The 288,358-nt window shown below is 40.8% G+C and overlaps 3 protein-coding genes across 9 annotated transcripts; 2 read left to right on the forward strand and 1 right to left on the reverse strand.

The window, feature by feature from the left end:
* The first annotated feature begins 53,150 nt into the window (after positions 1 to 53,150).
* On the forward strand, positions 53,151 to 115,222 carry KIF2A (kinesin family member 2A). Of its 5 annotated transcripts, none has more exons than XM_044446004.1 (21): positions 53,151 to 53,398; positions 71,429 to 71,523; positions 74,881 to 74,997; positions 76,864 to 76,918; positions 83,997 to 84,119; positions 85,640 to 85,740; positions 88,426 to 88,521; positions 89,606 to 89,660; positions 95,481 to 95,643; positions 97,568 to 97,658; positions 98,080 to 98,143; positions 99,287 to 99,378; positions 99,896 to 100,038; positions 101,114 to 101,318; positions 105,954 to 106,064; positions 107,625 to 107,692; positions 109,090 to 109,203; positions 109,763 to 109,913; positions 111,509 to 111,610; positions 112,162 to 112,297; positions 113,482 to 115,222. In XM_044446004.1, exons 1-21 carry the CDS (start codon positions 53,335 to 53,337, stop codon positions 113,565 to 113,567), a joined length of 2,232 nt encoding a protein of 743 aa, XP_044301939.1. In that variant the 5' UTR covers positions 53,151 to 53,334; the 3' UTR covers positions 113,568 to 115,222. The 5 variants fall into 5 exon arrangements, with proteins under 5 accessions (XP_044301939.1, XP_044301936.1, XP_044301937.1 ...); XM_044446002.1 differs by lacking the exon at positions 109,090 to 109,203 and adding an exon at positions 67,027 to 67,134 and having other exon boundaries at positions 53,154 to 53,398; XM_044446001.1 differs by lacking the exon at positions 109,090 to 109,203 and having other exon boundaries at positions 53,152 to 53,398; positions 83,997 to 84,062.
* A 5,017-nt stretch (positions 115,223 to 120,239) lies between these two features.
* DIMT1 (DIM1 rRNA methyltransferase and ribosome maturation factor) lies at positions 120,240 to 128,476 on the reverse strand. 2 transcript variants are annotated; one of them, XM_044446724.1, is made up of 13 exons: positions 128,338 to 128,446; positions 127,303 to 127,424; positions 126,491 to 126,564; positions 125,859 to 125,945; positions 125,433 to 125,494; positions 125,247 to 125,340; positions 125,105 to 125,154; positions 123,970 to 124,093; positions 123,753 to 123,845; positions 123,277 to 123,341; positions 121,770 to 121,833; positions 121,520 to 121,626; positions 120,240 to 120,365 (listed from the first exon to the last, which is right to left on the reverse strand). In XM_044446724.1, exons 4-13 carry the CDS (start codon positions 125,889 to 125,891, stop codon positions 120,323 to 120,325), a joined length of 735 nt encoding a protein of 244 aa, XP_044302659.1. In that variant the 5' UTR covers positions 125,892 to 125,945; positions 126,491 to 126,564; positions 127,303 to 127,424; positions 128,338 to 128,446; the 3' UTR covers positions 120,240 to 120,322. The 2 variants fall into 2 exon arrangements, with proteins under 2 accessions (XP_044302659.1, XP_044302658.1); XM_044446723.1 differs by lacking the exon at positions 127,303 to 127,424 and having other exon boundaries at positions 128,338 to 128,476.
* Positions 128,477 to 129,128: 652 nt separating this feature from the next.
* Positions 129,129 to 223,967, forward strand: IPO11 (importin 11). 2 transcript variants are annotated; one of them, XM_044446222.1, is made up of 31 exons: positions 129,129 to 129,214; positions 130,588 to 130,682; positions 138,755 to 138,898; positions 143,103 to 143,203; positions 146,827 to 146,899; positions 148,755 to 148,958; positions 151,439 to 151,571; positions 152,372 to 152,430; positions 153,566 to 153,614; positions 154,974 to 155,044; positions 155,559 to 155,751; positions 155,830 to 155,997; positions 156,248 to 156,291; positions 157,668 to 157,758; positions 159,368 to 159,415; positions 160,907 to 161,012; positions 161,994 to 162,120; positions 166,239 to 166,272; positions 166,400 to 166,440; positions 167,915 to 168,031; positions 169,922 to 170,035; positions 174,158 to 174,273; positions 176,625 to 176,701; positions 183,924 to 184,003; positions 187,367 to 187,447; positions 189,182 to 189,277; positions 196,281 to 196,394; positions 198,252 to 198,373; positions 206,748 to 206,843; positions 209,631 to 209,715; positions 222,542 to 223,967. In XM_044446222.1, exons 3-31 carry the CDS (start codon positions 138,761 to 138,763, stop codon positions 222,704 to 222,706), a joined length of 2,943 nt encoding a protein of 980 aa, XP_044302157.1. In that variant the 5' UTR covers positions 129,129 to 129,214; positions 130,588 to 130,682; positions 138,755 to 138,760; the 3' UTR covers positions 222,707 to 223,967. The 2 variants fall into 2 exon arrangements, with proteins under 2 accessions (XP_044302157.1, XP_044302158.1); XM_044446223.1 differs by having other exon boundaries at positions 155,845 to 155,997.
* The last annotated feature ends 64,391 nt before the right edge of the window (positions 223,968 to 288,358 follow it).

Here is a 288,358-nt window from a genome sequence, read left to right on the forward strand (position 1 = left end):
TAACTAAATATATCAATTTACTGTATGGAAATGTGATTCCTTGTGTGGACCCTGGCTCTGTGTCGAGGGCCTCATGGGGCTCTTGAGGTATGAAAAGTTGTGCCGCTCTGGCCTAGGGGCTCCCTGGCTACCCACCTGCAGGGCGAGCAGGTGCCAGCTGTGGTGAGAAGGCGGGTGGGAAGCAGGGGCAGCTGGCGGCGGCTGCATGGAGAAGGCCGGCTTGCTGCAGCAGGGGCCACGGAGAGCGCCTTGCTGAAGGGCCCCGAAAGCCTGGAGTTAGTGCTGCATATACTTGTCATGTCCACACAGCACAGTTTAGGTATAGAGACAAGAATAGCACAAACTATGTTGTATGAATCGGTCCTGGCTGGTTGCTGACCTAGAAACTCGGAAGAAAGTAGACTTCTTCAGGCAGCTTGGGTGTTGTTCACTCTGTCTCCATTGTACCACTTCTCAAAACCAAATGATTCTTTTCCCCAAGGATCTCAGTAAGAGGCCTATTATGAATGCTAAATTCATATATATATATATATATATATATATATATATATATATATGAATTCATACACACACACACACACACACACACACTTAAGAAAAAAAAGAAATTATACTTTCTAAACTCATTTCCCTGCTATGGATGAAACCATTTTTCTTAATATAGCTAGCAATTAAAAAGCTTTGTATAGCACCAAAGTAAATGCACTTTACACAGAGAGAAAGCAAATGCTTCAAGTTGCAGTATTTTTTTTCTTTGCCAGCTCTCAGCAAGTGGCCATTTAGCTTTAATTGTTCCTAACAGTGTAGGCCAATTGAGAAGGACACCAGCAGAGCAAGGATTATTTCTTAATTTGTAAAAGGTATAGCAGACACTTCTTTTGCCTATATGCTTGTTTTGGTGTTGGTTTAATTTTAGGGATTTTTTTTTTTTTTTAGCCACATGGAAGATGATGGGTGAAGGGTTTAACCAGCTGGAGTTCTCCAAAAATCCATGAATATGAGCAAGCTATTAATGACAAGCAAGATAAATGGACATGGGTAATAAAACAAAGCCATAATGACAAATGGTATATTCATTTCAGGAAAGACACAGCTAATGCTGTAACACGATCAGGAGAGCAGAGGCTCTCTAGCCCAGGGCCCAGCATGCATCTGGCTGCGCTGCATCCCACGCTGGTTCCAGACTTGTGAGGCTCTTGGGCAAGGCACTCCTGATGGCCCCCCTCGCTCAGTGAGTCTCCCTGCTCACTGCCTTCTCACGGGTGTTCCTTCTCCTCATCCTCTTCCTCATCATTGCCACCACCTGTTTGCTCGACAAGCCAAGGGCCAATGAGCAAGTGGGCAGTGGCACCTGCCACTCCTCCGCACCTCTGCCATGATCGGGGTACCACACAAGGCACACGAACAAGCAGGCTGCAATGGAGAAGAGGAGCTGCGAGCCCAGGAGCTCTTGCAAGTGGCCGTTGCTCTGGGGGGTGCTCAGGTGGATGCCCCCCAGGCCTCGGCTTCCTGCTGGCCCTGGTTGCATCAGGAGCGGGAGGCGGGAGGCCTTCCAGATGTTGCTGGACTGCACTCCCACCAGTCCTGGCCATCCTACCCAGCAGTGAGGAATGACGGGAGTCCAGCAGTATCCGAAAGGCCACACGGTCCCCACCCTTGATCTATTCAGAGGGACCTTTACGAGAAAGAAGCTGCCTTGTGCTAGGCATCGATCCAAAATGATTCTCAAGGGTGCCGGCAGATGTTTCTCCGCATCAACTCTACCTGACCTAAGAAACAAAAAGCAACATTGGAGATGCTAGAGATTAAATGTGGAGTCTTCTGCATGCAATGCATGTGCTTGGCCACTGAGCGATGATCCCTCCATGAAAGCTGCCCCATTTAAGAACTGGGCTAGGATTCCCAGAAGGCTCTTCACCGCAGCAGGAATGCTATCCTTTTTGGTATCCCTTTCAAAGAGGACTCCTTCGGCATCCGGTTTTCTTTTGTCTGTTGCTTTTCCATGTCGATACAAAGAGTGATGTTTCTGCTGGTGGTGATGAAAAACTACATTGTGAGCTGGCTTCCCTGAAGTGGAAGCCTGCCAGAGCCGATCATTGTTACAGAGACTAACTCATCTCAGCTGTCCATGAAATCTGAAATCTTCCTTGGGGTTTTATGCTGTGCTACAGACAATCAATCCAAAGATGTTGAGCTCTAGAAGTTTAATGCAGCCCCAGCGCCCATTCTTGACCCAGCAAATGGCACTGGGACTTAACCGGAGACTTCAGCATCTGAGTGTGGAGAAGGCAAGCCCAGCTGTGAGAATCACAGTGCCAGTAATAATAGATCACATGGCTTCTGTGAGGAACAAATTAAGGTTAGGCTATGACCAAAGGATGGGAAGCAACATCTCAAAAGCCTTTGAGAGACATTATGCCAGAACGAGTGAAAATCATTGCAGTGCTGAAATCCTATCATTGACATGAGCTTTATTTATTTTTCTCCATACATCTGATGGCCGCGCTCTTGGTGCATGTTTCTGAAAGCAGGGGCATAGTCCGCATCCCAGTATTCTTAGCTCAAATATTTAAAGAAAGTGCAGGGAATGCCTTAAAAATGCCATTCCTGGATTTTCCATGACAAGGATCTTGCAGACCTTGTGGATTGCTCATCACATGGTGTCTTGGTATATACATGGACAGTCACTTATGCATCATCAAAGAAGAAGAACTGTAATGCCGAAAATGGGGATGAAAGAAGCCAGAGGCCTGCTTCTTCCAATTTCTGTGTTGGCACTGTTCTGGCAGCACAAGGGAATCACTGACATAATTGGTTTCCCCTCTTCCCACACACCTCTTCAAATCTGTTCCAGGGAATTGGGAGTCTGTCTGGAGCAACCTTGGGAGGAAAGGATGGAAAAGTCTTACTGCATGGACAGACTTCTGCTTATGTGATTTATAGGGGTTGGTCCCACTCCTCCCATATGCAGCCTTCAAAGGCTGTTGACTCAAAATCTGATACAGAAGTAAAGAGATAGGGCTGGAATTCACAGCTGAGATGCCAAGGCTGTTGGGCCTAGAGATAAGCCATGCAGTCAGTGAGAACCAGGCAGTTTAAAGTTTGGGGGCTGGGGGGATTCTGGGGAGCAAACTGAGATGGATGGGAATGCAGTGAGCATCATTAGTCCAATTATACAGTGTCAGGTTAAGAAGGCAGACCAACTGAGAAATGTCGGGTGCTTCATGTGATTGGCCCATAAGCCCATGATCCACCTTGAAGGCAGAGTCTGCTCTTTGTGGCTTGGAAGGGCGGAAAGGCATTAAGCTGAATTTCCCTAATGGGCAGTATTCCAACTTTGCTTGTGTCTTTTGTTATTGACTTCTGCAATACTCTGCAAAAATGTATGTGCAGAGCCAGCCTAGCTGGCCACTCAACACAACAAAGAGTTCAGCTGGAAAGAGATTTGTCCCAATCTACTTGGAAAGAGGAAGAGTAGACCAGCTCCCAAATGTACATTTGGAAATACTCGAGGTCTCTGCTGCTCTCCCTTGTTATGGTTTGTGCTCTTTAAACTGGATGTGGCCTGGAGAGCCCTTCAGACGCAGGGCAGACTGTCACCCGTAAAGCCAGACATGTGGCAGCCCTACTCTGCACTTTGGGTCACGTGAGCAGAGCGGGAGCCATTGACGAATGAGCACTTTGGAACAGGTGTTCCTCCAGGCCTGCAGCAATGTAATGGCGAAAAAGCACCTGATGCAGCGATATTCAAGTGAGAGCCTGGCCCACAGTAGCATGGGCAGCTTACAGAAACATAACCGGCCAAGGCCGAGAGTAATTTATCCAAGTCTCCCTTGCTTTCCACTGCTCTGCAGACGCTGGAACTATTGTCAGTTGCATGCATTGCAGTTCAGTCAACAGTGAAATTACTTCCTGTTAGGAAGACGGCTATTTTTGTTTGTATTTGTCAGAGCTGAGCTAGCTGATTTCTGTGATGGAGTGATGAAGAAACTGGTTTCTCCCACCTGGAATATGTGTGTATACTAAACAGAGATTAGAATTTCTACAGTTGGTCAAATGCAAAAGGATATATCCAGTGGTCACGGGTCTAGTGTTCCCCTGCTACCAGCAGTGTTAGCTTATTCTTCATCCAGAGCTGCAAAAATCAGGAAAATGATGGGAATATTTATACATCCTAGTTTGTACTGTATTATTTCTTTTCACTGAAATCCTTTAGCCCTAGATGTGTTTCCTTGCCAATGTACACTGAAGGAAGTTGACAGGAACTTACTGGATAGGGATCTATAAGCAATGGATGCTACACATCTAGTTTCATCCAGCCCATGGGTTTGGTCCATGACCCCTGAGGCTGGACTAGGACGCGCAAGTACACGTGTGCTTTTTATGGTTGGAGTCGTCAATTCTGATCACTTGTTTGGGGCAGGGGGACCAAATCTTGCCCCAGTGCAAAGGAGAATATCAGCACTGGACCTGCTGAAAGTAGCAACCAACTTGATCTGTACACAGGTAGTGCAGTGCTAAGTGAGCTAAGACAGGCCTGTGCTTAACTGGACCCTGGGATGGAAGGTGCACAAGTCTTCAGTAACAAGAAGAACCAGCTGCTAATTTATTCAGCTGCAAGGCTAATCCCCATGCCGTCTCTGAGGAACCTGGAAGGTTCATTAGGACTAAAAGTAATTTAGTCTAGTTTTAACAAAAAAGTGTTTTATCATATGGGCAAAATATCTGGTAATCTTATATGCCAGTTAGCTCCTGCAGGTAGAGTGCAGAATCCACTGGCGCTGGCATGGCTGGGGCAATATGGGCCATGCATGTCTTTTCTCAAGGAGGTTCAGGGAAGAGAGAGAATCTCACCTCCAACCTAAGACTCACTAGCTGTGGGAGGAAATAGGCGTGGCTAGTCAACTGCCTGGAGAGCTTCAGTTAGGAATGAATGAATGAATCAATGCAATGCAAACAGGCCAGTGCCTAGTGTCCATTAATCCTTTCCTCTGCTACTGACTCCACACATGCAATATTACTCAAGTATCTAATGCTTGAGACCAAGCTTAGCCACAGTGCTTAGCTCAGTCTGTTGGGGGAAGGGGGAATGAATACACAGTGCAGGAGAGGAATAGTTTTTATCAGGAGCAGTATGCACAGGACAAGTTTCTCCCCACTTCCCCCACTGTAGCCCCAATGAAAATCTCTGCACACACTTCGAGATCGGCAGCAGAGGTTCTCCTCCGGGAGCCTTCCATGAGAGATATCAGGAAGCAAAGCACCCGGAGGAGGGCTTTCTCTGCGGTGGCACCCCATCTGTGGAATGCACTCCCCAGAGAGGTCCACCTGGCGCTGTCGTTATTTGTTTTTCGGCGCCAGGCCAAGACCTTTGTATTCAAACAGTATTTAAATAATGTTTAATATTTTTATATTTTAATTGTGCAGCCAGTGTTTCCAGGTTTTAATTGTAATTGTAATTGTTTTGTTTGTTTTTGTGAGCCATCCCGAGGCTATGTAGCAAGGGGGTGGCATATAAAAACTTTAAATAAATAAATATTAGTCCAAGAAGGGTAGTTCCTGTTGGCACCAATGGAGGTTCTCCTCCCAGGACTACTAGCAGGCATGTGGACAAACTGCATCGGGACTGTGACAAGTGAGGGCATGGTCTGTGCAATCTCACAATGTGCCACTGTCCTGCTGAGACGCAACCTGCACCCACCCCGTGAATGGATGGATGGATGGATGGATGGAGGGATGAATCGATGCAGTTAGCATCATGTCTAATTCGACCTTCAGACCTTGTGACACCTTTAAACTGGTAGAGTTACAGTTTGAATTATTATTATTGGTACTACTATGACTATATTAAATTTATAGTCTATGAAGGACTATATTACACCCCTTTTCCTCTTGCAAAAACCTCAAGGTGGCTTACATAGTTCTCCCCATTTTATCCTGTGAAGTAGGTTGGCCTGAGAGTGAGGAAGTGCTCCGGAGCCACTCCGAGAGCTTGTTTGTCAAACAGGGACTAGTACCTCTTCCCCTGGTCCCCAGCCCAACCATCTAACCACCTGCCACACTGGCTTTCAATAATCTTTGCACATTTGCTGCACATTTGCTCTGCTTCCAGAAAAAAAGGGAGAATCATAATTGGTGTATTTTGATGAACTACTGGATGCTTTCCCCCAAGCTAATTAGCTTTACCATCAAACCATACAACCTTACTGGGCATCTAGATGTTTCATATCAAGTCCAAAGAATTCAAATTTGGAAGTTAGTATGGGAACCCTTCAGGGACTGCAGGTGGCGCAGTGGTTTAAACCACTGTGCTGCTGGGCTGGTTGATTGAAAGGTTGTTGGTTCAAATCTGCACAATGGGGTGAGTTCCCGTTGCTCCGTCCCAGCTCCTGCCAACCTTGTAGTTTGAAAGCATGCAAATGGAAGTAGATAAAAAGGTACCACTTCGGTGGGCAGGTAACAGCGTTCCATGCACTTCAGTGTCTAGTCATGCCGGCCACATGACCACGGAGACTGTCTGTGGAGAAATGCTGGCTCCCTCGGCTAGGAAACGGAGATGAGCACCGCCCCCTAGAGTCAGGCATGACTGGACTTAATGTCAAGGGGAAACCTTTACCTTTATCTTCTATGGGAATCTTCCCTACAAAAATAGTCACATCTCATTGCACTACTGAGTACTCTGGGGGTGAATTGTCACATGCACAATGAATATTGTATACCCAAAGAGAAATATGCTATATCTAGTCTCGTTGATTGAACATGTTCACGAAGTTGGCAGTTCCTAGTTAGCTTGCTAGGGCAAGGGTGGGCAGAAAATAGATCTCTAGATATTTGTAACTTCAGCTTCCAGAAGTCCCTGGAGATTTGCCTTCCTTATTTATATATAACACTCCACCTCTATGCAGATCCCAGAGCAGTGAACAGTACAAAGTTAAAACAAGCAAAAGAATAAAACAGTGCATTGAAAACATTAAAAACCACCACTAAGACATGCAGTAATTTCCAGCACCATTTGTTGTGAGCTTCCCCTCACTCCATGGGACCAGAACTTGCCCTCCTCCTCTGTAGCCCAGTATGAATTCCCCAGAACTGCTCTGAAGGGTACGCCAATGCCTGGAAGCAGATCTGGGACCGTTCAAGTGGCTATTGGGAACATGCAGGGGGGTAGGGGGTGGAAAAATCTTTACTGTCAGCTGATCTTGTGCACTGGTGGGTGGCCAGGACTGGATACAAGCTGCTGATTTCTGTGGCTGTGTGTACATGTACACATGCCATGTGTTTGAGTTCACAGTTAAAGCAGAAGAGGGGGCTCGCTACCTCTGCAAGCCAAAGAACCCTCCTGGCTTTGATACGGTGCCCATATCCCATAAAAGGCTGGGGATTGTATTTTGCATGTAGTGAAAATGCAGAGTGTTATCTTCTGAAGGAGAATCTTTATATTGTTGTGCTTTGATTGTTGTGAGAATATCCCTGACAAAAGATCTGTTGCACATAGGCATGCGTGCACCCACAAATAAGCATTGTGTTGTTATGATACATGCATTTGGAAGCAATTTTTGTGAGTTATGTTTAGAGACTACTGCATTATGCTTCTTTGCCATATTTTCCTCCCTACAAGGATTAGTTTTAAAAGCCATAGCATAACTACTCAAAAAAGCCAGCCCTGCACCAGCATATCTCCTAACCTTTGAAGAGATCAGCGTGACCTTAAAGGATGGAAATTACCTCTGACTGCCATTAAACAGACTTCCATAAAAGGCTTGTTTGATAAGGGCAAGCTTCAAGGAAATGTTTGATTCCATAAGTACAAAAGCAACATAAAACATGAAAGGAAATGTTAAAAAGTCAAATAATTGAATACCATAATACTGTCAGAAGGCAAGGAGAGAAACAGTATCAACTTAGCAATGCATAAGTAATCAATATTTGTTTAGGAGAATGTGGGTGGCAGGGACAAGATTATACGGATTAAAGTTTAGTCAGCACTCTGCTGAATTTTATTGTAAAGACTTGTAAAATGTGAGTATTTTTTTCTGCTAGAATCCAACTGAGGCAGGGGGTGGGGAGTACATATTTTGAAATATTTGCCAAATATATTCCAGTGATAGTTGGACTCAAAACTGAACTACTTATTTATCAAAAGAATTGCGCAAGGGATTATGGGGGAATAATTCCTGAGGGAGCTTGGAGAAGGCCTGTTTTGATGATACTTGATGCCACATATCTAAGCAGAATGTGTGCAGGGGAAAGTAATCCTTGATGAAGATGCAGAAACTTTTGAGCAGGTATTTCCTGTAGGGGGGTGGAAATACTCCAACATCACATACATTTGGAGATTAATATTGGAATGCACCTCAAAGAAATAATAAGGTATGTGATTGTATAAGATCCACTGATATTTGTTTTAATTATTTAATACTCATGGTTTCATCTGATAGCTTCCCCTTTGGAAACACCAGGAAGAATAGTAAAAAGGTAAAGGTAAAGGTTTCCACTTGACGTGAAGTCCAGTCATGCCTGACTCCTGGGGGCGGTGCTCATCTCCTTTTCCTGGTCGAGGGAGCCAGCGCTTGTCCACAGACAGTCTCCGTGGCCATATGGCCAGCATGACTAAACACCGAGGTGCTCAGAATGCTGTTACCTGCCCACCAAAGTGGTACCTTTTCATCTACTTGCATTTGCATGCTTTCGAACTGCAAGGTTGGCAGGAGCTGGGACAGAGCAACGGGAACTCACCCCATTGTGCAGATTCGAACCGGCGACCTTTGGATCAACCAGCCCAGCAGCACAGCAGTTTAAACCACTGCACCACCTGCATCCCTTCGAAGAATAGTAATAAAGTATAAATGGAGGAGTGACTGGGAAATCACACCTGTGGGGAATGGTTGGGTACTAAGGGGCACACGAGACACAAAACCATGTGCACAATTATATAAATAGTTGGTTAAACGTACACACTGCAGGCATGTCTGAATCTGAACAGTACTGGGGCCCAGGTGTGGGTGAGGATGGCATTATTAACCCTTTGTCCCCTGTAATCCAAATCAGGAGCCCCCACACCTATTATCTATATTGTGGAGAAGGAAGCTCCCATTCACTTCAGTATGAATTCTTCCATGTCAGGAAAATAGAAGGAATTACTTCCACACACGTCTGGCTTAGGATAGCAGCAAGGGATGGTAAAGAATTAAAACGTGTCTCACCTTTTCAGGGTCCCCTCTGGATCACAGCCCACCTGCCTTCAATTTACTCTTTAAAGGCCTTTTATTGGATAGCTGATTGTATGAATAGCTTTTTGTCTACTTTGGCCCTAAAGATCTACAGAATCATGTATATGCTCAAATTAGTCACAATTTAGAGTCAGAAAAGTCAAACAGGTGGGTAAACCTTTTATTGAAAAATGAAACATCCTAATCATGTACCAGAATGACAAGGTCCATGTTACCATACATTCTCACACATTATATGACTGTTATATAAGCTACCACTTATAAGTGGATGATTAGTTTTACACTAGCTATATTCTTTCTTCTGTTCTGTTGTGATGTGTTGAGGCAGTGACAATTTGCAATTTCTTTTCTTGCCGGAAGAGAATAGTCTATTTTGATTGTAACATTTGGACTCACACTTTCCCCAAAGACTTCACAGGAGCCCTGTGGGGTAGGTTAGGCTGAGTCATGTGACTTGCCCCAAAACTTCTTAAATAGGCAGAGACTTGCCCCTGCGCTTGCCACATGGAAATCAGAGATTTAAGCCCAAGCAATTATGGAAAAAGTGTTTGGAAGTTCTTCATTCAGTTAGTACTTCATTCCTAGGCCAAATTGGCTCCGTTGTAGCACGTTACAGCTGTGGGTTGTGAAATAAATGGCAAGTAGCCATGCTAAAAATTCAGTACGCTCCCTGAGCAACAAAGGGACACAAGACAAATGTTACGGTATTACTGACAACACCAGTAATGCCTGTGTAAGCATTTGCTTCAATAAAATAGAAAATGTAACATTAAAACGAAGTTTATTTAAAAGAAGAAGAAGAAAAAGAAGAAAAATATCCAAAGTAGGTTTCCTTATTCTTTGAACTGCTATTTTCACTCTGGTTTTTTCCAGCTGTATTTAAATACATACACTCACATATTTTGTAGCTTTCTCTCTGTGATCTTTAATACCATTTTCCTTTGAAGTTTCTTTTCAGTGATGTGCTTCTTTCTTTTCTTGCTCTTATTCCCTCTGAAAGCAAATTCTGCATTCACAGGATGACCAGACGGGAGCCAAAAGTGGCCCACTAAGAAAGCACTGCAAGCTCAGCTGAATCTCACAGTAGGCAGAAGAACCAAACCCTTTAAAAATGACAATAATAACATTACACTACAGACGTAACTCTGCAAAAAATTTAAACATTATCAGTCTGATGTGGACTTTAGACATGTGAACATTCTGAGTGGTCTCCTAGTGCCATGAGCTGTTGAGTATTGGATGGAAAAGAAGACTGAAGGAGGGAAAAAGCAGAATCATGCGGTTGAGACCTGAGCAATTTATAGTATCCTGGAGGAAAGTATAGTTGGCTGTCTGTATCCCTAAACAGAGACACTCCAGTTAAAGGTGATATTCTGCAACATGGTGTTGCAGTTCCTACTGGTTGCATCAACTCAGCCCTGTTATACATGGTGTGCTTGTCATGGGTGATGCTTCCTCCAAAAGAGTTCATATCCATAAGTTCAGATCAGTTCAGCTTCATTTTTTATAATCTTATATCAACACAATGGAAACAAGAAAAACAGCCAATAGAAGTTACATAAAATAGAAGGTAAACAAAATGAAATATAAACCAGTAAGAAAGCAATACTCTGTCACAAGATCTTTAAAAAATGAAACCACACGCAAACACAAAATGCAAATAACAAATACAAATACAAAATAGCCTGGCAAACTGACCAGTTATTTCGATTTTTGAGCATGTTAACAAAGGATTTTAGTTTGCATCCAATAAATTTGCGATTAAGAAACATTATTCTGCCACCAGATTATGTGTGTCACGGCCTGAATGTTACTGCAAGCCAGTAGCCTACTGTTACTGGGATGGAAAAAAAGGGCTGAATTGTTGTTGCTAAATTGTTGCCTAGCCTTCCTTTCTGAGAGCTGTGTACATGGTTCACTCAGTTATCAATTATGTAATAAATATACATACCACCTTTCAGTATAAAATATTTCAAGACACCTTTGTTCTCGGCTCTCCAACATGGTGCACAAACACCTCATTGAGAAGCAACCAATGGCAAGAAGTAACTAATGACCTCAGTTAAACCAGGGCTGTCAAACATGACACCCAAGAACTCATTGGTCCCTTTTAGGAGGGAAATCCAAAGTGGTCCAGTGAGTACTAACCCTCTTGACCATTCCTTGTTGCCACTGAAAGCTGGGATAAAGGGCATGCAAACAAATAAAGGTTCCACAGCAGCGTGGAAAGATAATCTCCTGAGCCATGCTGGCTGGGAAAGATGGAAATTATACAGTGTAACTTGTCTGAAGGGCACTGGTTTGGGGATGGTGTGCTAAAGGCAGCTGCAGACTTATTCCACTAATCCAGATAAAGAGGTTACTATCATCTGCTCAAAGGAAATACCTCCTATTTTTAGGGTATTGTGTTTCCATGAAACTTACCGGATGTGTGTCCCTGATCCCAGAGCCTGTACCTCTGAAATAGGTTTTATTTGGGTAAGTTTTTGATTCTTTCTGCAGGATTTCCTGTACAATCTGGCGATTCTAAAAAAAACCCTGACATGTTTCATCCCCACTCTAAGAGAGAGAGCTCTGTGAGTGCATGTTTCTGACTTTATTGTTAGAAAGATAAAGGATTATGAATGGCTTTGTGTTCAGGAAGCAAAGATACATCTTGCATAACTAGGTTGCCCTTGCCTGAGACGTCTAGTCGTTCTTTTATTCACATGCCACCTGGTATCACAAACACACTTGTTCCTGGAATTGGTGTGAAACTGCCACTCTTGTTTAGCACATTGGATTTCAAACCCAGAACTCAAGTCTTATTATATCAAAAGGCATAGAGCAAAGCTGTAGAATACTTACATTCTTAGGAGATAATTGAGTAACCCAAGACAAAGCAAGTAAATTTAAAAAAAAAGTTTCTTCTGTTTATTGTAGAATAAACACAAAGGAAAACAAACAAAAAACAGCATACCAATTACATTGTCCCAATCCAATGTAGGTCTGCTCAGAAGTAAGTGACAGGACTTACTCCTGTCTCAGATAAGTCTGTATGGGGACTGTGGCCTCGGGTATCATCTATGTTGCACTGGGCCTGTGGCAGTAAAGCCTTTGCCACCGATGACACAGGCAGATGTGATGGACCAGAACGTTCTGCACATTCCACCTGCTCAGGAGACACGCGTGTCTCAGTCTGCATCACAGATTCCATAAGGAAAAGAAAATGATCCCAGAGGGGATTAGCAAAGTTCTGTGGGCCAGCAGAGCAGGAAGAGGAGGAGGAGGAGGAGGAGGAGGAGGAGGAGGAGGAGGAGTTGTTGTTGTTAAGTGGTGATGTGGTGGGGAAAAGAGTGCCAAGTAAGCAAATGATCAAGAAAAGGACACCTGAGGGAAAGATAAGTGAATGAAAAGATGCATTGAGAAGAGCAGTTGAGTAGATAAGCAACTAGTAAGAAGGGGCAAATAACAGGAAGATCTCTTATCAGCAGAGGTTGTCCTCTCTCTCTCTCTCTCTCTCTCTCTCTCTCTCTCTCTCTCTCTGTGTGTGTGTGTGTGTGTGTGTGTGTGTGTGTGTGTGTGTGTGCGTGCAGCTAGGACAGCTGATTTAAGACAAAGTAGACAGTGACCTAAAAGGAGGGATGTGAGAAAACAAAGAACTCTGATGACAGGGTGCTGAATAAAGAAAGCTGAAAATGCAGTTGGACTGGGACTATTGGCAGTAAAGCCATGGGAAGTCAATGGTGCTTCAGAGGACTACTTCAGAGTAGACCCTGAGCAGGGAAGCAATCCTGCCATAGGGCACAAGCATGAGTCCTATCTCTTAACAATGGTGATAGTTTGCTCAGCAGGTGTGATAAAGATTCCTAGTGATGAAATGTTTTCACCTGATAAAGTCTCAGGCATTAATGTGAGGAGAATATGCACTACCCATGAATGAATGAATGAATGAATGAATTAAATGCATTCAAGTCAACATGACTCAAGAGTGGACAACTTCAGGTGATCCAGGAGTCAGTTGCAAGCCCCCAGATTCTCTGGGACATGTACTGCTGGCATTGCCACTTTGTCAGATTTTGCAACAGCAAAAATATTGCCAGTTTACCTCTGAAATTTGGCAGTGGATTGCTAAAGAGACTAAAAATGCTATTTTTAGTTTGAAAAGAGGCTATATTCAGCACTTTTAAATTTTTGTAGCCATGTGTTGAATGTTGGTTGCAAACCACTGGTTGGTTGGTTGGTTTTTGGAGTTGTAATGCAGTGACAGGGCAAAGGAGGCTGCTCTTGAGGCCATGTGGGAGCTGTGTTGTCCACTCCAGTTTAAACTCATTAATCATTAGCATGAGACAATTCAAGAGTACAGCAAAGAGAACTGAACTGCACATTGGGAAACATAAATTTCAGGGGGTTATTTCAGGAAGTAAAGCAATCCTTTAGAAACTTACAGTCAGGCGCTAAATCCCAGAAAGAAAGTCCTTTCAAAATTTAACATCAGGAACTAAAACTCAGGGCCCCTGCTGTTTCCACCCTTCTTTGAGAGGTCTGACTGATCTTACTCTCTCCTTTTTGTTCATTATTCAGTCACTGTTCCTTAAGAGGCTCTCTGATCTTATTCCCCATTTGCTAAGGTTGCTCAGAAGTCTTTGGTGAGGAGCTTTGAAAAACCAAGTAAACATTGCCTGCCAGTTCATCCCTGTCCAGATATTTATTGAAGCACCTAAAGAACTCTAAAGGATTAATGAGACAGGACATGAGAGAATACACTTTTATTTTGGGAAAACAAACCGGAATGTCTCAAGTGAACTTAAAGAGGCTTAGTGGATCAGACCAAAGGTCCATCTACTCTAGCATTTGGTTAGCCAGCCAGATGCCTTTACAAAGATTATAAGCATTATTTGGCAGTTGCGGTTCTCACCTTCTTATTTTTTTTGCTCTCCCTAGCTGAGAAGAAACAAGTAGTGGATTCAAACAAGTTTAGATTTCTATGAATCTGACCTCTGGCTTCCACAGCAGACCAACGTTTTTGGAGACATGCAGACCTGTGGATTAGTTTTTCACTTTCAGGGGAGACTTGAACTAATCCACACGAGCACTAATGTGACTTAGAGCAAGTAGAATGAAATTCTAGTTCTACTCCAGTGAGCAGATGACAGAAGAAAATATACCTGATAATCAGTGAAACACAGAATGGATTTAACAAAACTTCTGCATCCCTATTATAACACCTGCATCTAATATTTAGTGGTTTTCTTCCTTGCAGGTATCAGAAGTAAGCAAGGTTGGACATTTGCCAAGGCTCCAAGACCAGGAAGTGGCTTACCTCTGCAGCCGTGCTACCATGTACACTTTGCTATAAGTAGCCAAAAAGATCACTGGATCCCCATCTTGGTTGCTCTGTACAAAGTAGGCACAGTAGCCACAGATAAGCAGACTTGGAGCAGGGCAACTGAGGCTTCCATGCCCAAGGGCCTGCTGCCATCTCTGAAAATAGATTCCTCTTCACTGTTATGTCTGTTCCTATTCAAGAAAGTCAACTATTCCACAACACATTTACAAACATGTACAGACTGGCTTTTAAAAACATAGTCAAAGGTAATTCTATACTAACCTCAAGTCTGGGTGATCACTCATGCAAAATATACGTATATATTTTTAAATCAGTTGCAACAATCTCTAAGATGAGGTGGGATAGAAGGAAACTCCAACTTGAAATCTCACATCCGGAAAAGGAAAAAAAAAGCCTTGCTTGCTACTGGAGGTCTCTGGTGAGGCAGCTGATTAGCCTTTCTCCCTCTGAGCTTCTTCCAGGAGGCTGTGAGTGAAAGTCAGTTCCCTTTTTTCCTGGCAGTATAAGCCACTTAAAGCCAGTGAATTTACCCAAAGGTAAGTCAAGAGCAGCACTGTGAACTATTTGAAATGACAACTGAAAGAATTGGTAGTTACAAAGTAGTGATGGTGCTAATCCCCAAACTGTCAACACTTTTTATTTTTAAAAAGCAAGACTAATTTTTTCCCATGTGAGCCATTAAATTTCATAATCAAGAGAAAGCTGTGGTGGCAGCGAGACGTCCATCGTTGGTGACTGAGTACCTGCCTCCTTCCACCACTGGGAATAATTAGAGTGAAATGAAACTGCAAACATCAATAGCAAAGAGGGGAGGGGGAAATGTGAAGGATCCCAGCTAGAAATCCTGAGATTTGTTCTTGCTTGTTACTGTGAAATATAGATTCTAATGCCCTAAAGACTTTAAAATCACAATGCCCATTCAAAATACAAAAGAACAAAAGCTTAGCTTTTCAGACAAGAAAATGAGATGAAGGCAGTGTGTGTATAAAAATATTTTCTTTAGAATAAGCAGTTGCATTAATGAGTCTGTTTGTGTATTGCCAGGTTTATGGGCAGAAAGGGCAACCCCAGAGGATGGCAGAGCCTGGATCCTTTATCTTTTTTCTTTTTCTCAACTGCTGTGCAAACAGCTGCACAATGTGAGCTTATGACCACAAGACCATGAGATGGAGCGCGCGCACACACACACACACACACACCCACACCCACACGCACGAGAAACTGTATCCTGGTCTTCCCAGAAAACAAAGTGGAAAGTGATGGAAACTTATTGAAAGGCCAAGAAGAACTGGAAAAGATGCTCATGTGGGCAGAGAGTGGAGGAAAGAAAACCTTCATGATCCAGAAGATGATTCTTGTGCCTCTTCATTACTGATGATAGAAGCACTATTTCAGTGGAATGCTTTTTAAAGGAAGAACCAAAGGGGGAGAAAAGTCCCTCAGGCCAATTCACTGCACTAAACAGTTCAGAAATGTAGATTTCCTTCTTTAGGGGCCAATAATCACCTGGTTTTTGTGCTTATCAGCCTGTGAAGAAGGAACTCTAAATCTCCAAAATACATAGGACAATTTGGTTTTGCACTGGGGCTTGGGAAATTTCTCATATTTTACACCCTATTGCTTTCTCTTGTACATGTATATCTTCCCCTCATGTTTGATTAACTAATTTTTAAGGGAATGCTAAGTGGGTGATCTGCTTGGACTTGACTGAAGATCTTTGCTTTATTCAAAATGAATGCAATGAAGAAATGAGTACAGACAAATCTCAACAGAAAGCCCTGGGAACATCCAGAACATAATCAGAAATTTGATCAAAAGGAGTTTTCGAAGCACAAGGTTAGATCAGCAAAGAGCTGTATGAGCTCTTAACAGTGAGTTAAGCTAATGAGGGATTTTGAATGACTCGGGTTAAATCCTAAGCACAATTTCTAGGAAGCAAACAAAATAAGACACCATAGGACTTCTATGTGTACATGCATTGGATTGCCCTATAAGCTCCATTGAGTTCAAGGGGAGTTATTACTTGTAAGACTGCTTGAGTTTTACTATATCCAAATAAGTCTGCATGCTGATTTTATGGTCATGTGATTATTACTTCTACCTGAATAAGTACAAGCAATTTTGATACTCCGCTGCAAAAACTGCAGACATGAGGGTGTGAAAATTGCCAGTTTCTGTTCAGGGTGAGCAACCTATTTGCTATTCATATGTTACAGGACGGAGCTGAAGGAAGGGGCAGTCTTCATTCAATATTCCTCATGCGAACCATCTCTTTCCTACCTTTCCAAGAATATCTGGGGAAAGGGAGGTAAAGGGTGAAGGCACCTCTAGCTTATATTCAAGCCGCACACTTGCCATTTAGGCGACAGACCCTTTTTGTCCTACGTTAGCACTCCAGTCAACATCTGCACGTTCAGTCCCGCTGTTTTTCTGTTCCATCACGCTTCCTCCTAGTAAAGGTGATGTCATCAGGTAGCCGATCAGGACCCCGAGGGTGTGGAGTGGGCTTCCGCGGGAAGAGGTTGAAGCCCCATTGGCTAGCATGTTCAAGGGTAGGCTGGACAAGAACCTGGTGGGCGTGGCATGAGCGGAGTTGGCTGGAGCCGGGGGTCAGACTAGATGGCCCGGGAGACCCCTTCTGACTCGCTCTGTCTGAATGTTTCTATGAATGCCAGCATCACTGAAAGCAAATAAAGCTAATTTGGGCCCTGCTTATTCAAGGAATAGTTATTCCATGTTGCCTTTACTCCGAATTAGCTTGTTAGTCCTTGTGATGTTGGCACACAAGCTGCTGCATCTGACTGCGTATGGGAAAGTGTCACTGTTACTAGGAGAAAGCATAAAGCGAACTGTCAGTAGCAATGTCTGTTATATCTGTGTTTGCTGCACATACTGAAAATTCTTGAGATCAAGGATAGGTTTGCTTGTTTTTGTTTTTTGTTTTTGCCCCCCCCAGAGAGTTGAAGGTGGTTTGAAGTAGGAATCACTAAGCATAATGTGAACATTCATCCTATTTTTGCTGCTGATGAATAGCTTTTTCGGGTCTTGTACTGCAAAACAAAGGGCAACAGCGCGACATAGGAAATGTATTTGTCTGCCCTTGGAAGTGAATGTTCTTCCAAACTACTTGCAACTCCTCTAAAAACTATTGATCTCCAGCCTAACTAACACATTCAAAACTCCCTATTATGCATTTCAACATACTTTACCCACCTTAAGTCTAGCCAGGCATTCCCTTCAACCTAATTTCTGGGTCTTTAGTGTAAAGGCCTCTGTCTTGGTTTTGTTTGTTCGGGGGTGTGGGGTTAGCAGTAAAATCACCTATGAAGATATTCAGTCCACAGTAACGGAGTGATTCTGAGTACATTTCTTTTGATAATACTGGGATATCTGACTTCCAAGAGCGTAAAAGATGCCTCATTCAGCCCAAAGTAGCAGCTCACAGAGATCTGAATCCAGTTCTGGCAATGCCAGGGGATCCACTGTAACTGAGTAATGTACAAGGAAGTCTGTGGCACAGAGCTCTCAGGACTAAGGGAAGAAATGACGCACAAGGGCTGGACTAAGAGAGTGAAGACAATGATTTCAAATGGTAGGACTGTAAAGAAAAAAGCACACATTTATCCTGGAACCCACCTCGTCGGCTTGGCAGGGGGCTGCTTCAGCCAAAATCCTCAGAACCACATTGTGCTTTGCACTGGACCTCAGGTGGCATCTCACCTCGTTCTGCAAGGCGGCCACTCTGCCCCCACACTCCCTCTGTTTCTGTGCATCTCCCTGTGTGTGCCTGTCTTGGAAATCTCTTCGGCCTCAGAAATATTTTCATGGGGCAAGATTCTAGGGAACAGAAGCTTTACAGCACAGGATCAATATGTTTCCCTGCTTAATGGCTTTGCCACTCACAAAGGATGCTAGTTAATGGACAGTCAAGGTCAGGTAGGACTACAGTTGCAACTACCTGCAGGGATGGCGGCTGAGTGGTCCAGCTAGGAGACGGGAGCTGCCAGGAGAGAAAAAAATGGGGGCACTTTGAAGGCAGCCATCAGAAGAGAAATAACATGATTGATTGATTGATTGGCTGATTTACAGATTTTTAGAACCAGATGGCAGGTAGCACTTTGGGGAGGGGCTGCAAAGGATTCTATTGTGTAAGAAGAACAAATGCTGCTTTAAAGACCCTTGCTTTTGCTCAGTTTCTAATTTACTTTCAACCTTAAATTTGCATTATCCTATTTCCACATCAGTCTGCAAATTTTTGAAAAAGTCCACAGGAACATCTGTATACATTTTTGGTGGATTTCTCCCAGTACAGATTTTTCTTATATACTTGTTTTCTTAATACAAGCATTTCTGTGTACACTTTTTCTTTGTTCACATTTTTGCAAGTAACATCCCCTAATTTAATGCATTTCTTTACATCTAACACACATTTTTGCCATATTTTCCCCCAATAGATATATTTCTGTATGCTTTTTTAAATTTAAGAACTGTACTGCAACATTCAGAAAAATTGAAATATAACTGAATTTCAGTTTGTGCATTGGTGCTGGAAGTGCAAATTAACTAAGTTCACGTTAAAATACAAACTGAACAAATTTCTCCCACCTCCCTGGTATTGCCTGCCTAGGTGTCTACATACTCCCTCCTGCTCAATGCATAAAAAAGGTAAAGGTAAAGGGGCTGGTTGATCGAAGGGTCGCTGGTTCGAATCTGCACAATGGGGTGAGTTCCCATTGCTCCGTCCCAGCTTCTGCCAACCTTGCTCAATGCATATATATGTACAAATAAAGACAATAAAAATGGAAGTTCCTAAAACTCTCCTCTACCCAGGAAACCAATCCAGTGCAGTCGCAGGAAAGTAGGGTGTACAGAATCATATTATTCAGTTCTGGGTAAGCCAAGAGTAACTTGCTGGTTTCAGAGTCACAGTAAGCAGTCATATTCTTAGATGGACTATTCTTTTTAATACTCATACTGCCTGAAGTACCATATTTCTAGTTAATTATAAAAATAGTAAAACTGCTATTTCTGGCAACATTTTTTAAGGAATTGAGGTGGGGACAGAATCCCAATGGCAATTGCTGTGACATTATTTTTCTTAATAAACTAAACCAACATCAAATGAAATGGTCTTCATTTAACTAGATCATTATTTACTGTTAAGCCCATTCATTTATGCTAATGATTGGAAACCTACTGGGACTTGTCCATTTATGCATTTTCTAAAATCAGCAATAGGCAGATACGCAATAAGAAATGAGCAAAGACCCTTACAGAGGAACTGCGGCACACGTGTACATGTGCCCACATACACTGGTTCTTGCTAAAGCGGGGCAAACAATCCATGGCCCTCTGCAGCCCCCACAGCCCTTCTGCCACTGCTGCCCTGCCAAAATTTGTGCTGGCCAGGCAATAAAACGTTAACAAAAATAGACAGCAAGCCACTATAGAACATGAGAATGGGAAGGTCTGGCATCTTGTCATGCTAAGTGCATTTGTCCCAGTGTGTGGTAGCAAGCTGGTAATTTTTACCAGCAGCAGATGCATGACCTGTGGGGATGGGGGTGGTCTGTGGGGCAAAAATGGCACCTGGACCTCTGGAAGTTGCCCACCTCTGCTCTAAGGGCTAAGGATGTTACCAGAAGTTACATTGGTCTATGATCCACCTCATCTTGGAATCAATGCAAATCTGTACACACTGACTCCAGAGTAAGCCCTGTTGACCTCGGAGGGGTTCATTCCTAAGTAAATATGCATAGCTTCGCACTATTAGAGTAAGTATCCGTGGTGGTTTGGCTTGGCTTCTGGCAACAAGATTTTTTTTTTTGGTTTTTTGAAGTACAGTGTCCTCATGTTTTTCTTTGGGCAACACTTCTATTCTGGGGGCATTTGGTATCTTCCAAGAATACAAAGACTCTGATGGGAATGGATATAGATCCGCTAGGGACTGCAGCAAGGAAGATCTGTGGACTACAGACCCCTTCATAAGGGACATGGTTATCCTTCACATAAGCACAGAGTCAAAAAATGTAAGGAGTGGGGTACAAGGGCACAGAACATTTCTGCACACAGTTCAGATACATACAAGATAAGCACAGTGACAATTTGTGTTGGCAGTAATTCACGATATCAGAAGTGTGCCTAGGAAAAGCATGGGCAGCTGGATGGGTCCATTGCAATGGGGAGGAGGATCCAACTCAGCTGGTGGGGGCAGCAGCATCATGGTTCAATCAGGGCCAGTGGGCAGGCCGTACTTCAGCTGTGACCCGCATTTGAGCACCAGAACCTCTGGCCCCTTCTTGATTCTTGTGCCATTGCTGCCTTTCCATGCCTCTATCCCTCCAGAAGGGCCAGCGAACAATGGAGGCAGGCAGAAAGAATATCATTCCCCTTTTTCTTTGAGCAGCAGTAAGGATTGTGCCCTCTGGCACAATGTATAAGAACTATGTTCTTGTTTGTAAGTGCAAACTTCTGCAATATTGCATTTCTGCTAATGTGCATCAGCAAAAGCAGACACTTATGAAAATACCCATGAGTGCAAATCCACCCCATTTTTTAAAATAACAGTCTACAAGTCTGTGGAACTTGGAAAAAGCCAGTCAGTTCTGGAATCTGCCAGTTGGCTTCACAGAAATCCAAACTTATTTGACCCCATTGCAAATTTCTCCAACATCTCTGCCAGCAACTGTACAGCTTGCTCATTGTTTTGTGACTCCTGGCGCAAGGAAGTACTATCTTGCTAGCTTTGCTCTGTGCTTTCAAAGTGCCACAAGACTCTGTTGTTGTTTGCTGTGACTAAGTAACAGGCCTGCCCTTCTGGAATTTTGTCCGTTCTCTTGTGCCTGCTGTGCAGCTTGTGACCGCAGAAGCGCCATGGCCCCCCGTTGACTATTCCACATGATGTACTTAGCAATGAGCACTTTGAAGGCAGGCACGTACAGCCAGTCTCCATTTCAGCCTTCCCCAAGCTGTTGCCTGCCAGATATGATGGACTACATCTCCCAGCATTCCTAGCCAACATGGCCATTGGAAGTTGAGGTCAAACTCAGATGGAGGGCCACACTCTGAGGAAGGTTTCTGTACTTACTGAGAAATGTGCTTTGAATGACAGAACACAGAAACATGTGTTTCTGGGCATGATGCGCAGAACTCTCTAGATACTCAACCCTATCACTGGACACTTCATGGTAGGCAGGATGTTCTTCTGTGGTTATGAACTATTGCACACAGGACTTACAAAGATGAACCTAGTTTGCTCTCCTGGTCTGAGCTGCAGATCTGTTGGGTCTGGAGGAGGGCAGAACCCTCAGGGAGGCAGAGTCTCAAGAAAAGAGCTGTGTCTGTTATTTTCCTTCATTCTTGCATTTATATTCTACTTTTCCTCCAAGAAGCATTTAGCAGCATACACTGGATCTTTCCTCTACTCCCCTTTTTATCCTCTCAACAATCCTATGAGGTAAGTTATGCTATGGGGTCAGATATAAACTGGATATACACCTTCATAACAAAAATCGTACTAGCCAGAGTTTGCCTGGCTGAGGGCAACTTGAACCGCCACAGCCTAACCCTAACCCAGGAATGGGGGAAGACATAGTGCTGCATCTGTTGCTGAAGTGCAGCTCCTATCATCCACCACCACTGACTCTGCTTGCCAGGGCCGAGGGGAGTTGCTGTGTACCAGAGAGGGGAGCGCACATGTTCCGTGCACCTCCTCCAGGCACCAAACCACACAGTGATCAGACCACATGCTCACCTCTCTGCCTTTAATCCTGCGAGGGAGGGCATGTCTTACTCTGGTGCCGATGCTTCTCTGCCTTGCCCTGTACTGGGTCAGCCCATGTGCCCATCAGGCTATTATCGCTAACTCAGACTAGCAGCATCTCTGAGTCTGAACTGGAAGACGTTCATGCCCCTACAAGTCAGAGCCTTTAGACATGAACGGTAAAGGATTGAACCTGGGAATGGATTAACCAAAATGCTCCCTGTACTGCTAAACTATGACCCAGCTCCAGCTGCACTGAGTATTTCAGATGTGACTCACACATCTATTTGCTGCACTTTACATTTTTAGATGCATGCCTTTTGTAGATGTATCTGAAAACATGGGCAAAGAAGGTTTCAGTCATCTACATGCAGTTGCCCTAAAAGCAAATTTATCATGAGCTACTAAAAATGCTCCCCATTCAGAAGGACTTGAAGCAGAAGTTGCCAACACCTGGGTCATTCTCTTTTCCTTCATTCATGTGCCCACACTCCCTCCAGCATCCCTCCTTCTACTACTAAACTCAGATGGACCATGCCAACAGCTTTGCAGACAAAAGGTAAGAGAGAGGCACCTCTGTGCTTGTGTACACAGGCACATTGGAAACTCCCATGTACAAAGTCAGACTGTTGCTCCTTCTAGCCTGGTACTGTAGAAAATGACTAGCCCAGACATGCCAGGGTTTCAGGCAGGCGTCTTTCCTAGTGTATGGAATGGGCTTCCATGGAATTGAACCTGAGGCCTTCTGCATGTAAGACGGCTGCTCTGCCACTGAGCTATGACCCTTCCCTTAAAGGGTTGCAGCAGTATTAACAAAAGACACAAGCCTATTTCCTCCAAGGCAGATACCCACAAGCCTCTGAACTTGTAGACTTATGAATATCCAGTGTAAGGTGTGAGGTGTGGTGGCAGCAATCCGTGCTTTGCACCTTGCATTTTATCTAGATGGCTTCTAGTCTAGATTTACTAGCAGGGAGTGGGAGGGAAGGCAATGCCAACTGGAATTAGTAAGACTGCACATCTCCAGCCTCCTCCTTAACCAGACCCTTGCCATGTCCCTTGCCTCTCACTTGTGACATGGGGGGAAGGCACCCAGAGCAGCTTTTTCAAGCTGGCTGAGAGAGTGTGGGATGGACTGGGGCTCTAAAGAATCCTATGTTCCCCCAGATAGTGCGGGGAGGCCATAGGATTGTAGCTTTAATAACTCTGGGAGAGCTCCCACTGATACATATGCAGAACCTCCACTCACCCAGTGAAATGGACTCCTTCCATGGGGAAGGAGGGGAAGGATCCTGGAACACTTGCAGGAAGTGAGGAGGACAGTCAGCCAAACCATCTAGCGTAACCCAAGCTGCCTTTAGATCTCTGCATGCAAATTGCAATGTCAGCTCCAGGCTAGATGTGCAGGGATGGAGGGAGGAAGAGGCAGTAGGAGGGATGGTGTAAAGGGAAAGGTGAGCATGATATTAGGCAGAGACCACTGGGGACAGGTCTGTGCAGCTCGCCCAATCAAACTGGAAAAAAATGGACAAATAAATTGGCCTTTTATTTTTCATGAAATGATCTCTGGAAATGTTGCATTGCATTAAGCAGTAGGATACCTTTCAATAACATAATCTTGTTCATACACATAATTAAAACTAAGATGCAAAGTTAACACCTTCTTTCTACAGAGACATTCATGAAAATATCAAGAATTTGCTCCTGAATGAACCAGACTCCATCCCAAAGTACAAACAGCTACATTATCCAGAGTCCTTGTAAGAAATAATGCTTTGCCTATGTTTTTGTCACTTGCTTTTCTAATTGAGCAAACAGCGCACAAAATTGTAGCATATAATATAAAAAATTTCAGTCCATAGAAGGGCCTAGTATTATGAAAACAGCTTGAGGTGGTAAGCAGCATTGCAGATAAGAACTATATGTCCTCTTCTTTTCCTAACGATTCCTTTTTAGTGCTAAGCTAAACCTTTAAATATTTACATATTGATAGCCAAAAATGAAATCCACAAAAACGTTTTGTTTCCCAGGCTGGTTTTCCTGCAAAGTGAAGGATCACAGTGCCACCATCTGGACAGATGGGAAACTAAATTAGCCAATTTACTTCTGGTTTTGCAAAACATACATTTTCTTTGATTCTGAGAACATATTTGGTGAAAAGGTGTCAGAATTGTAAATACCTCCAGATAATTAATAGGAGAGTGAAAGGGGGCACTTAGGTAGGACAGATGTGCAGATTTCAACTTTGCACATTAAAAAAGGACAAAATGAAGGAATTGAATACATCTGACCTGTAATGTTCTACCTCAGAGAGGATGGCCTTCTATTCGAAGGGCTGTCCAGTGCAAATCCAGTTTAAAGATAAAGAACCAAACACAGGAAAAGAAAGGGGATGTATGTCCACTCTTTTTTGGGGGGAGGGGAGGTGCATAAGCCCCCCACCCCATGTACAACCTTTTGAACACAGAGCTTCCATCAGCTACACTTGGCCAATTGAGGCGAAGCCAGGTACAAATGGAAAGGCAAATGCAGTCAAGGGATAAAGCATCTTCCTTCCTGCAACAAGAAAAGGAGAGGCCTGTGCCCCCTTTGCTTTGAGGAACTGCTGTTAGCTCCTCCGGGGGGGGGGGGTGCTTGCTTGGAGAGGTTGCAGCAGCGACTGCAGCAATGATGGGTGGGGTATCGGAGGGTAAGGGCAAGGAGAAGGATCATGGCCGAGAGAGCAGCTTATAACTGAAATATCTGAACTAGCCCAAGCTTATTATTTAAAAGGGAGAATTCAGCACATGCTTAACTCCCACTGAGGTCCGTGTGACTTGAAAGGGCTTTGGCTGGGTTGTGGCCTTATTTTGTATTTGAAGTAAATACAAAGAAAATACAGAGAATCTGCAGGCTGACTTTGCATACCGGAGGTCCCAAGCACTAACAATGACCTGCTGAGAATGAGCTGGGAAAGAATCCTTCTTAAAATCTTGGAAAGCTCCTAGCTGTCAGTATTTTATTTATTTATTTGAGTATTTGATATGTTGCGGGTCTCTGGACAGCTTACAAGTCAAAATCCAATAAATACATATATACCCAAATAATACAAAATAATCCATGACTGATTACAGTATAGACTGTATTGGTCTAGAGAAACGAATGGTCTATAAGGCAGCTACCTTTGTTCCTAGTAAATGCTATTAGATTCAGCAGGGCTGAGTAATCATGCACAGAATGGCTATTCAATTCAAATATTCATTCATTTGCTAGCAAAGACTATTTGCACTGGTGTTGGCCTGATAGCATATCACTGCTGGGTAACATTATGCACTTCAGTTCAAACAAGCAGGACTCTCCTATCCAACACCCAAGCCCCTCAAGATCACTCAGGTCATTCAAGAACCACAGATACAGACCATTTTCACTCTGGTGGGATACAGAGAAACAGTGTGCTACCTAGCAACCAACCTTGGCATAGTATGAAGCAGCAGCCTCTTTCCAAAAGAGAGCGAAGGGTATATATGTACAGTGGTTCCTTGGCTCACAAATGCCTCAGTTCATGACCAAATCGGGTTGTGAACAAAAATTTCATAAATTTGACTCAGGTCGCGAACTCCTCATTGGGTGGCAACTGCAATTATGGCTGTCTGCCCCCACCCCCCGAGTGTGGAGATGGGCATGATCATGCTGGGGGTGGGGGGGAGATGGCCGAGATCGCACCCGTCTTTCCTGCAGGAGCGCAACCACAATCTCGGCCATCTCCCCTCACAGCACAATCGCGCCCGTCTCCCCCGCATTGTGCCCACAGTCATGCCATCTCTCCCCGCCCGCCCCCCCCCCGTGCACTGGGGTGACGGGGGCATGCGGGGGGGGGGGGGCGCAATCAGGGTTGTGGTGTGGGGGGGGGGGGGGGAGAGATGGCCACGCTCATGCTTGGGGTGGGAGGGGGAGATGTCCGTGATCTTTGATGTTCTTTGTCACTTTGCTTCACATTTTTCTGATTTAAAAAAAAAAAAGTTACAGAGCAGGTTAACCTTATTTACATTAAACCTTATGGGGAAATTTAACTTGGCTCACGACCAATTTGGGTCACGACCAGAGTCCCGGAACAGATTAAGTTCGTGAGCCAAGGTACCACTGTAGTTGGCAGAAAGGGGGTCCCTGTGGCTAAATACATTTAAGCTTCTACCATGTACACCAAGCATCCACTTCAGCCATGGGTACTTCCAGAGAGGGGAATCCTCTCTCGCTCAGCACAGGCTACTCAGAGATTCATCTGATTCTGAGGCGGCGGCAGAGGAGCAAAGGGCGAGACCTGTGTTGTCCACTGAAGTTTCTCAGGCAGAGCATCAGAATCTGCCTGCTTTGAAAAGGGAAGGAGGTTTTCAGGGTGGGACGGGGAGCAATTGCATCAAGAGCTCCTTGACTCAGTCGGTCCACGGTGGGAGAGACGAGCTGCCCTAGTGCAAGGGCTCTGGCATTCCCACTATCTAATTCTCAAACAGCATGAGCCACCCTGAGGGTGGAGTCACACACTTCACTGAAAGGGTGGTACAGAGAGGTCTGGCTTCAGCTCTTTACATGGGCATTTCTCCCTCAACTTTAGTAGAAGGCTATTTAGAATTAATATGGTTCTGCGACCAGTTAAGTTTCAATTAAAGTATTGCACTTCCTTTTGAGTTTGTTAAACAAAAGGAAAAGAGGGAAGGAACCAGCTACAAATTCTTCCAATTCATTCTTCCTTGAGAGATCAGACCCGGGCACATGGCAGCAGAACAAGCAGTAACCACTGACAATTCCAATCTAGCCTAATGTGCTATTATTTACTCCAGCAAGTGTACCTCCAGTCACCAATTCCAGTGGGACCGGTGAGTGAGTGTACACCCACTGAGCGTAGGGATCTGGCCTGGCATATGCAGAATTCGAAAGCATCCAACTAGAGGAAGCTGTTACAATTACTCACTGAATGAACGCCAAGGCACAGCTGTTGTCTGTTGCAGGTGCTTCTACCCATGATACCTATACTGTCCCTCAGTTTCTTCACAAGTAGCCAGTCATCCGGCTGTCCAGAGGCAAGGATGACATTCCTCATTCTGTGCTGTAATGGAGCCACAAGTGAGACATGCTGCAGCCCTAGCAGCCAGTGGAAAGCCATCTGTTCTTCTGTAGGGTTGATATCATTCCCTCCTGAGACTCCCATGCCTTCCAAACACACGAAACAGAGGAAAATATGGCAGATGCGAATAAGCTGTGCATGGATATGCAATGCCCAGATGCTCCTGTTGCTCAATTTACCCTGCACTTTTCAAAATCATGGGGCCTCTAAGAACATTTCTGTATCATGTTAAAACCCACTCTGCTACTGATCCATTCATTTTCTCCATTCATTTATTCAATTTATCAGACATATTATGCAAAAAAGGGGAAAAGACTCAAGGAATCTTTCAGCAAGAATTAAAACCATACAAATATATTTTTTAAAAAATTACTAAAACATTACCTGAGTTCATCACTGGGTCTACATCTTGACCTAGTCAAGCTCCTTAAGAGCATTAGCAAGAGATGGTGGAAGCACCCAGCAGCGCAGTGGCTTCCTGATTCCCTGAGTCACCACAGGTGTAATCATGTCCCAAGGAGCCACAGGACTAATTGGATGCAGAACTATCAGACGCTGGCAAGCAATCAAATGGACATGAGGCAGGGATGACAGGAAGAGAATGCATGGGGCGGGGCAAAGTGAAAGACAGCCTGAAGCCTGCAACTACCGCAGTGAAGACATTAATCCATATCCTGCTGCAGGAGTGCAGCAGCTCAGGTCCAGGGATCAAATCTGGCCCTCCAAGGTTTCTCCAGATGGCCACTACCCTTTCCTCTGAACCCACCCCTTCCCCCTAACCACTCATCTTGTGTTTTCTAGGCTTGTTTGGATTTTTCCTCATTCTTTCCTAAGGTTTAGTCACTACAGTAAGAGCTTTAAACTAAAATGCATTGGTATTTTGGCCCCACCTACTGCAGGAATGAGGTTCTAAGAGCTTCATTAAAATAGAACTGGGGCCTTGGAGTGAAAGAGGTTCTACATCCCTGTGCTGCTGGATTGCACAAACACTGGCTATCATATCGTTCTCTCTGGTGTGCATGGTTTTTTCCCAGGGTGAAAAGTGGGAACTGCGGACATGGGGATTATTCTCCTTAAAATGATGAAAGGTAGGCAGGTCACTGTCTTGTTCATGGGCTTTTAAAAATAGATGGACACCACACAGTTGTAGTAAACAAAATTTCACCTCCCCTTCTACATTCCAGAAAAATCTGCTGCTGCTAATGTCTTCTATTCAGTTGTTATATGCACAGAATGGGGTGAGAAAGAAAAGATGACAACCCTAATAGATACATGCAAACCTCTCTTCATTTATTCCTTTTAATAAAAGTCACAAAATAAACAGGATAAACATTTTTCAAGGGATGTAACTTTCTTTGCGTCATTGCTCTTTCACTGATCTTTTCACACACTTTGAATAAGCTTGCACTGTATCAAATGGACAAATTGAAATGAATAGCAGTAATTGAATAAGCTATTTGCTTTTCCAAGAAAGTGGCATTGTAGTGTTTAAATCAGCAACTCTGTTATTGGATAACACCATCACTTATAAACACCTTTTTTTAGATCAAGTTGAAAAGCTGCTTGAAGTTGACCTGCATATGTTTTCAGTTAAAAGGCCTTTGCTGCTTTCACTATGGTGTATTTTAAGGTGATTGTACAGGAGCTTCAGCTGACATGTAGATAAAGAAAACTCTTCAGAAACACATTACTTCTCTCTTTAACCTAAAATCTGATCAGAATGGTTAGATAAACCCTAACACAATTTATTCCAGAGTACTGGAGTCTTTCATGCAATTACAGTACTGATACAACTTTCTACCTAGCCCATTAATTATAACTGTAATTACTTAATACAATTTCCAAGGCACCATTTGTCAGTACAGAATGCTATGATAACATGTTTGAGAGATGGGTAAATTGATCCCTTCTGAACCCATCATCTACTTGCTAAATTACAAATCTAATGTTACCAACTCAGATTAGACTTCTGTTATTATGAGATTCTGTAATACCTGAATTTCTCCACCAAAATACATCTTGGGAATAGAATATGTGTAAGTAAAAGTAGACTTAGAGCTACACATAAGACAATTGCCCTTCCTAGCTATGTGTAACACCATTCATTCTAGTGATTTATGATCAGAAGTTAAATGGGCAAAATAAACATGGCTTTTCAGCAAGGGGCTGAACGTACCATCTTTCTATTATAGTTCTCATTGCAATCAAGCACCCAATTAAAAAATACTAAAAGAGAAAAGAAGAATCACAAATAACAAAGTAAAAAGGAAGCATTAACCAAGGATGGATCTAAATACATATGGCTATTCTTTAAAGTTAGCAAGTTACAAAGATTAAATCCAAATTTTTAAAATGAGTAACTAAAGGGTTAAAGTAAAATCTTTCTGCATACACAGGCATTGCAAATAAGAGTTTTTCAAACGTCCTCTGGAAGCCTAGGTGATACAGCAACTGTCAGAATCCAGGACATAAGCAGCTAGGTATCAGGTCAGGGCAGCAGGACTGAGACAACCAGTACAATATACAGGCCCATTCCAAACCATAGTCAGGCAGTCCAGAGATCAAGGAGGGTAACAAAAGTGCAAGGTAGGCCAATCTGAATAGAGCAGAGCAGTCAATGCCAGTCAGGAGTCAAAAGCCAGAGAGACAAGCTGAGGAGCAGCGGATACCTGGAACCGGAGTGGAAGCTGGAGCAGGTGAAGCCAGGCATGATTCAAAGGCAGAGGCAAGAGCAAGGCAACAGGCAGAGTCTCCAGATGACACAGAGCACTCCAGCAACATCAAGACCCTTTAATGCTGAGGCCACATCTGAAGGGAAGATCCGGTTCTTATATAGCCCTTTCCTCAGGGCTCCCTGGTGGTGCTTGGAATATTTCAGGTGGCTGCGATTGACTGTGGACCCGGTGCTGCAACCACCGGGGCTGCTATTCTGGTTTCAGGCCAGAAGAGGGAGCCCTGGTGCTGCCTCAGAACCTCACAGCAAGCATGCTTTGAGGATGCAAACTGATGGTGGCAGAATTTGGCTTCTTGATCATGCATACTGTGCCTATGTAGAAAATATTAACTATCACATAACCTCAGTTTGAATTATACAATCATAAAAATATTAAAATTGCATTTAATATGAATATATAACCATATTTAAAATACAGTGAAATGACTTCTTATACATTCAAGAATTAAAAAATGTATTTTGTATTCAGTTTGTAAACCAAGTGACTTCAACTTTTGCTGGCAATACTACTAAGCTTCAGTTGTTCGCTGAAAATTTGACAAATTTTATATGCCACTGTGCTCTGAACAGATCTAAATGAAAGATTGCATGCGCCATTTTCTATTGATGGAAAGCAAAATTGAAGCATTTGATTTATTAAATATTTCAGTGATACATGGAATCAATCATGATAGATACCTAGTGTTTTGTACAGTATGTTTTTCATATTGTTTGATATTATCTACCTTTACCTGGTTTATGTCCAGCTAATATGTCATCCACTAAGGATTTTTCAAAGAGACTGATAGAATCAGCTTGTGGAAAAATGTCTTCAAACTCTGCACTATATACTCCAGGTTTGCTCAGAGGCCTTGAGAGTGCAAAATGGAGGTTCTGCAGAGTACTGTGTAGTGAGCTGATGGTTGGAGAATTCCCACCATCTCAAATACCACTTGTTCACCCATCCCTAGGCTGGGCCAAAACCACGATTTACAAAGCAAGTTTGTGCAGATAGCAATCACAATCATAATGTTGGAGGAGTGGGAGAAGGCACTATGGAGTGAGGGGAGAACCTGTTCTCTTCATACCATTTTCCTTTGATGAAAACCCAAAGCTGCTATTTGCTTTGTTAATTAAGAAAGAAACGTTATCTTGGGCTCAGGTTGCTGCAGGCAAACATACAGCTTGCTGAACATCTTCCATGAGCCATGAAAAAAAAAACTTCCCAATATTTAAATGGCAGGCAAAAGGAGATGCTCCTCTTTATTTTGTCCCATTCCCCCCTCCTCGCCCACACACACATCTATGGAATATTTCATATTTGATGGATTTCAACAATTTTTGTAATAAAGAGTAAATTGCTAAAGGCTCGATCCAAATGGGCATACTGGGAGTTGTAGGAGGTTTTTCCTGTCTCAACATGTACAGGATTGCACTTTAAGTCTATTTAAAGAGAAGCGTGCCTGCCACCATTACACTGAGAGAAATTGAACAAATTGAAGGTTTTTCAAAAGGAAAATGAATCCAGCACATTGTGAGAAGTGAAATGGGAATGTCTGTGAAAACAGCTGCAGCTGCTGAGCTGGTTACTATATATGCAAAATAATTAGCAAAAAGCACAGTTTTTGAAAGTATCTCTTTCTGAATAACTATGCTACCCACTCAGTAGTTTGATGGGCATGTTGTCAAACTACATAGAAGAGTAATTTGTTCCAAGGTGGCAATTCCGATATGTTTCTCGTATTTCTTTACCACCCAATAGCTGAAGTTCTCTGGGTGGTGTACAACAGTTGATAAAATACAGTAAAATACCATATAAAATATTAATGACAGTGAAAACTAATAATAAAATTTCACTGAAAGATTAAAACAGATTTTTCACAACTTAAGCCTAAGACAAATACGTATTGCTAGGCCTGCTAAAAGCAACTGACAATACTCACAGCCCCAAACGTGCTATTTGGAACTGGCAAATGTCTCGGTAACAAGGGCCGGCTCAACCTGGTGCTGAAAAGTTAGTGAAGTTGGCACTAGCTGAACCTTGGTGGAGACACTGTTCCATAATTTGGGGGCTGCCACAGGGAAGATCTCCGTGTTGTTGTCAACCAAGCTTCCTTTAGAGGTGGCATTTGGAGGAAGGCCTCAGATGTTGAGCGCAGCTGCCTGGGTTGTTTACAGTTCTAAGAGGTATTTTTTCCCTTCATGCTTAGACCTGGCTAAAATATGACGCAGGGTGTGCAAAACAATAGCAATATTCATTGGTCTGCACGGGGTTCCATGCATTAAGCATCTTGTTTAAGCTGGGTTGTGATCATACATCCCTGCATAGCGCATGAGCCTCAGTGCCAAATTAGATACAATGTTATGTGCATTAAATCATCCAATCAGGCAGTTGGAAGGAGCCTAGCAGGTCATTGGGTCCAACTGCCTGCTGAGTGCAGGATTCAGGTTACCCATCCAGATTTCAACCAGGCCCAGCCCTGCTTAGCTTCCAAGATTAGGCAGGATCAGGCACTTCAGGCTACATGGAAGCTTAAATCATTTAATGTACACTTTTTGAAAAAGATATGTAAAGCGGTTGTCAGAGGCATTGCAGGGGTAGCTGTGGTACTGCTGGTGAAGAAAGCTTCATCTAGGCTCAGATTGTGCGGTCCACAAACGTTCCAGCTTTAAGTGGTGGCTTGCACACGTGAAGCACATGTCTTTTGCACTTGTTTAAAAGCAGACACAAACTTTATCGACAACAACAACAAACAACCACAGTATCTTTATCTGAACTGCATTAGCTACTAGGCTATTGCACAAGAAATATTTTCAGTGAGGTGTCAGGTGAGGGAAATAAACAGTCATTAGTGTGTGGGTGGGAAGCAGAACAGAGATCAGAGAAGAAAGGCACAATGAAGAACTGAGATAATCAATACTGCCATCTAGTGCCAAAATTGTCATTGCTTATAATAAATAAAATAAATCTAGTATTGAAGTTTGTCCTTTGCAATAATATCCAACTTTTCTGCATCTGTAAATTCACACACACACAATTTGGTTAGATTTCTTAACATTTTTAGAACCGTTTTCTTAATGCTTTATTTGTCCGCAACATTTTTATGTTACTCTTCAGTCAATGTTATCTCAGAGCAGTTTACAAGCATGAATAACCTGGTGCCCCCTGCCAGCAAGCAAATAAATGCTGATCCCCTGCATGGCCTGCCACATTTTCTGGAAGCATCAGGCAATAGCCCTCTGTGGAGAAAGCTTATCTATGTGAGGTAAAAGTTGTGTTCATGTGTTATATTTTGGGACAGGGAGTGATGTATGAGGAACTATAAGAAAGGAAAAACAGTGGTTTTTTTACTGGGGCTAAGCCAGAGAAATGAAACAAGATTTTAATATTAGGCCAGCAATGGCCATTTTGTTGCTTATAGTTAACAAGAAGGTGGCCATATTAGGTGGAATTCCTTGGGTTTTTTATACAAGAGTGTAGAATCAAGATGTGGAATCAAGAATTTTTTTATACAAGAGTGTAGAATCAAGATGTGGTTAGATATGCTTGGTCAGCTGATTCACCTTCTGCTCAAATGTATGACTGGCTCATCATTAGAGCCCCCCCCCCCAAATGTCTCCCCCCCAAATGAGCAGACTAGCTGGACCATCCTACCCAGAGGGTAGAAAAGGGGAGGTTCAACAAGGCCAGAGTGGGTGAGCTGGCACTGTGGAGCCAGTCCACCAGCTGGAAGCAGGAGCAATTAAGAATTGAAGGAAGACTGAAGAATAACCCTGAGGCTGTCCCTTGAAGCAAGAGCTAGAAGAAGCCTGGGAGAAAGGAAAGGCAGACTCCTGGGACAGCATTCAGAAAGGCCCTGAAGCCAAGACTGGAGGCCTCTTCCAACTTCCAACTGCATTCTTCCTCTGAAAGATGCCTGCAAGAGAGGCTTGGCTGGTGGCAACGAGGAGGAGAGCCTTCTTCGTGATAGACACCACTGTATGGAATTGTGTCCCCACCAAGGCCCACCTGGCACCAATTTTACTATCTATTTGGTGCCAGGTTAAGATTGTCCTCCTTTCTGAGACGTCTACCCAAATCCAAACTGTACATGGGAGGCAGGGGTTATCATCAGTTGTCTGTAGCAGCCGTAGTAGCCTATGCTTGTTTTAAATGTTTAAGCATTCAGAAATCTGGTTTTTAATTTTTAGTGTAATGTTATGATTTTTCCTGTTGTTTATATTTTATATGGTATTTGTGGTATTTTATTATCTGCCAAGGCAGCTTCAGCTATTGTGTGGCATAAGCATGAAATAAATGAAATAGCCTTTCTGCATGAGGTATTTGTGGTGCGATAGTGATGAAGTATTTGTGGTGCAATTGTGATTCCTCCCTCACGGTAGCTGGTGGGTGTTTCACCAAATGCCATTATCCTTCAGCACCTCTCCTGTGGTTTGCAACCAATGTGGCATCATTTTATTTTGAGGTAGGAAGCTGTGGTACTTTGGGGAAATAGTGGGATGAAAAAAATGTGTATTTATACAATTCTACTTTACCACAGTGCCACCTAGTGGGTATGTAATGGAACAGAGAAAGGCAGAGAAAGAAACCACTGGAAAAAGATGCATAGAGGAAAGAATCTTAATACCACAAAAGAATGCAGAAACAGAAGCCCAATTTTTTTTAAAAAACCAACTTTATCATATAATAACAAGTAATCATTTTAAATTTCAGTAATCTTATTCTGATTTAGTTCTATATCCCAAATATTATGCCTGAATCCTCTTTGCAAATATATAGCATTAAGTTCTCAGATCACTAAAATTTCTCATATAATTAGAAGAGTCAGAAAGATGTGGCATATAATGTCACATCAGTGATAATTTAATCAGTTTTCTCATGCCAAACTGACTCTATGAGGACACCCAGGTTTAAAAACTGGTAAAACAATGTTCATGAGATAGACTGAGATAGATAAATTGATTTTTATCTTGGATAAATTAGTGTGTGCTGAAAAGAAATTTCTGTCCTTTTTGCCTTTGTATTAAATATGATTTGTCTGCTGCAGCTGAATGACAATATTGGCAACAGCAAGACTTGTTAGAATCTAGATTTGGTCCTGCTTCTTTTATTGCTATTGGAAATACTTATTAAATTGATTGGCTATATCAGCCCAGAGTTCAGATTCATAACTATTTCTTATTGGTGAATACATATGATACATGGGATGTAGGAAAAGAATAGGAAATTCAATTACTTAATCAAAGGATTGTTGTTTTCACATGTATGCCAGAAGTGCCAATGCATCTTAGGTTATGTCTTACTAGGCAAAACCCTTTTTGGTATATTTACTGGATGCCATAAGGCCTTTTAAATACGGGTTTGTCTAAGCTGGCTAATTGCTAGAGAGGTAAGATTGTTAATGTTTCACTTACTAAAATTGGGAATGTCCATTAACTGTCTGTTTTTGAAAGGAGATAATAAAACAGATAAAATTGTATTTGTCATGAGCTAGGCATCCCCTCCCAAGCAAGACAGTCTCTCCAGCACTTCTTGTAAGCGTCTTTATTCTACATAGAAGACTCTAAGCCTTCCCAAGCCTCTGAGCATACACAAGAGATGTTGACCCCTCTCTGCCCCCCTTTACCCAAAGCTTTTCTTATGACCACTTTGGGGCCTGTCTCTGGAAGGAGGGGCACTGTGGAAACAGGTGTGCCTGCGTTCTGCACTCTGAGCCCCTAAATGGCCAGCCTGCAGCTGTGTCAGTGGGCCTTCAGATCTACATCTTCAGGAGGTGGGGGTTTTCCATCCAAGAGACCCCCCCATTTCCAAGTCTCCTCCCTCCCATCCTTCTTTTGCTTCATTCCCACAGGCAGGAGGGAGACTGGGCCCTATGGGTGTCCTTGAGCTACTTTCATCCAGAGCAGGCTTGGACTGGTACTGCGAGACTGAGGGCAGCTGCAGGCCCATCTGTCACAATAACTCTGTTATCAGAGTTTGAGTTCTGAGCCCCATCTGGGTCAACCAACTCCACATCATCCTCAGAGTCTGAGCTAACAGTCCCACCAAACAGGCCGCTTCTTGTGCGCGCCTGGCAATCTTGTCAGAGCATGCGCACACAACAGTATTGGAATGCTATTTTAAATTATTCACTGGCTGCTTGGAAGTTAATGTGAGGTTAACATAAATGGATTTTCTGCACACTTCTGGATGCTAAAAACTGATACTGAAAGGTTAAGCCCACACATGACACAATGGATTGAGGAACTAACATTGCTTCCAATATCTGAACAGGTGATGTTTAGACACTACCGGTCAATGGAAATATATGGATATTTGATCTGACTTTCTTGAAGCTTTTACCTGTTTTTATTGATAGCTGTATTTTCATAAGCACACAAATACACATAGATACACATTTCATACACATCTATTGCAAGTATTTTAGGCATATTTAGGTAAGAGTAAGAAGATGGTATTTTTATTTTTTTCCCTTCTATTTATGGTTGTATTTAGTTGAAATTCATAATAGAAATTAAAAGAAAACTTGGGCCTGGAAGAATAGCTTGAAAGGTATCTCCTTGTAAATGCCAAATTGACACTGACATGCAAAAAACCTTGCTGCGTATCATTAGAGTCTAATTAGTGACACTGGGTTCGGCCTAGGATTTTAGAGGGAATTTCTAAAACATGGCTAAACTATGAACATGAAGCACCTATAAAATGAAAAGATCATAATTCTCAAAGATCACAGAAGACAGGGCAATAAACAGTGGAACGCTTCTGACATAGCCGGAATAATTAAGAAGAGTCCGGGGGTTCTGTATACTTTTTGTTGTTATGTGCCACCGAATCATCTCCGACTCATGGAGATCCAGTGAATGAGTGCCATCCAGAATGGCCTGTTTTTCATAGCCCTGCTCAGCTCTTGTAAACTCAGGGTTGTGGCTTCCTTAATGGAACTGATCCCTCTCATAGTCGGTCTTCTCCTTCTACAGCCTTCAATTCTCCCAAGCATTATTGATGTGTCTAAAGTGCAACAGTTTCGGTTCATCATTTTTGCTTCCAGGGAAAGTTCTGACAGGACTTGATCAGGGTCCCACATAAAGCCCTCCTCCAGCACCATGTTTTGAATGTATCAAATATCTTCACAGTCCAGCTTTCCCACATACTGATAACAATCAGGAATAAGACAGCATGGCCTTTGTCTTCTGTGAAACACCCTTACACTTGTTTATCTTTTCTAGTTCCTTCATCACTGCTCCTCCAAGCCACAGTCTTCTTCCAATTTCTTGTTTACAGTCTTCCTTTGAAATTGATGATTGAGCCATGGTATGCAATATATTTCACAATGTCAATTTCTTTATTTTTGACAGTCAAGTTGTGTGATTCTTCTGCAGTTATGATTTCATTTCTTAATATTCAGCTTCAGTCTTACTTTTGCATCATCTTCTTTCACTTTCATCAGGAGTCATTTCAATTTATTATTGCTTTCTGCCAGAAATATGGTACCATCTGCATATCTTAAATTATTGATGTATCTTCCCCCAATTTTCATCCCTTCCTCTGATCGCAATCCAGCTTTCATTATGGTACGTTCTGTGTGCAGACAGAAAAGATATGGAGATAAATTACATACTTGTTTAACTCTTTTACCTATGGGAAACCATTCTGTGTCTCCATATTCTGTTCCAACCGTAGCTTCCTGTCCATGATACAGGATATACATCAAGACAAGTAGTAACCCACACCCATTTTTTTCAGCATCATCCATAGCTTCTCATGACCCACACAGTGAAAGACTTTGCTGTAGTCTATAAAGCATAGATTGATCTTCTGAAATTCTTTGGTGCACTCCAGTAGCCCAATTGTAATACAATTTTCAGTGTCCCTTCCTTTGCAGAATCCAGCAGAATCTGGAAACTGATCTAAATGAATGCAGATCATCTCTTCCCTGTGCTAAGCAACCTTCAACAAAGTCAAAAACTTGCATGTGTTTATAAATTTGCTGTTTGTTAGATTCTCTGTACTCCCCAGTGTCTCCATTACCTGGTGTGATTCTCAGCTGCTTCTCACTGCTGAATGTTCCTGCTTCCCAAAGGTTAAGCTGCTGAAGAGTTGCTGAGGGATTATAGTTGTAGTACACTGGCTTAGGGCCATCAGACTTTTCACTGCCTATGGGCAGCTCTTCAAGCTAATATTAGAAATTGTTTCTGTCTAACAACAATAGGTTGCATTTGATACCCAATTAGTTTGCTTAATAATATTGCAAAAAGACACACAACCCAATCTTGTTAAAACGTGAAAGCCAGAGGCCAAGCCATAAGGAAATTCTGGAACAAAGGTATGAACAATGAAAGTTCAAACAGGAGGTCTTAAAAAGCATCAGAATTCCTGCTCCTTTTTTCTAAAAAATACTTTTGTTACAGTGCTAGATTTTGAATGACATAAGCTCTATTCAGGCATTCCAATCTCCACCCAATTAGAACATGAGGGAGAATGGGGACTAATGCACTGACTTCACCTCCATCCTGATGTTGACTCTGATGGTTCTAAAGACAGTAGAGTGGAGCTAGTGTGCTAACCACATGGGGGAATTAGAACCCACAGTAGGAGTACTTCCTTTGGCCTGAAATTTAATAATGTGAAGAAGCATTGGTAGCATAAATAGGTGCTTTCCTATTGGGATAATTTTAATTGCTAGAAGCTAGGTTTTTATAATTCTTTGCACAATTTAACTTTGCTCTTTTGCTGTTTTATGAGTGCTTTCACATAATCACGTCACTGTAAATTGTCCTTTAATAATTAAGGGTGCAATCCTATGCATATTTAGGCAGGAAAGAAAAATCCTATAGCTCAACATTCCCAGGTAAATTGCCTGGGGAGTGCTGGAATTGTAGACCTTGTTTGGTCTAAATGTGCATAGAATTGTACCTTATTGCTTTAGTATACTGTTGTTAGTTGTCTTGAGCTGGTTGCATAAAGGCAGTGTATACATATTTAAATGAAACAAATAATCACACTCTGTTCTTCATTTCAGTGGAATCTGGTTCCTGTTTGCCCAAACAATTCATGAACTGTAACACTTCACTGGTCCAAAACAGCAACCAAGGCAAGATGCTTTATATCCAAAGTCAGACACATTATTTTGGCACAGAAGACAGAAATTCCTGTAAGTACTTCTCCCCAGCCTTGTCAGTAAATAATAATAATAAATTACATAAACATTTGTTTGTGTTTCCTGCTATCTAAAGTCTCACCCTATTTAATGTTAGGTCTGGCCCTGCAGAGGAGCTGGGAAGGGGTGTGGTAAGCGTGTACATACCTGAAAACACCCTCTCCTAAAAAAAATAAATAAATACCCAAACAATTTTAAGCATATAAGAAATGGTATGGTGACTAAAGCTTTGCACTACAACTGGGAAAACCCAGGTTCAATTCCCCACTCGGTCATGAAGGTTACAAGGTCACCCTGGCTCCATCACAACCTTTTAACATAGCTGACCTCACAGGCTCTTGCAAGGATAAAATGGAAGGAAGGGACCATGTACAAAACCTTGAGCTCCTTGGAGGAAAGGCAGGATATCAATGAGATTAATAAGCATAATTATTTCTAATATGTCAGAATTTATTTGTAATATCTCATGCAATATCTTAAGTGCCTTAATTTGCTAAATTTGACAATATGATCAGATGTCCATTAGAATGGGCCTTACTTAGAAATAAACCCTTTTTATTTAAATTCTATCTTTCTGCTAAAATAAGGCACTGAAGACCTGGCTTGGGACTGTAGCTCTGAAAAGTGGTGATGGTAGTGGGATAATTGGTCTAGCTTTACTTTATATTTCCCACTCATACCCTGAGAAACATAACAGCCAACTTCTGAATCTCCCATCACCTACTATATGAGAAGATGGCTTGGGCTGAAAAGGTCCTCCCTCCTTTTATTTTACTGACAGCAAGACTCCATGCCTGGTTCTTCCTTTCCTGACATTAAAGCACTGGGTTCTCTGTATTTCCCCCATTTCATACTGTTCTTGAAAAGGAGAAACATGGACAGTGAGGTAGAATGCATAAAGTTAAACATCTTTGTCCAGTGCTGATACAAAGTGTTATTATTAAATAAACCATAAGACAGAAATGGGCAGGTGGCCCTCAATTTCACCCCTGTATATGTACACACACATGAAGTGAAATTTATTTATTTATTTCATTTTTATACTGCCCAATAGCTGAGCCTTCAGTGAGATAGAGGAGGTGGGAGGGCCCCACCTCTGGAGCACAGCTGCTGCCTCTCCAGCTGGGCCAGGTGGCCACTAGTTTAGAAACAAGATAAGTTGAACCTTTGCTGTGCTCAATGGTGTTACACAGTAGTCTGCTGCATAAATGTGATGGCAAACTTGCATTTTTCTCTCTCTTTAAAAAACATTTTAGGGTACACTGTGAACTGCAGCCCATGGGAGGAGGGGTAGAAATGCCCCCACTCCTCCTGCAGTTGTTGCTATTCGCTAAGTTGTGTCCGACCCATCGTGTCCCCATGGACAACATTCCTCCAGGCCTTCCTGTCCTCCACCATCCCCCAGAGTCCATTGAAGCTCACGCCGACTGCTTCAGTGACTCCATCCAGCCAACTCATTCTCTGCCACCCCCTTCTTCTTTTGCCCTCAATTGTTCCCAGCATTAGGCTCTTCTCCAGGGAGTCCTTCCTTCTCATTAGGTGGCCTTCGTATTTGAGTTTCATCTTCAGTATCTGGTCTTCTAAAGAGCAGTCAGGGTTGATCACTTCTAAGACTGACTGGTTTGATCTCCTTGCAATCCAAGGGACTCGCAAGTCTTCTCCAGCACAATTCAAAGGCCTCAATTCTTCGGCTTTTGGCGCTCAGCCTTCCTTATGGTCCAGCCTTCACAGCCTTACATTGCAACCTCCTGCAGTACCCTACTTCTTTCCTAAGGAGAAATTGTGAGGCTGCCGCCACTCATTTCTGCTGCATAAAGCAACATCAGTGTCCAATGCTACCAATCAAGCCTGCTCTGGCAAAATTTTAACCAAGGCTTTAGACATCCAATTTAATTGAGACTGATACAAAACTCTTGCCCTATAAAGGCTTTGTAATTGACCAAAAGAGCCCTTAAAATATAACTCTGTCCTCTTTATTTTGCAAAGGCTTCAGCAATATTATTGCCTTTAAATATGCTCTTCCTCAAAAGTTATTTTATTTATGTCCTTAGGCAAACCTATTTGGAGCAGATAAACTTACCTTATTCAAAAATCACATCCACCTCCTTAACACTTCTTGTTCTTTTCCTATTAATAGCTCAATGGCAGCTACACAATAGAATTGGCACATGTGAAGTGCTTAAACCATTGGAATTTTAGGATACATTGTAGAAATTAAATCACACTCTTGAAGCATGAATTTGAGTATCTTTATTTGTTTAAAAAAAAAAAAAAAACCTAAGGAAGCTGATTTGACTTTTTAAAGTGTGGTGTTTCTTCTTAAATAGAAAGGAAGAGGACTATGAGAGCTGCCTTGCAAAAGGAAAAAGGCAGGATAAAAATGTTATAATCCATGATAATAAATGTTTATAATGGGGTAGATATTATCTGGAACACTAATAGCGATTTTATTTTAAATAGTAGAAATACCAACTTAGTGCCCCTGCACCTGTGTCTCTAACAGCCATTGGATCTGCAGCATTTGAAGGAACTAATGCTTATATCCATATTACTACAAGCTTCATAGAGCTAAAGCTACTGTCAGTCCCAAGAGTAGACCAGAATATTTCTGTGGTTAGCTGACAATTATACCTACTATTCCTCCCTTTTTATATTTGACCCTTGTACTAAAAAATTCTAGAATGGGATTATCTCTTTAAAATATATGCATAACTACTTTGATAAAAGAGCATTTGTTTTTGAGTAGTTATTCTACCCCCAGATTTCCTCATAATGAACAGGCCAAACAACATTTCAAGGAAAAGAAAATGTAGCAACCTAAATATTTTTCATACTAGTATTGGAGGTCTGTCTCTCAAAATACTAAAAAATAAATGAGCTTTATTTCAACAAAAATAGATTCCTGGAATAAAACAAGCTTATTGAGCTGTATACTGAAGAGTTGCCATCTGTCTAATCATCAGCTATGATCTTGCTTTGCTCTAAACACATCAAAGCAGCCTTTTGTGGCTGGTTTTACAAATGAGTGTCAGAATCCAGGTTCTTATTCTATTCTATAAAAGTGCTTCTGATTGCAAAACTGATAAGAAAAGCCCTGAATTATTTGTTGGTATGATGAACATTAGTTACAATAAGGCCAATAGCTCCTGTCCAGATCGTATTCGTAGCCTTCATTATTCTTTGCAAGAGAAATTTCCTCTGGAAAAGCAGTAACAGCTTGAAAGGGTATAATGCCACACTTCAAAGATTTAAGAGCATTAAGCTTCATGCCATCAGTGTCCATCCTAATTAGCTTTTTAATTAAGGAGGAGCTAGATTCTTGACCACCTTTGCTCTATTAATAGTCTTATCAATACCACACTGCAGAAACTTTCCTCAAATACAGCATTGTAATTCCTCTAAATCTAGTTTTGCACCACTGCAATATAAAATAGGATATTTTCAACATTTCCTTCTGTGTATATTTAATGGAACAATTTCCAGTTCAGGAGTTGTTCCCTCTCTTTTTTACTGGCCCAGTTCTGTTTTAACAGTAGAGTGACATATAAAAGTGTAGCAAGTTAAGCTTTCCCTATTGCTTACTTTTATTCTAGAAAAGGCTTCTATATGGCAGAATGCTGTTAAAGAGACAGTGGCACTTCTAATAAGAGAAAAGCTACAAGTTTATCACACCTGTAATATTATCCTTATCCTGAGCTGTGTATGGACTATGACTGTCAGATTATAACCACACACAGAGACAGACAGACAGGGGCGGGGGTACTGGTATGCTGAGGTAAATGCTTCCCTATTGATCACTGCCTAGCATGCTGGTAGTATTTTTCACCAAATTATTCCTCTCTCTGTATTAAACCAAACTTTGTAATTTCTTGGTGGCATTGCTTTACTTTCTAAAATGGCTGAAGTTACAAGAAGTTGTCAGTGTAGGTGGATATTCATGTATCAGAATGATATAAATCAAAGGTGGGCAACTTATGGCGCTCCAGATGTTTTGGCCTATAACTCCATTCATCCTTAGCCAGAACAGCCAATAGTGAGGGAATCATAAGCCAACAAGTCCGGAGTGCCATAGGTTATCCACCCTTGATATAAAGTTAACAAAAAAGACTATGTAGCAGATAGATTTTACAAAAGGAGTTATGGCACGGATTTTATAACATAATACTTAAAGAATGCTGTCAAGTTAACAAAGAATTCAACATACTGTACTAATTTTGACTATTTCATGTATTATCTCAATGCTGTGCTTTGTGCTGAAATTACATTTCAAAAATGTGAAATCATTCTCACTGTTTGTGGTGTTCAGGCATTATCACCAATGCCTATGTAGCTAAAATACAAGAGGGACCAATCTATAGGCAGAACCCTAAGAGCTGTAGAATTTGTTGTTGCAGTTGGGGTGTGCCAAGTCATCCCTGACTCCTAGCAATCCTGTGAATGAACACCATCCAAAATGTCCTGTTCTTAACAGCCCTGCTCAGCTCTTGTAAACACAAGGCTGCAGCTTCCTTTATCAAATCAGTCCCTCCCATGGCTGCTCTTCCTCTTCTGCTGCTGCTTTTAACTTTCCCTTCCACTGTTTTCTCCAGTGAGTCTTGCCTTCTCACGATATGCCTGAAGTGCCACAACCTTAGTCAGCCTCAACCTGACAAGTTTCAGATAAATAGGTAAAGAGATATTTGTACAAAAAGTAACCTTTACACTTTTAAGGGCATTCCGAAAAGGAAAGAGTCATCTGTGTTTCTTTTGGGCCTTTCTTCTGAAAACAACAGACAGCTTGGTCAGAGCCCTAAGTAACAAAACAGCAACACCTTAAAAGCATAGGTGAACCAGTTTAAGTGTGGGGGGAGTACTTAAAATTTGAGGGGGACAATTTGCTTTCCCTTCCCTCCTCTCATGTTATTTGAAGAAATTTGTATGAAAATGACACATACCATACAGATGTCTCAAGGAGTGAATTTTGCAACATTTGAAAAGGACAGGGGCAGAGGCTAGAGAGTTACAATGTCTGAAATCCAGTTTAAGACTTATTCCATAATGAAGCCTGGTAACATGGGAAGAATATCCATTTTATTGGCCCATCCTAGCCCTCTCTTAAAGCAGGGTGATTTGACCACCTTTGTTAAAAGATACTCCATGGTTAGAAGGTGGATCTGTTCGTCATTTAAACCCAGTCCCTCCAACTTTCAACAACATTTTGACAAAAGCAAAAGTTGCTGTTTTTAGATTTGTACTACCCCTCCAAACACAAATTGGGAACAAAGCTTCATTCAAGTTCAGCTTTGATCACTTTGGAGCAATGTCTGCTTTGCTTCAGGTAGCACCGGAAATAGCCCAAAGGGCTCAATTCAGCCAAATACAACACTCCTATGTACTTTTTACATTAGAAACTTGTGCCCCTTAGGATAAGCAGTAGTGGGCTATAGAGAGCATTAGTATGGCTAAAGCAGTTTCTCATGAATATTATATCATTTGAGATAACAACAGTGTTTGCATTTCACTTGTTCTGTAATACAGATTTTCTCTACATGGTAAAAATAACTTTATCCTGATTTTTTTAGTATTTTTCCTGCACTCTTATTTGACTAGTCCCAAGAAATTTTTTCTGTAAATATTTAAGCACACAGATGAATTTGATTTTAAAAAAAGCAAAAAGGAAGTTCAAACTGGCTGTCAGACATCTAGGAAGGCTAGAGATAATCTACAGTACAGGAATGTTGAAAACAGACTTTCTTTTTCTAGGCAGTGATTTTTTTTTTTTCAGCATGTCCCACCTGCAAGTAATCACTGCTTAATGTTTTACACATTTACAGTACTTGGTATTAAAATCTAATTTTAATTGAAGCTATAATCCTATACCTACTTAACTGGTACACCTAAGTTCAATGGGACTTACACTTGAATACACAAATATAGGATTACATTTTAAGAGACTGGAAAACATTGCTAGCTTCATTTGTTCAACGGTTCTCACCGCTATTTGCTGTCATAACTTTACACTAGCAGGGAGATGGGCATAAAATCCTGGTGGAGGTTAAGATCCCACTAAACTGGCCACTCCTTGCATCCTTTGGTCAGAAATACAATTATATAGCAGTTATTCGTTTTAGTTATCAAGACATAATTTCAGGATAGGATATGACATCAAGTCAATGTATTTATTTTAATAAAGGTTACATTTTTCCTTCTACAGCTTGAAAGTAGGCCCCATGCCATTTTCTGAGTTAACCAAACCTTTTTGAGGTTCCATTAAGGAAGATGGCAAAGAAGAAATGTATTTGTTTCTTTGAAGCAGTAACTGAGACAATCATTTATGTACCATTAGGAAAAGTCTTGGGACCAAATGGGCCTTTTCCAACCTTCTAAAAAGACAGTAAATTTGAACTATGCCTTCTAGTGAATGTTTTCAGTCATGCAAGAGTAAAAGCCACTTAAGAGAGGGATTTATAAGACAACCAGTGCAATTCTATAATATGCCTACTCTGATGTTAGTTCCACCATCTTCAGTGAGGCTTTCTTCTAGTATGCTGATGTACATTAATAGTTTACATTTTAATTGTTTCAAGCATCACTTATTGTAGCTATAACAAAGTAAATATATTGCTATATAGTCTTTTACTAAATAGGGATTTCCCCTTGTATCTGGCATGAAGATACAGTTTACTTCAATTAATTTTCAATTGTAAACAAAGATTTATATGAAAGCAATACAACATTCACCACATCAAAGAGATGTTCTCATGTGAATCCTCCCGTATAAGAGTTCTCTGCAATGTGCAAAACACTCATAGAAAGAAGGGAATTGTGGAAGACAACCGTGGACTACCATTCTGGAAGTCCTACGTAGGCTGACTGTTGCAGCCTTGCAACAAACCACTGCTAACTTTAAAAGAGATGGCTTTTTGTAGGAACAAGCAGGTCCTTACAGCTTGTTCACATACTTGTCTTGGCTGTGGCTCTATTGCACTGGGTTGGTCACAATGGTGCTTCCGATGAAGTAGACTCTAATCTATGGAAACTTACAACATAATAAATGTAAGACAGTAAGGTTCCACAAGGCTGTTTTTTTTCTTCACAACTTCTAGTTCTCTGTTCAAATATTGGAACAATTAGAAGAGATATGAACAGACATTATCTTATCTGTGATGGTTAGTTCTGGGATGTAAGAGGAGGACATACCTAGAGACTGGAACACCAAGGCCTGAGATAACAGAGGTGAGGTGAGAACTAGTCCTCCACAGACAAGGGTCAGAAGGCACAGGAGGTACAACAAAGCTAGGGATCAGAAAAGAGACAGTAGTGGGCAAAAATCAAACACAGGTGAGGATACTACAGGACCACAGCCAGAAGTGGAGTCAAAAACAAAAGACAAACATAGGCAAAGACCATTGCAGAACTAGAGACAGCCATGGATCAGAAGTACGAAGCAACCACCACAAAGACTCATGTTGTTATAGCAAGGGTGAATAGGAAGGAGAAGCCTTTTATAGAGCATTCTATGATTCCCAGCTGGCCTGTGTGTGAGTGTCCTGACAATAATCCTGCAAATACTCATATGTAAGGTGCAAACCCTACAAACAGTCATGGTATATTAGGCTGCCTTGTCTATCAGAACATCTGGGGAAGCTGTAGTGCTTCACAAGCCAAGCAGATCTTGACAATCATTTGGAGTACTTGCTGTATAATTCATTGCATAGCCTTGGTTCAACCTGTGGAATTGCACCCAAGATATGACTATATCTTCTCATGAACAATTTATAAGATCAACAGGGATGTGCCTTCAGATGGAAAGGGCATGCAAATATCTTAGACAAATGATGCCTTAAGTCATATGGCTGCAGAATACTCTGTGCATTTTGCTAGAAATGCAAATACATGCCATGGATAAAGATGCTGCTTCAGTTGTAACTATATTAGAGACCAAAGATATATATAACTTACAGTCTTTAAAAGATGGTGCTTATATTACAGTTCCATAAAAATGTGCAATTCAAATACTGTTTTTTTAAAAATCAATTTCTTCAGCTCTAAGCATGCTTGTAGGATTGATGGTGGTTATTTATTTATTATTTATTTAGAAAATTTGTAGGCTGTCATCACAGTCGTCTCTGGACGGCTTAACATCTCTGGTTATTCTGGAAAGATAAGAGATCAGTGCTATGGCAAATAAAGGAAAAGTCATAACTAGATACTTAGGCCAAAATTCTTTGTTTACAGAACTATAGGAAATGGAATACTATGGCATGAGTCTTTTTGAAGTATTTTTCTCCTACACAAGGAAGCAAATTTTTATTTCAGAACTACAATAATAAATATTTAAAGCCACACATCTCTGCAGAGGTAGCAGTTCTTGTATTTGCATTACTTTGTGGCCTTGTTTCCTAGTGCTATTATTCATGAAGTGTTAGACTCAGCTAGGGGTGGCTTTAAAAAGGCACAGCATAAGGTGAAAGAGATACTTGAGAGCAGCTTGGTGAGGTGGGAGGGGATTGCAAGGGAGCTCAGCTGCTACTGCTACTTCAGTGAAGTCACAATACCAGGGAAACAAATTGTCCATTTTTAGCTGACAACTAGGATATTCAACTGTCAGGAAATCAAGTTTTTTCTATTATTTGTCACTTTTCAAATGCATGTTTATATTGAATGTGTGTTAGTTTTTTAGTTACCGCACACAATAACAACAGAGTCTGGAATGGAATTGATAGTTATTAAATTCAGGGTATGCTCCTATAATTGTTTAGTGCAAGAATGTCCACTATGTGATGATTTTGCCATTCCCATGTGAACAAGCACATTCCCTTACTACACGCACCCTTACTATTAGTCTGGTCTGAAAAAATTATGAGGGGGGGGGAGGCTGCTGCATATGCCCTGTAACAATATTTTGGTCAGTTAGCATAAACTGCTTTTTAACGAGGCTAAATTGTTCAGGTAGCAACGGACACTGATACAACCTGTTACTTTTATTCAAGTGATTGTATTACAGTTGCTGAAAAGAAAAAGTTTAAGGTTAGAACAGGTTAGCTTTGTGTATGTGAAGAAAGAGATTAATAATATGGCGGATCCTTGACTCCAAGGAGAAAAAATAGGTAGACAAATATGCAACTTGGCAAAATAGCCCATGCTTTAGTCCAGCTAACATTAGTTATGTGTGAACAAAAAACATCTACATTAAAATATTGTAGATACTGCCAATATCCTAATGACTTTCTAAGTGGGAAAAAAATCAAGTGCTCTATGCCTCTCAGTTGAAGTACAGTAAGGCAGGTGTAGACAGTTTTATTAGACTGTCTCTGTTTTTTACTAGATCCTTGTGTTCTAACATGTAAAGGCAAAGGTTTGCATAAATGAATGTTGTGAGCCGCCCCGAGGCTTTGTTGCGATGGGGGCGGCATAGAAATGTGTTAAATAAATAAATAAATTGGGGAATCTTTTCAGCTAGAGGACTGAACTCCAAACTGGAAAAGGTATACTTAGATCAACTGCAGGGTTAAAAGGACTGTAGGCCCTAATCTCAGGGGCACAGGAGGCACTATTCTCAACTTTCAATAATAAAAAAGGACAAGTCCCTTGTAAATCTGAGATATCAGATAAAACCTTCAGGCAAATTCCAATCATTTGTGAAAAATTATCTAGCTTCCACCCTTCAGTCTGTGTAGTCAATGAAGAAATTTGCAGCTATGATCAACATTTGGCTATATAAATAAGTATTGAGTAAGAACTTGTCCGTGGAATGAACTTATTGGTTAATTTTGAACCTGTCCCCCAAGACACTATCCTGTTTTGGTCTACCCTCCTACAATATTACCAGCTATAGGAAACAAAGGGGAGATTCCAAATTTTACCATATCTGTGATTGGGCAGGAGCATATATAGCACAAAACAATGAGTCGAAGGAATTACAAGAGTTCATGTTCCATGATTGAATATGAGTTACATTAGCACAGCAAAGTAGTCCATGATTGTTATACCCATCTTGTGTGGTGGAAGAATAATGCATGTAATCACTGTTGTATAGAGCAGAATTGTTATCTATTCTGCTAGTGTGTTGGATTTGTCTTTTTTTTTTTTAAGGGGGAAATCGATCATTCAGGGTATATGTCTGTGTGTAAGGATTTAATGAAAAGGATACTTCACTAAATTCATTCAGCATTAAATTTCCTTCTGACCTCACGGTTTATAACCTGCCCTCCGCCTCATAAATGCAGTATGTACACCTGAAAATCCCCATAATACTCTATGCATCTGAAGTGAGCTACAGTCCAGTAAAGCTTGACTGTCTTTAAGGTAGTACAAAACTCTGTTAATTCTCTTTGAATTAATATTCATGCAAAAGATGCAAGCACATGTGTGAGGCATATAAGGAGAGTGAGCATGTTTCAAATCTTGAATGCTTAATAGGAGTTATAAGATTTGGCAGCAGTCTTCAGGTTCCCTCCCCAGGATCTCTGTAAGATACATTTCCAAGTGGGGTACTAATGCATATGCATTTAAGTATGTACATACAGTAATACAATGCATAGGTGGCCATTTTACATGCTAGGGAAGAGATGTACTGTAAGACATTAATGTTTTTCTAGAACAATTTACTTCTTTATTCTATTTATGCTTTGCCCTTTCTCCAGAAATTAAAGATTCTTATTTTTACCCTCACAACAATTCTGTTAAGCAGGATAGACTGAGTAGGGACCAGCCTAGATCATCCAGTGAGAAATGGATCGTATGTGAAAGTCTTGCTCTGGCAGCAAAATGCTCTGGGTCAGCCCTGCACACGTGTCCTGTTTGGTTGCTGTGCCTGAATGAGTCAGTTCATGTCACTTTCTTCAGTGTTTGCATGTGTGTGAGAGACAACACACTTCAATGTGTCTTCTATGCCTTCATGCTAGAAAGGGGGAATGGAGGCTGCACTTCTGTGCTTGCATTTGTTTTCTGCCATGCGAGAGACACCAGCTTTTTGCTTCCAAAAAACAGAGATGATTTCCAATAAAATATGTAATGAAAAAGATGTCTACTTTTTTTTTGCACATTGATTGTGTGTATATATGCTTGCATGTTACATTTGAGTTCAGTACTGGGAACAGAGTAGGGGACTCAATAGAGACAGCTAGCCCTAAGGGCCCATCACAACCTTGATCAGGACTTGGGGAACAGTCTTGGGGGCTATATTCCACCCATCAACTCAAATGTGAGCATCACCTATGTTAAACCTTAGAAGCAAGCAGTATAATAGTTCAACATGTTTATTCAGAAGCAAGCAGGGCTGAAACCCTCAGCAGCACTTTGAAATAGTAACTGAAAACTCTGCAGACCTTCTTAGAAGCAAGCTTGAACTGTATGTCTAATTACAAACAGGGAAAGATTGCTTGATAAAGAACCTTGGGCGACCCCACTGTTTACCTCTGTTCATGGTGACAACTGACAAACATCTCTCTCTCTCTCTCTCTCTCTTTAAAATAGCTGATTTGGATTGTGTTGCAGAAATCCTTTTTCCTAACATAGATCCCTGTACAGGAAAATATGCAGGTACCTTTAGTTTAAGTCAAGAAACTTGCATAGGAGGCAGGATCAAGCCCCTACCCCATTGCTGCAATCTTGATTCCTCCCTCTCAAGTTCCTTTTATGAAAATACATGCCAGGAGACTTAACCCTAAGAGAGCAGTGAGACTCTTAAGAATTCCTTGAATTCTGCCCCTCTACTCCATCCCTACTCAACTGACAGGATGCTGTATTAATACAAGGTGTTGTTTTGACAGAATAGTTACCTTTCAAATAGTCAATTAAATGTGGCAGAACAGTATTTTTAGGCTGCCACACTAACTGCTGCATCATAGGGCTTACTCACACCAGGCCTGACCTATCAACTTTTTCAATTCTCTCTGCAGAGTAGTTCCTTTTTGAGATTTTTTTGGAGCTCAATTTAAGGGCTACATTTACTCATCCACAGCCCCTCTTCTCCAATTCTTCACTAGCAGTTTGATTGTCCTTATTCTTGGAACTCCCAGATGAGAAGTAAAAAGCAGAAAAAGCAGATGAAAGAGAGGACAATCACTGATTAGGTGAAATGTGTTTATTGCCCTTGTCAGCAACTAGTTTTGAGAAAAGAGAGAGGTTGATGCCATTCTATTATTTTGTGAGCACCATTAAACAGGTCTAATTTGGTATAGGGAATGTCACTTTGAACCATGCTGCACAGACAGGAAATAATGAAGGTAAACAAAATGGATCACATTCAAGATCTAGCTGGGATTAGTTACCTTTTAACTAGGACATCACAGAAGCAGGGCAAATAAACATGAAAATATCCAATGGATTCACCTTGTGCTTTCAATGAGCACTTATGAATAAAAGGAATTCCAGGCCATATTAGTTATCAATGATTGATTCAAACCATAGTTATTATAAAGCATCCTTATATGAGATATATGATTTAGGATTTAGGGTGCTGTTCTGTGTTATTTAGAGACCACTTGACTAGGATTTTAAAATTAGTAGTCTATTTAAGGCAGTTTCCCCAACTGGAGTACCTCCTGACATTTTGAATTTCAGTTCCCATTAATCAGCATGTCCAGGAGTCCAGAACTTTTGGAGGCTGCAATCAAAATGCAAATAATGAATGTGCAGTTTCCAACTAAGGCCAGAGTTGACTTGGGTCAAACACCTTCCAGTATAATGTACTTCAGAGCTTGCTATGAAGATAAAAGAGGTGACTACTATGAACTTTATGCCAAAAGTGTTATGGGTATTTTAAATAAATAATAAGTAGCCACAGCTTTACAATACCTGCATCTAAGAGGAAGGGTTAACAATAATATCAGTTGAGGAGTAACCTAGCCACGTTAGCTACTATTAAGAGAACTGATGCAATAAAGCAGACAGAAAGCTGATGCTAATGTTCCCAGTTCTGTCATTGATCCACCCACGTGCCTTAACTGCCTTCTCTGTGAAATGGAAATATATTAATGTAACCTATTTTCTATTGAGATAGAAAAGATTATCAAGTATAAGAATGTTTTACACAGTACTAAGGTCAAGATCATCCAAACTATTGTATTCCCAATCACAGTGTGTGGATGGGAGTGAAAGCTGGACAGCAAAGAAATATGATAGGAAGAAAATTCATGTATATGAAACATTCAGTTTTGTGAACACCCTTGAACAAACAAGTGGATCCTAGGTCGAAGCAAGCCAGAGCTTTCCCTAGAATCAAAAATGACCAAACTGAGGCAGCCATACTTCCAACACATCATGAGAAGGGATGACTCGCTGGAGAAGACAATCCTCTAAAGGAAAGTCAAAGGCAGAAGACGAAAGGAAGGACCAAATGTGAGATCGAGTCAATCCACAAAGGAAGCCGTAGCCTCGAACTTGGAAGAGCTGAATGGAGCTGTCATGGACAGGGCATGGGGGGGGGCGGCTTTCATTCACAGGGTCGCCATAAGTCGGAGGCGACCTGACGGCACATTAACAACCACCACGTATCTCCCGGCCTCTCGGGAAGGCCGTGGCCGACGGCCACCGATGCGTGTGTATTACAATGCAGTGCTCATTACCTTGAGCATGCAGCTTGCGCGGAAAGAAGGAAGTGCCTGGCCCAGCGCCGAAAGGCTCCGGCGGAGCTGGCAGGGAAGCGTTAACTGACGGACGCCGCCGCCCGCCGCGCCCCCCCAGCAGCTGAGGCGCAAAGGAGCGAACCCCGCCCGCGGGTACGAGGAGGAGGCGGCGGCGGCGCCTCACGCCAAACTCCGGAGACACGCCGCCTGCTCCTGCGGCCGCTCCTGCTGCTCCTCCTCCCACCGCTTCAGCCGGTCCTGCCGTGACGCCTCCATTGTGTGCGCAGCCGCAGCGGCTCCCGGCGACTGTTGTATCCGGCCGGCGCCTTTTTCTCTCCTCCTCCCTTTCCCCTCCCCCTTTTCCCGTAGAAACTGCCGTTGCCGCCGCCGCGCTCAAGCTTCGCCCCCCCCATTCCCTCTCCTTCAGCCGGCTGCGCCCCGATCAGAGTCTCTTCTTCTCTCTTTCTCCCCTCCCCCTCCCCCTCTATGACGCGATGGCAACGGCCAACTTCGGCAAGATCCAGATAGGGATCTATGTGGAGATCAAGCGCAGCGATGGTGAGCCCGAGGAGGGAGCAGAAAGAGAAGGGGAGGGATGGAGAGATGGCTGGCTGCTGGCTGGCTGGGAAGGGCTGTGGGATGGCGGGATCGCAGGAGCTTCATCTTCCTCCTCCTGCTCACAGGGCGGGGAGGAGCCGCGCTGCCGGGGCCCATTGTGCACGCGGGGCCCGCGGAGGATCCAAGTGGGGCGGGCGGGGGGCGGAAGCGTCGGAGGGGGCCTGTGGCGTCGGCCGCTGTCGTTAAGGAGCTTTTTGTGTCGCCTCCTGTGGTGGTGCTTGGAGATAGGGAGGGAGGGAATGGGGCGGTGAGGGACACGGAGAGGCAGACATGCACCGTCGCCGCTGGAGACGGGCAGGGTGGGAGGTTGCTGCAGTGTTGTGGGGAAGGGAGGGCGAGGAGGAAGAAGGAGGAATGAAGGGGGTGTGCGTGTGTGCGCACCAGGGATCGGTGGGGTGGGGAAGGCATAGGGCGTCGTGGTTGGGAAGCGGTGGGCTGCCACCAGGATGGAGGGAGTGACGGGAAGGGCGTGACCCTCGGGCTTAGAAGGCCGGAGTGGGGGGGTCTTGGGGGTTGATGGATTCGTGTGTACGTTTCTGTGTCGGTGTGTTGTGCGACAGGAGTAGTATGGGTGGGGGTGCGGGACGGGTTAGTTTCGTGTGGGAGAGAGGTTCATAAGTTAGGGCAAGGGATTGGGAGGGTGAGGTGACAGAGCTCTTTAATATGTGAGGCGAAAGAAGGGTGAATGGACGTGTTCTGGTGTACAAGGGAGAGTGGTTGGCTCGATTTTTTATGAAAGGACAAGGAGAATAGGCTTTTCTTCCTGCTCTTCCCTCAACAAATGCGCGAAGGAAACCTGTCGAGTGTTCCCTTTACAACATGTTCTCTGAAATCCAAATGGGTATCAGATTAATTTACAATAAAGGGCTAAATGCAGTATCACCAAGTAAGCTTTAGTTCTTCCTCTTCCCAGTTATCCAACAAAATCTTGTCATGGCATGTCAAACTAATAGATTCCCCCGTAACACCCGGATGTTTGTGTTGCTTCTCCCCCCCCCCCCACAAACCCTTTATTCCAGCAAGGAATGGAGTTCCTCTGTTGATTCAGTATTTCCCATTTTTGTCCTGTGTTTCCTGGCAGCAGCATGTGTGGTGCTTCCTATAGATGCAGATGAAGTGGTAGGCGTGTACAGCCTTGGATCAATTACCCTTGGATAGTATGAATGCACTGTATTGGATGTTGCAAGTGGAGTGAAGCAAAAGGCCCATCTCTGTTGCTGGGTAATAAGGGAGGGAGGGTGGAAGGTGTAATCTGCTATTTGTAGCTGGCTTTGGTGATAGTGAGGTGAGCTTTGGATTCTCTCTGGAAGGACATCCATCCAGCAGTGCTGAATTTTTTGTGAAATGCAGGCATATATCAGATATTAAAGGATTTAATGGAGGAAGGAGCACATAATATTGTTAATTGCATTTCGCTTTTTGGTTCTTGTAAATTACACTTTAAGGACTTTGCTTTATATTGTAGCATTAGAGCTGCAAGTATATGTAGCGTAATGAAACTGTTAGAGAGCGGGTAGCCTCAGTGGCCAGTTTTGTAGTTCAGCAGAAGTAAAAATTGAGGCTCTTGTTGTCCAAAAGGCCTTTGTTGCCACATAGGATAGAAGTGGAATAATAAGACAGGCAGGGAAATTGAGTATTCTAACTGAGTAGAAATTGTTTCTGCTTTGGAACTGTTTGCTTTCTGTTCTTCTGAATCCCTTCTCTAGTGGGGGAGGAAGGAGAGGCTTTGAAAATGAATTTCCTGCTTGGAGAGGGGCTTTTTGCTTCTTCTAATTAGTTAAAGGTCTAGATTTTAAGATAATGTAAATTGATAAGCTTTACAAAATCTATTATCTAACTATACTGTATCATGGGGGACACTTGTTCTTAGTAACTTGCTGCATCACCAACTCCTTTGAAATATTCTGTTTTGAAAGGAGATTGACAGGATGGTTGCCACTGGAAATAAAAAAAAGTCTAAAACCTGGTTTGGTTCACAGAAATAATTAAATGGTTCTTTAGATTGTGGCCAAAGTTAGATTCTTTCCCCCTCCCATCCAAATAATAAAATTCTATCCCATTCTTAACCCATGATAGATATCAATATATTTATAATCCCAAGGGTGTAATATTTTTGCTAGATAAAAGCAGTATAGCGATACTGCTTTTGTGAATACAGGGATCTGCATAAACATTTTTATTCTTCCACTAAATGCTTAGTATTTTTAATAGCATTTTTCTGACTGAGATTTAAAATTGCTGTAATCACTAGCCAGGGTTGCATGTAACAACAACCCAGAATATGGGTTGAGTACAGTTGACATTGAAACATGCATTGTCATTACATACAAACCCTGCACTTTGGGTTAACTTTGTTAACCACAAACAATCCAGGAAGAGAACTCACGGTTTATTGCTAGATTGTGAATTTTGGCTTGTTCATAATTAGTAACTCTCAAATAAACCATAAGGAAGGATTCACACAGAATGACAAACTGCAATTCAGTGCCAACTCATATTCAGCCCAGACTTACGTGCATTCTTTCTCTCTCTCTTATCTAATGTATCCTGGCCGAATGATTTACTGTGGGTTGACATAGTTGTCAGTGGACTTAATATAAAGTTGAACTTCTGTGATATAGGAGAGTTGGTTAGCTTAACTTTTAGTGAGGACATTATAGATGCTGTGTCTTGCATCTTTTAGAACTGTGACTTGCAACTTTTCAGTCATTTGACATTTTATTACATTTATGTGTAATACATCTAAAGAGTAGTAGAGTGTATGTTTTTAAAAAATCTACAGCTTTGTTACAACATCCCAAAAAATACAGTATATAACATATTTTAAAATAAACAGCTTCTAGTAATACAGAATGTATAGGGTAGAGGCATTGTGGAAATTGACTACTTAAGAAAATTAAAGAATTGAACTCTGTGTTATGTAGTTCAGGAATTCAAATTGCCAGTCATTTTTTCATGGGGTGGGTAGCAGGTGTCATTCTCTCAGCATGTGTATGCCACCAAATGAGTATATCGTATAACAAGTAAACACGGTACTCACTTGCTGCACTCTTCAGTGTCTGGCCTTAAAACATAAAGAAGGTTCAGGTCAAAATATGTATTACATGTAGATATGCTTATTATTATCTGGTAGCTCCTTTTCAGCAGGAAAAGCCACTTCCAGAAGTGTGCTTGAGATAATGGGAGAGGCCTGCAATGCTTTGATTCAGATTGCCCCACAAATGGTTTTCTACATTTCTCTAGGTTACTACATGCATATTTGTTCACATTTGTAATTCAGAAATAAGTAATTTGGAATGGTTTGGAGAATTGTTATGGAGAACTAATGGGCAAGGAAAGTGTTAAGCTTTCATTATCTCTTCCCCCCTCCCACTCCTGCTTTTTCAATTCTGATAGCAATCTGGAAGTAGTTTTCCTTTTCAAAATGTGGTCACTGAAATATGGCACACATCTGTGTGCAGTGCCTAGGTGCTCTGAAAGATGGACTGTGTCATGAACATAAATTACATAGTGATTGTTTTCTGTATTTTTCCACCTCCTGGTTTGGAATTTCTTCCACCTCTCAGTGAGCATTTCAAGTCTCGTTTCATACCTGGGTATGTAAGCATTGTAGACAGTGATTTGGCTCAGTTGGATTGCCAAGTTGGCAACCCAACTTCCTTTTAAGCATCTGAAAATATCAAGTGGGTTCACCCCATCTTTGAGTCCAAACTGAAAAATCAATGATAAGGCTAGACCTGAAGTAAGCTGCTTAAGTAAGAACATAGATTGTACTCAAACAAGTAACTTAAGAACTGATGGAAAACACTTGCTCAGTTATGAATTGAGCATGAAGTCACTGTTCATCAGTATCTATTGAGAAGGGAGGCCCTGCCATGGGTAAACCTTGCAGTGTTCTGTTCACTTTTAAAACATGTCTTATTGGAGTATCTGTGATTCTTTAGTATGTGGCAGGCCTTTTTGCATATCCAGTTGGCTTCAACTCTGAGTGAAAGTACTGATCTGCAGGCTTTACTTTGCTTCTTGGACTCGGTTGGGCAGTTGTCATCTTTTGAAGATTTTGGATTATTGAGAATAAATCACTTGTATTTCCAGCAGAGACTGATTGGTGACACAACATAACCTACCTGTCGCTGTATAAACTTCAGTATATTTACCTGTCACCTCTTGGTAAGCTTATCTCAGCCCTCCAGAGTTATAGGAACTGTTGGTGTTTCATGTGTATCACATTATTACTTTCTATTGCTGTGTACTTCCAGGTAGCTAAGTGAAATGAGAAAAAGCTCCAGCATTTATGTACCAGGGGTGCATTTCTAAGCAATCAAAATGTGATATGTTCACATACTTATTTATTATTTGGAAGAATCTTATTTTGTAGCTTAGTCCACTAATTAGGAAGACATTCCAAAAAAAACAAAAAAAAAACAAACAAACATGTGTAGTAACTTTTGTGTATGTTCATCATATCAATGCACATGGACTTGGATTTCCAAGCAATGGAATAGCCCATAATTTGATACAGCAAAACCTTCAGGAAAACCTATGCGGCTGTCAGAGTTAGATGAATTGTGCTACCATGTCTGAATGAAATCACACACTCCTAGGCATGGTCCCTGCCATAGTGCATCCCATAGCTTCCCAAGGGAAGGGTCTTCCCCACAGCAGGAAGAACATATGATTCTGTTCCTTGACCTTTCTTTCTTGGCTATAGACTTCAGTATCTGCAAAACTATGGGAAGGTTAGGGAAGTTGCTGCTGAGAGACTGTCACTGATGCTGCAGGCTTCAAACATGTAGGCATCAAAATGGCAATCAATGATATGTTTTAAAAAATCAAATGACCTTAAAGCATCTCCCACCTACCATTCTCTTAGTAAGCATGGGGTCTAGATTTGATGCTATTCTCCTTTATTCTTATGTAGATAATACATATACACCTTCTGGGTAATGAGAGTGGCAGTTTCAGGCACTGGGCAATACCTTGAGATATGCCTTTTCCCCTTATGTTTATTGAGAGTTTGAAAACATTTAAATTTGAAACATAGTTATGTTAAAGCGTTAGAACAAGTTTGCTGCTAGTATTTGACTAAAAATAATCATTTATGACTAATTTTTTCTCTGGAGTGGTACATACTACATTATGGCTTCAATTTGTATGTGAACTACCTGAAGGTAAGAGCATCACATGGTTGCCGGTGTGATGCTGCAGTCTCTGCACTTCACTACTTTCACCTACAGTTTCTATGTACAGAAACCCCATCAATGCATGGATGTCTGAAAATTCACATTAGGTTTGTACATAACCCTGTGTGTGGTATGCAACTTTCTCTAATATATATATTTTTCTAAATAATTTTGACCTGAGATATGAATTACAAATTTCAAACAAGTCTGAAGGATAACAGTATAGTCTTCAAAGCTTCAGTTACATGGTGTTGCTTAAAAATCAGAATCAAATGAAAATTGCCCCACTCTCTAATAGATAGAAATTTGTTTAAATTAAGTGTTGTAATTGGTACTTGTAAGCAAAGCCTGTTTTGTTGGTTGAATTTATATCCTCTTATTTCCAATGCTTCTTTGATTACTTATTTTTATTACATTTTAAAATATTCCAGTTAGTTAAAATTGTTTGAACTGCCTTGATAGTGTTTTCGAGAGAAAATGCAACATAACTGTCAATAAAATATGGTGAAGATGCTTTTTAAAACAGTCACTGATTGTTGTCCTATATGTACTTCTATGGGAATAAATCTTACTGAATTCTGTAGGGCTTATTTCTGGTTGGGGCATGCTGGAAGTTATAGGCCTTTTTTCTGTAGTGTGGGTTTAAATGTCATATTCAAACAAATTCCAAGCTTTATTTTAGAATTATTGTTCTTGGAATACTCAAACATATTTTAAAGCATAGCAACTCCATAGTGTACATTTTCTTTATATTAGTTAGATGTAATACAACAGCCTTATTATGCATGTTTACTTAGAGATGAGTCTCATTGAGTTCAGTGGATCTTAATTCCTCTAGTAGGTGTGCTTAGGATTGCCTCCAAATGGGAAAAAATGAAGGTGCTGAAAACTGTTAGTAAATGACTTAAGGCCTAGTCACTTTAAAAAAAAGTTAATTACAAGTTTGAGTTTTAGATTTGCCTAACTTTCTTTTTTGTTGCCCAATTGTGTGTGTCATGTTACTAAACATTTTTCTCAATGCATTTCTGAAAGTAGGAAACTTTCTGTGGAATAATTAGAAGAATATTTCCCACCCAACTCACTGGAGGAAGGCTTACCAATAGCCTGTGCCAAGTTGAGGGGCCATTGCTCAGTGATTTTGCATGTAGAATGTCTGAAGTACATTACTGATAATCATCTGATAGGTGGACTTCTAATAGTGGGACTCACAAAAAACCTTGTCTGTTACTCTGGAAAGATAGTGCTAGTCAGTGGCTGTTCCTCAGTCATAGAAAACCATGGTTTAGTGTGATGTGAATGAGCAGGAAAAAGCTTCAGAGAGTTTTGGACTTTCATGCTCCCCATTCTCTCTACTCCTACTGTTCGTTTAAGAGGAATTGTTAGGAAGCTTCTGTTCCCTCTTTCATTTAATCACCATTTGTTGTGTCATTCTGACTGGAATTCTGAGTAACATTCATTATGGTTATAGCTTCCTAAATTGCAGTATGCAATTAGCTTGTTTGATACTAGACATAGTTAATGTCAGCCACAGTTTGTTGCTGCAGCAAATATGACAAACTGTGGTTAGCTAAGAGAAAAACTTCTGAACTACTCCCAGCCATGCAGAAGCAAGGAGCACTCAGGCTTGAAGCTCAGCTTGTTCCTTCTTGTATATGTTAGAGTATCCCATGGTTTAGCATGGCATACAAATGCAGCCAGGGTAGGCAATATTGAGTTAGAATGACTAGAGCCTGACCTGGTTAGTATAAAGCAGTTTTACACATTCATGTAATGCGTAAATGTTGCCTACATGCAACTAGATGAATCAATAAGTATGTAGTTATTTAAAAATAGCCACTAGCCTTTAAAGTCTGAAGGCTGGTTGCCAAGCTGTTTTTGTTTCCCTTCCTGCAAAGGAGAAGGGTAAAATCCTGTACCCTGCTTTCAGGATACAAATTTGTGTTGAAGAAAGCTGTATCCAGGAAGGTGTGTCTTCCTAATAATTATTAATATTAGTTGAAACAAGTTTGGAACCGTACTGTTTATTAGATATTTTCTTTGGAGATAGATCAGTTTTCTATCTTGAAGGGTAATGCCTACCAGCAGTGTTTCTAACACAGCCAAGTGTAGAGTATCATTAGTTCCGTACTGGCTATTCTAAGAGTAAGTGTGATAGAGAAGGTGGAAGGAAAAGGATTGTGATAGAAGACCAGCTAAGAAGAATATAAGAGTATTGCTGGGACAGACCAAGGATCTAATCCAGCATTCTGTTCATACAGTGCCAAAGCAGCTGCCCTTAGCATATGGCCTTAGGAAACCCACAAGCAAGGTATGAGTACAACAACACCTTGCTGCCCAGGTTTCCCAGCAACTGGGCTATAGGGATATACTGGAAGTATCATAGAGTCATTCTTGATAGGCTCCTCCATTGATTTGCTCAATCTCCTTTTAAAGCTGCCTATCACTACATCTTGTAGAAGTGAATCCCATAATTTAACTATGCAGTGTGTGAACAACTACTTCCTTGTATCTGTCCTGAAATCTGTCCAATCAGCTTTGTGGGATGACCCTAATTTCTAGTTTTATGAGAGGAGAAAGATATCTCCCTTTCCACTTTTTCCACCCTATGGGTGATTTTGTACGACTTTCTTATGGATCTTCTTTTTTGCTTTTTTGTAAGCTAAGCAACCTTAACCTTTCCTCATAGGGAAAATAGCTCCAGCCTTTTTATCATTTTAGTTGCACGTTTCCCAAATCAACAACCCTTTCTTTATGTGACCAGAACAGTATACAATATTCTAAGGCAAATATGATATAGTTTCTTTTCCTAATTTTGTCCAATATAGAATTTGCCTTTTGCACGGCTGTCACACTCTGGGTTTGCATTTTCATCAAGATGCCCATCACAATGCTAAGATCTCTCCATTAGTCACCATTAGCTTAGATCCCATCAGTGCATATGTAAAGTTTTGATTTTCTGTATCATTCTACATCTGTTACTGCACTGAACCACCTCTGTCTTTTTGATGTCCATTATCCCAGTTTGGAGAGATTGGTTTGGAGCTGCTTGTAATCCTTGTTTGTTTTAACTATCCTGAATAATTTGGTGTTGTTAATAAACTTGGCCATTTTACTGCTGATTCCTAATACCAGATCATTTATGAATAATTTGAAAAGCATCACTCCCAGTATAGTCACTGGTGGGACCTACACTTTACATCCCTCCATTGGAAGACTTTACCATTTATATGTACTCTTATGCTTTCTGTTGTTTAACTGGTTACTGATCCATAAGAGGACTTCCCATTTTATTCCATGAGTGCTAAAGTTGCTCTGGAATCTTTGGTGTGGACTTTGTCCAGAGCCTTTTGGAAGTGCAGCTGTACAATATTTACTGGCTCACCCCATCCACATGTTTATTGAAACTTCAAAGAGCTCTAAAAGGTTAATGGAATAAGACTTGGTTTTTCCATGTAAATGCTTATTTATCCAAAGTGCATGTTAAACTAATGAGCATGTAATTTTGTAGATCCCCTCTTGAACCTTTTTTCAAAAATTGCCATTACATTGACTGTTCTCAAGTCCTCTAATACATGGACTGATCTATACGATGATCAGGCATTTCAGATTTGCATTCTTTAAGAACTCTATGATGGATAGAATCTGAAATTGGGAGATTTAATAACTCTAAATTTGCCAGTAAGTTGAGAAGTTCATCTTTTATAGCACTATTTACCTCAGTCACTCAGACTTCCTTCCTGAAAGCAAGAGTTCAAGCACAGGCATCTGTCCTATATTTCTGCAGTAAGACAAAAGAATTCATATAGTTTTCCCACAGTCTCCTTATCCTTCTTTAGTACATCTTTAATTCCAGTGTTGTCAAATGGTCCAACTGCATTCCTAGCTAGTATCCTGCTTCTGAGATATTAAAAAATAGTGACCCTGATATTAGTGAGATGTTCCCAAAACTGCTGTTTTACATCTCTTCTTGTCTGCTTACATCTCCTTTGTGAAAGTTCATGCTCCCTTTGGTTTTCCTCATTTGAGCAAGACTTCTATTTTCTGAAGGAAACCTTTCCTCTAATAGCTTGTTGTAAACCATCCTGGTATGGTATTGAATTTTTTTTAAATAAATAAATAGCTTCCTTGACCTTGCTTGTTAAACATGGTGTTGACTTAGACTTGGTATCTAGTCATTGTGGGGGTAATTGAATACTTACATTTTTTACAACTCCGCCTTGTTTGGAGGTCTCCCTGATTTCATTTTCTATATTTAGACAACCCTGAGCATTTTGTTTTGATAGCATATGCTTATGACTAAATCAGTTTTGGAGCCTAGTATTGTCAGCACAACCATTCTGTTGAGGTATCTGCACATTTTAGATTATTAAGATGGCTGGACTCTATGCCTTCCTTGACATACAGGGCAACACCTTCTCCAGTATGCCTTTCCCTGGCCTTCCTGTATAGTTTACCTCCAGGGATGACAGTATCTAGTTTGTGCTTTCCTTATCACCAGGGTTCCCTATTGCCCACTAGATCAAAGCTCTCCTTTAAAACTAGGCTCTCTTACTTTCCCATTTTAGCTTGGAATCATCTAGGATTTTTCATGGAATATTCTCTGGTGTATGAATAGCAGGACAAGTGATCAACCTCAGAATCCTTATCTGTAGCAAACAGCCTTTTGTTACTGTGTATTTGTGGGCATAGAGAATTTTCTGGTGGCAGAGTATTGAAAGGACTAGATTACCATACAGATATATAATTAAACAATGTGTTAGATCGAAGTGCTGATAATTAGCAGTACGTATATTATGGCCTAAGCTTGAAATTAGTTTTTATTTCATGTCCATGTTATCTGATTCATACAATATGTAATCTTACAAAGTAAACAAGGGCAGACTTTGTGGTTATAATAAATAGTCAAGATAATATGTATAGCTAGAGGTGGAGAGCAAAAGTGTAGGATGTGGCAAATTTGGGCTGAGTCTTAATTAGGTTAGATGGAGACATTTTGTAAACGTTTACCTTCTCTTTTGATGATCTTCCAGAGGTGATCTTTTTGGAGAACTTTTAATACATGATGCTGTTGAAGCAAGGCATGTCTTGTTGAAACCTTCAGGTATCATGTGCCATGGCACTGCTACAGAAGCAATATGTGTAGGTTGATGACTGCAGCTTTTGTGTCCTTCTATTTTTCAGAAATTATCCTCACTGTAAACTAGCTTTTTCACCTCTGGTGATGTTATGTAACCAAATCTGATTAGCTGCAATTCATCACTGTTAGTACGAAGAAGTGTTCATTTTGAAGAAAAAATAATGCTAGGCTTGCAAACATTAATAAAAAGCACAAAAACAAAAAGAAAGAGCAAGCAAGCTGGTGAGGGGGTGGGGCAGTGTCTTTTGGAAAATGCTTTGAGTCATTCTCAATATTACTTTTTTATGTTGAAAGTGTTAATGGGAACATTAAGCTCAGTGCTATTGCAAATGCTGGAAGCTTAAAGCTTGTCAATAGAAAGAATGGAAAGAACTGTTCACAAGATGTCAGAAGAATAACAAGGTGTGCAGGTATGAAATTGTAGGAAGGAAGAATTGAGCAAATTGTTGGAAAACAATCCGTGGATAAAACCATTTGAGTGCATGAAAGCAATCATTTGAAACCTCATTACTGGAATACAGGTAAAAATGGACTTGCTAAATATTCAGGATTCTCAGGTCTTTTGGAATATAGTAGAGGATTAAGGTTAGGGTAGCAACTCTACCTTTAACAGTATATCTCATACAAAGTTCTGTGATATTGTTTGTGTGTAGGTAATTATTTATTCCCCTGTGTAACTTTGGTGAAAAGCAAGGACATCATTCTCAATCAGAACCAATTTGAAATCTGCATTTTTATTTCCTTTGGGTTGTCAGACCTTATTACATAAAATAAACAAGATACCGTATTTTTTCACTCTATAAGACGCACTTTTCCCCCCCTCAAATGTAAGGGGAAATGCCTGTGCATCTTACAGAGCGAATGTGTGTGTGCCCGACGCCCGGGATGCTGCTGGCCTGCCTGCACCACATGGCACCACCTGGCCGGCACGCGCTCAGTGTGCACTGCTCCGTCCCCCCTCCGGTGCAGGTGAGAGCTCTGCCACTCAGGGGGAGCAGTGCGGAGGAGGAGGAGCTGTGGGCTTTAACTTGCTGGCCGCATGGAGAGATGGACTGCTCACCCCCACCACCCGGGAAGACCTGCCGCGGAGGAGGAGGAGCTGCGGGCTTTAACCCGCTGGCCGCACGGAGAGACGGACTGCTCACCCCCACCGCCCGGGAAGACCTGCTGCTGCCACGCCGCCCAGGAGACCACCGCCGGCACGCTGCCGGCCGAGCTGCACCACGTGGCACCACCTGGCCGGCACGCACTCAGCAGCTCAGGGGGAGCGGTGCGGAGGAGGAGGAGCTGCGGGCTTTAACCCGTCTGCCACACGGAGAGACGGACTGCTCACCCCCACCACTCGGGAAGACCTGCCGTGGAGGAGGAGGAGCCGCAGGCTTTAACCCGCCGGCATGGACTGCTCACCCCCACTGCCCGGGAAGACCTGCCGTCGCCGCTGTGCCGCCCGGAAGACCACCGCCAGCATGCTGCTGGCCTGGCTGCACCACACTTGGCCGGCATGCACTCGGCGCGCCCTGCTCCACCCCCCTCCTCCGGCGCAGGTGAGAGCTGTTAATCACAGGTCGGTGTGTGTTTTCAAATGGCAACCCGTCTTTTAATGAAGCCCATGGGGAAGTGATGGGGAATGTGCCTGTGATTATCAGGAAGCTTTCCATGGATCCCTCTTCTAAAATCTAGGTGCATCTTATGGTCAGGTGCGTCTTATAGAGCAAAAAATATGGTAAGCTGTGCTGGATCAGATTGAATATCCAACTGGTTCAGTTTCCTTTTTCCCCTGTATGCAACCAGTTGCATTTAAGGAACTCTGGATAGCATGCATACATTCTTTTCTCACTCTATAATCTTGTGAGGCAAGTTTGATTGAGCAATAACAGCTGGCTTTTGAAGACTCAGTGGGGATTTATACCCAAGTATCTTTCTTGGCATCTTCTTCATTCAGTAGTATTTATCACTAGTAAGGTGGGGATGATGACTTTTTTCAAGCATTGTCTTGTTAATTGTAGTAGTAGTATTGTATTTGGAGAGTTCTTTTTGCTATTGCTTATGATATAGTTTATTTAATTTATAATACTTGCATCCATTTCTGCTTCTTTTCGAGGAACTCAAAGCAGTTTACATATCCTTCTCAATTTTATCCTCACAACAATCATATAAGGTACATTAGGTTGAGAGTCAGTGACTGGCCCAAAGTAACACAGTGGGCTTTGTGGTTGATTAAGATCTGGATCTCCCAGTTCCTGGTTTAATACTCTAACCACTGTGCTACATTGGTTCCAGTTGGTTTGGAGCCTTAGACATCAGTAACATCAATTGAATAAACTTACTTTTGTATCTGCATCTAAGTTCAGTACATGTTAAAACTAGTACAAGTAACAGATAGTTGAGCAGTGCTAATGGCCCAGTAAATGGGAACAATTGAAGGCAAAAAGAGAAGGGAACAGCAGAAATTGAGCTGGTTGGATGGGGTCACTGGGGTGGGTGTGGGGCTGAGTAGACTCTGGGGGATGGTGGAGTTCAGGAGAACCTGGAGGAATGTTGTCCATGGGGTTGCAGAGTTGAACACAACTTCGTGACTAAAGAACAAACAATGTTCCAATAAAGAGTGGCCTTTGTAGCAGGCTTAGTAGCCAATTTTTATATAGAGTGTTGGGCAGGGGGAATGTTTTCCTTTAAATTATTCTTTGCCTATTGGTGGCTTTTGCCTTTTGATGGATATTTTATTGAACTGTCAATGGAAGTTGACAGGAGTGAGAGGTTTGCCCTCCTGGATTGCTCAAGGGGTCCTGAATAGTCAGATTGGAGGATTTAAGGTTTGGCTCCTCAGTTTGAAGGAAGTAATCTGTTGGTGTTACTATGTGTCTTAACTCCCATCTACTGTTAAAGTTGCAGTTGGTAGGAAGTAAGAGAGCTTGCATCATAGGGTAGTCTGGGATGCAGTTCCAGGCATAAAGGGAAACTAAGAAAAATGAGACTCAAATATGAGCAGTCCTGCTAGGTATTTATTTTTTAACTGTTCTAGTGTAATAGTGTTTAAAATCTTGTGCTTTATGTTTTAATGCCAGAAGCTGCCACTTTTGAATGAATTTCCAAATGAATAAAGAATCATTGTTTTAAATACTGTCACATTAGTAAGAGTGGATTAATTCTTCTGAAGAATTCGTGAGAGACATTTTTATCTATTACACCAAGTAGATTCATCATTCCTCAAATTACTTGTATTTAAAATATTGTTTATTTAATTACAGTCATCCAAGCATATAGTCCAAAGTAGCTGGCATCATTCACCTGGTCTCTGGAAAGTCTCTGGAATTTGAAGTTTATACATTTGCAATTGAATCTCATTTATATGCTTGGTAAGGTTGTGTGACTCTATCTCCCTTCTGATTGAGGAAAAAGCATAATGAAATATATTTTGTAAAGCTTGCGTTATAAAAATGTCAAAACGTATTTTGGGGCAGCATCCAGTATTGCCACATGCCACTGCTAGCAGAAAAGGAAGCTAGCATAGCTCATCCTATACCAAATGCTAAACAAACCAAATCACTTGTTTCTGGAATGGGACAGTCAGCATAGCTCCCTGCTGCAAACTTCACTGATCTGCCTCGTTCTGGAAATAAGTGTTTCAGTTCTTTTGTGGTTCCTTCAGGAACTGCTAGCTACCAGTTGTTTAAGTTTTGGCTTCTGCTAGGATAAGAGTTGCATTGCCCCAGGAAAAACCAGAGCAACACATTTGAATATATGTTGCTTGTTTAGTTTTTCCTCTAATTACCTTGAGGGCAGAACAACAAATATTTTGGAGCCTGGTTGTGGTTTTTACCACAAGAGGAAATTTTTTGAAATGTTTTGATTCCTCTGGGGAATGTGTATCACCATCTATGCCCTACAGGCTCATGGGTAAGACTTACAGTATGCACCTAGAGCATGATTAAAACTATAATTCTGTTATACTTCTTTAGTCATGAAGCGTGCTTAGCTAGAATAATAGCCCAGTTTTACTTTGATTTTACTACCCTAATTTGTCTGTTCTTCCATTCCATTTTCTTATCCAGATACAGTTCCCATAGAATCCCAAAACTATATCTAAAGATATATTGAATTCAAAGAGCAGTGTTGGTATTGGGAAGGGTGGGGGGATTGCCATATATGTATGTATGTATGGCATTTTCTCTGAATTTCTTTAACCTGTTCACATGCTAAGGTCACTTTTTAAGACTGCCCCCTCTCCAAACTGTGTAAATGTGTTCAGCATGCATATGCTTGTTTGGATCATGCCTCTCTTCACCTCTCCTCCCCAAGATATCAGGAGCAAAAGCTGGTATTCTTTTGGATCCAGTTACAGTGGGCTTTGAAATATATTTTTAACCCTTGGATCCAGGTAGGAAAAGACATCATTATGGCTAAAGTGCTAGGGGACTGATTGATTTTTTTAAAGATAAGACTCTACCATGGCAGAAATAGTATTTAATAGAAGATTGTCAGTTTTGAGTCTGAAAGCATTTACCTTATAACTTCCTTGACACTTGCTTTTTGTTGTACTCTCCAGAGCCTTTTAAAAATAGGTCACTATCTGGGAAGGGCTACCTCCCACTGTTTCAGTGTGGTATGCTAAATTCTGTAATTGTATTATTGGCAGGAGATAACTTTGTATCCATTAGATTCCATCTGAGAAGTTGAAGTAGCTGCATTAATTAGTTTCACATTGAAGCAGAGGAGCACAAGCTGCATTAAAACTCACTTTGTTCACATTTTCACCCAAGTAGAGATTGTTGACTGAGGTAGAGCAAAGCAGAGAAAGGAACTGAAACAGACAAGGAAAGTGATTGCTGGCCTCATCAGTTCTTTTATAACTCATGATTTATAAATCCCCTCAAGTGTGGGGAAACACCCAGGAGAAGAGGGAACTGTTTACATTGCAAATAGGAGTTTAATACTTGCTTGCCTGGTTTGGGTATTGACTTAATCTATTAAAAAGGTTGGGTATTATCAGCCAGTACCTGAAAGAAGAAAATGAGCTATTATTAATACTATTTTTGTAATTAAACTACCAGAAGTATTATTAGTAATTCTGTAATAGCCATTGTTCACAGCATCTTCTTTTAGTTGGAGTAGATCCCTCAAAAAGGAGAAACACTGAGCAAACTATTAACCAAATTCCACATAACTGGGCAAAATAATTGCTTTATATCCATGTTCATTTGGTGCACCGTGCTAAAAAGCACTGCAAATGATAAAGACATCCAATAACTAAATTGTATTTATTGATTAAAAGGTAAAGGTAAAGCTTTCCCCTTGACATTAAGTCCAGTCATGCCTGACTCTAGGGGGCGGTGCTCATCTCCGTTTCCTAGCCAAGGGAGCCAGTGTTTGTCTGCAGACAGTCTCCGTGGTCATGTGGCCAGCATGGCTAAACACCAAAGTGCACGGAACGGAACACTGTTACCTGCTCACTGAAGTGGTACCTTTTTATCTACTTGCATTTGCATGCTTTCAAACTGCAAGGTTGGCAGGAGCTGGGACGGAGCAATGGGAACTCACCCTGTTGTGCATATTCAAACCGGCAACCTTTCGATCAACCAGCCCAGCAGCACAGCAGGTTAAGCCACTGCGCCACCTGCAGTCCCTCATTTATTGATTAGATGTTCAGAATTCATTTATATATCCTACAGGGTAAGAAGATTTTTCCCCTTTTAAAAACTTTTAGTCATTGATCTCTCTCAGTTTCTTCCCATCAACTCTTTCTCCCACACCTCTTTCATACTTATAATATTGAACCCTAGCCAAGAGTCATGATGTACTTGAATAGGTCAGCAAATAGCACCTGTCTCATTTCCAGTGGCAAGTAGGCACTGCCTTAAAAGAAGCAGGCAAGGAAGCTTTAAAAAATGGGAAATAGTTGTCATCCCACTCCTACCACTCTTTTACCTTATCGATATTACACCACAAATGATTAGCATAGGTGTGTGAAGGATGTGGCTTATAAATTCCATGGCCTGGGTTGTAAGGGTGCTGTTTTTGACTATAATCCAAAGGGAAGATTGTGGGAGGGCAAGAATACTGTGTGCTTAGAGTTTTTTTTTTTAAGTTCCAGAGCTTCAAGTCAAGCTGCTTTTCAAATTAAATAGTGGCACATCTCATCAGCTCTGGGAATTGCAGTTGTGAGCTGTTCTGGAAGAAAAAAAATAAACCAAAATCTTTATTTGGTAGTACGTTTTATTAGACCAGCTCAGATCACCAAATAGCATGCAAGCTTTTGAGATCTTCAGAGCATTTCCTCAGGCTAGGTTGTGAATAAAGCTAAAGGTAGAGGCTGGGGGCAAGCAAAAAGTGACTGATGTTAGAGTTGGGATCTGCATTTAGCCATAGTCTTACAATGGAATGTGGGAGAAGGTTGCAGACACTCAGATTAGGGTCTGTTGGTGATGTGGCAGTTTCAGATTGCACCTGTGACTTGTGGGATGAAGAAAAAATGGCTGGTTATCTAGTTCTTAAAAATATAAAATCCAGGTGTTTCTTGCAAATTGTGTCCATCCTTAACTGGAAAAAATCATGATTCTTGCAAGGAAGAAAACATCTGCTGATCATTTTAGACCATTTAGATCAATGATTCTCAAAGTGGGTGATACGCCTCCCTCAGGGCAGTGGCAGGATCCAGGAGAGTGGTGATGGGTTGTTTTAAACTTGTAGTAGAGCAAAGAGCTAATACAAAGAAAGAGGCATGGGGGTCCTAGAGTTGTCACCCAAGAGGAGAGGGGTTGGCACCTCAAAAGTGTTTGGGCACCACTGTTTTAGATGTTTGGGGGTCTTGCAATTGACTCTGAATTGTTTGCATAGAGTTGCCCATCACATTGGCATCACTATGGAAACGCATTGATTCCAAGTCTCAGCTTGTATGTAAGAGTGTTTTCAGTTTTCCTGTGTTATCTGACATTCCACAGTCGATAGCATCATTCTTCCTACACTTGGAAGACAAATGGTGATAGTGGTGGGGTATTTTGAGTCCTGTCAAAAAGATTGTTGGTCAGGCTTCAGATTTATATATACTTACTTGAGAGAGTATATATCTCACTAAAACAGTGTGATCTGCTTTTAGACATTCATAGGGCTGTGCTGTCTGTGGTTTGGGAATGATAGTATTTGTGACACATTTTTGATTGTTTTTATGAAACTTGCATTGTACCTGTGGATGAAATAATGGAATTACCATAAAGCAGTTTCAGGAGAATCTTACAACTTGTTGAAGGAATGCTTATGTCAGTTGCCTTAGAACTGCGGAGTGTAGAGACACACATTCTATCTTTATGGGATCAAGGGTCATTGGAAAGTTGCACTCTCTGCCTTTCAAGAAGTACATCATGGCAAAATGTTGACCATTCTGGCCCCATCTATGGATTAAAGAAGGATCAGCTACAAAGGGCTTGCTCTCTCCTGTCCCTGACAATAGCAATGGTCAGCTTCACTTTCTATTGCTCAGGGATCAGAAAGGCAAGAGACATGTTCAGTCCCCATCCATTTGCCATGGGATGGAGGGCTGCCACATTGCAGGTGTGTGTGTGGAGGGGGGTGGGGAGAGAGAAGTTTGTGTGCTGTTAAAATCTCTTGTAAGTCTCCTTGACTATAATTTGATCATAAATAATGCTTCACTTTCAGGCCGAATACATGAAGCTATGGTAACATCTCTAAATGAAGATAATGAAAGTGTTACTGTTGAATGGATTGAAAATGGTGATACGAAAGGAAAAGAGGTATAACTTTATTATTTTAGCTATCTAAAATATGTGCTTAAATATTTCATACTATATATTCTAATAGACAACTTGCTTGATATTTTAATATTTTTATTTTGTATTTAATGGTTTTATGTTATTGGGCTGTCAGACAAAAGTAATAAACAGAGCATTGTCCAGTTGATTATGATCCCAGCATACCTCTATGATACCTCTTTGAGGAAAGAAATCTCAAATACTCATTTCATCTATAGAGATTGTTCTGTGTGTATACTTCTTATCTCTTCATGTCCCACCCTATTAGAATCACAAACCTGCTTTAGGGAAATGCCATAGCACCACGTCATGGAAATGTCACAGATTATGGGATGCATTAATAGAAGTATCCATATGTCATATGTGATTTGGTTTTATTCTTGTATGATATGTTATTACTGTCTATTGTTGTTGTAGATTGATGTTGTGCTCTGATGAAGGTAACTGCCTTGTGATATATTGTATGTATATTATTTTTAGATTGTTTAAATTGTTCACCATTCTAAAGCTGTTGCTGATCAAACAATCTCAAAAACTTTAAACAAACAACTACTTCCAAATCATGAGAAGTAATAATTCCTCTTTACTCTTCACTAGTCAGACCTCATCTAGAATATTGTGCCCAGTTCTGGGCACCAGGATTTAAGAAAGATGCAGAACAATTAGAAAGAGTCTAGAGGAGGGCAACAAAAATGATTCAAGGTTTGGAAGCATTGTCCTGTGAGGAGAGACTAAGAGAACTGGGTGTGTTCAGCCTTGAGAAGGAAAGACTGAGGGGAGCCATGATATCACTCTACAAGTACGTGGAAGGCTGACACAAAGAGGAAGATCAAGATCTTGCTGATGCCAGAGTGTAGGACACGGAATAATAACTCAAGTTGCGACAACCCAGATTCAGACTAGATAATCAGGAAAAGTTTCCTACTGTCAGAGCAATTCGACAGTGGAACTAGTTACCTAGAAAAGTCATGGGTTTTCCCACACTAGAAAAGAAACTGGACAGCCATCTGAGTGAGCTTGTGTAAATTGGTGGCCTTCTTGGCCACTTGGCCACTTCCAACTCTACTATTCTATGATTACTAGATAGAAATTAAATAACATGGAATACCTGTATCAACTCAAAATTCTAATCACTGTTTTAGGTTGGAAGTCATGTTGGGGGAAAAATTCAGTGTTAAACATTAAAATTAACACAGAATAATCAAATGCAAAACTTAACAAAATTTTGAGGAAACCTGATTCAATGTATCCATCCCCACCACAGATACCTCTAGAGAACTTCCATTATTCCTAATGGGTATCCATATCATTTGTTTGAACCTCCCATAATTCATATACAACTTAGGAAGCAACTTTGTAACAGCTGTGTGGGATCAGACCAAAGGTCTTTGTAAGTAGTCTAACATTCTGTTCTGATGCCAGATGCCTAATGTTGCTTGTCTGCACACACACCGCTCAGCCTTCAATAAAACACTGAGACATGTAAGATTTTCCTACGCATCTGCTTTCATCAGCTTATAATGATACATACAAATTAATTTACTGCCAAGCTATCAGTGACATAAACCCCTCCATAGATAAAAAAATAAAGAACCAAGGTTCAATGTAAAATAATGTTTTAAATTGAGAAACATTGCAACTGCAAAGTACATACACTTTTAAGTCCATTAAGGCAAGCTCCAGCTGCCTTTGAAACAGAAACGGGGGAAATGTAAAAATGCAACACCAACGCCTTTGAAGGCAAAATGCCTCCCCCACCCCACACACGCCTCGTACTCTGCGCCTTGAATGAGTCTACACATTCTTCCCGCCTATGGCTAGTGAGTCAGTTACAAGGGAGCCAGTAGGGCTGCATTGCCATGCACTCTTATTTTGGAGGAACACTCATGGAATTCAGTGAGATTTATTACTGAGTAAAATATATGTAAACTTGTACTGTGATAGGGTTTCAAGGCAAGGGGAGTGGGAGTTGGGAAGGTACTTATCTAGGGTCTTTCATACTACAGTTTGGACATGAAGGAGTTGGGAAACGGTTGTGGTGACTCCTGGGTAGTGAGAGAGGAGACACACAAACACATACACATCACTGCATATTGCAGTGGCTTTCTCTCAGGAGCCGCAGAGGTGATAGCAGAGGAGCCAGCTAAGTAACTGGCCTGTGGGTCCATGCAGTGCAGGAGGCTGCTGTTAAAAGAAAGAGGCTGCCAGCAAAGGACTAGCAGTATCAGTGTTGCTAAGCTCTGCAACCAGCAATGTTTCAAGCACTGTGGGTATTGGACAGAAAGGTGCTCCAGATTGATCAAGGAGAAAGAGCACCACACTTGGAGGCTGCAAACCTCAGCAATTATAGGCGGCCTATAAATATATGTAAATAAATAGAAATATGTAAATAAACTGCTTATGTCTGATGAGTCTTGCAGTGAAGGGCATAAGTCTAAATGATAAAGTTCTTGTTCTGTTCAGCTGTGCTTTCAATGTTTTTTTTAGCAACCCAAGGAAAAACAAATTAAAATGTGATAATCAGAGGACGAGACAAGAGGAATCTTGATATGTAGCCCTGACCCATGCTTGCTTGGGAAACTTGTTTCTTGACATGTCTGAACTTAAGTTTTATGTTGGGAATAGGCCTTTCTGGAACATGAATTAATAGGGGCTATTTAGTTCTAGAGATAATAGTAGGACTGTCTGGTGTCATTCTGTTAGAGCTGTTAAAATGGTATGTTTACTGAAATACACAGGAGCACATTGTAAGTAACTTTAGGAAATTCTTTGAGGTAGTGGATTGGCCCTTGGGGGAAAGTAACTGAGATGAGATCAGGGTTTTTCCAGAAAAGAAGTCTTTGATTAAGAAAGTAAAACAAAAGGCAATTTGTGGGTCAGCTGTTAAAAGCTGTTCTTCAGTAGACAAAGGGTTAGAGAGGAAATGAGAAGTGACATTGTCACAAGCCAAACAGAGGGTACTGGGTGATATGTTGGTGTTTAATGTGAAGTTAGAGGTTTAAAGAGGTGGAAGTTGGAAAGTTGGCAAAACAGAAATGGCTAGGGAGAAATATTAGGGTTAAGTTCCCAGACCAGGGTTGGGACACTTCATTTCCCAATTCAATAGAGGGTGGAAATGTAAATACATTTTGCCATAACTTGTTAGATATTGCCAGTTGAATCTTTTCAGGCACACTTAAGACTTTTAAGTGTGAGTGATAATGTAAAGGTAATATGAGGACCCAAAATTGATGTGGACTAGTGCTGTCTAGCAAAAAAAACCATGTATACTCATTTGTTTAAAATACAAATACAGTATTTACTTGTTTACCATGAACAACCTATTCTTCTTGTGTGTAGATTGACTTGGAGAGTATATTTTCACTTAACCCAGACCTTGCTCCAGAAGATGATGATCCCAGCCCAGAGACCCCACCACCTCCAACACCTTCTGCTAAAGTAAACAAAATTGTGAAGGTTGGTGATACATAATGCAATGCCATTTGGTTGAAGTTACCATCATTCAATTTGCCAATTGGTATGTGATCGTCTTTATTTTAGAATTCTAGGTTTAGCAGTTTTCTGATTTTTTTTAGAATTATAATTATTGTAGTCAGTGCACAGAGGGCAAGTTCTTTATTGGCTGTTACTATTATCAATATATTTGAAATTGTTGGGAGACTTACTCAATGAATTTATTCATTCGTTATTATCTATATGACAAAAATTTGATAGACTGAAGTGGGATAATAGCAGTCCATTATAAATTTTGGTCATGGAGAATCAAATTTTCCTTAGTTCCAATAAAGAAACAATCCAATGCATGTTTAGATGGGAAAAATGCCTACAACTCTCAGTATACTGATTGCTGTATTAATATTATTATTAATAATAATTTCATTTCTATACTGCCCCACAGCCAAAGCTCTCTGGGCAGTTTACACAGTCCATAAAACAGGTGATAAAATACAATAAAATATCATGAAATAGGAAAAAATTGAAAAGTTTAAAACAGCTAAAAATAGGTGGCAAAAACAGACAACAACAAGGAATAACAAGATTGTACTCTAACTTAGAATACAGCAGCTAAATTTGGAACAAATGTTTAAGTATCAGGTTAATCTGACAGCATTATCTTTTGCCCTTCAGAATGATCATCTTTACTGAGACCATAGCAGTCATGGTAATGTTGGGCAATAGCAACAAACCTATGCAACAAGTGTTTCTCTGTATGTAACAGGCGTTACTTTGCCTGTTATACTACCAGGTGATTCCATATGCATTGTAGTAAATACAAGGGGTAAAGTGCACATGAATCTAAATGTCTCCTAAAACTATTTGACATTCTGTGGCAATGGGTACCTGTGTTCAGCCCTCTCTGCAATAGTCCTACTAACAACAGAAGCTTCCATTATGTCACTTAGAACAGCTTTTATGGGAGGGATTTGTGTTAGGGGGCAGGGTGAAACTCTTCCACAGTCCTGAACCTGATTTGAGCCTCTGCACCTGCTTTTGCATTTCCAAAGGAGTTATGCAACTCATATAGTCATTTTTAATGAACAGTTCGTTAGCCTGTGCATTAAAACTAAACTTTCATATTGCAGCTGTCAGTATGCCAAATATAGCTGCACGATAGATCAATATTTACATACCATCCCTTTGCCCAGATCAACAGTACATTAATGAAACAATATCATCCTATAATAATTGGCCTTGCTTGCACCAAAAGGACCTTGTGCCTAAACCAGCACTTAATGGCCACCAAAGAAGAATGGACATTCAGGAAGCCCTGCCCCCAACAATAGGTGGACTTGGCTCAGATATCTTCACCCTCTCCTGCTCTTGTTCTTTCTCCCTTTCTTTTACCACATTGAGGGCATGCTGGCAGATGGGGACAAGAGGACGGTCTAGAAAGAGAGATTGATAGGATATGATATACATTTTTAGTCCCTTTTCTAAGAATGCTTTGCAAATTCCTTAGCATGGAATTTGCTGTTTTCACATCTGTTGCATACTGCATTGTTGTTAGACTGAGGTCCCAATTCACATAAACTGAATTTTTAGTGTATGCTAGTGTGCCTCATTTTCATATTCATTTGCCATTATGTGTCCATTTGCTCAGTTTGAGGCGATCATTTTGGAAATAAGCTATATATCCTTAGAACATGTTTAATAGACTTGTTATTTTTGGAGGGAATGTTACAGGGTCCTTCTAAAATTTTGAAATTTGCTGATTTGCTGTTCTTCCTTAAAGTACTCAAGGTTGCTAATATTCAGTCTACTTCTGTATGGGAAAAAAAATCAGAGTAGATAACAAATTATATAGTGTCTGTTTTTCTCTAGAATCGAAGGACTGTGGCTCCTTCTAAAGTTGAGGCTCCTTCTAGAGACAACAGAGGTAAGTTATCCGGATTTTTGTACTTAGAAAATGGAAGGTGTTCTTCACTTCATTCTAGAATGGTAAGAAAATAAGGATAATTTTTCTTGGTTGCCTGTGCTATCTTACACTTGGATTTTGTGCTTTTGGAGTAAATCCTCTGAATAGTTCAGAGCTTTTGACTAGAGAGGGAAGCACTTCAGACCCCTTTACTGGAGGAACACCCTATCTGCATTGCTTCACTGAGCAGAATAACTACTTTTTTATCAGTTACCTTTTGACCATCACAGTAGCAGCATTGTGGAGAATTCTTGAGATTTTGTGTTGACTTACTTTTTTCCTATAGCTTGAGAATCATGTATTTTTTCATTGTTTAGTCTAGTGAGACTGTATTTTGTGTTTTTTCTTCATGTTGAAAATTGTTTTTCACTGATAGTTCATATGTTTATGGGACAGTACATTGCCTATTGAGAAGTGTTATCCTTTTAAGGGAAAGAATAGAATAAACACAATTGTTATTTGGTTCATGATAGAGAGAAGCAAAATGTAGATAACGGCTGATAAAAGTTTATCAAACCAAGTGAATAGGAATCACTTGTCTAGGTTGTGTATTGTGCTGTGCTGTGCTTTGCTTTGTTTTGCTTTGGGAGAGGGTCTTACAAGCTGCTTTCTGAGACATGATCCAAGGACCTGCTCAGTAAATAAAGGGGCAGCAAGAGGGTTGAGCTCATATCTGTTGCTTTCCTTGTCCTGAATAGGATGAGTTTGGAGACTTATGGGCATCCTCACTGGCATGCATCCTTTCAATAATAGTTGTATTTAACAATGGCAGGGCAAAATCCATGTTATTTTCTTTACATTTTTATAAATTGCCAATAAAGATTTTTATATAATACAACTTGTAAAATAAATTAACCAGTGGCTTAATTTTCCCCTGGTTTATTGGGACCAAAAATTAACATGGAATACAATTTTATCTTTGTTTATTAACTAGAAGTAAAATGAACATGTTGAATTTAATCACTCTTGAATATGATGCACCCCAAAACTTTTGAGCAAAAGTCCCTAACAATTTGATCTAGCTTGCATAGGAAGTTTTTTTTTTTTTTTTTTTGGAAAATCGATATTATTGCTTCCAATTTGGTGCTACTAGGACATCTGATGTGTCTGCCTTTGCCTCTGCCTTTCCTATGTAAGCCAACTATACTGGCAATTTGAGTTGGAAGAGGCCCTCAAAAACAAGCTCAAGGATTGGACTGCTTTTCTTCAATCTTGCGTTCTAAAGAAAAAGAAGAAGCATGTTGAAGGGTGATCACTTTTGCCTAATCTGGCCTCTTGACATGTGCATGGTGTTGTATCAGGTAGAGGTGAAACTTGCTGTCTTATTGCCACCACAGAGGTTGCCCAAACAAGAAGCGCAAAACTGTGTTTCACATTTAAACCATACTTAGATGGTCAGAGAGCATTTTTCACTGACCTCATATTGTGTCACAGGGTTTCAGGTCTGCTTAGTTCTTTAATTCATTTTGAAATGGGAGTTGCTGTCAAAGGCTACCCACAGATGTTGGCCCACATTGGGATCCTGATAGTACCTTGCTATACACTCTGCACTTACAACATGGAGGCTATCTCGACCACTTTTCATGAGCAGATACATCAGATTAGATGTCATTGAGTTGATGGGAAATAGGTAATCACTAATTTCTCCAAGACCATGCCACTAGGACAGAGGGATTTGGTTCTGAGTTAGTGGGGCAATTGCATCTTATAAAGAATTGGGACCATTATGAACAACAACTGCCTCTAGATTTCCTTGCAGGACAGATAATCAGTTGCTAAGCCACCTCTGCTCCATCATATGCAGTAGCTTCACTGAGTATAATGTCTACAGGATTTCAATTATAATACACATTTGGATACTTTTGAGAATGATTTCCTATGTTTCCACTGTGTTGGCTGTTCTTAAAACCAACTTTGATACCTATTTCAACTACAAATTTGATTTTTCCCAGTTTCTCCAAATGGTAGATATGGAGACAAGGGTAAAAACAAGTTCTACCAACTTGTGCCAGCTCTCACCTGGGAGAATTTACTGCAAAACTCTCCTCCTAACCCTTGATGCTCCATTTCTTCCTATATTATTATTATTATTATTATTATTATTATTATTATTATTATTATTATTATAATAACATTTCTATGCCGCCCCTTGCCGAAACCTCGGGGCGGCTTACAACACGATAAAATACAATGAAATACAATAGCACATAATAAATTACCATTAAATACAAAATACAAAAAATACATTGGTTTACAAATATAAGATTAAAATTATCAGTATAAATTAAGTAAATAAAAATATAGGAGGAGAAAGAGAAGGAAGAAGAAGTTGCCCTGGCCAGATCATATGTTTTAACAATTAAAATGATGTTTAAATAAAAAGGTCTTTACCTGGCGCCGAAAAACCAGTAACGACGGTGCCAGGCGGACCTCTTTGGGGAGTGAATTCCATAGGTTGGGTGCCACCGCAGAGAAAGCCCTCCTCCGAGTACTTACTCTCCTAATTTCTTTCATGGAGGGTTCCCGGAGAAGGGACTCTCCCGCAGATCTCAAAGGGCGGTCGGGCATATACGGACGTAAGCGCTCGTTCAGGTAGCCAGGACCCAAGCCGTTTAGGGCTTTATAGGTCATAATCAACACCTTGAATTGGGTCCGGGCTTCAATGGGAAGCCAGTGAAGCTGACGGAGGACTGGAGTCATGTGAGCATAACGCCCCGTCCCCGTCAGCAACCTGGCAGCTCTATTTTGCACCAATTGAAGTGTTCGGACCATCTTCAGGGGAAGCCCCACGTAAAGCGTGTTACAGAAGTCTAGGTGGGAAGTCACCAGCGCGTGTGTCACCGTCGCCAGGCAGTCGTACTCCAGGTAGGGGCACAGCTGATTAATCAGCCGAAGCTGAAGGAAGGCGTTCCTCGCCACCGCTGTCACCTGAGCTTCCAAAGAAAGCTCTGGGTCGAGGAGTACTCCTAGGCTGCGGACCTTATCCCTAAGAGGGAGTGTTGCACCATTCAGGACCAGGTCAAATCCACCCTCTCCAAAACCCGATCTGCCAACCAACAGGACCTCCGTCTTGTCTGGGTTGAGTTTCAGTTTATTTGCCCTCATCCATTCCATTACCTCGGCCAAGCACCGGTTCAGCACAGCCACTGCCTCACCTGGATTAGTGGAAAACGAGAGGTAAAGCTGGGTATCATCAGCGTATTGATGATTCCACAGCCCACACCTCCTGATGACCTCTCCCAGCGGTTTCATATAGATGTTAAATAGCAGAGTGGATAGAATGGAGCCTTGTGGTACTCCATGGCATAGCTGCCATGACGTAGAGACATGGTCCCCCAGCACTACCTTCTGGAATCGACCGTTGAGATAGGAGCGGAACCACTGCAGAGCAGTGCCTCCAACCACAATAGCTCATCATCAGTAGAGTTACATAATATCATCTATCTTCACTTTACACCTGCATTTCTGCAGACTTCAGAAGATGACTTCTGTTCCCCAACAGACACCAAAAGAGCTTTTACCTGATCATGTGCTAGGTATAGGAGAGGATCATATTCAAAGCAAGTGCAATTATGGCACAGTGACTCAGGCAGGAAACTTAACAGCCAGCATCTCCACTCAAGGTCTCCTGTATTCCAACTTTTCCTTTTCAACAACAGTATTCCAGTTGTCTTCCTGATGATCCCAGCATTGATATATATGATCCGGGACTCCTGAGACAAACCCTTGGCAGTCCTTTCAACAGCCTGTAGACTGGATAAGTGTTCTTCTGCCTTTACTTTGCACATTTCAAACTAGTAAAAATGCGTAGTGAAAGAACAATATTTCCCATGACAGAAGTACTTGACTGGAATATAAATCCTGTTTTAGTTCTGGGCCATGTCAGTACATGCATTTAGCCCAAAATATTTGGGATGGAGTGCCTTATTGTCATTTCCCTGATCTTTGATGATTCCCCATTGCTTGTTTTAGTTTGTTTCAGTGGATCATAAACAGACAGCTTCCACATGCACTTTGTCCATAGCATTACAGTTTCCTTTTTCCCCCTTTGTTTTACAGTTTCTTTGATCACTGTTCTCACTTCCATGTTCTTTGTGCAGTTTATGGCATACAGAGTCTTGACAAAGCAAAACAATTGGAGTGGTCATTTGTACAGTCCCATATACTGTTCCCTTTCCCCATTGCTAAAGTCTATTCTTGTTTTAATATTTTAATCTGTAACCTTTGTGGTTGGACAAGTAGAACTGAATGGGAAAGTGTTCATCCTACTCAGAGAGGCAGGTGCTGAGAATCTGTTTTCCTGCTTAATTGGAGTGGTGAACGCATCCTTTTCTTGCTGAGATTTCTAAGAGGTTCAGAGGATGTTCTTTTCGGGCACAGAATCTAATGTGTGACTACACAGATGATCACTCAAAGAGTAACAGTTTAGTAGACTTTCATTTCATCTCTTCTGAGTTATAGTTGCTTCTCATTTGCAGACTTGCAGTCCAGTTGTTCGAACTGACTGACACAGGCAATAACCCAAGATAAGCTAGACATTGATCATCTTTGAGTAGTAAGAGCAGCACAAGGGGATTTGAGGGAGGAATCTGCTATAAGCCTGGGATAGAAATCTGTATGCATTATATCCTGCTCTTGACTCCTTCACCACTCTTCCATACCAACCAGAAGATTTGGTAACATTCTTCTCTGTTGCTTTTTTGCTTGATCAATCCCTGCATCAGTATGTATATTTATTCTGGAATACGGTATCTGATTCCTTCTGTAGGCATGTGCAATAACTGTGCTGATCTGCAGATAAAGGGGCCCAATTAGTTTCTCAGAGAAGCTCCATGGAACAAATGAATACTTCCTACCACCATCCAGTGACACTTGGCCCTTTTTTTCTCTTGATACAACCTGTTTTAATAGTTTGGACTTTCACAAAGAAAGACTCACCTGAGTAGTTTAGTTGTCCTCAAACCTTATTCTCTGTGTAGAGTGCTGGCCATATTGAGGCAAGAAATGTAATAACACTTCAAATAGGTTTCATTCTAATACTGGATTGGCTTATAATTGTAGAGAGGGAACCTGTCACACATTACAGGCTGCTCAAAGGGTGGATATAAATCAGTGATTAAAAAATTTAAATCTGATTTTTTAAATAAAATGCTTTTTGGGGGGAAAAAAACGTATCTAAAGACAGTTTTCTATTTAAGATACATTATAGTCCAATGGTTATGCAACACGAAGTAAGGATTAATTTTTAATTGTGTATCAATTACACAATTAGTGTATTCATGCAGTGTTTAAAATTTTTGGTAAATAAATTCCATTAATCCATTCCCAATGTTAAGCCTTTCCAGTGATTTCTGTAAGATTAGTGGGCAGTTTTTCTCTCTAGAACACTGGTTTTCAACCTTTCCACAGCTGAGGACCAATGAAAATAGGCAAACCACCTCAGGGACTGCTGAGGAAGAAACAAAAAAGCACCATACACATAATACAGTATTCTGTGTATTAGTTTCCAAACCCAGTACCAAAAAAGAAAAGAAAACAACCAGAAACCAAGCAACAAAAAATGCCAACAAAAGAACAAAGTATCAAAATTGGTGCAGCATGGTTCCTGGCCAGCTCCCACCAAGCCGGCTCTTCCCCTCCCTGGCCCTCCCAGTGGCACTGCTGCACCCCCCACAAATGCAGTGCCAACTGAGGGAGAGATGGTAGAGCACAGCCAGCCCCCTCACCAGTCTGTGGTGAGCAGGATGCCGTCCCCCCATGGACCAGCAGGAAATCTCCTGTGGACTGGCACTGGTCGGCAGACCAGAGTTTGGAAACCACTGCTCTAGAAGATACTGTCACAGATGCTTGGTTTTACAGTTTTCAGAACTGTGAAATAGTGGCTGCAGAGATCACATGCCTGTTCTTCACAGCAAAAATGTTACAAAATGAACATACAGACTTAAGAAAAAGACCTTAATCTCATTGTTCCTTTGCAAATCTGTGTTTACAGAATCAACCCCTTCCCTCTTAAGTGCTAAGTTTCCAAAACTTCAATGACTAGAAGAAGATTGTTGGAAGTGGAATAGATCTGCACAAGAAATTAAGTGTGAGGAGGGAGGGGCAAGCAGTAAAAATGAAAATGAACCCTTCTGAGCATAACACTGCACAAGCCTTTGGATCTATTTATTTATTTATTGAGTCTTTTTTTGTGTCTAGCCCGAGGTTTCTCATACTCTTTTCCTGGAAGAGAAAAACTATAATGGCAGCAGGCCATAAAAGGGCTAGGATTAGGGTTAATGAATTTCCTCTACCTATGGGTAAGGCATACATGCATGCAAAATATGCAGAAATCTAGTCTTACTGGCTAGTGATTTAAATCAGATCTACCCTGGCTCAAATGTATTTGTCTGAGGAGGAGATAGAGGAGCAAGTGAGAGGAGATGAACTGACTGACTCAAGGTTACCAAGTTAAGTTTCTCAGGCAGAGCATGAGAGTCTGCCTCTTTGGAAGGGGGCAAGGCTTTTCAGGGTTGGAGGGGAGCAAATGCAGGGAGAACTCCTTTTCTGATCGTGTGGCAGCAGGAGAAGTGAGCAGCCCAGTTACAAGGTCCCTGGCATTCCCGCTGGCTAGCCCTCAAATAGCAAGAGGCCCCCTGTGGGTAAAATCAGAAACTTTACTGAGAGGCAAGAATGAGGGGAAATTTCAGTTTGTACTTTATTGCTTATCCTCCCCACTCTAGGAGAAGGCTTCTTTGATTTATACTTTCCTGTAATGAGACAAATGTCAATAAAGAACTATGCTTCTAAGGTTTACTTTTGCATTTGATTAGGAGAGGGAAAGAGGGAGGTGACCTGCTCACAACAGTAGCATAGATTTATCCCTAAACAGTTTTTTTCTAGTTATCCTTACATGTAAATTGCCTAAAATGGACAATACTGTAAATCATTATCAATATTGTAAAACATAATAAATCACGATATTGAGAAATAAACAGAGTTCCTTTTTTTGTATTTCAGCAAGGTTTATTAAAATTTGTTTTGTTTTGGTTTCTTGCAGTGGTTGGTTCTGCACGTGCACGGCCTACTCAGCTTCCTGAACAGTCTTCCTCTACACAACAGAATGGTAGTGTTTCAGATATATCTCCAGTTCAAGCTGCAAAAAAGGAATTTGGACCTCCTTGTATGTAAATCATGTATCAAGGATTCATTCATTTTAGGCATTACATGTACACACTCTTGGACAATTATATAATTCATAAGTAGTGCTTTGTCTGTACCAATGTTATGTCTCTTTCAAGAGATCACAGTGTAATTGTTCTTTCATAGTCTTGTGGGTAAAAGAATATTAGTAATATTTTACTTCTTTTAAAATTCTAGGCATGTCATGAGTGGAGCTGGCTGGATCTGGGCATCAGACTAGATGACCCAGGAGGCCCCTTCTGACTTGATCTATTTCTATGTTTCTTAAATAATAAATTGAGCTTGAAAATTGACCATACCTTTTATTAGGTTAAACCAAGAGAATAATGTGTATAAGTCAGTACCTGTCTTGTGTTGTCACTTGTCATTTTCTATATTTCTTAAATCGTGCCCACAGTATGTAGTGGGATGGCTTGAGAAAGCATAAGCTACACTGGGAAACTTGGTGGGTTTCAGCTGATAGAGAGTACAGTGTGGCATGAAGGAAGGACCCAGCTTTTTAAGAGCCGAACTGCTCTCAGACACGTTATCCAGCCCACATACCTTGGTAAATACTAAGGGGCAGTCCACTATGATGTGGTCTAATATCAAATTCATGACCATTCCAGCCAACTTGAAGTGAGGCAGGCATCCCAGCCCCTGAACTGGACTTAGATCTAGATGTACCATCAAAAAACACTTTAAGGGGGTCCTGCGGTGGGAAATGAGGGGTCTAGCTCCACATCCTTTGCCAAAACTAATAAGAAAAGTTGTGGTGAAAACAGAGAACATTGCAACAAAGTAAACACTCTGTGAGGAAGGAGTATCCTTTGCTTTGTTTCACATGTTATGATTGTAGATAACTTTCCTTCTCAGTCCTGTCAACTAATTTGCCCAGAACAAAGTAATTGATGAGCAGTTGTAAGAACAGAGAGGGTAAAGAGGGCACTAGCTAGGGGTCTTATTTGGTATATTGACTTACAGTCCAGCATCTGACTTGAAGAAAGAATGTATTTGTTTGGCCTATGCCAGAGTTCTGTTGGACACCAGGTAGACCATGAAGCATAATGCAGTTGAGTAGCAATCAGATTGCATTCTGCTTGGTCATGCCAGCAACATATAATCTCACCTGTCCAGCTGCCCCCTTCGCATCTGCCCTGACTTGATGATCACATGGTAGCATAGTGACCTTCATTGGGCGTGGCTTCTTTTGTTGTCCAAATTTGGCAAGGATGGCTTACTGGGGTGATTAATAAACCTCCCAAAATGCATGGTCTGTTGCTGGGTGGTTTGTTAACTTTTTCCAAGTTCAGACAGCAAGAGGAACTACAGCAGTGGTTTGAATCAGCAATCTGCCAATTCTGATGATTATATAAACATCATCAATAGGTTTTATGTCTACAGTCAAATTATAGCAGTTCAGTCCCGTTTATGTTCAGTGACTTGGGGAGTTAGTGTAGTCAACTATTTTACTGATACAATGTTTTAAAAATTGAAATATGAATATTATTTTTCTTTCAGCACGTAGAAAATCAAATTGTGTAAAAGAAGTGGAAAAACTGCAAGAAAAACGTGAGAAACGAAGATTACAGCAGCAGGAACTTCGAGAGAAACGAGCTCAGGTTTGTTTGATTTTAATTCAGATTTGTGTTTTTATAATTTGTATATTTCTCCTTCAGTTCAACTAATACTGAATTTTCTGACTTACTTATAGTGATTGCTTATTAGGATAGTAGAGATAAAAACACTACAATACTTCTACTATAGGAATGTCATGTTCAAAAATGTGATATTTTCAGTGCAGTCCTTGGAAGTAAATACCACTGAATTCAGCAGGACTGATTTTAGAGAAGTGGATTTAGAAGTCTTATAACCCTGCAAACATCTTGGTGGAGTAAGAAGTAATCATATTTCTACAGTTTTCAGTGGAAAAAAATAAGTTGCTAATCTTTTAAGAAAATCCCTTAATATAAATGAATGTTATCACAAAGCAGAAGCCAGTATCATAATCCTGTTGGCAGACTTGCATGTTATGTTCTCAAATATTACTTTGAAGTTTTCAGTCTCCTACTGACGTAAAAAACAGTACTGGTACTTGAGCAACTTAATAATGTGCTGATGGTCTTAAGCTGTTTAAGTATGTGTAGTTTTTCCTAGTTTTCAGACATTAGCAAGAGACAAATGTTACTGTTTTTTTTGTTTTTTTGTAAAAAGCTTAATATAGATAGGCAATACGTCAAAGCTTCTGTATTCTCTGATGCAGATGTGACCAACTGCACAAGTGGGCTGTTCCGTGGACTGTGGCAGCTAAACATACGGAAAAGCTTTTGTACCAACCGATACTATCGGCATTGTACTAAAGGCTACTTAATGTTAGTGCAGTGTGATTGTCATGCATGCATATTCTGGCACACTTCTGGGGCGCTAACCATTGCCGCTGGACTGACAGCTCAAAATCTGAGGATGAAATGCGTGTGGGGGAGTTTGCCTCTTCTGGCGGTACTGGCAGCTCAGACTCTGATAACAAGATGATTGTTGAAACAGACTCAGTTGCTGTTACAGTCCAAGACCCTGGGTACCTGCCTGTGCCTGCTTATGGGAGAGATTAGTTCAAGGACAGCCAAGGGGGCCAGTCAAACTGCCCATAAGATTGAGGAAGGGCCACAACAACTTGAAGGAGGAGATTTAGAAATGGGGAGTCTATTGGATGGGGAACTCCAGCCTCCTGAGGAGGTGGACCCGATAGTCCATCATCACAGGGTGTCCAAGTTAGGGTCTCTGAGGGAGGAGCACAGTCATGTTTGAATCCACAGTGCTTCTTCTCCCAGGGACAAATGCAGAAGAATTAATAAGGAAAGCTTGGGGTGAATAATGTCAGAGAGGGTTCAACATTTCTCTTTGTGTATGCTCAGAGACTCCCATGTAAAATAAAGATGTTTGGCAAAGAAGTGTTGGTGAGACTAGTATTACTGGGAGGGAGAAGCAATGGGACAAAACAGCAACTTACTTAAGCGTTGCATGTAATATGTGTATGAAAGAACTAATGAAACCAGATGACCATTTATTTATTAAATTTCTACACTGCCTGTTAGGATGGCTCTCTGGGCAATTTACAAAAACATAATGACAACATACACGATAAAACAGTAATATCAAACACACATAATACCAAAAAACCCCAACAATAGGATACAAAGAAAAAAAAAAACGTAACAACCTCTCCCCTGCAGCAGACACAATTCAGATTAATCCAAGGGCACAGTAGTACTAAAATACAATAAATATAATATTAAAATATATTAAAATTACATAAAATAAGTTACACCATCAACTTTTAACATGTGAATATTCAGACAAACATAGTTCTTAAATTACAGTTCATACAATGGATGCAGTGAACCATATACTACAGATACTGTCAGCAACAAAACACTAGTAAAAGTTTGTTTTGGCCTAAAGTCTTTCTCAAGTAAATGTAAAAATTGCTTGTAATTTCTTGTGGGGAAATTTTAAAAATTCTGGTTTGTATTGGTGGTCTTGATTATTGTAGGGGGACCCCAGTGTATGTTATTTTATTTTAGCCATTTATAGCCTTGAAATAAAATAAAAGGGGATTTACCATAATGTTAGGATAATAATAATTATATTATATATTATTAATTTTAATTTTATATTGTTATTTTTATATTGTATTGTATTTTATTGTGATGTAAGCCGCCCCAAGGCTTCGGCAAGGGGCGGCATAGAAATGTTCTAATAATAATAATAATAATAATAATAATAATACTCTTAATATTTTGGAGTTTACTTACTTATTGCTCATTTATTAAAACAGTAAACAAAAACTGAACAAAGTGACAAAAGTAGCAAAAAGAAATAAAAAACTGGAGCAGTAAATGACATTATAATTTATTGAAAAGTCTGCAAAACCCAAAACCTAATACCTGAAACTAAATCAAGTGGGCACTAGCTGAGCATCCTTGTAGGTAGGATAGAAGTGGTATTGGTGGAGGAACAGTGTTTCATCAAAGGTATCTTGAACCGAAAATGTGCTTGAAGTAAGAATGGGATATAAAATGCAAATGAAATCTAAATATAACAAACCACAAAGCACTGACTAGAAGCTTTACATGTGTGTGAATGAGTCCTTTGAAGTGTGATAGCTCATCATAAATGTGTTAGCTGAAATTGGATACTTTGCAAATATTAATATCCTTATTCTGGTTTCTATCATGGCATCTGATGATAAATGTTTGAATGTTAAACACAGCTATATGTTGTAATCTTAATAGCCTTTTTTCTTTTAGGAAGTCGATGCTACAAATCCAAATTATGAAATTATGTGTATGATCAGAGATTTCAGAGGAAGTCTGGATTATAGACCACTGACAACAGCAGATCCTGTAAGTTTTGTTGTAATGTTATCACAATGTTAGACTTTGAGCAAGTTTAAAATAAATTGTGGGTGATAGTGATACTGATGTAGTAAATATGTGAGATTTGTGAACTCTCTTGGGACAGCTGCATTTGCCAAAGCCTACTAATTTTAGTGGGCTCTCTGCTGACAGAGCTGTCTGAAAATTGAATCCTAAGCAAGGAACACCCACCAACACACCAGCCATATTGTTTTTATTATCTGACAGTTGTCCTGAATTGAGAATTTGTCCTGAATTTTCATTGTGTTTTCCTTGTCCGAGGAAAATGTAATGAAAATTGACTGTTGCCCTTAAACAGTAAAAATTCACTGTAGCCTGCAAACTTTACAGTGTTACATTCTGTTAACTAGCTATTGTTTGGTAAATTTACTCTGATGGTCACAGGTTACATAGTAGTGCAATCCTGTAAATGTTTACTCAGAAGTAAATCTCACTGTGTTTAATGGGGCTTCTTAGAAAGTGTGCATAGGATTACAGCCTAATGTTAGATATTAGTTTGGGCTGTTTTTGTCCCTCATTATAATCTGCTTTTCTTCACTGGGAATTGGCTAATCTCAGTTATGACAACCTGTGATCTCAGAAGCTTCTAAATGTACTTTTGAGATTAGAATAGCTGTGTCTGGAGATTATAAGGACCTAGCTCTTTCAGATCTAGTCTTCCTGATGCTAAAAATGAATCAAAGTCTGATTCAAACTGAATGTTGCTAGCTTTGTAGTGGCAAATGCTTGCTTGAACATGAAGGATGAAATGTTCAAAATGGCTAAAATAATTAGCCTGGTCCCCAAGAGCCCCAAAAAGTTGTATGGAATGTGGCCCTCTCTTGGAGACTTCAGCTCTGTGGAGGGCCACATGTGTTTATGGTGGTGAATTCTAGATCATGTGTGAGTCACTCCTATAAAAAGACATGTTTGGAACATGGTTGCCTTTTGAACGTTTGGATTCTTTATGCTTATATACAGTAATGTAATTGCTAAAATAATTTGCCAGTTAGGTTTAAATTTCAATTTGGTTTAGCGTTACTGATTTCAGTGGTGTATGTTTTTTTTAAAGATTGATGAGCACAGGATATGTGTATGTGTTCGAAAACGACCACTCAATAAAAAAGGTATGACTCTTTTTAATCTGTTGAATTTTACCTGTATTAGCTGGGAGACAGCAGCTTTATTTTATATTTCTTGTCAACCATCATAATACTAAGGCTAATTTCCACTTAGTATCTGTTTTTGATTTATTGTGAATCCATTGTGGGTATATAATTTGAAATTGCAGAGCATGTGATAACTGGAATGCACTTGATTGTTGTTGGTTTTTTCCCCCAAGTTGATGAAAGGACATAGTTGAACTCTGAAAGCTGAACTGCTTTCTTTCTCTCTCCCACAACTAAAATGAGGAAGGACATATCTTATATCAGCTCAGAGGTAGGACATGTAATACCTCCAGTCCACATTCTCTATAGCAGCTGAGTACAAAATCAAGGCATTAGAAAAAATGAAGTTACTTTCTAATTGTTTTTCCTTGTGCTGTGAGTTGAAGGAATGGCTTTCCTGGAAAGATGAGGAGGAGAGTCTTGAACAAAGAAGGGTGAATAAACTTTTCTATAGTCCTTTCAAGAAAAGTGCTTTGCTAACTGGTAGACACTAATGACTTTTCAAAAGCAGCCCTTAATTTACATGACACTCTCAAATTACATTTATTCTATTCTTTTGGAGTCATTAGAATAGATTATCTTTTAGAATCCTGGTATGTATATGTACGCACCTTGAAAATCAGATGGCTTTCAAAATAGGTTTTACATTCCCTCTGAAATATCATTGGGAGGTAATACTGGAATACCCGAGTTTTCTAAGTGTAACTTTTGTCCCAAAATATGTATTAACAGAACAACCCTGTATCAGACATCATCAGAGGAGTTACAGGATGGTCCAGATGCTCCTCAGAGGCATTAACCTAGCTATGACCTTGAGGGCGGAAACCTGAGTGGCATTTTCTATACAAACCCTGCAGGTGCTGCAGGAAAGTACCATGGCTGCTTCTGTTCTGAGGATGCAACTGCATCCTTGGAGGAGGTCTGCAAGGGTAAAAGGAAGCATTCTGGTGGGCATAGATGAAGGAAGGCCAGGGTTCACCAGATCTAACAGTTTCTCTCACAATCACCACATTACCACCCACTGCCTTGAGGGTGAGAGGCTTTTCTAGCTGTATATATTTTTTAAACAGAGAAATAGAAAGTTGTCACGTGCCTGCACTGTCAGGATCTTGCCAGTGGGTCTTAAGATACACGTATCAGAGCCATCAGTCCATCCAATATCAGTCCTGTAGGATAGTATTTTAAATGTTGTAGCACTATTTTACAAGAATGTAGGTTATTCATATTCTATTTATTTAGACTCAAATGCCTAGTTCTACATAAATAATGTTTCTCATTGAACAAACATCTTATTATTCATGCTGTTAGGCTAAATGAGGTATTAGTATGGAGAAACAAATGTTGACGTACTAATGGGATTTTTGGAAAGGGGGAGATTACTTGGGAATTATGTAATGGAATGTTTACATAATGTCCCATCTGAGTGCCTTGTGAAGAGCAGTGATGTGTTAAATGTTATGACATTAACTGCTCTGTAGGGTGTTTTTAAGTGTGCTTAACTACACATATTTGGCCTTCTTCCTGGAATGCCTTGTTTAGGTGATCATTTAAAAAAATATATATTCTGTGCACACAATATTTATGCACAACCTTTGCTTTATGTGTGGTAACACTTATTTCATATTCAAAATCCCAGTGTTATTCATCCAATCTCTTGTCTGTTCTTGCAATTAAATGGTACCAAATTTGGGGGAAAGTCTTTGTTGATAAAAACTTCCCTTCTTATTTTGGTTTATAGCCAGTCATGTCATTCATGATCAAGATATTCTTCTATACTCAGTATTCAAGCTGTTCTCCAAGTATTGGCCAATTGGTTTAAGTGCAGCAGTTAACAGTTCTGTAGTCATAATAATATAATGCCCTCCCACCTGACTTTGAAGATTTCCCCAAATCATTGTTAAGTGGTTTAATTGTGGTTCAGAAGCTGTGATATTTTTATGTCTTCTCCTAATACTCTTTAACTAAATTGCATTGCCATTATATATGAGCAAATTACTCCATTCTCTTCTATATTTTCAACATATTTCGTGTATTTGTGGAAACTATTGCTATTTTTATTACGGTATAAGTATCCAATATATTTTTACCAAGTATTGGTAACATGGTCTGTGGTTCTGGCTTCAGGATGAAAGTAAGGAGATTGTAACCCACTGGTTACCAAGCAATGCCATTGTCAGCAGTAGGACATAGAAAGCAATGGTTTCCCACAGGAGTCAGGGAGAGTGAGAATGTACCTTTTCCTAACTGACTTGAATGTCCTGCAAAAGACTTGGGGTGGTGTGACACACCTGCACAATTTTCTGCACATTCTGAAGACACAATCTGCAGCTGAGGAGTCCTGGTAGGAGCTGAGCCCAATTTGTAGGAGGTGGGTAATGGGTGAATCTAACCCCTTCAGTGTTGAGAAAACTTTGAGGGAGTACAGGAGGGCAAAAGCACAGCATGGTTCTTGGTCTTACTGTGTGTACACAGGCTGCTCTCACACCTTCCAATGTATTTTGTATAAACAGAGCTGGGTTAATAACTTTGTCAGCTCTCACCTTGGAAAAAGCCAGGAATCAATGACAACTACTGTTGTCAGAGTCAGCAAAGGGCTTCTTTGCTCCATCCTTTATTATCATGGTGATCCTGCCAGTTTCCACTTGCACTTTGGTTGCTTCTCTGCCTTTTCCCCCTTACTCTTGCATACACTTTCTCTCAGTCACCTGGTTTTCACAAAATGTTTATTAAATGTGTATGGTGAATTCATAGTCATATGCATTGACGAGGGTAGAAATTTTTCAGTGGAAAATTTTCAATTTCATATGCTCATTAGTAGCAGTGAATGGATGCCAATTGCAAGTACAATATTATGCAAGTGTGACATTTATGGATGGGAGATTGGCAGTATGTCATACATGCTTTTTTGCATTGCAGCCAGCACAATCCTATGACCATAGGCAGTATGTAGGTAGCCATACGATTATTTGGAGTCCCAATTATGACATCAGAAACTCTGACATTGGAACTGGCACAATGATCTTGGAGTGTCCTTACATGCTTGCAGCCAACATGGAAAGAACCACTAGCTGCTCCTCCAAAGTTACAGATGTGATCTTGGAGGAGGAGATGAGTAGAAGGTCACAATATGAGGTGTCCTGGTGGTCCCTCAGCCTCCTTCCTCCCACCCTGAAGTGCCATAGTTGAAAAGTAGAAATTGCCTCCACCTTCTCCTGCCCTTCATAAGATGCCCATAATGCTCTACTTTTACAGGGTTTTGGCATCTCACTTGGATTGTACTCTAAAATATATTTATGTGTTAGGAGTTTTCATTACCTTTATTTTAAATTAAAATAATGAGTTAGGAAATACAAGCAGTTTTCTTTACACTATTTTCAAGCATTCCAATAAAAATTCTATGTAATATAACATTTAAATCAAATTAAGTGTGCTTTTCCTCCTCAAATATTTCAAGTTGATCACTTGTGGAACAAAACATGAACAGGTTACATTTGCTGTATTTACTAAATACAAGTAAAACAAAAATGCTAAGGTATATCGCAACAAAACATTTTCTTATGCTTAGAAAATTTTTCAAACAAATATTCCAGAAAAAAATCAGGAAAGTTTTTCAGTTCAAAATTTGCAAGAAATTCACATCACTATCCATATATACATTTATGCAAATATAGTGTGTTAGTACACTAAAATCTGATTAAGCAACATTTCTTTAATGGGATTTCAATTCCAGTACATTCAGCAATGAAAATATGATCGCTAAATGCCACAGGAAATAAAAATGAGAACACCTTTGCCTATATATGTATTTTGTCATTCCCCATATTTTACATTTTTTGAGAATTCCTTGACTTGGGGCAAGTCAAAGGATAAGGAATAGCAATAAAATTTTACAACTGTTTCTTAAAGGCTAAGTTTTGTATATTCAATTTTTAGATGTGGCAGATACAATTATTTCCACTTCTGCAAAAGAAATTATTTAAATGAACAACAGTTATATATTATCAGCAGAGATGACATTATCTTAGTGTAACATTTCACAGGTCTGGGTCTTTGTATTTACAGTTGGTCCCCAGGGAGAATTTAGGCTTTTCTGTTTCCCCATGTTTGATTATGGGGAAACTAATTGCAAGATTATGTATGCCTACAAGTCTTTAGTTTATTTACTCCATACTCGTAGGACCTTAAGTTGGGTTCATTCTAAAGTTTTGAGAGTGACACATTGGGAATTGTATTAGGATGCTAGATTTTGAGCATAGATTTTGAGTTAATGTTTGTGCTTGTAATAAGGAATTGAACTTAATATGATTTAAAATAAAGATTTAAACAGTTCTGCTTCTGTAATAGAAATGAGTTAAATAAAACTAAACTGAGACATTTACATTGCAATCCTGTTATATACTCAGAAGCAAGCACCACTAAATTCAATGGAACTTATTCCCAGAAAAGTGCACATAGGATTGCAAACTCCAATATGTTTCCCTATTGACTTTTGACACTCTGTACATTATGGTTAAAAGGGCTGAAACTACCTGGATTATACGATTGACACTGTCTCAGCTAAACTTTAAAACAAAACCATGGACAAAAAATATGAAGCTTATAGCAACTGAAAGTCTAATCAGTTGGAACAAAAGCCAGCCTTAACCATATCTTCATGTCTTCAAGCAATATTCATACATGTTTCACTTTCAAATATAAATAGAAATAACCTTTTTATTCATCAATAACAGCAAAATCTGAGCAAATTAACAGCGTTTGAAGTTAAACATTGGTTGTTTGCTTTTAATTAAAAATTAAATGGAAGATAAAATTTGTGCTCTTCTTTTAAAGCAGACCCCTTTTATCAGAGAAACATTAGTATTTATGACTATAGGGACATTTTCCCCCACAGAAATAGGGCATGTGCATGAATTTGAATATACAAAGCAGCTTTTGTTTGTGACTGCCTTGGAATATTGGTTTATGCTGTTGCTGATTCAGACATTTCATACAATCAACAATACCTAATACTAATTAATGCACAAATTGATGTAATGCAGTTAGATATCTTTTGTTCCCTTGATGATTGCTAATGATCTTTCTTTCTAGAGTTCTTTCAACAAGCTATTTAAAGGCTTTTAAAGCATGCTGTGTTAGGAATCATGCTTTACACTTCAGAGATATCTGATTTAACAGTCTGATGTGTATGGTTTTCAAAAATGCATGGTTACAGTTTGGCAAATGAAATGTAAATGACTTACATAAAATTATTTTTACCATTAAATTTTAGTGGAATGCATATATGCAACTCAAACTATTGAAGGAATGCTCTAAATCAGATGCTTCAAATCTAGGTGCAGAGGGATAATAATAGGAATATGCTAAAGCTAAAATCTCTTGAATGTGTAAATATTTTGCATAAGAGTAGACTTTTGAAACATATCTACCAGGTGGAGTTATGGCCAAGTGTGGCACTTTATATTTTATACCATGTAATTTTGTATAGTTTTACTTTATGAAATAATTCCATATTTAGGATGAGGCCAGCCACCTGATGTTTACATAGTTTTCATTGAATGCCCATGGAACCCCCTTAATATGGCAAGTCACTATTTCTTACCTCCTTCAGCCTGACATTTTAAAATATATGGATAACATTATGCACTTTACTATAATAGTTGCAGGTTTTTTCTACATAAAGTGTTTCAGACAATTTCAATAACATATCCAAATGAATAGTCTCAGATTATTGAAATTTACATATCCTGAAAATTAATGCATATTTCATTTGCCTTTTAGAAAATGTAATGAAAGATCTTGATGTAATAACAATCCCTAGCAAAGATGTTGTAATGGTACATGAACCCAAACAAAAGGTGGATTTAACAAGGTACTTAGAAAACCAAACTTTCCGCTTTGACTATGCCTTTGATGACAGCACTCCTAATGAAATGGTCTACAGGTATGTGTGCCTAGTGCCCATTTTGTATTTTATTGCTGTTGTCTTCCATCAGTAAGCATGTGCTTCCTCCTTACTCAAATTCCTGAGTTCATACATTGCTTTTATTTATTTAAAATTTTTCTATGCCATCCATTACTATAAAAAGTCTCTGGACAGCTTACAAGAGAGGAAACCAAGAACAAAACCATAACAACGACACACAGCACACTGCATCTAAAATAGTAGTTAAAACAGAGTAAAACCAATACATTGTTAAAATACCAGGAGAATAAAAAGGTCTTTGCCTGACACCGAAAAGAATAAAGTGACGGCGCCAGGTGAACCTCCCTGGGGAGTGTATTCCACAGTCGGGGCTCCACCGCTGAAAAGGCTCCGGAAGTGAAGAACTAACTTTGGCCTCAGGGTTATAATGCCATTCTGGAAACCTTGTGGGAACTGCATACCAGCAGCAACTGTGGTCAGAGGCCTAGATGGGTTTCATTCCCTCCCTCACACACACACGCACGTACGCACACACCCCTCTTCTGTTGATCCGTGCAGATCAGCTGAGAAGAGACAGTATAGTTCAGGATCCTTTGCACAGAGCAAGGAAAATCCTTTGTCTCTGATCACTGATTGCAGTTAAGAGCTTTTCTCTGCTGTGTAGTGAGCAAGGCTGTCTTTCTTCTCATGTGTCATGGAAAAGCTCTTATCTCCAATTGACTGATATTTGGAGGTAAGAGACTTTTCCCTGCCTGGGGAAGAAACTGGTGAACTTGATGTAGAACTGCCAGAAGCCAGAAGTTCCCAGTGATGTGTTACTGCAAAGAAATTACTGCTTCCTTTGGAGCCAGACAGGTGGCTCAAATCTAAAGTGAGAAAATTAGGGAAGAGGTGCTTTGCTTGCTTCCTTGGAGCAGGTAGCACTTTCTATTGGAGTTTTTTTGGAAAATTTCTTGTATTTTATAATAGCAATTTAAGTAAACAAATTCAAGTGGAAGCTTTCTTTCTTCAATCTTACTTCTCCCTAGCCAACTTGGAAAGCAGGTTCCTGGATATTGTAGGTATCTGTACAGGTGTCAGTGAAAGCTTCTGGAAACGTCATGATTTATTATTTTTATCCCCTTCCTGCATACAGCTTGAAGATGTGCTTCTGCTTGAATGGAGGCCTCATTCAACTAGCCTTCTCTACTTACGCATATAAAACACTGCCTTTTCATCAGCTAAATTTTTAAAATATATTTTAAGCAATTTTTAAAGGTGCAAGTCCCTGGAGCAGAGGTGCCTAACCTTTTTAGTCCTGTGATACTGTTCCAGGTGTCAAATGCCATGCATGCATACAGGTGCACGCACAATCCTGTGAACATGTATATACAAACACATATAGCCTACCAATCTGATACACATCACTCTATCATCACTGCTAGCAACAGCAGGGAAACAGATTTGTATGAGGATTTCTATTTCCAGTGAGAAAGAAGCAGTCTATATTAGGATTGCTAGTGGAGGATATTTGGCAGTGGCAAATGTATCAAAGCAGTCTTGGAGACTGCTGTGAAAGCTACAGGGGGCTGTGGGTTGTACTCTTTTGGGTTAGCTGAATTTGTTCCTATCTGATTCAGTAGTTGGGATGGTTTTCTGCATAATGTATCCCAGTAATAATTCTGACAACTCCCTTTGTTATGAAAGTTGGAAGTCAACTGTACAAAACCTGTTAAGTGAGGGAGAACCTAAATATTGTTTTAAAGCATTGTTTTTTTAAAAAAGTGATCTGATAAAGCTGAATTTAATTTTTGTGTAATTACTTTGCTTCCAGTTGTTTTTGTTTGCCTTCGTCTAACAGTTTCAAAGATTGCATTGATATATTTGTGAGCTAATATTTTACTGGCTTTGAGTTAAATTGTAGCAATTAACAGGTGGAGCATTTTCTTTAATTTTCCTGAAGGTTTACGGCAAGACCACTAGTGGAAACCATTTTTGAAAGAGGAATGGCTACATGTTTCGCATATGGACAAACAGGCAGTGGAAAAACTCATGTAAGTGTTTTATGTTATTTTATGCTAGCATAATCAGCTGCAAAACATTTTAACATGTTAGCATTTTTTTTTCCTCTAATAGCAAACTCCTGTTAGGCACTAAGGATGTACATTCTGTTGCAGACTCTGCTTGAGTATGTGCGTTAGGAACTTTAAAAGCTGCTTGCTCCAGATTAGGAGAATGTTTTTAAAGTCATTCAACTTTTTGATTCCAGCTCATTTTTATATTTGAGAATTTTTATTGCCATTGTGAAATGCATCTTAGCCTCATAAAATAGCAAATCCAGTTGTTCTTCTGTACATGCTCTCTGCTTTGGGCAGGTCTTGTTCAGTGAAAATGGTTATTCTAGCATGCCCTTTCATAGTGAGCATATTGCCATCTTCATGCTGATCATTTTATTTATTTGTTTATTTCCTTTAGACTATGGGTGGTGACTTTTCAGGAAAGAACCAGGACTGTTCAAAAGGAATTTATGCACTTGCAGGTAAGTAATATTTGACTTTGGTCTTTGTGGAAGATAATCTGTACCCTGTACATAAGGTTGCATGCTTTTATGGAATGTGATTTTGATTGCTGATTTACATTTGTGTTGTAGAGTCTGTGAGAGCTAATGCTACTTAATGAGCTCATGCATTTTACTGGGCCTATCCCTTTGAAATAGGGAGGGATAGAGTGGGAGGGGTGGTGGTGAAACTTCTGAAAGGCTGAGATATTGTGGATGGGCAGTTCTTCTCTCATATCAGGAGCCTTACTTTACTCTCTTTGCATCCTGTCTTACACAGCACTGCAGTGGAAACGAGATGTGCTCGTGTGTATCATGATTCTTAAGATTTAGTCCATTAGTTTGTGATTCATTACATTCATTCAGTTTGACTAAAGAATAAAAAGGAATTCTTATATGAATATGTCTAAGTTATTTTACAGGATTCTTGTACATAATACAGTAAGATAGTGGGAGGGTCTGCACCTAATATTAAACCATAGTATGTTTTAGTATGCTCTATTCATATATATATATATAGTATTCAGTGTATGATGTATGTTCTACAAGCATAAACAAGCCCTAGTTAAAGAAGCATTCACCATCCTCCTCCTCCGTGACTAGGAGGAGAAATAAATCAGTGTTTAGTTTCACTTCATACACTTCCTGACTTTAAGATATGTGTGATTCAGGCATCATGGTTAAGATAAATTGTTCAATCTAGTCAATGGCTAACTAAACATTGTCACCTGAACAATCTAGGATTTATAGTTGTCTTATTCAGTGTGACTGGTTTATTTTAAATCATGATTCATTGGTTATACATAGCAGTAAGCCAGAACCTGAGCAAAGTAAATGCTGGTTTATTCCTCTTGGCTCTGTGAGAGAAGGGAGAGGGAAAGTGCTCTAAGTGCTTGTTTCAGACTCCCTTCTGTTCTGCTGTTCTGTTCTGTGTATGTTGGGCTACATTGCATGCGAATGCAACCAATGTATAGAACACATAGTGAACACACAAAAGTGCTATACAAACACTAATGTTTATTTTTAGTTGAATAATCACATGGCATGAACATGTCACTGTGTAAACAACTGTGCGTATAAATATTTTTCTGTCCCTTACTTCCTCTAATTTTAATTTGTTCACAGCTAGAGATGTCTTTTTAATGTTGAAGAAACCAAACTATAAGAAACTAGAACTTCAAGTATATGCAACATTTTTTGAGATTTATAGCGGAAAGGTATGTTATTTTTCAAAAGTAAGTCGTTTAGGTTGCAGTCCTGTGGCTGCTAGATGTTATCTAGGTGATCACAGGAGAATTTGGAGTCCCACCTGCAACTTTGAGGTTGCTAGAATGAACTCGGATATGGCACTTTGTTGGAGTTCACAGGCAGGGGGAGGAAAAGATAAGCACCATCAGTATATGTAGTATTCCTCTTCATGCTCAGAAGACTTAAACAACCAGAATCAATCATTTAAGCCTTTTCCAGGGTGGTACAAGCCTCTGTGCTTATTTTGCCCTCCATAGGATGCCTGTAATTCTCTGAGTTCAGAGGGTTATGAGCAACTATACTGGATTGCCCTTTAGGCCTTTGAACTTGTCAGAATTCTGACAAAAGTTTGAATTTTTGATCTCTGTATTTATACCACTTTTTTATTTGTTTGGCTGATTTGTTAGAGGACTAAATAAACATTCTAAAGATCCCTAGCTAATAAAAACTTCTCTCTTTGTCTTTTCCTTATATTCTCTTCAAAAGGTTTTTGACTTACTGAACAGGAAGACCAAATTAAGAGTTTTAGAAGATGGAAAACAACAAGTCCAGGTTGTAGGATTACAGGAACGAGAGGTTAAATGTGTGGAAGACGTACTAAAGCTTATTGAAATAGGCAACAGTTGCAGGTATTATTTTTACCTTTTTCAGCATAAGAATAATTCTAGATATTTCAGTATATACATTTTCTAGAAGGTGAATTTGGGAATTTCTAAATTTTGGTGAAAAAGTTTTTTTGTTCTATGATATCTACTGAGAGAAAAATATATTATTTTCCTTTATAGTAGAAGCAGTGTTAATTTTTTCATCTTACTTGAGATATCTTTAATTCCTTTGAAGTATTATCATGTTCTAAGTTGAAAAGCAAGTAGTCATAATATTAACAATTAGGTTTGGACTTAAAAATAGTTTATGATCTGGTTCATATGTAATGATAGTTGGCGGTTCAAACAATCTGTGTGCTGTTGTGTAGAAGTGGGAAACAGTAAACAAGCTGCCTCCTGCACATTCACTGCTTGTGATTTGCCTCGATGTGACGGGCCTGTGCACAGGTTGCTAAGCATGATGTGTGAACTTAGAACACAGAGTTCTTGAAGGGCAAAACAACCCCTGGTTTGTTGTTGTTTTAACCACTAGGTTGTGTAGCTCCTGAACCAAACAGTATTCTAGGTTTGCACATCAAACTGAACAGCTTATGAACAGGCTCATGGGTGATTAAAAGCAGAAGTGGCTGGTGTGCTGCTTGCAGTTCTCCTGCTCATCTTCAACAGTCCTAGTTGTTATGTGCAAGCTAGCCCTCTAAGTGTCTTTCTTCTATTAAAACAGATTTTAATGGAATTTATGTGGCTTAATGAGTTGGTTAAACCAGATGCTATTGCATCCTTCCACCCTGAGTAGAACTCCCAGCATTATTAGTCATTGGCTATGCCAGCTGGGATTGATGGAAATTGAAATCTAAACTGTCTGGAGGGCAGCAATCTAGATAGAAGGCTGTGCTATTGTGTCTTAATCTCCATCATAGGTGAAGTGAGAAACCAATTGGCATGTTTGTGGAACAAATGAGTCTCTTGTTATTTTGTGCTTTGGTAGAACAGAATGGGTAGGCTTAGTTTGATAAACAGTGTTGTAGATACTGTCCTGATGTGATGATGTGTGGCTCAGTGGCATTTCACCTTGTTCTCTCCTCCACGCCCTTTGTTAAAGAACATCTGGTCAGACATCTGCAAATGCACACTCATCTCGGAGCCATGCAGTATTTCAGATCATCCTCAGGAGAAAAGGGAAACTGCATGGTAAATTTTCACTGATTGATTTGGCTGGAAACGAAAGAGGAGCTGACACTTCCAGTGCAGATAGGCAAACAAGGTTGGAAGGTGCTGAAATTAACAAAAGCCTTTTAGCACTCAAGGTAAATTAAATGCCTTTCATTGTATTTGAGCTAATGAAACCCCACTGGCTTTCTATATTGCAATAAATGCAAATATGTTGAAGGTGGTATTTGCATTCCTTACTTAGCATAAATTCTCATATTTTTTGTTAAATTCCTATGTGTATAGTTAATACAAAATGTATTATTAGAAGTCATTCAAAGAATGTAAATAATGAATGGTATGCATTATATTTGTATCCCGCCCTTCTTCCATGGCATGCAGAGCAGTATTTTTGCTTCATTATTAATCTGTAAATTAGGATCAGTTGAAGGAGAATGATTTACTCAAAGCCATGCAACCAGTTTGCTGTGTAACTAAGCAGGGACCGAGATCTTAGTCTCCCACACCCAAGCTGCTGAACTACATCAGTGGTGGAACTTCCCCTGCCTAGGTTTGCATAGTTATGAAGGTCTATTCCTTTATCACCATTTGTAGGACTCAAGTCTTCTAGCAGGTAGTGGTCAGGTATAGCCTGAAACTGGAGCACTGGACACAGATGAGGAGGTTTTGCCCAAGAGTGGCAGGAAACCAGAACTGTTAGGCTGATTGCAGGCAGGCCAGGTTCTGAATGCAAGGGGCCAGCACTGGTCCATTGGCACCTGGGGATTTATGTACTAGGGCGCACTCTTTTTAAAGGACTGAAATTATGTAGGATTTTACCTTCTGTCAGTTTTCTCTATTTGTTCAATGCTTCTGTAAAAAGAGAATTCTGGTTTCTTGAACAGCTAGTCAACTCTTCATGTAAATATATTTATTTGTGCTTGCATTATTGTGTGGAAGTGATATGAGGATTCTTCATTACATATACCTCCCCCATGCCCTCAAACTTGCAATTTTTTTTTCATTTCTTTATTCTGACACTGAATAGTTGACTTCTTTTCCTTGAATATTTTACATATATTTTTTGCATGCTTAAGATCAGCTGGAATTTCCCCTTTCAAAGGAAATACAACCCACCATTTGATTGGTGCTTCTGCATACTAGACTGGTAATCAGAGAATATGCAATGTATGTAAGGGAACTATAGATTGTGTGAATTAACTTTTTGCCACAATGACACACTCTCTCCTCCTCACATTCTACTAGAGCTGGTGAGCTATCAGTATAGTGTGGAAGGATGTAGGTAGGTGAGCGGACTTTGCTATGCCATGAGCTTCCTGGGCAGTAGGGTTTTACATTTACCCTGGGCAAGTCCAAGGCAAACATCTGCCCCTTGGAGATACTCAGACTACTTCAAATTTGAGGTTATTTGGGGCTGAGGCAAAGTGGGCAGGCACCAAGGCTTTGGTTACACCTTGATGACTACTGTTACACCAAAAACTTTGCATGAAGGGATAATAGCAGGTTTACAGCAGAGAAAGGATGAGGTGGGGAAGTGCAGTTTGTGACTAATAGCTCTTACTTCCAATCAGTGGTTTATCATGGCTCTCCTTTTACTTCCAGTTACACTGGTTGGAGGAAAGGCCTGACCAGATCTTTCAGTGATTCTATATTTGCTAGTGATGTTGGCAGTCTGTGTTAGCACATGTGCCAGTATCTTTGGCTTTCAAGAATGGTTTGAGAACTGTATCTAACTGGGAGATAGTATCCTGCTGCTACTTGTTAAGCAAGGGCGCTGACACCAAACTCCCCAGCCCTGACCACCACATGACCATCTCTCTTGCTTAGCCATATCAGATATGTGGAGTTCTCCACAGAAGCAGATTGTGCTGTGGAATTCTCTCTTTTGCCTGTTTATTCCATAGCACACTGCTGCTGCCTTTTATATTTGCAAGGGAAATACTCATATTTCCCTGCTACTGTTCTTCCTGCCATGAAGGATCTGTGACTGATTTGGGGCGAGAACTGCTTGCCAGTTCTCTCTCTACCAGAAACAACTGCTCTTAAAATAAAGCTGCAGGTGTGAACTGGCTTTTCTTGGCTTGGTCATGAAAAGCAAGAAAGGCCTAAATTTCCCCTCTGCCTGAAAGAGGAGGGAGATCAGGCTCTGATCTTGACAAGGAGATGGGATTTTACTGTAGTAAGACATAACACTGTAACATTGTTTGTGTTAAATATGAGATAAGTTGCAAAACACACACAAAACCCCACAGACACAGAGTACTGTTTACCATCCACAGTTCTAAGCAAATGGGTATTTTTGATACCTCATGATTACATTCATTCACAACTGCTTTGCAATTTCTGTGGCTTTGGTGAAAATATAGCAGAAAAACACTATTGTTTAAAAGACCCTAATTCTCTGAATCATCATCAACATTATCTCCCTATCCCCACACCTATGTGCCTAATGTTTGACAAGCTTATCAGAAAAGGATACTGTGCATGAAAATTTCTTCCAATTCTGCAAGAAATAATTCAGAAGTTAGAGGTGTTTGCTGATTTTTCTTGTAGTTGTCATTGGGTAAGACATTTGAGGCTTTTGAAAAATGAGCCAAAGCAATTCTCTGCCTTGATGTTATTTCAAACTGAAGCTCCAGTTCTGAGTCAACAAAGTGGGTTCTGAAGCCATTATTTCTTTTCTGTAAAACCCTCTGGCCAGCATATTTAAAAAGAGTTCTTATTTTATGGTTGTTTAGGTAATTAACTAGAATCGCCCTTTGAGGGAGGAGAAATTTGTCCCTATTTAGTGCACAATACATATTACAACATATGCAAATATGTGCTACATAGATAATACTTAATAATATTGCTGCTTTCAGAGTTGTCTACACATCTAACTAAAGAATGACCATATAACAAAATATAATTAATACAAAATATCAGTATAAAACTTTTTAAAATAGTACCTGCCATAGCTGGTACTTATGAGCAATGCAAAATCCAATCTTTATATGCCTGTTGGAGACATATCACAAAGTTTTGTTGGCTTTTGATTTTTCCCATGTACACTTAAATCCCTCGTTTTGCCTTTTGTGTTTAATTTCAATCATTTAATGTTATCCATTTCTTGGATGAAGTTGTTAATTGTGTTTAGATCAAATTTATTCACTGGGTCCAGCACCAGTATGTTTATCACACACATTTCCTCTACAGACTATTATGTTCTTCTGTCAGCACAAACTTTGCTTGTTAGTGTAACTTGCTAATATAATAAATCTTACAATAAAATCCATAATGTTACATGTTTTGTATTTGGATGTATCATGAATTCAAGATTTAGCGTTTGTTTGTACTTCAGTGAACTGTTTTGTTGTTGCTTTGCTTTGTTTGGTGTATTTGAAAAGTAATTACATAGGGGATTAAGAATAAGCTTGCTGCTACAGATGTTCCTAATTACTGTTGTTAGGAATGCATGTTCCATGCATCCATGCATTCCTAGCTGAACTGCTTAATTGTCATTCTTCATTTTCTGACAGTCTTTGTAACATAAGAGTTTAAAGTTCAGGGAATTAGAAATCTAGCAGTCTGTTTGCCAAAGCATTAAAAAACTCATTTGAAATGGTGGGTTTCATCCTATTTGAAATGGCTTGAGATGCGTTTATCATTATTAAACTAGAAAGTCTGTTGTTATAATCAGTAAGGGCTGCATGGTCAAGTAAGTGTTAGTCTCATGCATTGGTTTGATTCAGTGGCAGGCAGATCCATGCCTCATTTACTGATAGCCAAGGGAAGGGATGGTTCATTTCTTTTTCCTTGAGACTTTTTTCCATTTCCTTTCCTTGAGCCAAATTCTGGTCTCCATGGGTTACTTTATTTTCATAAGATGTTGTATGAGGTGTCCTAAACCCCATTCCCCAAACTAGATATAACTATGGAGTTATCAGCTTTTTGTACAAGTAGGGAAAAATATGGCGGGAAATGGCAGAAGCCTAGGCATAAGCTGATTGGAAGGACTTGATGGGTGTGTTAAAGCTGAGGTCCTGCCATTTAATAGGAGTTTAGGGGATTAAAGAAATATTATTCCTAAATCGGTGGTGGGGGTAAAGTCCTGACTAATGGCGGAATAACAATAATAATGTCCCTTAGTAAAATATTTGAAAATACTGAATACAGAAAATGGTTTTCTAAAAAAATGTTCAAAGCCACTTCCAGTAAATTAGCCAAAAATATAAATTTTGATGTACACTAAATTGCAATTCCCAATATTCTATCCCTGTATTAGATTAGTGCCTGATTTGGCTTACATTTTTATACACAAAGGGGAAAAAACTTTCAGCCTGAAGGATCTTTCCACTCTCTTTTTCAAGTGGCATGTTAGGGGTAACCTCTTTTTAAAGAGCATATAAAGTGCCTGCTCTACATGCCACATTAAGTGCTCTCTCAGTCTGTGACTCAGCTGATGTAAGGCAGGGACACCAGAAGATGTGAGGAATAGTAGCAATTAAAAGCATTTGTCCATTGCACCATGCAAGCACCAAAAATTAGTGTTACCATTCAGGTTGGACTTAAAATTCAAGCTTGAACAGTATAATCACAGTGATACAGCAGCCTAGCAATTTAGTATCAAATCTGTATTTTCTTAAAATTATTGGCTTCCACTGCTCAGTAGTCACTTAGATGACCATACCTTGTCATCCACTATCTATTTACCTGACTTGTTGGTTTCAGTTGTCTTAAAATAATTTTGCCCCTGTTCTGAGGAAAAAGTGTAAGTATTTTTATTCTTGCAGGAGTGCATCAGAGCCTTAGGCCGAAATAAACCTCATACTCCATTCAGAGCAAGTAAACTCACTCAGGTTCTAAGAGATTCATTCATAGGAGAAAACTCTCGCACCTGTATGGTAAGTTTATTAAATGTGTTACAGTGTCTCACTGGGTAAAAATAGTCTATTAAGGATCTCCGTTATATGTTAATAGATCATGGTATATTTTGATTTGATTTGTACCCCACCATTCTACCAAGAAAAATGTAGATACACTGGACAGCACATACATAGGTGTGGTAATTTCTTATTCTCAGTTACTCTATTTTTTTAAACCAACCTGATGCCCTCTAGGTGTTTTGGACACCCCGTAAGCCCCAACCAATTAAGGCCAATGATCAGTGTGAGGACCAGGACACAGGCAGCTGACAGGACTGGGCAGAACACCGGAACCAGGATGCTGGTACGAGGCTGGGCTCCATAGCTTAGTAGTGCTAGAGAGCACAGTCCAGATACAGCGCAAGGTGGAGTAGGGAGGCCACAGGGACAGACAAGTGTGGGCTGGTACACAGCAGGGGGCAAACTGGAACAAGGCAGGAACAACTGGAACAAGCAGGAACACACAAGCAGGGCAGGAGCGGACTGGATCATGCAGGATCAAACAGGAGCCAGGCAGGAACAAACAGGAACAAATGCAACAAACAGGAGCAAGGTTCAAGACCTGGTGATGCAGAGGGCCAGAGCAAAAGGTCACAGAGAAAAATTGTGTTGCTGTGGCAGAGAGCAGCAGTACAGAGAGGCCTTTTATGTTAGTTTTAAACAGGAGGATTGCCTCTTAGTTGTTCTCTGTAAGTGCCTGCAAAGGTGTTCCTGGTTCTGCAGACACCTGACACTAGCCAGGTCCTGGTCCTGACAATTGGTCATTATTGGAGACCAGAAGTCTTCAAGGCACTGTGTTGCCTTCTCCTGCTTTAGACTGTGGTCTGAGGCTGAAAGTCAATATTGCTTCACAATCTGATCCCTTCATTGGTTCTATTCTGGCTAATTTCTTGGTCTTCAGTTAATCAGCTACAAGACTGGTATTCAAAACAGAGTAAATCTGTGATCTTTTACCTTTGTAATAATTTGAATATAACTTCTTGATATCCTCTGTTCAAGTTTCAGCATGGTTGTGAAAATTACTTAGAACTGAGTAAGCCCCTTCTATGGGAGACTTTTATCCTTCTTATGTTTCAGGAGATGTCCCATTTAGACAGATGTTATTCAAGTATCCCCTTGTATCAGTGACCTGGTTTCTATGACTTGGTACCAGTTATTATGGTGATGAGTAGAGTGTGTGTGCTGTCTCCTGTTCTACTTTTAATTAACCACTGAGGAACACCACATTCCTTGGTTGTTTTGTTATGTGTGACTTCAGAAACTCTGGCTTATTCATAGGCTACACAACAACAAACCATAAACTGTTTTTGGGTTAACTCTGGATTGTTTAACCTATAAACAATTCAGGTTTATAGGTCTGCATGTCACTAAACAACACATATCAAGCACTTACTGTTATATAATATTTATTTTAAAAAGCAAACCTATTTTTATAAATATTATATTTGTATTACTAATCCATGCTTATATATAGCTTGTTTAATAGTTGTTGCCCTTGAGGAAAATAACTGCTTGGCTTCTGGTATCCTTTCTTCCCAGATTGCTACTATTTCTCCAGGGATGGCATCTTGTGAAAACACTCTAAATACACTAAGATATGCAAACAGGTATGAGAAGGGTTTGCTTCGATTCAGTTTCTATTACATGTTTTGGGTTTCTGTGAAATCTTGCTATATACTAGTGCACTGTGGCTTCTAGCTTGCTTATATGCCATTAGAAAACCCAGACTTAGACTGATCTAAATGTTTTCTTTTACATTTAGATGTAAACCTAATTAATCAGCTCACATAATTTAAATACATAATTGTGTTTCCCTAGCAACATTAGAAGCCTTTTTCATGTCTCCATTTCCTCATACTTGCTGAATTACTATGATACATCTGTTGTCCAGGTCTGGGTCAGAGTTTGAGGGATACACATTTATGCAGAACGTCTGAAGTAGAGTTGAAAACACATCCCCCACCCACCCACCCATCAGTTCCCTAATCACAACTGAACGCAATATCAGTTTGTCCACAGAGATGAACCAATAATATACATTTAGCATAAGTATAAGGATGCAGGGAACACTTGACCCTCAATTTTTCTCTCTCACGGTGTGTGTGTGTATTGCCCCTTCTTCCAAAGGACTTGTTTACCTCTGTTTTAGTCATTAGATGAAACACCTTATTGCTAAATATTTGCTGTTGTGTAGTAGGTTGGTTGCAATGGTTGGGTGGGGAGATAACTACATATTAGCTGGACATATTTGTTGTGGTGCTTCATCAAGTTTCTGAAGCACTGGAGTATACATGTGTATTGGTTCTTTTGGCATGGGATATGAGCATCCATCATGAACATTCTTGGACTCTCCTTGTCCATCATCATACTCAACAGTATGTAGTATGCATTTTTACTGTATCATCTTCTAATCAGATAACACTAATAGGCATCCATGAACTGCGTGACCAATACTTGGTTATGCGGCTTCTCCCAACTCAGAGTCCACAAAAATGCTGGACTGTAACACTCAGTCAGGAGGCTCATGCTAGCCAGGGATGATGGGAGTTGTAGTCCAGCACATCGGGAGCACAGCACATTTGAGGGGACGCTGTTGTAATGTATAATTAAAATCATAGTGAGAACTGGGCCGCTTAGATAATTAAAGCTGCAATTATTGTTTTGATTTCTGAAGGTGTACAAAGCCATGTTATGTAAGTCTTGTGAGGCATTTGTATGGCCCACTACTGGGAATAACTGGGACAGACTCCTTCTATTTTGCCCTAGCCTTTGCTTAGTAGGATGACCTTGTTTAAGTTACCATTCTTTAATCTCAGTTCCTTAGCTTCTAGTAATAAGTATTAACAATGGTTGCTAGGGGTTTCTTGACGGATAAATTGTGAAGCACATTGTGCTGTAGCAAAAACACTGCATAAATGATGGAATACAATAATAGCGGCTGTGATTTTCATTGTCTTTACAAGAACACTTTCTTTTAATTTGCTGCTACATCTTGCTGCTGCAGAGTAAAGGAATTTGGAATTAGTCCTTCGGACATTCCCTTCTCACAGGGTAGTGGCAGTCGCTCTGATCTCTCTCCTGCCTATGAGTATGACGACTTTTCTCCTTCGATCACCAGGTCTACTTCATTCTTTACATGGAATCTTTATTTTAATTTTTCTCCCCCCTGCTATTTTGCTATGTAATTCTTCAGACAAACTGTCACTTACACTTCCTTCCTTGAACCATCTCCTCCTTTTTGTTTTCATTTTGTTTGACAGGTGGTGATACTGCATGGCCTGCAAATCATCTTCCCAATTATTATTCATCTTTTCTTTCTCAAACATCTCATGCTCAGGCTTGTTATTTTCCCTCATGTGTTAGAGTGGTGATGTCATCTTTGTAATACTGACACTGCAGCTTCTGAATAATTGAAATAGGATATTGGTTCATTTTTTAATGCATATGAAATAATAATAGGAAATTATATGATTAAAATTATTGCATGACTGCAAGGTGATGCTTGTAATCAAGTCTCCTGTGACTGACTACTTATATTAAGGGGTACATACATTTGTGAAGCTGACATCACTGTAATTTCTGTGAATTGCCTGTGAATTGATGAAGTGTTTTGTTTGTTTTCTGCCCCAAGTGAAATGTTGCTCATTTTAAAACGAATACCTATTTCACAACTGTAGAGTAAAAGAGCTGACGGTTGATCCTAACGCTGCCGGTGATATCCGTCCAATCATGCATCACGCTCCCAATCAGATTGATGACCTGGAGGCACAGTGGGGCGTTGGGAGCTCACCCCAGAGAGATGACCTTAAATTACTTTGTGAACAGAATGTAAGTATCAGCCAGATTGTGGTGGTTCTTGGTGCAGTGGAACTTCAGACTCTGGACAGTTAATTTTTATATATATCATAAGGAGAGCATAGCTTCTTTCTGTGCTAAATCAGAGTTGAAGTTAATCTTGTGTTGCATGCTTAATTCATGGTGCTTGTCAACCGCCAGTAAATTTCATTCAAAATATTTTTTCCATATTCTTACTTTGAATGTAACCTTTCTTTTTAACTTTAAATGTTAATTTATAGGAATTTCTGGAGGGGTGGATTTATCCTGCCAGACATGGCTCCAAAATCTTTCCAGAACCATGCAGTACTTTGTATGCAGACACATAATAGATCTATAATTCTGAAAAATGAGTACAGATTCTAAGCACTTGTAAAAAGAAGTTAGAAAAACAGATACATTGTACTAAAAGGGGAGAGAGAGCATTGTCAGAAATAGAACCATATGCTGAGGTGACATTTCAGTGGGCTTTGTGCAGTGATTCTGTACTGTGCATCCTTTTGCTTGACATTTGCCTGGGATGACCTAGGAATTGCTGCCAGGAGACAGCTGTATCCTGAGTTCCCAGGGTATAGCATCCAGTGGTTCTCTTGACAGCTGGCTTCATAGAGTCACTGGGCCAGCAGAGACAGTGTAAGATGGCAGCCTTATATACATATATCCATGGTTCATTCACTTTGAAGGATTTCATACTGTGTGGAGAGCATCCATGGGTAGAGGAAGCTCTTCAGTTCAGGATGTTGACTTCCATATGGAGAGAGCGACAGAGAAGATAACAGAAGGGGTGGGACTGGCAGGCTTCCCCTTCTTTTGTGTTTATACAATTTTTGAACCTCTGCATAGATCTCCTTTTTTTTGTTTGGGCCTTCATGGACAGTATCTGAGAAGACCACTGTTTCCATTGAGCCAGGAAGACCCATTCCTAGTGCTGCTTAAAGCAGGCCTGGAAATGAATGGGAATGTTTGCTGCTGAAATAGCACAGGTCAGAGGACCTCCAGGAAGGGAGCTCCACTTTCCTCTCACATTTGGAAACAAGTGTTTTTGCTTGTTTGTCTGCTTCGGAACCCACTACATTTCCATTTTGCTAGCAGTGGGATGTATGCTGTGAGGATAGAGTTAAATACTGTATAAATTCAACTGTGTTCTTTTTCCCCTGTGTGTCTTTCTAAGCCTCACTGTCTTTTATTTTTCTCATTCATCCTAAAATAAGGCTGTGCTCCTTACATTGGAAGAGATAAATTTGAATAGCGTTGCCTCATAAGAAAGTAAGAACCACTTCAAAAGTCTAGTTGGGTATTTGTGGAAACCTTACGGATAGGGTCAGAAGGGCCAAACCACCTCTTGATTGCTGTTTCCCGCGCTGACAACCTGTGCTGTCCATACCTGAGCGGTTGATTGACTCTGAACTGGAACTTTTTATTGTGCTATCATGACTAGTTTCTCCACATCAAATCTGGCACACTTCTAACCTGTTTCAGAATGTTTTCTCTTATTACTTTCTACAAAACACTGCTTTGCCCATTAACTTGTTTTGAAAGGGGTTTTTTTGGCATGTAGAAATTATACTGCACTTCATTGTTTTTACAAGGAGGAGGAAGTTTCACCACAGTTGTTCACTTTCCATGAAGCTGTATCACAGATGGTGGAAATGGAAGAACAAGTAGTAGAAGACCACAGAGCTGTCTTTCAGGTGAATGTTATATGGAGCACTGGGGTAATAGAAAGGCAAGAATCCAAAGAATCATATGTGGCCATGTGGGGCTTTGGCCTTGTGCTTCTGAAGTACTAGCTTCCCTCTCACCAATGAGATTTATCAAAAACTTCTGAAAATTCTTAAATACTTCATGACACAGTGGGAAAACATGGAACTGTAAGATCTAACCTTTGGTAAAATATACTGGGAAGCAAGAGATTGAAGGTCTTCATTTATGGTGTGTTAACTTAAGATCACATCTGTCCTTTTCCACCTGTGCTTCAAATTTCATAGTGCTGGTGCAACCAGTTTTGTCTTTTCCTGATACTGGTTGGAGTAGATTAAAAATAAACCTGCCACAACTTAATACAATCATTTTTAAAAGATTCTGCTTCAGTAAAATCAAATCTGTTTTCTATCTGATTTTGAAAGGATCTGATAATTTTCAGGAGAACAGCAAAACTTAAGTTTAGCTTTGTACCTATTCATCTTTCCTCAAACTGATTCTTGATTTTTTTCCATTCTTCTTCACCCTTTGATTTCCCTAGGAATCTATTAGGTGGCTAGAAGATGAAAAAGCTCTCCTGGAAATGACAGAAGAAGTAGACTATGATGTGGATTCATATGCTACACAACTTGAAGCAATCCTAGAACAAAAAATTTACATTTTGACCGAACTTCGAGGTAGGATAGGAAAGATTTTTGTATTACTTGAGAATTTGACGACAACCGGCTTGTTTATAAAATTTAGTGGGGATAATAGCTAAGTGCTGCTGTGTTCTCTTCTCCCCTTTCCCTGTCTTTCAGCATGATGATAATAACCAGCATATCTTTAATAAAATCATATTAAGAATGACAAGCATGCAGTGATAGACAAACTCAGTCTGGGGAGCTCCAGTTTTGAATTTTTGTTTGTAATAATACTGTAGCATATGATCTCAATTTGAGTACCATGACAGGATAAAGCAGTGAATATCTTATTTTGATTAGGTGTTCTACTTGGCAGCCTTTCCTTTGACTGTTTTCCAACAAAAACTCTCATCTAGTTTCTTTCTAAATTTCCAGTAAAAGGAACTCTGCAGTTTGTATTTATTGCTATCTCTTATTTCATATTTGGTCTTTGTGAACAACATCCATTCATCAAATATTCTTCTTATCCCCAGCCATCCAGAAGAAAGTTAAAAGTGCATTCCCTTTTTTCCTCATTGGTTTTCCAATCTTTTGCTAGTGTGTGTGCATCCTACTTAACACATGGTTGTTAAAATAGGACACGCTGCTCCCTTTGTGCGCTTTGTACAGAGTGCATTGGTACCACCACCAATTATGTGTTGCCTGATGACACCTCTGTATTTCCACTATGTGTTTATTATGTGTAATGAATCTTATTTCTGCTTGGTGTATTCAAGACAAATTACAGGAATATGCAACCAATGAGTTGCATTGGAATGTTGTACTGAACCATAATTCAGTGTAATGCATCATTGCTGCCGCAAGCCTTGGGTTTGTGCATATTTACCTCCCCCCACGTGTTACAGCTGTAACCTCATTTTATGTAAACCACAGTATGCTCTGTGCAGACTTGGCAAAATATGGTTAATGGAAACAACCAACTTCAGACTATGGCTTGTCTCACTAAGTTATAATTAAGGTGGCTGACATAAAGCTAAACTATAGTTAATCTATACTGGAAAAGAATCTTGCAATTTTCTTCTTGTCATCATGTTGGAGGAAGAGTGGAGAACACTCTTGCTCAAGGCACACAGATTTGTTTTCATGATATCTGAACGCAGCCAGTGTTGCAAGGCTTGGGTGCAAAAGCAGTGGTGCAATTATTTTTTTGGTAATAAGATCCCTTTTTTGTTTTTAAGATAAAGTGAAATCCTTCCGCACAGCATTACAAGAGGAAGAGCAGGCCAGTAAACAAATCAATCCGAAGAGACCACGTGCCCTTTGAGGCAAACCTCTGCTGCTAAAGAATGCCTGAGCCTTCATTGCTGTACCATGCAGGTGGTTGGAAATGAAGCTACAAGAAGTCAACTACTTGAAAGAGCTAAAACTTTTGAAGTGTCTGTGGAAATATCATGTTTCTTCTTTCCCTGGCTGACATTTCAGTTGTGTGGAACACTCCTAAGATGTCTGCAAAATGCTTTTAGACCAGATAGCACAACCAGGCAGGTTTTGGAGATGGGAAGCACTTTTTTGTTTCAAATGTTTTAACTTACTCAAATTGTGAATCTTTTATGTTTTGAAATATTTGCCAATTTTTTTAAAATAATGAAGTAAAATGGTGGACTTGTAAAAACTTCACAGTATTTTGTTTCACTTATGTCAAGTTTTGTTGCAAAAACAGCTGTGCGGTTTTGTATTTGCATGCATGCCCACCTCATCAGTGATTGTATATACCTCCTCTTCTAGACAGCTGTGCTCACCTCTTCCCATTCTGTGCCTTGATCAAGGCGACTTGACCCTAAATGTCCTTTCTGAAGCACAGCCTTAATAAATGACATTCCTTATTTGTCAATGTAAATTACTTTTGTTGTGTGTACATTTTAATGTGTGTTGGCTTTGTGCTTTTTTTCCCCCTTCCATAACTTGTTCTTCATTTCACAGTACGTGCCATATCACTGACCTGGAATTTTAAAAAGTCTGTCAGTGTGGATTGACAGTAAGGCATTTCATTTTCCCCTGTAAAAATCTGGAATCATGATTTATTTCAATACCATAAAGAGTCTCTAACATCTTCTTTGTAAAAACAAAACTATAAATTAGTGGATGTACAATAAAAGGTAATTGATTATGAAGGAGAGTTGTATCTTAGGATAATACAGATATAAAGTATGTGTGCTAGTGTGATGTCAGAATAAAGGTGCAATCTGATCTCTGCCTATGGGTAAGAGGTATCCAAGGAATAGGATACCAAAATAACCCTTTCTCGTAATAAAATTGGCTTCTGATGCATGATGGTTTACATGTGCATTAACTGTAGTTTGCAGGTAGTTAGTACTGTTGCTTTAAAAGAAAGTAGCTAATGCATATTTTCCATTTGTACAGTGCCATCAGCTGAAAGGTGGCTGGGTTTGTACCATTTGAAAATTTGCACAATAAATCCCACAGAATTGGTCTGAAGCTGAGGAAATTCTACAATGATGCCTGAAGCCTTTACAAATGGTACTGTGTATCCAGCACTTTTTAAAATGGTGGCACTTCAATTATTTTTACAAATTGATATCCAACAGAAAAAATACCCTTTTATGTGGGTTTTCACTTTTTGTCAGAAGAATTTAGACCTCTCTAGGAGTTTTCCCTTTTCCCAAAATAGATTCCAGGTGCTCATATCAACACGAGACATTGCTTGGAACTGTTTCACATTTTGTTTCTGGAACGTAAGCCCATCTGTGCTGTGGGTGAGGGAAACAAAGGGAAAACAGTGAGAAGAGAGCTTAAATGAGACAGAGTTTCTCAGTGTTCAACACAACTCCCATAGGAAGGTAGGCTGTAGAAGTCCTTTACCATATCGTGGTGACAAAGCGCCTATCTGTAAATGTGAAAACTGAAACAACAACAATGTAGATTTTACACAATGTGTTTAATAAATTTATGAAATATAAATTAGAAATGAGAATGTTACTTCTACATAACCCTCTGTAAAATGTGTAATTTGCTAGTCATATCCATCTGAGCTGCAATTTTACTGCTAAAATATTTTGGAACAGATATATTGAAGATTTTTATATGCCCCGTACTATCCATACTTACACAAAACTGCAGGCAAAACCGCAGGTATTTCTGTGACAGCTGTCTTGGATTTTAATTTATACATCCTGGGCTGACGTGATCTTTTACAATATTGCTAGTACTTAAATAGTAAAGATGAATGCTTGGAAGTCTGCATGGAAAGGAATGTGCCTAAAAATTTACTGTTCTCCAGCTGCCTTGAGGTAGTACAAGTAATTAACTATTTGGAGAGGTTGCTACTCTATATCTGCCTTAAAAAGTAGATCTGCCCAGCTGCGATTGACTGGGTTTAGCTTTGATGCGATACTATTAAGGGGGAAGCCTACTTTGCTCTCTAGAAGCAATGGGACATTCAGTGCTCTGGACCATCATATTCATGACTTCAATATGCTGGAATCATTCCTATGTAGCATTCCTAAGTTTATTCAATTCTTGGAATAGGATTGTCTTTTTAAAAACTTATCCAATATGTTGATTTAAAACAGCTATGAGTAACTACTGAATGTTTGTGGTGCCATGATCTTTGTAAGTGCAATTGCTCCACAAATAAGATTCAAGTCTAATTTTGTTTTATTTCTCAACAGTAACAGGAAACGGAGCATCTAGTTTATCTACAGAAAGCTGCCTCATTTCCAAAGTTGAGAGTGTATGATTTGATGTTGTATCAACTTGCACTTAACTTTGAATTCATACTCTGTATTATGAGCCTGAAAGAGCTTGGTTGCACCTTGTCTAGACTCAAGACACCAATATTCTGTATAAGTAAAGCTTTTAGTATTTTATGTAAGAAACACAAGCTAAGTGGAGTGATTGTGCACATTGGTTTAAAGAATGGCATATCTTTCATGGATCTAATTTGCTGCTTGAGATCTATAGAGAGTGAGTGATTAAAATTGCTTTTGTTAGGCAGAATGACTCTTGTTCAAAGTATGCATAATTCTGCCTGCTCTTTGGCCACAGATGTTTTTAATATTATGTTCTCAAAGAATGAACCCATCAAAAAGACACATCCATTCTCAACCTGACTTTGTAGTGAGGGTAGTAGCAGTAGATGAATCTTTCACAGCAGTTGGGGATACTTTTCTTTATGATTTGTTGAGGATCTTAACTTGATAATCTTAAATGCGTTGGATTACAACTCCCATCACTCCAACATTCCAGTACATTTGGAGGGAACCAGGTTGGAGAAGTCGCATGTAGGCACAATTCTTTTAAACATGAAGCTGGCTACATATTCAATTAACTCCTTTCTGCATAACTAAGGAGAGTTGGCATTCTTAGCAAAACTGTCAAAACTCTACCGAAAGATGGCGTCTCAATGATATAGAAGAAAACAGTGACAAGATCATTAATCAAGCCCCCCTCTTTGGATCTTGTTCTAGATAATTCTTGATAATTCAAGTATATCTGGATTCATTTGAACTGCAGTTGCCTTAATAATTTAGAACAGGTGCACAAACTGCTGCAAGTAGGAGTGTGTTCCTGATGGTTCTGGAAAGCCTCTCAGCAAATGTCCAATATCATTGATTATGGCAACCTAACTGCAAGATAGCAACCTACAATTGGGAAATATTAGACAGGCTCACGTGTACTGACAAGCCATGGTGGAAACCATGGTGGCATGGCTTGCCATGTGTGAATGTAGCAAGGGTGGTAAAGCATCTCTGTGGAACCATGGAGAAAACCGGTTTATTTGTCTGGACCTAATTTCCATGTGGTTTCCATGTTTCCATCAGTGGGTCTTGCAACACGAGAGGGTGAGGCTACAGCAGATGCTTTAGCCTACATTCTTTAGTTATACAGTCTGCCTAGCAACTGTTGAACCAGATACAGCTGCACTGTGATTGGTCACTGTGCCTCCCTTCTCGGCCTATGCACTGCCTCCCCAGTGCCCACTTGCAGCTTTGGAATCATGGTGGCATTGCTTCATGCTGCCTCCAGTAGCAGCAACCTCGGGGATGGCCAGATATGGTGTATGGTCATTGTGGTTTACTTGAGTGACACTGAAATAAAACTAACCTCGGCTCTGCTCATATAGACAATGTTCTTGTGAGCGTTGCTCTACACAAGAGGAGCTCACAGGCTCTGCACAGATATCACCAACAGGGCACTCAGCCTGAAAAGCTTGTGTCTCCCACTGTCTCCAGACTTCCTATCTTGTCTCTGACATTCCTTGGGACTTTGATCAGGGCCTTCTCCCACACACTCCCCCAAATCCAGTGCCATCTGAACCCACCGACACTCACTGTTGCCAGGCATGTGGTGCAGGAGACCTACATGATCTCCCAGTGCATCTAAGAGACCCACCTGGGGAGGTTTCACTGGCAAAGCTTCTTCCCAGGAGTAGACCCTCTGGGCCCTGCTGAGAGATGTGGGAGGTGGATGGGGCCATGATGCAGATGCTCCCCAGCACCACTGCAGCTCTGCAGGCAGCTCTCGGTGCTCCTGCTGCATAGCTGCAAGCTGGCCATGCACCGGGATGTGTAGGCCTTTGGCCATGCAGTTGGCAAGCAGGCAGGTATAGTGAATGGTGGAAGCAGAGCTGCTGCTGCTGCCAGCAGCTGGATCCATGCTAGTGTGGGGTGGGAGGCTGTGAGGGGGTGGGGGATAGGATGTGAACACGCCTGCAGCAGCTGAGCTTGCACATCAACAAGCTCTGGATTTATTAACAACTGGCATGCTTTTCTTTATAGCACACCCATCCTTTTGTTCTGATGCTGCAGGAATACATATTTTGTAACCAGGCTGTGGTTGTGGGGAGGGCAGCACCAGATCAGGCAGTTCCCGGTGGCCTGACATGCAGAAGGGGGTGCCAGGGCAAGTTGCTTCCATGTGCCTGCCAGGGCAGGTGGGGGAGGGGCTTCTGAGAGTGGGAAACAGTGTTTGGGCGCAGTTGGGGCAGGGATCATGATCTACCCACACTGAAGCCCTCCCTCCAGTGCTTGGCTTGTGAGGGGAGGTGGCCCCTTCCAGCATCTTGCACACAGGGGAGCGTAGACGTAACTGCAGCAAGGGAAGGGCAGGGAAGTGTGGCCGTGGGTCGTCATGCTTGTACATTGGCATGGAGTGTGGCAACATGATAGCACTACTCTAGTGAAGAGCCAGTTGCTTTGACTGAGCAGGAAAAAGTGTGTGGGGGGTAGAACCCAGGAACAGCTGACTGAGAACACAAACGGGAGTATGTGGCCCAATGAGGGAGAGGCAGGCAAAGTAGCCAGCAGCAGTGTAGCATGGGATGTTTAAAGTTTTTATAGGCCATTCTATAGCATATGCTCAGAATGGTTTACAACATAAACCATTCAGTTTATGTTCAGCTGCAGCAGTTGATGGGATACCTCCTACCATTTAGAGGAATTACAGAGGAGAGGTGAGATTACATAAGCATGCAAGTCATTTGTCTAAACCCCAGCATCAGGTAAGAAACCATGCTACCTGGTAACACATTATGGTTTGGTGCCATGTGTGAATGCTGTCATTGTTTTAAAATGGGCCTGTTCCTTTTTGGATGTGAAGTGCTAATTTACATATACCTAAACCACTGGAGTATATTATTTAGTTTTCAAATATGGGCCTGTCGATATGACGACAGAAGGGGAATATAAGATAGGATGGTCAGTAAGCAACTATATAATCCAGTACTGATTGCAGACACTGGTTGAACAGCCTCTGAAATACGAGATTTGTCAAAGCCTTGATCAAGATTTGACAAAGCAGGTACTTTTGATCAGTTAATGTCATTTCCCTAAAGAATCAAGTTCACAGCTTGGAAATGCTATGATGGCCAAGTGGTGTGTGAATCTACAGAACTTGAGCTTACTAGTGTTCACCTTGAAGGCCATTCGAGCTTGAGTCCGGCTTATCAGGTTGCAAAGCTTTTCCCCCCCTTTTAACAGGACAATTCATGTTTATTTTCATACATGTTTTTCCAGATATATGCATCAATTGTGGCATTTTTGAAACAGCCATTTCTGAATGATTTGCAAAGAAAAAAATGGACAGTATGCACACAAAGATTTTTCTTCCAATTTTCTACCATTATTTGCTTTTAACCACCACCTACCATAGAGCAATCTTTAAAGGCAGGGCCTTTTCATTTAGGCACTACCTTCTGCCAAATTTCTATGATCTCTTCCACCCCAAAGATGCAATGAGGAATACCTATGTTGCACTATCATAAAGAAATTCTCTATACACAAGAATACAGGCTTTGCGTTCTTCTGCACTTTGAAGAGGGGAAGGACTGTAACGCCTAGTAGTGTGCCCCCGCCTGGTGCCTGCTAAATGATTTGGACTTCAACAGTCATTAGTCCCAAGGTACAAGGCCGATCTGGAATCCTGGGAGCTGAAGTCCAAAACATTTGCATGAATGGAAAGAATGGAAACTTGCTCCCATGGCATGAAATTGTATGGTAAGATGAAAAATGTTGTATATTATTGCTTATTACAAACTTTGATACAAAATAATAATTATTGCAATGCACAGTATAAGACCAAAGCTGATCTGGTAATAAAAGGACTCTGCAACCATTCAGGTTTGTCAAGTGGGAAAACCTGGTTCCCGTTTCAAACCCATGAATGATTTAAAATAACAATATTAGCACTTACGTGGTTGTTAACATTAAGCATGGATATTTTTTGCTACAGACAGTCTGCTCCCAAGAGACTCTTCTTGTAGCCAACCCAATGCAACAGGAAATATAAAGACGTGCATTTCAGCAGATCCTTAACAATGGCTACAAATATTTATACTCTGCATTGTACATGTTCTCCTACAGAACCACAGGGAGCAGGGAACAGGACAAGGCAAAGTGGTGTCCATTTGGCTCCTCTGCTTATGAACCCATTTCGCAACTGGATTTGCAAGGCCGGAGTAGCTTCCATGCATCATGACTGAAGTTCTAACATTTTTATTGACATAGTGCAGTTCGTCTTTGTAAAATGATGTTCAAGTTATCTTCCGTCTTATTTATCTCTTTAAGAAAAGTGTATGCCTTTTGCATTGAAGCCATGAAGAAGGCTGAAAGATAAAACAAACCCAAGTCAGTTCTCATTATGCTTCTGCTTCATATGACATTTTGAATGGCACTTCCAAGTGCTACTCTTCTATCTCTAGTTTCCAAGGCAGGAGGAACATGCTTCTTGCTTCTGAGGTCTCGAACCCCAAAACCTCCATCCCACCACTACACACATTTTTCCTGCACACCTATCCTCAGAACTAAATCACTGGCTACTGCTGCCAGATCCACACATCAAGTATTGATAATAGGACAACTAAAGCAAAAGATGAAATTATGCAGGGCCCTCCAGATATCAGCTTGCAACTTCTATCATCCCCCATTATTAGCTATGCTGATTAGGGCTGATGGAAACTGCAGTCCAACGATATCTGGAAGTTCACACATTTTCTACTCCCAGTTTAAGCAGTTGGGAAGTGTTAGAATGTTGGCTTTTTAGGACTTCACAAGCAGGAAAGAAACATTCAAGATGTCTAGGTTCTACCTGATGCCTGAGAAAGAACACATACTCATTCCTGCCTCTACTGAAATCAGTAGGGTGCAATTCTAGTGTGACAAGATAGTGATCTTTCTTACACAGCAAGAAGCACAAAGTGCCAGCAATATATAAACAGAAACTAGGACTGTGCCTTCAGCAGAACTCCTGATCACAAGACTACACTCCCATCAGGCACAACTATCTCAGCAACATTCGTGCAATCACCATACTAAACCATGGCATCCCAAACAGTAGTGCTGTTTCCCATATGGATGTTCCACCACAGTTACTCCCAGGTAATGATACCATTTCCCCCGTCTGTACCCAAAGTCAGGTTCCTACAGCACATCCCTCAGTAGCTTCCTAAGAAGGAAGGCTGAGGAGAGGAAAATAGCAGCCTGCCTGTTCTGGTAATAGGACAGATGTACAGGCATAACCCTAAAAACTATCTTCCTACACCACTAGTATGTACAATATGCACACTGTGGTTGTGTGTGGCCCCAAGAGCATTTCCTTAGGTAGTATGTGTTTAATAAGCAATTTGTCTCACTAAAATACATGGGGCATACCAGGAACTGATAACTCACTGCACAAATGGTAAAATACAGTGGTGTCTGTTGCTTTTCATTTTGTTTAAACGAGAGTGCAAAGAGCTTTAAAAAATGCATGTGGTTTCACCTGATGAAATCATCAATATCCATTACTCGTGCACGTTTTTCTGAGTAACCAGTATCTCTGAGGATTTCATGTATAAGATTTCCAATATTGAAATCTTCAGGAATTTCCTGTTAACATAAAACACAAAACAGGACATTTATGTGCTACATCTCATATTCGGTGCAAGGAATAATTATTAGAGTACTGAGAAGAAGCAATCTCCCTCTTCCCCCACCCCAAAACCGCTATTTATTTTGCTTAGTTATTTTACCAAGTTATTCTGTGAACAGTGAATCCGGTAATTCTGTTCCAGTAGCTGTTTCACGGCTTTTGAACTGAAAGAAGTAATAATAAGGAAAGTCAGACATAGCTATATAGGCCTCCTTTTTGACAAAACTGTGGATGTGAATTCCTCCCTTTGTAAATGTATCCTACCCACCACCCTGAGTGATTATTTTTGTAACCCTGGAAATATATCTATATCTCCAAATACAAGATTTTTTTTCTGCTCACTGGTTTAATTTTCTATTGTCTACTGTCTGCCTAACCTAACTAAAGTTTTTGAAAGATCTAAAAAACAAACAACTCCTTATAATCACCTTCCTTTTCAGCAAGGATGTTAAAAACCTGCATGAATGCAGGTGGTATTAACTTCCTTAGACTATTTCATTAATGAATACAGAGAGCTTTAGCTATTGGGTGGTTTAGAAATTATTATAATTAATAATTATAATCATTATAATAGGGGTTTCTTAATATGTTAATTAAAAGAGGCTGTTGGGGATATTTAGCATGCACAAATTGATTTATAGCTGCAAGATCCGAGACATTCCAAAGCAAAATGAATGAAATGGGTCAGTAAAAGGACATTCCTGAGTTCTTTACAACCCCAGATGTGAAGCAGAAATGACCTGCACATGTGTGGGAAGCAGCTCAATCCTTCAGTGCCGTGATGGCTAAAACGAGTTATTTAAACCTTCTAAGTTGTGATGTACCAAGTGAGTAAGTGCTTGTTCGCATTGCTTTCCCTGCTAGGGGAACCAAAGATACTTCTCACAGAAGTGCAGTGAGAAGATATGATCTGAGGCTTCCCTAGCCTACAGCTGTATATTGAACCCTGACTGTTTTCCTTTCTCAATGGTCCCTGGACAGGGTTACTGCTCCCTGCTATTGGCTGGTGTTGAAGTAGCTGTTTAGATTTTAGGTCTCTGAGGATGAGTATACATTTATACCCTGCCTTTCTTCCCCTTGCAAGGAACCCAAGGTGTGTTACAAGGTTCGCACTTTCCATATTACGAGTATACTTACAAGAACAATCCTAGCAGGTAATTATGCTGGGACTATATGACTGGCCCAGTCACTCCTATGACTGGCCCATGAGCTTCATGGCTGAGCTGGGTTAAAAACCAGTTCGAGTCCCAGTCCAACATTATAACCACTGTGCCACATTATAGTACCTCTTCCTTCCATTTCTTCCCATACTTGAGGAAAACTCTTAGCAATTGTGTTATTTGTCCTCATCTTTCAGAAGAAAAGCTGATTCATAAAACAAACACACTGCCTCCAAGTTCCAGAATAACACCTGAAGAATATAATTTTTTCCTCATGACCAAACAAACAAGGGTCAGTTACTTAGTGTTCTACCAGAGAGACACAAGAGGGTTGAAAATATAAAATAAATCTGTTTATTTTAATTCACAATCCACCCAGTATCAACTGGCCAAAGTACTTACTACATAGTTGTAAACTGAACAGTTCCTCCAAAATGATTAACTTACGTAAAAACTGCAGCAAGTGTCTTGTTTTTCCTGACAAAGACAATCCTTAGCAGACCATCCCACTCCTAAATAAATACATAAGACATATGATTTAAGCAGTGCAAGATTCCCAAGTAAATATCTGCCTGTTTTTTGTTCCTCAGTTTGAATATTATGCAAGTATTTGTTTTCTACATGTTGCCTGACTGCCACTATAATCAAAATATATTTAACATCTAGGAAAGGCTCTTTCATGAGACCACATTCAGTTTTAAGAATCTTCCCCACAACCCAAAACACCACGAATACCATTACCCTAGATGGTTAGGGTTGATGGAAATTGTAGTACAACACACCAAGAGGGCACCTGGTTGAGAAAGGCTGGTTTATACCATCTTAGGAAAGATGTCTAGAACAAGATCACAGACTTTGGAGACTTTGACAAAGTAACTGTAAGTTGTTTTCATGAATTTTATGTTAAAATTTCTAAGTCTCACCTGAAAATTGATTGGTGGTGGTGGATTCTTTGGTTCTATCCTCACAACACTTGATTCAACTTTTGGTGGTGGTTTAAAATTGTTTTTTCCTACCTGTAAACCATCATATAGTTAGTTCTCAAAAATAAATGCATTCGCATCTTGTTAGGAACTGGCTTCCCCCTCTGAACTGAAATTCCAAACCCCCACTTAGCTACCTATTGTTTTAATTACTTACTTTCATCAGATGATCAACACGGGCTAATAACTGAGTATTAACCGAGAGCCTACAGTACAAGGGAGAACCTGGTTTTGCAACCAGGCGAAGGGCAAATTCTCTTTGAAACATGAGTACTGCACACCTGGAAATTAAAAATGTAATACAAGTTTAGTCACAGCGATGGATGTAGGTCCCCTTCTAGAAAGGTCAGCAACTTGCCAGTCCAGTCTATGGGTTGTCATTGAATTGCGGAGTGCCTTTACTTGCAATTTTACACTATGGTTTAACTATGGGTTCTCAACTGTGATCAGAAGAGAGCCCTTTTTTACTGGGTTGTGAAGTGAGTTGTTCATGGTTAATAACCCATAGTTAAACCACAGTGCAGACTTAGCTTGTAAGAACAGCCTGTGATTCAGCAGCAGCCTTTATTCAACCTGTATGAGGTTACAACCAGCTCAATTTATTTATTTAGCAGACTTATATGCCGCCCCATTTGCCTAAGCCTCAGGGCTACTTACAAATAAATAAATATCACTGGTACAATAAAATACAGTTGGAGACATCCTGGCCAAAGTTGTTAATCAATAAATAAAATCAACAATTAAAATGACGTTTAAATAAAAAGGTCTTGGCCTGGTGCCGAAAAGCAATAACGTGTTTTCAGAGAGATGCAACATAACAAAGTTGGGCCTTTTACATTTCAGGAACAGAAAGCAACTATTTTTAGGAGTGCATGATCCAAGAAGAGAAACACAGCTTGAACCTTAAGACATTCATTTGCAAAGAAGGCAGGGCAGGGCCATGACATGACTTTTCAGAGTCCAGCTTTGATGTTGAAGGGCCTTGGAGCAAGAACTCCAAAGAATCCCATGGCCTCCCAGACAATGTCAGAAAGCTACAGGGTTGTGCCTTAAGTGTTTTTAGCAAGCTAATTTGATATATTGATAATACTCTGTTTTCCAGGTAAACATCTGCTGACCCTACTACATTATCCTTGCTTAGTTATTTGGTATGTCAGGCAATATATTGGACAGCCATCTGAGTGGGATGGTGTAAACTGATGTCCTGTAATAGCATGGGGTTGGACCAGATGGCCTTCATGGCCCCTTCCAACTCTACTAGTCTATGATTTTATGTATTTTTCTTTACATACCTGAAGAAGGGCCGATGCAGCAGTAGCTTAAAAACAAAGGGAGAAGAAATCTGGAAAAAAAAGCATTGGTTTCACAAGATGTTTCTTACTATAAACAAAAGCTATTTATTCTTAGTTTTCAATAGGTTTCTTTTGCCCTTACTTGATACGGCAAATTAGCCACACATGCATCAAAGAATGGTAGGTCACTTTTCAATACATCACCGATTTTAATTTCGAGTTTGTTAGCCAAGGGCCTGAAAGAAAACAACAGTCTCTCTTTAACACATGTCTAAGAGATATTCTAATTAAAGAACAGTGCAGCATTTTTCCCATTAGGAACACTTACGTGCCCTGGACCCTCTTCTGCAGTTCACCAGCAAGCCTTACATCAACCTCACAAGCAATTACCTGAAAGAGAATCATATATAAATGACGGTGTGTGCACTTTATACAGAATGTATCCAGAATGACTTCATATCCATTTAGAATCATGCTCAATCATTTGTTTTGGCAGTACCATGTCTCACAAAAGTTTTTTTAGCTTTGTATTTGTTTAATAATAACATATGTAGAAACACATTGGGAAAAGGAATGGTTATTTATTATACGCATGAGGAATAGAAAGAAGCTGATGCTTTCCTTTAGTCATCCTCTTTTCCCATGTGATCAATAAAGTTTGAATGTGATCCTGTTCATCAGTTCCCTGTTCTCCCTGTAGTCAAGTATGAACAAAAAAAAACATCTTGCCTGTTATTTCTTAGTGGATTTTTACCTTTTTCACTTTTTCCAGCATTTTTACTGTCATGTTACCAGTGCCAGGACCAACTTCTAGAACCACATCGGTAGGGTACAGGGATGCCTAAAATGAATAAAATTGGATTACATGAAAAATAAGTTTAAAAAATTTGGTAGCATTTGGTGTTGATCTCTCTTAAGTAAGAGTTGATCTCATATTTAAGATAGTGCATTAGGTGTGAAAGCAGAATACACTTCTGTTCCCAGCAAGGATCCAAATAAATTCCCAGGGAGGGACCAGACTGCATGCTATTTCACTCAAAATTTCTCATTCAGTTGCTTCTAATACCAGATATACACATCATTTTGAGTCATTTTAAATTGAATGTTTATAAAATTAATTACTTTGTACAATGTTTGGGTTGTATCTCTACATCTAATTTACCTCTCATTGATTCTAGAAATTTTGTCTCCCCATTATCTCATCTTTTCTGTTAGTGTTTCATAGTGCAATGCTAAACATGCCTATGCTACTCTACTCAGAAAAAAAAGCTCAATGGGGCTTACTCTCAGGTAACTGAGTGTAGGATTGTACACTTAGTTATAGCCAATTTTACATTCATTTATCTTTAAAGATAAAATTATCAAACAGCTGTGATTATCACCTACCTTTTCTATAATGCTGTTAACAATGAGGGGATTTTTCAAAATGTGTTGACCAAGTCCAGTGTTGAACCTGATACCTATTAGTAAAGGCACAATAGCAGAAGCACAAAAGTAAGTATTGATTGCATGACGCTGTCTTTAAGCCTAAAGAAGTAGTCTGATATAATGGAAAGCTCTTCAACTTGAACTTCAGCCCTGGGATAATACCCTATGTAATACACCCAAACGTTTCAATTTGGCACCCTACAAGCATTGGGCTATGGTAACCTTTTATTGCTTTATTATATTCATATTCTGCCTTTTTCTGTCCAAGGAACACAAGGGGGGCTTACAGAATTCTCCTCTTCCTGTTCTGTGAGAAAGATTGAACTGACAGTCTGTCACTGGCCTCAAGTCATCCAGCTGAGCATGGACTAAAATCCAGATCACCTGAGTCCCAGTCCTACACTCTTAACCGCTACACCACACTGATTCATGACAAACATGCAGTTTGGATGATATATTTTTATTGTGTGTAGCCTGGCCTCCTTACCTCGAAATAAGTCCCACTGAACTTAAGTTCTGGGTAAACATGCATGGGATTGTGTGGTTAATTGCAGTACAAGTTTTTGCAAGGAAGAGCTTATTGTACTAAAGACAAGATAAATTAAACACTAATAGATTAGTTAGTCTTTAAGGCATCAAGTCTCTCCAGGCACCCACTCTATGCCCTTTCCACTCGTTTCTCAAGTTTGTAGGAGAAAATGTTACTGCCCAGAGAAAGCTCTCCTTTCAAGACTTGTATCATGGGTAGGATTGCATTCTGAAGAATCTACCTTTAACTATTTGGATGCATCAGGAAAGAGTTGTCCTGCTGCATTGCTTCATGGGTCCCACCTTCCTCTCTCCTCATTAGTGTTTGAGTAAGCACACAGGGAACCAGAATAAGCAATGAGACCTAGAGAGGAACAATATATAGTAAGATGGCATAAAGCAATGGCAAAGGATGCATTTTCCAGCATCAGTACCCAGTAGCAACAGCTATAGATATGATATAGTAGGGATGGAAAAGGCCTCTGCAGAAAACCCAGGAATGCCACTGACAAAGGAGTGGATAAACAAGGGTTGACTACGACCTGTCTTCCAGATGTTTTGGCAGACAACTTTCATCATGCCTCACCATGTGCTATCCTGGCCACGGCTTGTGACACCTGTGGCCCCAATACATCTGAAGGGCCACAAGTTGCCCAGTGGTCCTTCAGGGTTAGAATTAGGGAATGGAAAAGAATGTGTGATGGTGGTACCCTCTCTCTCAATATACAGTATTATGCAAGTGTTGAATTCCTGTGTCAAACAAGCAAGAGAGGTATTTTGTCTGGGACAGCAGGCTACAACACTTATTATAACCTATCCATTGTTCTTAAGGTGATGCAAGTGCTTCCCTATTTATTCTTATAACAACACTGTGAGGTGGGCTAGGCTGAGAGATGAGATTGCCGCAAATCACCCACAGAACTTTATGGCTGAGTGGGGATTCGACTGGCTCTCTTAAGGATCCAGTCCAACACATAAGGCCTGCGCCACGCCGAACCGCTGCTTTTATTTACCACCACCTTCCCTTCAAGGAGAGCAAGGCTACGATCACCCCACTTGATATGCACAAGAGTGCTGCGTGGCAAGCCAACCGGGAGGTGGTGCTCCTGCGCCTTGGTCACCCCCTGCATTCGATCGCTGAGCAGGAATTCGAACCCTGGTCCAAGCCTGACACGACTCTTCCCCCACCGACACCATGTGGCCGGATCAGTTCCTGGATCTCAATGAGGACTGTCCTCCCCAGCTCAGAATATCCTCACCCTGCCGAGGTTCCTTACCTGATGTCGGTCCTGGTCCTTTTCCTTCTCGGCGCTGCTGCCGGGAACGCGACGTCGTCTTAACTTTGGGCATGGTAACGTCTGGCAACTCAAAGATCACCACGCGCTACTTTCCTCACCGCCGCAGACGGACGAAGAAGGAAGCTGCTGCTCGCGCGCGGAATGCCGGGACATGCAGTTCTTCGTAGAAAACAGACAATCCTAAGAACTACAACTCCCGGGAAGCACCTCCAATGAAGCGGAGTGTCCATACTATATGCTGTTTAGGAAACGTGGGGTTGCTGGGGACTTCTGGCACTTTTTTCTCTTTCAAAGTGTGTAAGAATGAGCTCTAAAAGCCCATGGGAGTTTTTTGTTTGTTTTTAACAGTATCGCGGGAAAAGATGGGCTTAAGGGATGCATACGCACTCATGAAAGACTGGTGGTGAACTGAGAAGTTATTCGAAAGAGGGAAAGAAAAAGAAAGGTCCATAGTTTCAACTTCGAGTAAGAACAGAAAGTTCCGTAATTATGGGGTGTTTCACAAAGACATTTAAAAAAGGAAAACAGAGGGAAACAAGCTTCTGTTTAAGGACGTTTCTTTCTCTCTGAAAACGTAACCCGACCCCGTATTCTTTTGCGCACACTTCTCAGTCGAGGAAGAACAAGGGAGGAGGCTACCCGTTACCATGGCGACCAGAAACTTTCTTACGCTGCCGCAAAGGGAGCAGGGTGGGCGCCCGGAAACAGCAGGCAAGGGAGCGTTTTGGTGATGTCATCATAGCGCGCCGTGTTGCCGCGGCACGGTGTGTGAGCCCGGCTAGTGGCGCCAGCTTCGGAATTGGCGGGCCCCGTGTGCGCGAGGCCGAGATCGCGGCGGAGAGCTCGACCCTCAGCAGTGAGTACGGAAACGCGCGGTGCGGCCTCCGGCCTTCCCCTCACTCGGGGCACGGCAGGGAGCTCGCGGAGGCCTCTCGCCCTGCTCGAGGGGGCGGCGGCGGCGGCAGTTTCGAGCAAGCGAAGCATCCGCTGTGGGTCTCAGGTTATGAACGAGTGTGCCTCTCCGCTCTCTCGCTGGTTTGCCCACTCATCCGTTTCCCGTCCATGAGTCCTTCCCTCTCTTCCACTGGCTGGAGGTTAAGTCCTAGCCTTTAGCTTCTGCGTCTGATGGGAGAGGGGCAAAAGTGGTAGAGCTGATTAGGGTCAAGGAAGGGGGATCACACCCACCAAAGCTGGCCTTGATCCTTTCAGTTGCAGGATTCCCTATGGGGGGGGGCAGTTTATCTCCCTCTGGATGTTGTTGGTCTGCAAACTCCATCATTCCTTCGCACTGGATATGCGGCTTAGGCTTGATGAGTGTTGTAGGCCCACAGTAAATTGTGGGGACTGCAAATTGTCCGTGCTACAAGTTGTCCGTTGTTCCCGTAGGAAAATGTTCTTAGGTAGGGGATGGGTATACAAAGCCTCTTTAGCATACATGCTTCACTCAGCAAGCCGTCTAATGCCCAGAACTATTTTTTGTTTGTTTGTTTTTTAGCAGTCTTTTGGTTTAAAATGAATAACGATGCAAATAGATTGGTGGGAAAAAGGTCACACAGGCAGAATGTACACTCACCTCTCCCAAAATGCCATCACCTCTCACAAAATTTTTGGACTGTTTAGCTATCTTAAATAAAATAGACTCTAGTTTGTTAAACCACAATTTCTGGGGGCAAGCAAATAGAAATCCTGGTATATTTTACCTTTCTGCTTGTGTATGTAAACAGCTTTTACACGTGAAGGAGCTACGTGTGTGAACATCACTGGAGTTTGGCACAAAAGGTCTTTTAACTGAGAACTAAATATTCATGCATAGCACTATGCTTTGGCTGATTTATGCTATATCTTGAATATGCCAATATTCTATAAAACTTCACAGTGCTGAACACAAATACATTTTATTTCTTTATACATTCAAAAGAAATTATTTTCTCATTACTAGTTATCTGGAATTGTATTTTTTTCTACCAGTTGTCATATTTCTTCAGGTGTTAATTCCCAATTAATTTTAAATCTAGCCAAACACAAGTGTGCACACACCTAAATAAAACCGTTTTTCTAGTTTATTGTAAGATGTTTAACTGTTTTAGATAGGGTTCTTGTTAACTGCATTGAGGCAGTGACTTGTCTGCAAATTCTGTATTATATACTGATGGCGGTAAATTAATAAGTAATAGCTCTATTACATTGTGCTGAATAGTTGTGTAAAATGCTTCTACATTATACACACAGGGAGCTGGATCTAAGGATATCCTTTTATGGACAGAAGGTTTTCTTCCATTGGTGGAAGGACTCAGATCCAGTGGAGGTTGCTGTTGAAGGAATAGGTGAAAATAGTTTTCACTGATTGGGTCTGTGCAGCATGCCAACTCATTATGGGCCTCTAGCTTAACCCTGTTCTTGATCTATAGTTATATTTTTGTTAACAATGTTTATTTAAAGTTTTTATGCAATGAATTTAATTTGTTGGATTATGTTTTGTATGCTTGGGTATTTTGCTGATGTTTTCAGTATTACTGATTTTAGAATGTTATGTGTTTTATTTATTTATTTAGGGAACTTCTATGCCGCCCCATTCGCCGAAGCCTCAGGGCAGCTCACAATCATAAATAAATAACATAATATAAAACAATATAATTTAACAGTATAAATTAAGTTGCTCTGGCCAAAGAATAAAATAAATAAATAATATTAGCAATTAAAATAACGTTTAAATAAAAAGGTCTTCGCCTGGTGCTGAAAAACAAATAACGACAGTGCCAGGCGGACCTCTCTGGGGAGCGCATTCCATAGATTGGACGCCACTGCAGAGAAAGCCCTCCTCCGAGTACTCACCCTCCTAATTTCCTTCACAGAGGGTTCCCGGAGAAGGGCCTCTCCCGCTGATCTCAAGGGGCGGGCGGGCATATATGGACATAAGCGCTCCTTCAGGTAACCAGAACCCAAGCCGTTAAGGGCTTTATAGGTCATAACCAACACCTTGAATTGGGCCTGGACTTCAATGGAAAGCCAGTGAAGCTGACAGAGAACTGGAGTCATGTGAACATAATGCATTTTAATGGTTGTAAGGCACATAGGGAGCCCAACTGTAGGCTCTTGTGGCAGCATATAAATTGAAGGAAGGAAGGAATAAATAAATAGCTGTGATGGGTTGTCATGTCATCCAAACCCAGATCACCTTCTGTAGAATGGCTTAATTGTTGATAACCCCTGTTCTGGATTTATTTGATTAATGATGGTGGTTTTTTGGCGGGGGAGGGCAGTGACTGAACCCGAGAGAGCAATTTCATAGTGGGTTGTGGGAATTTGCTAAAAAGCTGTTTGTTAAGAGCAGCAAACCCCCTACTGCTCTTTTAATTGTGTCATTGCCAGAGACAACTGCTCCATTGATGCCTAAATAGCACTTTGGAGCAATGGTCACTCATTTGTCACTCTGTTTAAAAAATCTTCAGACCCAGAAAATTGTGCAAATTATGAGACATTTTAGTATTAATATTATTTTTGTTAGTCCTTTGCAAGTGCATTCAGTTGTCCAATATGTGTAGTTTTGCCTGAATAATCTTCTTGCATGCTTCAGCTGCCAAAGGTCACCTCCAGGAGGAACAGGCAACATACAAGGATAGTGACAAGGCGGAACTGCATATGGGCAAATTTGTGCCCAGTTACTAGGGATCAATTGCCAACTTGTCAGTTGTCAAACAAAAGAGCAACAAAAGTAGGTACATCAAACGGAAGGGGAACAATACATCCTTCTTGGCAATCTCAGTTTCATATACCTTACCAACACAGTTTCCCAGATTTCTAGCCATTATAGAAAGGAAAGATACTGCTTCATCCTGTATTTTTTGCAGCTTCTTTTTGGATCACTTGCCACTGCGGTTACTGAAAGTGGAGGGCACCAAGAAACATCAGTTCCATACTTGCAAGTAATAGGATCACATTGCCAGTGAGAGATATTCCCATCTCTCTTTGGTGTACCTCCTTTTTTTTCTCTTTATCTGAGCTTTTTTTTATTGACAACTTGGGAATTGGGCCCTGACAACTGTGCACAAATTAACCTATATGCAGTCTTCCCTTTCCAGTCTTCATTGCTCCAGCTGCAAGGGCAGAGGGAAGGTACTTAGTTTTTCTTTACATAAAAATGGCTCTCTCCAACATATATACCACTTCTTGATTTTTGAAAATTCTGGTGTCCTATAACTCCTAAAAGTTCATGTTTTTCATGAAGAAAGTCTCAAGGTCTTTGAACATGCCCAAGTTCAAACATTCCAGAGTTCGGATGCCAAAATTTAGATAGATGCTTCTAAGTTTGAACTGCAGGTGCAGTGAAAAAAATGCTAAGTGCCTTTTCACTCATTCTCAGTGTCTTTTCAGTGAGTGCCTTTTCGATCTCTCCAATGTCTTTCAGTGAGTGCCTTATGTTATTGTTCAGGGTCTGGGAATGGATTAAATAACTTTCCATTATTTCTAATGGGGAACATTATTTATTATTTATTTATTTGGAAATTTTGTATGCCGTCCCATTCGCATAAGCCTCGGGACGGCTTCCAACATCATAAATAAATACATATAAAATCTAGATACATCCTGGCTCAATATTTAAAACCAATAAATAAAATCAACTATTATTAAAATATTGTTTAAATAAAAAGGTCGACCTGGCGCCGAAAAACAAATAGCGACCTCTCTGGGAAGCGCATTCCATAAGTGGGGCGCTACCGCAGAGAAAGCCCTCCTCCGGGTACTCACCCTCCTAATATTTTTCACGGAGGGTTCCCAGAGAAGGGCCTCTGCCACCGATCTCAAGGGGCGGGAGGGCAAATATGGACGCAGGCGTTCTTTTAGGTATCCAGGTCCCAAGCCGTTAACAATGTTCTTGTTAAGCAAGAACATTGCTTCTGACATCAAACAATTCAGGGTTTAAACAGCCCCCTGAAACGAATTAAGTTTGAATTATGAGGCATCATTTCACTGGATTATATGGACCAGTGTTCTGGCTGGTATAAAGCTTCTTCTTGTGTTCCTTTGACAAGGAAATATGGGAGAATGCTTTAGCCTTTATCAACCAGTTAGCTAACTGAGGTCATTCGATGGCATGCTCCTGGTGGTTACTTCAGACAAAAGTAAGATATTGTAGTTACAGGCATTACTTTCAATTCTTACATTTCCCTGAACATTTTCCACAGGAAAAGCTGCCGTGGTTTGTAAGAGAGCCTCTGTATACCCTCCATGCCATCGCAAAATGCTGTACTGAGTTGTAAATTAACATGTTTTAATTTTAGCTTCATTGTTTAAGAAATGTGTGAAGAACTGTCAGTGGCATGCTGGATAGAGCAGAATATAAATTAAATAACCAAAGAATATTTAATTACTCTGGATTTTGAATTCTAACGGTAGCGTTTTGTCCAGTAAAACAACCTGTCTTTTTCTGAGAAGGAAAAGGTGGGTATGCGGGGCGGTGGGGTGCAGTTGCTTATTCTGCTCCCTGATTCAAGATGGATTAAAATGGCTGTAGATGCACTTTTGCATTCCCTAATATAAGAGACTTGGAGTGCAATACTGTGCATGTTAACTCAGAAGAAATATCAACAGGTCCAGTGGGGTTTATTCTGCATAGGACTGCAGCCTTAACGTACAGATGTTTCAGATAATTCAAAGTGTGAACTAAGTACATTGGTACATTGTATGTGAAGTCTGTTGCTTACTTTGAGAACCCTGATCAAATGCTTGGAGTAAGTATTGCTTAATTTAATACAATATGTGCAGCCTACTAAATTACCAAGAAAGCAAAATGTAACAATAAAATATATACTATATAATAGCTTTATGGCTCATGAATACTTTTCATTATAGATCATTAGCTATAGAAGCTTATATAGTTTCCTGCAGTATGAGCAGGGAATTTAAAGAACTATAGCAGAGGAGGAGGAGCCAAGATGGTGAATAGGCAGCAGCTGCTGTAAAGATCTCATCCAGAAAACTATTTTCCTATCATCTGCATTGTTAGTTTATAGTTTTAAATACCTTTCCTTTGCTGCCATATCGGAAGCCTTGATATTTAGAAAGAGCTGAGAAAACTCCAGGACATTATAAACCAACATGGGAAAAAGAAGGAAGAGACATCACACAGATTCCACAGTATGAGGTGTGTCCAGAAATAATGGGAATGATGTTTTTAAAATTCTTTTACTGAAAATATTTACAGTTGAATATTGTCTCCTTCAAAGTATGCACCTTGTGAATATACACAACACTCCCAGTGATTTTTCCATTCTTCATAGCATCCCTGGAAATCTTCAAAGGGGATGACATACAGAGCCTGTGTAGTGGCTCTTTGGATGTTATCCACACTACCAAAATGGTGTCCTTTCAAACCATTCTTCATCTTTGAGAAGAAAAACACATCACAAGGAGCCAAGTTGGGCTGGGGAAGCACCATGATGTATTTTTCAGCCAGAAACTCTCTGACAGCCAAAGCACTGTGACTGGGTGTGTTGTCGTGATGAAGGATCCAAGTTGAGCTGATCTTAACTTGTGCCATCAGTACACTTGTGGAGAGGATAGTGCAGCTTCTCCATAAGCTTTCCTTACCATTTTCAAAGTTTCTGATGCACTTTTACCCAATTTCACACAATTTTATTGCGTACCACTGTTCCAATATAAACAGTTATTACAGGCAAAGAAGAGGCAGGGTTTGATACAGTCTTAGAAGCAACTAATCTTTGCCACTCACTCTAAGAATTTGGCCTTATTTTGGAAATACAGAACTCTTCAATCTTCCCTTAAGCTGCGAATTTCATCCTTTATTCGTGCTTCAGTTTGGGAAGACCATATCAGACATCTGAAACCAAATAAAGCTCGTGGATATGACTTCATTTCAGTGGAGGTTATTCAAAACAATTCAGATTGGTGGTTACCAGTTATGGCTTTCTAATTTACCTGTAAACAAACATGATAAGGTTCCTGAGCACTGGGGCTTAGATTTGTTGATTCCAGTATATAAAAGGAGGAAGAGATCTACCCTCCAGCCGCCCCCCCCCCCAAGCCTCTTCAGTACAGTTAGTAAACTGTATGCCCGGCACTTGTATTACGAGGTTCAGGATTGGGTTGTAACTGAAAATATTCTGGCTGAATGGCAGACAGGCTTTAGGGAAGGCTGCTCAGTCATTGACTATGCGCTAACCCTTCATCATCTGGTCAAGAAATACTCCTCTAGAGCCTGCTCATCACTTTGCAGCATTCATTGACCTTAGATGTGCTTTTGACCTCATCTTCAGATCCATACTCTGGGAGAAACTGAACTCTTCTTCAATTGATAAAAAATTATTTGTGCTTATATACACATCATACAAGAATTCTTGGATGAAGTTATGATGCAACGCCCAAGGACAGTGCACTAAAGAAATCCTGGTTAAGAGGGGAGTGAGAGAAGAATGTATACTAGCCCCTCTGCTTTTTAATATATACCTCAATTCTTTTACTGATGAACTGAACAGTCCTTCTCTTCATCTGCTGGAATTGGGAAACAGAAACATCTCTGCTCTTTTGTATGCAGATGATGCTGTGCTGCTTTCTCAAGTTCCTCTTCTTTTCAGTTGGCTTGGTCCCTCTAATTATGACTGACAGCTTTCAGAGCTACTGAAACCAGGCAGTTCAGGCCAAATTGCAATTGTATGGTTATTCATGGCCAGCTATCACTTTGATGGGCTAGGAATGGGAGTTAGCAGAAAGAACAAGCCATTGATTTAGAGCTATAAGCAGATTATCCAGTTCTATCCAGAAACACCTTCCTGAACCATTCTGCACATCTTCTCTAACCAGCTGGATATCTCAGTTGCATAACAATCCCAAAATTCAGAAGGGATTTATCTTTAGCTAGATTCAATGCTCTCCCAACAGCTGCTACTGAAGGGAGATATCAAAAAATATCCTTTGAACAGAGACTGTGTCCATGTGGGAGAGAAATAATTGAATCGCTGGAGCATGTTATTCTTTATTGCCCTCTCTATGCAGGTGCTGGCCAGGAATTGTTCTTCCCACTCTCTTCTAAATACCCTGGTCATTCTGATCCTTTTTATCTCAAGATGCTTTTATCTGACCAATCTGATCTTACCACTTTGACCACTGCCAAGTATTATTCAACAGTCTGTCCAGTTTGCTGTAGAATTAACTCTGTTAGGCTTTTATTAGAAAACTTGTATTTTCCCTTATCTTAATTACTGTAATTTTAGAATTACTGTATTTCCCTTATTTTAACTAATTGTAAGTTTTATTTGCTGGTCAATGACTGAATAAAGAATTGATTGATAACTATAGCAGAAAGTTTCACTTTGTGAATATGTGCCTTTTATATAGGATGTGAGTGTGGATGGGCAGTTTTGTTTGCTTCTGCATTTTATTTTCAGTTATACTATTCTTTTTTAATTTGATGAAGTTGTATTTTAGCTAATATCTAATGAAACCTTGAGTTTCTGTTACTTCTGCTTTGTTTTAATCAGATAGCTGGATACTTATAACACACATTAAAAAGAGGTGTTTGAGAAAAATATGTTCTATGGAAAACAACTAATAAGCATTCTCTGTACAGTAGAATTGTTTTTGTCTGTGTGTGTGAATGGAAGCATGTGCCTGATGAATGCAAATCAGGCATATGTCTTCTGTGTGTCTATTGCTGAAGTTCTGCACTCCTGTTTATTAAGCATGTATAAAATTTTATGAATTGATAGGGTGTTCTGAAATTATCTTGGTAAATAGAATTAGTATCTTAAAATGTTTTAAATAAGAAAGGAAGATTGTATTGTGATTATGTCATATCTTTGTTTTTGGAGTTGAGATTGCCCTTTTTGATGCATTTTTTGCCCTGTGTGTTATGCTTTAGAGGCAAGCTCCCAGATAAAATAGCTTCAGTTTATTGATTTCAGTCATGGGTATATCTGTTTCTTTTTACAACTGCTTTTAATAATGCGTGTTGTGTTGTAAGGTGAGATATAAATGTGTTAAATAAATGGACTGTACATGAGGCATCACTGCTTCAGAAAATTCGTGCTATGAAGGAGCCTTGTAGCATTAACGTGTTCTTTTGTAACCCATGAAAAGTTTTGGTCAGTAACTAGTTTTCTTGAAGGATGACCATTTTAAGAAAAGAGTGGAGTGGTGAGTTGATGCTTTACCCTGCATCCCCTCAAGTGGTTACAATGCTACTTTTTTTAACCCACATCTTAAGCTACTAGCTGGCTATTCACTTCCTTCTAAGCCAAATTTGACCCAGGAGCTTCTAGTTGTTATTCACACATGTTTTATTTTCTTTGTTGAATGAAGCAAATTTACTCCTTTTTCAGGGACTCTTTTCTATTAGAATACAAACAGGTGCATGCTAAATCTTGAATATGTTCCTTTCAGTTTTATAGTATGTTATGGGCTTCCACTCTTTTCCCCTTTGTTCATATGACAGAAACGTGCTATCGGGAGCTGGAATTTGCTTCCTGATGTGTGTTGGGAGGTGGAGCTCGGGACACTTGCTTCCTGATATGTTCTCCTTATAGGCACAGTGTGCCTGTGACTCAAAAGTAGAGCACTTGCTTTGCTTCCAGAAAGTCCCAGGTTCAAAACCTGGCATTTTCAGGTGGCACTAGGAAAAAATATTGCCTGAAATGCTGGAAAACCATTGCCAGTCAATGTTGATTAATACTGGCCTAGATGGACCAGTGCTCTGGTGCTATACAAGGAGATCTTCCTCATAGGATGTAGGCTAAAAGTGGGACTTGGCTAAGTATACCAGCCTACACCTGCCTACTCAGAAATAAATCCCATTGAGCTAAATGGAATTAGCTCCAATTTGTGTGAGACTATAACCTAAATCTTAATTGTGTACTTCCTGCATCTGTAAAGACATGTGATCTGAATGCATTGCATGTCTGTTGTAGTATTGTGGGAACTAGGGATGCGGATAGTTCTACATGCGTATGGTTTCTAGTATGGGGTGAAGAATCTGAATGAACAGATAATGATCTTAAAGTCAGCTACTATAATCTAAATAGGGCTATATGCTGGGCTTCTTCACACTCATGGGCCAGCACGTGATAGTCATTGGTTTGAAGGAGCCTACTTCTACTTGCATAGAATTGAACATTGAAATGAGTCCACATCTTTGATATTTGTCTGATCAAGGCAATAATATATGAATAGTTATATAACGATTACTAATTCAATAATTCAATTAGATGAATTTTGCTGCTACTGATTGTTGTAGAAAAGGCCTTAAAAGTTTGTATATTTATGGACATGAACTGTCTTTACCACTTTGCATTTATTGCGAGGTAACAGGTAGTAGGATTTTGTAGGATAGCTCAGCACTGTGCACTTTTATGCCAATGTACTTCTTTTAAAACATCTTTGACAGATTTTCATGGATCTCAATAGTGCCAGTAACATTGTTCTTCAGGTCTTGACCCAAGCCACCAGTCAAGATACTGCTGTTCTGAAACCAGCTGAGGAACAACTGAAACAGTGGGAGACCCAGCCGGGTTTCTATTCAGTATTATTGGTAAGCTGCAGCAACGAAATGCTCTTTCTGAAGATTTTTCTCAGTTTTAGTTGCTTCCTTTTTTCTGATCTCTCACTTTTTTTAAAATGAAAAGCAAGATGCTCACTGCTCTGCTCTGCGTATTTATATTGCAAAGCAGGGGTGGGGAATACACCAGCAACATATGCCTGTCCTCTACATCCTGGTACATTCTCTGCCTGAATTTGATGATGTGGCAGGGGCAAAAAAATGGAAGTTTGCTGCCAAATTGCTGCAGATGCCTATCTGGTAGCAAGCTGTCAAGATTTTGTTTCTTCCTGCAGCCTTGTCAAATTTAAGGGGTACAGCGAGAGTATCACTAGAGGGGATTTGGGTTGGGGATGGAAAATGATCCCTGGATGCTTCATGACTGCTTACCTCTGCAGCAAAAAGAAAAATCAATCTTTGAAAGATTATGAAAATGTTTGCAAAGGTTGCTGCAATGAATCCACTTTCACAAGTACTTTTGCATATTTTAGTATGGTGGAAGTTCAGAGGTGATAATTAATCAGCATTCCCATGGCAGATGGGGTCCTGCTGAATATACACTTGTTCTATTGTGATTCATTTCTTGAATGAATCATGTAGAAGTCCTGATGGCTTGTATTTTCTTTTGGGGACAAATAAACATGGAAAAATATCTTAACTGACTTGCTTAACTGTGTCTTCACTTTTAAAGTACAAGCATGCCCCAAACAAAAGACTTTTCCATAGGCAGATCAGGCTGGGCTAAGGGGTCTTTCTCCTCTTAATCCTTGAAGCAGTTCTTATGGGAAGGGTGGCAGGTAGTGTATCACATTAATAAGATAAATAATTGCAGCACTAATATAAATGAAATTAAATTTTATGGTATTTCTGAGTGCATTTGCATAGATTGGACAGAGGGTTCACAGGTTTTGGAAGGTGCTGCAAAATCACTCTTCCCTAGTTGGATGCTCCCCATATATTTTTACTACAACCTCTGTTGTCCTTAACTGTTGGCCATGCTGACTTGGGTACATGATTTATGCAGCCAGAAACATCTGGAGGGGGACCTCTTTGGGGGAGGCTGTGTTTGACAACTGTTGCATGTTCACCAAGCTGGTTCTTGCCCTTGTAATGAGAAAGTCATTGCTTTCTCTGTTCAGTCTTGGATCTGATTAGTATTACTGAGTTCTAGTTAGATACATCATAGGCAAAATTATAGTTTTAGGGGAGCAGCATATTTTGTAATAGAATGTGGAAGGTTTTGAGTTACAAAAAACACTTAAATATGAAGCATGGGCAAGGCTTTGCTATATTGAAAGCAAAATTTCTTGCTAGTGCATGATCAGAAAAATCAGGTCCTTGAATGTGAAACATAGTGATGAGCAGTGTGATATGCATTGTTCTAATAGCATAGTATTCCAAGAGCCCTGTTCAGTGCCTTTTTCTTTTGATTATTTGGGTTCTAGTCTCTACTCAGCCATGAAACACACTGGGTGACTTTGGGCCAGTCACTCACTCTTAGCTGAACCTACTTCACAGGGTAGTTGTTGTGAGGATGAAATACAGCTATTTCAAGTTGCCTTGGATTCCTCATGAGAGGAAAAAAGATGGGATATAAAAACAACATGTTAATAATAATTTGATGTCTCAGAGATCTTAATAGCATGAATTAAGATCAATTTACAATTTTAAAATGAAGATAAATAAATGTACAACACCAGGATTTGATTTACATTAAATCCAGGGTTTACCTTTATAATAAATGTTTATGCAGGGCTTCTCTGAGACATGAAAATTATTTCAAGTGTTCCTCCAAAGTAAAAAGGTTAAAAGGGCTGCCCTGGACATTGTCTGAGGGGCTATAAAATATAAAAATTGTTGTTTGGAGTAGGACAGTTGCACAGTGAAAATATCACCTGGAGGCACCTCAAGAATAGTTTTCCAGTTTGTCTGGATTGGGAAACTAAAGTTAATTACATGCCAGGATTTTGAATTATTATTTGAAGTTTGTTGTTTATCTTGTCTTGTTCCAAAGCAGATAACCTTGGTTTAGCAGTTGGGATGAAACCTGAGCATATGACTGGGTTCATAACAACTCATAACGAGCAACTTACTGTATTGCACAACCTCAAACAGCTTTCCTCAGTTGGCTAGGAATCCACCTTGAAAACCCATGTCATCTGAATGTGGGCAACTGGGGAAGTGATAAGTTACCCATTTGACAAGTATGGCAAAAGCTTCTTTCCAGGCTCTCCTGAGCCACTGAGAGTGACAACCACTTCACCAAATGCCCAAGTAGAACTTAGATATGACCATCACTGGTTTGTTCTTGCTTACTGCAGTCTTGAGCCCATTTTGGCTGTTGCGGTTTCCCACCCCCATTTTTCCTTCTTTGCTGTCATGGTGGCACATTGGAGGAGCTGTCCATGCATGGATTGCCACCATGCTTTTTTTCTTTCTATGAAGGAAGGAGGAAATAGGCTGTATCAGCAAGCAAAAAGGCTTGTCTTGTGCATGTTCTGGCTTAACCCTCCCATATTAATGGGATTTCTAAGTTTATTTGTGAACTTTTTTTTTTTTTAGCGAATCTAGAAAACTTTGTAGTCCCATATATATCTTGGCTTTGCAGCATAAATAAGTTTGCAAAGGAACTGAGCTATATTACAGAGTAATTTGTTACAACACAACAAGCTCAGCTCTTGGAAAGCCTTAACTTCCAGTAATCTTGACTGAGAAATAAAACTGGTGAAGGTGTCTGCCACAAAGGTTATTAGATTATGAAGCAGAGAACCCACAGTGCTCCCTCTCCTAAACCATAGGCTATACGGCAGCTTTGAACCTCTCTCAATTATTTCTTGTGATTATGGCTGTCCGTCTTCTATGTAACTGACAGTGTTGCCCTGAATTATCTTTTGATGCTTGTCATGACACTGTGGTGGCACAGCTGCTGTTATATTTTATCTTTATTTGAAGTGCAGTAAAAGTGCAGATGAAGCTGGGCTTTGACACCTGGATTAGTCTAGGATATAATTAGAATACCTTTCAGATGGTAAAATAGCAAAGAGATAAATATTCTGAATTACTTGCAAGTAATTGTGGTTTTACTATGAGCCTCATTTTATGACATCAAGAAAGAGGGGTGGGAGTAGCCAAAAATAAGCTGACTGATGGTGGAAGCTGGCTTTTCTTTGCTTACAGCTTCTAGTTCAGGAGCTGGGCTTTTCTTAGGGGTGTCGAATGAGAAACAGGACTGGAGAGCATTGACCCCACCCATTCAATATCCAGGGACTATAATACCTCTCCTTTGTAAAAGCAGCTGCAGCAGCTTGAGTAAAAAGTTCTGCAGTGTGCTTCTGCAATACAAGTAAGGAATAAGGCAGGTGTGGAGGGCTGGAATTTACGCTACTACTTACTTACGTTGTGAGACTGGCAATAATGGTCTGTATGACAGGTGGAAGAGAGCCCCTCTGCCCTGTTTCTCCCTAACCATTGTTGTTGTTCCTGCATTGCATTTATATCCCACTTCTTTCCTCTTGTGAAAAACTGGAATGGCTTACATAGCTCCATTTTATCCTCATAACAACAACCCATTGACGTAGGTCAGGGTAAATAACTGGGCCAACATCACACAATGAGTTTCATGGCCAAGTGGAGACAAGAACCTGAATTTCCTTGATCCCCAGTCCAGCACTTTAATTTCCTTATTTATTATTTATTTATTTTTCCGTTTATATCCTGCCTTTTTCCTACAAAGGGCTCAAGGCAGCTTATATCTCCTCCATCTTACCCCACAACAACAACCCTGTGAGGTAGGTTGGGCTGAGAGTCTGTGACTGGCCCAAAGTCACCCAGTTGGCTTCATGGCTGAGTGGGGACTAGAACCCAGATCGTCTGAGTCCCAGTCCCATGCTCTTAACCACTACACCACACTGGCTCTCTGGGCATTTCTCCTCACAGCTAATGAGAAGAATTTACCACCTTATACAAAAAGTAAAACTTAAACTCCATCTGTACAAACTGTTGGATATCACAAGCGATGTCTTATTAGGCTGAAGATTATGTCTACTGTTATAGTATCCCCTATTGTTGAAGCCTTACCATTTTCCTGTGGAGCAGTTTAGTATTAAATGGGTTCTTGCAGCAGTTGTACTGTTTTCCAGTGTTAAGATGTAATAATGTAATATGTGTAGAGCTGTGTTAACTCTATCTTCTCTTACAGAATATTGTCACAAATCACAACTTGGATGTAAATGTGAGATGGTTAGCTGTGCTGTACTTCAAAAATGGAATTGACCGCTATTGGAGACGTGTGGCACCACAGTAAGGAATATATTTTACAGTAGAGAGTTCTTTTTCAGCAAACATTATAAGAAAAAAACCTGATTTCTTCATTTGTATTGGTGAAAAACTGACTTGCAGGAAAGTTTTATGAAATACATACTGATTTTCACTAGTACAGAGTTAGAGAGGTGTGTATTTATTTATTTTCTGCCCCAGCCATTAGCCAGGAAGACTCTCTGGATGGCTTAGAGAAATATAAAATAACAGCATATGGAATAAAATCATAATTTCAAATCTAATATAAATGCTTACAACAAGAAACTCCCACCACAGCCACAGTTCAAATTAAGCCAAGGGCATGGTAGCAATAAAATACAATAAATACCATATAAAAATTCTCTAAAATTACTTTAACTATTAAATATTTGGCAAATAAAAAGATCTTTGCCTGGCACCAAAAGGAGTAGACAGAAGGGGCCAGGTAAATCTCTGTGGGAGCTGATTCTGGAATTGAGATGTTGCTACTGAAAAGGCCCTTCTCCTTGTAGCCACCCTCTTTGTTTCCCTCAGAGGGGGCTCTCTGAGCAGGACCTCAGATGACGATCTTAAGGTCTGGGTAGGCATGTCTGGGTAGGGGCACCCCTTTAGATAACCTGACCCCGAACTGTTCAGTGCTTTAAATATTGTTAGCACTTTGCATTAGGTCCAGAATTCATTTGGTAGCCAGTGAAGTTGATTGGGGACTGGCACTATAGGTTCATATCTGCCAGTCCTCATCAACAGCCTCGCTGCACTATTCTGGACCAGTTGGAGTTTCCAGAACATCTTCCAAGGCAGACCCATGTAGAAGTGTGTAACCCTGATGAGAGGATACCAGAGCATATATTTCCAGACAATTTGAAAACACAATTACCATGGTGATGGTCTCACTTCTTCCTTGTTCTTCCTTTAGAGATCATGCATCCCAGGGACCATAAGATGGTTCAGAATCTCCTTTCTGAGTTCAGGAGTAGTGTTCTGAACTCAGACACTAGGGCCAGATTCCCTACCCTATTGCAGTTAGCAATAGGGTGGGGAATCTGCTGCCCACCAGGATCAGAAAAACAGCCCTGGAAGGGAAGGAAAGGGGTTTCTGAGGAGCAGTGACCACAGAAGAATTTAGGTTACAAGTAACCCTAAGTCTTTTTCAGGCTCCTTCTCTCCCCCTTAAAGTCCCTTCTTAACTGTGCTAATTAGAGCAAAATTAGTGTGGGGGATGGGGTGGCAAGGGACTTTCATTAGATGTCTGAAACCTTCACATTGCTGTTTAGCATTGTATGTATCATGATGATAAGAAAAAACAACAAGCATGTCTATTCTTAATTTTTAAAGGTTAAAGGGAAACTATATGTCCACATTAAAAGTAATTAATTAGAAGTCACTTATCCCCATCGATTTATCATACAGGCCATACGTATTGGCAAATACATAAAGTTCACATATTCCAAGCGTGTTTTGACCAATCTGGACTTTGGTGGGAGAAAATATAGAGATAAATAATCATAATAGTCCTTACTAAGAAAGATTAAGATCATGCTTGAATTTATCATACCTTACATAGAACCAGTAATTAAATATACAGAAAGTAAGCATCACACCATTCACCTGGTAACAGTATCAAAAGGGGGAGGAAGCAATCTCTCCTAAAGTAAAAATGATTAATTCCTTTTCTCCCTAATAGCTGTTTACCATAACAGAAAACAACACAACTCGTGTTCAAAATAGGTGTATTTATTTATTTGGAAAACTAACAACTAATTCCTCAGGAGGGTTTAGACTTTATGTATGAAGAAATATTGCTAAACCATAAAGCTTTTTTTAATAGTGTGACTGTTCAGTGGAGAATAAAGATATCACTTCTACTATCCTGTAGATGTCAGTATTGCATCATACAAGGTGTCTCTCAAAGTTCCCACTTTTCTCATGCTTAATATCCACATAAAGCCTTATGTGTAAAATATTTTAGGAAAATTACACCTGAGTATAACTGTGAAGTTATCCTGCCCTTTTTTTTCCTGTTATGCGTTTTCGCAGTTGGCAAATCTTTCAAATGTCTCACAAGTGACAAGTCCCAGAGACTACATAGGCTTCTTCCACATATGTGCTTATAACTGTATACACAATGCAGAGGCTTTTCTTAATAGTATTTGAAGATGCTCTCTAGTGGTTCTTGAATTTGTACATTACATTGCTTTAAAAATGTGTTTCTTGGCTGCTATGTAGAGACACATAATGGGAGAGCTACATAAAGTGGATGTTTCTTTCTTAAAAGCTAATCCTTATTCTTCATGGCCATTTTATTTTAATATACATCTGAGTTTAGAGATGGGGTAGGCTACTTGCTGGGCATGGCCACTGCATATCTGACTTGTACCCTTGAATGCATGACCACATTTTATGAGCTTCCCTGCTGTTATGAGTTATTGTTAACATTTAAGCTTTTCAACCATCTCTTCCTTGCTCTTGTTTGCTGACATAAATGAACAAAGCAAGCCAAGTCTAGGCATTCATTCCTTTTGTGGTATCATTTGCTTGGATCTGAAAATGTCTTCCATGCCTAGAAATGCTGTTCTGCTTGCATTCTAGAGCAGCAAGCTTGGTTTCCTCCAAATGATTTGGATTGTTACTTCCATAATTCCTGACCATTTTGTGTCCTAGCTGGAGTTTCCTAGCTGGGGTTGTCTATCCCATACTAGAGTTTTGCATATCAAAATAAAAGTAAGACCAAGTAGAGGTACACAGGAAGCATAATAGCTTGAAGATGCCTGTAGTCTCGTATGAAATCTTCTGGGAGCTCTTGTACAAGTGATTGCAGAAAAATGTTAGGTCACAGTTCTTTGTTTCTAGGTGTAGGTTTTGGACTGTTTCATATCTTGGATAGAATTTCTTTTTGCACTTAAATTCAAGCTGTTGATCTGTTAAGCTTCATTTTTTAATGACATTGGCATGCCGTTTGCCCATGTATGTGCATTATTCTTGGCTATCAGCAAGTAAAAGAGACACACTTTATCATGTTTGTATCCCACTCATCCACCAGCTAACTCCATGTAGTGTACATGAAGCTGCCCTTTTGATCTTTCGAGCAACCCTGGTGAGAGAAAGTAACTGGCCCAAATTCATGCAGATTGGTTCATGGCTGAGTCAGTGAAGTTCAGTGATTGAATCCATGGACAGTATCCAACAGGGTGCTTATGTCCCCACTTTTCCCTTTTGCAAGTGTCAGCCACTACTCATGAAATGGAGATTCAGCACTTCTGTGAACAAAACAGTTTCTGTAACGAGGCAGGTCAGCTGAGCATGTATATTGGAGAGTAAGCACCCTGTTTGAGACCACCCAAGAAGTTCAAGCTGTAGTGTCCAACATTATCTGTTACATCATGCTGGTTCTTGAAATAGCATAATGAGTTTTCCATTTTTTCATTCATTTCTTGATAAGAAGGTAAAGCAGTTACCTGAGTTGATTGCCTGTAGCTTAAAGAAGTTGAGCATTGCTTGAAAGTATGCTTCAGCATTCCTGTATTCTTTCTGAGCAAAAAAAGCTCTTCAGTGTATCAGTTCTAAGAAATTAGAAATTACATTCTCATGTACATTACTAATGATAGCTTTAATTCTCCAATAAACAGTGCCCTTTCAGAAGACGAGAAATCTACATTGCGTGCAGGGCTTATTGCAAATTTCAATGAGCCAATAAATCAGGTTAGTGATGATAAAAAGATACATATGAACTCTTTCTAAAGGTGTGTCTTGTAATTTTAAGTTGGTTAAGTTCAGAATGGAATGGATTTAATTTTTGTTTTAAATCCATTGTATATTTGAGGAAATATTCCATGCTGGATCGCATAAGGAAATATAGTTAATAGTAGTTAATTAGCATATTAGCTTAGACAGCAACTGTGTATCCTTGTGCTTGCAGAAGATGAATCAGAAATCCATAAAGTAAGTCAATTTCAGTATTTTTCCTTTCCTTTTCTTTGTTTTCAATAGAATTTCTAGCAAAAAACCCCCTGGAAGGCTAACTAACTTATTTGGCATGATGACTTCATAGGCAACATCTTTCTCCAACCTTTCTCACCCAGGTATTCCTGAGATGTTTTGGGCTAGAACTCCTACTAGCCATGGTAGCATGATCAATGGTCAGGAATTGTTGGGGTTGTAATCCAAACATCTCAAGGGCACTGAGTTGAGGAATCTATCAGATTCATGACGTCTGAGGTAATGCTGGTTGTAGGTTGCCTGCATAAATGTGGGAAAATACAGTCATATTTGTGGATCTTTGTGAAAAGACACTTTTCACTGAATTAAATTTCACTAAATCATATAATGGAAGTTAAAATCCTGACCATTCTTACTTGAAAGTTACCTTCATCAAAATCAGTATAACTCAATTTAAAGAAAATGTAGTTAGGATGAGAGTAATCATATTGAAGGACACCGTTTTTCTTTCAGAAATCTAATGTAGGACAAATCTAATGTAGGACAGTGTGCATTTCGCCTTTTTGTGCCCCTTTTATTTATTTATTTATAGATTTATATCCTGCCTTTTTCCTACAAAGGGCTCAAGGCAGCTTACATCTCCTTCTCCATCTTATCCCCACAACAACAACCCTGTGAGGTAGGTTGGGCTGAGAGTCTGTGACTGGCCCAAAGCCACCCAGTTGGCTCCATGGCTGAGTGGGGACTAGAACCCAGGTCGTCTGAGTCCCAGTCCCATGCTCTTAACCACTACAACACACTGGCCCTCTTCAATATCTCTTTCTGGTTGTGCTGCTTTTTGTTGTATTTATATGTATGAGAGGTTCAATACACTGTTAAGCCCAAAACTAAAGAGGAAATTAAGTTGTGTGCAGTTTATCATTCCCTCTTCTTCTGAAGATCAGGGTTGAATAGCAGTCCTTGTTGTTGTTGTTAGTCGCAAAGTTGTGTCCGACCCATCGCGACCCCATGGACAACATTCCTCCAGGCCTTCCTGTCCTCTACCATCCCCGGAGTCCGCTTAAGCTCACACCAACTGCTTCAGTGACTCCATCTAGCCACCTCATCCTCTGCTGTCCCCTTCTTCTTTACATAGCCTAAAGAGTGCCCTCCATAAATAAAAGGGGAGAATTGAAGGAATCCCAAGGTTTTCAGAAGTTCCGAATGTGTTTAGAGCAAGAGATCTAATCTGAGGACCTCAAATAGAGCCCAGCATGAGCTGGTTGTGCTCAGCAGCCAGAGAAAGCTGATTGAGCGTTGAGGAGCACCACTGGGGTTGGGCACAGGAAACAGAATGGAATAGCTTGGAAAAGGGCTGACTGGCTGGAAAAGAGAACAGGAGCATTCCGAACTGCAGCATTTTATTTCACATTCTACTTAACTGTTATTTTTGCTCTTACAGCATTAATCTTGAATTGAATTAATGTATCTTCTCTGTATAACTTATTGAAATGGTGGCTGACATCAGATGTGTGAGGCTAATTAAAGTGGGAAACAGTTGTTTTACAGGCCTAGTACACTCAGATCATAATGTGCTTGCTGTCTTGACTGTGGGTTTTTCATTTGGTTGTCTTTGCAGATTGCCACACAGATTTCTGTGCTGATTGCAAAGGTTGCTAGGCTGGATTGTCCTAGACAATGGCCAGAACTTATTCCTACCCTTGTAGAATCTGTTAAAATACAAGATGATCTTCGTCAACATAGAGCTTTACTTACCTTCTATCATGTCACAAAGACTTTGGCATCTAAACGACTGGCTGCAGATAGGAAACTTTTCTATGATGTAAGTATTACTTCCAGTAATGCATTTTAGCCAGGCTAGTTCCTCCTGTTGGGCATGCTATTACATTACTTCTGATCTATGCAGTCGAAAACAGAGTTAAGTAACAACAACACCCAGCTGGGAATGTGGAAAGTGGTTTTCTCCAGGTTGAAAATATTTATGTTTAACCTTTAATGTAGTTGAGGGCAGCCTGTTGGCAAAATGTGTTCTTTTGTAATTGAGCTTGTTTACAACACCTAAGCAGTAAATGACACATATATAGATTTTTCCAATGTCTTAACCAGGATTAAAAGATCAGTAGTTTTGTCTGAACTTGGATGAGCTCAGCCTCCCCCCACCCCATAATAAACTTCTCCATTTCCTTCCCTTTGCAGCCTATGTCTGAAACTAGGTTAATACTGGCCCAAGTTAGCTTTAAACCAAAGTTGGAAATGAACTTCATATCTTCATTTCAGACTTTGGTTCAAAGGAGAACCTCTGTTACTGCTTTGATCAGTGTAGACATAACACAATGGTTAATGTGGAAGGGGTGGAGGGAAAGGCACAAGCATTTCCCATGCAATTCTTTAACAGTTGACAAAAATTATGTGGTTGGTTTTATTTTGTATATTATTATTATTATTATTATTATTATTATTATTATTATTATTATTACATTTCTATGCCACCCCTTGCCGAAACCTCGGGGCGGCTTACAACATGATAAAATACATTGAAATACAATAGTACATAAGAAGAGTATATAAGAGTATATAAGAACTCATCTTTTTCTTTGTTAGCTATTTTGTATTTTTAAAGTAGCCTGAAATATTTTCAATGAATAACTATAATTTGTAAATCTACTTTAAGCCCTAGTTGCCGAGCCTGCTTTGCAGGCAATTTTTAAACATGGTTTAGAGTTAGATGATTACTGTTACCAGCTTGAACAAACCACAGTTCCTGAGTTGATGCACGACATAGAAATGCAGTTTGTTCCAAAGCTTTCAGTTGTCTCACATTGAAAAGGGCTTACCATTGTTCAGTTCTGAACTTTACCAAATATCAAATTCAGTAGAAGTAGTCACACTTACTAATGTTCTCTTAGAATTATTATTTTATTTATTTATTTATTTATTTTCCAATTTATATCCTGCCTTTTTCCTACAAAGGGCTCAAGGCAGCTTACATCATTCTACTCCATCTTATCCCCACAACAACCCTGTGAGGTAGGTTGGGCTGAGAGTCTGTTATTGGCCCAAAGTCACCCAGTTGGCTGCATGAGTGATCGGGGACTAGAACCCAGGTTGTCTGAGCCCCAGTCCCATGCTCTTAACCACTACGCCACACTGAATTATGTTTTGGGATAACACATTTCCTACATGAGATTGGAAGTGCTTGAGTTATTTTTGCTGCATGATCTGGAATTCCATTTTTTCTTTAGACTGTTTTGGATTGAAAATGAAATGAGAATTTTCAGATGAATGTTGTGTCAGTCTCAACAATGGTCTGATACAGACCCAACACCCTCCATCTCTAATACATTTTTAAATTATAATTTATTGCTAGGGATTCTGATCATAACTATTATCTTCGGGATCTGGTTAGTTTAACTATGGTTAATGTTGTAGATATAGTCCTTAACTATGGATCAATCTAAATAGAGGATATTATTGTAAGAAGGAAGGGACTGGGGCAGGAGGATCACATGGTCCAGTGATCTTAACTTGTAATTAAAGATTAGGAGTACTGTGCCACTCTTGTATTAAAATCAGGTAAACAATATGGTGCATGAAAGCATACATAAATTACTTGAGGCTTGAAATAAAACCCCACTGGTTTTGCAGTGATTTGCTTTTTTAACATATGATTCTTGAATTATACTTTGGCCTGGTTTGCACTGCAGTCAGCTTACAAATGTTGGCTTGTTGGGTGCAACAACTTAATAACTCATTGTAAATAATCTGCAATAACCATTGAATCCAAAGAATTCTAAAGAATTCTATAGAATCCAAAAAAACCAAAAACTATAAAAGTATAGTTTAAAAGTAGTTTTATGATGTGAAAGGGCTTTTTGCTCAAACAGCAGCCCACCATTCTAAAACATCTTTGGAAGCTGAGGTGAAAGTTTTCTTGTGCAGCATGGGAGTGAGGCTCAGGTCTTCAAAGATAAAATGCCAAAATATCTACCTGGTTAGAACAAGCCTCTTGTAAGAGCTTATATTGCTTTTTGGATTCTGGCTTAGATCCAGCTAAATTTTAGTTGTAAGGCTGCAATTCAAAATACACATTTTAAGAAATAAGTGCCGATGGGCTAAAGCAAACTTATTCTGAGTGAACGTGCTTAGGATCGCACTGCAGGTCGCAGCAGGGCAACTTGGTCATTACTAACCTAAATTTCATCACTTGTATGACTCACTGTAGCTAGATTAGTGCCTTCTATTCTGTTATGAAGGATTTTGGCGATGCCTGTTTTATTTGTATCAAACTTTTTAAAATTGCAGCTAGCTTCTGGAATTTATAGCTTTACCTGTTCCTTGTGGAATCACCATACAGATACATTCCTCCAGCAGATTTATACTAGAGATGAAACGGCTATGACTAATTCATTAGAAAGAACTCTACTATCCTTGAAAGGTAAATGACAAATTGATATTTCAATATAAATGTGTACAATTGAATAGACTCTCAAATTTTCTACTAATGCAGTGAAATATTTTGGCTGTTCAGAAACTTTAATACACGTACATTCTTTTGTTTTTCTGATAACATGTTGCTGACCCAGAGAGCAGAATTAATAATTCATTTCTCCACTTAAAGCTTCTGTTCTGTTCTTAAATGAGCAATTTTGTGTAAGGTTCTGTAGGTTCCCTCTCCCCCACTTTATACACAGAGACATATAAAATAGCGTAAAAATTACCCACTCGTATTTTATACTGATAATGTGATATGCACAAGCACTCTTTGTTCCAAGCTGCTTATTATTAAACATCTTAGCATTCTTTTATTAATTCACTTGTTTGAAATTGAAGTTAAAGAACATACTTCTAATTAAAGTACATACTGCATATTTTCTTTGAGAAGGCATCGTAAAGTAGGTGAAAAGATTTCATTATCCCTTTGCACATCAACAAAAAATCTTATCTTTCCTTTATCTAGCAGCATTTTCCTAGTGCTTATAATTAAAATTTTCCTGACAGTGTTGGGGTGTTTGTGCATAACAGCAGGAAATCATAGGTTAAGTAGCTCATACTTTGCTGCAGTGCATGTACTACAGCCTTTCTGATACTCAACCTCCAGCCATTCCATTGCATCCATTACAGGCAAACCAAATCACAGCTAGTACTTTGTAGCGATATGTTGGCTATTAGATAGTAGGTACATTTTATGACAGTAGTGATATCGTAATGAGGTTGTAATGCTGTATCATTTTTCAGTACTTCGTAAATTGACCGTTCATGGTTTTGTGGAACCTCATCGGAACATAGAGGTGATGGTAAGGAAGGAACAGTCTTTATTATTCACAAATGTTATTTTATTCTGGTTAAAATACTTCCTTAGAGTGTATTAGTGCTACTAGGGAGCTAAACAGTTTTTCCTGCTGAAAAAAATACATGAAAATATTAATAGTAAACTTTGGTAGACTGACCAAACAGGATTTAGAATCAAAATGGAACATGTTTGATACCCCAGAGATTTGATAAGGTAGTGACTGCTTATCCAAAAGGAATAGGAGATTTAAGTGATAAAATTGGTAGGTACTTTTCTGTTCCTTTTTTCTTATTATTTTTATATTTAATAATCAGAAGATTGAAATTAGAGTTGGAAATTAGAGTTGGAGCACATTTTCAGCCAAAACCTGAAAAGCTACTTTTGTTTGTATCTTCTTATTTTAAATTGCAACAAATTCCATGCTGAGCTGCCTGCTCTGTTCTATAGGTCCTCGTAAAACTAGATGATATATGCAATGAATCTGTCTGTCTTTCTAGACCCAGCCATGGCTCTGTGTCCTGGCCCCGCTCTCTTTTCCTCAACAATCAATTGTTTGGCGGTTTCCCTGTGTTTGTGCCACTTTTCCCTATTCCAAACAGCTTTGCTACTGTCTTATCAGCTTCGAGCTATAATATGCAAGTATTTTTGGCACTACCCCCTTTTGTCTTTGGCCTCCACCCACCACTGGAATGCGCTCTGAGAAAATCTGTAAAATTGAATTTGGTCCTTAGGTTGAAAGAAGTTCTGCACTCCTGCTTTATATCTGTGCAGTGGTCTTGATGGAAATCTCCCCTGCACCCAGGCCAGCACCTATTAATCCTGGGTGGAAGCTTTTATTTGCCATTTCCTTGTGCGTGCTACTCAAATAACAAAACGCACATGGGTTGAATGCAGATACATATTTAGCATAAGGTCTAGTTTGGCCCTGAGGTGCCCTGCCCCACTCGTGTCCCATAGCTATTCTATTTCTACCTAGATCTCACTTACCTTCCTTTTCTATGCCTCTACTGCACTGGGCTCCCCTGTATTGCTCCTAACAGGTTAACTAAATACTTTTGTAATGCAAATGTTTCCTTAATTTTTTAAAAGGGCAAATATAGCACAGTTGGATTCATGTGTGTTGTTTTTATATTTTGTAGGGATTTCTGCATGCAGTATTTGAGCGGCTAAAGCAATTTTTAGAATGTAGTAAGTATTTAAGGGCTTGCTTTCATGTTATGCATTCTGTTTTTAATCCCAAGTAGTGTCAGTGCTGAATTAATAGTAAAATATGTAACACAGTGCAAGTACGTTCTTTTGTATTCACTGAGATTTGCTTCCTAGTCAGTGTGTTTAGGAGTGCACACCTATGAGGAAGTATGCTCCATTACACTCAAAGCATCATACGATTGATCAAATTGTTTAAGATTGCTCTCTTAGTTTCTGTTGCCAAAAGAGAAACACTTCTTAACATAAAGATTTATTACTAGAAATAGTTATCACAAAAATAAACTTTTTAAAATTTATTTTGAAGTTTAAGAGACTTACAAAAAGTATCTTTACATACTGTAATTAAAAATGCATATCACTTGAGTTTTAAAATGTCCTATTAAGGATATGATCTGGTTGTATTTCATTCACATCTGGAGATTTTGAGATCCAACATTGGTTGTTAACTTTTCAGAACACTGAATTGGGAGATCAGTCATGGCAGGTACAACTTGAGTTCTTGAATGCTGGATATTTTAAATTGCAATTAACTGCATTAGCCTTTGCAACGATCCTGTAATGGTGTTCAGTGTTATAATTCATTCATATTAAATATTAGGGCCTGAGACTGAGGAAGTGTGGCTTGTGTAAGGCCATCTGACAACTTGATTCGCACACAGCAAAATTGTTGTTAAAAACTTTGGTTGTTGGGAACAAGCCAGCATGTTAGTTCAATGCTACTTGATCATGCCTGCTTGGCTTCTCCTACCAGCCAGTGCAGCTAAACAATTCAAGGACACTTCATTTCTTGATTATTTAACATGAAGTTCAAATCTGAGCTGTAGGAGTATGTCCCCTTCAACACGAGTTTTTAAAAATCCTATGGTAGAGTTGCATGTAAATCAGGCCAGGATGTTCATGGCAGAGGGGAGATTTACAGTTAGATTTCCTAGCACAGACTCATTGCCACTGTGTTACCTATATGGGATATATAAATTGCTATTTTTCAGGGAAGAGACCGGGGCAGCCAGGGTTTGAGGTATACTGAAGCCATTGCAGCCTCTTTCCTTCCTGTGTGTAACACTGTCTCTTGATGGCCCCAAAGAGCCATCCAATGAGTGGGTAGGCAAAGATGGCCTCCACCAGTCTTCCTCCTCTGCATTGGGAGTGTGAGCTTCCATGTTCAGGGGCTTACACTTTCCTCCATAGAACTGAACTCTACATCTTATGGCATGACAGTTCTGTTAGCCTTTAAGGTGCTGGCATTTTTTATATATGTTTGCTGTTTTTTAATTCTAGAATTGTTGCTTCTATGGAATTTAAGACAACTGAAAATAATCTTTTTTTTTCATTTACCAGGTAGAAGTATAGAAGCAAATCATGTCTGCAGAGATCGACTAGAAAAGACTATAATTCTTTTCACTAAAGTGGTAAGTTATTAAACATTTTAGCTGAATAAACTCAGTTCAGAATTTTATTAATACTATGTGTGCCTGGTTTGAACAGATGAGTAGAATAAATAGTTTTCATGGTGGTAAAGGACATGGGGAGGAAGGAGGCATTTAATATCACTTAAGTCATTTTGATTATTCTCCATTGCAACTGCAAGAGAGAGGAAGCACCCCCCTTCTACTTTCTTACATTTTTCCAAAACACAGCATGACTAGTCTTCTCCTTTCCACATCCAGGTGTGACTTTGCACTTTGATCTGTTAGCTTCTCCTGGTCCTAGTGTTCAGAGACACCAGTCAGCTCTCACCTTCCACCATGGGCTCTTGCTCCAGTTGGGAAGAGGTTTATGGGATTACATTGTTCCAGCTACAACCTAATTTGCATATTGTGCAAAATTTGCTAATACATTTCCATTAATTGCATTTTTCATCTTATTATTACCAGGTTGTTTTTGGTTTGCATTTATCTTAACATCATTTTGTTTTTCTCTTAGCTTTTAGATTTCCTGGACCAGCATCCCTTTTCATTTACCTCTCTAATTCAGAGATCCTTGGAATTTGCTGTAAGCTGTGTTTTCACAGAGGCGGGCGAAGGAGTTGTGTTTGAGCGATTTATTGTTCAGTGCATGAATCTGATTAAGATGATTGTCAAAAACTATGCCTACAAGCCATCCAAAAATGTGGAAGGTAATGTTATTTATTTCACTTTTGAAATGTTATTTAAGTATTGACCTGATCATATATTACTAAAGTATTACTTAATAGAACTATTTATTACAGATAGCAGCCCTGAAACTCTTGAAGCTCATAAGATAAAGGCATCATTCTTCACATACCCAACATTAACAGAGATATGCAGGCGGTTAGTCACTCAGTATTTCCTGTTAACTGAAGAAGAGTTAATAATGTGGGAAGAGGATCCAGAAGGCTTTAGTAAGAAGCTACTAATTCTTTCAACTTAAATTTATTTGAATGTATAATATGCTAGTTTTTTGAGGTATTTAGAAATAGTGTAAAAGTTGAATATGTGTACAATGCTGCAATGTTTCCACAAACACTCTTCATTTTAAAAATTGTTTTTATTTAAAAATCATGCAGAAATCTACTCATACATTTGTGAGATATTGAACTAAAAACTACTCGATACTTGTGTAAAATTTACTTTCTTGTTTGCATGCTGCAGCTGTGGAAGAGACAGGAGGAGATTCTTGGAAATACAGTATTAGGGTAAGCATAGTACATTTAATTTAAGGAGATATATTATTATTTTGCTGAATATAGCTATTGTCTTGACCTGTAATACATGTTATGATGCAGTCCATCACAGTATTCTCCTATATTGACAAGACCCTTCCACACACTGGCAAAATCATCTATATACTGTGAATGCAGGAGGTTAAAGAGGTCAGAAATGTTAGCAGGGAGCAGTCTAGGGCTGGAGTCCTGAATCTTTCCTTTGGATCCCCAGTTCCCTGGGAAGCTCCCTGCCCCACCACCTTGCTTGACCATAGAGTCTCGGTGAAAAAGCTACAGGGGCTCTAATGATCTTTGTTATCTCTGATCTTTCTGGATTAGCTGGCTTTTTACTCACATGTGTTTGACCTCCTGTTGCCCCCCGCCTTTGATTTTTTCCCTGCCTGAAATCAAATATCCTCCTCTTCTTTTTCCATACATCCTTTTTTACAAATAGGGATATCCTTAGGACTGTGTCCACATGACAGTTCTTTTGTGATTCCGTTGTTACTGTGCACTTTCAATCAGATGTGTATGGCAGGAAATTCAGTGGCCATGGAAAAAGACTTGATGCTCACACAGCTGATTGTAGGTTATGTTAAATTCAGTGAGGGAATTTACTCAAGAACACAGACACAAGTTCATGTGTAAGTAATACCCATCTTATTTCACCAAAAATTGTTACACAAGAGCTAAGATTAGTCAGATCGCTACCCTTAGCTGATGACAAGGGCCATGAGAAGTAATATTTTTGTTTTTGGAAAGAATCATCTCAAAGCATATGTTTCATGGTTAGATCTAGAGATGCTTGTGACTCTGGTCCAAGCTTTTTTGCATTCACACATGTATATGGAGAGGATCTCCAATTTTTCCCATTCACAGTTCTGCTACATTTTTATTAACCTTTATCCAATATACCATACATTACCATGGCAAACAGAGTTCATAAAGTGTGTAGGCACTTAGCTCAAGAAGATAGAACTGTAGGAAGCTCTGTTTAAATTGGACAGGTGTAAACAGTCTGTAGTAGAGATAAAGATTTATAAGTTACAGAAATAAGCACTGCCACTGATGGGTACAATATAGCAGTTCATGTTTCAAAGCACTATTTAGTTATATTCATGGCCTCATGCTGTTTCAGGCCAATTTTGAAAATTAGCTGCTCCAGGAAGCTGACTGCATTTCTATGCTATCCTATCAGTTCTTATATTGGTTCAATATTATTAATTTACTTTATACATCTTACCATGAAAACATGAACTTTTATTCGAAAAGGTTGATTAGGTCCTGTTTTGACATTAGCTGAAGAATACTTTGCATGTTTCATGTTCTCTTTAGTAATGTTCTTAATGTTCTGTTTTTCTTTCCAGCCCTGCACAGAAGTACTCTTCATTGATATTTTTCATGAATATAATCAGACTCTCACTCCAGTTCTTCTAGAAATGGTTCATAAACTACAAGGTACTTTTGAAGTACTATATAAGATTATGTGGTTTGTAGAATGTGGAGTACTTACATTTTTACCGTGAGGTGTTAAGCTTCTATGTTTTCTAAAGATTTGTTCCATAACTAGAAGTTGGGCTCTTATAAGGACTATGTCAAAGATTACTGGAAACAGATAACTGAAATTCAATTAGCTGTCATACTTTTTACTTCTGACATGGTCACCAGCTAGTGTTTGGATAAGATTATATGAAGGAAGCGATGATCAGGTCTGTCCCGAAGAGGGCATCTCTGGACCCAGAGATGGCCTCCAACTATAGGCTGGTGGCCAATATCCTGTTTCGGGGAAAGGTGCTTGAGCGGGTGGTGGTGGGACAACTCCAGGCGCTCTTTGAGGAAACTGACCATCTAGACCCATTTCAGTCTGGCTTCAGACCCGGCTGTGGAACTGAAACTGCCTTAGTTGCCCTGTATGATGACCTGTGCAGGGAGAGAGACAGTGGGAGTGCATTCCTGTTGGTTTTCCTGGACCTCACAGTGGCTTTCGATACCATCGACCATGGAATCCTTCTGGACAGGCTGGCTGGGTTGGGAGTAGGAGGCACCAAGAAATTGTGCCCCAAGAAATTCCTTGACCCCTTACATAAGGAAAGTTTTTGTGTTAACATAAATGGTGCAAACCACGCTCTTAACTGTATGAGTCTGATGTAAAATTTCTAGTGAAACTTATATAAATAAGGGCAAATACCAGATTTTCCAAATAAGCTTAGGAATCAAATATTTTGTCTAGAGGGAGAATGTAACAGAATGAGATGTGTCTCTGACGTGATAGAGGGATGGAGCAGTCACAGATGCTTCAAATAGGCCTTATTCTGTTTTGGTGTTTGCATTGTTGTGATGCTTCAGAAGGATCTCAGTCAGTTTCACTGGCTTACATGGAAGTGTCACATTCTTTTACTTTTCCAAACCATAGCTTAGGACAGCGGTCCTCAAACTTTCAACAGGGGCCCAGTTGAAAGGCAGCAGTGGCGAGCACGGGCACAGTAAGGTGGCGGCAGGCTTGGTGAGGTGGTGGCCATGGGCCTGGCTGCTCCGGGGTTCGCATAATTAAAAACAGATTTAAAAAGTTATTTTTTGTTACCTTCAATCCTTTTCTCATCTTGGTCTTTGTCTCTCTTTCTCTTCCACCCACCTCTCTTCTGTTTCCCGCTCCGTACTCCCGTTCTGGATAAGCATGCAATGGGGGCGGGTGGGAACTGGCGCATGCGCAATTGAGCTGTTGCAATTTGGACATGTGCCGGCTCTCTCTCTGCTCAGTTTTAAAGAATGCCTGTGCCAGCTCAGAGCTTTTGGACTTGCTTGGAGATCGTTTTCTCTGGATAAATAGGCATGATGGGTCAGATGCGGCCTGCAGGCTGTAGTTTGAGGACCCATGGTTTAGGAGGTCAGGACTGAGCAGCATTTGTATATGCTACATGCCATTTCCAGTCTTCAAAATTTACTTGGTTTTCCTCCTCTTCCTTTTTTATGCATTATAGCTTTACTTGCTAATTATTTTTACATACGTATTATCTTAACTATTTTTTTTTCAATTTAATCATCTGAAATAAACCTGCATTTCTTTCAGGGCCCACTAATATGGATGATACCCAGACTCTACTAATTAAAGATGCTGGTAAATTAAATTTCTCTTACCTTACATAGGCGGATTTGTGGATGTGTGTCTTCTAATTTGTTCTAATAATTAAAATTGCAATGCTCTTAGTTGTTGAAAACAAATATCAAAGTAAACAAAGTAAACAGTTAAGCCAGAAGAGTCTAAGAATAGGGTTTTTGAGGAAAAGATTTGTAGAACATCTCATCTTTTAAGTTGCATTTCAAACAATCCTATATGTGTTTTTCTGAGAGTAATGCTGATTGAATTCAGTGGGATGTTTATAGGATTGTTCTGCAAAACTTATTTTGTACAGTTGTATGTATGGGTAGACACACAGGCACACATGCAACTAGATGCAGGAGAAATGGTAATCTCAAGCATTGTAAATGGAGATAGTCTTTTTTCTTTGTATATAGTAGGTGAAAAATAACCTTCAATTGGAGAATGGTGGTCGCTTGGTTCCAAAAGGAATAGAATTGGCAATTTTTAAATAAATGTTTAACCAAGTTACCTGAATAGATGCTTCTTGTTCAGAGATAGTGAGCTTCTGATTAACAGATGCTGGGCATACATCTAATAACCTCAGTTGCACATAATGTTAATCCATGGTTGTTATTTAACCCATTGTTAGTTGCCTTACTCAGAGTTTGACTGGTAGACAAGAGAGCAACACATAGTTTCTCTTCTCAAAGGTTGGGTTGTTTGTGCACAGTAGTACTAGAATGTAGAACGTATGGGTTTTGTGTTCTGTTTTGTTTCCACTCTTGCTTGCTTTCTCTGTAGCCTGGCAAAACAGTCCATGAACAATCCACATTTCTAGGCTCACATGTAATGACCACACATAGTTTAAACAATGCAGAGTTCATGAACAAACAATAAAACATGACTTCTCTTTCTGGAGTGTTGATTGTTAACCATGATTGCATATCACATCAATACACAATTCAGTAACCTGTAAATTTTGTAAACCATGGGTTAGTGTAAATCAGGTCATTAGAAAATTATTGTCTGCACTGTTTTCTTCATGTGAAATTCCAAGGCAAGTAATATTCGAATGCTGGGCTAGATGATCATATTGAGCAAGACAATATTTGAATTTTCTTTAGCATCCTTAAAATAGTTTTCTCAATATTCCGAATCTGTTTTTACACATATGACCAAACAGAAGTTTTAGAATGCATAGTTAAACATTTCAGCTTCTGCTTTTGCAGTTGGCTTTTAAAATACATGCTCATACCCTGTTTGTGGGCTTACCATCGACAAATCCTTGGCCACCAAAATTCTGAATTTAGATAAGCAGGGCTATTTTTAGGTTCTTGGAGCCAAGGCAACAGTTTTAAGGAGCATACCTCCCTCCTTCCCCTGCATGCACACATGCGTTGAGCGTATGTATGTAGGTGTAAATGATATTTCTTGTTGAACTAAGTAGCTTATTTAATTTAAAATACATATTTTAAGAAGATTAGTTTAAAAATGAATGACAATGACATTAAATTTTCCCCTCTCCAGTATATAATGCAGTTGGCCTGGCAGCATATGAACTATTTGACAGTGTGGATTTTGATCACTGGTTTAAAAACCAGCTACTAGCAGAATTGCAAGTCACTCACAACAGGTATATGCCCTTTTATTTGCTTTAATATAAATTCATTTATGTTTTGATATAAAAGAGATCAAAGTTGTCTTTTACAGTTCAGGATAATGGTTTTTACTATCATAATGATATGGACAGTGCTTTGCTCCACTGAAGAAATACCCATGATCCTTTATTGGTACATCTTCTTTCAGTCTAAGAGTGTCCATGTTTAGAGCTGCAAAGTGTTCAGCCCCCCTTATTCTAGGGCTTGCTTCTGAAATAAGTGCTTATACAGCAGGTTCTTTGTATGTTGCTTCCCTCTGTTCTCATTCTTTAATATACAGTGGGCTGTATGAAGCTTTGATAGGGTTTGGAAGGTAGGACACATACAATATTCAGTATTATATATATATTGACAGCTTACTGAGTAACAGAACTGGGTTGTAGTGACTTGTGCTTCCAAGACTTTTAATTTTTAAAAGAAGTCCTTTGTTTGTTTGTTAAAGAATATTAATATTGTGGGAACTATAGATTCCAATATGCTTATGCTTCCAGTGACTGCAGAAAAGAATTTATTTATTTATTTATTTATTTAGCAAGCTTCTATGCTGCCCCATTCGCCGAAGCCTCGGGATGGCTCACAACAATAAGCAATAAATAAACAGCAATAAAAAATACACAATTAAACAATATAAAACAATATAATCGAAGATGAGAAATTCACAGAAATGTCCAACAGACTTCTATTCTAGAGTGTTTGTCAGGGATTAAAAGTTCTTTAGTGCACATTTTTCCCTTATGGAAATAGTTATGGATTAATTTTGTATGTTTTGTCAGAAAAAGATCCTTTGACTATTTCTTCTGCAATATTATATAGTTGGTTATAGAATTTTGCCTTTTCCTGTGATAAATGATAAGCTAACTGGACATTAATGTTTAGCAGTTCAAGAGTTTAAAGGTATAATGTACTAGAGTTTTACTAATCCTACCCTTAAACCACAATTACTGTTATGTCTTAAGGTATAAACCAATACGTCGGAGGGTGATATGGCTAATTGGACAATGGATTTCTGTGAAATTTAAGTCTGACTTGAGACCTATGTTATATGAAGCAATTTGCAATTTGCTTCAAGACCATGACTTAGTGGTATGTATATGTTTGTGTGTGTGTGTGCGTGTTTGTGTGTATCTTGGACAAATATTTTGGATTTATCATGTATCTAATCTTTTTGAGTTTGCAGACAGAGGATTAAACTCAATCTTGTGCTAGCAAGATTGCACTGGGAACGTTTCTTCTCCTAACTGCATTCTTCGCATGCCCCTAAATCTGTTCTGGAAGATTCTCCAATCCTCAGGAGCAGATTTGTAGGGTGTGTCAGGGCTGAAGGCAAGGTGGCAATTTCATCCATTGGTGCAGTGTCAACTTTTGAGTATAACCCAGTGTGTACTTTTCATTGCATTATTTTGTTAACGAAGTACTTTTCATTGCATTACATTGTTAATGAAGTTTGTTAGTGGATTTATGTTGATATCAATAGCATAGACGTGATCAAATAAATGCATACAAAGGAAACTTAGCTCTAGATGGATTTATTTTCAAGATAAACCTAGACTTTGCTAAAGTTTAAACCTGCCCACAGTTAATCTGTCCAATTATTTATTTGCTTGAAGTATTTTTAAACTGTCTTTTATCGTCAAGGCCTCACAAGGCGGCCTCCAACATATAGAAGCACCGCATACAAAAGTGTTCAAATGTATCCATAAAATGATTAAATCAATGAGACCAGCCTTTGGAGCCTCATGTATCACTCACACTTCCATCAGCTCTGATAAGGAGAGTATTAGTGAGCACGGGAGCCAGTAGTCCCAACGCAAATACAGTCCTAACTCAGATGGAAGCTTTATAGTCCAAGATTACCCTTTCCCCCACTCTTCTGTGAGATGATGTACTTCAAAATCTCGTACATAAAATTTATTGTGGAGAAGGATCTACTGCTAGAATATACTGTGGAGAAACAGAATGGTTTCTTATTAGCAAAGGCATCAGACAAAGATATATTTTATTACCCCATCTGTTCAGTTTGAATGCTGAACATGTCATAAGGCAAGCTGGATTAGGATCAGAGGAAGAATAACTGGAAAATGGAACATCCATTGATAATTTTAGATAAGTAAATGATATAGTATTACTGGCAGAAAGCAGCAATGAATAAAACAACTCCTGATGAAAGTGAAAAAAAGCAGGACTACCACTGAACATTAAGAAAGCAAAAATCGCGACTACAGAAGAATTATGGGACTTTACTGTCAACAGTGAAGAAAATGAAATTGGGAAAGATTTTGCCCTAGCATGGTCATCAGTTCAAAGAGAGACAACAGCCAAGAAATTAGAAGACAGAATCGGAAGGACAGCAATGAAGAAATTAGAAAAGATAATAAAATGTAAGGGCATTTCACTTGGAGACCAGGACCAGGATCATTGTATCCTATTTCTGATCACTTGTCTATTGCTGTGAAAGCTGAATAGTGAGGAAAGCTGACAAGAAAAAATTGATGCATTCGAAACATGGTGCTGGAGGGGAGCTTTGTGAATACTCTGGACTGACAGAAAGACCAAGTGAATCCAGGTACATCATAACAAGGCAAGAATCAGTGGAGAGTTCTCCTCATGCCCATTAATTCTTCTTAAGTTCATACCAGGCCTCAGTAGGTTTTAACCACAAACACAGAAACTGGTAGATTAAAAAAATCCACAAAATACTTCCCAAGCAGTAAGCCAAAGGCAAAGAGCCCTTTGCCTGTTGCCGTTTGTCTTGTACCCAAGGCTCATATCTCTTGTTGAGATGTTTAGCCTAAAGATCTGGAGGGAAATAAAACAGCCTCTGTTTAGAGCCATAGGTGAATTAAGACCTTAGCATCTTTAGAAACAAACTGCTGTTTCAGTGTTAAAAATCACTCAGGTAAATATATCAAGAACATATTGATGAAATATATTACTATATTTCTAGTAATAGTGCACAATCTAGAAATATTTAAAATAGACAATTCCCCCCAGTTTTTCTAGTCTTTGGAGAGGAGATTCCAGAATTTTTTTGGGGGAAAGGAGCAATAAACTGTCCTTTGCTGTATATTTGCAGTCCTTTGTAGTATATTTCTGCCACCTGATTTTTATTGGGTATGTTTGCTCTGCTCACAGCTTGGCTAATCTGAAGAGACAGGATCTTCCTCTGCTTTAGACCATTCATTCCCTCTGCTCTTCAGTAGCACACAAACCTCATCAACTCTACCACCATCTTTTTCTCCAACAATAAGCTGCATTGTTTGCTTGCACTTGAGTTACTGGTTCTCTTTTATTTTGACGCTGAAAAATCTGTCTTTCTGCTCACACCTTATATTACAATTCCTTTATTAAGCTCTTTTCTCACCATTAAGCAAGATGGACTTTCTGCCTATAATTAACCAAAAAAAAAAAAAAGGGAAGTTTCTACTTCTCCATCCTGTCAAGATTAGTGCCCACAAGCAAGGACAGAAGTACTGATACAGACTCGCAAGGGTTGGGGAGAGATGTGGAATGCCAAGAGTACATGCACATGCTTCCAGGCACTGGCATGGTAGAGAATGACTTGTAGCAACAGCCCTTTGTCTCGCACAGCCCCTTGGTGTCCTGCATTTTAGGTCATTTCCTTTTTTCTCATCCTTCCTCTTTTCCTGCAACCAAAAAGCAAGAAACCTATGCCTCTTTCATGAGGAAAGCAACTAACTGTATCTCATGTTTTTCTGTCACTTTCTTGTACTCATACACACAGCTTTAGAGGATGCTTTCAGTCAACCCATCATAGTCCTTTCCAATAGTGTACACGAAAGGGCTTAATTGAAGCATATTGGTTTGGAACTTCAGCCTTTGTTCAGTGCTTTTAAGACTAAGTGTTATGTTACTATGTTTTTGTTTTGTTTTTTGTGTAAGACAGCTATGTCATCACTTATACCAGACTATCTAAGTAGATATTTCCAGTCACACTATCTATCTTTGATGCACTGTGTGATTGTTCTGTTTAATCACATAACACTGCCTATAATTATCCAGAATATATCAGTTAGGTAGGATTTACAATACTAGATCTTTCAATATGTCTTAGTGGGGATGTGAAACAGGAACCGCTGGCTGGTTCTGTTCTTTTACTTAAACAAAAATGAATGTGTATGGTATTCTACAGTACAATAGAACAGAGTAGGTCAAGAAGTGGTCCCCCACCAATACTACTGGCAGATCCAGAAACCATCTATTAAATAAAAAGTAATAATAAAAATGAAAATATACTATATAATAAACCCAGAACCCAGAGAAGTACGTCACATTTGATATATGGATTCCTTGGAATATTTCAGAGTCAGGTAGCATTCAAAATAACACTTGTGTAGATAAAGTTAGATTAGAGCCATTGATTGTTGTTAACGTGTGTGTGTTTTTTTAAATGATAAACCTCTGCATCTGTTTTCCTGTATATGTATTGCCTAATGTTTAGTACGAACCATTTTGTTGGCTTATCTATCGCCTATTGAGGAAAAACAGATATTTCTCTGTATACATTTCACTTGGACAAAATATCTGTTTCAAAATATATTATGGAGTTACTATTAATATGTATTTTACAAACTGTAAGTTTGCAGCTGCTGAACTGATAATTCATATAGTTCAGTAGCTCCCCAGCCCCCAAAAAAGGGCTTATAAAAGGGTAAAATTTTTAATAAAAAATGTAAAATACACTGTAAGATATATCAATCTGAAGCAAACTCATTGTTTTGAATAATTTCCATATTGAACATATTGCATAATATGATTTTTTCTATCTCATCTTAATCAGAGCATCATCATTATCAAACAGATACACTTTACCTTTTCCTCAGCTTTCCAAGTTGAGTGTCATTTTGGTTGTAAAATAAAATTATAGATATCATATCAGTATCATTCATTTCAGATAAATTAAAATGTCCATATATTTTAAAAACATGGTTTAATGAGAGCAGAGTTTAAAAGGAGGTAAAAAGGCACTTTGGGAAGATGTTTCAGGACAAAATTGATGTTAAATGCATAGGTTTTTAAATGTAAGATTTTGTAAGCTAACTTGCATTTTAATTAAATACTCATGAATTCCTTGAATTGTGTAGATGTGTTGGAATATGTAACAAGTATTTCTTTTGAAAGTATTTTACAATTATGTAGATTTGATAACATATTGGGAAACATACATTCTGATTTTCTTTCAGGTTCGTATTGAGACAGCTACAACTCTAAAACTTAATATCCTTTCATTATTTAAAGTACTGTGGTATAACCAGGCCAGTAAAATTATATTGGATTGGTGATGCTTTTTTCAAATGTTTCAAATGTTATACAAAGGAACCAGTTTTTCTTAACTGTGCTTTACCTGTGGATGACTTTGAGTTTAGGACAGAGCAATTCTTACCAGTAAGTGTTTTTATTTGTAATACTAAGTGAATAGTTCAGTTGAAGGGCATACTTTAACAATAAAATGCTGTTTAATGAAAACATTCCTTATCTGGAATTTTTTTCTTCTCAAAATCTTACCACAATTAATGTAACATGTGTTGTTTTTCAAATGCACTAGTGGGGCAGTCTTGCTGCTTGGAAGTTTTTAGACTTTGGAAACTTTTGAGATTTCTGTGCTCTTTTGGGCAGCAAGCTAGCATGGTGTGTGGAGCAATCTTTGACCTTGTCCTCTGTTCGTTGCTTTTTGCCCGTTTGGGGAAAAGCAAGGACTAGAGGATGGGCTTTTTCTCTCCTCTGGTAAGGGCACTTGGAAGGTAAGGTAAGTTGGCCAGAGGAGGCTCAGGATGAATCATATCCTAATCTCTCCAATCTCTTCCCCTCCTTACCCACTAGAATGCTCCCTTTCCCCACTCTCTCAGGTGGAGTTTCCAACCTCAGAGAGGCAGGAATCATGATTGTCTCCATGCAGACTGCAGGGAATGAGGTGGTTTGGATTTCTGACTCCCCCTTTCAAAATTGAAGCACCATCTCTGACCTCAGAGTGGAGAATCCAAACTATAGTATGGTCCCTGGACACTTGCTTGGGGACCATAGGATTGCTTACTAAATTTGAAAACAAGGCTATTGAACTGAAAAGTAATCCCTTCTTGTGGTGATGATAGAATTTAACAGTGAAATCTGAAGTTCTCATAAAATTCAGCATATTGGTTGCCATTGCCTTGAGAGTTAATTGGTTATCTGTTTTTTATTGTTTATTGACGATGTAGTACTGGAAAAAGAGTGTTATAAGTCAGTTGTAGGGATTCTAAAACACAGTTGTGTTCTACAAATAATTAACATGCTGCATGTAACATTGATGTTTGCTTAATGGTGCATCCATAGTAGACAGTCATTTGGGTTGTTCATAATTCCCTCCCTTGCCATTCTTGATAGATATCTTGATACTTCACAGCAGAAAATTATACTGTGTCAGTGGTGCATAGCCAGTAGATATAGTTCCCTTAATACGTCCTGTGATAGTTTGTTCAGAAAATTGTGTAATTTTCATTTCCATAGCAATTTCACATATTTCAAAACTGGAAAGATGGTACAGAAGGCAGAATTTGCAGGAGGAGAAGATGAAAGGCAGGATGCCAAGGACAGGAAGGATGATGAAGATGAGACAGCCTGACCTCAGTACAGGGAGGAAATGTGTGCTGTTAATAGTAGTGGCTATAGCAGAGAATGTAGTATTATAGGATCTGAGACTGCTCTGTGAGGGGCAGAGTAGCAAGAGTTAACATAATGTAGGCTGTTTAAGGTACAGGGTAATATGATTTACTATTTCAGGTAGTAAACCGACTCTAGTCAAATATTTTCGCTTACATCTAGAGTAAGCAAAGATTTGTTTCAGTGTCCCCACTAACTCAGACCCATATTGTCTTTTCCACAGTATTTGGAATCTATGTTTACCCTACTCTTTCAGCTTCTTCAAGAGGTTAGAGAATGTGACACCAAGATGCATGTCCTTCATGTTCTCTCTTGTGTAATTGAAAGAGTCAATATGCAAGTAAGTTGGTCACGTACAATATGTAATTTCTTTTGCATTACAAAATACATTGCATAAGCTATTGTATCTGAAGTAATTTTGCAATCATTATACACATATTCTGAACACACTGATATGTGTTCTGTTTTTGTATGTCTGTGCATGCACACATGCAGTCTCACAACATTTTTTAAAAATAAGGATGGGGAACAATTTTTGAATAAAACTCAAAACACAGTAAAATCAACTTACCTAGAAAAAGTTAACAAACTAGTCAAAGAAAAAAAGCAAAATTAAACTGGAGTATAAATGAGAACCACTGAGAAGACACTTCAAAAAAGTATGGAAAGAGAATTGTTTGGACCTTGCATAAAGAATAACATGCACCTTCCTAGTAGGGAGTTCCACCACTGAACTTGCAATGCCTCTTTAGATTCTGATGAAGTGGAGCAGCAGTGTTACCATATTGGTGGGACTCTGTATCTCCAGGGAGAAACACTGAGCATTTCATATGAGTGCTGAATAACATGGGAAGCAAGATGGAGCTCAAAATACTCTGATTACAAGCCTTCTTGTGAAACTGTTTACATCGTATATGTTTAATAATTCTGTCTATTGCTTTAACCCAACTTTCATGCTAACACCCTCCCTGCTACCTGAACAGCACAATATGCACAACCACATCCAAGCTGCATGCCTGACTCTTAGAGAGGAGTGTAATCCTTTCCAAAAGTGGGTGTACATAAATCCCTAATTTGTAGTGAACTGCATCTGCAAGTAACTGCAATATTTAAAATGGGTAGGAAACCTGCACCCCAAGAACCAATGTCATTCCATCCATGGACATTTTCAGCATGCTTCATTACTATTACCACCCTCTGGAAGGGCCAGTGATGAGAAAGGCCAGCTTGAATGTTCCAAGTAGGAACATTCTTAGCATATCCTTAGCACCATCCTGTATCAATATCCCTAACCCTGCTAGCTTTTTCTAAGTAAGGGACCACTGGAAAGAGCAGTTCGTTCGGCAGAAATGTTCCCTGATAGGAGCAGGTATGTGACTTCATCTGCCTCCCTCTCCAAAGATAGAGCTTTGTTCCTGGTATCAGTTGAGCCTATCTTAATCCAGTATCCAGGAGATGTCAACCCTAGCACTGTCTTACTAGGCATCATAATATTGATTATTGTTTTATTGTATTTAAAATACAAGTAAGAACCTATAGTGCAGTTAATATAATCAGTTAATGTGATTAATAATTGTGTGAGGTCTACAAATGTATGTGTGTATGCCCATTGATAGATTTAAAACAAACAAAAAAAGTAAAAATGGAGTTAAGCCAGGAATTGTGTTTTTTAAAAAAATGATGGCATGTTAGATTGTTTCTCTCATAACAGAAAAAATGAATAGCTATACATTTTGTGAACAAAATAACATATGAAATTTAAAACGTTATAACTTGAGTATTATTCAGAATAAAGATGGCTAGTTGGTGTCCATGGACCATGGATTGAGTATTCATATACCATCCCCATACCCAAGAGGAAAAAATCACCTCAAAATACCTTTATCAATATTGGAATGAACATAATCATAATTTCAGTGTAAATTCTTAAGTCCTTTGTACTCATCCGACAAAATCTTATGTGAATAGTTTTAGGCCATATTTTAGGCAGTTTTTTCTACCGTGAGAACATAAAAGAGTTTAAAAAAAGAGCCATCAGTATCCTGTTACTGAAAGTTTCACTTATTTCTTGCGGAAATTAAGAAAATATCTACATTCTTGTAAATATGCAGTCATGAAGCATCTGGGAGCCTTCATAAGCATGAACAAAGGAGCTAGCTTTTTCTTTGGTTTTATAAATATAGAACTGAATTAATCTGTTTAAATGGTATTGCTTTGATTTTAATTACAGATACGACCATATGTCGGATGCCTGGTTCAGTATTTACCTCTCCTTTGGAAACAAAGTGAGGAGCACAATATGCTGAGATGTGCTATCCTCACCACTCTGATTCATCTTGTCCAGGTAATTTTCTCTTTTCCTTGTATTGTCACTAGTCTGTGGTATCTTGGCAAGCTATCCCTTTCTTTTCTCCTGAAACATCTGTCTTTTGCAGGGAACAGAGTATTTTAATATACAGGTTATATATTATTTCTAATTTATTTATTAGATTTTTATTATCGTATTTTTATGATGCAGATAATATAAAGTGTTAGAGGCTTGAGCAGGCCAATCTCCTCTCTCCCTGGCCTTTATTTTCCTTCCACCTCTGCTATTGCTTTTCAATTAACACCTAACATATTCTGTCTCATTTAATCTGAACCAAAGACTCAGCTTGGAAATCTGCCTGTCTTTGTTTTGTTTTTGTCACATTCTGAATGGAGATTTCCATTTCTTCAATGTAATTCCTCCATGAAGAAGCTTTCCTGATTCCTTTCAATGTGTACTTGAAGTGAATAGGGGAGCCTGCCCTCTTCTCTGGCCTAAAACAGTTGATCTTTGCTATGGAGAGAAAACTTCATAATATGCATAAAGAGGATTGACCTATTTGGTTTGACTAGTCCTTGAAAAGAATGAGATGCTTATTGCTATTTAAAATGTGGAGGTGTTGGCATTGTTTTTGGTGTATCGTATGAAATAATATATTGGTAAGTTAAAAGAAATAGTATGTCGTAGTGGTTAAGAGTGTGGGACTTAAATATCAAAAGAACTGGGTTCTAGTCACCATGCAGCCGTAGAGCTTGCTGGATGACTCTGGGCTAGTTGCAGATTCTCAACCCAACATACCTCACAAGTTTTTTGTAAGAATAAAATCGAGAAGAGAAGGAAAATTATGTAAGCTTCATCGAGTTTGTCAGCAGTGTGATGCGGTGGTCAAGAGGGTGAATGCCACCCTTGGTTGCATAGCCAGAAGTGTGGCTTCTAGATCAGGAGAGGTATTACTACCACTCTATATGACTCTGGTGCACCCGCAACTGGAGTATTGTACTCAGTTTTGGGCCCCTCATTACAGGAAGGATATAGCCAGGTTAGAGTCAATGCAGCGTAGGGCCACAAGGTTGGTGGCCGGTTTGCAGGGGATGCCGTATGAGGCGAGACTGAGGGAACTGGGTCTCTTCAGCCTGGAGAAGAGGAGACTCAGAGGGGATATGTTGGTGACATACAGGTATGTGAGGAGATGTCACACAGGTATGTCACACGGAGATGGGTAGAGACCTGTTCTCCCCTGCAGGACACACTCCAACAGAGCAAAGCTCAGGGAGCCAAGGTTCCATTTAAATGCCAGGAAGCACTTCCTGACAGTTAGGACCCCGAGGGTCTGGAATAGGCTTCCACAGGAGGTGACTGAGGCCCCATCGGTGAGGGTGTTCAAAGATGGGCTGGACACGCACATGGTGGGCATGTTGTGAGCGAAGCCGGCTGGAGCCGGGGGTCAGACTAGATGGCCTAGGAGGCACCTTCTGACTCGCTCTGTTTCTGTGTTCTATGAGTTCTCTGAAAGGAAAAAAGTGAGATATAAACATCATTATTATTATTTAATTGGGTGCATTTTTAAATGTCAATTTTAGAAACCGGTTTTTCTTTAGGAACAGTCACTGACAGTCTTCTCTGCGAATGTGATAGCAAATCTCTGCACCTGCTTACAGTCATATTTATTTGTTTGTTTGTTTGTTTGCATTTGCATGCTGCCCCCATAGCCAGCAAGGCTCACTGGGCAGCTTACAATAAAGTAGCAGCCAACAATAAGACAACTAGAAAGATAAAAATCCAACAATTAAACAATTAAAAACAAATAAAAATTAAATTAAAAAACTATAAAACAATTAAAATTTATATAGAAATATGACCATCAAAAAGTCACAGAAAGGCAGCAGAAAGAACAATAAAACATGTCAAAACCAGTTAATTACCAAAGCACTTGTGGGGAAAAAAGTTTTCAGCTGGTGCCAAAAGGAGAGCAGTGATGGCACCTGGTGTGCCTCCTTGGGGAGCATGTTCCAAAGGTGGGGTGCTGCTACAGACAAGGCCCTTCTTCTAGCCATTCCCACCTCACCTCATTGTGGGGTGGTTCTCGGAGAAGGATCTCTGAAAAAGATTTCTGTCATCAGGCAGGAATATATGGAGACAGGAGTTCCCTCAGATATTCTTGTCCTAAGCCATTTATGGTTTGGTATGTTAAGGTCAGCACTTTGAACTGGGCCCAGACTGCGACACGCAGCCAGTGCAGCCTGTGAAGGACTGGCTTGGTATGTGTTCTCGAGGGCCTGTCCTTGTCAATATCCATGCTGCCCTGTTCTGAATTAGTTGCAATGTCCAGACTGTTTTCAAAGGCAGTGCCACATATAACATAGTACAGTAATCCAGGCACAAGGTTACCAGTGCATGGGAAATTGTAGCAAGGCTCCACTCATCCAAACAGGAATGTAGCTGAAAAACTAGCCCAAGCTGATAAAAAGTGCTCCTGGCTATCAGGTCCAGTTGGGAAACAAGTGATAACTTGGGATCCAGGAGCAGTCTTAAACTATGAATTATGTCCTTTGTGTCTGGGTGTGTGTGTGGGGGGGGGGGGGCGTGATCCTGTTCAGAACAAGTTGAAAATTTCCCAGTTGGGCGAATGAGAGCACCTCCATCTTGTCTTGTCCTTCAGCTTGGTGGCCTTCATCCAGTCCATTACCAAGCCCAGATACAGGTGAAGAATGGTCACTGCCTTACCTGGATTAGGTGAAAGTGAGAGGAAGAGCTGAGTGTCATTTGCAGTTTTATGACAGTACAGCCCAAATCCCCCAATGACCTCTCCCATTGGTTTCATGTAGATATTGAAAAGCATGTGGGAGAGAAAAGAGGAAAAAACCTATTTATTTCATTTTATATCTTCCAGTAGCGAAGTCTCTCTTGGATACTATCTAGGCCCAGAAAAGGGCCTTCTCTCTGGTGGCACCCCGATTGTGGAATATGCTCCCCAGAGAGGTACTCTTGGCACCGAGACTTTATTATTTTTGTCTCTGGGCCAGAACCTTTTTATTTCCCCAGTATTTTAAAGTTTAGATTGAGATTTTAAGTAGCTTTTTGTTGTGTGGGATGGATGCTGTGTTCCACTTTGTTTTATTCTAAGACGATCCCAAGATCATTTGATAGTGGATGGTATATAAAAGTTTTAGTAGTCTAGTCTCAGTCCATGAAATTACACATAGGTCCAAGAGATTAGGACACAAGTACTGATAACTAGTATGGGTAGCCCACACATTCTACACAGAATGAATAGAAAAACACTTTGTTTAAGCGCTCTGACAAAACTGTCACATTTATCTAGAAACTAGTTTTGGCAGAGCTTTGTAGAGTTAAGGCTATAATGAAGCTGCTTGGCTTATCACCAGGACTGAATTTGTATCAGTCTTGTAGGACACAGCCATGACATATGCCTTCAGTGGCAGCGTTGTACCCTAAAATATGTGATACTTCATGAAGAATAGAGAGAAATGCCTCTGGGGATATGTGAAGTCTTTGGGTTCTACAGTAGATTTTGTGGATTTTTACGAGGCCCAATACCCCTCTACCTCAGGCACTTTCAGAGACTTTAAACTCTTGGCAATTTCTGGATGGAATCTTGTTGTGTTTAGCTTAATTCTTTCTAATCCCCATTGGTGAGGGGTTATGGGGAAGTGTTCTCAGAGAAAACCTTGTTAGCTGTGGTACATTAAATGTTGCTCTTTGAGAAGTCATTCATCACTCTTTCAGTACACACCTTCTTACTGCATCTATTTGAGTAGTGCCCTAAACTGTAACAACCAAGAGCAACTGAGTAAGAGCAGTTTTGCTCTCTTGCTGATCCCCTTCAGTGAATTCTGTTTTGCATTAAAATGGATATGCTGCATTTTCATATCCAACTTTAACTGAAAGTAATTTAGCATTGTATCTAATTCTGACAGCTTGTATCCCCACTTAGCCATGTCTTATCCAAATACAGCTTATTTTCTTAGTTTGAATTATAGTCAGTTGCCTGCTTTCTTTGCCGCTTAGATAGCTATACAATTCTGGTTTGAAACACTTTTAATTGCAATATCTCTTATCACTTCAATGTGCTGAAACAGAAGCAGAAGTAGCAACAACTATTCAGATAGTCTAATCAATGTTTCATTGTTTCCGCAGGGCTTAGGAGCAGATAGCAAGAATCTTTATCCTTTCCTGCTCCCGGTTATTCAGCTAAGCACTGATGTTTCCCAGCCCCCTCATGTGTACCTTCTTGAAGATGGGTTAGAATTGTGGTATGTCTGCCTTTCTTTTGTGCAATTAATCAAAAGAAGATCAGAGTTTGCTGTACTGGGATTTGGCTGAAGCCAGACCCACTCTGCCAGTCTGGCCTATTTTGCATTGCGGAGTCTTCCTGATTCCTTTCCAGTCTGACTTTCAAAGGTTAACAGAAACTCAACAGCTGGTGAAAGAACAAGACCAGGTAGGAGTGATAAGGCCTCCAAGGAAACATCTCAGGAGGACGAAGGAGGCAATAATAATCATAAAAGGATATGATAACACTCCAGTGAATATGACTTTAAAGAAGCCAAGGTGACGCTGTAACAGAAAATAGGGACAGAAATGTCTGTGTAAAATAAGCTGCCAGCTGTCAGTGAGAGAATGGGTATAGAATCCTCCCAGAAGTTTCCTTGTGAGTTCAAAACCTTAGAATAAGAAGCCATCTAGAAAGTGAAGCCTTTAGCAGACTGTCTGACCCTGGTGATGGGGAAGGAGAATAGAAAAGGATCCTAGCCTTAAACAAAATCCAGTTAATCTGGCGAGCAGACACTAAAAAGCAGGAAGTATCAAACTTGTGTATTCAGCCCATGTGGGTAGAGTGGCAGGGACAGTAAGAGTAAGCAGGGAGGGTAGAAATCATTAAATTCTCTGAATCTGCACCTTATTATATTTGATACGATTAAAGAGCATTTGTGTTAAAGGAGCTTATCCTATATCCTAAGTTCAGATGGAGAACATAGCCAGAAGGGGAATGAATGATACAGTTGAGGCTTGTCCTTTGTATGATGCATCCTAAAATACACATACTGTTATGAATTACTGATTTGAGATCCACCTGCTCCTGTATGGGTTCTGTTGTCATGTTTAATTGTTACATAATGATCATCATCAGCTACTGTGAAACACTTTTAATCAAAACTGAAAATTGCAGTATAACAAGTTGAGAAAATTATACTTGGTTGCAAGTATAATTTTGGCTGAAATTGATGCTGTTTTGTAAAGACTATTGAATGAGTGTTGCAGTTCCAAAAATAATGCATTATTTTAACAAAAACTGCATTATCATCGTCGTCATCGTTGCATTTTTATAATGTCCCATAGCCCATTTGAATTTTCTGGGCAGTTTACAGTTTGAAAACATATAAATAACAATGCAGTTATCAAAGTTAAATAAACAAAAACACTGATATAGCAAAAGTTGAAGGCCTACAACAGTTAGAATACAATTAGGTGGCATAGTACCAGATATAATAAAAAAAGAATTAAAACAGATCTTATACATTAAAATAATAAAATGAAAAGGTCTTTACTTGGTGCTGAAAAGAAAACAAGGATGGTACCAGGCATACATCCTTGGGGAACATGTTCTAAGGTGGGGTGCAACTGCTGAGAAGGCTCTTCTCCTAGTTATCACCCCCTCCATTCATCTTTTTTTGAAACCTTACCTTCTGAACTTTTCAGTTTCCTGTTGACAAACATATTGGCTATGTTTTATACAACATGTTAAACCCTTTAGGAATTTTAATCATGCAGCTATGTGTTTAAAATTCCTCGGTACCTGACACATGATCTGGCACAGCAGGGGTTTTATACCTCCTCTGTACTCCTTCCCACCATGGTCTTCCTGCAGCATCCATGAGGACACTGCAGAAACACTAGGATGTCCCCTGAGCCATTGCAAGCTGTTCAGTGCAGGCTGTAGCTTATAGAGTGGATAACAAGTGTATCTGTGTTATCCACACTTGGGAAAGTAAGGGTAGCCCAGAACCACATGAAAAACACCCCCCCCCCCAACCCCTGGCCCCTGAGATTCATTTGCAAAGGGTGGTTTATACCTTCTACCTTTAAAAGTACATCTGGAAATTGGCTTAGACACACACTGCAATTTTATAGCCCACTGCTAATTATTTTAACTATTTCTTGTGAAAGGGTTACGGTTTCTTGGGAGTGCTTCTATGGCCTTGGGTTTCCCTTATGTATCCACATGTGGATAAGAGAGGTACAAGGGTCTTCCTGGAAACCCTGAGAATCTGCAGGGGGTGCTCGGTTGCTCTTTCAATGCTCCCTTTCCAAACTTGATGTATTGAAGATGAGGGAGAGAAGCAGTTGATGAGACACTTTTATGGGATAATTTAAGGTATAAATAATAATGCAGGGTAATTTATTAGTAAATCACTGTATAGCTATGTTATAAAACAGGCATTGTCAACCACTTTAACATTTTTCTAGCAGTTTATTTCTTTGTTGCAGAAATACCTGAAAACCTTGAAAGCTAACCCAATTGGAAAGCTTCACTTCTAACAGTTTCTGTTGATTGTAAGAAGCCATTCAATATAATGTCTTTGATTTTTTTCTTGTTTCTTAGGCTGGTGACATTAGAGAATAGTCCTTGTCTTACCCCTGAACTCCTGCGAATTTTTCAGAACATGTCTGCTCTTATTGGTGAGTCTTCATTATTTGTGAACCAATATATGACTGTGTGGATGTTTCCCATATCCAGGCAATATGTGACACTTCTTTTTGTACAAAGTGGGTTACTGTCTTTATCTTGCTCGTTGAAGCAGCTCAGAATGAACTTGGTGATAAGATCTAATAATATTTTAAAAATTGAAGCATATCTTCAGAAACTTAAATAAATTTCCTTCGATATCTGTATTGTATATTTTCCTCTCCCTAAGAGTTTCAGTCCTGGAACAGCCAAGAAGTTTTAGTTCCATTAGAACTAAAATCCATATCACTTTAAATCATGTAGTTGTAGATATAATATTAATATCTCTATTGCAACCCAAATTTTAAAATTCCACTGTATTATTTTATTACTCAATCATCAGATTTTTAAATCACCCTTTATCTAGAGACACCATTTTTTATTTCAAAGAGAGGGACAAATAGTGGCATTTATTATTTCTGTATTTTCTTTTAAAGGTAAGAGTTATTAATGGTTGCTCTAGGTATGAGAAGAACTTCAGTTCTAATAAACACCTTTGTAATAATTTCTCTTTTTTAGTGAAATATTTAGAATCATATCTTAGAGCTTGTTTTAATGGCATTACTTTGGCCTTTTGAAAACATATCATTTTAGGGTGCACCATAAAATTTTTCCTATGTGCATATCACACACCATTTTAGGGTGCCCTCTGTGCTCAGTGCACATAAATCTCCAGACTTTAAGGCTGATGTACATCCAATACACAGCATAAGATGCAGTCACTCCTCACCCTTGCATTTCATCTAAGTGTCTGTTTTCAGGAAGGATGCTGCCAAACTATTTGGATATAGAGTAAGAGGTTGGTCTTGGCCTCCTCCCCTGCCTGCCCCTGGCCTATTTTCCTGATTCCAGCTTCAGAAAGGCAGCCAGTATGATTCTTTCCACTCTAGCCATGAGGGAGTCAGGGCAAAGGCTTAGCCTTCAGGGCCGCAGCTCCAAATAATCTTATCACCCTGCCCCAGCACCAGGCGATGTGAGGAGGCCATGGGATTGCATCCTTAGTAGATGCTGCAACTCCAATGCCATAAGGCCCTTCTTCTCCCATTTCCCCTCTCTTCTCTACAAGTGCAATTGAGAAAAGTTTTCTAAAGGTCTCTGCTTAGCAGTAAGGGGATTGCATACAGAGAAACTTTCTGTTGCTTGCCACAACTTGCAGCCTGTTTGTTCCAGGCCATTTTTGAGATATTTGTCAAAACCCAGCCTTGAATAAGGTTTTTTTCACTTAGCAACTAGGCCTATGTAGGGTTTTTCTTTTCACTACGTGTTAATATCTTTTGTATTTCTTTCATAGCAGTATTCTCAATATTTTTAGAATGCTTATTAAACCCCTCTTGAAACGTTGTATACCTCAACACTGTGAAGTGGGTTTCAGGTTGTTGCTGGGAGGGCAGGATGCGTTCCTGGGTCTGGCTTCTTTTTAGTCTTGGCTGACAGGGAGTCAACATTACCTTTGCACAGAACCTTAGTAGCAAGTTGCAGAATTTTTGTGTGGAAAAACTGCACGTTTTGAAGGGTGGAAGGGTTTTGTGCAAGTAATAGAAACAGAGTGAGTCAGAAGAGGCCTCCTGGGCCATCTAGTCTGACCACGGGCTCCAGCCAGCTCCGCTCATGACATGCCTACCATGTGCATATCCATCCTATACTTAAACCCCCTCACCGTTGAGGCTTCAGCCACCTCCTGTGGAAGCCCATTCCATACCACAGGGGTCCTAACCATCAGGAAGTACTTTCAGGCCTCCACCCTAAATCTTGGTTCCCTGAGCTTTGCTCCACTGGAATGTGGCCTGCTCTCTACTGTAGGGGAAAAAAGGACATGACCCACCTCTGTGTGGCACCCCCTCACATACCTGTATGTCCCCTCTGAGTCTTCTTCTCTCAAGGCTGAAAACACCCAGTGTCTCCTCATATGGCTTACCCTGCAAACCAGCCACCATCCTAGTGGCCCTTCGCTGCACTGATTCCAACCTTGCTATATCCCTCTTGTAATGAGGGGGCCAGAATTGAACACAATACTCCAGCTGTGGGTGCATCAGAGTAATATAGAGTGGCAGTAATACCTCTCTTGATCTAGAAGCCACGCTTTTCGCTATCCATCCAAGGATGGCTTTCGCCCTCTTGGCTGCCACATCACACTGCTGACGCATGTTTAGCCTGTAGTCCACCAGCACCCCGAGATCCTTTTCATAAGTGCTGCTCTCCAGCCACTAGTCCCCTATCCTGTACTTATGACAGGTTATGTCATGAATGACTGAACAATGTGAGCTTTTTTTCTTTTTCTTATTCTGAGTAACATTATTCAAGTTTGCTTTGTTCTGAAAGGCAGTTTCCTAGGATTGCATGGTGTGGTAACTATAGTTTGAGTGCTTGGGAACTCTGTGACAACCTTTAGCACTAGTTCTTCCATGTGTTCTTTATGCAAGAATATTTGTTTCCCTTAATTTCCCATTCTTGGGCAAGGTGTTAGAGCAGGTGGTGGCAGGACAACTCCAAGCACTCTTGGATGAGACTGGCTTCAGACCCGGGTATGGTACTGAATCTGCCTTGGTCGCCCTGTATGATGACCTGTGCAGGGAGAGAGACAGGGGGAGTGCATCCCTGTTGGTTCTTCTGGACCTCTCAGTGGCTTTCGATACCATCGACCATAGTATCCTTCTGGATAGGCTAGTGGGATTGGGAGTTGGAGGCACTGCTTTGCAGTGGTTCCACTCCTATCTCAATGGTCGATTGCAGAAGGTGGTGCTGGGGGACTATGGCTCTGTGCCATGGCAGTTATGCCATGGAATTCCGCAGGGATCCATTTTGTCCCCCTTGCTATCCAACATCTACATGAAACCACTGGGAGAGGTCATTAGGTGTGAGCTGCGGAATCATCAGTACGCTGATGATACCCAGCTCTACCTCTCGTTTTCAACTAATCCAGGTGAGGCAGTGGCTGTACTAAACCGGTGCCTGGCCGAGGTAATTGGCTGGATGAGGGCCAATAAACTGAAGCTCAATCCAGACAAGACGGAGGTCCTGTTGGTAGGTGGGTCGGGCTTCAGGGTGGGGGACTTGGACCTTGTCCTGAATGGGGCTGCACTCCCTCTTAGGGACAGGGTTTGCAGCTTGGGAGTGCTCGACCCAGAGCTGTCATTAGAAGCTCAGGTGACGGTGGTGGCAAGGAGCGCTTTCCTTCAGCTTTGGGTGATCCATCAGCTGCGTCCCTACCTGGAGAACGATTGCCTGGCAACAGTGACACTTGCATTGGTAACTTCCCGATTAGACTTCTGTAATGCGTTCTACGTGGGGCTGCCCTTGAAGATGGTCCGGATACTTCAATTGCTGCAGAATAGAGCTGCCAGGTTGCTGACGGGGACTGGGCGTTGTTCTCATATAACCCCAGTCCTCTCTCAGCTTCACTGGCTTCCCATTGAAGTCCGGGCCCAATTCAGGGTGCTAGTTATCACCTATAAAGCCTTCAATGGCTTGGGACCTGGTTATCTAAAGGAGTGCTTGCGTCCATATATGCCCTCCCGCCCCCTGAGATCTGCGGCAGAGGTCCTTCTCCGGGAATCGTCCGTGAAAGATATTAGGAGGGGGAGTACCCGGAGGAGGGCCTTCTCTGCGGAATGTGCTCCCCAGAGAGGTCCGCCTGGCGCCGTCATTATTTGTTCTTCAGCGCCAGGCCAAGACCTTTTCATTTAAAAGTTATTTTAATTGTTAAATGACTATTTGTTGGGTTTTATATTGTGCCGAGATGTCTCCAAATTTTTTAAAGTTAATTGTGTGTATTGTGTCTGTTTTGTAAGCCGCCCCAAGGCTCTTTGCGAATGAGGCAGCATAGAAATGTTTTAAATAAAATAATAATAATTTTCCACAAACAGACCTGAGGTAGGAGTGTTCTGCCTTGCTCCTTGTGTTTTCTTCTCTTGAACTTTTTAGGGAGTGGCAAGGGCAGTTGCAGTATTCAGAAACCTTACAACTAGCAGACAATAGGGAAACTGGTGTACAAGCAAGGCTTATGAAGATTGTAGGTGCATATTGACTACATATGAGCTTAAAGCTAAATCATGATTTAGTGTTGTTAGATGACTCTCAGTGAGCTTTGGACTCATACATCCTTCTCTAGTTTTAGCATCTTGTCCAATCTTTAAAAACAGTTAACCTTAGCTTCAGTTAGTTATAACAAGCCAGCCTTTTGAAGTTGGCTTGTTTCCACTAAACATAGTTAAGAGTTACCTACAGTTCAGATGGCGTGTCATTCAGTAATTAATTTTAAGTGGAAACAGAAGTTTCCAGTCTCCTGTATGGCACTATTGCAGGGGAAGAGGAGGGACAGAGCACAAGCCTAAGGCTCACTGCAGCTTTTTTCTCATAACTCTAAATGTTGGCTTGGCATTATAACCTAACTGGCTTCATATGTTAGATTAGATGCCTTTTAGGTAATAGAATCCTTCCATTTCAGGTAATTTGCGAATATCTATGTGTATAGTATGAAATCCTTTTCAGTTAGCAACTGGTTTGGCATTGAAATTAGCCCAACGGTTTAGTATATCCAAGTTTTTCTTTCTTTCTTTTTGCCAAAAGAATTATCATTTTGCGTTTTTCCCTAACAATGTCTCTGGTTCATGATGAGTTGAATTCAATAATGTAAATGTGTTCTTTAGGTGGACTTAAAATTCCTCAGGAATGTTATTTCGGATTGGAATGTATTTTGGGACTATGCTTCTATTACTGATCCTTTTCAGCATTACTCTGACTTGTGATATTAAGAGATCATGGTAACTACCATAGTCTGCCCCTGTTTTTGCTTTGGCAGCAAAAATACGTTTTCTGTATCTTCTGATTACATTCTCTATTTAATTTCTGTACTGGCTGTGTGATGGTGTCCAAGTGTACAGTCATCTGATTGTTTGCCTGGAATATGTATTTACAGCAAGCAGATTGTTGGCTTCATGGAATTCTATGAGTAGGTCTACTGATTTGTTTCTGACCCCTAGGCTAAATTCTCCCACATTTGATTTTGCTTTGTTTCCTGCTTTTCTGTTCCAGTCACTTGCGATTGAAAGCATGCCTTGTTTTGATGTATTATCAGTTTCTTCTTGGGTGCTTTTATAAGAGTTTTTTTCTATCTTCAACATTTATTGGAGTATAGACCTGAATGACGATTGTATTGATAGGTTTCCCACAAATTCTGATTGATAATATTAGGTTGGACTTTGCATTATGGTCTGAAATCAAAATTGAGATATGAAAATGACCAGGAGGGATCATAATTGTACACTCTGTGCTTAAAAATATTTCTGCATTTTGTATCAACAATATCTGATTCTGGTTTTTATACATTTTCAAAAAAATTCAGCTTCTGCTGCCTGACTTCTCATCACCTAGCTTAATACTCTTCATACCCACCCACTTTGATGCACACACACTTAATGATTTTTCCAGCATTCACCTCTGTATGCTCACATTTGTCATTTCAAACAAAAAGGCATAGGCACTTTTAAAAAAGTGAAGAAATGCTTAGGTTGTTGATTTTTGCTCCCCCAGAAATAAAGAGCATATTAATGCATTGTCATCATTCCTTCTACGTTGAATGTTCAGAAGTTTACATAGCCTAAACAAGAGCATCCATGCACAGAAGGAGGTATCAGCAGATTTGGGGAAACCCTATTGCTTGCAGAAATATAACAAATCTTTAGACTGAGGGTGAGGGGTGGGGATGGTAATGTCCTTTTCAGTAAACTGGCTTATCTGGATAAAGTGAGATAGGGACCATATCTCAGTGCCAAAGCTTGCTTGCAGAAGGTCCTATGTTCAGGACCTGGCATTTTCAGCATAAAATGAATTGGGCAGCAGACTGAGATATTGCAGGTGAGAGATAGACTAAATCTGTGATTTCATATAAGGCAGTTTCCTGCGCTCTTAAAAAGTCTTCTAAAGTTTTCTTGTGGATGAAGCAAACCATTTCCCAGCAGATTGCTGTAGAAATGTATCTGCTGTCATCTGGCTGGGTAGGTCTAGAGAAAAGAATTCTGCAGCTCTGATTTCAACAAATGTTCCTAAAGAACCAAATTAGGCATTCACACTTAGGTTTGCAAATTAACTCAATTATCTGAATCTACTTGTTTAGGCTGTGTAAACATGTTAATTGGGTCACTTGAATCAGTAGTTCGTAACCACCAGGAAAAAGCTGAGTTCAGCAGCTCCCTGTAGTTGGATTTGGCTCTTTTGCTAGAATTATGAGTTTGTTGCTCCTCACCGGCAGACTCTTTCTCCCCTATGAGTAGTACAGCTTAATGTCTACTTTCCAGTAGTAGCTGATGGAAGGAGCAATTTTGTACTGATGAGAATGCTCTTTGCTCACTGCTGTTGCAAACTAAACTTGAGAGAGTAGCAGTTACCAGGAGATACATTTAGCATGAGGATATTGGTCTCTGCACATACGAACATTAAGAGGAAATAGTCTCCTTTTTGTCCTACTGAACTGTAGCACTAATGGAAATGGAGCAGGCTTTTTATTACCATTTAATTGTTACCTGGTACAGATGTAAATAAGATTTATGCACTCCCATTTCTTGGTTTTCGAAGCCTTGTTTGTTTGTTTGTTTGTTTGTTTAGAAGACATGCATGTTTTTGGGTTCCTGATAAAGTTCCTGGACTATGAATATAGGAGCTTGGGCCTGCAGATTTTTCATACAGACATAAATATTCACAAATAATTGATTTAAGAAAAGGTTGGATAATATCTAGTGGGTTAGCAACATCCTTGCCAATCCTTTTTGGCTGTGCTGGTTCCTCTGCACAAGTGGCTCCAAGCCCTTGCACAGTAATGATTTAGCTCTTCTGGGGCAACCTGAAATGAGCATTTTGGAATGGGGCAGGTTAGTGCAGTTCACATAAAAGAGGTCTGCCAATCTGTCCTGCTCCTAAAATGAGTGTTTCCTCTCATTTTGGAGCTTTTGGAGCAGTGGGTCTTGCTTATACAACAGAACCAACAGGGCTCAACATTTGAAGAAGGAAATCTGTAAAATGGAATCAATGAAGATGTACATGCTATATGGAATACTGCCCATTATAAGAAGAAAAATGATATTTTTTAAAATAAGGTGTGCCAATTTCATTAGTTATGACATCTGTTGATGTGGTTTTAGGATATGGTGAAGATACTAAAACGATCTGATGCTTATTTTTTAGAGTTAAGTTCAGAAAACCTCAGAACCTGCTTTAAGATCATCAATGGCTATATCTTTTTGTCTCCCACTGAATTCCTTCAGGTATGTATAAAGTCTGATTCGTGATTACATATTGCACAAAACTTTTGGAAGCATAGTTTTACTTTGCATTATGGGAGCTGACTGTGCAAGCCATGTTTTAGTAAATATCGAGCTGAACAGACCTTAGTTCAGTCTGTGGCCGCATTCAGACATGACATTGAGTGATGATTTGTAAAGTCAAATCATGGTTTGGTGTGATGTCTGAAGTTATATCAGCTTAAACCATGGGTCACAAAGAACTGCCAAGGGAGGATATCAAACTACAGATTGTTTAGAGGCTAAACAAGCCATCAGTTCAGCCAATAATAGACCAGTTAACTGTTAGGTTGTTTAACCCCCTAAATAGTGCATCAGTTTGGGTTTACACACCACACTGACCACCTCTGATTGTGTAGATTGTTGGTTGTTTATAGAAACCAGAAGCAGGTGCCATGTGTTCCCAAGTGCCATGTAGCTGCCGTGTGCTGCCAAGACACAAGAACGAGTTGTTGATTACACAGCAGGAGCTAGCCACCCTTGGAAGTTTTCCCATACACGTTCTTTCTTGCCTATACCTGAATTAGGGTAGTTTTGGCATGTATCTTTTTTAGTCTAAGGGTCATAATCCATTTTGGGGAAAATCTTCAAGGGCCACATTCTAGTAGGGAGCAGGCATAAACCCTGCCTTCCGTTCTTACCAGTAATAGCAGGAAGAGTATTACTCAGCAGTAAGCATGTACATTTATATACTTAGAAATCCACAGGATAATCCTTTGCATGTCTACTCAGAAGAAATTACAAGCATCATGTCAACTCATAAGAAAGCCGGGCAAATGCAGAAGAGAGCAAGACCTAATAATTAAACAATACTTTAAAATAACATTTCTACTCACATGTAAGCATGAGTATCATGCCTGCTCACAAGGAAGTAGGACTAGCTTCTGCATGAATAATCACAAGTACAGAGGAGTGAGTCACTCATTCCCTTTCTTCTATGGCTCTTTTCTGTCTGTCCTGCTGTGAGAAATTCTTATCTCTGATCAGCAGCTGACAGGAGCAAATTGCTTTGCCGTGCTAACCACTGAGGAAAATTCTTTCAGTGCTTAACAGTGCTTATCTCTGATCTGGGGCTAAGCAGAAATTAAAGTTTTTCCCTCTGAAGGCCAGGGCAAGAAGCTGCTGGGTCATATAAAGACCAGGGGTTCCCTAACCCTGGTTTAGTGTTTGGTTGAGAATACAGGTAGTGGTTTATTAACAGGTACTCTAATGCTTCTTAAACTTGCCAAGTTCTGCACCTAGGAAAAAGAAACCAAATGTATTGTTACAAGATGGGGGATATTTTGGTTTCTGATTCCAGGGAGTTTAGTAGTGTACAGCATATTGCTCTTTCTCATGTTTAGACTTCTGGTTTAACCTGTTACTTGTAATAGTTAGTTATGTTTCTTCTGTCCAGGGCCAGTTATCAATTTGAACAACTTTTGAACAAATATTTCAAAATCACTGGATTATGGCGAGGATAGGAGTTGGAGTTACTATGAGCCTAATAATATATTATGAATCTCTGAGACAATTCCAAGATGGGAATCTCGATGCGAGCCATTCTGGACATTTGCTCCATTGCAATATTTTGATGAGATTCTTGGCACCTATAGGAACATAAACTTAGCATCTTGTTCAGTAGCATTTTGTTTTTCTGTTGCATTTGTTTATTCTTGCTTTCAAAAATCATTAGGCATCATTCACTAGTGTCTTTAATGTATGCAAAATTCTAAAAAGACTGGTTGCTTCTTGGCAACAAACAGACAAATAGAAAGGAGTGAGGTGAGGGGAGTATTTACAAAACACAGGTGTTTTTCTTTGGTTGTGTGATTAAGCACAGGGTGTTAAATCTGTTCACTCTGTGTTTTGTGGATTATTGTGTGTCTTCAGTTTCATTTTCCACTTGCTGATGGAATTGGGGTTTTTGGGAAGGTACAAGGATTTTGTTTCTGTTCGCAAATGTACACTTGCACTAATGCACATTTGTACAGTTCCCTACAACTCCCAAAAGTAAACTACCAATTTGCAAGACTGTGAATAGTGTGCAACTTGGAAAAAGCTGTTGCACAGGTCAGATTCATAGAAATTTGAACTCAATTGAATCCATTGTGGAATTTCAACATCTCTAATTAAGCATCTGTGTGTTGTTTGTACAGCCAATCAAGTATTTCATTATTTTGTTGATTGCTGTGGATAATTTGCTTTAAAACAGAATCTTTGTTCCTTGGTGCCTCTGTTTCTTTTGTTGATTACTGCAACTAGACATTCTTATTATTTAGTTATGGTACTGTCTTTATTATAATAGGCATTATCTCAGAGCCAATTCAAGCATTTGAGGGGTTATGGTATGGTTCATAGTATCATATAATGCCCATTGGGTTTCTGGGCTGGAAAATCTTCCAGTTTCAGAGTCTCATTGCACATGGAAAAGCTATTGGTGAGAGATGTTTTAGTTCACATTTTCCCTTTTATGTAAGCAGGTAATGCTAATAATATGTGCTAAACTTAACATGAAAGTGTTCAGAAAGAATGCTTAAAAATGTATTTATTAATTGTAAGGTGCAGTCTACTAATGCTTCTCTTCTACAATAGTCCTGTTACTTGAAATAGGATATTTGAGACAAAAAGGCTATTACCTAAAGAACCATGTTTGTTTCAAGACTTTTCTGTCCCTTTCTTCCCAGTGTAGCCTCTTGCCCCTTCATAAAACTCTTTATGCAGCTTGCTGCCCCCTCTGTTGACAATGCACAGGATGAAATACATTTATTTATGTTATCTTAAAATTAGATTTATATTCTACATTTTTTTTTAAACAACCCAAAGTAGTATACATCATTCTCCTCCTGCTGCTCTCAATTGTATCCCCACAACTACAATTCCGGGAGGTAGGCTGGCCTGAGAGTCTATGATTGGAGCAAGGTCATCCACTTGGCTCCATGGCTGAGCAGGGACCAGAACCCAGGTTGCCTGAGTCCCAAACCTATGCTGCTCTTCACTGGCTTCTCGAACAAAGGGATGGAGTTGGGGAGACAATCAATGAAACAAGTTCTGTGTATGTGTAAAAGTGCTTTTGTTCATGCAGGGGTCTATTGGGTTTCACTTGTGATATGCATATGCCAAACACATTTAGTTTTAAATGCACAAATGATTTTCAAGAGTGAAATATAATCAGACTGAATGGAAAAGAAACACCTATAATAGGTGTTTGGTTAAAATATTTATTAATATAAATTTCAGACTTACACATTTGACTGTTATTGATTGCTTAAGCTTCAGTGAAAGTTAAAAGTATAAACAAGATTGATTGAAGAACTCTAAGTTGATTTGTGTTATTTTTAATTTTAGGTCTATGCAGCTGAGCTGTGCAACTCATTCTGTGAGGTCTTAAAGGATATAACTACTGAGGGTCAAGTTCAAGTGCTGAAGGTAAATGGTTAATCTTCCAATTTATTCTTCCCATGCTTTGAAGTGTGCACAAGAATGGCCAGGATTAAAGTCCGCATCCATTTTTTTTGTCCAGTTGTCATCTCTGGTCAAGCATCTTTTGTGAGGCTTTGAAGTAATTCAGTAATGCACATGTTCATATTCCTTGTGTCGTTGAATATTGTCCTGAGTTTTAAATTTAAAATATTGTTTTTATAGTTGCTGAGACAAACATACAGTGCTGCATATCTTATAAGTGTGTGTATACCTTCATGAGAGTTAGTGGAGACTATATGCCAATTAATGATGTGGTTTGAAAAATTAAAATGTATTGCTTTCATTGCTTTCCAAATGTGATACTTTTATTTAGATACCTTAATTTATTGGGATCTTTGTTGTGACTCGCATTATTAATAATAAATTGAATGTTACATTTTATTCAGGTAAAAGTCTGCAACCATTTTTTCAGTATGAGAAGACAAGGAGATCATTCTCCTTTGTATCATTTACTTTAAAACTTGAAGGAAAGCCTAAATTATTCCTTCATTAAAAAGATGGTGCTGCTGTAAAAATTATTGTAGTATCTTCCACACTACCTCAGCAACTTCCATTTTCTCATTTCCAGGGCTGTGAATATTTCCGTTAACCTAAACTCAAAAGACTTTGTTCAAGTTGTACCATGCAGGCCTCAAAGTAATCTAATTAGCTTCTATCACTAAAAGGCATGATCTTGGTAGTCTTCTGTTCCTAAGGTTTTCTTGGCGATATTTGATGTAGGTTCTCTTTGCTTCCCGCATAAGTCACAAAGAATGCATTTGCACTAATTGCATTCTGACAGTCCCCCAAATGATGGTTATAGGGCATCATGAACAAGTGCTGTGTTTTTGTTTTTCCTTCCCTTCACATTTGGAGCTTAATTTGTTGCCTCCTGTTTGAATCAAACCATAGTTTTCTAGTTCTTGTTTAGCTGAGAAATATGTTTTCATTAAAACCAGGCGTTTTAATGAAAGAAGCCCCCAAAGATCAGCAGTAGAGGCCCTCCTCTGGGAACCCTCTTTGAAAGAGGTCAGGAGACAGAGTACTTGGAGGAGAGCTTTCTCTGCGGTGGCACCCCAACTATGGAATGCGCCTCCTAGAGAGGTCTGCCTGGTGCCGTCATTATATGCTTTTCAGCGCCAGGTCAAGACCTTTTTATTTGACCAATATTTTAAAGTTAATTAATTTTAATTGTATATTTATTCATTTAATTTATTTTTAACCATGTCATTTTATACTCGGTTGTGGTGTAGCCAGTTTATTTTGTTTAGGATTAATAATATATTGTAAGCCATCCAGAGATGACAGTAATGGACGGCCTATAAATTTCATAAATAAATAAAGGATTCAGCCCACAAAAGAGAAGAGAGTGCTCATAGGACTTTCTCAGTGTAGTAATGGAGAAATGTGGATATGTGTAGATGGATGAGAGTATACAGTGGGTAGCTATTTGCTTTACTGTTAAGCAACCTCACCTTCCAGTAAGAAATTTGGTTATTTTAGATAGCTAGAAGGGTCAGGCAATAGAAGGTGCCAAGAAAACTGTCTGAGAATGCCCTGGTCCCCATCAATGTTGCCTACTCCTGGTTTACATCCTAAAAAGTACACTAAACTTTATATTTTCTTTTGGTTAAACTAAGAATCCTCTATTAGCATTTACTTTGATCGCTTTATAAACAGTATCTGTCTTGTGTTGTTCAGGTTGTAGAAAATGTTCTCAAAGTGAATCCATTGCTGGGCCCTGAAATGTTTCGACCTCTTTTGCCATCTGTATTCCATGGAATTATAAATGGGGAGGTAAGGGTTTCTTATCCATGTTATTTTTCTTGGTCATGGATCTTGAAATACATTAGAGTACTCGTAAAAAGAGTAGTTGTAAGCTGAATGTTTTAATATAAATGTGTCTCTCATGTCTAATCATTTGCAAACATAATATTCTGCTCTTCTTTCTTTGCCACAAATTCAGATTTGGTATTTAGGGGAGGCTGTAATGTATCTTAAGTACTCTGTATACTGAGATCATGCTAATGGAATAGTCATTTTTGTGAGTTATCCCTCCTAGAATTAAATCAAAGATTAGATGCAATTAGAAGTATTTTTTATCATTTCAATAGCACTTCTCAAGACAGTGAAAAGGTACTCATGGGTCTACTAATTAATTCTCACAACTACATTATGAGGTAGGTTAGGGTAAGAAATAGATTTTTTCTATGGCTTCACTGTGCAGTTTGAATCTGACTTGGGTGTCTCCTTTTCACATCCAGCACTTTTCCCATGGCACCACACTGACCTGTTAAGTGATGCTACAGTTACTGAAGGCATATGCGCAGCCCATAGTGAGAAACTAGCCACAGTGGGTTGTTGTGCTGTGCAAACCTCAACTGCTTCCCATATAGTAGTTTGGTTTGGAGGAAGAATCCACCCTGACAACCCAGAAAGATAGGACCTACACATATACCCTCTTTTCGTGATGCAGACTTTGGAAAAAAATAGTTTTTTGACAGATTTTTTATGCAGGCAAAACAACCTTGTTTGGCCCTCAAAAACCTTGCTTAAACAAAAACATTTCTTTTGACAGCTGTAAAGGAGTTGTAGAGCTTATCTTTGCAGAGTACCTAGAGCGTCAGCCCTCAAACTAAGGCCCACAGGCTGGATCCAGCCCACCATGCCCTTTTAATCCGCCCACCCCACAGGTTTTGCACACGCTGGGTGCGCGCACGGGGAGGTTGTTTTGGAAATGCTTGGAGAAAACGATCTCCTCGTGAGCATGTTGGCGCTTCACCATGCATGTGCCCTGCAGCAGCTTGCTCTCAGGGAGATTGTTTTGGACTCGCCCAGAGAAAATGATCTCCTTGCGAGCAAGCCGGCATCTCGCCGTGCATGTGCCTGGCGCCAGCTTGCTTGCAAGGAGGTCATTTTGGACTCTCCTGAAGAAAATGATCTCCTCGCGAGCAAGCCAGCACCTCGCTCTGCACACACCCCCGCTCTGTATGTGCGCACGCCCTGCCCCCACACTGGCATTTCCTTGGCGGCCCGCAGCCACCGTTTGCACCTGTCAACTGGCCCCCTGTTCAAAAAGTTTGAGGACCCCTGACCTAGAGGCCTGGGGAAGTATGGAAAGATGGAGGGTGCTGAAAATATTGGGGCAATGCTTAAAAACTAGAGGATCCCACTGCTAAGGGAGAGAGCTACTTTCCAACCCCTTTCATGAACAGAGAACTCTTTGTGGCCTTGCTTTTTCAGATTGCCATTTGGCAGAGTAACAAATTTACTTATTTGCAGCCTTCCTTTGACTGTTTCTGGAAATACTGCCTCATACACTTTGAGTGGAAGCGCTCACCTGGCACTCCCTTGACGAGGAAAGACTGGCAGGAGGACCAAGGAATGGGGGGACAGCTCACCATGTGCCCAGTTGTCTGCTGAAACCCATAATTGCAGAGTGGGTTGTCATGTCATGTCATGCAACATGACTACTGTCTTGGTACAAATAGGTTTTATATTATTGATAGTAGACCTCCTTCTTTCACCTGACATTATCCAAAAGTTTTGGATCACAATCCTTCAGCCTAGGCCAGCATGGCTGATGGTTAGGTGATAATACTGCAAAACATCTGGAGGATATCAAATTGGAGATAGCTGACAAGTTAATGGATGACTAGATGCAGACATTCAGTTCCAGAGTAACGTCTTTTCTTGGGTGATAGATGGAATTGATATGTGATTTCATTGGGACAGGTAGCATCTCTTGCCCTATTCCTGATCAGAATCTGAGGTGGTGGCCAAGGCTCCTCAGAGCTCCATTGCTAGTTTTTATTCTGTTTGCATTTTTTCTCCTCCAGCTTATTCCTGTTCCTGCTTTCTAAATTTCCCCTGTGGTGTTCTGAAAGAGGGAGAAGGAAAAAAGTCGGTGGCTTATCCTTGCATATAATGGGGAGCTACATAGAAATGTATGGTTCAAAAGCTAGGATGTGGATCTCATATGAATTGGCCAAATCTCTGTATTCTGGATCTCTATTTGAAGCACCATTAGAGGCAATCCTTGTGTTTGTTTTGGTCTTTTGTGTGCACAACAAGAAAAAGGACCTTACCATAAAGGAAATCTGAAAGACTGAGTGTCTTTTCAACTGCCTAAATTATCCTTCAACTCCAGAAAGGGTAAAAATTGGCAGCAACTCATACTGGCAGCACTGACATGGCAGAAATCTCTCACAGACCCCTAGGCTATGAATTGTGAGCTGGTCACTTGCCTCTTTCCTTCTCTTTATAAAATTCAAAATGAAACCTTTGAAGCACAGTTCTTTTACTGAAATTTAATGGTTACAAAAAAGTATAAACTGCCTTCTGTACTAGAGTTGTGGGAGAAGCATCACCCCATGTAAGAGCTGAATCCATACTGAAACTTCCCATCCTTTCCTCCCTTTCAGTAAAGCTTCTGACTCCACCTTCAAGGTCATTCTTGCTGCTTAAGGGCTAGATGGTGGGAAGGCCAGAGACTTCATAAGTGGTCTTCTTAAGTGGTCTACTCATTTCACCTGCCCCTAGATCACTCTAGATCATGGGTCCTCATACAACGGCCTGCAGGACAGATCCGGCCTGCCATGCCCATTTAGCCGGCTCGTGCCGCCGCCCGTCCATGCACTTGCCGCCACCTCACCACACGGGCTGGAGTTGGTGGCAGCTTGCTCACTTGGAGATGGTTTTGGACTCGTTGGGAGATCTCTGAGCAAGCCGCCGCCACGCGCGCCTGACGCCGCCTCACCGGCCCGCACACCCAGGCCCCCCTGCCTCACCGGCCTGGGCTGGTCACCGCCACCTTTCAACTGGCCCCCTGTTGAAAAAGTTTGAGGACCCCTGCTCTACATCAAGGAGCACTTCCTGCATCTGCTTCCCTTCCCACCCTGAAATGCCTGCCTTCCTTTCCAAGGCAGACAGATTCTTACATTCTGTCTGAGAAACTTTACTAGAAAACTTTGAAACTGTCAACTGTCCATCCCTGCTTGCTCCACCACCTGCTTCTTAGATTTGAACAAATCTGTCTGAGCTGACTGTGATATACAAGGGATGCCCCCCACATGAATAGTAATGGACATACTAGGAAATAAGAACTTAATTTGATAATGGAAGGCAAAGACAGACTGCAGAAGATTTAACAAACACCCGAACAAGGTATCTGTCCTTGCAAAACTTAGCACTTGTATTGTTCCTGGCATGCTGATCAGCCCTTGTGTCTGATGAAGCCACAGCGCAAATGGTTTTTATAGAAACTAAAATTTTAAGTGGTCACCATTGCCAGATAAGGTCCTACTGCACGGTGTTGTATGCTTAGGGGATTTGCAAGGCGCAATAACCTACTGGGTGACTAGGCACAGCAAGGTGTTAAGTCATGTGAACCTGGACCTCTTCCCACGGTGTGGTTAGTCTGAGAACAACAAGCCACCCTGATAATCTGTGGTTTGGTTTTGGGGTGTTTGAACCCACTGGGTTCTCATTTTGTCTAAACCCAGGCAATTGACACCATCATGGGTTGCAGGAAGAGTTAGATGAGCTGTTCAGCAAGAGCAGCAAAAGTCCCTTACTGAGCTCACCTGGCCTGCCACCAGTGATAGCCACTTCCACTTGATGCCAGAGTGGCGAGGTGGAGAGACCCATCATTGGCTCAGCATTGTGCACTGTAATTGAAATGCTTTTACTCACATCGTGGCTCTTCCCCAGTTGTACCCTTTACTCCAAGTAACAGTTTGGAGGGGGTAAAGTGTGAAAAAGGAAGGAAAGGCCCATGTAAGCTATAATGGTCTGATATTGTTGTCCTTCCCCCCACATGCGGCCCTTCCTAGCACTGGAATGAGGCCCATGAGTGTTCCTCCAAAACTGAATTTGGTCCTCTGGCTGAAAAGGTTCCCTAGCCTTGCCCTAAGTATTACAGGGTGAACCTCCCATCTTCAGCATGTGTGGGATGTTGGAGTACTGGAAAGTATTAACATCCCAAGGTGTAGCCCTAGGCTGGATTGTTGGTACTGGTGAGTGAGACTAATTTTATGGCCACCTATGAGAGAAATGCAAATCTTCCATTCTTAAAAATGGCCAGAGGGCAACCTACCCATCTGACTGAGTGTTTTGTCGTGTGCCAGGAAGAGATGTTTTTTGGATGTAAAAGTTGCCCTTCTGGCTGTCCTGAGAATAGAATCTGAAGTACAATTGTCATTTTCTTTGCAGGAACCAGTTTATTTCATGTGAGATATTTCTTAGATATTTTATATAAAAATGCCAATATCCTTATAAATATGGAACGATAAACAGTTAAAACTGGACAGGATCTAAATCATTGCTACATTGCTGCAGATACTTTAACCTGGATATCAAATCGTTACTGAAAGTCTGGCCTTCTTTTCTATTCTCCTCCTCCTTTCACTTAGAAAGCTGGCCTGCTTGCCTCTGCCCTATTCTTTCCAAGGCTGGAACATTACCCTGTGAAGCTATTAGCCCTCTCTCAGCAATTAAGGCCAAGACACACTGACCTTTAATAGCCACAGTTGTGGCACACTGCTTTATAGGGTTCTTTGTTTTTGCCGGTATGTGGCTGCAAGAGGCAGACAGAGAACAGCATTGTGGTAGCTGTACAACTGTTACTTATTTGCTTTTGAAGATGTGACTTCTGACTTAATCCAGAAAAGGTGTTGGCAAGTACTAATGTGTGAATTGATACTTTCACAGACAAAGAAACTTTGCAACTCTGCTAACTTTTCATTTTTCATTTAATTCTCTGTGTCTTCATCTTTATTATTCACCACAGTATTTATTATGAAATGTCATATTGGGCTTTTTTGCTGTTCCAGAGAAATGCTTTTGTGTCCACTACCCAGAAATATGAATCTGCTCCTGAATTTAACAAGACAATTTTCATATTGAAGGGATTATTTCCTATTTTCATCTGAATTCTTAATACAAGAGGACATTTTCCTTGTCTCTGCATTTGTACTTATATACTGTAGTGTAAATTGTACATTTTCTCATGCTGTTTGAAAGTTGTTCTTCATTCTCTAAGAAACACATGTCCTTGGAATTTTCTTAGAATTAGTAGGGCAACTGACTCTTTGTAGAATGTTAAAGTAAAGTACTCCTTGGATGAGAAGTAATATCCTTCCTAACTTTGAAACAACAGGAAATCACAGCAGTTCACATACTGTTAAAAAAAACTTGAAGCAAGAGAATGTCTTTACAGAATATTACTTTGATTTCTTGTTTGAAATTTCACATCAGGTAATTCAAACCATATTCTTGTTGTATGAGTGCATTTTTCTCCTAGTATTGGCTTTTACATGCAGCAAGTATCATACTCTCTTTCTGTTTAAACCTCTTTCTTACTTGTTATATAGGCCCCTGGTTTTTTTTTTTTTTTTTTTTTAGCATTTCTCGCTTCAAGTGCAAAATCTTCAAATAGCCAATAGTTGATAATGGGAGGTGTTAAAATAACATAATTTAACACTTTCATCTATCAATGGGTTTTCACCCATTTATGTCACTTCACTATACTGTTCTGTAAAATCTTTACACTGAAGAGTGTTACCACTGAGAATAGCAACAATGAGCTGGATTAATAGCACTTCTTTTAAAGAAAAAATATGTCCTGTTAAGATGGAGATAAAAACTGCTAGTTCTTTTGTGGATTTCTTCTGGAATTCCTAAATCACCAAAGAAAGAAAGAGAGAGAGAGAAAGAAAGAGAGAGAGAGAATAAACATCCTGGCTGTAACTGATATTCATTCAAAATTATTAATGATGGAAAATGCTTCATTTGTATGACACTTTCATATAAAGTTTCCTTGCCTTATAATTCCATGTTATCCCAGTCGTTGGTGCCATTGTATAAATATAATACACATGTGCAAACCAATATGCTGAATATTTGCTTAAACATTTCAGGTATTGCTGCTGACCATTATGAGTCATAGTCCAAAGTGTGCATAGTGCCCATATGATATAGTGCACTGAGAAGAGGGATTATTGAGATAACTCTTAAGCGATTTCTCTTGTCTGTCACTATACACATAAAGCTCTGTGTGAATGTGGGAAAACATACCAGCAACAGTCACAAGGAAATTAATCCAGAACATTTGACACTGTTCAACTGTATCCAGGCATTGTTGAAATTAGTGCACCACAAAGATAAATTAAAACCAATTTGCTTTAATATCTTGAAATAAAATACTTTTTGGCATTTATCTGGTTCTAAACAGGTGAGCAAGCTTTCTAATTTGCTAAAACTCTACTTCCAAGTTCTTTTGGGAACACTAAAAGCTTGCTTGCTACTTTGTGACATTTTAGTTGGTCCTAATAAAAATACCTGCTGCTACTTCATTTTTCTTTGGGTGCGATGCACTGAAACAACTATTTGCAGCATATTTTGATCTCATTTCATAACCTCGATTATGTGCATAGTTTAACCATTTCTAGGCAACTGGGCAATATGTTACAGAAAGTCAGTGTGCTTTGGTGATAGTGTCTTCCATCCTCCATGTTCAACATGATAGTGGGGATTACCTACCAAGTGGGTGACTGCTTTATTTCACATGGACTTCAATGACAACATTTCAAGTTACTGCTTGCACTGCTATAGCTGAAACCTGTAAATATTTGCTTAAAATAGGAAGTTGTTTTGTTATGCTAATATCTTATTTGTAGAGTTGTATTAAATTTCTAATTTACTTGAACAGATGGTATAAGTTGTAATTTTGCCGCATGCATTTATCATGCTTATATTTTCTGTCTGATAGGAAAGCGAAGATTAATTGTTTTCATTTCAGAGATACCCAGTTGTAATGTCTACTTACCTGGGAGTCATCGGTAGAGTTTTGTTGCAAAACAAAAGTTTTTTCTCACTCTTTCTGAACCAGATGGCTTCTGAGTTTGGCCAGGAGGTAAGTGCTTACATTTTAAATTAGTTCTGTATGAAGGCACCAATTGCACAACAATTATGATATTTCTTTCCCTAAACAAATTTGGGCTTGTAAGGGGAGCATGAATAACTAGAAATAATTGTCCACCCATTCTCTCCCTTTTGGAAAAGATGTAATAGCTGAGATTTACTTTCTGTTGGGAGCAGCTGGAACTTAGGCCTGTGCAGATCATCTTGTTTCCACGATCCATTCCTCCTCCTCTGTTCTCTTTGCCTTTGTTGTAGTTATGAGAACTGGGTGTGCTAGCTCATACTTTCATGGTTTGAGAAAAGTAAAGAAATTTCCTAAATATATATTGTAAGCAAGTTAAGTGCTCGAAGCTAAAAGCTTATAGCATGAATGTCTCAGTTTTAGAGCTGCTAAGTTGCACCAAGTCTCAGGAATGTCCAGTAATTGTGCCACTCCCGTGTACTCAAGTTTCTTCTGCATATGTACATGAATCTAGAGGCTTGTGTAGTCATCAGCTATCTTTCTTTTCATGGCAATTGCTTGTGCCTCATAAGGTTCTGTTCTAGATGGGCTGCATCCTTCAGGGGGCTTTGCAGAGAGGTAGGCAGCTGCTGCTGAAAGGAAAAAACTGGAAAATCCATATGCATATGTGGTATGCCTTGGTTCTCAGCCATTCCCTAGTATACTTAATGGAAATGTCAGCATAAACCCCTGAAATCTTTTCAGATAATTGGTTTTTGTTTGTTTATGCTGCAGCAGCTAACTTTCAGCTGCAAATAGACATCTGTCTTCACCTCAGTATACATATTTTAAAGATCATTGAAATTTGTTCAGTCTGTTGTACTATTCTGTCTCCCAACTGACTTAAATTAATTTAAATAACAAAAAATATTCTTTTGAAGCAAGTATTTTCATGTGATGTTCAGCCACTGAACCAACAACTAGCTTGTTAATATTTTCAGACTTTCTACCCAGGGAAATCAGCCTCACACAGCAAGGGATACCCCTTGCAGATAGATGCTTGGTGCTTCTTAGCAATCCCATTATAATCAGAAAAACAGCTCACTAGATTTTCAGTTGCTTTTGGTTTTTAGTGACTAATTGTGTTTGATAGATATGCAAAGAACATACAGTAATGAAGCCTCTGAAAAAAATGTATGTCATAAAGCCCTTGTTGGCACATGCATTTTGAGTTAATTCTATAGTGAGATACTTGAATTTAGAGCAGTCATAATGCATATTACCACGACACACATTTATACTGAAACACCTGCCTCTGCCTCCCTCTAACCATGCTAGCTGGCAAATTCAAATGTTTCGCAGCATATAGAGTTCAGGTTATAATGCAAATCAAATGTGGCTTCCCATAGCCATTCACATCAGGAGATTATGAGCATCCCATGGAGGGTGGATAGAGTGCCGATTTCAGCCGTCTGAGTCTTTTGCCCCAGAAAACAAGAATGGCTGGCTGAGGTACCACTAGGAAATCTGCATGCTGGCTGCGCCTTACTCCTCTCTTCTCTTCCTAGAACCCCGACAGAGCACTGGCTCTGCAGACTTCTGAACCTGGAGGCACAACTAGCATGGTTCTTTCTGCACTGGCTATGATGGCAAGGGGCGGGGGGGGGGGGTGCTCTGAAGGCAGAGCTCCAATTGCAGAGCTTCTTTCCAAAATTGGAAACTGTGGACTCTGACTTATACTCTGGCTGTATAGATTCTGTCTAGCAACTATAGAATTGTGCTCTTCATGTTTTGAGTTAGACCCGATAACACAATTTCTCATATTCTAAAATCTATTTAAAATAGTTAACTAACTTAATTACCAGTTTACATATGAAGAAGATTTTCACTAGTATCTTCTTTTTCCAGCCGGAGCAGCTGCTTGGTCACATGATTGAAATGTGGGTTGACCGCATGGATAACATAACTCAGCCAGAGAGAAGAAAACTTTCAGCTTTGGCATTACTTTCCCTTCTGCCGTCAGATAATAGGTGAGCAAAACTTAGAGAAATGTTGGCTGAAGACTCAAAGAGCAATCACCCATGCCATACTACGAACTACTTCTGTAATTGCTTTCAATTTAAATATTCAGGGGGTTGATATCCCCAAAACATAAGAATTAGATCCCCATTGTTATACCAAACTAGTTGCATGGTACTTTGGGTCCTGCCTCCCAACTTGTAACTGAAAGAAATACATGAATGTTTTAGCTTCATCTTTCTGTAGAATATTGGGGGGAAATCCTATTGTTGGCCAAAGAAATAAAAGGCTTGGTTAATTAATGCAATAAAATAGGATGACTTCCAGACTGCATTATAGATGCTTAAGTTAAAATCAGTGTTAATTATGCAACCTCCTTTTTATATTAAGATTTACTCTTAATTTAAGTTACATTTTTCCTCGTAGCTTTGTGTATTCAGTAGCACTTTTCTGTAAACTGCATACAATTAGAAACTGTTTCCTTTATATCCATGTTCTACTATTTGTTTTTTATATAAGGCACTGTAAGTGTCTTCTGAGGTATGTGGTCACAGTTGACACTTGGAGCTCTTTAACTTTAACCAAATGTTACTTCTGAAGTCTGAAACATATACTTTACCTTCCTGTCATTTATGTATTCTGTATGAACCATACACTTAGTTCTAGCAACAGTATAATACTTTCTAAATGCTCGTGATAATAAATACTCCTTTCCTGTGAATAATTGCTTTAATCTCATTACTATAATATTTAGCTTTGCTTAAGCATTCTTCATTATGTGCAATAATGTAAAGCAGATACAGATTATATCAGCAGTATGTGAAGACACATTTATCTAACTGAATTTTAGAGGAATAAATTGCAGAGATTTTCTTTCCAGCAGTACTTCAGAACTGGAGATAAAATGACTTCCTGTCTCTCAGTTTCCTGTATCCATGGTAACTTTGTTTTAACCAGTCATTGTAGAGGAGCCAATGGGAAGAGTAGCATTTCCTGTAGGAACGGTTGCAGAACCTGCAACAAAATGTGAGAACTGAAATGTTGTCCAGAAAGTTCTTAAAATAAAAGCTAATATATAAAGGCCCTAGCTCTGGAAGAAGAAATTTTAGCTGACAAAATGAGCATCACATTCTGGGTAAGAACAATTTTAATTTATTTTAAACTTGAAATAAAAGTGACCTTCGAAGTTTTAGAATCTACCAATGGCAGGAAATTGAAGATTTTATGTATAAATAGCATTTCTTTTTAAGTTTAATCTAGAATGAATAAATAAACATGTGTTAAATAGCTCATTTCTCTGACTGCTGTTAGCATGTAATTACTTTTACATTTTAACTGTTGAAATATTTTTAAAGCACAGTTAAAACTATTAACCGTTTATAAATGCAGTACTGTGCTTAATTATGTGTGAACGATGGTACAAGAGGAGAGTAGACAGACATCTGTAGTCCAGAAATACAAATCACATTAAATATAGCATGCATTTTATATAAGATGAACATTTTAAATAAGCAATTCTAACTTCTTTCCTGATAGCACAAGCAAAGATGACTGGGAGAATCACAGCCCGAGATATGTGTCAGCTTCACCACCTTGGGTCATTTCGACATATTCTTAATTGTCTTCTTCTGTTGCTGATCCAGAAGGATATACTTTGCTGCCCATCTGTTTGCCAGCAGTGTACAGGCAGACAAGCAGACTGCCGTAATTCAGGTCTTTCAGCCATTCCAAAGAATTTCCCACAAAATATTTTATTTTTATATTTAAGTGGGAACAATTTATCACATATACATCCAAAGGAATTGATAGAACTTCGGCAAGTTTCTGTCCTTCACTTGGATAATTCCGGCATTTTCTATGTGTACCCAAAGGCATTTGCTGAGTTTAAGAAATTGTGGTGCCTACATCTGAATACTAACCAAATAAAACACTTGGATCCTGGAACATTTGAAGGACTTTCACATCTTCATTCTTTATACCTGCAAAATAATGAAATTGCTTTCATTCCTAAAGGATTATTTAGTGATCTCACTTCAGTTCAATACCTCATGCTTCAAAGCAATCACCTTAGCATCCTTGGTAGTGGCACCTTCTTTGGAATGATTAGTCTTCGGATTCTTAACCTAGCCAACAATAAGATTTCACAGATATCACATAAAGCATTTCATCACCTTGACAACCTTACATATTTGTACCTTGAAGGTAACAATTTAACACGTGTGCCATCAAATGCTTTTGTGGCATTGGATAATCTTGAAAAACTGTCACTGTCACTTAACCCTATTGGATCAATAGCCCCCTTTGCATTTAAAGGACTTTACAAGCTTGAGTATCTATCTTTAAAAAGTGCAAACATAAAGGCTATCAGTGTGAATGGCTTTTCAGGGCTAAATAATCTTAAAAAGTTAGTTCTGAGTAATAATAAATTAGAAAACATCAGTTCCAGTACTTTTGCAGCACTAGATAATTTAGTGTTTCTACAACTTGACAGAAACAAAATAATTCACATTGCAGATAATGCGTTTCGAAAAATGGGATTCACTTTAAAGATACTGAATCTAGCATTTAATAATCTTTCATTTTTACGGCCTAAAGTACTTAAACCTTTGGTCTCTTTAACTCACTTACAGGCAAATTACAATCCTTGGAATTGTAGTTGCAGATTACTTGGACTGATTAATTGGCTAGCATATTCGTCCATCTCTTTAAAAATTCATTGCCAAAATTCTTCCAGCCTGCATGGAAAGCACTTGAGTTATACTAAATTGGATTTGTTTACAAAGTGTTTTAGCACTACCACAAAAAACAAAATATTCAAGAATATTAAACCAGCAGGCATCCATCTCAGCACCACTACTTTATTAATGGCATGGAGTCAAACTCGCACAACCAGTGCAGCTTATGAATATTTTGGTATGGATACAGACAAAGTGACTTTATGGACAGAAGTGCCTACCGCATCTGCTAGTCCAAATCTTTATGAAGATTACCCCAGTGGAAAGCTGAGGCATACAGCTTCAGTGTTAACAGTACAAATGCCCACACAGAAGATGCCTGTTAATTTGACCATGGAAGAAAACAGAGTATCTCCTCCAGAAGCGGCTTCTGTGTCTTTTAAAATACCTCTGATCTGTTCACAGCAGGTGGAAAAACTAAATCAGGCTTTTGACATTTTATTAAGCTTTTTTATTTTGGCTTGTGCTGTGATCTTGTTTTTGATTTACAAAATCATTCAATTTAGAAAGAAGCTAAAAGTGCTGAAGAACTCTGCCAGTGGAATAGAATACTATAGCTTTTATCAAGGTGGTAGCTACAGCCTAACTGATCCAATTCAACCTGTACCTCAGAATCCACTGGGAAGTTCAGAAGTGGGCCACGTTCAGCTTTCTAAACCAACAGCACTTGAAAGTCAAGCACAGGTCATCTTATTTGAACATTCAGCATTATGATTCAGCAGGATTTTTGTGGCGATATGTATAAAGACCAACAATTGCATGAGATGATTTGTAGTTCATAGTCTAGTTTGGCTATGAGGGTGTGTGGGGGTCTTGGTCTGGGAAGCAGAGAGATTTAGAATGGAGTTTCTTCAAATATCTTCATATGTGTTGTCATTTTAATAGCTCCATTTTTGTATGGGTCTAAAGTTTGTTTTAGCCATAATGCTTCCATTTTGTTCTATCTATGAAAAATTATTAATTGATATCTTTAACTTTGCAACAGTATATGTTCTGTGTTCTTTCTATATCAGCTATTAAATCCTTGCCTTAAAAAAATCACAGCCTTTCAAATATTCATTAGTATTAAATGATTCATAGAAACCATGCAAGACAATTTCTAAATAACTAAGTGAAACTGACCATTACTGGCTGTATTGTGAATCTCAATTGTTGTGGGATTAAACCTTTCTTGTGGAAAGATTATGAGGTAATAGCAGCACTGAAATGTATCATGATTTTTCAACAGAGCATGACATTCTGGAGAGATTCATATTCCTGTTGTAGTTAACTATAATAGTTTCACTTCCAGTAGAAAATTGTAATATGTGTATTTAATATCTAAGTTGCTAACGTACCAAGTGTCTACATGTTCTATCTCACTTTTTCATGTGTGGTGCTAATTAGAGTTAGAATTCGTGTAAGCTTTTAAATTTAACTTGTATACAGGCTGCCTAGAAATGGAACTGTGCTCACAGGACACTCCTGCTGGACGAAATTCCTCCTCCCTGCAGCTTCTCATTCCTCTTGAAAAGCTTCGGAGAATCAGGGGAAAGGCTAGAACAGTTGCACTAGGGGCTAAAGGGGAAAGGGAAATCACCTCCCCTTCCTTCTGTTGGAAGCTGTTGCTATACCACGAACAACTGTTTCTTCCACAACAGAAGAGGCCCTTCCATTCACAAAAGGGCAAATCCGGATCCAACCCGCTTTATTTTAAGTAATGCTACCTCTTGCACTTCCTTGTATCACAAAACAAAGCTATATCTAAAGTTTCATTTTATCAGCTGAATACCATCTTAATACTAAACTGCAACTCAGAAGTCTAACTGGAATAGTGGGTTAGGTTGGCAGCAGTCTAGCCATGCCTGTGCATTGCTGAGGAAGCCAGTGTTAACTTGAAAATCAATGTACGATGGTGTATGCTGATGGGATACCAACTGGGCACAGAGATGGCAGTGGGGTTTGCGGAAAACTCTTTCGGAAACTTGATCACTGTTGACTTTGCACCAGCTTTTAGTTTGAAACCTCTCTAATGACTGTGCTAGCATAATTTTGGAAACTTAATGAACTGGCTACAAAGGATTTTGCTTTATTTTCTGTCCTCAATGAGGTGCTTTATGCTGTGTTTGGATAGGGCACAAATCCATGTACTAGATGCTTACCTCTGCATTTCTAATGCATGCATGTTACCCATGTGTGCATTCCTGCTTCCTATGCTAATTTCCTCTAACTTTTGAGGCAGAAGAATCATGAGAATCAGGTCCGTTCATGAACAGGTCAGTGTACAACACATGAATCTTTTAGCAGAAGATGCTAAAAGGTATGAGGTACTTCTGCCCCTGCTGACTCCTACTGTCCCCACCAATTATGTTGTGCATGCAGCTCCCCATAATGATTTAGTATTTCCATGGTAATCCAGAAAAAGTGGAAATGCTAGATTCTGGAAGAAGACAGGTCAGCAAAGGTTGCATAAGGGAGTGCGGCCAGCCTGCCTCCTTGAAATTAGCATGCATTAGAAACAGACCTTATTTTCAAGCAGACTGAACACCTGGCAGTGAAAAACAACTCAGTTGTATTATATTGATAGTAATTGAGTCATGCATGCAGTTACAAAGCAATAACACACAAGTGGAAAGTTTTTCTTGATGTCATTTCAGAGGTAAGTCCTCAGTGTTTCTGAGGTTGCCTAAATTCAAAAGAAAAAGATCAGCTTTCCTACTATTAAATTGGTTTCTAAGTAACAACACACATTTTTTGAAGTTTTTACTACATTTTCTGAGCCACTGTCACTTGCCTTGATTTCTAACATAATCCTGAATGCTTAATTAACCAGTAATATGACTGGCTAATAACTGACCACATGCATTGCTCCTTCATCCTGGGTGATATGATGATGGCATTGTATTGCATTTATATCCTGGGTTTTTTCCCCTTGCAAGGAACTCAAGCTTCATGGCCAAGTGGTGACTAGAACCTGGATCTCCCAGGTCCCCTGTCCAGCACTGTAATCACAACACCACACTAGTAGGCTTTGATCAGACAACTTATAAAGTGGTCAAAGGACACAAAAATACTGTCTTCCTGCCTGAATATTTCCATAGTGCTTAACATGTTGCTGTCCCACTTAACCAGCTTAATTGGGTCCATACAAAGAATCACAGAATTAAATAGAAGAATGATCTTAAGATTATCTCCACTCCTTGGAACCTCTACATAAAAGCAACCCAATTTCTTCTTCTATCTGTGCAGTGTGTGTGTGTAATGCTCCAGTGTGCCCTAGTCAAGATGTATTCAGAGCAGAATGGGAAAGGTGATTATGGATTGTAGTCCAAAAACACCTTATGTGTTTTTGCCTACACATGCAAATATACTCAATTTTTTTAATAGTAAATATGTGCTTTCATTCAAAATACTGAAGGTTTGAAGCTTCAGCCTATCCCTCCACCCCAAAATATTGCTTCTGAGGACTGGCAATTCAGACAGCAAAAAGGAAGAACTCGTCGAAATTGGGGGCTGCCCTTTGCATGAGCCAATGGCACCTTTGCATCCTTTTTGCACAAAAGGTTATCCTGGATTTTGTAGCAGATCTAGGGGATTGCTTCAGGGCAATACACTCTTTATTCATCAGGGAGTTCTAAAAAAAATTCTGCAGGGAGATGCAATCTACTTAACTCCAGAGTTGTTGGACTAGTAGGCAACAGCCAAGGTATCAACATTTGTTCAAAAAGTTGCCCTTTGGTGTTGAGGTTTTCCATATATTTTAATGGCAATTCTTTTCATAAAATGAGTGTGATTATTAGGCTTGCCTGTAATAATAATCTGGTGCCTCACATGTAGCTTTTCTTTATTACTGCTATTGACAGTGTCAGTAATTAACAAAAGGAGGAAAGCTTTCACTCACTCTGGCTTATCAGTGATCATTTGACTCCATTCTTACATTGTTATTTATTTTATTTCTATACTGCTGCATAGCCAGAGCTGTCTTGGCAGTGATCAACAGTCAATAAAAGCAATAAAATACAACACAAAATAAAACAGCATAAAATAAACAACATAAAATTATAGTTTAAAAATGAAACCAAATAAACAATTAAAAACAGTCCGTTACTGCTAGGCTTGCTAAAAACCAAAAAATGGCAATACCTACCCCAATCCATGTGCTATGTGGAGTTGGTAAAGGTAAATGGTCTTAACTTGGCTTCAAACAGTAAAGTTGGTGCTAGGTGAGCTTTGGTGGGGGAGATCATTCCATAATTTGGGAGCTCCTAGTACGTCTTCCTACTTGTTACCAACTAAGCCTACTTGGAGGTGACATTTGGAGGTGACATTTGAAGGAAGGCTAAGATGTTGAACATAGTGTCCAGGTACATTGTGGTTGGGAAAGAGGTTCTGTCAATATTAAGAAGTCAGACCAGAAAAACTGAAAATATTGAATTTTGACATGGAAGAAGGCAGGCTTTGCAGGGGGAATGCATCCGAACTTTTCTGTACTACTAGCTAACCATTCCCTGGCTACTTCCTGGTGGTAATTTGCACAACTAAACACATCACTTTTCCCAGTCATATTGTAATCTACACTAGATGCTATAATAGTGCATTGGAAAAGAATTCTCACCAAGTACCCTGCTCGTGATTTGGGATTTGGCAATGTACTCTCCAACAGGGCAGAAGAGTACATGATAGCTAGTGCTTAACATCACACTGGGTGGGTAGCACAACACCATTCTCCAGCTGCAAAGAAGCTGGTAATATACTATTCTCCTAGCATTTCATCCCTGGCATGATTAGGTGAAATTGTGGCCAGACTATACAACCATTGTTAGTGATTTAAGACAAATTTTATTTGTTCTGTCAATGATAATTCCAAAGAATACCAGATTCCTGAAATTCTGAAAAAATACCTCTTTTTCTCAAAATGACTGCATCATTTTCTCCTTGAAATGCATTTTTATTTATATTCCACTACGTTGGTGAAACTTCTAAAGACAAAGTGCAAAAATAGAAAGTCACTTTTAAAGAAGCCACAATAGGTAGAATGACCCCTCTTTCCTGGGTTCCTGTCTTGGATCAGGGATTGAGCCAATCACATTCACTCACATTGTATCCTTCAATTTCGGACTTAACTGCAAGATTGCAAGATGTATACATTTGCACAGAAATCCCAAAGACAAGTGCATATATTTTAATGAAAATTAAGAGAGCAATTAATAGCAATATTACTCATTCAAGTTCCTACATATTAAGTAATGTGTTACAGATCGTAGGGAGTTCAGAACTTCAGACTAGAATGTTTTCTGAACATTCCGATCTTCTGGGCTAGATTCCAGGCACGTGGTACCTGGGCTTACGTTCACATTTCCTTTATTGTTGCTTTGATTTAACAATGACTGCTCTGGAGGAGGAGATTTGTGTTGTTTTAAACTTGGACTGTATCAACATAGTTCACAAGTGTGTGTTCTCTCATTTTTCCCTTTAGCTGGTTTTGCAGGCTTAAGGCAGAAAGTCTATAATGTGAGTTGATGTATGTTTTTAGGTCATTCTTAGCTGTTGGATAAGCAACTTGTCAGTGTCTTAGCTAAGCCATAAATAATATAAATAAAGCTTTAGAAGTATGCCCTTGAAAGCACCAAGTTTAGCTAGTGACTTAGATCGTTTTTCTTTTCTTTTCTAGTATTATCCAAGATAAATTTTGTGGTATCGTAAACATTTCAGTAGAAGGGTTACATGATGTCATGACTGAAGATACAGAAACAAGAACATTCAAAGAGTAAGTGGAATGCCTATCTGCATGTGCTTCTTACACTGGATCCAATGGGGAGCATGTGCCCCTCCAACGCCCCTCCCTACCAGTTGTGCAGCAGCAATTTAGCACTTCCAGAGCAACCTGAAACAAGAGGAAACACTAATTTCCATAAGGAGGCAGGAAAACAGAGTTTGCATGAGGGAGCATCAGCTGACCACTTTCTGCTGGCTTGGGGTTTTTCTCTAGGAAGTGCCAAATCTCCCTTGTTTAAGTAGAATTGGAAAAACCTACCACTTGTAGAAGGGAATTGGCAGAGACAGAGGCACCCAGTTGGATACTGCCTTTAGTCGTAACAGAGCTTGGCTCTTAAGAGAAGGAAAGGCATATTCCATTCATTTGAAAAGCTATCTTTTTAAATGTGTGGTTTGAGTTGTACAGGCAAGTGTCTTTATTTACATACACAAGATTCTGTTAGACGAGCAAGGCCATTTAGTTTTGGTAGCATGTATTAATATCATTGCTGGTAAATCCTGCTTAAAATGATTAGGTCCTTATTTGAATTGACTAAATGATCAGGCCTCAATAATTGGGACTGGAGGTAGTAGAAGGGATACACTCTTGTTTCTGCCACTTGCCATGAGACCTGGATTCACTGCCAAACTGCACCCCCTGCTTTCCAGGATTCTGTCAAGCCAAGAGGAAGAGCATCCTAGCCTTTCTATTGGCCCAGAAAAGAGTCTTTACAGGGTCTCACATCCCACCCTTTCTAGAAACAGCTCTCTACTTTACAGACAGCTTCCCTGGGACTGCAGAGGTGGAAAGCAAGAATGCTCTGGTCCCATCTATCAGCTAGACTAGAGAAACTAAAGGAACCAACATCTAGCCAAACAGGAACACCAGCAGCAGTGCAGTAGTTATTACCTTGTTCTGGCCTTGAAAACCACTGCATTGTCACCCACAGCCCACCTCATATATATTTTTTCCTGAATATGCTTTCTTATTCTTGTCTCATAAGCTTGATGGAATGGTTTGTGAGCTACTTTGGGAGGCAATTATTGTTTGAAAACCAGGATAAAATGCAGTTAAATAATACATAAAACAGCAATTAGTGAAGATTCTATGCATACATGAATCCACATTTCACTTTTATTTATTGTTCTGTTTCCTCTCAACATTCCACTAGTCCTGTTTTTTTGAGGGGTTCCTTACATTGCTGAAGATGCAGTCTTAATGGTTGTCTTGTGTGTTTGCTTCATTCGCACTTGGTTTACAGAGACAATTCATCATGCAATCACAGTCCCAGAGATGGAGTGGAACCAGAGCAAGGATCAGTGAAGCTTACTGCAGCACACTTAATGGGCCAGTTCACATATCTCATTAAGTCACCCTGAAAATAAGCTATGTGGCTTGGTTGTTCAATTTCTAACCCACATTATTTATGACAGATAATCAGATGATCTGTGGGTTACTGAAGTTTTCCCCCCACTTAGTCCTTCCACCTTCCCCTATTCCATGGATCTTCGCAACATAAATCAGCAACTTATTAACAAGTACAAAGGCACTCATTAGCAGAGTAGAGTTCATTTTGTCATTTTTCCCACTTTCAGGGAGACTTTGCACATATTTAACTTAAAGAAAACAATTTGGAGGATATTTTTTTCAGATTTCCTACTGCTGTGTGTAAGTAGCTGCTTTACTTTAGCAAATCTTTATAAATCTCTTCAAAAGTTTTTTTTAAGTTAGATTTGGGCAAATCTCCCTGGGGAAGTAAAATTCTGGAATTTGTGCAAATCTGAAGGTAGGGAAGATAAGTTTTACTCTCTAGGAAGGCTATGAAGGAGAAGAATAAATTGACAGGTGCCATATCTAAACACAAAACAGAGAGGGTAGCTTGGTAGCCCTTTCTGGCAAACAGAGCACAAGGCAGCATGCAAGGTTTCACATCATGAAGGTCCACCCTGAACAACCCAGCAACAAGCTAACGGGTTTGCATGTCACATCAGCCTCCCTAGCAATAAGCCACAGAGGGTTGATTGTTCTGAGGTCAGCACACAGTGTGCTTAACAAATGCTCAGGACTGCTGTGGATTGTCACTTTATTCATAGGTGTGCCAGGTAGCATCCCAGGGGACATTGTAACTAAAGCCACTCTCCCCACCACGTTTTGGCTTGCTGCTCTCTATTTTGACAGCCACTGACAGCCCTTCCAAAGTGCCCAAACAGCACTTTAGAGGGGTCATCAATGATTTATCACTCCTTTAAAAAAAACAAAACACCTTTTTGCTTCCCAACTGTGCACAATGAGTTTTGTTACTATACTTTAAAACCAAAATTATGCAGTTCCAGATAAAAGTTCCAAAAATGGGAAGCCTTGCCTGAATAATGTCCAGATGTGGGGGGAGTACTGGCTGTCAACATGGCCATGGACCATGAGAGGCTTTGCTATGTGATGCCTGCTGTCCGAAGGCAATCTGTCGATTCAGACAATGACACAAGTAACCTGTGCTCACAGAAAGGTGGTGAAGGGATTTATACCCCATTGGCCCTGGGATCCTCAGGGCCTTTTTGTTACTCCAAGAAGTCCCAGTGTTCTCAAACTTTTCACCCATTCTTGAGACTCTAGGTACTTGGGGAGATGGGAAAATGAAGCCCAAATCCTTTTACTGGACCACAGACATTTGATAGCTACTTCCTTTTGAATGGAATATATTTTAATTTAATTTTGAACGTGATTCCCCATATTTTTTTCCACATGGCTTAATACATTCATACCTAATGTCTAATTGAAAGTATTTGTATTTTATGGGTTTAGCTGCATGCTGATGTCTGTTACTGAGGAGCCAAAAGTGACAGAAGAAGAAGAGCCACCCACAGAGCAGGACAAAAGGAAAAAGATGGTATGTATCCAGCTCTTTCAAGTATTAATTGTTGCAATTTAGCAAGCTGTAGACTGTTTGCTGTTAAGTTCTGTTGAGTTACTGCAATCATATGCATTGTTCAGCTCCAATGCAAGCAGTAGGAAAAACAGGAAAGGCAGAATTACGATAGCTCAATTTAGCAATGTCTGGATTCTAAATAAAACGGGCACCATGTGTAGCTGCAAAGAATAATGAGCTATAGATTGGGTTTACATGGCACACTAAGTCACAGGGGTAGCGTTCTTTAGTGTGCTGGGTGTACCAGCACCCCTACTTCCCTTGAGGTGGTTTATAAACCAGCCCAAGCTGTCATAGCTCATGGTAGGATTTAGAAGACCCTTTGTGGCTTAGTGTGTTATCTGAACCTGATCAGAGCCAAGAAATTACACGTGTGCCATGAAGGAAGGGCTCGCTTGGTTTTGTTTTCACAAAAGGAAGCAGCCAAGTCAGCCCAGCCCCATATGACATGTGAAGGGCTTACTATTCAGCATTTCTGTTGGGGGCGGTGGGGGGGCAATGACCAGTTGAAATGACCTTCCTCCAGCCTAACTAAACACAAACTTTGCAAGTTAGGTTGGACTGACAGGCAACAGTTGAACAGTAGGAAGGGAGGTACAGGCTGTCTTGTGGTGGGCTTTCAAGCCCTGTAAGAGGTGTCCTGTACCCACCCCTTCCACTGCTCTATATAGATATGCTAATAAAGTGTGGAAAGAGCTATTGATCGTGATACATGTTGGGAATTGAACACTGGCTTAAGCACCATCTTTATTTATTTATTAGATTTATATCCCACCTTTTTCTTACAACAAACTCAGAGCAGCTTATATAATTCTCCTACTGCTGCTTACAACAACCACACTGTGAGGTAGGTTGGGCTGAGAGTTTATGCCTGGCCCAAAGTCACCCAGTTGGCTTCAAGGCCAAGCAGGGATTAGAACCCAGATCACCTGAGTCCCAGTCCTGTGCTCTTCAATAAAACAAAACAATTTATCTGGTTACTTTGAAAAATATGTTTTCATGTTAGCAATATCATTCTTTAGTGGTGGTATTCCTCAGTGCCTAACAAATCCAGACTTGGACTCTAAGCCAAGCTTTCTCATCCAAGCTGAGTTATGTCTAGTTGGCTTTGCAGTATAAACTAGGAATTGTCTTGAATATGAAGGCTCTGGACTTTAATAACTTACTTAAATTTATCTTTTAGGAGCTTATACATAGCTCTACAGAATGTTACTGCATATAGAAAGTAATAAATCCAAGGTGCTATTTCAGGAATCCATATTAAACACTGCTACACACCAATGAGTACATGTAGCTGATCTAGATTCTGTAATTGCCCACTGAGTCACAGATGTCAGTATTATAACAAAATATGATACAGTGATTAAAAGCGTAAATGAAAGTAGGGATGTTTATTATTCATATGATGACTCACAAGGCGTATCTTGGATTTGATCTGTTGTTGATAAGAGATTCAGCGCAGTTCTGTGGATCTTTACTCAAAAGTGTCTCATTGAATGGAGCTTACTCCTAAGTAAATGCACAGACTTTAAAATGTTTTAACATCAAATTCAAAGCTTTACAGCTTTTAGAATTTCAAAAAAGTATAGTAGACAATTTGGGAAGATAAATAAGTGGAACTTCTAATTTGAACAAATTGAGTTATTAGAAAATATAGTTATAAGCCAAGGAATAAAAGGCAATTTTTAGAGGACAAAATTAAGAGAACAGGATGATAATTTCCCCTATGAACAATAAGAAATCCAGATTAGTATCCAAGCATGTCTGTCTGTCTGTTTATGAAAGATCCTAAGGAGATTAAGGAAGCAAGGTTACTTTAAGTTAATGATTTATTTACAAGCATTTCAAATTCCATTATCACAACAGTTTTGGTCCTACTTGTCTTCAAAAACAACCCAAATACTCAGAAGTAATTTCCACCAAATTCATGTAAGCATACAGACAATTGCAACCATAAATGTGAATGTCATGTTTCTGTGGAGTTAAATATGTGGATTGGCTTTGGAGTTCAGAGCTTTCCCTGTGTGTACTTAATGACCTGGTTCACATAGCACAACAATGCATTGTAGGTAATTAGCCATGGAAGGTCTTTGTGTCATACAAACTGAGACTGTTTTCTGCAGGGTAGCTTGTTTTTGTTTGTTTTTTTCCAAACAAGCCACCTTAGGCACCCATGGGCTGTGCTAGGGATGTTTTGGGTGCAGAGTTGTCGTGTCTTCTGAACACAGGCAACCGGTCCCACTATGAATAAGGGAATATAGAAAATTGTTTGGTTAGGGATGTATCCAGCTCCCTGTTTTGACCTACCTTAATCTGTGTGTGTGTGTGTGTGTGTGTGTGTGTTTTAAAAGCCCTACTTCTGACAGCTGTCAGAAGTGAATGTGAGTGAAATAGGAGGGTGGGCACACTTTCCCAATACATTTGGCTGAGCCACCAATTTACCTACCTGGAACTCCTACCTCCTCTTCCGCCATCTGAGCTCCTACCTGGGAATGTGTTATATATGTGAGAACAAGAGACAGGCCTGGGAGGGGAGGGAAAAAGATCTACTCAATGGGCTGGGAAGGGGTAGAGTAATGGGAAAATGCATGGGAAAGCGGGGGGCACTGTGATCAATGGGGCGTAGTCAAACCCCTGAAGATCTCACTTGAAGGGGGAAGAGACCCATACCCCCTTTCACAACCAAAAATCATTTGCAGGTTTGCTTTGGCATGGCAGCTTGCCCTTTGACATCTGTCTCATCGAAGCAAAGTTTTCTTTAATCCCTATTTAGGGATCATTGTCATTGTCCAGAGTTGGTAGCTGCTGCACTTTGACAGCAGGACTCCCCCCACTTTTGGACATTGCCCAGGTGATGTTTCCTGTACTCAGACCTGCAGAAGTACATACACCTCTCCAGTTGTTCAAGTCTGACTAGGAGAAATTAAATGAAACAATACACATTTTTTCTTTTAAAAAGGAGTTGTCAGCAGTGGTAGCCCTCCATTGTGTGCTCCTTGGAAAATTTGGAGGGATAGTCAATGCCTGTCAGTTTGTTTGTGATCATTGGGGGAAGAAAAAGAAGGATTGGGCTGGAGAGGGAATACAGCCATGGCTCATGATTGGATCAAGGAATAAAGGCAAGTCTTCAGTTGCTATGTTTTTTGGGATACCAGCTGTAAGACAGAGGGAGAAAGAAGAGACCAGCTCCATTGTCTGTTGGATGCAAAAGTGAGTTATTGTGACATGTGTACCCTTCCAGCATTTTCTAGGAATTGGTTGTCTAATGACCCCCATGGCAGTCATTATGTGTCTGGTCACATTTTCCATTGAAGGCATTTTGTGGTAGTTCCCCAAATTCCAAGATGAGCCCACCAGTCCAAAAGGTTGCTGAGCCTGCAGCTAATATATGTAAGGACTTTTCCATTTACTTCAGTTTTACATACTCTGAAGAAGGAGGCTGTACCTTGCCAGATGCTTTATCTGTGTAACAGAATGTATAAAGAGTTTTAAATATGGTCCATATGGCTGTAGCCCTGTAATATGTAGACATGAATGCTTAAATTCCATTGTTATCAATATCATGTAGGTTGGAATAGAATTAGATTAAGTGCAGGAGGGTGTGAAGTGGATATCAGGAGAGAATATGGTGTTATAATTGTTAGTTCCAAGAAAAAGACTTTACTGATATGTAAACAATCATGAAAGGTATAAGCTTAAATATTGAATCTATTACACTTTTACATTTCTATTTTGATCACAGTGTAGCTATGACATATTTCTGTGAAGTTCTGCTCAGCAAGAATGCTGATAAAAATGTCAGTGTGCATTCACTCAAAATGTATAAGTGATCATGTGCCACTGCTGGCTCATACATTGTAGAGAATCCAGAACAAAAAGATCTGAGTTTGTTGAACTCAGGCTGTGGTATATTAAAGTTTGGTAAAGAATGACTCCTACTGGCTAAGTGAAGAACGGTTCCTAATCATAGGAAGAATGGAATAGTAAGAATCTCTTTCTTCTTTTCTTTTGTAAAGTAAAAGCACTTTTTATGTAATGACTACATAAGGTCAGAGTGCTCATTTCATTATTGAGAGCTTCATTTCTGAATAGTGTAAGTGACACTGTGCATGATTAGAATTCAGGTTTAATCTGATTGGCATTCATAGAAACATAGAAACAGAGCGAGTCAGGAGGGGTCTCCCAGGCAATCTAGTCTGACCCCCCGTTCCAGCCGGCTCCACTCACAACATGCCCACCATGTGCATGTCCAGCCTATCTTTGAACACCTGCACCAATGGGGCCTCAACCACCTCCCGTGGAAGCCCGTTCCACACCCTTGGGGTCCTAACTGTCAGTAGTGCTTCCTGGCATCTAAATGGAAGCTTGGTTCCCTGAGCTTTGCTCCACTGCAGCATGTCCAACGTCAAACTTCTGAGTCCATTTCAGCACCAAAATTCTAAATCATGAAAATGTGTCTTCCTCCAGACAAAACAATATATATTTTTGTTACTGTGTGTTATTTATTGTTAGCTGTGGTATTTCTGCTTCACCTCCTTTGATCTGGAGGGACATTAATATAACAAAATGTAGATAGATGCATTTTGAAATTCATGTGCCTAGTAAAGCCCCTTGCTGTTGAACCAATCCCTAAGGGCACAATCTTATCATGGTGCCTGCAAGCTTGTATCTTGGCCCCTCACCTGCCTTTTCACCAAAGCTCCCCCTTTGCCCTATCTCCAAGGTCACTTTTTTGACCTCGGAAAGCACCTGTACAATGTTTTTCTGTGCCAGTTGGAAGCAGGATGGGAGCCCGATCTCCAGTTCCTAGCAATTTCTGATCTGGAAATCTAAAGTAATGAATTTCTTCTCAGATATTGTCTGCTGCCATAGGATTGCTCCTCAAGTGGGTAAATTTAGATGACAGGGAGCCACACAGTAACCTTTTAGGAGTTTACTATGTTGCACATGCAACCAAGGAAGATGAGACCACCTGCAGCCTCTTATCTCCCCAGTGAAGCCTTGCATTACTATGTTCTTCTTTTTATGTCCCATCTAGTTGTCTGTAACTTAGGGAAACCCTATGAACGAATGCTCTCCAAAATGTCCTGTCCTTGACAGTCCTGTTCAGCTTTTGTATGCATTATTTTGTGTGTTCTTGTGTTCAGCTGTTCAGTCAGGTCCGATTTTAAGCAATCCTATGACTCCTGCGAGTCCCTTGGCCCACAAGGCGATCAAACCGGTCACTTCTAGAGGAGATCAACCCTTACTGCTCTTTAGAAGGCCAGATACTGAAGATGAGACTCAAATATTTTGGCCACCTAATGAGAAGGAAGGACTCCCTGGAGAAGAGTCTAATGCTGGGAACAATAGATGGCAAAAGAAGAAGGGGATGGCAGAGAATGAGGTGGCTAGATGGAGTCACTGCAGCAGTCGGCGTGAGCTTAGGTGGACTCCAGGGGATGGTGGATGACAGGAAGGCCTGGAGGAATGTTGTCCATGGGGTCGCGATGGGTCGGACACGTCTTCGTGACTAACAGCAACAACAATGGGCCGAATCTCACCACACTTTTCGATTCCGTGCCACCTCTTTCAACTTAACTTTGCTCTGGCCTGCATCCTCCTTGATGGAGTCTATCCACCTTGCTCTTTAGCGACCTGGTTTTCTCTTGCCGCTGAGCATTCCAAGCATGATATCTTTTTCTAATGAGCTTGATTGCATAGCATGGCCAAAACATGCGAGTCTCAGCTTTGGTGCCTTGCCTGCCAGAGATGCATCTGGTTTAATATGCTCCAGTACCTGCTTGTTCATGACTTCCACTGTCCATGGAATGCACAGGAGCCTCTGCCAACACCACATCTCAAATGAGTCAGTTTTCCTCTTGCATTATTTTAGCTGTTCCCAAAACCAGGGGGCAAAGGCATTTGGTTTATTATGATTGTGGAAAGCTAGAGAAAGGCAGATTCTTCTCATGACATGTTTTTAAGGGTACACTCTTATGCAGGTTTAGATAGAAAAATATCCTACAACTCCCAGCATGCCTCAGCCTGGTTTGCACCCTTCTTAGCTATGGCATAACTCCCTGTTGCCAGAATGCACCCTCCATATAGATCTAACGGTCACATGTGATCTAGAACATCAAGTTTTGGCCTTGCATTCCTGGTATTCTCACAGTAGAAAAAACAACTTTCTTTCCTATTGGAAAACAACTATACATTTTAACTATCCTTTTATTTTTAGCTTTTAAATTTAATGTAACATGTTTTTTAAATATTTTAAGAAAGGGTTGACTACTAGTGAGTAGATTGAATTACATTTTGTTTTCTTTTTAAGAAATTAAAAACTACAGTTTTTCATTCTCTGTAGTCATTCACTCTAATGGAAAATTATGCTAATGAGTGAACAAATTTGTCTCACTTTGAACTAATTGATTTCAGAGAATACTGATTAATTGATTAATTGGTTTCAGAGAATATAATTAGTTACTTCTCGCAGTTTATTGACAAGAGATCTCCTAAAATAGGCTTCTGTTTCATTAAGCATGAAATCTGATGCCATTAACATCATATTTCACTTAGGTTTTTGACATTCTCTATACATCCTTTGGTGTGTGAATCAAGCCAAGTTGTAGTTATGACATTTTCTTCTTTGTATGTTTTGATATTTGCTGCATATAACATGAAAAGATCAGGGAATTTTTTGGACCAGAGTATCGCTCTTAGCTGGAGATTACTCGCTGTATGATGCTTGCCTGGGCTGGCAAAGAAAAGTACACGGTATATGTAAGTTTTGTATATACTTACCCAGATACTTAAAATAGGCAACTTCTCTGTGTGTTGTCTCTCTGTATATGTGTGCATAAAATGTAGCTACATCTTTTGTTGGTTATAGCCAGGATAAAAATCAATGATTTTTTTTTACAAAAATTGAAAAAAGGTTTTTTGTTTAAATTGATTTTTTAATTTAAATTGGATTTTTAAATGAAATGCTTTTTAAGGAAAAATCTATCTAAAGATAGTTTTTTAAATAAAAAATTAAGATGCATTATAGTCCAAAGGTTATTCATCATGAAATAAGAATTATTTTTTAATTATGTAGCATGAGGCTTATATTTCTGCAAGTTTTAATTTTCGGGTAAATGAATGCCATTAATCCATCTACACTGTCATGCTCTTCCAGAGGTTTCTGTAAGACTACTGGGCATTTTTTCTATTATCACAGATGCTTCTTTTATAGTTCTTAAAACTGATTTTTTTTCCTGTAGAGATCCTATGCCTCTTCTTCACAACAAAAATGTTATAAAATGAACATACAGAGTTGAGAAAAATACTTTAATCCCAATTGTTCCTTTGCAAATCTATGTACACAGAATCAGCCCCTTACCTCCTAAATGCTAAAGTTCAAAAAAATTAATGAATAGAAGAACATTGTTGGGAGTGGGATAGATCTGCACAAGAAGCTAAGTGGAAGGGATTGTGTATTGCCTGAGGTTTCTCATATTATTCTTTCCCTGGAGGAGCAAACTTACAAGGCCGGCGGCAGGCCATAATCGATACCCAGTTTGGGAATATTTTAATGAAGTTCCTCTACCTATGGGTAAGGCAGGCAGGCAGGCAGACTATGTATAAAATTATGATTTAAATCAAATCCAACCTGGTTGTAGCTCTCAGACTTTGGTGTGGCATAAGCTAAGTATAAAAAAAATTATAATATCTACAAGTTAGAATTACGACTAGAAATTAAAGCATGTATTTGCCAACAGCAACAAGCAGCAGTCAGACCAGGTAAGCTTCCAACAGCCTGCAAAATAGCCAGGATTTATCTTTCTATACAAAGAGGTCCGCTGAAAGGAAGGAATTCCATAATTCAGAGCCAGCACAGAAAATCCCTCTTAATTTATTACAATTTGTTATAGGTATACCACAAGGCCTGGGTGAAGGGAGGACAAAAGTCTAGGAACTATCCTGTACAGTGGCTGCATTTGCACAAAAAGGCAACTAATTATGGCTAACTAGCCATGGTGGGTTGTAATGTCAATGTTGGGAATATTGTATGGGAAGTTCATAAGCCACAATCCCAACCCATGGTATATTCTGGGGGTGTTGAGCCCTTGAAGGATTCTTGTGTTGCCTGAACCCAAGTGATTCATCCCACCCTGGGTCCATGGAAGCAGCAAGTGAACTGCTTAGCAAGAATGGCAACACTTTGCTCAGCTCACTCGCCCAGAACCCTGTCCATGACAAAAGCTCAACCAGGTACCAGGTGGAACTTTGGAGTGACTGTCACTGGCTCACTCTCCCCACTCCAGCTGCAATTGCCTCTGGGTCTGCCACAGCTTTCCCCCACTTTTCTTTAGAGATCACTGTCTTCAGTGTGACAGCAACAGCCCCTCCAAAGGGCCTGGGCAGCACATCACAAAAGCAGTCATTGGTTTGCCATCTGTGTGTAAGTGTGGCTGGATGGGCAGGCCAGAAATGATTCAAACAGTTTTGTAATTATTTGTTTGAAAACTTTTTCTGTCAGGTGCAAAGCTGTGAGCAGACCTTTGTTTGCAAAAATGATGGCAGTTATATCACCCCCTTCATCCCACTGTTGGATCTGTCAGTTTTGAGTGCCCCCTACCTTTACCACCCTTGACTGAGTCTCTCAGTACATGGGAAAGGGCAGTCATGCCGGCTACTCTATTTACAGAAACACTTTCTTTTGACAGCTCACTTTTACAACAGCATTTTTCACAGGACAAAGTAGGGCTTTTTGACAGACATACACAGATACCTTGGCTTTATGTGTTTTTATGGTTTTAGTTGTGAGAGCTTTCAGCTGCTGAGCAATATAGCAATGTAATACATGTGTATATATGCAAAACTCTATGTTAAATGTATATTTAACATACACTCGATGCAGGAGTCACTTGGGGGTTTTCAGTATACACAGCACCTCCAGATAAAGACAATAACCAGAATAACAAAAGACTACTATTAATTTTTATGGTGACTAGATGAAGAGGAGCAAATTGTCCTAGGTAAACAAATTGAGCCATCCCAAAGACTGACACATAATTCTAAAAGATACTCATAGCATCTTTTGAGTCAAGGAGCTGGGCTGTGGAGGTATTGGTCAATAGATGACTTTGGATGTTTCTGGCATGTACATCACAAGGAGTGGATATAGATTTTGTGGATCTTGAAGCTCCAGAAAATATGTTTCATTTCAGTTATGGATACTAGAATCTTGCTTAAACCCACATGTCACTTTAAGAAAAATTGACACTGAAGGGCACAGGTGGCTCCTGGCACCCTGTGATATGGCAGTGGGGTAAATAATAGAAACAAGAATGTAGTGGTTTTCCTTTGAGAAGCCTAGAGATGTCTTTTCTGCGTCCATCTTATTGACTTCCATAGTAAAAGCTAGGTCACCCCTTCTTCATCATGTACAATAATAGCTGTAGTAATGATGTTCTTCAAACAGTAGCTCAATCTAATCTGAGTTTGCAAAGACTAGAATAAATATAATACTATGCACAGGTGGAACTGCTCTAAGCCTGCTCTACATTTAAGTGGCATTACTAAGAAGTCTGTGCATTTCATTGATTGATACAGTGGGGTGCACACACCTTTTTGGCTCTGCAAGTTGGGGTATGGGGCAGATAATATTGGCTGGGTCATGGGGGCAAGTGTGTGCAGCTCACACAGACACAGGCACACCCAGAATATATGGAATCGGATAGGTTCTTATCCTGGGAATTTTAATGACTTTTCTGTGTATCCTTGTTTAATTCTCTAAGCATTTGTGTCAGCTGCTTCTGTTCCACTGGATTCTGGGGGTCTGCAGCTAACGGAGCTCTACTGTGAAAAAGCTGTAACTAGCTAAAAATATTTTGGAGAGACTCTTATAATTAGAAAACTGCTAAAGTTGGTTAAACTAATCTGACAGAATAAGTGATTTCTTATTGTTGCCTAGGGAGATGAGGTGCTATTAATAAGTTGACAGTTAAACTGTACAAAATGAAGCATGAATACAGTATTATCCCTTTAATAGTCCTTTGTTCAGACAACAATACTGTGGCAGGTACTCAGCATTAATTTCTTAAAATAATAGATAGCAATTTGCTGAATAAAATTACAGAATTTAGCAAGTTGTAGTTTTAAAATTTGATTATAAAAATACCAGGATGGCTCTTTTTCTTAAATTCTATGCCTCCCCCCCCCCACCATCATGCTAGAGCAAATGTAGCCATTACATAGCTACATACATTACACAATCCTATGAGTAGCCAGCAGGACAGCCAATAGTACAGCAGTAGCTGTGGAAATACAGCCTAACATTGAAACACCAACAGTCCCATGGTGTTATCCATAACTCCACTGCTAGTCCCCAGTCTCAATGTCACAGGATGGTGCTCTCAAATTAACCAGGTGTGAAAGGCACCACCTTGGCAACAGGGGCATTACTTAGATGTTTTACTATCTTGTATGAACATACAAGGAATAGACTTCCTCCATCAGAAGCCTCCTTTGACTTAGCAGCCAGGAAGCATTCCTACAGAATCCAGAAGTCCTGCTGGTGTTGATCTATAGCAGCAAGTATATAGGAGACAGCACAGTGAGCTGCCTCGTTGGAAGGAGCAATGTCATGAGATAAAATTCCTACAGCAGATACATACAGATGTAGCCTTTATAAGGTGAAGTTGGTAGGCATGTGATGAGCTGAGCCAGCTGGTCCCAGGGGTCAGACTAGATGGCCTGGGAGGCCCCTTCTGATTCACGCTGTTTCTAGGTTTCTGAGTTCACCATTTGAGGGCCCCAAAAGCACCGATGACTTTGAATGGACAAAGAGAGAAGAGTAAGTCTAGGGTCCAGGTGTCCCTGTCTGCAGACCATCCTAACCATGCTTAGAAGAGCAGATTTGAGAAAGACACCACAGCTTCTTTAAGCCATGCTACATGTTGAGAAAGAACCAGCCATCAAATAATGCATGGGCTGTTACTGGGTTATTTGGAGGTTATTTCTCCTTCAGAGCTGCGCTGCCTGGGTTCAGATACCACAACAGGGTACAACCAGGTAAAATTAGGCACGTGGTACCTGACACATAGCCACGATTTAAACATGCCAATGTGGCTTACTTAAGACACTGTGATCACATTGTGGAAAAGAAGAAAAATGGGCCTAAGGTGGCAGAACTGTTTCATAGTTTTAGAGCAGTCTGGGGAACAGGCTTGGTATCCACCAGATGTCTTAGCCATGCTAAGCATAATGGAAGTTATACTCTGATGCCTCTTTATTGTACTTGATTGAGAAAGACATAGATAGTAGAAAAAGGTGAATTGAAGGAAGGAAGATTCCTTGGCCAGCAATGATCAGGTTTTAGGGTTGTGGAGCTAAAAGCAGCCATATTTGGCTTTTAAGGTGATCCTTATTCTCATATCTAATTGTGCAACTTTCCACTATATAGTTTCTGCTGAACCTTCAGTTATGTTTTAGGGAAGTCTACCAGCTCCAGAACTGACATTCTTTACTTCTGTCCAGACTTAGAATATAATGTTTGTTAGTGGTGAATTCAGTTTTAATTTTAAATGCAAGTCCCCGATCTTTGTCACTAACTATTATTAATTCTTTGTAAATCACTGTTAATCTGTTTTTCTTTCTTGTGCCCCAGAAGAATGCCTGATAGGCAATGTGCCCTCATGTTCTGAATTTAACTGAGAAATGTCAGTACATTTTTATTGGTCCAGTAGAATTAAATTAACTGTCTCTATACCACTACTAAATTTAGAAACTATAAATGGCAATCTGCAGGATTTACAACGCTATCTGGGATTTTTTGGGCAGTGCCCGAAGCTGGTGGCTTATCACTGCTCCCTGGGTTGTGCTAGTAGGGCAACTGGAACAACTACTTCCTAGCACAGCTGAGCATTCCCCAAATGGGTATAGATGCAAATATAGGGAAATTATTATCATAAAAATAATGTGATGTTATCTTGCCATAACGGGGAACACTGAGTGATGCAGCTTAGTTGCCAGGGTGCTAACTGTTGGTGAGTAGCATCAGTAACCTGCTATCCTTCCACATGGATATTTATCTTTAAACTAGGCCTGGACTGGACAGGCCTTTATATATAGGATTTCTTTAAAGGTTAGTCCTCTGACTGCCCTTCACATACATGATTAAAGCACAAGGTCACTCTGTTTCTAAACCCATACTTTAGCTACAAGGAATTCCATCACTTGTCCAACCCTCAGGCACTGAGACCTAATCTACAGCTTTCAACCTTTTATAAATACATATTTTTAAATGTAGTTGTGTGGAAAAATCACAAAGGACCAAGTCCAAAAGAACAAGAAGATCAAAAAGTGACTTTGGTCAATGGCTGTATCATTTGGTCTATGGATATGCAAGCCTAGGTACTCACTTTTCTAGCTTTATACTTGTAGCCTAGAATTTCTGACGTGGTTTTTTTTCTTAGAACTTCTGGCACAGATGGACAATGAGAAAATTAGCAGCAGTACTTAGGTTTATAAAATGTCCTGATTGACAAAAGCTACAAAAATGAAGGTGTGTGCTATTTAGGGAGTCCAGCACTGCTAATTAATGGGCACCAAAGCTAAAGGTTAATTTCAATTTGAGAAGTAACAAAATTCCTCTTTGGAATGATTCTCTTGGCACACTGTGTTTCTCAGTGTAAGCACTGCAGAAAACAAAAGCTTTTCCATTCCAGCTAAGATTATAAAACAGATGAATGAGTCATCGTTGCACTGAGTTTGCCTGCAGTTTTCATTAATATATATTGTTCTTATCTGTATTCTGCAGCTTGCACTAAAGGATCCAGTACACTCCGTGTCGCTGCAGCAATTTGTATATGAGAAGCTAAAAGCACAACAGGAATTGCTGGGAGAGCAAGGTTTTCAGGCACTCATGGAAACTGTGGATACAGAAATTGTCACACAACTACAAGATTTCTTGCAAGGATTCTAAATAAGCAGAGACACGATTTTCTACATCTCTCTCTTCACTTCAACATTACAAGGGCAAAATAGACAGTCTGTCTAACTGCCAAAGGAAAAATGCTTTAAACCATGAGCTTCTGCTGGATATCGAGGAAGAGGATATGACACTGACTTTTTCTCATTAAAAGACAGTTAAAATAATAAATCTAAACTTTCTCCAAATTCATTTTACATGCTTGTTTCAAAAGACTAATTTATATATGGGGTGAATGATTGCAGAAGAGAGATTCTGTAATGCAGGTTGTTTGATTTACTGTTGGTAGAATGGTGATAGGTTTGAACTCACAGTCATGTGCTGTTATCGCTTAAAAGACAGTTGCTGTCTGCACAGATATTTCTTCAAGGATAGCTGCTTACATAGGCCTTACACTATTGTTTACTATTATAACTAATAAATGTAGGGTTTTAGTACTGGAAGTGTTGGAAGGATGTCAGGGAAATGTGTTGTCCATCAAGCAAGTGAAATAGTATAAATATAGCAGAAAGTTTTCTTAACTTTTCTTCTGTGGAGAGTGGAACTCTAGTCTTTTGCATGAAGAAAACTGATGAAGTCATCCAAATGTTTTAAATTTGCTCTGTTGAGCCACACAGAACAGTTTGGGGACTTTTCTCTTGTACTTGCAGATACCCTTTTGCTTTCAAATGTAACACATGGAGACAGTGATGGTTATCTCTATGTGGAAGATCCAAATTGGTCCTTGATCTTCTCCCTGGATGGGGGAGATGAATGTATTATGCACCCTGAATGAACAAGGTGACCGTATATATTTTCTGTTGTAGAAAAGTGGACTTTTTAAGTGGTTAAGAATGATGATCCAAACTTTACTAATTTTATGCAATTCTGGATTACTCTAAGACAACAGTAAGGGTGAATTCTAAATATTCAAATCTTCATCTGGGAAAATGAACATTACAAGTCAAAGAAAGTGTTATCCAGCGTTGTCATAAAAGGTCATTCATGCCACTTCTCCTTATCCTGCTCTTCAACCTTTTCTCACACCTCCTATTTTAAGGAGAGCTGGGGAGGGAGGGGGCGTCTTATGTCCACCTGTCTTCTGCTGTAAGAAATTGTTTTTTAAGGAATGACACTGTACTAACCAAATGTTAGTATAACACTTGTGGAAATGCGGACAACTCTATGTAACCATGGGGGGCAAAGATCTTGTAAACTGTAGTTTACAAAGTATAGTAGAAAATAAATTCTGAGACTTCCAGACTACAAAACAGTACATTTCCATAAATTTTCCAAAGTTATCTTATTTCTTACCTCTCTAAGATGTTTAATTCAGCAGCACTGCTTTATTTAGCCCAAGTATATCTATTAAAAATAGCTGTACAAAGAATTATTAACAGCAGTATTTCCATACAGCATTCCATGCTATGAGTCTCATGACTACAGGCTTGCCTGCAGTGTCAGAGTTTTAGGTTCAAAAACATCACTTAGCATGAAAAAACTAGGATTAAGATACATTACTATTACACATGCTGCAATACATTTAATTGGAACATATTAACTAAGCTTTGAATTTTCACACAATGTACAGCTTGACACCTGGCTGAGTTTGGTTACTAAAATAGCTGTAACTGAATCTTGGAACACAGACATACCCACATGGTGAGAAATGTAATCCTTAGCTGAAAATAGCTATTAGTGCGTGGTCTTTTGAAAATGTAAGGTAAACTTTCACTGTTTGTCCAAGAAAAGGTTGAAGACAAAAAACGGCCACCAATCCTATTAACTCCAAGAAGATAAGAGGGCACAATCATGTTCCTCAAGGAAACCAGACTTTCATATAACCTCTTCTATTCACTGAATATTTCTGTTTCCGTGGTCCATTTAAACTTTAACAGATATGGCCCAACTCTTTGAATTTCCACCTCTGTGCATTTTTAAAAGAAAAATACGATGCTCCAGAGTGCATCAAATTCTCAAATGATTCCTCCACTGCAAATCCCTTTATCCAGATCACTTTCTTGAATAAGTGCAAAACTTACTCCGTTGATGTTTGTGTTTAGCTGTTGTTTGAACTGCATCTCCAGTTGTCTACATGGTTGTTGAATGTTTCACCTTAAGAAAAAAAGATCCAGAGACTTGGTGGGAAGGAGTGGGAGACAAGAGAGAGAAGGTAAGTGATCCCTTACAGTATAGACTGGAAGATACTGCAATGAGTGATATATTTCCCCTGTCCAAACTCTAATCAGAGTCAGTGGGAAAAAACAGTAGAACAGATTAGTCTCTTCATTTGTAACTAGGTAAATATCTCAAGGAATGTTAAACAGAGAAGCTGCACAATCCATACATTCTCCACATTACTGTTCTTACTCCATGTTGACATTATTTTACAATGAAGAAAATCAGCAGGAGGCTGGACATCCAGTATTTTGTCCCCAGAACCTCAATCGGTGGTGCCCACAATGGCTGCTAAGCATGTTTTTTTCTTGTCCTTATGTTCTAATGGTAGATTTTAATGGTAGAGAATATTCCGGACCAAAATATTTGACTAGCCCACCATATGCCCCTAGTATGATTCAATTGCCACCTTTGACAAAGATTTCAAGCAGCTAAGCCAATTCAAGATAGCGAAGTTTGTGTCTGTCCATCTCCAACGTCAGTGTGCACAATTTAATTCAGGAGAAGGGTTTTTGTGACATTCTTGCAAAAGAATGGCCTGAACACAGTTGATATCCTGTTAGTGAAATTAAACATTCTGTAAACTGCCAGGCCGAAAGACCACCCAGGACCAGATTTAGTTTGTTCTGAGGTTCCCAAACAAAACCCAGGATGCCAGTTTATCAAATGAGTACAAATGAGTTGGCCCTGGATCAAATCAAGCCAGAGCTTTCCATAGAAGCAAAAGTGATAAAACAGACTGTCATAATTCAGAAACATCATGAGAAGCCAACACTGGAGAAGACAATCATGTTAGGGCAAGTCAAAGGCAGAAGACGAAAGGGAATATGAGATGGGTTGAATCTACAAAGGAAGCCACATTCCAGAGGCAGGAAGCCATCAGTGAAAAGGCTGCTATCAAGGGTTGAGTTGGGCACCTGCTGAAGGTGACAGTCGCTGGAGGCCCACTGACAGCCTCCTCAACTTGCTCCTCTTTTCTCCACTGCAAGATGCTTGTGCACATACTGCTTGCTCGGGGCTAGAAGGGTGTGAGCACAAAGAAAGCCAGCTAACAATAACGGTGAGACGGAGCAATGGTGCCGCCACTGGTTTTCTTTGGCATGTAAGCAGGTAGCAGAAATGAAGGAGGGAAGGAACTGGTGACCAAGGTGATGATGGAACAGGATCACTGAGGATTTCTTGCCCCAAGGACCCCTCAAAACCTGGAGCTGACACTGGGAATCTTTCTCCCTCTGGTAGCCACTTGCCGTACCTCAGGAACTGAGGGTGCCTGTGTAGAGAGCCCAAGATGGCAGTCATAGTGACTCAGTGGACCTTCTGATACTTTTCCAAACTTATTCCATCAATAAGGACTCTGCCTTTAATCCCTTTGTTCTTTGTTGTGGCCTCCGTGCATCACACATATGGGTGCCTGTGGCCGGAAGATTGACAGCTAACGGTTTTTTGGCGGGAAGCTCCTCTCCCCCTCCCCCCTGTGGCCTATAAAGAGTGGAGCGTCCGCCATTTTGTTCAGTCTTTGCGACTGCCGTTCGCTGTGCCTCATGCCGCTTTCGACTTTCGCTTCGACTGTTACCTTGCTCTCGATTGTCCTTCTTTCCCAGTTTTTTCTTCTCCTTGCTCCCAGTTCATTGTTCCGCATAGTTTTTCTCGTTATTTCTTCTTTCGATCTAGCTATCTAAATACACACACACACACACACACACACACACACACACACACACACACACACACAATCCCTTTGTTTTGTCTCAGTATACTTTTTCATGTTAGACACATTTAACAAGTTTTAAAAGCTTAATATAAATTGTAAAATAGGCCTGTCTCCATTTTCAGTATTATCCTGTGTTGTTCACATGTTCTTCGTGATTTTGTACCGTTTTTGTTTCCATGTGTATGTGTATCTATATAGAGCCAGACACATTATATAGTTAATATTAACATGCACACTGCATGGCACAACGTTGTGGAGTGACTGCATTCAACATCTGGCCATTAATTTACATGAATTCTGAAAAGCAACCCACTAATTCTTCCAACAGGATGTGATCAAGTGCAGCCTCTTAGAAGCATTTCCATCACTTCATCCATATTCTTCATCAGCCTTACTCAGGAAATTGATTTAAAGTGTTGGAGTACAATTTTGTCCTAATGTTCCATTTATTGAATATGAATAAGAGTCAACTTATAGCAAAAGTGCACTGCCCATAGTGTTTTATTTTTTTCAGCAAAGCTGGTGAAGCTCAAAGGGTTTTGATTGGACTCCAGTGTCTGACTTATATGTTACTGTAGGCCTAGTTTTCTTGGTCAATCCTACCATTAAGCAAAATAAGGCAGCTGAGCTGAGCTGCTTGAAAAGGACAGCAAATTGTTGCTTATTTAATTTACTGCTGCACTTATTAAATTTGTGGCACAGAGGAAGGCAGGCACTTAGGTCGGGTGAAGGGTGGGATTTGCCTCCAGAAACAAAACAACTTGAGTAGTCTTTAACTTGCAAGGGGACAACATTTGTTCCTCTCTCACTCTTCAGGTATCAAAATGCCCCAGGCCACCGCTGCAATTGCACATTCTTGACACCCCACACACACTGCATGGCATTTTGTAAGCACGCACATGGCAGGGGTGGGCTTGCGCCCTGCCCAGGGTCACATGGAAGGGCTGATTATATGGCTTGACACTTTTGGCAGAGGCTACCCTTCCAGCCACTGTATTGCTGCATACTTTCAGCAAACCATTTTCAAGCAGAAACCAATTTAAGAAGATGCCTTGTATCAGGTCAAAGGCCACTTGTCCATCTAGACCAGGACACCCAAATGAGCAGAGGTTCTCCGAAATCATAGGCAGACATCCTTCCCATCACCTGCACCTGGTCCTGAGGCCATCTGCATCTCACACATACGCTCCAAGCTCTGTTTTGAGGTCACCTCTCTCCCGTTTGGAAAGCACAAGAACTGTTCATCTAATCCAGGAGTCCTCAAACTTTTTCAATAGGGGGCCAGTTGAAAGGCGGCGGCTACACGCGTGGGCTGGTGAGGTGGGGGTGCGGGCCGGTGAGGGGCCGTCGGGCGCATGCGAGGCGGCATCAGGCACGTGCGGCGGTGGCTTGCTTGCTCGGAGACCATCTCCGATCAAGCAAGCCACCACCTCCCCACCTCCCCGTGCTGCAAGGCAGCAGCGAGCGCAGGCGTACAGGAGGCAGGCAGTGGCTCGCTCGCTCGGAGACCATCTCCAATCAAGCGAGCCACTGTCTCCCCACCCGTGCAGCAAGCGCACGCGCGGGCAGCAAATGGCAGCATGGGCCGGATGGATGGCCATGGCGGGCAGGATCCGTCCCATGGGCTGTAGTTTGAGGACCCATGACCTAATCAATATGCTTTATTATGCTATACTGCAAAGAAGTAAAGATGGCTGTAGGTCATTTTACAGAAACCAGTCACAACAGAAACTAATTGTGTTAGCTTTCTGTAGAATCAGTTCATTAGTGCAATGAGATCCAGTTGAAGGCTGATTCCCAACTAGTTAGAATTTACTAACACCCTCCACTTCCTAGTAATGGAAATCCCCTCAGACTCAAACACTCAAGGTGGCTCCTGATTTCTCCTTGTCAGCTACTGAGAGCATCTCACTCCTGAAACCCACCTAAAAGGATCTCATAGAAACATAACCAAGGAAACCGTGTTGTCTTGTGTTTTCATAGTTAAATGTGGCATTTTCCCTGCTTTTAAAAAATGGCTGAAAATACTGGTGAGACACAGAAAGGAAACATCATGGGTCACATCATGGTTTAAAGAGCTCATACGCAACCACAAAGTAGGAAACGTGGCAGTGGTGATCTCCGCTGTGACTGAGTCTCATGCACTGATGTTTGCCTAGGTAGGTAGCATGGCAAGGAGGGGGAAGGATGCGGGGGCACTGAGGGGAGTTGCACAATTCCATGGCCCCCATGCAGTGCACCCCTTTTTCTTCTCTCAAAGGTCCATTTGCAGCCTCAGGAGAGGTGGCCACGTAGCCCCTTCCAAGCCAGCTGTGGGTGGCAAGGGCAGGCACTCAACCGTCAGAGTCCCAGCCCTGAGACTGCAGGAATTTGAGATGGGACTCTGAATAATCCTATATGCCACTTCCCAGTGATGTCAGGAGAACACAGGATTGTACTCTCACAATTTAAAAATGATTACTTTCACATTTCAGTTATCTCTTTGGCATCTCAGAAAGATTAATGGTATCTGTGTGTTTTTTTTAATTCTCTAAGTGGGTTGTTCTTCAGTATGGATTGCAACTATTTGATGATCAAATCCCTTATTAAGCTGTGTTCTAAACAAGGTTAGAAACCTTTCTTAAAAGTACACATTGTGGAACTTTAAATTACAAATTTAATTGCAGCAACAGTATCAAGTACTGTCATTTCTCTTTGTCTCCTAAATACAGAGGCTAGATGAGGAAAAAGTCTTTCCCTAGAATTAACATTAGAACATCCATATTAATTTCAAATACTCTACATTGTCTTTATCTCTAAAAAACATATTCTCCCAAACTTCTTTCCATTGCCATTAGACATGTTTGCATGGTAAAAATGTCAACAGAAATAAAAAGTTGCAGCTTCCAGTATCTCAAATAGTTCAGTTAGTACATCCACTCTTTTCTTAAACTTTTCTTGGCTAAACCAAAGTACTAATTCCTTTTGGCTTTTCCAAGAAAACTGGTGATCATCAACTTTAACACTGGTATTGAGAACTCATAAAAATGTTAGCATCATGCAAATAGGGGTCTAGTTTATTTTATGCACCCATTAAAGTAAAAAGGTTTTGGCAGCTGCCAGAAAAATATATCTATATCCTGACTAAAAATCCATCAGAGTCATAGAGATATTTAACAACCATTGTCAAAATTTAATAGCTAATATAATTGGTGTATCTGCTTCAGAATTTCAGTCCAGTTGATGATTGATGATGGATAATCAGATCTTCTTCAAAGAGCTGAGCTGTGCTCCTGTAACAGTCATGTAATGTGTCCTATTATTACATAGGTGCCAACATGCAGTGTTCACACACAGATCCAAGCTTCAGTCCTTGATACACAATGGCCGGGTTCAGACAAGCCATAGTCCCCCTGCCCCCCACTGTCATGTTATCTGAACCCGGCTATAGTATTTCACTATGATATGTTTGGTCTTTAGAGAGAAGCAGTGGTTTCACTGTTTTATTCTAAAACTGTGTTTTATTCTATGGTATTTATGTACCATCATGGCTTGTTGTGTTGGCTGAATCCTTGATCATGGTTTCCACAGTCCTGGCATACAACTACCATAGAGTCCTCTGGAAAAAGTAACAACTGCAGGAACAACTTCAGCCATCTAGCTTACATATATGGACCAATGAGGGAGAAACAGGTGACATAGGCACAGTGGGATTTAAATTCAGGCACAGGGGCTGATTGGATAGGTGCCAACAAGCAAGAGGACTGTGGGAAGGAAGGAAACCATGATAAAGTAAACACCACTTGCTTGTCTAGATCATGGGGGGAGTGGGTGGAAGCAATCCAAGGTGACCATGCTGGGTTGTTTACTGTGTTGTGTGTGTGCAGGCTATATCTGCGATCCTTTCAATTAATACCCAAGTGTGAGGTTCTGGGGCAGTGTCAGGGCTCCTTCTGGCCAGAGACCAGAATAGTAGCCCTGGTGGTTGCAGGACTGGATCCGCAGGCAATCGTGGCCACCTGGGCTGTTACAAGCACCACCTGGGAGTCCTGAGGGAAGAGCTATAGAAGAACCTGCTCTTCCCTCCAGACACAGCTTCAGCAATGAAGGTCTTTGGTGTTGTTGGAGTGCTCTGCACCTTCTAGAACCAGTTTCTGGAAACTCTGCCTGTCACCTTGCTCCTGTCTCCACTTCTGAACCCTGCCCAGCTTCCTAGTCTTCACCTGCTCCACCTTCTGCTCCACCCCCAGGTACCTGCTTCTCCTTGGCTTGCCTCTCTGGCTTTTGACTCCTGACTGGCTTTGGCTACTCTTTGCTATTCGGATTGACTTACATTGTACTTCTGTTACTGGCCTCAACCTCTGGACTGCTTGACTGTGATTTGGAATAGGCCCTCATAGTGTCCCGGTTGTCTGGGTCCTGGTGCCTTGATCAGATACCCAGCTGCCCACACCCTGGGCCGTGACACCAGACTGTCCTTTTGTACATCACTCCAAAAGAAGACATTTGTATATGAAGCAGGACCCTTGTATCTGCTGTCTCAGTTACCATGGTTTCACTTAACTGAAGTTGCCCATTGGTCCACATTCATGGGGGTTATGGTGCAGGACCCCCACGAAAATGGAAAAACCACAAATACCTCTTGGAGAAAACAGTAAATATCTCTAGGGAACTACACATTCTGTTTGGGGATTCCATACTCTTTGTATGCCAGCCTCATGTGTTCTGTTTCTCAGCAAGCGTGAAGACACTAGAGATATTTATAGTCTTTCCCTAGTGTTATTTGTGGTTTTCTCACTTTAGGGGCTCAGGACCCTTGCAAATCGTGTAGTGTTCATTACTATCTGCTGTTTCCAGCATCTGCTGGTGGGCTTAGAACTATCCCCCATGGATATGGGGGTCCTGCTATACTAATCCATGAGCATAGGTGAACATTTGGAAAGAATCACTCCCATTTGAACAGAATACAATATATCTCACCATAATGGGGAAGATAGTGACTGTGTGACCTGTGGCTGCTCATTCTCCTGCCTGGGTGCTAACTGTGGATGAGCCTTTTCAGAGCTGTGCCTACCACTAAGGGGAGTGAAGCAGCCTCTTTGGATGGCGGCTGTTGGGGCAAGGAGAACACGCTGTTAAGAGACTTACTTACATGGCCATGTGGCTTACTGTACTGAGGCCAGTGTCACCAACTGCATCATAATTACTCAGGACAGACCTCTGTAAAGATCCCACTGCCAGCTTCTGTAGCTGGAATTCGGAGCAGGGCAGGGGACATGCTCTTTGCCTTGGGCCACGACATATCTTAGGTCAGGCCTGCCCCATGCCTTCTTGTGGATCTTTTTAACTTGGATTCAGATCAGGCAGGCCTTCAAATAGAGAACAGCCCCTGACATAGCGGACTGTCCTTTATGGTGCTGGACATATGGCCATCATAAGAATAGTGGCAGTGGAAAATCCAGTATAGCTCTCCCTTAGCCTTACCCCATTCCAACTGTATGTGAGCCTGGCAGCAACTGAAAGGATATGATCATTCCAGCAAAAGTGCTTATTGGAAGGCAATTCATCAAAATAAATCTGAAGCTATTTTTCTCCAGCCCATTGCTCAAGCTTTTGAGATATTTGCTAAAAAGTGTGAAGTAGAATATAAGGCATCTGTAAACTTGGGAGGGAGATCTGTTAAGCTAAGTAGCTATCTAGAAGAGTGCTCACTGATTAGACAAAGACAGATTTGTTTGTAGAAAGAAAAGCCACAAGCAAAAGAAAAGAGACTGGGGATAGTGGGGAAGAGAAGCTGTTGTCTCTTTCCATACTGCATACAAATGCCACAAGGTATTTTTTGTGAAAGACAAACAGGAAGATTTTGTGGAGCTAGTGGATGAGTGCAAATAATTTACAGTATGAACCTACGGCTATACAGAATGCAGGAAAATAGCAGCCCAGCTGGGTTTGGATTACTGGAAAGAGGCCAATGGCATGAAACTAAAGGTTTATTATCTTGCTAGATAAAGGAAGAAGATTCTGCAGAGAGTGTAACAGTTGAAGATCAATTGTCTTTCCTCTGCAGTGCTAGCAACATTTTTGCCCCCAATTCTCTTTGTTTGCCTTCAGCTGCTATTGATGGCCTACAATTGTCCTGAACAATCAGATCTTGCTGCTGGGAGATCTACAGTACTCTACTTTTATATACTTCATATACCCAGAAAAAGCTCAAGGTCATTTCAGACATGGATTAATGTGGGGTTATCAGATCAGCAAGTCTACAGCCATTGGCACAAGCTGGTCCTTGGGCATTTGAGTTGAATGCTGAACTCTAAACATATATGCATTTTGAGGTCATCACTCTGACTCAAATTCAGACAGGTCGGTAAGTCCTTGTGCATGCACATGGGAAGGAGAGTCAGGTCTCGAGGCTACTCCCACTTTAATCTGGTGAGATTGCTGAATCCTTGTGGCAGCTCTGTGTAGGCAGCCCCTTGTAAATCATTTGAAGAAAGAGAGAGGAGACATGGGGAGAGTGCTTTGCATAAAACTGCACTTGCTAATATAAAGGTTCATATGCAAATTTAGAATCAATTATAATTTAGGGCACCATTCTGTGTGGCTGTCCATAACCTTCCAAAGTCAGAAGTGTACATGCACCCAATGGAAAACAGGGGGAGGGTGGGGGTCAGGGCTGCCTCCACTTGCCCCTCCCTGTCAAAAGCAGTCAGGTGGCTGATCTGGGGCATCTGAATGTTTTCCTCTTCACAAGGCTGAGGCACCATCTGGATCCAGCATGTGAAGGCAGTGCCTCATTCTTCCCAGCCTTGTCTCCCAGAATGCCCCCTCCTGCCGTGAAGATAGCCTTGCATCTACAGGGTCTCAGTCAGTGCCAGAAGAATCACCACCCTGGCTATGAGGGTGGAGAGCGTACCTTCTAAAAATGGTGTCCTCACCGTGACTTCAGAAGGCTCTTCCAGAGTCTCAGTATAGTATATCTCACCATGGTGCAGAAGACTCTGGCCAGGTGACTGATGTGTCTTTCTCAGCTGATCCAGGTGTTATAGTCACTCTTTCCTTTCTGTTGGAAGAGAAAAATATTCTAAGCATGCAGAGAGTTCTTTTTAAAACTTTATTACAAGGAAGGGAACAGAAAAAAATGGTTTCCTTCCCATTTTGCTGTTCACCTGAGCACATGTTCACATCCCCTTTTTATGCCCTGCCCCGAGCCGCTTCTCTCTCCTCCTTTCCCCTCATTGGCTGGGGTACCGGGAGTTTACATCTTTCCCGCCTGCCTCCTCTGCACTGCTCCAACACCGGCCCTTCTTCTCAATCCAGCCCTGCCCTGGTGGGCTACGGTAGGCTCATTTTGTTCTGCCAAGCTCCTCAATAAACAATCAGGAAGTATTTGGCCCTCCTGCCTACCTGCCTCTTTCCCCACACTTTGTGCTACCTGATTTTAGCCCCTCCCCTCCTTTGGGCTAAGTAATTTTCTTCATTACCTTTTAAATCTTTCTTCTCCCTTGTTTCAAATCATCCTTTCACACCTATCACAGGTGCTGTTGATGGGCAACTTCAAGGTCTTTAGAACAGAGAGCAGTGCTCCGGCAGCCCATGAAACAGAGGCCTGTTCTCTGAAAAAGAGGACTGTCAAATAACACTTATCAGAAGTAGGTTGTTTGAGATATTTCCTATTTAGAGCTTTGCTGCAGATTCCAAGTGGCACGTTAGCTGGCCTCACTTGCAGGGTAGCGATGATGATGATGATGATGATGATGATGATGATGATTGGTATATTATTCATATTATAGAAAGAATAATTCTTATATACTTATAGCAGTGATACCTCTAGCTGAAACATGTATGGAGAAGGCTGCCTTTTCCCCACATGACATGTGTAACAAAACTCTAAATAGGAAGTCTCTCTAGAGGCCTAGTTTTGATAAGAGCCATTTGGCAGCCTTGATCAGTTCAGATGAGATCAGCTTTCTGACTTCTGGATATTTAGGGGAGCTGAGCCTTTGAATTGACTAAAGATCACAAGATGGGTTTAATGCTTTCTTCAGATTTAAAACTAAATTATCAGAACAGCTGCTTTAAAAATCCTTCAGGAAATGAGCCAGGTTGTGATTTGTTATGGACAAATTCCAAACCCTCAGGCAAAAGTAATGTACGCAACACACAAGATTCTGTTGTAACAGATTTTTTTTTAAGTAAACGGTACTATTGAACACTAAGTAAAAATAAGTGTAAGCTTGTCCACAGCTTATGCTTCTCACCTTTCTTGTAGCCCTTGAGGAGATTCCCTTAGCCTGTTTCATCCCCTGTGGTTTACCTGTCCTGAAGGTTCTTTCTGTACTTTGTTGTCCCAAACCCTGTTCTTTTGTTCTAATGCACCTCTGGCAACCTGCCTGCATGATTCCCCCATGTGGTCCCCCACCCTCCTCCAATCTGTGTGCAACTAACAGGTTATCAAAGCACCTTGTACAAACTCCATCTTGGCAGTCTCTTCAGAGGTTGCCTACATGCTGTTTGTATTTCCTGTTGGTTTGAATAAACTGCCAAATGTTCTTTTGATGGTACTCCCCCAGCGGACTCTCTTTGGGTGGTTTTTTTACTCCTGTCTCTCATAACACAGAGAGTGTTAGCTTATCTTTAGACTGTTGGCCTTGTTGTAGAAATTAAATACATAGGAAACAAAACATACTACCATTGTTAAAAATGGTTATGCATGAACACCAACAAAGGCAGCCCAAATGCCTATCTACTTGGCCATTTGTAAATTACTCCCAAAGGCCACCTGTTCAGAAATCAAAGGTGTCATTAACTCCTTTACCCTCTGTCTTATTGCAGGTGTCCGTTTCTGCTTCCAGTGTTGAAATATCCATCTTTTAGCTTAAAGGGGCATGTAAAATCCACTTGGGGAAAATTTTATCCCACTTTTCCTCTCCAAGAATTCAGTCACTCCCGGAGGACTCCAGAGTGTTAAAAAGGTAATAACTGATCATTAAAACACATTATGTTAAAAGGAGGAGCAAATTATCTCTCATTTACCACACACACACACACACAAATGAAGGATCAATACAATTAAACAACAGAATGAAATGCTCATTTAGAAACACTTTAACTTGTAGGGGAAACACAGTTAAAAGGGATGACGTGTCCTCTTAAGGACAAGGAGTTTTATGTACAGAGTGGAGTCATTGAGGATTTCGCCACATGAGGCATTTAATCCAATGCTTTACTGTAGCAGTTGCTTCAGTTTTCTTTACGTGAAGATTAGAGTGTCCATTGCAAAGGGGGTTCCCTTGCTGTCTTCCACATGTTCCTATATGTTTCATTGTGCAACACAAGGCAGTGCTATCATTCAGGTGAAACTGCAAAACTACCTTGGCTTACTGGGGAACACTAGCACCATCTAAGAAAATAACACACTTGCATTGCAATAAAACAAAGCCACAAAAATGGCTGGAAAACATGGGAGTGGCTCTGGAGGAGAAGGAATATGTGCAAATAAGCTGCAAGCTTCCATGAGCAAGGGGTAACGAGCACACCACAAATGCCTGATAGAAATGTTCTGAGAATGCCCTCTTCCACTTTCCCCCTAAAGGAAATACTGCATGTGGGGTGGGGACGGGGACAACAGCTGATCTTGCAAATGGGGACGTTCACATGGATGGTTACAATGAGGAGGTAAACACAGACTGAATTATACTCCCCTGTCCCATTCTAAAAGATTATATGCTTCAATGGCTTAGTTTCTGGCAGCAAGAACTTTCAATTACAATATGCTGGTATTTTAGGTATATTTGTCCAGTGATTTTTGCCTTTAGCTTCACCTGTTGTGACCCTGTATTTCTTTCTCCCAACTTTTTCCTTCCCAGCAGACCAAGACAAGAAGTTTCTACCTATAGTCTTTTATTATGTTAAAGCTGGCTGGCCATGATTGGCTTTGTGATACAAACTGAATAACTTAAGGATTGTTAGCAAGAGACAGCCATCAAGTTTGCAAGCCCTCTAATTGTGGAATCAGTTCTACCCGTGCCAGGAGTTGATTCCAAACTGAATTCCTCTCTCCACCAAATGGAGTTGGCTCCACCCTCAGGGAGGTTTGCTCTGTTTGTGGGCCAAATGGCAGGAATGCTGGATCTTACTTATTTGGTCTGGTTGTTTGACCTGGTGTTGGACAAATGACTGATCAAATTGCATCTTCCACCTCAAACTTCCTTGCTTCACTGTATCCCTCCCTACCCTCCAACCAGAGGCAGTCTGGTTCTCACAAGATGCTTGTAGTCTTGTAGTCTGTTGGCCCTGGAAATTCAACTAAGCTCTGAATTCATATTCATACTCTGAGGTATCCACCTTGGCATGCTGTATTTTGGGAAAAGTGAGCCCATCCCTACACCACACATCATTGAAATTTGGCTGCCAAGAGGTTCTCCATAACTGAATTTGGGCCTTGGGCTGCAAGTACTCTCTTGCTTCTGCACAAGAAAAGGTGTTATAGTGGTGCACAGGGAGCCACAAGGCAGCCTTAACAGGCTGGGATTGCTGTAATTGTATGGAGGGTTTCTGTAGTGATGAAGGTGATATTCCGGTTTTTGCCTCTTGTTGCCATAGATGTTGATTAAATCTAAGTGACTGGGGTGATATAAGAATGTTTTTCTTTGGCTGACTCCCATTGAGCAGTCATTACTTCAAGAAAGGGAAGGGGAAGAGACAAATCATATTCATGACATGAAATAGTAAGAAAAGTCTCCGTAGAAATGAATGATGCCCATGCCTATGAAAATTATTTCTGCTAAAATACATTCAATTAGTTTGGGATAATTATTTGTTGTTATGTACCGTCAAGTTGTCTTTGACTTATGGCAACTCTATGAATGAATGTCCTCCAAAATGCCCTGTTCACAACAGCCCTGCTCAGCTCTTGAAAACCGAACGAATTATAGCATGTGATTATAGGTTCATAACATCCGTCATGCTGGCTTAGACCAAGGGTCCATCTAACCTGCATTCTGTTCTCACAGTGGCCAGCCAAGCAGCCTGTGGGAATCTGCATGCAGGATACAAGTGCAATAGCAACCTCCTGGCTGCATGCTTCTGCGGCTGATCTTCTCAGGCATGTGACCTCTTGTGCCAGGGAGAGCACAGAGCCACCAGGACTAGTAGGCTTTCATAGGCTCCTTCTCCATGAACGTCTCTGCTCCCCTTTAATCTACTCTTGGAGCCACCTTTGTCACTTGAGGATCAGGTCACTTCAGTGGCACAGAATGAAGTCACCTTCCACTGGCTTTGCCTGGTGGCCCAGCTATATCCCTACCTGGACAGTGGTAACCTGGCTTCACCTATCTATGCTCTGGTGACCTCTGGCTTGGGCTTCTGCAGTGGACTGTATGTGGGCTGCCCCATGAAGATCGTTTGGACACTGCAGCTTGTGCAAAATGTGGCGGTCAGTTTAATACCCGGGACCAGAAGGTCTGAGTATATAAGGCCAATTCTGACCCATTCATCCAGGCTGTCTGCATGCTTCTGAGCACAACTCACAGTCCTACTTGGCTTGGTACCACTTCTCCTGAATCTACCCAGACAATATGGTCCTCGTCTGAGGCCTTCCTCCAAGTGCCAGGTTAAATCTGTCCTCTGCTCCCAAGGATTTAAAGGCAAGAACCAGTGTGGTATGTTGGACTGGGACTTGGGAAATCTGGGTTCCAGTTCCCATAAATACATTTACAAATTAAAAATTCCAGGTAACACAACTTCTCTAAACCTTATTGACTTGTATGGAAAATTCTTCCAGTTTGCTCCTATTAAACATGCTAGAGTTTGCCCCCATGATGAAGTTAACATGGACAGGAGAAGGAGTTTGGCCAGTTAGATTCTTTGCAGGAAAAAAGGCATGATATAAATATAACAGATGAGTAAGATGAGACATGTTAGCTGTTTCAACAGGTCTCATCATTTATTGAAATTGTTTCGGCTGTTTATGCTGCTTTAAATTTTGTATACAGAAATGCTTTATTTTATGGTTTTGGTACAGAATGCTATTTTGATGTTTATCTTCATTATATGGCTTGTTATATTATACTCATGCTTTTTGTTGTTTTCAATTGCTGTGAACCTATTTTGAAACCACCCAGTTTGTTTAACTGTGTGTGAGTTCTAGCTCATCATTCATCATGCACAAATGGTTTATGGACCTGACTTCAGTGGTTATGTACCTTTTGTTGCTTTTCTGTTAAGGCTTCTCTGCTGGCTACTGAAGCCAAGCATAATTCAGTTGTGCCTCCCCTGTCCGCTTTAGCCAGAGAGCTATTGCTATAGCAGGGATACTGTCTTGTCCATTGGAGAACCTGTCTTGCCTTAACCTCTGACCTAATGCTTTCTGTGTGGAGGCCTGGGGCCTGTGCGCACCTGGCTAAGGTGCAAGGTCTACTGCAGCCAAGCTAACTGGTACCAGCTGCCACCACTAAGACTATCGCAAACACTTCCCTCTGACTCCCCAAGCATGCTTGGTCCTGGGGGACAGGGATCCAAGGCCTCTTGTGTTGGGCTTCCTTACATGCGGTTTGTGTAGCCTGATGGTTAAGTTAGTGTTGCCAACGCCTTGGTGCTGCTCCTGTGATCTTCTCCCCTTTCACTTCCAAAGCACACAATCTGGGTTTTGGCAAAAGGGGAGTGAAGGTTGATTAGGTGTTTGGGAGAAAGTACAGAACAGGAAAAAGGCTGGTCAGATTCAGAGCCGAAAGCAATAAGCAATGGCAAAGGACAAAAATGAAAATACAGCACCAGTGACAGGTCCCTGTGGGATGCTGGTACCTGGTTCTTTGGAGATGCTTGGTCTGCATGTCAGGTCTTCTCTCTCCTGCAGGAAAGCCTACACCCTAGCAGCATTTTTACTGGAGGAAAGATCCTGATGCCATCTCCTCTGCTGCCTGCATCAAGCTCCCCTACTTGCTGGGACAGGTGCTCTCAGCACCACTTCCTTTTCCAGTGACGCATGTCTCCTTTGGTCTCTGCCCACTTGACAGGTTGAAGATTCCAGGAGACCCTCTTGAACCTTCCAGTCATCACTCGTTCCCAGTACTGGCTGCTGTCGTAGTTATGGCAGTTTACTGTTCAATAGGTTTGTTAAGTGGGGGCACCAGGCCATGAGATGACCTCAGCCAGGGCACGTGCATTTCAGTGCCAGCATCAGGATGGCCTGGACTCCAGCTTTACCAGTGATTACGAAAGAGATGTAGGGTGGAGCCAGTAAGGTCTGACTGCCGAGGCCACTCCAGGCTGCCCAGAGCATATGGTTATTTAGTTTATAATAGTCCTTTAATAAATCAGATAGTCCCTGTGCTTTATGAGGGAAGCATCCCTGGAGAGCCATTACCAGCTTCTGTTCACATGGATAGTAAAAATATATGCTATGTCTGACATTTTAATGATAATGGAATACAATTGTGGGCTGCACAATAAAGTCAGCTCAGAAATTATGGTATTAAAATATGTCTGGTTTATTCTCGCTTTCTTCACAAATGCAAACCTGGCAGAGAACGAGTGAGTGAGCTGAGAAGCAGGTCCCCATCCAGTGGCTCTGTGGAGAGAGCTGCTCCATTAACTTACATGCACAGTAGAAGGCGAAGAAATGGTGGTCCAACTTCTCAATGAGGAATGAAAATTGAAGCACTCAGCGGTCTGGAACAAAGCCCTGTGCTGAGGGATTGAAAGATCTGGGCATGTTTAGCTTGGAGACTGGAAGACTGAGGAGAGCTATAATAGCACTTTCCAAATACTTGAAAGGCTGTCACACAGAGGTGGGTCAGGATCAATACCTAAACATTCCAGAATGCAGGACACGGAATAATGGACTCAAGTTACAGGAAGGCAGATTCTGACTGAACATCCAGAAGTACAGCAATGGAACCAATGACCTCAGGAGGAATTCAGGAGAGAGCCATCTATCAGGGGTGCTTTAACCTGGGGTCCTGCACTGAGTAGGCAGCCAGATTCAGTTGCATTCTTGGCCTTTCCAACCCTTCTATGATTTTATGAGTCTTCCCATTCCACTGCTATAATTCAAGTTTGTGAAAAGAAAGACTTAAGAAACTTTAAGAACTGGTTCCTGCTTCAGGAGTTTTAAGAAGTGGTTCCTGGATTTGCTTGTTTTCCTTTTCCCTTTTCATCCCTTGTCTCCTTGCATCTACTTTGGTCATGCAATCCCAATCCCGAAGTTACAATTTACCACTGACATTTGATGGCAAATTGCCACAGAGAGGTTAGAGGTTGAAAAAACAGGTTAGATTTGTCAGTTCTAAGCTTCTGCTGCAGTTATAGATGCTTAGAATGGGGAAATGTTTCTTTTTCCAAATTAAATTTGTATGCTCCAAGAGAATTCCCCATCCAACAACCCTTCTGCAGCATGAAAGCAGCATTGGGGCAAGTGTGGCCTGAGGTGGGGAGAGTTTAACCCCAGGCAGCATGAAACTGTCCATCCCGCCATGCATTATAAACCTTTGGTCACAGTCTCCCTGGTTTGGCATTGATCTTATAGAAGCTGCTTGAGATTTTCTCCCTCCAAACAGTGGGATAAAAATGCCCTAAATCTTACTTGTGGTTTAACTCTACATTCCATGATAGGTCCTGGTGCTGGTACTTGATATCTGGTACCGTATTTCTAACTCATGCTCCTTGTTCTCCACACTTACACAAGTACTGATTGTCTTTTGGCATTGTCCATGCATTCATCTAGGTCATCCTTTCTGAATCTGGTGCTCTCCAATGTGTTGGATGACAACTTCCACCCCCAGGCAGCCTGAACATTGATCATGCTGGCTTTGAATAATGGGAGCTGTAGTTCAGCGCATCTGAGGAGACTAGACTGGGGGTCGCTGAGCAAGGGCATCACTTATTGAGAGGCAGGTGATAATAAATCAAGCGTTGGATGTGTCTGTAACAGGCCTGGGAGAACCACAAAGGCATCTTCTTAGGCACTTGGCTGTTCGAGTATATGGCATCATTATGAGGGTGCCCATCATGGATTTTGGAAATTAAAATTCTAATTTGCAACGTGGAAACAGCAGACAAAAGAAAGATATATAATGTAATTAGTAATGCTGCCTAAAATAAACAAGCCTGGGCTTAACCAGGAGTTTGTGATAAGCCAATTTTACTATGAATCCCTCAGGTATTCCTTGAAATGTCTTGCAGGTGAGCAGGGTTTGCAGCACCTTCATTACTGGCATTCCTCCATTATCTCAATTGATAATGAAATCATTTGCATGTGTTTCAATCCAATTAATTATGTTTGCAACAATTTCATTTAAAAAAGGAGCTATCATCAAATATATTTTGGAAGGTGATTGGGAAGGCTTTGGCTTAATAAGCCATTTAGTAGGAGAATCCCATAAACAACAGAAAGAGCCAAATGGCAAAATGACTGAAGAATGGGATGAGTAAAGCTTTTAGTTGGGATAATCTGAGCAACGGACACTGTGCCACTAACATATTTCACTCCCTGGGGATGTTTAGAATCTATTCTGCATCACTTCTAGCTGAAGGCAATCTCTTCTGTTTTTAAAAGGTTAGTTGGCTTGTGGACAGCTTCACCAGCGTGCTCCATGCCCTAAATGCAGTGCAGAGAGTTAGTCACTGCATCCTTTGACTTCCTATATTTTGAAATGGATTGAATTGGTATGGTTGGCTCTTGATGTACACAAGATACTCAGCACTGAGAAGGCATTTATTTATTTATTTAGAGTATTTGTATGCCGTCCCATCGCATAACCCCAGGATGGCTTACATAAAATAAAATAAAATAAAATAAAACATAATACACATAAAATCCAGATCCACCCTGGCTGCAGATTAAAACCTGTAAGCTGATATTAAAAAGTTATTAAAATATTGTTGAAATAAAAAGGTCTTAGCCTGGCGCCGAAAAACAAATAACGATGGCGCCAGGCGGACCTCTCTGGGGAGCACATTCTATAGGTGGGGCGCCACCGCAGAGAAAGCCCTCCTCCGGGTACTTTGCCTCCTAATGTCTTTCACGGAGGGTTCCTGGAGGAGGGTCTCTGCTGCAGATCTCAAGGAGCAGGAGGGCAAATACGGAAGAAGGCGTTCCTTTAGGTATCCAGGTCCCAAGCCGTTTAGGGCTTTATAGGTAATAACCAGCACCTTGAATTGAGCCCAGACTTCGATGGGAAGCCAGTGAAGCTGGTAGAGGACTGGGGTTATATGAGAATAATGCCCAGTCCCCATCAGCAACCTGGCAGCTCTGTTTTGCACCATCTGAAGTATCCGGACTGTCTTCAAAGGCAGTCCCACATAGAGCGTGTTACAGAAATCCAACCGGGAAGTAACCAATGCATGTGTCACTGTCGCTATAATATAAGCATATAATACTTTTTATTGTGGCACATTCAGCATACAAAACAACCTGAAGTTTGTTGATTGAAGAGGTATTTACTCTCCTGAGTGAATACTTAGCAGAAGTACCTTTGACAGTAGTTGCAGCTGCAACTCTTCTTGGGTAAGTCTCTATCAGCTTTGAACATCTGGATCTTGCAAGGGCTGCCTGTTCTTCATGGCCAAACTGCTCCAGCTCTGTCAGGTTGGACCATCGGTGAACAGCAGCTTTCCAGTCCTGCTACAGCTTCTCCATTGGATTGAAGTCTGGGCTTTGGCCCATGTCAAGACTTTCAGGTTGTTTCTAAATGCCTCCAGTGTTACTTTGGCTGTGTGTTTAGGCTCACTGTCCTGCTGGAAGATGAGCCTCCATCACAATCCCAGGTCTCTTAAAGACTGAAAGAGGTTTTTCTCCAGATGTGTCGTATCTTTGGCTCCCTCCATCTTGCCTTCAATATTGACCAATTTCCAAATTCTTACCAAGGAAAAGCATCCCCACAATATGATGATGGGGATGGTGCTCTCGGGGCAATGAGCACTGTGAGTTTTGTGCCATACGTACTGCTTTCCAGCAATCGCAAAAAATCCCATTTTGGTCTCACCAGACCAGAGAATCTTCTTCCATGTATTTGCCACGTTTCCCACATGCCTGTTTGAAAACTCCATACAGGTTTCAATACTATTCTGTTTCAGCAATGGCTTTCTCTTCATCACTATTCCATATAGCTCAGCTTTGTGACACATCTGGGTGATTGTTGTCCCATGGACGATCTCTCCTATTCTTACCACCCCTTCAGAGTTACCTTTGGCCTCTTGGTTGCTTCTCTGCCTAATGCCATCCTTATCCTGTTACTGAGTTTTGGCAGATGGCATTCCCCAGACAGATTTATAGTTGAGCCACATTCTTTCCATTTTGTAATAATTGATTTTATCGTGCTCCAGAAGATACTAATAATTTGGAGTATTTTTAAGAAGGCAACCCTGATTTCTGCTTCTGTACAAATTTATTCTGGAGTTCTTTTACTAACTCCCTAGCCTTCATGACGCTATTTCTTTAGACATGTGTTCTAACAAACGCTGCAGCTTTCCACAAACAGGAACATTTAATTTGTGATCACACGATACAAGAACTGCAGACAGGTGGACTCCATCCAACTACTTACACTGACTTCTGGAGGCAGTGACTTGCACCAGATCCTATTTAGGCATGTCACAGCAAAGGGATTGAGTACTTATGCCAACAAAAATGCTAGATTGCCTTTGCTTACTTTGGTGCCACATTATAGATATTTTGCACCTTCTCAGCGTTCACTATCTTACTACACCATGTAATGATGCCAACTAAACCAATTTCAATTCTAGGCTGTACCATAAGAAAATGTGGAAAACTCAAAGGGGAGGGGTTCAGTGTCCCCTTTGAACACATTCTCTTATATGAATCACCCCATCAACTGATGAAGGGATTCTTCGTTATGGCATGGCTTGGGGCTTTCTTCATTATGGGTCCACCTTTGTGAAGCTCTGTGTTTAGGCCAGCTGCTCCTGTATATTTCCGTCCCTGGGAATTGTTGCAGGTGTTGGATGTCTGAATAGCCCAGTAGTTATTCAGTCTAGCTCATTTATTTATGCAGCCTAAGCTGCTTTGTCAAGCTTATTTATTTGAACAGAATATATAATAGAATAGTCTAGAATATGTAAGTATTAAGAACAAAGATTAAACAAATAAAATGAAGAGGGCAGGAAGGCTAACAAACTTTTGAGATCCAGGTCCTGTTTGCTCCCAACATCTCATCTCACTCCTACAAGGAAAAGACCCTTGTATAAACAGTGGCTGTGTGTGCACAGTAAGTCAAGCATGTCCATTTCTTAGCGCTATGGATGGCTACTGCCCAAGAAGACTGGCACGTTGGACCCTGCGGATCTTGTCCAGCCTTCCATAGTCATACACTGAAGAAGAAACAGTTGTCCTCCAGCAAAATCCTGGCAAATACTTCATGAACGTGGTAGAAGCAAGCACTGAAGCCAAAACTAAGAATCTCAACCACCTTGCAATGAGCAAATGAGCAACCCACCAGCCAATGAGCAAATGAGCAACCAATAGCCAGTTTTTCAGGGCCTAGATATAAATGTATAAAGATTTACTGAAGTTTAACTAGGAATACCATGCAGCTCACCATAGCAGGGAAGGCTGAGTTGAGTCGAGCTGTAAGCCCGGTCAGGCCGCTGACCAGATGCTAACTGCAGACACGCAACTTCCAAGCCCTACAGCTCTCTCTTCATGTGGCCTTTAATATTTAATCTGAACTTGGATTGGACTGCCCTTTAAATGGAGTACACCTTCAAGAGGTCTTTCAAACAATCTTCTGTAAAAAAGGACACATGGCCACCCTATGGCCACCCTTCACATGCCTCAGAAGGGCAAGGGCAGAGCTAGGACAGGCCAAACACACCCACAAGTGCCAACCATCTAAAATCCAAATTGATTGCTGAAGCAAAGAAAAAAGGGAAAAACACCAATGAGAACATGAGGCCTTTACTCTCTAGTTTCCTGTGTCAGCTTTCTTCAAAGGTATTCTGTATCTGTGACTAAATATGGACACTTAATCAAAGGGAAAGCCATTAACCTTGGTAAATTTTGCCAGAAGAGACTGGACCAGGTATCTCAGCCATCTGATACTTAAATGATTAACTTTCATATTTGTTCAAGTGCTTTCAAATCATGCCATTGTAAAACTGGAAGAGATCTTAGCATTTTCTGCAGTGGTGTAATTCTTTATGGGAGCAATCCTACACGTATTTGGAAAGGAAGAAGTCCTACAGCTCCCAGCATTCCCCTGCCACCTTTTTTCTTGTCTAGACCTGCGCAGGATTGCATTGGCAGTGTGCTTGGGAACAGGCCTCACGGAGCTCAGGGGGCTCTGTTGTGGTAAATAAACTTGTCCAGCACCAAACTGCATGGCTGATCTTTCCTGGTTTCCTTGGGCCTACGACAGTGATGGCGAACCTTTTAGAGACCGAGTGCCCAAACTGCAACCCAAACCCCACTTATTTATCGCAAAGTGCCAACACTGCAATAAAACCTGAATACTGAGGTTTTAGTTTAGAAAAAACAACTCATACATTTAACATCTTTTGTCTTAAAAGAAAAACACAATAACAGAACTTTCAATGATACAAACAGCTTTTTATTGAAAGGTAAAAGTTTGCATTTGGCGTGCTTTTGCACAATTAATGTGATCTTTGCTGTTGCATGCATGCTGATAATTCGTTAAACCTTGGCTCAAATCAATCTCTCTCTCTCTTTCTCCCTCCCCTTGGCAGCGCACTGACTGGCCATGCAAAAGCTCAGATGGGTCATGGCTAATGAGTTGTGGCTCATGACGTCATTGCCTGGCACCACTACTCCTTTCTGAGCATGCACATGACTCCTATGTGCACTGTTGTCCAATGCTCGGCTGCTGGGCGATGCTGGGCCAACTTGGCTCACATGCTGACAGAGAGGGCTCTGCATGCCTGGTGCAGCACATGTGCCATAGGTTCGCCACCACTGGCCTAGGAGGTCATCCTCTTGAATGCCTCTTTTGCTTGCCATTCACCTCTGCACTTCTGTTCTAATGTGATTGTGTGTATCCCGTTTTTTACTTCTCTGTGCACTTGAGAGAGCACAACTTTCCAAAGCAGCTTGCAATTGCCTTATCTAAATAAATAGTGGGGGGGTTTTGGATGTGGTAGAACTTTCTCCATCATTTGGTGCGGTGGTTCTTCCAGTGGGATAGCCCCACATTTGGTGAAATGTGGGCCTTCATGACACAATAAATATGAGTACCATAGTCCTAGTGATTAGTTTCATATTCTGCACCATTCTTAATTGCCCCCTGATCCATGTGGTGACTGGAATATCACATTTAATGAAGACCTGTTCTACCATGGCTCATCTGGTATACTATCCAAACCCACATTCTTGGAAGAATGCTGCAATTAGTCATGGGTGAGTTAATATGGAAATAGCTCTTCATTAATAGCCCCTCATCATTTCTCATCTGTCTTTATTTTAATTGTCATGCACTTCATTCAAATGGTAATTTTACCCTGTACTCATGCTGGGAATATTCATTATCTTTAGACTGTTATGCTTCAGTTTGGGGTACAAGCCTATGGAGAGTAAGTGCTGCCTGGCAAGCCAGAAGAAAAGGCAGTAGCCCTGCTGTGAGAAGCCTTGCAAGGTTGCCGTGGGACCCTGCCCCTCCTTTGGGATGCCACCAGCTAAGGCCCCAAGGACTGTGTTTGGGATTTGGGTGGGTATATTGGGAGACAAGGAGTACTGGGGTAAAGTGAGGTGAGACACTGCCCACTTCTGCCAAATCTAGGCAGCACCTCCATCCCTCTTCCTCAGGAGGAAGGGAAAACATTTAGAAGGTTAAAATCGGCTGTCTAAATATTTTTGAGACTGAACCTCTGCACTCTTCTCATACCCAACCAAGTTCAGAAGTTTATGGGCAGCCGCCTAGGATAGCACCATTAGTATCTTGAGGCTGTCCAAGAACCAAGCTTTTTTGTGCAGTATATTAAAAACAGAAAATAGAAATGCTAAAGCAACACACATAAAAATAAAAATAAGAAATTATGCCACCAAAAATGAAACTAAGGTAAAACCAGCAGCAAAAAATTAGAGAATCTCAGCACATCAAATTAAAAGGAATGGAATAGGAAAACAAAAGCACTAAGATAGCTCTTAAAATGCTAGGGAAGTTTTGACCGGGATAGCTTTCCACAAACGGGATGCCACCACTGAAAAGGCCCTCCCTCGTGTGGCCACCCACCTCATCTCATTCGCTGGGGCACCCGGAGGAGGGCAGCAGCTGATGATCCTAATGCCTGGGTCAGTACGTATGGGGATAGACACTGTGATGTATATAAGTTGTCTCAAAGACCGTGAGATAGGATTGCCATTTCCTCATCCACCATCCGGTCCACCCACCTCGCTAGAGCTACGTTGGAAGTGGGATGATTTGGCCAACTCGTGCACGGGTAGAACAGATTGTATCCTTCAGATTATAAGTGTGTGAGCATGTGTGTGCGTGTGTGCGTGCATGCACACAAGGGTGCAGGAGAGGACAATTATTTTTAATCATTACAAGTAAGAAAATGGAGCATCGGAGAAAGACGTTGTGGTGCAGCACCCTTCCAGCTGTGCTCTACTTGCAGGAACTTTGTGTATGAGAGAGAGAGAGAGTGGAGAGAACTTTCAAACTGGAAACAACCCCTCCTGCGAAGAATTGGTACAGACTATTTGAAGCATAGACTGACAACTTTGGTCAGAATAGAAATGTAAAAAATAAGCAAGTAAATAACTCCTGAACTCTGTCAACCCCTTCTGCTGTCTGAGGAGAGCGAGTCCCAAGTGTAATATTGTGCTTTCTTTCAGTCATAACCCTTCTACATCAATGGTTAAAATAGGAATGTGTCTGCCTCTTGAAAGCATGTTTGAAAAGTCCTTTCCCTTCCCATTTCTCCCTCTCCCTCTCCCTTATCCAGAAGGTATAGCCAGTGTATGTTGTGAACAAAGCAGATCTGAAACCTGATAGAGTGATTTCCATTAATGGCTGGCCCAGAGCAATTTTGTTCAGGAACGTTCCTCTGCAGCAACAGTGTGAATGACGAACACTTTTTAAAAAGGGCTGCTAAATCATTCATCTCTGTTTGCCCAATGGGTGCCACGCGCCAGCACTTCCCACTCTTGCAGCATGTGCTTCATGTGAGTGCCTCTGTGTCCGTGTGGAGGGGGTGTTGCTACAGATGCTTATGCCATATGCTCGGGGAGCCCGTTGAAGGGGGTCCAGTGGCATCGATTCCAACTTGCCACTGCGCAGCTGCCCAGCTCCAAAGGTCACGTGCCACCAGTTAGCTGCTGATGAGAAACGGGCCTGAACACAAAAAGATTTATTGCTGCTTGCTCAATGGCATGACAGAAATGATTAAGGCTTTGCCTTCCCACAGAGATGCGTTCTCTTGATAGCTGGTCAATGTGAATCGAAAGATAATGCGTTTGCTTCTTGTTGTCCGAATTCTGGATGGAGACAATAAATGCAGCCATATAAATCTGAAGGACTGAGGTAGAAAAGCCCAGCCAACACGATGTCTTGAAATCTCAACGCGTTACTCAACAGCTGAAGATAAATACGTTAAGGTTGGTGTTCAGTCAAATTTCAAATGCCTCCATCTTTGCCTAATCTCTTGGCATGATACAAATCCTCAGGTTTCCAGCTTATAATTCATGCCAAGGTAAGTCCACGTACTCTGCTCTCTCCAGTTGCTCATGTCATTCTCTAAGCACCATTTTCTGTTAAAAATGAGCACTGTGTTCAGGAGCAAAGTTACTGATGAATGGCACACACACAGATGTTCCTGTTAGAAAGTACCAGTACTTTGCTCCTAAGCTACCTTGCATTTCAAAGCTTATAGTGTGTGCTGATTTGTATTACGTGTAGGGGAATAAGTAAGTGCCATTCAGATATTACTGAAAAATAAGCATATAATTCATTTCAAAGCGATGCTGGGGCAGGCAAAGAAGAACTGTTCTCTGTTTCTGTCATTTTCATTTTTAAAGTTTAACTCATTTTCTTTTCCAGTCATTTGAATTGCATTTGTTGAGTCATCAGTTCATTAGTTCATCTGCTGATTTGGTTGGAAGACCAAACTGGTCTTCCGCAGCCTTGTGGCAGAGATGCTCTCTGGCCAGATGCCCTGAATTCTTCAGCCCTTCTTCCATTCCTTCCCCAGTGCATCAGGCCTGACAGATTTCAAACAAACAGGACAAGGGCCCCCCAGTGAGCAGTATCTAGTGCTGTCCTTGCACTAGCAGGATCTGCTGTTAGCACAGTTGGAGCCTAACGGTTCCCAAAGCAACTGTAAATAAGCGGAAATACTTTCTGAATGGCGCAGGCTCTTGGAGATGCCAGGAGGAAGTTGCACTGAACAGCCCTGTTCCAGAAACGGGTATTTCTGCTCTTTTCGGAGGCTCTTTTCAGAGCAGTGGTTCCCGAGGCACTCATTGTGGGTCTGGAGGAAATGGGATCGTAGTATGGGATGCTATATAGGTACCTAAAATGAGCACAGGTACAGCTTAGCTGCCATCTAAGCTTAACAGAGATTCCCATTTCTTCAGTTTCCCACTCTCTTGCCTAGTGACCTTTCTGTTAACAGTACAGAGGGTTCTGGCATAGTTCTTCAATGGAAAGCAATGCTCCCATGCAAACTAGTTAAAATGGATCAATTAGGTGATCTAATTTTCCTTTGATTCTCATTCATTCACATGCCCAGTAGATTTTGCTGTAAAAGTGAGGGTTTCATTTTATTTTTCATTTGTTTTTAAAATAAATGCATACCTTTATTTAGCCGAAACTTGGTACTTGTGACTAAAGTTTAGAATGCAAATCTATGAAGGAGTGTGTTGTTTTTCTCTGAAATTCCCCCCCCCCCCCACTGGCATGGCACACCTTTCTTATCAGCAATTAGCACAGGTGCTAACAAAGTGACAGTGAATAAATGCCAGATCATGATCATAAAAATGAGTTGTCTCAACAGGGTGGTGGTGGGGAGGTGTGGAAAGAATTTACTCATTAAAAGCCATCTCTGTATAAGAATATTCGATATCTAGTCCCAGATCATCAACAGTTTTTTATGCTTTTTGATCTGGATGCTTAGTATTTCACAGTTTCTTTAAGTATCTTCATGGTCTCTGGATCTTAATGCAGATCATCCATACCTTGTTCTAGTTTGTTAATAAAGATGATTTTCATATGAGAAAGCAAGACTTCGTAGCAGAGATGTAGCTTTGGGGCAATATCAAAGATAGCATATTACTTTGAACCCCTGTGATATATTCTAGGGTGAGGATATTCATTCATATACACAGTGCATCTATTATATATGCAAATCTGCACATGTTTGACTTTAATCCTATATGTACTTATCTGTAAATAAGTCCCTTTCAGTTCTACTGGACTGATGACTCCTTAGAACTAAATCCTACTTGAGCTCAGAGGGTCATACTGCTACGCATATGTAAGTGGGTATGGACCTGGGCATAGGACAGGCCCCAGAAGCCACCCCTCCAGCTCGTCCCCCAAGTTCTGAATGTCTCCCTCTTTTTCCAAGGTGGGATCCTGCCTGTGCTCTGCCTGGGAATTTCCATTGGGTAACCTTGAAATTCCTTTTTCTTGTTGCTTCCTTCTTAGGATCAGATGAATCTTTCTGAATCTTTCTTTCTCTGCACTCTGCTGATCTGACCTGATCTCAGAATAAGCATTTCTGCTTGCTTCTGCCCCTCTTTTGTGAAGCACCAATTTCCCCTTGCACAAGGGATGCCTTTTGCTGGGGCAACACAGCAGGTGTACAATGGTTCTGCTGGGTCTCACCCCTTGTTTTTCCATTTTTTCCCAACTATTCGACATCCTCACACAGAATAATTACATGACATATTTCTTATCCCTCTATCTCTGAAAATGTGTTTTTAATACCATCAGTTGCTGAGCATCTTCGGGGCCCGCAGAACTCCATCTAGGTTAAATGGAAGTTTGGCGCATTGAGCTTAACTAGAGGAATTCCTCAGTGAAGTTGTAGGATTAAACTCTTTAAGCCTAAGGCTGTTTACTTCTGAACCAGAAACCTTTAATCCTCTTTTGGGAACATTCTCAATCACGCACGCTCTCTCTCATTCACTCTCTGTGTATATATTTGTGGGATTTTACATTGCTTCAGAAGACAAATTGCAGTTTCTTTAAAAACAACAATAACTTTTGAGAAACAGAAACTTTATTTAGGTATAGGAAGGGGCCCAACAGCCTAGATGTGGGCATTCCTGGTTCTGCAAATTTCTTCAGTCCAAACATCTTGAACAGTCTTCCAGTAATAACTGGAATAGGAAGCATTCCATACTTTGCAAACCTCTGCTTCTGTTGTTCTAGTCCATTTAGCCCTCTGCAGCAAGGAGAGCCACTAGTGCCTAGTTTAGGATGACGACATCCCAGTTCAGAAGTCCAGGTGTCATTCTGTGCATGGGATGTGGAAGCAGCATGCATGACCCCTCCTTCTCCTCCACACGTGTGATGCAGCTGCCCAATATGGACATCTTCCCTGGGTTGCATTGCTGTTCTGTAATCTGTTAATTTTCAATAAAAACTGCATTTCAAAGGACTGTTTTGAGTTTGATAACCAGAAGGGAAGAAGCAACCGTCTCATGACAACTGGTAATGGTGGTGGGCAAAGCACATCTTCATTAGCATGTGAATGGATGTATTTATTAGATTGATATCCTGCCTTTTTTTTAAGAACTCAAAGCAGCTTACATCATTTTCCTCCTGCTGATCTCAATCTTTTCCCCACAACAGCCCCGTAGGGTAGATTGAGCTGAGAGTCTGGGACTGGTCTAAGTCATCCAGATGGCTCCATGGCTGAGCAGGGACTAGAACCCAGGTTGCCTGAGTCCCAGGTCCAGGCTCTCAACCACTACACCACACTGCCTCTGACAATTGCTTCCTTAGAAATTCTGCATGTAAAATGCATGCTCTGCCACTGAGCTATGGCCCTTCTCCATTCATAAACAATACTGTGAAGGAAGACAAGCCACAGCTCAGTAGCAAAGCATGTGTTTTGTATGCAGAAGGCCCAAGGTGGCCATCCATTCAAATACTGGGTATCGATTCAGTTTCATTCATGATGCATTCCTTTGATTCTTGGAGGTCTGGGGGACAAAGATAAGATAACCCTTTTGAGAGTATTGCTAACTTCCTTAACCATGTATGTTCAGCAGTGCCTTCCGCATAGCACACATTTTGATTTGGCTTTGCTGTACACGATAAACACGCTTGGTATCACTCCTCGTCTAATAAGAAGAAGAATAGAAGCTTCCTAAATAAATAAATAAATAAATAAATAATAAGTATCTGTGAGATACTTAATTTTCACCAGTTTTCCTTGGAGGTGCAACTATGCCAGCAATCACTTGGGGAAATGTTAATTTGGACCTGACTGTACATCTGGTTGTATATGAGGGTGCCAAAATCAGAACGGATCATTTTTTAAAATCCAATTGGCCATCTTGAACAAAGACAGCTGCAGTAGTCTAGAAACGGCTGCAGCTTTATCTTTGTACATGGTTTCCCTGCACAATTGCAGGCATTGATGTGGCTGAGGAAGAACCACTCATGGCCAGAGGAAACAGAGTGTGAGGCAGCCTCTGAAGGATATTGATGCAATTTATCCTATGTCTCTCCATGGGACTTACGTAGCTGCAAGCAGATTATTTCAAACAATGAGAATGGAAAATGTCCTATGCAGAATGCAGGAAAATGCATCGTGTTGCCTTCAGGGTTACTGAGGTTTGCTGCCTGAGGCAAAGGGCAAGATGGCATCTCTCTCTCCCATCCCACATTTGGTGAGATGGCACCTCTGCCATCCAGGGACTGACTGGATTGGCAGCAGAATCTTTCTACCTGCCACAGTGATCTCCCCTGCACCCGAGGGCAGCAGATTGGTCCAGGGGCTCAGGGAAACTCACATGGCATCCACTGCCCAGTCTGCCATCAGAAGGAATTGCTGGCTGGGGCTTTTGTGGAATGGTCGAGGGTCTGTTGCGCCCCCCCCCCCCAGCACCTGCCACCTGAGCTCATCACCGCCTGCTGGCAAGGTTGGCCCTGAGTGCTTTGCCCTGCCTGCGTGTGCCACTGAATGATGCAGCTGAACATGGTTTATCCTAATGGCTATCACTGATACCGGCCTTGGCTATATAAGGAAATCAATATGCAGTACAACGGTTGTTTGACATATCGGTAATCATCATGCTTCTGTAGTCCAGGCTTGGAGCATTTCAACAAAATCCAATTATTTACAATAACAAAATATAGTATAGTTGCCAGGTGATGACCGCTTTATAGGAGACTGAGCTAGAAAGTACATGCAAATATATGTAAAGCCACCCAGAGACTCCATCAAGAGTAGAAGGGCAGCATATAAATGCAAAAATAAAAAAATGAAACAACTAAATCTGTCACTTGGTTGTGACAAGGGTCTTTCCCACCCCATGCGAAAAGTAGTGAAAAAAGCAGCACTACAAGAAGTGCTAGCCCTCCCTTCGCACCCCTTCTCTGCTCCAAATTGCTTCCAACAGCCACTTTCCAACCAGAAGAATAGGATATAGGAAGGGCTGTGCAGGATCGGCCCAAAGTCCCATGTAGCTGAGAGCTCCCACAGTGGCCAGCCAGGTGCCTACAGGGAGCCCAGAAGCAGGGCACCAGTGCAGCGCACCCTCTTGACCTGGCTTGCACGATCGCATGATGTTGTGGCACCATCGGGCTTGATGAGGGTGGCTCAGTGGAGTGGCAGCAAACCCCCACTGGGTTTAGACACACAACTAACTATGCTGGTGAAGGCAATTATGAAAATGCAGCCAGCACACGACCAGCATAGGCAGGATGGTGGACAAGCCACTGCAGTTTCTTAACCACCCCGAGGTTGTAGGAACAGGCTCGGTATCCACAGGTATACTGCCCCTGGCCATCGAGGTAATATATAGCCATTGCGAATAGTAGCTACTTATTGTCTAATTCCTTTTTATAGCCATTAAAGCTGGTGGCCATCACCACTTGTGGCAGTGAATTCCATAAATAATGATGCCCTCTATCAAGTCCTTGAATGACAGAGATCATCTCCTGCCTTTGGTTGATCTTGAGTTTTATTGTTGGCAGTTGGGTTCCAAATCCCGAAACGAGGTTATTGGAACTTCCTTTTTCTTGGTGTTAGTGTTGGGAAAGGGTGTCTTTATGCCTTGCCTCAGTCAGGCCTGCATCGTTATGGTTCCCTCATCTGTGCAGCACACATCTGCATGATGAATGTTTAAATGATAATGTCTTCACAGGCTTCGCAGGGGCCAGTTTGGGGCTTTCATCTGCTTTGAACTAGCACTCAGCCTTGCCATTTCCTAGTACAGATGATGACACATTCCCAAAGGAGTGACCCAGTGCAGCACTCCTTTACGGCAAAACAGAAAAGGGAAAGAAAGGGAAAGGCAAGGTATTAAAATGCCTTCTGAAGACCTACCGGTTCATAGGACCAGTCAAATGTGTAGCCACCCCAAGATAAATAAATAAATGTATGTCTTCTAACTGGGCATCTGTGAGCCAAACAATATGCTCACTTCCAGAAAGAACTATAGCCAAAATGGTGGAACAGGACATGTTTTGCAGCAGTGATGTGGTGGCCACAGAACCCTGTATGTTCTGGAACCCTGTAAAGGAGATTACAGGGGGATATTGGTGGGTAATAGGGGAGGGATGAGGTCCTCCCTCCAGCAGACAATTCTCTACTGCAGTGCAACCAAATCAGGAGACTTGGCTCTGCTACCATGTATTTTCTCTCTTCTCTCTTTTTTGCAAAGTTGAATCTCTAAATGGGCCTTGTCTTTCAGAAGCACTTTTTAGAAAATGCTGAAAAATATACGACTGAATATTTGGATTGCTTTTGAACAAGGAAGACAGACAAGAGGATGAAGGGATAAAGTTTGTCAAAATGCAATGAGCTTTCCTACCCTGAAAGGAGATCTGTTCTTTGTGTTTCAAACACAGAATTCTGGTCTGTGGCATTATCAGGAAATGAAATGGATCTAGCTTAGGCAATTGTATTTCATTATGATAGCATTAATCTCTCTGTCCTGTTTCCAGAATATTAAGTGGTGACTCTTCTGCTTGTCCAACAGGGGACGAGCAGGGGTAAATATTTATTCAGGGGTAAATAGTTATGACAAAATGGGCTGCTGTTGTGCATAGGTAACAAGTCCAATCCAATCTGTTGTTCGCATCTTTTTTGGACCAACATGTAATGAAAAGGCTGGAAGACCACTGTGAACATGAGAAAAGAGTGATGCATGGCTATTCTCTTCTCATGCCTGGGCCTTTTTCTTTGTAAAGCCATCCTTGCTCTTCACCGTTCCATTCAGTTTGCTCCCTGCTGCTGCTTCTCACTAGCTGCTGTTTAGTACCAATTAGCTCATGATGGCTAGATTTCCCACGAGAAGTTTCTTTGTTAATTTTGTTGCTTGGGTAGTTCTGAATTTGAGTTAAAGGTCAACCAAGACCCGGGAAGGTCACTCAGTTTTCTGGCCATACTTCAGTTGCTTAGGTTGGTGTTAGTACTGCTTGGGTGAGTTTGAAGGAGAGATGGCCTGGGTGGCTCTGGGCAGGACCATGGCCAGCCTGAAAGTGCTGCTTACCACCGGATGGGCCTGGCCAAGGCCACTGCCTGGTATGGGAATGTCCAAGATATATATGCAGGTACCTGTTAAGATTGATCCTCATTTACTTATGCATGCAACATATTAATCTTTAGTTTAGGTGTCCTTCAGGTACACACTGAAAGCCCTACACGAGGTCAAACGTTCTTTTTATGAAGGGAGGCTTTGATACAGGCCTAGCTGCAGAAGGTGCTGGATGCCAGCCCAAACGCCATCTGTTGTCATTTCTCCGGGCTGCGCTACACGATGGGCTGAACCTGCTGCTTTATTGATGGTTCTTCCATTTTGGTTGCAGGAGGTAAAATGCCTCCTTATACAGGGAGGGACCCCGAAGTCTGAATTTTTCTGCCTTTCTTTATATTCTGTCAGCCAACCACAAGGAGGTGCTGTGGTATAACAGCAGAGGCTTTCCAAGAGGCTTTTGTTCTGGCTTGTTGTGATTTAAAATTGAATACCAGATTTCCTTGCTGTAAACACACAAACATATCCCACCTGTCTGCCATCGGCTGCACTGGCTGCCTATTGCAGCAGGGGCTGAATTCAGGGTTTGACTATGACATACAAAGCCCTAAATACTTTGGAATCCCAGTATTTAGGGAGCACCTTACTCTATACATTCCTGCCCATCACCTAAGATGATCCACTGGGTCCCTCATGCAAGTTCCTCTCCCTAAGGAGGCTGAGGAGGAGCACCTTTTCTGTGCTGGCGCTCCTCTTAGGGACGCTCTTCCACCAGGTACCTTCTTTGTTGAGCTTCAGGCACCTCACAAAAACTTTTTGGCACACCTGTGGAATCACTTAGACCATCTATATCAGAGGTCCTCAAACTTTTTAACCAGGGAGCCAGCTGAAAGGTGCCGGTGCCGGGCACGGGCTGGAAAGGTGGTGCCAGCGGTGTGCGCAGGACGGCACAGGGGTGGGGGCAGCACGTGCGGGCGTGCGCACTGGCGTGGGACGGGGTGTGCGGCGAGGGGAGGTGGGGGTGGCACGTCCCGCGAGGCGGGCGCAGGAGGCAGCGGCTGGCTCGCTTGGGAATCGTTTTCTCCGAGTGAGCAAACCGCTGCCTCCCCGTGCGCTGGGCGAGGTGGGCGGCAGTGGGCAGGTGCAGCATGTCCAAATGGGCCTGGCGGGCTGGATAAACGGGCATGGTGGGCTGGATCCGGCCCCCAGGCCGTAGCTTGAGGACCCATGAGCTATATTAATCACACTGGTTTTAATATATTAACTTATGTTTTGCTTTTACTTGACTATGCATGTTGTGATTTTATCTTGTTTTATTTATTATATTTTAATTGCATTACTTAACTCAGTGTTATTGCTTGGTACTTTTATTGGAATGGTCACCCAGAGAGCATGGTGCTAATGGGCGGCTTTCAAACAAATCCAGCAAACAAATCACCAACTTGCTAAAAGCCTGAGAATCTCCAGAGAAGCCCTGGAGGGCAATGGCATTATCAAAATGCCACACAAAGATCATGAGAGCCCAGTACACACGTCATGTAGAGAAGTGCTTTGAGGTGTTCCTGACAGCAGAAGGGATGAAAGCCTCACACTCTGTACTTTCACTCTGCCATATGGGGAGAGGGTTCTTCAGCTAGGGCACCACCACCAAAAAGGCTCTTTTCCTAACAGTTACCTGCAACACCTCGCTTGCTGTGGGATCCCAATCTATTTATTGCAGTCCATGGCCAGAATGTAAAAGCACGGTATTCGAAATATATCTATAAAGAGAGCATCAAATTATATAAGCAAAGGCTGAGCAAACAAAAAGCAGGGTGGCTGTACGTTCAGCTTAACTGCCATGGAAAAATACTTAGCGACTTTTCCAGTTTTTATGGGAACAGTGTTGACTAAAGAGTAAATTGTCTCTGCCACAAAACTTATCATGACCTCATACTCCTGAAAGTTTTCAGGGCCTTTTCATGGTGCCATTGTTCTCCAGAGCCTCTCCTGACCCTAGTCACTTTAGCAGGTTATATTTTAGAGTGAGGACAAACTGGTATTAAAATTTAAATGGCCACAAATCAGAACAAAAGCTGCCTAAGAAGGCACAAATCTGCTGCAGGGCAGCTGTACCGCAGCACCACTCTGGGCTTGGTTAATAGAATATATCGAAAGGCAAAGCCATAGATGCCCCAGGGAAAACCCTGAGTAAAGGAGACATTTTTCCTCACACAAGAAAAACTTAAGAAGTCTTAGGAAGCAGCAGATAAAACCCTTCATGCACATAAGCCCGCAGGTAATAGCAGTGCCGTCAGTTCTCTCCTAATAACTGGGAAAAAATGCAGTTCAGCCTCTACATCACCTGAGCTGCAGGGACTGCAGGGCTGCAGGGGAGAATCCTCACTGGGGCTCCTCTCCAGGCACCCGGTGAAGCTGGCGTGGGGTGGGGGCCGGCGGAGAGGCAGCTTGAGGCTCATGCTCATGGAAGAGTTCTGGAACATGAGCCCCTGTCCTCCCAGCTAGAAATGGAAGGATAAAATTTTTTCCAGCTGACCAAGCAAGAGTCACTTATTTGGGGTTCTATCTGAGAGGCAGGAGAGGCTGAAAAGATAAAATAAAGCTTAATCAAGAGGCTCCGGATGTGTGAAGATAAGCCTGGAGGCAAAAGCTTTGACACCAAATGCCCGAAACAGAAGTGTAAGGCAAGAGAACCATGTGCAAAGTAACTGAATGTTTCTTGCGATGATGTTTTCTGTTACTAATCATTGCAAAAAGTTTAAACATATAAATTTGCTGTGGATGATGACTGTGGCAGCTGGTCCTGAAAGGAGGTGGGCTCATTCTGTATGGTGTACCTACAGGAAAGAGCCTTTTCAAATCTAAAATTACTTGCTGGTGTTGTCTGTCTCTCTCATGGTCAGACAACGAATGAGGGGAATTTTACTTTTTGTCCTCAACAATTGCCAAATGAAATGAATGCCAAAAACAAAAGGAGAAGACAATTTAGCTGCTTAGGTTATTGTATGTCGCTGCTCAATATCATACAGTCTTAATAAAATAACTCTGCCTGTTCCTTCCACGGGGGGCCACGTGAAGGACCTCTGCAGGTGCATGTAGGTAGAGTCGATCCTTCAAATAATCTGGTCCAGAGTTCTTGAGGTCTTTATAAGACATGCCAGCACTTTGGAATGGCTCTTCTCAACAATCATTTGGGAATGTACATTTACGACACCTTTAGTTTTCAACCGCTTCAGCTTTTATATCAGGCAGTTCATTTAGGAGGAGGAGGAGGAGGAGGAACAAATGCTGCCATTGGCATACTGTGAACTGTGAAGTGTTGTCACTGTGACCTTGCCATAGGATGGATTCAGGGAAAGAGTGGGAGGAAAGCATTGCTATCAATGCCGACTAAAAGGGACTTTTTCTAGTGATCGGGGAAAGGGGAGCACAATGGTGTGAACCACCTGGATGGCTGCTTGTTCCCACAAGTGCTTGCTGTAATCTGAGCCCGCCTCACCAGCCCCTACTCAGCTCATTGCTGAGGATCTGGTGCCTCTAAGGGACACGTGGGGAGCCTGCCATTCCCTTGCCTCTCTTGCTAGTTGTGCTCAGAGCCTGCAAGGGTGACGGAGGTCGCTTGGGGAAGATGCCACGAGGGAGGATGCTGGTTCCTCAGTAGTACTGGGCTCAGGGGAGTGGACTCTCTGGGTGCACCATTGTGAGGGTTCCGGCTTGGGTTTGGGGGGGTGGCGCTGACCCAGGAGGCCCCTGGTTGCTGGACTGAGCTTGATGTCGGCCACATTCCAGTGCCCTCATGGTCTGGCAGGGCTGAGAGCAGGGCTGGCCCTGCCATTCAGCAGAGTGCGCCATGTGGTCTGCCCTGCACTCCCTGGAGCCAGGTGTCCCCTCCCAAGCAAGACAGTCCCTCCAACACTTCTTGGGTCTTTATTCTACATAGAAGACTCTAAGCATTCACAAACCTCTGAGTGTATGCAAGGAGATGTTGACCCCTCTCTGCCCCCCTTTACCCAGAGCTTTGCTTATGACCCCTTCGGGGCCTGTCTCTGGAAGGAGGGGCACTGTGGAACCGGGCACGCCTGCGTTCTTGCACTCTGAGACCCTACTTGGGCCAATTTGTGGCTGTGCTGGCAGGCCCCCAGGTCCACACCTTCAGGATGCTGGCGTTCTCCGTCCGAGAGACTCCCCGTTTCCAAGTCTCCTCCCTCCCGTCCTTCTTCTGCTTCATTTCCACAGGCGGGAGGGAGACGGGGCCCTGTGGGTGTCCCTGAGCTACTTTCATCCAGGGCAGGCTCCGACTGGTACTGCAAGACTGAGTCTACAGGTGCGGGCCTGTCTGTCATGACAACAATCCTGTTAACAGAGTGTGAGCTCTGAGTCCCAACTGGGTCAGCCAACTCACCATCATCCTCAGAGTCTGAGCTGTCAGTCCCACAAAAACAGGCTGCTTCTTGTGCACACCTGGGAGCCTCCCGAGCGTGTGCGCGCACAACAGGAAGGGTCATCCACAAAGAGGACAGGATACTGAATGCATAGGCTGATTTACAGGCATTGATGCAAAATCAGAACTGATTATTCTCTTAGACGACGTCTCACCATGGTGCAGCAGACCGGATGGGTGACCTGAGTGTCGGCCTTTTCCGTCTGCTGCACACTCAAGGTTTTAGTGGCTGATGGGCAGCCGTTCTTATGGTTCTTAAGAACCTCTGACCTGGAATTGAACAGGACAGCCCAGCAAATAGAGGGCACCTTCCAATTGAGGATGACTTTCTGGCAGTGCTTCAGATAGAGGACTGCCCTCTGTGAAAGGCCACTCCTGTGCTGTCCTGCTGCCATCAGGCGAATGCTGACTGTAGCAGTCTCTGAAGGTAGCTTCAGCTGTCTGCCCAGGCCAAAATTTGCTATACGGGGGGGGCGGGGGGGGTTCGAGCGTATTTTGCCTTCAAGCAGCAAAGTGTTCTGGGGCCAGTCCTAGGAGGAGGAACTGCTCAGTGTTGTGCTTTATTGCTTTAGGTTTTTGAAAATTGTCCTCGCTTCACGTTTCACTTTTTAATATATTTCTCCTTTGGCCTTGACTATGCTCAAGATCTCTGAAAAAGCTGGATCGCTCTGGTTTATTTCCATTGCTGTTTCAATTTTTTAAAAAAATCTTCATGATTTATATTTTCTTTCTCTTTTGAATGTATTTACTCGTTTTTAACTCTGATTGTATTTTTATAATTATTGATTGTATTTATTATTACTATTTATTAATTATTGTCTCTTGTATTATTGTTCATTTTAAGCTTTGTAAGCCATCCTGAGATGCTGTCGTGAAGGGCAGGTTAGACGTGTTTTAAATAGATAAATAAACTTAGCACTCGCTTAGTCTGCTACTTAAAAAGCCCCATTGATTTACTGTGGCAACTCTGTTCTTCAGTTTCTTTGGGACTGGGACCATTTAATCTGATCCTAAATGGATTTGGGAGAAGACCACTGACCCTCTGGCAGTTGCTTCTCCTCTGCTGAATGACTGGTCCAGCCAGACCACCATCGCTATGCCGCTGTTTTCACCATCCTGGCTGGCTCAAGAGCCATTCCTTGGCTGCCAGCGCTGTGCCAGCAAAGAGCAGAGCCAAAAGAACAGGAATGCAGGAAATGCGATGCAATGCAACTTCTGCAGCACACACAGCATCACACACACGTGCTACTTCTGCCCTATCAGAGCCAGCAAACTGCATGTGTCGGGACCTTCTGGGCACTGACATCCTCTGTCCCTGGTTGCTGTGACACATGCATCCAATTTATGGTGCCACGAGTACTTGGAGGGAAGGTGAGATACCGATACGATGAAATAAATTTGATTTCAGGATATGACATGAACATGTTTCCTCCTTCACTTAACTGGAAAGACAGCTTTGTGGCTGCCTCCTTCTATGGGCTTGGATTTACAGGCATTGCATGGCGTGGGAAATCTCCAGGTGAGTGTCTTTGTGGAGTCTCCAAACCTAAAATCAGCAGTATTAAAGCACGACACTTAAATGGGTGATATTTCCCCAAGGGAAGCATGATTTCAGTCTGGTGGGTGATGGGTTTAATCATTGTTTGGAAAATATTTTTTTATGGGCAGGAAACAGTTTTAACACTGTAATTTTCTGTATTAATGTGCTCCTTTCTAGGCAGAAACCCCCATATGACTGTTGATAAAATTAATTAAAACATGAACTATCACAAAAATAAAATATTATTAGGGTAACCACTGCAAATTGCCAAAAGGGGGGGGGTACACATCATCAAAAGAGAGAACACCCATATGCATGCTTTATTATCTATTTTTATTGTGCAATGCAAAAGCAGCAAACCACACCATTGAAAAGGAAGTAGTTATTGTGTTATTACAAATGGTCATTTATCCTTCCAGTGCTGTAATTTTAGCCTTTCACTAGTCAAAGTGTGCAGAAAACCCATTTATGCTGATCTTCTGTTAGATTACAAGAAGGTAAATAATTCAAAAGAATATGTATATCCTTGAATATTAAAGCACTTCCTCCCAAAAGGAAACTGCCATTGAGCATTGCCAGAGCATATGGAGAAGAGAAACATTAGCAACATTACACTTCCAACAAAAGGCTGATTTTATTCAGGCTTTATTCAAGAGATGTTGTGGCTTCCAATTGACTAAAAACATCAGTTTTTGCTCAGTTAGGCATAAGCTGAGATTCCAATCCCTTGTGAAATAGATAATAAAGATGCACTCCATTGGTTGGGCGATTTGGGGTGGTCTGTTTCATTATTCTGTACTTGTTTGAGACCCTGTATATTAGAGTCATTCACAGAAACTAAATATTTATAAACATTAATTTTATGCCAATGTAGTTTTTCAGTACTTCCAGTAACAGAGGTGGCTCTGACATTGTGAACACAGCAGGACCAAATCCAGATCTAACAGATAATTCAATGGCATGTATTGGAATGCAGCCGTAACTGACAATTTATAGCTAACCTTCAAAGCAGAGGATTATCAAAAAATTATCGTTAGGATCAATAAGCTGATCTAACGTAATAATCAGTCTGTCCCTCCAAGAAACAAATATTTTAACAAGAATAAAAGAGATTGTTTTGTTTTGTTTTATTCTATTTTTAAAATCCCCTTAGAACACTTTTGGACAGAGAGCTATTCTTGATTTCCTGCCCCAAGTCATGGAATATAAAAACGCAAAACCAATTTGTTGCTAATTCTGCACTTGTGAACATTGCTGTAATACTAATTGTTAAGATTACAATAGGCCTTTCTGAAGATGATAATATTGTCATCTAATAATGTTCACTGCTAAAACAAAAAGGAAAAAAACAGCCACTTTTTTAGCTTCAGTCTTCTCCTTGCCCAAAAAAAGATTTGGGACGATAGCTAGTGCATTAAAAAAAAGCCCAGTGCGGGAATATTGATGACTGGAATGGGGCAAGCTGCTTTCTCGCCTTTAAAATGCATATATCAGATGATGCGCAGGCCCCCAACTGAAGTAGAAGCGTTGCTGCGTGATGCCCCGAAATACATGCGGCAGCGAAGGAGGCGACGCACGCTTTGCCCCTTCGCTGCCCTCCTGACGTGTTCACCATTTTGTTGCAGGAGCGGAGAGGTAATTCATTAACGAGGCCTCCGCAAAGTCTGCTTCACGAAGCCTCGGCGGCATACGAATCAGGAGTGTGCCTGTGCTTTGCCATCTCTTTGGCCACCAGACAAAGGGGCTTGCTTGCCCCTGAAGCCTGCCCCCCTCTCTTTACTGCCCCCCGTTGAGGCAATTGTGCAGACATTACAGGAAATGCAGAGGATGGGGAGGGCAGTGAAGAGAAGCACATTCGTATTGCTCCATTGTGCAGAGCTATAATGCAAGACCAGGTGTGAAGATGTCACCGCAGGAGGCAGTCCAGGAAGGGGGATGCAAAACGGCAGGTGGACCCAGCCAAGAGCATGGAGCAGCCTCGTTATCCCACCTGCCCCTCAGGCATGGCCAGGTGAAATAGCCACTGAGGCAGCTTTAGTGCCTTATTGCCCCCTCAGCTGTAGCCAGGAGGAACGGCAACCGGCGGAGGCCTTTCTGTGAGGGAAAGAGATGAATGGTTGAGCAGCTAGAATTTGATGCTTTCTTCCTTGGGGAATAGCACCCTCCTCCATCTGGTAGTTTAATTTTTTGGCATGTTGCTTATCTTCATGACCCATGGGGTGTGTGTGTGGAGAAGAGGTTTGCACTGGTTCACCTGGAGCACCAGTCACTGATAGGGAAAGCCGGCATGGACCCATCAACTGGCTAGAAAAAGAATCATGCTTCTTCCATCCCTGTTAGAAGAACATCCTGCATCATCTGCCAGTTGATGTAAGATGACTCATGAACTCAAAAATGTAAGATCCACTGGGAAGTTACATCTCCTGCCTCCCTTCCATCAGCCCCAGCCAGCAGGGTTAGTAGTCAGGGGTGAGAAAAGTTGTTGTCCAAAACATTTGGAGGGCACCAGATTTGGGAGGGGCTGTCCATGTTATCAGGAATGAGTGACACTGAGTTAGAAACAGTATAGAAGAAGCAGAGAAGGGGCTTGTCTGTGCCTGGAAGCTGCAGGCTCTGCTCTTGAGAAAAGCTGGTTGCTGCTTTACAGGGGAAGGCAGGATGAAGGTCTTTGGAAAAGTGCTGTGCACTAAGCTGTGCCTGCTTTAATGGGAAGTCCCCCTCATCTGATTCTTTTTGGGGATTCCCTTCCTCACATAGCACAGTGCACTGTATCAGCAAGGTGTCCTGACGCCTCCATAGCATTTTCAGGGTGCCGGAGAGACTGTCTTGGGAAGTCCACATCTACCCACCTGTCGATTCAGTTTAAGTCTGGATCAGATCCAGGAAAAAGGCCAACTTGGATGTTAAATCCAAGCTGATGACTGATATGGACAGAATTTTTTCATTCCTAGAACTGAAAGCGTGAAGGGGAGATAGCTCGCCCACTTAGTACAATCTTTTCCACTAAAGCAGAATAATCCTTATCAAAACACCCTGAGCAAATTAGCTCATACATATTATATCTGAAGGCCTGCAGTCGTCCTGCTCCAGTTCAGAGATGCCCAGAGGGCAAGAATGGAGGTGTTCCTAGTTCCATGTAGTATTGATAGGGTTATCGTAAACCACATTTCTGGGAAATAAATTAAGTTGAGGAGAAGGGGAATGTGGCTGTAGATTTGAAAATGAGAGGATTCACAGGAACTAAAAGGTAATGAATGACAGCTCCTCTGGATTTAAAAAGAAAGTTAATAAGCCAGGAGACTCATAGGTTTAAGTGTGAATATTTTAACTCCATTTATTTACAGTTAATTTCAAGCTATGTTATCTGTCTGCTGTAGAACATTATAGCTTACACAGTAGCTCCTGTGCTGAATTCATTTCAATTTTCTTCAGTTTCTACATGGATCCCTCCTTAAATTTTAATGTTATTGGAAAGATATTTGTGCAAAGAGCCAAAAGTTGCTAACATAGTGATGTCATGGTAAACCCATTCCCATTTTTGGCATAGTCTCATTTTGGGCTTTTGTATAGCATTCAAAATATATGTGCCTCTTTGCTAGATTGACCTATCTCTCCCAGTATCTGGGAATGAGAGCTACACTGCTTCTCTGTGTGGAGGTTCTGTTCTAATGCAGTCATTCATGGACCTATTCTTCCGGAACAAGCTGCCTTATGCTTTTTGAAAGGCCATCTATACACCATCACCCTATCTTGTAATAATGAATTCCAGAAGTAATCAAGGTTAGAGGAGAAAGAATCTTTAGCAGCTGAAGCACCGCTTCTCTGCTGGCTTCATGCCAGCAGGGTGGAAGATGAGGATGGAATATTTTTCTTTTTATGCCTTCAAAAAACAAACGCAAAAGCCTATAGTTCCTCAGGCACCAGCTAGGGGACTTGTACACTTAATTTGTTCAACTGATACTCCAGTAGCTCCTGTCTGGCAAGCTAGCAGAACCACCAGGTTTTGCCATTGCCCTGTGGCATGGAGGAGGTCAGTTCTCCATAAGGGCTTTTCTACATGAGACTGTTCATGTGCTCTATCTTCAGTTTTATCACCAAACTGAGCTCTGCACACTTCATGAAGAGCCTTTTCTTTACTGCTTTTCTGCTACATGACCTCTAGGTGGCACTGTGTTATAGTGAAATAATGTACATGCACAAATTTAAAAAGTACTTTTTTTTACATTCGCAAATACGTTCTATTTAGACACAGAAGTAAATCAGAGGGTCTAATGAACCTGTAAATAACTTGGGAATGATGAGTGTACAATAAAGACCTCATGAAGAAAAGCTGATATAGGGCCTACATGATCAAACTGTATGGCTTGCCGCTATGCAAAGAGGAGCTTTGTAATTTTGGCTGTACTAAAGCTCAGAACCCCAATCTTTAGATGCTCCATGTGGTCCCAGAGATGTGCCATGTGAATTGCTGTGAGGGAGCTGTTCATTCCTCAGGTAAAATTGCAGCACAATCCTTGAGGCAAACTCATTAGTTTTCATGCCTAGACTATACAAATATTTACAGAAACAAAACTTCTTCTTCCTATGTGGTACCCATCTGAAAGCAAACACTGCAGCTGTCATCTATTTCTTCAATTTGGTGGTTGGTAAATAAATATGCAGTTGATTATTATATGTTCTAGAATTAATTCCTTCAGAGCATGAAAGAAGAAAAGCATGCAAGTGCAAGATGACATTAAGAAATTAGAATTAAGAGAATTATGAAGACATGCCATGCAGTTTAAGCAGAGGTTCTGAGGGGTGCAAACGAGATACAAACAAGAGTATCCACCTTGAACTTTTTAAAAGCACACAAATAAAAATGATTTTAAAACCTAATGAGTTCAGTGACATAGAATCCCAATGTAGTTTCTCCTTTTATTTCTGGAAGCATAGCTCCATGTACTGGAACTTCTCTTTCTCACCTATTGGCATGGAAAATACAATTTCAAAGTGTTGGCAACGGGGCATCAAGGCAAAAAGAAGAGATCAAGAAGAGATCAAATCAGAGAGGTACAGTGAAAGATGAGAGGAGGCTAGCTTTGTCTTCCTGTTCTGTTACACCTGGAGGGCAGTTTCTTTTTGTGCCTCTGTATATTATTTGTCTGATGCTGCAGATTATAACAGACGGCATGCTTTGATTAAGCTTATTCATCCGTAGTCATCTGCTGTGTGTGCCCATGAAGACTTGTGCAATTTGGTGCTTTTTTAAACACCACCACCACCACCACCACCACCGTGCAATTGCTTTCATTTCCTTCCAATTAAAAAGGCAGAAAACCATCTGAGAGGCAGCAGCAACTGAAGATTCATTTGGGATATTCATGAATGTTGATTGATAATGATGAAGAAAGGGCAGGGGGAGAAGTGAAAGGAGAAAGGGCAAAGCACATGAAGCCACAGGAACGATAATGTGGAGAGAAAACCTGTGAGCTCCAGAAGTTCTTCTTGCTAGCTACCGGTGGGATACCCCTGCATCCATACTCTGCCCCACTCCCTTTATCTTAGCTGGGAAGCTTGATCTAAAAAGGTGATGCTGTATGGATGCAGGTAACACGGGATAGGGAGGGGTCCCAGGTGGCCTCCAGGCTCAGTATCACCTGAGAGCTTTGATATCCAGAGTGCTCTTTCCCTGCATGTCTTCTGATCCTCATGCCTTTTCATGGGTGGTCTAAGCACGGAAACCAAGAGAAGAGAGGCAATGGGACAGTCTTCTCCATTTCCCTTGTTATGCTAACAGGTCAGAGGGAAAAGGAATGTAAGGAATCCAGAGCAAGGTGGTAAGAGCATTACAGCTTAAACGGGAAGATAATTGCAGTGGCCATTCACAAAGCCACACTGATGGTAACACACTAGCATTGGTAAGATAATTATCTGCCACAGAGGAGTAAAGCTCCATGATTATAATCCAGGGCACAGGTGTTAGAACTTCTTGTTAAGCTGTAATTCAGAGGTCTCATGCCTGGGTTTTCTTTGCAGTCCCTTTGTTCAAGAATGTTCACTAACAACACTGCTTAATGAATAGAATGATTTACTATCATCACCAATAATATGTGGTGTAGTGGTTGAGAGTGATCTCAGGTGACCTGGGTTCTAGTCCCTGCTCAACCATGGAGCCAACTGGGTGTCTTTGCGCCAGCCGCAACCTCTCAGCCCAACCGACCTCACAGGGTTGTTGTTGTGGGGATAAGGTTGAGAGGAGGAGAAGGAGAATTATGTAAGCTGCTTTGAGTCTATTGTGAGAAAAAGCAGGATATACATCTAATAAATAAATAATTTCCTTTTCAGCAATCTATAGTATGGCTTTTAGAGCCACTTTAGCAAGTAATGTAGGTTCCCTGACTCAATCCCAACAACTCATATGATTGTTCATAAATGTCTGATTTTGTAACATTAAGGTAAAAAGGTAAAGGTAAAGGTTTCCCCATGACATTAAAGTCCAGTCATGCCTGACTCCTGGGGGCGGTGCTCATCTCTGTTTCCTAGCCGAGGGAGCCAGCGTTTGTCTGCAGAAAGCCTCTGTGGTCATGTGGCCGGCTTGACTAAACACCGAAGTGCACGGAACGCTGTTGCCTTCCCACCAAAGGGGTACCTTTTTATCTACTTGCATTTGCATACTTTCAAACTGCAAGGTTGGCAGGAGGTAAACATTAAACATATGTGCAACTAAAAAATGTTTTATTCAAGAAATTTGCAGGCACCATGCTGTTCAGAAGCTCCATTCTGAAAACATTTGACCTTTCAACATATCTGAAACCAGGAGGGTAATATCACCATTGAGGACACTTTGCAATGCAGAAAATCTAATTGCTAAGTGCATTTTGGGTTGGCAAGATTGCTTTCATCTTGAATCTTCTTTAAACTTGAAGTCTTGGCTTTGAAGATATTTCATGTTTCTTAAATGACTTCTTGAATAAAGAAACAGTATTCTGACTTCTTTGAGTTTACAGGCGCAAAAAGATGTTAAAAATATTCTTCACAGTCTGGTCTTTATTGATTTTAAAATTAATCTCAAACTAGGCTGGGCAACCTATTTTGGGTGGAACAACTCTTTGGATGATTGATGGCTGACTAGAGAATTTGCATTGCTTCTACCTTAGAAAAAGGGGCTAGACTTACTAATAAAAGCACATCTACCAATGCAGACCTTAGTTATTCTGTTAATCAAGCCACAATACTGTGCCCTACACCTTGGATGCAAATAAGCCTCTGAATTTAGAAGGCTACATGCACCCTATGCCCTATGCTATGGTTCAGGCCAGCCGGGATGTGAAGCATCACCACAGCTTTCACTGGGAGTTTTATCTAGATGACATTTCCAGGCATCTAGATTCAGTGCTGAAGAAGGGGAGGGAAGGAGGGTGAGGTGCTGAGTGGAATCAGTGTGACTCCATGAGGCCAGCCTCTTTCCCTTCTCACCCCAGCTGGCGTGCCTCCTTTGGTCTCTTCTGCGGCCCCGCTGCAACCTCGCAGGACCAGGGTAGCTGGCACGGATCCTCCTGTGCTGGCTGCAAGGAGGCAGGATGGCGGCTTGGGCCTTGGAGTCCCAGGTCTGAGAACGCACCTGTTGTCCTAGGGGACCAGTGCTCCTGTTTTGCACTGCTGTCACCAGGGCTGCCTCCACGATTTGGGGGCACCACAGCATTGGAGGGCTCCCTCCCTGTCACCACCTGCCGTCCTCACCACAGCTTCCCACTTTCCTGATCTGCTTTTCTTGTGACAGTAGCTGCGCTCATGACTGGGGGTCCTCCTTCCTCTTCACTGCGGCCACACTGCACTTCCACACTACCGTGGGGATTGGGTCCAGAGCACAGGGTAGCCACAAAAGGACCATCCAAGGATAGGCAATGCATTGCCAAAAAGGAGGACAAAAGAGGAAACTGATTTGCATAATAGGGGCACATGATCATGCGCACATCATGATTATTTCTAAATGTTAATTCCTGTCATGCAACAGATATTAAAGCAAGACTCATGCAGAGTTGGAAGGGGCCCTTGGTCCCTAAGCCCTGCTCAATGCAGGGCTCCCTCGCAGATGGCTGTCCAGCTGCATCTGGAACGCCTCTAGTGTGGGAGAGCCCACCCCCTCTCCAGGTCATTGGCCCCATTGTTGTACTGTTCTAACAGGCAGGTGGTCTTTCCTGATGTCTGGCTGGAATTTGGTTTCCTCTAACTTGAGCCTGTTATTCCACGTCCTGAACTCTGGGATGATTGAGAAGAGATCCTGGCCTTCCTCTGGGTTCAGGGGCTTATGAAATTTATAGGACTGCATCTTCAGGACAAGGTATCCTTTTTTGACTGAAGATTGTGCTGTTGGTCTGAAGACTGTCCACTGTAAGAGAACACGTGCCCATGCTATGGTAGGCGAGCGCTCTTCTTTCCTAGATGGAAAGGAGCAGCAGCAAGAACATCAGCAATTGCATCCTTCTTGCTGTTCTTATGGGGTTATGTAACCCCATGTGCACATTGCTGGTGTTACCCCTCTGCAGATGCCAGAAAATCCATCCTTCCCATTTTGGATGTGGTCCTGAAAGGCAAAGAAAAATTATTGGTGGTTGGGCACTGCATATGGCACAAGCAAGCACGATTGGTGGCATGTCTGATCCTGGCTAGGCCACATCTGTTAAGGAATCAGCCTGAATATCAAGTTTCCTGGTGTTGGGGAACCAGCATGGGAGAGCCTAATCTCTGGTCCCAAACTGGCAGTTTTTTTTTAAGAATTCCTTATATTTTATCTCTGAACTCCTTAAAGATTTTCCAAAACACAGAGGTGGGCACCTTAGACACCCTGCAGAACAGAAATCCAAGAATAACTGTTTCTATCAACATGCCATTCCTTTCTTTTAGTGGTCGCTTGAGACAGGAAGATAATTTTCCAATTATGAAGGAGTAAGATTTAGCTTGGTGCTTGGTTTGAAAGACTGCATGATCCTGAGAGACCTGGAGCAACCCAACTGTAGAAACTCCTGCAGCATTATAGATCGCTTTATGGGTGTTTTGTGCTAGAATATATTGCCCCCTCATGCCGTTTTCCTTTGATTTAGTAGCAGTCGGTAATTAACACTGCGAGCCTAAGTATACTCAGACTAAGACTACTGCCCATTTATCTCAATGGAACATGAGTAGACAAGTTCAGAACTGTGCTGCGTAGCACAATTTGTATGCTGCTATTGCGCTAGGGGAGCCACTCCTCCTGCGTGGGGCCACAGTAATGCTTGCAAAGAGCAGTTGCAGACTGTTCATTCTTTCCAGCAAAAAGGCGTGAGCCCTGGGGTCTGGATTAAGAAACCGAAACAAGAATGATAGGCTGAGAGGAAGGCAGAGGTGAAGGCGGGCAATTCTGATGCATATGAAAAGTCACAGTTTTACCCATAAAGGCAGCCTAAAGCTATTGTAAGCACACATGTTTAATGCCTCTTCTTTCTACCTCGGTATACAAATAAACAGATTCTAGCATCGTGAACAGTATGAGGTTAAAACAAAGGACTATAAGGAATACATTAAAACATTCTTTAACATTAAGACCATGGTGGGTCAGTGAGAAACGCCTTCCTGGAATAGAAAGATTCTCCTGGTGAATTCCAGTCAGGCCAAGGTTCTGTGTGGAGCCACCAGGAGAAGGTTCGCAGATTACTTCAGTGATTGGGCAGGTTGGTAAGGGAAAAGGTGTAGTCTCAGGCCCCAAGTTGTTCAGGACATTAAGCTCAGAACTTCTGGAATAGCCTTAAGTGCATCCCCACATACACTGCATTGCAGTAATCCAGTCTAGTGGTTATCAGTGTTGTATCACTGCAATCAAGCTATCTTTTTATAGGACAGGCCAAAGCTGGTGAACCAGTCAGAGATGGTAAAAGGCACTCCAAGTCACTGTGGTCTCTTGGGGCTGTAGTGGCAGCAGTGGACCTAGGAGTGACCCAAGATTACCAACCTGAACTTTCAGGAGGAGTGCAACCCCATCCAGAGCAGGTAGTGAACCTATCTGCCAGACTTGGGAGCCTCTCATCCGCAGGACTTCTGTTTCTCCAGGATTCCCCTCAGCTTATTGGCCCTCACCCAGCCCATCACTAAGTCCAGACACTGATCCAGGACTTGCACAGTCTTTCCTGATTCAGTTCTCGCAGAATGATAGAAGTGTTTGTCATTTTTTTAATTATTTATTTAGGAGACTTCTATGCTGCCCCATTCGCCGAAGCCTCGGGGCGGCTCACATCAACGTACTGATTTATTTTATTTATTTAAAACTTTTCTAGACTGCCCCTTACTGTGGTCTTGGGATGGTTTAACAATAGGACAATATAAAATAAAACAAAACACAGCATCCTAATAAAATTCCCAACTCAATTAAAACAATCAGATCTTAAAACACTGGGAAAATAAAAAGGGTTTTGCCTGGCACCAAAAAGAATAAAGTGACGGTGCCAGCCAAACCTCTCTGGCACTTGGCTCCAAATCCCCTAATGTCTATGCCCAGAGGCATCATATAGATGTTATATAACACTGAGGACAGGATGGTACTCTGCGGAGTCTCATAGCTCAGTGGTCAGGGGTGACAGGAATAGTCACGCAACATAAGTCTTTGGAATTGATCCCACAGGTAAGACTGGAGCCACTGTAGCTCGGTGCCTTCAACACACAGCCTACAGACCCAATACAAGAGGATACCATGGTCAATGGTACCAAAAGCTGTTGAGAGATTGAATGGAATTAGTAGGACACACTCCCCCATCCTTGTCAGATAAGATCCATCAGGGTGACCAAGGCTGATTTCGTCCCATAATCAGGTTAAGACCTAGAATGAAATGGATCGAGATAATCGGCATCCTCCAAGAGCAGTTGCTTTGCTGCTCCCCCCTCAAGTACCTTCTATTAATTTCCTGGCTGTCATTATCAAAACCAGTTGGGTCCAGAATGGGTTTCGCTCAGTAATGCTCCCACTGCTGCCTCCTCATGGGCAGCAGGAACTACCCATTGGTGCAAAGATGCTCTTACCACTCCGGGGATCTACTCAGTTAGATCCCCTTGGCCAGCTTTTATCTGCTAGGAAGGGCAAGGATCAACAGCGCACATCCTTGCGAGCACCTTGTCTACACATACTAACACAAAATGACCTTGCAAAAATCAGGTGAATGGTGTTGACAGACACCTTGACTGGAGCAGTGCTAAAAATAGCATCAAGTTACCTTGTCCTCAAAATTATCCCATGTCCTGTATTGTGGGTTGGTCAAGAAGAGATCCTCTGTGGAGCAACCTTTCCAGTACTTCAAAAGTGCTTTCATATCGCCAGCCCGTCTTTTCCAGGCTGAATGTACCCAGTCCATTCAGTGTCTCCTTGCTGGGCTTTGCTCCCAGTTCCTTGATCATCTTCTTTTCCCTCCTCTGAAGCCTTTCCAGTTTGCCTGCATCTTTCTTAAAGCGTTTCCCTCAGTTTGCTTAATGAGAGGGCCAGGCATCAGAGCCATGACACCATCTAGTTGAAGAGGGCAGGGGTGGGATATAAACTCTGCAACTTCAGGTGGATTCTGGTATACACAGAGAACTCAGAGCAGGGAGTTGATGCAGGGTCAGGGAGTAGCAGGAACTGGTCATGATTAAGAAGACAGGATCAAGAAGACCAAGTACTCGTATAACAAAGCTAGGTGTGGATGATCTATGAAGACACTGGCGCAATATATATTAAATCATGGGAGGAGGGATTTGATAGTGCGTTTAACATTATGAATGGCATAGAGTGAACAGAGATAAATTCTTCCCTCTGAAAATGTGTAGATTCCTGAGTCATTTGCCAAAATAGATTTATGGTAGGTTTCACACACACAAAGTAGTACTATTTGATACAGCTCATAATCAACTTACCAAATTAATTGCTCCAGAATATTGAGATATTTGGTAACATAAGATGGATACAGACAGCAATTTTATGTTTGGACCTGTAGCAGTTAGTAGTGTAATACAGATGACTAAGGTACCTGGATGAAAGAGCTCTGTTTGGGGTAGGTTACACATCTGAATGGAGTTACAGTTTGCTTGTTAAACAGGATTCAACACATTAATATAGGTAGGGCTATCAGTGGTACTAAGACCTAATACTTAAGGATGCCTCCTTTTTGCTCTGCAGCCATAGATGTCTGATTATCATATGCAGTGGGCAAGCAACAGAGGCTGCTTTTATGTTCTGAACTCTCCTTGGGACTCTAAAGACTGTGTGCTGGCCAAGATGTACTCTGGATAGATTTTTTAAAAAAAGGGCAATTATAGAATTCTAATGTTGGCAATGCCTCTTTTTTCAAGTATCATTGAAACTATGATTAAAGACATGTGTGAGGAGATATAATTGAGCCTATTGTTTAACCATCTGTTCTAGTCTAGTTGTTACAAAATTAATTTCCTGCTAATTTACTTGATCATGTGTGAAGTTTAAAACCAAATAACATTCTGTAGGCTGAAAACTTGCTTTATTTGCTTTGGGATTGGTGTCATTTTAAGTAAACAATATAGACACTAAAATAAAGTTTATGTAGAAGAGTTATTGCGCTAAATGGGTAACCTTGAACACTGAAATTTTAATAAGTAAAGACTGAAGAGACTTGGAAGGAAAATGACTTTCGCTATAGAAACAAAAACAGCTATTTAATAATCTGACTTATGTATGATTTCTTCAAAGAAAAAAACAAACTACTTAACAAAAGTTCATCTAAAATCTTCTAGCTTTTTCTCCTCTTTTTCTTTTTTTGTATTTTTCCATTATTTTCCCGTGCATAGATTAGCATTGGATTCTGAATACTTTGAGGAAGAAATATGTATGGTTGTGAAAAGAAACTTCATTTTTTCAATCTATGTAACAAGTATAATAATAATAATGTACAGGGATAATTCATGTAATAAGTAATAATTTTAAAATGAAGTTGGTACCTTCATGTTTTAAGGTATTCACTTCTGGAACCTATAGTAAAACTTACTGTACCTTCTGATTCCATCTTGATATTAATTTCTTCTTTCTAGCCAGCAACATCAAATGATGTGGAGTTCATCAAGTGATGTCTTCAGTTCTTCAGCTTATAACAGAGTGAGGACAGGACAACTTGGTACCAGAATGCTGTTTTTAAAGGGAAACTTGCATTTCTCAAGTTGAAATCCAAAATGTCCCTGATTTCAGATTTTGCCTTGGTCATGAACTCAATGGAAAAGCTTTCTCCTTTGTAAAATGGGATAAAAATACTGGCCTACCACAAAGATTTGTATAAAAAGTTTATGTATGTAAAGCAGCACCATCTAAATTCTATAGTAATAATATTATTTAGATAAAAGGGGATTGTTCTGCCCTTTTATTATTACTGATTACTGATATTAGAACATTACTTTTCTTCCCCACCTTTCTAGGTGGGGCTGAGAGTCTGTGACTGTTCCAAAGGCACCCAGTGACACCCATGGCTTAGCAGGGACTGGAACTTAGTCCAGGGAGTTCAGGTGAATGCTCTAACTTCCTTTAGTCTGGTCATTTAAGCATTTCAGTAATTTATTTTTTCAGGCATTTTAATTAAGGATGGAACAGTCCAAACTACATCCTTAACATGAGAATGAACTACTAGTTTGCAACAATGCTACAAAACGAACCACAAATGCCTTTTACTCAGATCAAGAAGCAACCTGGAGAGCCTAACTACTTTATGGAGGGTTGCTTTTGACCTCTATGACTTCCTGAATAATATTTTGGAAAGCAAAGCTCTCACGCGATGTCTCATCATCCTATCCAGCATTTGCATGTCTGTTCTCTAGTTCACTGGCTACCGCTTACAAGGGCAGAGAAAAGCAGAATATGTTGAAGTCGATGCTTCTGCAGCAGGCTAACCTCAGGAGGCTGCAAGAAGCAAACTTGGGTTGTGGCGTGTTATGGAGATGACTCCCCCAGTGCCGTTCCTCCCGTCACAATTGTGCTCCCCTTGCCTCCCAGATGGTTGTTCTTTGTTTGGAAATGTAACAGCCCGGGAGTGGTTTGGATTTGTCTTTTTAGTAATGTACACAATGAAAGATTGACCAATGAAGGACAGAAACATTTACTTCAGCAGAGAAAACCCAGCAGGGAGAATGAGGTTATCAGTAGCTGCTAATTAGTTAATTAATTAATTGGACTTATTTTCCACCAGATTAGCCTGAAGGTCCTCTAAATGGATTATAAACAGTTAAAACGGCTCCTAGCAGTAACAGTAAAAACCAGCAAAATAAAATACAAAAGCAGAGACAATGAAAACTCTGCTGAAAGCCATTAATTTAAAACTGTCAAGATAAAATCAATTATTAAAATGCCTAGAGAATACAGTTGTTTTTGCCTGGTACCAAAAAGGAACAAGGGTGCCAGGCAAACTGCTTTCAGTTCCACAGGCTGTGGCGGCTGTTCCACAGGTGGAGCGCAACTACTGAGAAAGTAGTTCTCTGTTAGCCACCCTCCTTGCCTCCTTTCGGGAGGGCCTCCAAAACAACTCTCAGGGGCTGGGTAGGTACATAATGGAGCAGGGAGTCCTTCAGATGCCCTGGTCCCAAGTCATTTAGGGCTTGACATCTTAGAGTAAGCACCGTCACTGGGGCCTGGAACTCAACTGGTAACCAATGGAAGTGATAAAGAATTGGAGTCTCATGGGTGATGGTCCTGCTCGCACCAGCAGTTGTGCCCCCTCCCCATTCTGTACCAGCCCGGTGCCACGCTGTTATCAGAGGCAACACACCAGCTGCTGTGAAGCCTGGGCGGGCAAAACAATTGCGCCCATCCTGCTTGATTGATTGATTGATTTTTCAATTTATATCCTGCCTTTTTCCTACAAAGGGCTCAAGGCAGCTTACATCATTCTCCTCCTCCATCTTATCCCCACAACAACAACCCTGTGAGGTAGTTTGGGCTGAGAGTCTGCGACTGGCCCAAAGTCACCCAGTTGGCTCCATGGCCAAGCGGGGACTAGGACCCAGATCGTCTGAGTCCCATGCTCTTAACCACACTGCACCACACTTGATCCTGTGGTCAGCCAGTCTTCCACCACGCTAATGGTGGGCTGGACTGGATGGGCTGTCCAGGCATGGCTTTTCTCATTTCTTAACCCTGCAGTCCCAGCAGGAAGGTAAGATATAGAATGCTTTCAAATTAATCAAAGGCCTCCGCTTTCTTGTGTTGCATTTTGTGAAATCGTGACACACTGCGTGATGCCATGGGATTACTTAAGAGGGAGACAGTGCTGATTTCTTTTCACTCTCTCACAGCTGTGCTTATAGCAATGGCTGCAGAAACGTGTTTACTCCTTTGCTTGGTGTATGCTTAGAGATCTGAGATATGGGAGTTCTCATCACACTTCTAAAATAACAACTTTCCCCCTGCTAGCCCTTTTCCATTACAGTGGACTGATGTTTCTGAATCCCAGAATATGCACAACAAAACTGTGGAATCTCTTGTTTCCTTCTATCAGTGGCTTTTACCAAAACCCAGTGAGAAGTCCATATGGGATGATTTTCAATGGTGCCCACTTCCCACACATCCTATGAATAATTTTACAGAGAATTACAACACACATATCCCAGTTTCAAAAGGCTGTTACCCTGTTCCCTCTTTTCTGAGTTTCTCATTCTTTTTATAAACAATATCTCCTTGGTCCAAGATGAATTCCATCGCTTTCCTATTTCCTCCATTCTTAGGCAAAGTATATTTTTCTAAAAATGAAATGACTAAATTTTTGCTTTGTTCATTAAACTCTTCCCCCGAAACAATGAAGTGAATGGAATTCTCTAGGTGTGATTTTTGCCTTCCCTTCTTCTTCCCATTTTCTTTCCATTTCCCCCTTTCCCTAAATGATTTTTAAATATCTATCTGGCTGCCTTATTTTAAAAGAGAATTTCTCAAGAATGGCATGGTCGCAAAGCTACAGCTTCCATTTTTTACAAGAATTTGGGGGAGTGGTTAAAGTTCCTTGTTTCTGAACTTTGGACCGGACAATCTTTTATGATCCCTGCATTCCAATGAGCTGGGCGGATGGAAGGGGGCTTTGGAGGAACAGGCTGCCAGTCATTTATTTGTGGGGAAGGGTCCTTAGTAAAGCAATGTCAACTCAGCAGAGAAAGCGCCCCCCCCCCCACCATGTGTAACAGCATTACATTGACTTTAACTCATCTTGGGGCTGCTCTGTGCAGACCTGTGGGCATTTGAGTTCATCAGGGTTGTTTAGCTCTTGTTTTTGGAGCAGTCCCCACATGTGATGCAGCCGCACCTGCAGCCGCTGCAGAGAATGCATTGTTATCCCTGCCAAGGTAGGACATCAGCCATTTATCTCCGGGGGCATAACTAAATCGTAATATTATCCTTTTAGCTGAGTAGAATCTTTGAATCTCCCATAAACCAAATGCAATTATGATCTCAGAAGACAGGATATCTTTTCATAATAATTTAATCAGCCAGAGCTCCTGTTTCTGAACCGAGGCATATTCTTCCTCCCCACTGTTACTATCAGAAGCATCAAGGAGATGCTGATGTGGAAAGCTGAGGTCTCAAACAAAACACTGCAGTATGTCCCACCCCTCCATTTTCCCAATAGTGCGCTCCCACTCAGGGGTCCTGCCAGCCTGGAACAGCCAAGCTGTAGTCCAGTTCAGGCTCTTTGTATCCAGATGAGGGTTTTACAAGAAGGAAAGGGTGAAGGCCACCTTTTGTGGCTTTCTGACCCTTTCCTTGCAATGCTGCTCTAAAACAGAGCAAGTGATGGAAATCTTTCAGGGTAGCCAATACTGGGCATTCAAGATGAACCACAAAATGATTTGCCCTGATATGAAGTAGTTTTTTCTGTTCCTGTAGCATTTTCATCCCTGAAATGGCACACATTGTAACTGCAGCTCAGGCCATTTCAATTTAAAAACAAGACAACTGTGCAGCCAGGGAGTCCCCCAGCTATATGGAAGCCACTGCTTTGTTCCTGGATCAGCTTCTTAGGCAGTCTTCCCCAACGTGGTGGCCTTCAGGGGCATTTGGACCACAACTCCCAGAATTCCCATCCAGCAGTGCCATTGAGTGGGAATTCTGGGTGTTGCAGTCCAAATGTGTCTGCAAAGGTTGGGGAAGGCTTTCTTAGAGGATAGACACTTAACACCCATTTCACTATTAGAGGGCAAGCCACTTCTTCCTTTCCAAAAAAAATAAAAACTAACTCACTCGCTGTAAAATATATCTGGAATATATCAAGTATCCTAGCAAATTACATTAAAGTGTGACAGTAAATATATTTCTAAATTTTTGAATAAATCAGTTTTAGGCTTCCTGGAGGGAAGTCTACAGAAATGAAGACATATTTATTAATGGGTGGACTTTGTTCCTTGCAGGACTTTGGACACTTAACATGAGTCTACTTGGCTACTGTGTGTGAGATTAAGATTCATTTAATAGGGCTGCAGACTGACAGTTCAGGTGCTTTGTAAATTAATAGGGATGTTATATATTTGCAATAGCAAGAATTATATCTGTGCTGATGTAGCTCTGCATCAGCGGCTTGCAGCGGTGACCTTGGCTGCAGTGAAACATCAGAAACCCATAATAAATAAGCACAAGTGTTCAACTGATTATCCACAGCAGTTAAGATTAATTACAAAATCCACTTCACCAAGTAATTATTGGTCCAACCTTTTCTGCTATCTGTGAAAGCAGTTTAGTATTCGCCTTCCTCAAGGGGAGATAAGTCTATGATTTGAGCAAGCAATGGTGGAATCAATAATGACGTCTGTCCTTCAGATTTGCCATTAATGCCCTGCTTAGTCTTTGAGTCTCAAATTCACACATGACACTAAAAATGCCTCTGAGTCCCTTTTGCGATTTGTGCTCATGGGTGAATATCGTTAAGATGGGAAACGAGGTCAATTTGTTATTTAAAAAAAAATAAAATCATCATCCTTGTGAATGTGGTTTATGCATTAGGATTATAAATGTGGAGGAGCCAAAAAGACATCTTAGCATGTCTGGACTGCCTTTTTTGCCAGGGGAATTTATGAATAAAAATGTAGTTCAGAAATATCTTGCTTCTCCCATCTTTAGATCACCAGATGCGATTGGACCGTAAGTCCTATCATCTGCAATGAGAGGCCCCAATGGACAAGAATGATGGGCTTGGTAGTCCAGTAACATCTGGGGAATCAAAGTTGGAGGAGGCTTATGGAAAACCTAACCCATGGCAGAGTCAGCCTAGCTAGCTTTTATTTATTAATTTATTTCTGAATGTGTTTGCCACGCACTAATTCAGATGGATTCTCTAGGTGGCTTACTAAAGTATTTACTAAAATACTAAAAACAACAATAAAACCAATTAAAATCACAATAAAATTTCAAAAATAAATATTACAATTTTACTAAGTTAGCAGAACAACAGGTATCAAAAATAAATAACAGTTTAAGACTGTCCTTGAGAGTATTTGAAGAAAAGAAACATCATCATCTGGTGCTGCATGAAAACAAAGTTGGAGTTGGGACCAGGTGAATTTCTATGGGAAGCCTGTTCTATAGTTGAACAGGCTCATCTTTTCATGCATTGAAATGTTTGAGAGAGATCAAGAAGAGAAACTCTGAAAAGCCAAAAAGGCCAGGATGGTGTTATCCTGGGGTGATCTTTCAGATGTTGTGGACATGGGACTTCGATCAGCTCTAAATATTATAGCCAATGGGAGCTGCAGTCCGAAAACACCTGGAGGATCACACATTCCCCATTCCTAGTATTAATAATAGAAGTAAATGCAAAGAGAGATTCCCTGGTCATTTGATTTCTTTCTCTGCAGCATTTATTCCTGCTTTTTGGCCAACACCTCCCAGAACAGCTTACAAAGGCAAATGGCTAGTCAGTTTCCGCCCTCAGGCTCGTAGCCCTAAATGCAAGACATGCCAAGGAGCCGGAGGGAGCTCTTGTTCTGAAAAAGCTTAATGGAAGAGACTGCGAGGCTCGCATTTGCTCCCTCTTCTTGTCCTGCTCACGGGGCAGTCGGTTGGAATGTGAGCAGAGGAGCAGCCCCGGTGATGACCAGAAGGCACTCAGAAGAGGCAGTCAATGTGCTGGGCTGTGTTCACAAAGGTGTCTGGAGAGGAGACAAGCAGAGCAGCAAGGTGGTGCTGATTACGTCCTGCACTTGTTCACCCATCGCATACCTTTAGGTATTTCATACCTTTTCTTTCTTTGGTCAGCTCTTCCTCTCTGCATCTCAGCCTTCCCATCGAGTGTCATGCATTGGTCCCCTCGTGGGGCTCTCAGCAGTTTAGCTGTGCTTAAAAATTCCTGTATCGCACCGCACATTTTCACTGCGGGAAAGCTTCTACAAAGTGAGTGGTCTGAATGTTCTCAGGCCTCTCTTGAATGGAAATAACAGGAAATACTCTTGCTCAATACATTTATGGATCCCGCAGAGACTCCAAGGATCCTCCAACACGGTTTTTAATTAAAAGAGGTCCCCTGTGCCTTTGCCATCCATCCCTGTTATTACCTTTATAAAACAAACATTTAGTTGCACATTGCAGTATCTTGCCTCTGCAGCATCACAGCATCACTGCTGTGCCTAAATTCCTGTCGCTACACCAGTGCTCCTGTGCACGCTACACTCAAAACTAAGGCCATGAAATCCCACTCACTGGACCAGCAATATGGGAGTATTTTTTCTGACTATGAACTCAACAGCAATTCCAGAATGGTGAGCTGTAGGTAGACTGCTGACTTGGAAGAGGAGGTCAGTGCAGCTCCAATATGGTAGAAACATTTTATTTCCAAATGGGTGGGTGCATGGAAGTAAAAAATGGAGTCCTGGGCAAACCACCTCCCATTCCGTTATGACCCTCTCAAATTGAATCATGGAACCATTTTATTTTCCAATAAAATGTTGGAAAACCATTGCCCTAGTAGTAGTACAAAGTATAGGTTAGTTCGTTTTTTAGAGGATTATTCCCAGGAACATGTCATCTGACAGCAGTTTGGGCTTGAATATGGGAAACTTAGTTTTGCTGTGATTTGCACCAAAACAATAAAGATCTTAGTAATTTTTTTGGGTGGGGTAATTTGCTGCCTCAATTCCCTATGTATTAAATGATAGCAAAAAAGGCTGTTGAATCCAGGCTGAGAAACTGCAGTATGGAAATTCTGGATAATTTGTCAAATTCTAGATGAAAAGGAAATTATAAATAACTTACCAGATGAGTATACTGGCTGGATGCTAACCTAGAAGGCTGGAGGGCAACAAGGAGGCATGGCTCTCTCCTGTTCAATGGTATCTGGGCTGGCTGGGCTGGGCTGGGCTGGGCTGGGCTTGCCTTGCCTGGAGCTCCATAGAGATGCATGAATTTTGTTAAATCAATTCCAGCTGTGTTTCTCAGGTTGTCAGGTACCATTCCCCCCCCCCCCATTTTTTGAACATAGAATGAGGGTTAGCGTACAGATTTGCACTTGTGTAAATGTGCAAGTCCACCCACAAGTGCACATTTTCATGGAAAGGAAAGGAAATGCAAATTTTCATTTTCTATATTTTGTGCAAAAATATTGGCATGTTTCTATATTTTGTATCTTTCTATGACTAGATCTGTTTACAATTCCAGGAAGTAGAAAAATGGTTTGCAAGCCCACAGAATCCATGCAGCTCAGGACAAGTCCATCCACTGTGGACTCTGCAGGCAGGATTCACAGGAATCCAAATTCACTGATCATTTTTTCTGGCATCCCTAGAGCTCTGTGTCCCCCTCTGTGTAGAGCAGGGACTTGGTTGGGGCTCTCAAGACCAACTCCTGCAAGTCCTGCCTGAGTCTGCTGAATCTCCTTGTTATCTCTGAGTAAAGATAACACGGGCATTTCTCTCTCCCACCTCGTCCCCAAGGCTTTATGGCAGGGCTTTGGGATGGTAAGAGTAGGGTTTCCAACGATTTGTGTGCTGGATGGGGCACCTTCACAGCCCCACGTGGCACGTGGGTTGGAGGTTGTCCTCACCTATGATAGGAAATATGTGAGAAGTTACCGTGGACAATGAGCTTCTTTGGAACCAGTGTTTTCTTCCATTTTGATTCTGCTGTATTTCTCAGTCTACAACAGTATCAAGGGACTCAAATGTACACAACAAAGAAAATGACGCATTCCTTCGCCATGGCTTCTGAGGATGCAAACTCTTAACAAGAGAGATACGCACACTCTATGCCCACCAGGGAATAAACCTGATGAAATCTGCAATCTTTTTTTACGTCTTGCTTTTTTAATATTTGCTCTCCCCCTTTATCCTATAGACGAGAGTACCGCAACAGAAGATACCAAGTAAAGATTTTAATAAAGATTTGGAAATGGACGGGAACTTTATTTATTGTAAAATTGGAAAGGCTTGGTTTGTTTAATTTGATACTCATTCTAAATCAGCTCATCTGTGGACTCAGTGTACATTAGAAGGGAAGAAGCAGCGGGTAGCAGTTATTTGGCGATAATGTATGTTGCCTTGTCATCACGAACTTTAACAATAATTGAGTGCTTATCTGGGAAGGTCAGCTTCTGAATGCTGGTGTTGTGGACTGAGTAATGGACCAATCTCTCAATGTTTCTTCACTGAAGTTTTCAGGTCACCTCTTTGACCCATAACAGCATTCACCTTTGCATTCATGATGAAGTCAAGTCTCTTTTGGCTGCTGGGAGAACATTACAGCCTTTCATTCTGCTATTTACTTGCTTTTCTCTTACTGTTTGCTGTGTACAAATCAAGCACATCAACAGAGTTTTTCTTCTTTTGTGACCAGCACCAAACTATGGGCTAGTTTTGGAACACCCTTAGGATGCAAGCTCCTTCTAAAACTTATTGGTATTTCAGTTTAAGCTGCATCTTTCCCAACTGGATGCCCTTCAGATGTGTTGGCGTGCAGCTCACTTCTTTCCCAGACAGCTTGGTCTGACCATACTGGCTGGAATTATAGAAACACAGAGAGTCGGAAGGGCCTCCTGGGCCATCTAGTCTGACCTCCAGCTCCAGCTGGTTCTGCTCATGGCATGCCTACCATGTGCATGTCCAGCCTATCCTTGAACACCTTCACTGATGGGGCTTCAACCACCTCCTGTGGAAGCCCATTCCCTATCCCAGGGGTCCTAACTGTCAGGAAGTACTTCCTAGTATCCAAATCGAGCCTTGGTTCCCTGAGCCTGGCTCCATTAGAATACATCCTGGGAGAGAACAGGTGTCTACCCACCTCCATGTGACACCCCCTCACATACCTATATGTTGCCAATAGATCCCCTCAGAGTCACCTCTTCTCCAGGCTGAAAAGACCCAGTTCCCCCAGTCTCACCTCAAGAATTGCAAGGAATAGGAATTGCAATCCAACTCATCTGGAGTCTGCCCACCTGTGGCAGGCTGGTTTAGAGATTTCCTGCCTCACCTGTGTCAGAACTCTCCACAGGTGCACCATGGTCTACCTGGCAGTGCTTGCTCCAGTTTCTGAGTGTCCTTGGGCAAGACACCCCCCACGGTCCCTCTTAATGAATCTACCTTCTCACCACAGCAGCTGCCATTGCTCCTCATTCACTTTCTCACTGTTGCTCCTGTTTGCAGAGTGGGTCAATGAACAAGGAGGCCTTCTCCTTGTCTTCCTTCTCACAATTGCTGCTGTCCAGGCTGGAGCCCCAGGAAGCCGCTGAGCAAGCAGATTACAGTGGAGAAGCAGAAAGACAACTCCAGGGGGATCTTGATAGTAGGCCCTACTAGGATGTGGGTCCTGGACAGGTGTCCAACCATGATGTTGGACATGTGTGTTTGCTACTAGAGGAATTATTCTGGAGGAGCACACTGACATTTTGACCTCTTTAAGCAAACAAATGTGGGGGTTGAGTTTGCTCTGCATGTTTACTCCTGCTTATTAAAGATGGCAATTAGGGTTTAAAAAACAGTTGAGGTAATTTTGCCAAAAATTAAAGTTCAATAAATTAGTTTGACCATTTCTAAAGCCCTCATACTGGGAAAGGGAAGATAGCAGATGACCAGCTTCTATAACAGATGGTCATTATTTATGTTCTTGAAATAATCCATTTTATGAAAACACACCAAAAATGTTTTGTTGTTTTGAATAACTGGATTGTATTTAATTAGGTTGTCAATTTAAAGATAAATAATATATTCAGTTTCTTCTAGAATCTTTTTATGTTAATCTTTCTCATATTCTGATCATTTCACAATTTAAAATTGCTCACCATCTGGAAGATAAAATGACTTCAGTAGCAGATCTTCAACATAAATCACAGGCATTTAATTATTGTATGTAACTCTTCTGTTAAGGTTACTGGAAGCAGAGTAATGAAATCCATCTAAGAAACCCTGGCTATTTTTTCTCTCTCTTAGTGAATCCATGTAAATCCAAATATAAAATCTGTAAATTATTCTTAGACTTGGTTTTGCAAGGGACCTCCAGACTGCTGGCCATATTACATGTTTCTTACAGTTTTGCATTTTTAGTTATGAAATATTTACACCACCTGTGGAGCATCACCCTAGATGGGGAACCTCTACTCTAGAGCAATCCCACCGTTAGAGTTTCAACCGCTCACAGCTACAATTCTTCTCACTGGGACCATCCCACTGCTGCTAGCATCACAAGAGAGAAACCCCACACAAATTACTCCACGATTTGCTTCTCTTACTTCCATAAATTTAACCCAGAAGGGGCACAGTCCCATCAGTTGCGCCCTGAAGGATGGTAGGCACATGAGCTATGAGCATCTGATCCTGGGAATGAGGAATGGTGGTGATCTTCACCATTCTGCCCTCCTGCTTTGCATTTCCCCCTTGATGGGCTATTTATTTATTTGCCTATCTAGTTAGTGCATTGCGGGGTTGGGGGGAAGGCCAGGGGGACTGCTAGATTCTGGCATCTCCAGTCTTCTCTCATTCCTGACCATTGAAACTTTCTTCCCAGCATGGCTCTTCCTGCAGCAGTTGAGGGGGGAAGGGGGGTGCTGGCTCCTCCTTTTGAGCTCAGAGGGCTTTTTTTGGCCTTGGCGGTGGGAGTCCAAGCAATCCTGTAGTCCCTCAGATACTGCCTGGGGCTCCATAGGTTTAGTCCCATGTTTAATATATTCCTTTTAGCTAAAGTAGGTAAGATAAGTTGTTAGGCATGAGACAAACAGGTCAGAATCACAGGTACAATAAGCAAAGATCAACAGTATCTGATTCAAGTGGAAAACTGTTAACTGATGGCTACTTTAAAAACCTTTATGTTCTTCAGGTTCGTACCAACCAGGCTCTAAAACCTGCACTTCCTTGCCCTAATTGATTCCAAGCCAATTTTTCCACCTGCAGATTTCTCTGTTCCCCTGTGTGTCAAAGTTTTCTCAGCTACCCTTTCCACCCTTGCGATGTCCACGACTGTCCCAAAATGTTTTGCTGCCTGAGGTAGAGCAGCAGATGGCACCTTTCTTATTCTGTAAGTCAGGAAGCACTCAAAGTCAGTCAGGTTGTTTTGGTCCCCGAGGTAGAAAATCTCACAAGCACTTCTCCCCTTCCCTGGCAGTGAAAATGCAGCTATAATTAATACATTAAAAAATTAATTTGCTGCTTTTCCCCTATGTCCTCAATCAGCTGTCTGAGGCAGGCAGCTGCCTCGGGCTCTAAAATATCTCTTTGTGAGTGTCTGTCTGACAGTCTGTCTGTCTGTCTGTCTCCTAAGGACCTCCCCATTTGTAAAAAGGGATCTATGGACAGGAAAGAGGAGGGCATTTGATTTCAGAAAAAAGCCTCAGGCAGAACAATTCAAGGGAGGCAGCAGGAGGGGAAGCACATGGGGGCAAAAAGTCAGCTAGCCCAGGGGGATCAGATGCAACAGGGGGCATCATGGGTCCTGTACTTTTATTGCAGCAAGTGCCATTTTTCTCCAGTCGCAGGAAAAACAACCTCTTTCAAAATAATAGTCGGGACAGTGGACGTCCTTGCGAAATAATATGCCACAGTAAATCAGTGTGTCTTTGAGGGGCCACAAGGCACTGTCACTTTTCATGCAAAACAGCAGGAAGCCCCAATCCTCACCCCACATCTGCTCACCTCCCTCCAGCCTGATGTAAGCTCCCCTTGCCAAGGAGAACCTGCAGCCATCAGAATCTGGCCACAGAGCTCATGCAAAATGCGGTGCACTTCTGAGCCAAGGAGATGGATTGCAGAGCCAAGGAACTGCAGAGGGACTCAAGCAAGGCAGGGCAGGTGTGCACTGATAAATGCCCCTGCCCCAAATTCAGACATTGCTGCTCACTCAGAGTCTTTTTGCAAGCAGAGCCACTTCCGTTTCCCCGGAGGGTAAGAGTCAGCTTGGAGCAAGCAAGAGACTTTGAGGCCCTCTCATACCCCACTTGATCTGTGAGTGGCCAATAAGGCTGCTGTTCTTGTCAGAGCCTCACTGCCTGCCGTTATGCCCAGGGTGCAAATGCTCTTGTCCAGTGGCAATTGGCTGGGCAGGCACACTCCAAGAAAGCAGGTGACAGCAGCAATTTTGGACTCTGGACTTAACGAAAATAGTGAGCAGACTGTGGAAGGGAAGGGGGCAGTTTTGCTCTGGTGCATTCAAGCCACACTCACTACTAGCTTGTTAAGGAAGTGAGTCCTAAAGTCTCCTGGTTAGTGCAAGTTCAGAGGGAAGGGTCAGGTTTTGATTAGCGTAGATTAGCTCCAAAGGTCCAGGGCCCGTGCCCAGACAGTCTCGGCTAACATCGCTCATGCTTCCTGCCCAGATTGCTGGCCTTCTTCTGCCTTGCCTGCTTCTGGTTTGGCTTCCTCCAGGCAAATTCTCTGAAATGCCTCTCAAGAGTTCTTAAGATTTGCTCCTGGTAGAAATGTCTAGCCAACCAGCGGTGGCCTTGGAATATATATTTCACACCACCTTTGTTCAAACTCAGGCCCAAGAGGGTGCTTTGGATTGTTTCGCTATCCCCCAGTGAGATGGTACCAATTCTGATCCAGCCATATTAGATGGAGGCAAGAGTGTTATGCTTTTGGGTTTGTCACAGGACTTTTTTCAGAGCAGAAGCAATGACGCCACGTGTTGGAGCACCAGGGTAACACGTTTCCCTGGCGAGAACCTTCCCTGAACTCTTTAAAAAGACCATGGTCTTCTAAAGCCATTATGGTACCTGTAGAGTCAGAATGTAACATGGTTGCCTGTTACA

This window comes from Varanus komodoensis, unplaced genomic scaffold, assembly GCF_004798865.1.
Source record: "Varanus komodoensis strain SLA01 unplaced genomic scaffold, ASM479886v1 scaffold5, whole genome shotgun sequence".
In the NCBI taxonomy this organism is placed as follows: domain Eukaryota; kingdom Metazoa; phylum Chordata; class Lepidosauria; order Squamata; family Varanidae; genus Varanus; species Varanus komodoensis.

Bases quoted from the DNA above. Each gene is read 5' to 3' on its own strand.
- KIF2A (XM_044446004.1), top strand. From the start codon at position 53,335: ATGGCAACGGCCAACTTCGGCAAGATCCAGATAGGGATCTATGTGGAG. The intron at 76,919-83,996 runs GTAAGTTATCCG...GGTTTCTTGCAG, and splicing joins TCCTTCTAGAGACAACAGAG to TGGTTGGTTCTGCACGTGCA. The intron at 98,144-99,286 runs GTAAGTAATATT...ATTTGTTCACAG, and splicing joins AGGAATTTATGCACTTGCAG to CTAGAGATGTCTTTTTAATG.
- DIMT1 (XM_044446723.1), bottom strand. From the start codon at position 128,410: ATGCCCAAAGTTAAGACGACGTCGCGTTCCCGGCAGCAGCGCCGAGAA. The intron at 125,155-125,246 runs GTAAGGGCAAAA...TTTTTTTTCCAG, and splicing joins TGGCTAATTTGCCGTATCAA to ATTTCTTCTCCCTTTGTTTT. The intron at 121,834-123,276 runs GTAAGTTAATCA...TACTTCTTTCAG, and splicing joins ACACTTGCTGCAGTTTTTAC to TTCAAAAGCCGTGAAACAGC.
- IPO11 (XM_044446222.1), top strand. From the start codon at position 138,761: ATGGATCTCAATAGTGCCAGTAACATTGTTCTTCAGGTCTTGACCCAA. The intron at 146,900-148,754 runs GTTAGTGATGAT...TTGTCTTTGCAG, and splicing joins TCAATGAGCCAATAAATCAG to ATTGCCACACAGATTTCTGT. The intron at 162,121-166,238 runs GTATGTATATGT...ATTTTCTTTCAG, and splicing joins TTCAAGACCATGACTTAGTG to GTTCGTATTGAGACAGCTAC.